The sequence below is a fragment of the Aedes aegypti genome, chromosome 2 (assembly GCF_002204515.2).
Source record: "Aedes aegypti strain LVP_AGWG chromosome 2, AaegL5.0 Primary Assembly, whole genome shotgun sequence".
NCBI lineage: Eukaryota > Metazoa > Arthropoda > Insecta > Diptera > Culicidae > Aedes > Aedes aegypti.
The window spans coordinates 164,989,296-165,277,653 of NC_035108.1; the positions used below are offsets into that span (position 1 = coordinate 164,989,296).

Consider the following 288,358-nt stretch of genomic DNA (forward strand, 5'->3'; position numbering starts at 1 on the left):
ATATAGGTTGATAATTCTCTATTATAACATGTGTGTTGCTTGGGGTGAAAGTTTTCGAGAAAACACATAGAGTAAGGTGGGGCAAAAGTTCGACCTTAGTGGTATAATCAAAGTTTCCAGGAAAACAATAGCAGTTGAAACAAAACAAATACCATACATTGAATCTTCAACGTATTGGCTATCATTTTGCTGAACAAACTTGTGTCAAAATATTTACCCATTTTTAGTTATAACAGTTTCAAAATTAATTGTCTTATTCGAACTTTTGCCCCACCGGTGGGGCAAGAGTTCGAATCTAGTGTGGGGCAAAAGTTCGCTGGCTAAAGCACAAAATTTCGATCCTTTTATGATAGACATACACAGTTCGAACGAAACGTGTAAATTTCTGAGACATATAATGCACATAATTGGAGCGTGGAATATCATGGATATTTACATGATATGTCATGTGAACTTCAATTATATGTCATGTAATCCAGCAGAATTCTGTGTGATTACATGACATATAACACATTTTTACATGATTTCAGACTTAAATTTACATGACGTCATGTTTACATTGCATAAATAAAGTTTACATGACGTGTAATCTTCATTATTTTTAACTGTGTACTTTACACCAGCCGTAAACTTAAGTTTGACGAAAAATACACACTAAATTTTCATCAAAAAATTGCCCAAACCGGGTTAATTGTAATATACTCAAAATAGCAGTTTTTCACAAAACTATGTGGAAATGAAAAATTTTGGTGACAATTTTCACACGATCAGACAAATTTTACTGAATTTGAAGATAATATGTGGATTTTAGGCAATTTGCAATTTTTTCCGTGATTTTATACATGGGTCGAACTTTTGCCCCGCTGATTCGAACTTTTGCCCCACTGTGGGCCAAAAATTGTTTTCAAGCATCTATGCAAAAACTAATACACCTCAAAGCTACCTTATGATAGGCCTAGAAACGCCCTTACATAAAATATTGAAAAAGATTTTATCTTCAATTGGTTCCATGCAACGAAAGTTTGACCAAAAATTACAATATTCACGTCGAAAAACAACAAATAGCCATAACATTTCCAAATCTCAATCGATTTTTATGATATTTGGATTGAAAGTCTCTTACTTGAATAGCATTCGAACCACCATGACATTTATAAGATTTGTTTTGAGTTGAGCTGGAAATCTTAAAAAGAAACTCTTACCCCACTCGAACTTTTGCCCCACTGTACTCTATGGCCAAATAGGGAACCACTATAGCCATAACTGGTACACTTTTCCTATCACAATGTGAACTTTGTTTTCTAGTTATTTTGTAAAAATAGGATAAGATTTTATGAAACATTCATCATTATCAGGGTTCTGAATTTTCGTATCAATGAAACGAAATCTACGATTTTTACACGTAAGGAGAATACTTTTATCGCTTTCTCACGTGAACATATTTTTTCGCTCACGCTTATTTTCCCTAGAGCTACGATGGAGAATAACCGAAAATCATTCCACACTGGGGATAATTTCATTTTCACCCCATCATATTTTTCGCTCGTCAATTGCTCCCGAGAATTATCACTATGTGGATAAACAAAAACTGATGCCGGCGACGGGATTCGAACCTAGAACATTGCTCAAAACTACCGCGATGCGTGCACGCTAACCATGCTACCACATCAACTTGACGAAAGTAGTGGTTAGTTTGGTGCATAAAAGCAACTGCTGCTCGTGGCGATGGATACAGGAAAAGTTCTCCATGGATAGGAGAAAAAGAAAACAAAATTCTCACAGCTGTGGAAATGTGCAATTGTCTATTTTCGCTTTGTTTTGTGGGCGGATAAAATCGCAAGGCAGCTTATCGCTGAAAATTACTGTGAGGGATAAATCCACTATCGTGGGAGTGAGTGAGAATTCGGAACCTTGATCATTATTATTTTTGATGAAAATGTTCCCACATTGATTAAATATATTTATCTAAACCAGATTTTATAAATTGATCTTTCCATGCATTTTTCTATGCTTTTGACTATTGATGTAAGTGATTTTCTTTTGGAATTCTTGATATACTACTGGAATCCTTGGTTATATTCGCGACTCAAGGTTTAGACATATTCCAGGTATGACCCTAAGTGGTGCAAAATGTATGTTGGAAAATAAAAAGATCGAATAAAGCCAAAATAACTAAAAGCCTTAACACGACCTAGAATCACAAAAAACGCCTATCCAAAAAATAATAAGCCAGATATGTAATGTAAAAAAATTGATGACATTCGGAGAAAATTTGGGATCAGCGTGAATCTAAGAGAAGCATTTATCGATAGCAAAAATCAAATATAAAAATTTTAAAATATTTACAGTTTACTTTATTAGTGAAGGAATTGTAAACATTTGAATTGAGGCAAATGAACTGGCTTATTAAGCTTAAGGCCTCATAAATAAAAAAGGAAATGTGCATGGGGTATATTTGAAGGAAAAACCCTTGTTGATAAACGATGAAATCTCAAATGGATTCCAGTTTAGATGTTCGATAAATTCCTGCATAGACTATTGTTTAATTACTGATGAAATACTTGACAAATTGTGAGCCATTTTTTTAGTTCGTTGATGGAATGGACGTTTATTCGAATTTACTCTCTAAAGGGGTAACATGTTGTTCTCATTATTTAATCTGTTAAAATAATTATTGGCAGTAAATATGTCAAAAGTCCGAATGTCAACAGGCTGTCATCATTCATAGGAGTTTCTGATGATACAGTAATATCCCGATTTTGTCAGCCCCATGCTGCATTTAGGGTTGACAAAATTGGGAAAGAGCTAAAATCGAGAAAACAAAATTCGACTGGTTTCAAGTTTAACTTTAACTTAAAGACTAAGGTTTATGATTTTGTTACGTAAACATTTTTTTACTTCCATTTCCTTTGTACCGTAATCCAAGGTAACATTGAAACTGATCATTGGATAATTATTAAAAAATCCAGGAAAAATCCGAATTTAAAAATTTCGGTCTTTAGATTATTATACAGACGTGGCTAAGGTCAGAATTGAGTTTATGCACCCAATATTGCAAGTAAAGACGTGTTTAGACTGAATAAAATAAATATAAATTTAAGGCTGACAAAATCGGGCGAAAATGGATATTAAAATTGGGGGTAGACAAAATTGGGGACTGACAAATTCGGGTTATTACTGTATGTCAAATTTTTCGATATTTACAACAGATTCTTGGTAACATTCTAACCACTACCTTTTTTCGATTCATGTTGGATTTCTGGTGATCTAGTTCAGTGTTTTCCAAACTTTCTCGACTTTCGACCCTTGATGCCAATATTTTTCTGGAATCGCCTCTCAACTATTCAACTATTTAAGCGCTATACTGTGCTGAACAAAAGATCAACATTTTATCAAAAGCGTGCCGAAAATCAATAAGCGTACCGAAATAAAATTATCAAAATTACTGGTACCGTAATCCGGGGTAACATTGATCATTTTTTTGAATATTTATTAAATATTTCGTTTCAAAATGCAAATGTTGCAAATTTTATATTTTTAAAACAAGTACTACCACCCATGACTCGTAGTTATATACTGTATTTTGCTTTATGAAAGCTTTGAGGATGTTTGAAAAATGTTTTAAGTGATTTTTTGATTTAGTTGATATGGGGTAACATTGATCACCTATGTAAACAACGTTCGGTAATATTGAAAATGTCGTTACTTACTTAAATCGTGGCCTCTGAAGCCGAATATGAAGACCAAATGCTTACAATTAATTTACTTTTTGAGTTATTTTAAAATTAAAAACACCTCGAACCACGAAATACGCCTAAAAGTAGGCAATTTCCTAAGGAAATTCTACATTCATAACTGTAATTCGTTAATGTTGCCTAATTGAGCATACTTATAAAAATTTTGACATCGGAATCGTTTTCGGCGATGCAATTTTTAATAAGAATCGCATTTTCCTTGCTCATATCTTTTACAGTACTTATGTGAGACATGAATTTTCGATAGTGTCATTCTTAACCATTGAAATCATTGTTTTGAAAAATTGACAAATTTACGCATAAGGTAAACGCAATTTTCGCAAAAATCTTCACTTTTATTAGCTTATGATTATAAGAAAGTGAAGCACCATTCGTGATTTGGAAATGTTCCATCAACAAAAGATGATACGATTTTTTTACGAGATGAGTCATTCCGATCAATGTTACCCCGCTGATCAATGATACCCCGGATTACGGTATATTGAAGTGTCAAATTTATCAAAACTTATGTACTTTGGAACACATATACACTCCAAAACATGTCCTCAACTTCATATTCATCGAATAAAATTATAATTTGTCGGTGGAACCCTAAATTTAATTTAAACTAGGGATATATGTAAAGATACCTACAGCAATTGCTCCACAGATTCCTTTTAAGATTTTTACTAAAATCCCTCCAGTAATTATTTGAGATCTTAAGTGATTGTTAAAAGTTTTTTAGAAATTCTTCCAGTAATTTCTCCATGGAAATACAAAGGAAATTTATCTGAAAAATAAATCCGTGAGGTATTTAAAAAAAAAATCTAGAGTAATCTCTGATGAAAACTTGGGTCAGTTCTAAAGTCATTCTAGATGAAAAACATTCGCTGACACCACTCCTGGACTCTTGAGGAAGTTTTAGAAAATTTCCTAGGTAATCAATTGAATCTTGGGATAGTTTTCCGCAGGCTTTTCTAAACAACTTTCTCGAAAAACGTTGGACAGAATCTCTAATGAAATGTGTATCGGAGCAATTGTTGGAAAAATTGTTTAAGTGTAAAAAAACTAAAAAAACTGTGAAAACTTAAAGAAACCTTTTGAGAAATGTTTGATAAAACTGCAACAGTAATACTTGGATGAAATGCTGGAAAAAATCTTAAAAAAAAAAACAGAATTGTGCAAAGAACCTATTAAAGAATTTTTAGTTTCATGGAGGAAACGTTAATGATTTCTTGAAGGAACTCACACGAACAGACGGAGGAATTCTTACACGGTTTCTTGGAAAAAAAAACCTCAAGCTATTTTTTCAAATACTCTGGATTTAACCTTTATCGGTTTCCTCGGAAGAAATTCTTTGAGAATCTTAGTAAGATTTCCTAGAGTAATAACTGGGCAATTCGGTTGAAGATTAGTGAATAAATACCTGGAAGAAATTCTAGAATAGTTTTGCAAAACAAAATCAACGTAATGTCTGAAGAATTTACTTGAGATAGTGGCTTTGGATGCTCAAGATTTTTCTGGAGAAAAACTTCTAAGTATCCTTTGAAAAATTGCTGGAAGAATTGATAGAGAAATCTCTAGAAGTATTTACGAAGAGATATCTGTAGGAGATCCTGTAATAATAAAATCACTATGATAATTTCTTTATATAGATAAAAGATTTTCTCGCGGAATCTAAGACGAAGTTCTTGAAAAGCGTGTTGATCTCGTTATAGTCCTTGAAGGTTTCATTGGAGCTTGTACAATTGTGTATCAATGCAAGCAGAATAAGGAAAAAAGAGACTTTAGAAACCACTTAGGTTAAAATAATGACTGTAGAGACTTTCCATTAAAAATAGAGACATGTATTAAAATAGAGACCAAGAAACCTACTACCAATCCTGTCTTTAGGATCATCCATTGTATCAACTTTTGTTATCCTTCATATATAAAATAAGAATATGCTCCATAATTATATCCTTTTTAAGGTGAAAATGAATCGAAGCCAAACTTCAAATTTTCAAGAGCACAAATCTGGAGAACCAAACATTCATTTGAGCTGAAAACTTAGTCGATTGGTCACCACCAGCTAGTGACCAATCGATTAAGTTTTCAGCTCAAACTGGTGTACGGTTCTCCAGATTTGTGGTCTTGAAAATTCGAGGCTTGGCTTCGATTCATTTTCACCAAATTTGACAAAAATAGACAAAATTGCTTGTCTTTACAACCAATGAGGTTATGCTAATTTCCGCAAAGTTTTCCAGAGAACAAATTATTAAACAGCAAAGATTCTGTGAACTCGTGTAGTTTTTTTTTCTTTGCACAAAAACAAACTGGTTAATCGCAAATGTTTTCATGTAAAACTAAAAATGCTTGAAACGTATTTCATCGTGCAGAAACTCTAGCAAATATTTCACTTGAATTTCATCAAAAATTCTGCAAAATCTGCTCTTGATATTGTTACTATTGATACCGTACACATCAGTAGGAAATTGGTCAAATCAGTTTTTCAGGAATTAACTACGAAATACTTCCAAGAATTTCTACGGCAGCCGAGTGTGCTAAAGAGTGTGCTGTGGGAGTTCTATAGGAATTGCTCTGAAAATCGTCAAGCGATTCAGCAATACTTGGCTAGTTTATATCAAGGAAGTTCGCACGTTCAGAAGTCGATAGCTAATTCTTCTAAACTAATTCTAATTTGACGCACCTTAAAATTCTATTTTGCTCCGAACGTACTTTTAGTCAAAGAACCGCTACGCATTTTACGGATAGCTTTGACTCCATAGAGGCTATACGTTCAATGCGCCGGTAAAGCCCTCACCGTATTTTCTCAGTTAAATACGATCCAAATTGAGTGCTCTATCGAATGATTCATATACTATCGCCTCGGTTTGGGTCCCTTCACATTGCTTGATCCCGGGCAATGAGAAAGCGGATTCGCTCGCCAAGGTGGGCGATATTTATGACCGACAAATCGCCTTCAATGATTTTTTTCAATTGCTCGTCAACATTCATTGGTCAACTGGCAACAAAAATGTGATGCCGGATAATTGGGCAGGTGGTTACATTTCATTCTCCGCAGTTGTCGAAGAAGCCGTGGTTGAAGGGGTTTGACTTAAGTCGAGACTTTATTAAAGTAATGTGTCGATTTATGTCTAACCACTACTCTCTAGGCCCTTATTTCTATCGATTAGGGCTCACAGATAGTAATCACTGCAGCTTTAGTGCAGGTTACCAAGATATCAACCAGGTAGTTTGGGAGTGCCTCAAATACGGTATTGCCAGCTCTAATTTTTGTGCATCCCTCAGGGCCCAAGGGAAACCAGAAAAGAAAGACATTAGAGATGTGTTGGGTCAACTTGACCTTGTGTACATGAAGCTTATGTACGATTTTTTGAAACAAGATAATATCATTGTTTGAGTCTCCCTTCTTGTCGGTAAACTTGCCCACCTAGTGTCCCCTCGAAACCCGTCTTTTTGTATCGTTACAGGTTGTCATTGTCCACTCAACGGTCGACCAGCAGCAAAGCAAACACATCATAACTTAAAGCTGCTGCTGAATGTCAACGGAATGATCCCATTGTCCTACCCCTTCCTTGAAATTATTGTTACCCCTACCCTCGACCAAACCGCGAGTTTTTCGGTTCCCCAAAGCTAACATAGAAAATTAAGAAAACACCATGAATTTGTGAATAAAACCAAAAAAACTCGGCTCCGTAATGCCTAATAGCACATGAGCCTAATAAATAAATGATTAAGTAAAAAAAACCGTTACGCATCATCGACGCCTTGAAAACTGATTGACCATAACGCGCAAACCGAACAAAAACATTTCAACTACGAGTTCTAAAACATATACGTTCTCTTTTTTGTCCGAACGAAGAGCCTGACAACTAATCTTCCTCCGAATAACCAATCCTCTAATCGAAAAAAAAAAAACAGTCCGCAATACGTTGTTTCCTCCGACCAAGGTCCCGTGAAGTTTAACAAATGCCATTTAAGAAGCAGAATAAAGCAGTGTTCCATATCCAGAAAATCTAGCTACATCTAGAAAAAACTCACCAGATTGATGCTTCCTTCGCTATGCAGCCGAAACCCAGTAAAACTACAGAACACTTTTATACAAACGTGAAAATTTAATTTGAATACGATTTAAAGAAGCTCAACACGAATTTCAAAGATTACTTTTCACAAGCACCTCTCTATACAAGAGAATCGAGTAAAAATGCTGTCGCGCAGAACGCGAAAAAAAACGTGTCGAGAAGTCCAAAACATGACCACTCGCGGCAAGGCCTACCGCTATCTCGATACTTAAGAAAGGAATATTTCGGATAAACTACCAACGCCAACGCAACGATTAAATTTTTAAAATAATATTTTAATACCGTTTTCGAATTTTGCAATTTACATTCACAATCGTTACAGGATTTTCTCATAATATAATTTTCATTACATTATATCATTATAATATAATAATAAACAATTCTTATCACCTACATACGACTCCCACAGAGATTATCTTTCCCATTCGAGGTGCGCCCTGCACTTGCAAGCTTTTATTATTCTTTGTTATACTTAATTTTTCCAAACTTTTTTTCTCATCGAAAGAAAATCTCACTTTCGTCCAATCAATTAAATCTTTGTATTTTGCTTTTTTCTCATTCAAGATTATTGGTTTGCTAAAATTTCAAATCAATTTCCCTACGCACTGTACTCGTCGCTCGCAAAATTACCCATTTGCTCTGTTGGATTTCCATTTTCTCCTAGGGTAGCAGTGTCACTTACTCGCAAATCATTTTTAAATATTTTAATACAATTGTTTAACTTAATTACATCCTTGTATTGATTTTTTGTATCGTAAATGTGTTTTTTGTTTATGTACAAATTTGCTTTAGATGTCTGCATCGCTCTCTGTTAATTTAATTATCGGCTAATCACAATCATCACCACTAACGTGTGTTTTCCTTCTAGCTTATTAGTACTGTTTTTACAGAGCAATTTGGATCATTCGATCTCTCATTCACATATCTTCTCTGGCACGCACACAACCATTCGTTACACCCACGAAATAAGAATCTAGCTCGTTTTGCATGGTTATTCGTCTTCAACGCTGTCTAAATTCGATTGGTTCGCTGTCTTTTGATGTTATTTTTTTGTTGTCTTGGATTGGAAATAATCAATCCCCGGACGATTCTTTTCCGCCAAACCAGTATAGTGTCTTGTATTTACAGTTTTTAATGCAAATCGGTTAAAACTTGTTCATTTGAAATTGCTATTAGTTTGATTTTCTAAACATGAGTTTCCTCTGCTTGTGTTGATGTTCACTATTTCGCTTGTGTGCTGTTGTCAGATTTGATGTCTTGATAAAATATTCACTCCGCTTATTGTGTTAAAAGCTTTCTGTTGGTACAATGGCAGCGAAATTAATGTATTGTAGGAAATTCAATTACCAGTGTCTAATTGAAAAAAATGCCAACGGAATCCTAACGTATAAGATTGGAATGTCGTTTTTCTAATCACCAGCCTGATCTCGCTATGGGAATGTTTGTATGCTGGTCGTTGTCAACAAACTTCAGTTTTGTTTTAAGTAGATTCAAATATGTTCCACTCTCTTCGAGGAAAGATTCTCAACAACCTTTTCATAGTACTCAGAAAATAAAAACGATGAAACACAAAAGTTACAGTTACGATTAACACTTACAAATATTGCACAAAGCTCTCGTTTCTCTCAGCTTTCTCTCGCACTCGATCGATTGACATCCGTCCGTTTGTCTCGACTCAAGCCAAGGTTGGGGATTGACCTCGTCGCTCACTCTCATGCGTTGTTACATATATTCTTTTTTTTCTCTTTAACTCGTACGGATTTGATGTGTACTGTGCTGTGATTAAAGGAACTGCCAGCTCACGTGTGTGCTCTCATTCCACTCTCCCCGGGGCCTCAACATCGAGTCGGACTGAGCGACGTTTTTGGGTTACTTTGCAATTTTCACTACTTTAATACACTACTTGTTAATCAGATCACGGGTTCAGCTTTTTTTTAGGTTTAAATTTTGTTTCACTTCCTGTTGGTTTGCAACTGTTCTTTCCGTTGTTTCTTCCGTTTTGCGCCATTCGCTGTAGGTTTCATGTTCAAAATGTGTTTGTGTTTTTTTTTTTGTAATTAAACTTTGCTCTATTACACACTAGGAATAGTTAAAATTATAATTTACATTCTCGTTTTGTTAAACGGCTGGCCACACCCTGTAATGGAAAATAGAAAAAAAAATATGTTAGATGGATGTTGAGCAACTGAAATATCAGACAACTATAAAATGGTGGAATCGAGTAAAATAGTATGGTTTTATCAAATCATTAAAGACAATTTTTATAATTAGTTGAAACCGCAAAAATAGTATTTATCATATTCAAAACTAATGACGATTGTGTAACGCCACAACTGAAAAAACTTTCTAACTTCAGTGCAGATTACTGTCACATCAAAGGTGTTTTACTTGGAACGGTCAAATTTTGCCTTGACAAACTTATAAAATCATACGTAATACAGAAAGTGGACACAAACATTACATTTGATCTACATCATTCCAAATGACTACTATTTGTTTGATTAGTGGAACAAATTTGTTCAGAAAAGAAAATTACCTTTGATGTGACTCGAATCTGGGTATCCTAGAGGAGTAGTACTCATCAAACATCGCTTCCCTGTTCCTCTGGCTATATATGGATGATACAGATAAGTGAGGGATGAATTAGCCTTATGCAGTTTTCGAACGAATATTTGTGTGGAAGTGTTGATTGGTGGATGTGGGATGTGATTAATTGTACTTTATGTCGCTTGATTAGGCAAAAACATCTACAGGGACTCCTGAGCTAACAAAGTTATGATGGACTTTGAGATATACTGATGATACATGTACTACGTTAATCAGGATTAGGAAGGTTAGAGTTGAGATTTTAGTTTGATCTGAAAAGGATCCTGAAACTTTCGATAAAAACTTGTTTTAGTTGATAATACGATAGAGTGTGTCCTTTTGATCATGTTTGACGTTCACTTAGTCGATAAAACTACCGCAGGGGTTAGTCCGGTCTAATTTTTTAACACTGGGGTTGCTCCTATCTGACATTTCTGAAGGTGCACGGAAAACAAAATTCACCCAAAATGTAAGTTTAATACAAGGGGTGCGGCAAAATTACAAAAATCGGAGAAATGTTTTTTGGATTGAAACCAATACAAAACGTTGATCAAAAATAGTAAACATGTGGCTCTTACCTAAACTTTAGAGTTTGGTTTAAAAATTGGACCAAGGCCTATTGCTACAAGAATTATCATATTTGTTCAAGGTTTGATTCAAGGCTCCCGGTCCCATCAGTATCCTTTTGCGACGAGAATTTCTTAACTTCCCTGGGCAAAAAATACTACCGTACCTTCAACACGATAAACGAATGCGAAACAACATTATCAGAGAAAGCTCTCAGATTATAAATGTGGAAGTGCTCTTAGAACACTAAGTTGAGAAGCAGGATCAGTCCAACTGTTTCTCTAACAGAATATACCTCCAATTTTCTTGTCAGAAACCTCCTTCTTTATGAACTTAATTATGGAATTCCTAGGATTTTTTTTTTCAGTAATCCAAGTGATAATTTTATAAAAGTTTATTTGAAAATTCTAGTTCAGATGTTATTTAAATAAGCAAAAATTTTGAAAGATCACTCAACAACTGAAAAATTCACAATTCATTACACACAACAAGATTTTTTGAACCACACCAATCCAAACGGAACATATCTGAAATGACAGTTTGCTTCGTAATTGCAGTGATGATTGTTCGACCCCACCACCGAATAGTAGGACACTCTCCCGAATCGTTTAGCCAATTAGATCAAACAGCTCAAGACAGGAAATTGAAAAATCAATCGCAAATTGTTTCGTTTCTGATTTTTTTTTTGTTTCTTGCATTTGCTTCTATTCAAGGTGAGAGCAAACAAAAAGAAACAAACCAATTATAGCGCCCGGTTCTTTCGTTCTCACATTTATCGAAAATGGGTGCATATGGAAGTGTACGATATCAACAGATAGAGGACTGTTGAGCTAACAGAAGTGAAATCGTTTGCATGTGCTGAATCAAGCAAAATTAACGAAGATGTTTGCCATTTAACTTCGAGAGGAAATAACACTATTTCTGTTGAGATTGTGCGAACAGCTGGCTGGCAGGAAGTTTGACACGAATTTGATAAGCGTTTAAATTCCAGAACTGTTTTTGACTTGATTGATGAAAAATTTGGATCCGATGTAAGATTATTTGCGTTTTGAGTTGAATTTGTTATATCAAATCGGTTTTGACACCAACAGGATACAGTAAAATTTCATGATATCGATTGAATCTATGGACGAGCTGAATACAAACATAGAACGAAGCAAATTTATGGATATCCTGCATAATTTTACCTTTCTTGGAAGATATGTCCAAGTTTTTATAATACTTCAATTAATCAATTAGAGTTTGACACAAGAATTGAAATTATCTTAGCTTGGATCAACCAAAAGGCCATATTTAGTGTTTAGGAAAAGTAATCTCCAATTTTAGCCAGTCAAATCAATTCTTTCTTATTTTTAACTATCTTCAGCTTTAAAAAAAATAAAGGTTTCAACCCACAATGACTGAGTTGTAACTTTTTGGCGTGTGCATGAAGTTTTGACTGAAATAAGCTAGGAGTGTAATGTTTACGTTGGCCATCTGTCAAGTGTTTTTCGAGATGGCATTCGAATAAGGGCGTCATCGTCTCTGAAACCGCTAAAACCTGATTGTCACATATGGGTCAGAAAATACTTGGGACTTCATCATTACATGATTTCCCGGGAGGTGAAGTCATTCAAGGAGATTAAAACGACTTAGCAGTGATGATGTAGCGGCAGAAAACCGAAATTAGCTGTTCCGGTAAAGGTAATGTAGGTTTTGATTCTGTTCAAGCATCGAACGATTCTGCTTCCGATCTGCTATTTGGCGAAGCAGTCGGAGTTTTCGATCTGGTTCCGGTCTCCACATTTACAAGGTCACGAGGGCGCCATAGTGAAACTATTATACCCACGTTGTTTGGAAGCTGTATTAAGAGTGGCTGATAAATCCGAGGTATGTCGTGATGCAGGACGAGACATACATCATTGCAGACGTTTTGTATCCTGCCTTTACTCGCGGCAGGAGTTAGAATGGTACAGAGATAGCAACGTTGTCTTGTACCTCAATACTACGTTCAGACTAGAGCTTATATTACGTGATATGGAGAGTTCCGTAACCTAGAAGCTATATCACATTCTATTTTACCTAATATCCCATACAAATCAGCTGTCACTCTACATTACGAATCCAACATGATATGTCTGATATCACATTCTGATCAGTCCGATGCATCTAAATTATATAAAGAGCAATGTTTACAGTGGTCAGTAACTTTTGATAGAATTTGTTTCAGCAGACGATTGTTCTATTTCCAGCCTGCATCAAGGAAAGATTCTGCTAGCATATTGAAAGGATTCTTCTAGTATTCTGAAAGGATTCTTCAGGTATCCTGAAAGGATTCTTCGAGCATCCCGAAAGGATTTTTCTAGCATCCTGAAAGGATTCTTCTATCATCATGGAAAGATCCTGCTAGCATCCTGAGTGGATTCTTGTAGTATTTTGAAAGGATTCTTCTAGCATCCTGAACAGATTCTGGAAACATCGTAAATGAACCCTGGATGCATCCTGAAATTATCCTCAAATGATCCTGGAAACATCCTAAAACGATCCTGGAAGCATCCTGAAAGGATCCTAGAAGCATCTTCAAAAAATCCTAGAAGCATTCTGAAAGGCTCCTGGAAGCATCATGAAAGGATCCTGGAAGCATCAGGAAAGCCTTCTGGAAGCATCCTGAACAGATTCTGGAAGTATCCTGGATGCATGTTTTCAATAAGAATCCTGAAACTATCCTCAAAAGGTCCTGGAAACATCTTAAAACGATCCTGGAAGCATCAAGAAAGGATTCTGGAAGCATCCTGAACGGGTTCTGGAAGTATCCTAGATGCAACCTAAAAGAATCCAGGAAGCATCCTGAAATTATCCTCAAAGGATCCTGGAAACATCCTGAAAGGATCCTATAAGCATGAAAAAATCCTAAAAGCATTCTGAAAGGATCCTGGAAGCATCCTGACAGGATTCTGGAAGCCTTTAGAAACGATTGAGGAAGCATCTTAAAAGGATTCTAGAAGCGTCCTTCCTGGATTCTGGAACCATCCTGGAAACAATCATAAAGAATTCTGAAAGTATCTTGAGATGACCCTGCACGCCTCTTGGAATGATTCAGGAAGAACTTTGAAAGCATTTTAGACGATTTCTATGCGAATCCTACAGAAAATTATTTCTTCTAAGCCGGAGGGAGTTTCAAAAATACCAGCTGGATTTCGGAAGTATGCCCGAAGGATTCCATTCGAATCCCAGACGATGTTCGGTCGAATCTCACATGGAATTTGCAAAAATCCCACATGAAATCCGAAAGAATCCCAGATAGAGTCCTGAAAAATGTCCAGATTGAGTCTGAAAAAACTACAGATGGAATCCAAAAAATCCCATAGAGTGTCCGGAAATCATCCAGAGAAAATCTGGAAGAGTTCCAAAGAGATTCCGGAAGAATCGCAGAAGCGGGGGTTGCATATTTTACCGAATAAAACTCGGAATTGATCATTTTTCACATCAATATTATTGTTATTCGTGATTGCTATGATAAACGTCAAGCTATTTCAGCTCAGCGTAGTGTGAACACTTTTCGTAATATGGGATATCATCTTGTTATATTACGTAATATAGAGCGTTGTTTGAACAAGGCTTCAATTCACCGAACACGCTGGAACTTCGTCCGATAGAGAAATTTTGGGTCAACTTGAAAGCCAAGCTTTGTAGAACAGCTAAGATGAAAAGTCAGTACTTTTAAGAATCAGTGGGTGAAAATATTAAAAGAAGTTGAACCCATTATTGCCTAACCCTTAAGAGATGTTTTTCTGTTTCTTCTTCTCTCTGGCATTACGTCCAAAATGGGGAAAGGGTCGCATCTCATCTTCGTGCTCATCATAAGACAGTCATTAACTGGGAGCTTTCAATGTCAATTGACTTTATTTGTATTTGCATCAGTGAATCAAATTGTCATCAAAATAAACGAAGCAGGCTCGCTCGCAATCGTTTGTCTCAACTGTTTCGGATTGGGACACAATCAAAAGCAAAATTGTTATGACCAAGGTATTTTAAAGAAAAAATAAATACCTTGGTTTTGACATTACAAATAAGGCACGAAGACCTACTGGTAACTTTTTGGCGTGTAGACAAAATTTTATGAAATATCAACTGAAATTAGCTAAGAGTTCAATATTTACGTTGGCCTTCTGTCAAATGTTTTTCGAGATGGCATAAGTTTGACAATCGGGTTGTTTAGCGATGTCACAGTTTTTCGTAGTTTGATCAAAAGAACAGGTTTTTCTAAGTAGAACGCAATTTTATTGCGCTCCAATATCTTAATCTGGACATTATAAATGAATATTGAAGATTTCAGTGTGTACTTTCAATGCCGTTTCAATTTAAATAATGACAGCTCATCTCGATGTAAATTGTTCGAGGGGTGATTCAAAATAGATATGCGTACTAACTTCAAACGTGTTTTAAAAGTAGTTGCATGACATGGAAAATTAAGAAATTTTGGGTTCTGGCTCAATTTTTGACGTAGAACCAGAATATGCTGAAAACTGGATATCACTAAACAAGCCAATTTTCAAGTCATTTTGACAGATTGACTTTGTCTTGCCATGCATGATCTATCAAAATGACCTGAGCTTGGTTAAACTCGATTAGTGGGGCAACGAAAAATAAAACCTATTGTATCCCACACATGGATTGGAAAAAACTTGGGATTTCAAGTTCAAGGAGATTAAAACGATTTAGCAGTGGTAATTCAGCTGTAGAAACCCGAAGTTGGCGGGTCCTGTGAGAGTAAGGTAAGCGTTAATTCTGTTCAGTGTTCACGTTGTTCTTCAATTCACGGAACTCGCTAGAACTTCGTCCAATAGAGAAATTTTATGTCAACATGAAGGCCAAACTTTGTACAACACCTAAGGTAATTGAAAACAAACTGGGATTAAAGAAACAATTGGTATAAGAATAATAAGTCGGCAGCATTACGTCCAAACTGGGAAAAGGCCTTCTTCTCATATTCTTTTGATACGTACTTCCACAGTTATTAACTGGAATCATGTGGCAAGAACGAAGATACGTTATGCCTTGGGAAGTTGATTCGAACTCAAGACTCTCCGCTTGGTATTGTTGTATAGCTGCCCCTCAACACTACGGCAATTTGAGCTGCAGAAAGAGGAGTCAATGATTCATTACGAACATTTTATTATGGAGAGAAAATCCAATAAACCAATGTTGTGTAGATACATCTTTATAATAATATACAGTCTACTCTATATACCGTTGAATTAGGGAGATATTGAGTTTGAAAACACAAAATTAGTTCAAAGGATAATCGAGTTGGCCATAAAAACTAAATTTTACTATAGTTCTATACCTTGCTATCAAGATACGGAATATCAAGTAATGGGAAGTCGACTGTAATTTGTTTTCTGGATGTTGGAGGCAAACTAAAATAAAATTAAATTTTTAGGAACAATAATTCTCTTTTTTATCAATGTTATTAACTTATGTTATCAAAAAGATAAAATTTATTGATATAGGGAGTCGATGCCGGTTATGGACCCTTTGCGTATTATGGACCCCCTACAGAAAAACATAAAATTCACACTCAAAGCAACTTTATTCCTATGAAAATCCACCGGGGGAACTTCGATTACATTGTTAGTCAGCAGTTTCAGGCAAAATATTTGGTTTAAGACGCATAAATACAGATATTTGAACAGTTTTGTAAATGAAACCACACAAGAGGGTCAATAATACGCATTTCCAAGTTGGTCCATAATAGGCTCGTCGGCAGCGAGCCGGATTACATGGGAATCAAATGGAGGGTCCATAATACGCAACGTCAAATTTGTAAAAAAAATACTATTATGGACCCCGGGAGGGTCCATAATAGGCTTTCGGACAACAGTTTTTCAAATGCATATTTCACTGGAAAAATCGAATGATTTTGTATGTTTCATGGACGTACTATGAAGTAAAGACATTGAATTTGTTGTTAGACTCCACAAAACGTATATGCGTCTGAGATATCATTGCGGAAAAGCGTCTAGAATGAATTTCAGGTACTAAGGGGTCCATTACTAGCATTGAAACCCTATCTTCTTTCGAAAAAAATTACCTGAATTTAAAAGATTGATTTGGTGTTGATAAAGCTCAACTTTTTTAAGCGTTTACAAGTTCTTCAACCAACGCCCATTGTCCCCATTGTAATCGGTTCTAACTACCCCATCATCGTCGTTGAAATGAAATCCCTAAAATGTTGCCACATGTCTGCACAAAAAGAGTCACACCCAAAAAAACGACCAAGTTTTTCGCTGAGTAATTAGCTACGCAATCCAAGCTCTCGAAAATTCCCAGAATTGCACACAAAACAGGAAAAGAGCTTGGCACAACAAAGCATAAAAAAGAACAAATATCAAGTTGGTCGGAAAATCACGATTAAAAAGAAGAAGAAGAAGCAACAGAGAATCGTGATGATGATGATGAATCAAACAACGGAGATGTAGTGAGAGAAAGAGTGATACAATCGAAAATAATAATGAAAATAGCAACAACTATAACACAAACACACACAAGAGAGAGACAGACAGAAAGAAAAAAAGCCTTCCAGCTCTACCTACGTTAATAGTGATGGATTCGTTTCCGGTTGATACCAGTACTGAGGTACGTAGCCGCCCATCTGGGGCGCGTGGGTCGGCTGTGGAGGTGCGTGGTTGGTCTGCGGTGCCATCTGCGGTGGTTTGTGGTCGCCCCAGTGCGGCGGGGGTTTCTGCTCCCAGGGTGCTTGCGAGGGCGGACTGAGGCCTGGAATTCGATCGGCAGTAGGGTCAAAGGCAAAAACGCTATTAGTGATCAACCGGGGATGGTGCTGTCGGAGATGCTTCGGGAACGGACGCACCGATATCAGTTATGAGTCATTCAAAAAAAAACTACAAACATGTAATACAGAGCCGTTGGGTTCTTGGCAATTCGTTTTGCTAAGGTCGGTCAAATAATTTAAGCGTGTATCCGTTTCTCGAAGCACTTCCAAACTTGACGAATTGAGATTGGGAACTTACCAGGTGACAACTCCGAGACCGGTGTACTCGACGGCGTTGGACTGTGTCCGGGAGGTAGGAAGTGCGATGGCGAACCACTACTGGAGCCACCACCGGGTGCTGAAACGAATGGAAGAAAACACGTTAAAAAAAAGGAACGCTGGGATGTCAGCAGCTGCTGCTGCTGCTAGTGTTTGGGTTTGGTCAGCTACCCCCGAGGAATTCTGTCGGTATCTATATGTCCGACGACGCGACGACGATGACGGTGGCGGCCACGGCTGGCGTCTGCAAACAAACGCCACTGACTGGTCCCTCTATAGCCCGGCAGCACGTGATCCGAACTGATTATTATTCCGGCGGTGCAACCCTCTAATTATATCCTAATTTATTTCTATTTCGGACGGTAGTCCATCGATATTCATGGTTTCGGTGCGTGCAGGGTTGCGTAGGAAGCGTTACAGGACTGCGGAAGCCGGCGCCGTTGCCACTGCAATACTAGCCAATCAATTGAACGTTGATTAAAACACCTTTGGGAAAGGTTGACCTTGCTTGGTCATAGATCTTCGTTCAAAATGTTGTTTAAATTCGTTTGAATCATACATGCCCGTCAAATCTTTGGGATCGCATAACCAAGTATTGCAACACATGCAGACCGTTTTATTCTCATGTACTAGACTCGACTTGTACTTGTAGGAATTCCACTGAACAGCTCGAAGATTTATTATAATACTTAATTGTCAAAGTCACTTGATACACATGACATTTAACAGCCTTTTTAGCAACCCAAAACTAACTTGTAACCAATTAAATCTCTTCACCTAGAATTTTTTAAAACCTTCACAGTTTCGCAAAAAAGAAAATTCAAGAATCGTAATCGGGAGAATCATTTCTACGTAATCAAACATTCTAATGTTAGTCAAAGATCATCAAAGTAACTATCCTCGTCTGGTCAGCTAGTTTTAGTACACTTATCCTTTGCAAAAGGTAGAAAATTGTGAGCGCCAATCCAGACAAATGGGATAACAACTGAACCCGATGCTAATGAATGAACGGCCGGATCTGTGACACTATCCACTAGCGCTTTGATGTTGCAAGTAGATATGCGTGTACCTTCCATGGCGTCGTCGACGTCGATTCACCACGCGATATGGTCCCCTTTTGCTGCTATACCAGGGGGGACATGGAATAGGAGGAGACACTCACCTTGGTGCATGTTTTGATGCTGCGACGGACTGTGACCACCTTGGTTCGGCGCACCCAGGGGAAGTCCTCCCCCGACGCCCGGTGCCTGCGCTGCTTTCATCATTTTCTTGTACTTTGATCGTCGGTTCTGAAACCAAATCTTCACCTGGAAAGAGGGAACGGAAAAAAACATGCGGAAAGTGAGAAAGAGACCACTAGTGGGAGAGTTTTTTGGTTGCGTTGCGACATCGTCGGATGTTCGTTTTGGATGAAGGGGGAGCGAACGTGATGCAACGTGCAACATGTTCGAACGACAACGTGCCGCTGTAAAGAGACTTGTTTCGCAGTGTGACAGAGAAAAGCGATGTCTAGTTGCATGTGTTGCGGCAATGTGTGACGTTTCGTTCGGTGTGAAGTTGGATGAATTTATGTCGTTGATGTAAGATTTTGCTTGTGAATAATAAATTGAAGAAGTTTAATTTTGATATAGAATGCAAGTTGATAATTAGTCGTTATACAAAAATCTACTCAAAACAAGATTTAATTTTAGGCATGTAGGAAAACTTACGGCTTCGACTATTATCGGCAACCAAATTTCAAACGCCAAATACACAGTATTCTTCAATCAAATCACACCAATGATGACATTCAGATGATTCTTTGTTCTGTCAGATTCCCACTGACGAGATTTCCGAGACTGAACGAACAATTTCGACAGAGATGCCATAAGTTCAAATGAATAGGCCTCAAAATGTTGGTGATTTGGAGCTGCTGAAAAGCTGCCGAAGAAAATGAGGCTGCCGACAATAGTCACACTGACAAGAGATGTTCGAAGCTTTGTGAAAACATTTCAAAAAAGCTTTTAACTAGAGTGCCTGTAAACAAGAGTGACGTCTTGTTCCAGTTTTGACAGGTCTCCTGCTCGATTGGAACGCGGATTTGCATGGAAATGACAGTTCGTCGCTGTTTCAACTTTGACATTGACGCCACTCTTATTAAAATCCACTCTGCTTTTAACAAGTCTGTCGGTATGAATCGATAGTGGATGTTAACAGAATGCATAAATGTTAACAGAAGAACACGTAATTTGTCTGCTGATGACCGAGAAAGTTTCAAAAGAAGCGCTGCATCGACTTAGACTGCCGAGAATATGTAAATTCCCCTACTTGAAAACGTTTTATCTCACAAATAATGATACATTTCATGGAAAATTCTTGGCATACAACTGAAAATCGGACTTCTATCGCCACATATGGGGACGGACCTGGTGTAGTGGTTAGAACACTCGCCTCTCACGCCGAGGACCTGGGATCGAATCCCATCCCCGACATAGTCACTTATGACGTAAAAAGTTATAGTGACGACTTCCTTCGGAAGGGAAGTAAAGCCGTTGGTCCCGAGATGAACTAGCCCAGGGCTAAAAATCTCGTTAATAAAGTCAAATCAATCAATCGTCACATATCAGGCAAGGATTCTGCAAAAATAAACGTTATATGAATCACATCAGTATTTTGTCAAGGATTTTGTCAGCATGTTTCTATTTTCTAAGGAATGAATTTTTACAATATTTTATGAATTCATCCGACTTTTTCAAAAAAAAAAATACAAGAAAATTATCCACAGACTCATCTTAAAATTTATCTAGGATCTTCTGGCTAAACTATCCGCCTTAGGATAAGAAAATTACTAGATACTAGGAAATAAATCTTACCAATAGATTTTGCAAAGATAACTATCATAATTAACTTTCACAAATAATGTAAAACTTTCAGCCTGAGGCTTGTCTTAGCAAAAAATTGGGTGAAATGATGACTTCAGGACATGACTTTTAGTATTTTCTCTCGAACACGCATAGGATTTTCGAAAAAGATTTTTTGATTATTAGTAATTACTTCGTAATAATTATGAGAAAAAAAAATAAAAAAAAATCGTACATTGTCTAACGATATCTTGTGCAATTTTTTAGGACTAGTTTATCAATAGCTACAGGCTATTCTTCTAGGATATCATCGTGAATATTTTTTAACCAAAAAAATATCAGGAGCAACACTAAGATTATCCTAGGAAATTCCTAAAGTTTCTCTTTTCTCTTTAGAAATATCTGTTCTGAGTGGATACGAGTAACTGACACTGAAGAAGACTGCAAGTGGTAGTCGAAATACGCGTATCTGTCAAAGATAAGCATTTAGGAGCGGAATTAAAAGGTACACGGTACTCCATCTACTTTAAAGTTTCTCTATCTGTTCTATTTATTTCAGGAATTTCAACCAGTAAATCAAAAAGAACTTCTTATGAAGTTTCATAGAGGAAGCATAAAAAAATTCATCACTGGCCTGGAAGATTGTAAATGTAAAAATATGGAAAAATATACAAAGATATACCTTTCATACAAAAGAAATCCTTAACCTTTAAAAGCCCGAGACGAACCTTAAATTTTTAAATGACCACGATTCGGAGACTAGTAGATTAATTAATTTGAAATAAATTTTGATGTAAGTGCGGTTAGTTGTTCTTACATTCCTTGTGTGAGACATCCCCCCTGACCCCTCACCCTTCTCTTGGCAACGGAAAAAGCGTGGACAGGAGCGGTGCAAAATTGGTTTCAAACGGATATCTCAACATCCAAAAGAGCTAGAAGGCTGTTGTCTTCGGCAAAGTTATTCAGTAGGTCAAGGACTATCTGGCGATGAAAAAATATATATGATTTTTTTTGCAATTTCTCATCGTAATAGGCAAGCAACTCTTTTCAGAACTATATTTTTACTGCACTCGTCGTAATTATCCTACTGTATCCTGCTGTAAAAGACATCATTTTGCAATTTGTTGCGTAATATTGTTGTTATCCATTTTTCACAAACATTTTTATCGACACTTCTTATTCCAAAACTTCTAATGATAGGAAGAAACATCCGAGTTTTACTGAATTTTTGAAAATATATAAACTTTTTTCGTTATGTTGCAGTGAAATAGGAGTGGTGATTTTTTTTTTTTTGGATTTTCATGAATGTTTTGCTATGTTTTGAAATGCAAGAAAAGGCGTCTTAATGGTCAAACATTTATCCATAATGTCTGAAAATTCTTTCAACTATTTCAAAAATAACTAGTGATTGAAACTGCATCATTAACGAATCTATATTAAATTCAAAAAGCAGGACGTGGATCAATAGTGTATCGATGGTTTAGTTTAGTGAAAACCGATTCAGAAGCCAGTCATGAATGCAAAATAATAAAACATTTGCAATTTACACCTATGATAAGATTTAGATCAGAATGTCAACACTGAATAAAGGTTATTTAAAAGTAAAATAAAAATTTCATATGAGGGGGGCGATTCTAAAATATATTGTCCTCAAGGGGGCGAAAGTCAAAAAATTTTGGGAAACACAGCATATTCTGGATGAATTCCTCTAACTGGTTGATCGATAAATTGAATGTTATGGGTGGGAATTTTCAGTTCAGTCTACTGATTTAATCAAAAACAAATCAAACATGAATTGCTAGAGTAATTTCTAATGAATTGTACTGAAGTATCCTTTACATCTTTGAAGGTATTATTGGAGGAATCTCTGAGGAAGTAACTACTATCCCGCTTATTCGCCTTTTTGGTCCCATGTACTACGTTTCTGCAAGAAATACATAAAATGATACATTCTTTAAGAAACGTTGGAGTATCTTTTAGAGAAATACCAGAAAAAATCTTTCAGGTTGGTTTTCAAGAATTCACGTAGAATCCCTTAAGATTCTTGAAGAAAGAAATTTTTCAGGCTGGTTTGTAAGAACTATTGTTGAATCCCTTAAGATTATTGAAGAAAGGATGGAAAAACTGGAAAAAGAAAAATACATAAAGAGAATCTTTCGGGTTGGTTTGTGAGAGTTATTGTAGAATCCCTTAAGATTCTTGAAGAAAGTTTGGAGAAACCTTCAGAGTAATACATAAAGAAATTCTTTCAAGCTGGTTTGTAAGAGTTTTTGTAGAATCCCTTGAGATTCTTAAAGAAAGGGTGGAGACACTTTTAGATAAATACACAAAGAAATTCCTTCAGGCTGATTTGTAAGTATTATTGTAGAATCCCTCGAGATTCTTGAAGAAAGGTTGAAAAAGCTTTTAGAAAAATACATGAAGAAACTATTTCAGGCTCGTTTGTAAGAATTATTGTTGAATCCTTTAAGATTATTGAAGAAAGGATGGAGAAACTTTAAGAGACATACATAAAGAAAATCTTTCAGGCTGGTTTGTAAGAGTTATTGTAGAATCCCTTAAGATTATTTAAGAAACTTTGGAGAAACCTTTAGAAAAATACATAAAGAAATGCTTAAGAATTTTGAAGAAAATTTGTAGAAACTTTTAGAGAAATACATGAAAAAATTCTTTCAGACTTGTTTGTAAGAATTATTGTTGAATCCCTCAAGATTCTTGAGAAGAGTTGGAGAAACTTTTAGAGAAATACATGAAGAAATTCTTCCAGACTGGTTTGTAAAAAATATTATTGAATCCCTTGAGATTTTTGAAGAAAGGTTGGATAAATGCATAAAAAAAATATTTCAAAATTGTTTGTAAGAATAATTGCTGAATCCCTTTAGATTCTTGAAGAAAGATTGGAAAAACTTTAAGAGAAATACATTATGGAATTCTTTCAGGCTAGTTTGTAAGAATTAATGTTGAATCCCTTAAGATTATTGAAGAAAGGATGGAGAAACTTTAAGAGACATACATAAAGAAAATCTTTCATGCTGGTTTGTAAGAGTTATTGTAGAATCCCTTAAGATTATTTAAGAAACTTTGGAGAAACCTTTAGAAAAATACATAAAGAAATGCTTGGGAGCCCAGATAGCCGTAGCGGTAAACGCGCAGCTATTCAGCAAGACCAAGCTGAGGGTCGTGGGTTCGAATCCCACCGGTCGAGGATCTTTTCGGGTTGGAAATTTTCTCGACTTCCCAGGGCATAAAGTATCATCGTACCTGCCACACGATATACGCATGCAAAAATGGTCATTGGCATAGTAAGCTCTCAGTTAATAACTGTGGAAGTGCTCATAAGAACACTAAGCTGAGAAGCAGGCTCTGTCCCAGTGGGGACGTAACGCCAGAAAGAAGAAGAAATGCTTCAATCAGGCTGGTTTGTAAGAATTTTTGTAAAATCCCTGTAGATTTTTGTATAAACTTTAAATGAATAAAAACTACCGGATGATAATCCTACCGGATTTTAATTCACATAAAACCGTTAAAGAAATGCTGGTCTACTGGAAGGATTCTTGATATTGAAAATGATTCTCCCTGGAAGAGTTTCTAAAGGGATTCCTTCAAGAAGTTCCAAAATAAATATCTGAGCAAATCTGGACAAAATCACCATAGGATTCCAAAGGAATGATATATCTGTATACCGCGATATGAGAAATGATATCTGAAAGCAGTGTTTGAAATATTTTTTGAAGAAAACTTCAGCGGAATCATTGACAAGATTCCTAGTGAAAGTCCTTGAGTAATTAGTTAGATGAACTCTAGATGCCATTCCATGTGAAATTCTTTCCCGTGGGAAAAAATAGAGAAATTCTACAAAGAATACCTTGTCAAATGGAGTTACTGTTGATGGTATTCCTGAAAAAAATCTTTCAGTTACCCCTGTAGGTATATTTGGAGGAATCCTTGTAAGTGTTTCAGAATAAATGCTTTTTATGGATCCCTATAGAAATCCCAGAAGGCATCCTTGAGAGATTTTTTGAAAAGAATCAGAATGGAAGAACAAGAAATGCTTTGAGGATCCCCTGGAAAATTCCCAAAAGCAATGCATAAAAGATTTCCTATAGAATCTCAAAAGAAAATGAAATTTTTGGCGTGATAATGCAAAATTTACAGCATGATGTTGATCGGTCTATGGCACAAGAGGCGTCAGAGGCAAACATGCGCGAAGCAATCAAATTGACTGGATCTGTTGAAAATCGTTTCTCGGCTGTTGCACCCACCTTTCTGAATAATACTTTTGTTTTGTATAATGTTAGCAACAGAAACAAATTCCATCATCCTGGCCTATTTCCCAGCAATTGAGTTTTTCATTAGATTAGGTTTTACCAGTAATTTACAATTGAGACGATATTTTCAACAATGAATCGCAAAGAAATGGGTACTGATGAATAGCAGTAAACAAAATCTTCTGCTCGAACTTCATAAAACTTTAAAAACTCCTCAACCAACTTGATGTTTGGAAAAAGAGTTTGTCAAACCATAGAACTATCGATAAGTTTCGTCTAAACATTCAAATCAGATCCGTCCAGCTGTTCCTCCATACTTCGGACCAGTCACGCTGGTTCTGCTCTTCTCGTGCCCGGGCGGAAGCATTTCATTAATCGTTTTTATCATTTTTAATTTGTATTTATGCCACTACTGCCACATCGTGTGCCCCCTTCGACGCTGCCGGCCCGGGTCCACGCTCTCTCTTCATTCGTTGTTTGAACCGAACCAGATAAATAAACGCGCGCAAGTAAGACATAATCCCCGTTCGATGTGAGTGACAACCGGAGGACTTGCCGCCACTCGCAAATGCTGCTGGCTACACACGAGGGTGGCTCAGAATACAGAAAAAGTATAAAAATTCCACCTTTCCATAGCTTATTATTTTTGTGATAAAAATAGAATTATGCGATCCAAGGGTGGGCCAAAGACGATGGAGGCTTATATAATTACTATGGAGAAATTTAGTAAAATATTCTGAATAAAACGGCAGAACTTTTATTTAAGTACAAACTTATCTTCTTCGAGTCTCAAATTATTCTTCATACCATAGACAAGAAAATTGCTTAAGTGAATAAACAAATCTGACGGATAGAAAAAACAGACATCCATAAAACAATCCACTAAACTTCAACAAAAACTTTGAAGAAAAATAAACGAATTTGTTCATTCAGCAACTGTCATAAAAGCTTGAATCATATTTTTTTTTGCTGATTTATTTTATCATTAACGTGGATTGGATTGGACTTTCTTCCAAAACTGTTATGTCTTTGAATTTTTTTATATTAAAGCCATTGAGAGGCTGAAAATTTGACGGAACACTATTCACCATAAAGACTGTTAAGTAGACATGGGAAATGGCATTTTCACAATTTTGGTTATTTTCACCACCCTACTACACACGCGATGTCTCTCCAAAATCCGAGTACCACCATCATCATAAATTCATCTGCGCTCAAATCACAGCGCGTCGTATCGCATTCATCTCCATCTCCGAGGATCGAGGTCTGCTCGCTCACAGGGATAATGGGGACCAAGGAAAACAAAGACGTAAATTGATTTTAACAAGCCATGGGAGAGTTGGACAAGTACTTTGCATTTGCGTGGCCTTTCGCGGACAATTGAAGAAAAAAGTTTTGTCTCAAGAGTTCTGCGCGCCGTTGCTGGTGAAATTCGAATCAATTTTAATCATCGCCAATTCGGCTGGGTATTCGCTTATTTGAGGTTAACCTCGAGAGGTGGTGAAGTGCTTCGGCTTACGCTGATCAGCGCATCGCAATATCAATCACGCTGTTTCACTTCCGATGCATAAATTTAGCTTCAGTGCGAGTTTCATACATCGATTAGCATAAAATAATGAAATTTAAATGGGGCAATCTATCGGGTGATGCGTTGATACAGTATCATCCCAAAAGATTGAGTGTTTCGCACGGAGTTGGTACCTTTTTTGCCTAATTTTAATAATATTTCAATTAAAATGATAAATTTATTCGACACAGTTTAGAGAGCTAATGTGATACATTTATTTTTATGCATTATTTTGCATCATCGGACACACTTGGATGGTAGTTGCAACACTGCACGCTCGATTTCAAGAGGTAGTGTACAGGTTGCGATAGAAAAATAGTGCTAATTTGAAATTCATTAAATCAAATTGCGAACTTTTGGCATGATTTTTGGATCGTCTCAGCAGATTTACCTCTTTAACCAGCAGCATTATTTATTTGTTTTTGTAATTAACAAAATGATGTTCTTTGAAGTTTAAAGGTTTTCTATATGACCAGAGTAGTATCAGGAACATGAATCGTAATGGTAAAACAGAATACATCCGGGACCAGATGACCATAGACCAATGGTCAAAATCGATTCAGTTTCTTAAAATCGAAGATTGTCTTCTAATATGAAAATTGAGCCTAGTTACATATTCAACATGTTTTAATAACACATCTTGTCTTGTTGGACTTTGAATGCTGGACGCGAACTTGCAGTACTCCGTTGTTCAGCATTGATCTTGTTAGGCCACATCCTCTCAACTACGACGGCCCCAGAAACACGTTCTCTTCACACTTGATTTATATGATTCATTTCACCAGCCACCGTTGGTTAGTTACTCTGTCATAGAGACGATGCTGTTTGAGCCAAGACGACACTTAGATATCGTTCGCACTTCTCCCCAGTCCACCAACATCTGTCGACGAGTTTTTGCGCCCCGGCCGGATCGATAATAAAGGCAAATATAATTATGAATAAATTACGGCACTATTCTAGTGCAGTGCTGCACCAAGCCTTCGGAGACCTTGATTTATGTGTCGGACCTAATGAAGAAATCAGACCTTTACGTTCGACTCGGATGATGTTTTTGCTGTCATGTGTTTTTCATATGATTCGGACCGCTCCTCTCAGCATCTGCAAGTAACGTATGATTAGCACAACATGTATGCATGCGGCAACTCTAGTCTAATTTATTATCTGGGGTTGGCGCTACGCCACCCCCGAAAACATTGTACACGAACTGTTTCAAACAGTGTGCGGTGTGACATGACGTCTTTTGACACGTATGGCTTGGAGACCAATCTCTCTAAGGCGCGAAGCCATGCAACCATCCAACCACGAGTTCGCTAGTTACCTATTACAATCATTCGTTGTTGTCGTCGTCGTCACACGACGATGACAGTCACGCAAATCTAGGAACATACCGGCTAAATGTTACTCAACCGCAAGGGAATACCAAGCAAGGTGCACGAACGGTTGTCACAGGGAAGGAAACGTTCTGACAACAGAGCGTTTTTCTCGGTATACTCGCACATCTGGACTTGTGGACATTCGGTAATTCAAAATACCGAACTTTAATAAGATCCTGGACAATTCTTCAACTGGTAAATTTGACCAAAATACGAAAATTACACCATGCTTCAGATTTCGGTAAAATTTGACGAAATGGATCATTGAAATAACCAAAACAGCCGCTATGGAAAACATAGATAGCGCCACCGTAGCCTTGTGTGTTTGACAGAACAGCAATGCTGTCACAATGTTAAATCCCATATACAGTGGCGCCTTTGTTTTGATGTGGCGAACAATGACAAAAACTACCTACAATAATCCATTCATAAGAACTAATGTGAACTGCACAGCAAAAACTAATGTGTAATATCACGTCGTTTATGAGATTATTCCATTTTCAGTTTGTTGTTCGAACTCCAAAACCAAACCTTGAATAAGTTTTGACCCCCGAAACTACAGCGGGTATTTGCTGGTCGGAACGCGGCGCGGCAGATTTTGACAGTTAACCCATACAATTTCTCAATGGGGGCCATCATTGCAGCCCAGCCTTTAGTTGGAACGACTGACAGCTGGTGAAGATGCTCCAGATTCATGCATCTGGAGAGCAAATCGTTACAAAACGCACATATACATGGACATTTGTTCTATACATGGAGACTTCAATGCGCTGGTCCTCAGACGTCAAAGTCGGTTTGACATCTACTCTTGACATTCGAGTGCTTTTAAGTTAGATGTTTTTTTAACCAGCGAACATCCAACCATCGAGTCTTTCCATGTAGCGCAGCCACAACAAGCGAACTCTCACTATATTTTAAAGAGTATTAGTAAATTTTTGAAGAAAATTTCCAATCGAGACAACATGGCATTGAAAAACTTTACCATGTTCGTTCAGACAACTTAGCTTAGCGATGCTTCAACCCAGGTGAATTGACAAATAGGAATAAAATTCCCTGCAGGATGAAAGAGAGGCAGATAGAAAATAGTTATAAATTACTAAAATTTAGTCATTCTGTGACTACCCGTGTTTCTGAGACTACCCAAACAAATAAGTTCTTTTAACTCAAATTTGAGTAAACTGCATTCAGCTTTTACCCACGGTTGGGTTCTTTTTTTGTATCTGTCGAAAGCTAAGCAATTAGGACGGAATTAAAAAGTACAATACTGAAATCTACTGTTTTGGTTCTCTTTATTGAGATTCTGCTCCGATCGTTCGAATACACAAAAGAGATTTCTGATGAGACTCTTGAAAGATTTCAGATGTTATCCCTAGCGAATTTTATATTTTTCTGCTGCATTGTATTCGATTTTAATCCTCAACAAGGCAAGAGACAGAAGATCTTAAATAGATTCCTTGCGAATTCCTGAGATTTTTTCAGGTTTCTGATGAGATCTTCTTCATTCTGGCGTTACGTCCCCACTGGGACAGAGCCTGCTTCTCAGCTTACTGTTCTTATGAGCACTTCCACAGTTATTAACTGAGAGCTTACTATGCCAATGACCATTTTTGCATGCGTATATCGTGTGGCAGGTACGATGATACTTTATGCCCTGGGAAGTCGAGAAAATTTCCAACCCGTAAAGATCCTCGACCGGTGGGATTCGAACCCACGACCCTCAGCTTGGTCTTGCTGAATAGCTGCGCGTTTACCGCTACGGCTATCTGGGCCCCTTGATGAGATCTTGACGATTCCCGTTGATAATTTGACGTTCTTATTAGATCACAGGTAATAAGTTGAATTGCTGAAACTATGTTTGAAAGTATCTTGCATTCCTGGAGTAATTCTTCGCATTCAAGGTGAATTATTTTATGGTCTGATTACGATAAGATCTTTTTTCTTTAATCTTCCTCTTTTTCTGAGAACATTAAATTCTAAGTAGCTTTTTGAAGAAAATCTGTGATGATCGTGGGAAGGATCAAATAAAATATCGTCAGAAATTCACTTAAAAAAGAAATTTACATACCTAAATGTATCTTCCTCCAAGTAAAATACTGATTAAAAATAAAGTAAGCATTAATCATAGAAGTTTTTCTTAAAACGGTAGTTTGGTAGGCATCAATCGTGTATATGAATGCACTAATTGACTTCAAAATTATTCCATACCTTTCGAGAATCTCACTGAAATACTCTCTAAAGTTCTCAGGAACAGTTCCTCAAGAATCTCACAAGGAATCGGCCAAGTACACATTTTCAAACTGCAAAAATCTCAAGTAACACTGAGGGTCTCTTAAAGCTACTCTGTAAATTTGAGCGGAATTCAACAAGTTCTAGTGAATGGTGGCTGATGAATGTTATTATATTTTAGCTCATTATATTACAGTCCTTAAAGATTGATTTGTTTTACACAATTCAAGTAATGCATATGTCGTATATCGAACCAAATTGTTGATACACGGCTGATAAAATGCTAATAAACCTTTGAATAGCTATATTTTGGGTATTTGTAAGCAGTTTGGTCCGATATACGTGTAATAGCTAGAGCTGGTTTCTTGAATTTCAATAGGGTCCTGAAGTCCTGTTCGAATTTCAGTACCAAACGCTTAAGTTCAGGCCGGAAACACATGTTTACTCAATTTTCAAATGGTTTTCGTTGGTTTATTACGTTTTTTTACATTTTTTTTAACATTTTTTACGTTTTTTGAGATTTTGTGGTTTGAACTCAAATTTTGGGTATATTTTGTTCCGAAATGTCAGAAAGGAATAACCCCAGTGTTAAAACTATATTCACTGTGGCATTTTTGTCGACAAAGATAAACGTCAAACATGATCAAAAGTGTCAAGGTTTATATGTGTAACCATTTTTAAAATTAAATTTTTAATATGTTTTAGCCGTTATTTGAGCTGGAAAAATATAAAAATTTTAGGACCCAATTGAAATGTTACTTGGGCTTAGTTGAGCGGCATGTTCGACATTAGCGTGCATGCTGTAATGAGCACTTTTTAATTTAAGTGTAACAATTGACAGTTTGAAAGCTCGAATGGGCGCGCAAACAGCTTGCAGGCTTGTCTAGTGATCAGGGTTGCCATTATGCCAAATTAATCTGACAATCCAGCCAGACATAAGAGCAGTAAGACTTGCAAGTCTCTATTTTTTAATGAAAGGTATCTAAGGTCTCTATTTTAATTAAAATGATCTCTAAAGTCTCTGTTTCCTATATTCTGATTGCAGTAAATCCAGATACAAAATTCTACAGGCTCCAGAAAAGAATTCAAATACTATGACGCGGTTATTCAGCAGGTTCTTCAAGAATTTCGTCACACATGTCTCGGAGAATAACTTCAAGAAATTTTCTAGTGATTTGTCCAGAGATTTCATCTGGAATACTTTCAGGAATCTCTCTATAAATTCTTCTGGAGATTCCTGTTCCAATTCTCCCACAAATTCTTCCAGCGATTTTTCAAAGGATGCCTTGAGGATTTTCTTCAGAAAATCCTTGAGCATTCTAACGATTACTACCGCCAGTAATTTCCTCAGGATACTAATTTTTTTTTTCTTAGTATTTTCCTCAAAATTTACTAAAATAATCTTTGGATAAATTTCTTGTTATCCTTGAAAAATGAATATTGATAATAAACTATAAAAAATAAATATAAATAATAATAAATTCTTGAGATATCCGGAACAAACTTCTCAGAGGAGCTTCCAAAGAAAATTCTTGGAAGAATTATAGGGAAATTATCAGTTAATGAACTCCTGGACAAATCTTCGGAATAATCTTTGTATCTTTAGGAAAATACCTAAATTCACACGAAATTCCTAGAATAAATCATGAAGAAATACATACAGTAATACGAGTAGTAATACTGTCCTAATGTCACGAGGAACAAAAAAAAAATAAGTCTCTGGCCTGGTTCTACGATAAAGATCTTTTGGTTCCTTTTAGGTTATGTTTTGTTTTTTTTTTATGTTTCCGGTTTGCTTCATTTTTTATCTGTTTCGATTCAGATTCAGATTGTCTTTTGGTCTATTTTTCCAAGCTAGAGGTCTCTAAAGTTGCTATAATCACTTTACCACTACCAGCTCTGCAAAGGAATCGATAGAGTCATTTTCTAAATACATATTTAAATCATTAAGACATATTATATGATCTTCAGATATATAAATTACATTCGATTCAAGTATTAAACTTCGTTTAGGAAGCTTTCGTTGCAGTTAAAAAATCGTGTTAGAAAATCGTTAGGAATTGAAGCAAAAGGATGGCACTCTACTTGTTTATTCAAATCGTTTTCAAAGCTTTCCTAATCTTCTTGTTTCTCGTGAAGTTAACAAAATCTAGTTCTAAATGTTCTTATATTTTGTGTGAGTAATTTTATTTGAGTTTTCGCACATTATTCCGAATTTATGGAAACACCTTGAATCTTTGAAATCATATGACGCGATTCCTAAAAGTATTTTGTATTGTATGGATTGTAATTATTTGTAAAAGTTCAATCATAAATATGTTTGTCGAAATTTTTGGAGGCCCCTAAAATATGGTTTCCTCGTGTCCCCCTTAAATAAGGCCCAGGCTGAACTATCCTTCATCAAACTGACTTCTCGTCCTCGATCGAACGATGCAGTTCAAATCGTGTTTCGCACCTATCTATCTTTAGAAAAGTCAATTGAAAACACGCTTAAAAGATTCACGCCGCAAAGCATTTAGCAGAACAGTCGAATTGAGATGATAAAGTATGTAAATCTGAAAGTGATTCAAATTAATTACAACATAATTTATTATTTACTGCATATCACTGATACTTTGAACCACTCCTGAAATGGACTTGACAAAACTCGATTAATTTTCAAACGACTTGCAAAAAAACGTTGACCATTTTCTATTATGCTATATAGAAATCAACCCAAGAATAGTAAACACTGTCCAGTTTGACGCATTTCTGTTAAGTAACATTTTTTACTGCAAGAAAGAACTCACCTTCATCCGGAAGGGCAAAAGCCTGAGAAAAATTGAACCTCGAAAATAACAGCAGTTGTGACATCGCTGGCAGTTCTGCACTCTCCCCACCCCTGCCTGTCCCCTGGGTTCCCATATCCAAATCATTGTTTTTAGAAATCTCCTTCGTTCCGTGGCGAATGAAAACATGTTTATAATGTTATTATTGTCGTCTGTTGTTTTTTTTTTCGTTCGTTTCCCTCCGGGGCAGGGACTGGTTGACGAACCTCGGGAAACCTCCTCCGCCTTCGTTCCGGTTCGGAGGGCACCTAACGCGTTCTAAAGTATACACTTGTAGAGGCAGCGAGCGACAACGCCAACGACGACGAACGATCCGCTTTCGCTCCTTCGCAACGCTCCGTTGCACTTTGTGATATGTAAACTTCAATTTGGCCGATCTGAATCCAGTCCCGACGGGGGTGACTCAGGTGTGGGAATCTGGGTGCAGTTTCCTGGTCAAGTTTAGTTGCGAAGTGCCTGGGTACGCACAGCCTATAGATTCAAATCTCGGAAAATGTGCCTAGTAACGATTCCGTAGCCGATCGTACCTGTCGTCACCCTCGAGAGTTAAGCTACCGCGGAAAATGTAAACTCGGTGACTAGTTGCACACGAATATGATCGTTGCCATGCATTGAGCGGTACAGCGACACCTATAATCAAGCCCAAGTGCTCACTCGCAATCGCTGCCGCCGCTGCCCGAGACGAACCGTGTAGTTCTCTTCCCGCCTGTTCCGCTTCGAACGCGTTGATTTTCGACTCGAGATTTGCTCATTTTCCATGTTTGCAACTCTGTTTCGATCGGGGCTTGCTATGATCCTCAGCGTTGGGGCTTCACTACCTAATCATCGTCAGATCTGTAGCAGAACACTCAATTTGCTTCAATCCGCGGGACCATACCCCGGCGGTGCTGCCACCTGGTAGTGGACCTAATTGAAATTGAAGTCCCAATTATTAAGTGACGCGAGCTTACAGCTCACCACCTTTGTCTTCCGCTTGGAACCATTAATCACCCGGCGTTGCCGAACCCAACGTCTACGAATCGAGAGGAGTGTGCTTCACACACTTGGACAACCTTGACGATCGGTCGGTGATGGAATGAGCTATCGGTTTACAAATTAACTGGATGATGATCAGATTGGGATGGCTTTAGGACATTACTCAAAAGTCGATTACCTCGAATGCCCATGTTATCACTAGAACAATTTGATATGATTGTCTGTCTAATATGCATTGCATTTAGCAACATTTACATGTAATTTACATCCTATTCTGATGTTTCAACTAACATTCTGAATGTCATGCATAATATAGTTGGGAACTTCTGGCACGCATAACTACCGACAGGACCAGGAAATTGATGAATGAATCTTAGACCATAGTGCAAAGCAAGCTCGAAACAAGTTGTATAGGTACATACTAGAAAAGATCGATTTACAACATCATCAACAAGGGCACGGGCAAGGCATGGGCTGTTTGCAGTTAGTGGTCCAGTATGTCTTCCTCCCGCCTCCAGCCGATTGCCATCAGAAAGTAGACACACAAGAGCAACCGTGACGGATGTCTCGAGCTGGCAAAATTCATGCTCGCGCGATCCGAAACATAACGCGTGCTTCAAACCAACACCGACGCCACCACCACCACTACACTCCAACAGCTGCTGCACCGGCAGCAGCAAAAAGAAGAAGATAATTTATAGCAATTAAGTTTTACGCGTTTAGGAAGAGTCTGCTTTACGGCCGGCGGAGTGGAAGCAGCTACTCGAGCCGCCGTAAGTCCGGCGTAAACTTTCAATATCTCAAACCAAAACGACCTCCATCATCATTCATCTGATGCCAGCTCAGCCCGAGCCAAACGACAACGCCGACGAATCTGGCGGAAGTCGGAGGTAATGCTTGCTCTCGGCGTTTCAACGCTGCCGGTATGCTATGCTATGATGACGAAGACTGCGACGACGACGACGACAACGTCATGCCGTGGCGTGTCGGAGATAAAACAAAACATTCGCGCTAAGGTTAAGGTCAAACTTAACCTCACTTTTTGTTGCACTCATCGTTCGCGCGCGCGCCAATCGCTCCGTCGTCCGTCTTAGCAGAGTGAAGGCTCTTTTTGTTTCCGTTGACAAGAGCCATAGACAACGCACGGTATCCCTACTTCTAGTTTGTTCCGTCCGGCGTTTGCTACTCCTAGTTGGATTTAGGTTCGCTCATGAAGTGGGATCCGGGAGTTACGCTACATGGTATGCTGACAATCGATTACGGAATTGTTGTCACGTCAGGTGCCGCGACATCGTGTTTTCAGTGGTGCCAATAAGTCCGGCGTCGATTATCACGATTATCACAGCAAAGGGATAGCTTCTTGTTTGACCATGGAGAGTGTTTTACCCTTTTCAACGTTTGATTGGTGGTTTGTTGCTCAAAAATAAAAATAAAACGTTTGATTTATTCACCTAGCTGGAAAATGGGAAAGAAGGGCATTTCTTTGGAATTCATGTTTTTTTTTCTAATGGTTGCCATCGCGAACAAAAGGAAGGGTACTTGTCTGAATTCACAACTTCCTTCAAAAAAAAAAAGTGGGATTTGAAACTGTCACTAAACGTGGCAAAAATGGAAGAAATGACGTCTCTCAGGAATGCGCGCTTTCTTCCATGGGTGGAATGGTTAATGTTGATAATTGCATCGAAATAAGCAATCAGATCGATGATTTAGACAAATTTTCCGAACACGAAATCGAAGCAGTCGCTAGCCCAGGCTATTTGATTTAAATAAGGAAGCAAAGAGTAGCGCCTGTCATGGTCAGTTATTCCAAATTTGAAGGATTTAGGCAGCAGAACTTGAACTCCATGGAAATCAAGGTTTCCTTTCAAACCGCAAAAACAAGTGTGCTGCATTTTGTCGGAAACTCTCATAGATCGTGAACTTCTTCTCAAACATCTTGAAGAGAAAAAGCACACATATTTTACTTATGATAACAAAATTTTACCTTTCTAGAAGTCGTCTTGAAAAGTCTGTCAATAGGTCATCTGGAGAGAACAAAAATGGAATAAATGATTTACTTGGATTTTCCACAGTCCAAGTAATCATTATGAAAAAAGAACCCAATCTTGCATTCTTCAGAAAGGACTTTCTCAATAATAATATTAAGTTCACTTTAACAAAAGTGATATAAATGATATTAAATTCAAGAAAAAGCATGACTCATGTTCGATGTCCGTGTGACATGGGAACATTTCCAGAAATCTGGAGGAAATTTTCAGAACCTCACTCAGTGCCGTCAGTGCCAAAAATGGGGTCATGGTACAAAACATTGCCGCATGGATGCTAAACGCATGATTTGCGGAGGTTCTTCTCACGCTTAGGACGTCTGCCATGTGAAGGAAGATACCAAAAAGTTTGTATGCACAAATTGCGGAGGCAGTCTAACTTAAGGAATTGCCCTTCACGCAAACGGATCGTTGAGGCTCCTACTATTTTTTTTCTATCTTTATTAACGAGATTTTTAGCCCTGGGCTAGTTCATCTCGGGACCAACGGCTTTACTTCCCTTCCGAAGGAAGTCGTCACTGAATTTTTTAGTGACTATCTCGGGGATGGGATTCGATCCCAGGTCCTCGGCGTGAGAGGCGTGTGTTCTAACCCCTACACCAGGTCCGTCCCCCCGAGGCTCGTACTAGGCAGATGAACGGTAACGTTTTACGTTCTCGGAATTTCCCTGACAGAATCTCCAACAAAGCTCATTTTCCAGATAACGAAAGCTTGCTTAAGATTCGTACCCATAAAGTTAAGCATAATCATAATGTCCCCCTCTGATTTTGATTTTTCAACTGAACTATTGAATCAAACGATTGATGCAATTTTCAAAACCATCACAATGGCTGAACAAGTCCAAGTTGCTGTAAAATTTACAAATAAAATTGTTATCGGATTACGTTTCTTCAATGGATCCAAATAATTTTTCAAACACATTAAGTTGGAATGCTCGGTTTTTTTTGAATATTAAAGAGAACAAGCTGTTTAATTTTCTAACAGCTAACAACATACATATAGCAGTTGTTACTGAAATTTATTTGAAACCTTGATCTAAACTAAAAAGTGACCCAACCCTTTTTGTTTATCGTAATGATCGACTGGATGTCTTTTTACGTTATTTGAAACCAAAGTTTTTGAAACTTTGGGTGTTTCTGTTGAAACAGAGTTTGGTAAATATACTTTGTAGCCAACTTTGTGGTGTGGTCCGCACCGGGCCCTGAGTTCCTAGGGGCCCAGAAATCATAGTGAATATTTCTAATAGCAGTAGAAATTCAGTTTTTAACAATCTAAAATGTGTAAAGGTACGGAGGGAACCTGAATTAGTAATGTATGTTATGTATGTATGGTCGCTGTATGTTATGTTGATAAATTGTAGTGTTCATTTCAACATTCTAGAACAGTAGTTCCAGAACATCGTATTTTTTTTAAATTAAAACACACATTATTTTGTAAATCACCAAATATTTCGGGCCCTCTATGACTTGAGCCTAAGGAAGCAAGAAACTGCTTTGGACGCATTTCTATTATAAACTTCATTTCAAGCCAAACCGCTCTTAAAGCCTTTCAAAATCAATGTTTATACTTTGAAGATAAATACGCAATTATTTCAAAGGTTAACAAATTTCTACTGGAAGAGCTTTGCGAATTCTTGTAATGAACTTCCTTCAGGAATACGAACAAATACTCTTAATCGGATCCCACAAGAAATTATTATTCCTTCAATTATTCTCTCAGGAATTCGGTTAGAGGATTTTAAAATTATTTCTTAGAATTTGCTCCAGGAAATCGTTCAGCAGTCCAACACTGGGATCATTCCGCCAATTCTCCCAAAAATTCTTACATGGTTTTCTAGAAAAATTCTTTCAATTCTTCCGATTTGTCAATACCATCTCAGAGTAATATCTGAAGAAATATTTCTATGCTACAGGAATACATCCTAGAAATTATACATACACACATAAATTATTCCACCAACTTCAGCAAAATCAATCCTCGAGAACCCAACGGCTGAGAATACGGTACTTTTCAATATCGAATCTCGGAATTTATTTTACCGAGATTTCGGTAATTCAATTTTTACCGAGATTTCGGCGAACGCTACCGAGATTTGGTAAGCGTTTACCAAGATCTCGGTAAGTTTTGACCGAGATTCGGTACTTAAATTCTGAGATATCAGCTGTTGGGTTCTTGGCAAAACCGTTTACCAAAGTCGATTTCAAAATTTAAGAGTGTAGGTTTATTGTAGGGTTCAAAAATAGTATAGATAATTTTCCGCAAAATCAAACAAGAAATATTTTTTCAGTATTACTTTGTTTCAGTTTAAAACCACTCCTTCAGAAATTACTACACTGATTCTCATAGATATTGTTCCAAAAAATTTAACCTAGGATAATTTTACAAAATCTATTAGAATTTCTTTAAAAGTTATTGTGAATTCAACAAGGTATTTCTTATACATTTTTCCAGAAATTCTGAGGTCTTTCAGACATTCATTCAATATGTTTTTTTTTTAATTTAGCTTTCAATGGATTCTTTAATTTAATAGTTAATTTTGGGTTTAAGACCACAAAGTGATACTGCAATTTCTTCAAGAGCTCCATTCGAGATTTTCCAGGAATTTCCTTTAGAAAATCCTGCACGAAATTGTGTAAAGTTTCGTTTGGCATTTTTGTTTTGCCACAAGTTTTTCTGGAGATACAACACTTTGTCAAAAGTCCAGAAAAAAATCCAGATTTCTTTGAAAGGCTTCTCTTCTATTGGAATTTGTCATGTATTTCACCAGGATCATATTAGTCACTATAGGATTTAGTTTAAAAATGTACCCCATTTTTCCAGTAATTTCCTTCAATTATTTCTGGAAAAAATCTTATCATCTCCTTGGAGACATTCCTTGAGAGTTTTTGATAAATTTCTAGTTGCAATATTAAAGAAGCTCTGAACAAAAATAATGGTAGAAGAAAAAACCGAATTTTGTACTTTACCATTTAATTCCACTAGAGTTTGTATCCTTTGACAGATACGCGTATGTCAACCTTAACTGTTAGGCCGTTTTCAGTGTCGTATACTAGACTCGACTTCGAAAATAAGGGGTAATTCAAAAATCCCCGCAAGATTCTCTGGATCTATTTATAAATTCGGTGGAAAAATCTCTGGATAAGTTCTGGGAAAGATCACTTCCTTAGATAACGAATTTTTGAATTGTGTATTTATTAATGTATTAATGGTGTAATTTCAAGGAAAGTATTTGGAAAAAGTTCTGGATGATTTTTAAAAGGTATACCGAACGAAAATCTGGAAGGAATTTCTTGGGAAGGTTTTGAAAGAATCACCTGAGAAATGCTCATTGAAACGTTGGGCATAGATTATCATCGTACCTGCCACACAATATACAAATGCGAAAATGTCAACTTAGGCACAGAAAGCTCTCCATTGATAACTTAACTATGGAAGTGCTCATAAGAACACTAAGCTGAGAAGCAGGCTCTGTCCCAGTGAGAACGTAATGCCAAAAAGAAAAAGAAAAAGAATAACCAATAATATGTATGAATACTTCAAAGATTCAACACACCACAAATAAACTACAAGGCTATTGTTAAAAACAAAACACATTGTTTCAACGAAACTTATCATTCCGATAAAAAAATTCTCATTTAATCGTATTAACTTAATGTTACGTTAACTGGATTTTTGTGAAAAGACTTTGTAAATAGAGGTTTGTCTATAGTGAAATGGATAATGTTGAGGGGTCCAGATAGGTGTAGCGGACAGAGCAGTGGGTCGTGGGTTTTTCCCGTGAATAAAATTTACGATAGACACATGCAAAAAAGTCAATTAGCAAAGAAAGATCTCAGTTTATGACTATGGAGTGCTCAAGACAACATTAAGCCGGGAAGCAGGGTTTTCCCAGTAGGAACGTAATCCCAAGATGAAGCAAAGAGTTTCGCTAATCGTGGTCAGTATTTTCGAAATTTCTGAATTAAACAGAAGATCTTGAACTCCAATAGGGGAACTGCCATGGCATTTGAAACATTTGTCTTTTTATTATTCATTAAAACAAATTTCGCCTAATTTTGCTTTACCGCATGTTACCTAAATGTATATTTGTTGAGATCCTTTTCAAACCAAAAACCTCTGTCCGTCCTGTGGAAGAATATGCCAATAAGTTCGGATGCGCAAATTGCGGCTTAACCAAAGGCCAAACTTTCGGGATTGTCCGTCCCACAAACGAACTATAAATGACTCGTACCATGCAGAACTGCAGGAACATTTAACGTTTCCGTAATTCTGTAGATCATTTATCAATTTACGATTTTAACGATTTTTATTTTGATCATGCTTATCAACAAATCAATTTTGTTGCTATTGGTTTTGTAAGTAGATATTAAGAATGAGTCTTATATTTGAATTGATTCTAATTAATTGGAAAATAAAATAATACTGACTGATCCACACACTTTTTATGTGGAAGAAACGTAACAACATTTGATCCAGCGCGCAAGCAAAACTGTGTGCGAGACATCTCCTACACTCCTTAGTCGGACCTATGACTTGACTGACTGACTGACTGACGCCGGTACGCCGGTGTGATGACCAAGCGGTGGGCGGAACCACACCTGAAAAGTGCAAACGTCACGCCAAACATAGGCCCAAAGCCCATCCACAGCCAAGCCTGTCCCGGACCAGTTGTTGTTGGGGTAGCGTTCCGTTCATCCGTCCATCTATGCGCGAGCAAGTCTGTCTCCCTGACCAGCTTGTTGTCGAGCTTACAATGGAGCTTTTCGGGAGAAGCAAGGTCTCGCGCGCGCGCAACAACTGCCAGTCAGTCTGAAATCTGTCAAGTGGCTCTCGAAGTGAAAACTCAAGAAGGTGTCTTCTGCCGTAGGTATGGGAATTTCGAAGAACCCATCGATGGCAGAAGTCACGGTGAGTGACAGGACGTCTCTGACCTCGCGTTGTAGGGCTGGTAGTAAGTAAGGATGATCACAACTTGTGATCGATCTGCTGATAGCATGTAGTACAACTAGAAGTTCAAAAGCTATCGGAAACGTTAGATGTTCCACAAGTATGATTATTCATGGGTTCCTCCCTTTGCCTATAGAGCTAACGAGTCCATACAATCTCCTGCGCAATCTCAGTCCTAGAAGCGGCGTCAACGCGGACGATCGGTCCCAATGACACGTAAAGCTCCAAGCGCGGCTCGCCCTCCGGCCTGAATTGGCGAAACGCAGAAAAATGCCTACATTTCTGGTTGTAGCCGTGAAAATCGTAATGAAATCCTGGGCTCGCGGGACTTTGATGCAGGCCGACAGCAAAACACTGTACCCTTTCCCCGCTTATAGCCTCTGTTGTCATCGTCTTCCTTTGGTGCAGCGTTCTGCTGCTACTTCTGGTTCAATTGTCTTTTCCCGTCCCTCACCCGACACCGCAAAAGGCCAATATCGCATTTTTTCCAGAGCAAACGTATTTTTTCCCGTCCATTCTTTTCTTTTGCCTTCGCGAACGCATCGCTCGCTCGGCTGCTGTCGATTCCGCGGATAGTTTTCTTTCCGGTTTGATTGTTGTCGCGCGTTTTCGTCGTGGTCTTGGTCTTCGCGAGGCGAGATAGAGAGAGGATCACGTCAATCGGGCATCAAGTGCATCTATAGAAGCAACAGGCAACAGATAAAGAGCGTTGCGCTCTCCTTTTTATCTGTTGCCGAACTATGTCCTATCGGAATTCGCCCGATGCCTTATATATCACATTGCGCAAGGTAGGAGCAGCGAAGGCATTCCCGGTATATTGTTGCATCGGGAACCACTCGGATGGTGAAAGGGAGAGAAAGGGTGAAGGATCGCTGGTAAATTTTATATTTTTTGTCCCGTTGTTGCGTGAAGGAGCGAGCGGACGGTTTTTCCTTTCGTCGGTTGCGTGGAAATAATTTTATTTCTTCATGTCCTGGCCGTGGAATCTGCTCCGCTTTTATGACAACCGGGCTGTGGCCCTGCTAGTGCAGTGACATAGGTCTGATGTTGATGGTTTTTTGTTCTGTTTTTATTTTGGACGAATGCCACGGAATACTGTCGAACCATCAGCTATGTCCTTTATTATGTGAGTGGAATTTAATCCGAAATAGTTTTAGTTTGACCTGTGCGTGAAATGAGCTGATTGGAGGTTGAGTTTTTTTATATCAACAAATATAAGACAATAGGGTGTTTCTTGTAACTGTATGGAAGCCGAGTGTAGAAAATCTAAGATCAAACTTCTAGGATTCTTGAATGTGGATCGTTAGAAGCAATTATCAACTATAACAAAATCTAACATTGCCAAAAAGCTGACAAATTTTGTGTGGGCAAAGTTGTACAAATTTTAAAAATTTATACATGTAGGATAAAAATTGCACCCTGGGCCAAGTTCGCTGAAATTGCAAAATTCCATATTATTTGTCATTTCTTCATAATAAAGGTGCGTTGTTAAAATGAGTCCAAACTCAAATATGACAATTCGGAAATTAATTCCCCTCAACGACCAAATTTTATTTTGTCTGGTCCATTTCGCAATCGTTTCCCTCTAATCCCTAAAAGAATTAAGATTTTTTTAATGAATTATTAGTGTGGACAAAATTCAGATTCTCGATTCAGCCCACTTTTCAGGTCTCATTTGGGTCCTATAACAAATGTGTGGAATTTCACCTCAATCGGTTAAACTATTATTTAGTATGGTATTTACTATGAGAAAATTCACTGTATGTTAAAACAGAAATGTACGTTAAAACATTAAAACTGTTTTCTAAAATTTGTTCAGATTGTCACAAAAAACTTCTCAAATAGCGCTGTCAAAGCATTCGAATTTTTCAACAGAAATTTCTGAGAAATATTCACCTGAAACTTTCCAGAAAGAACCAAAAATCCCTGCATTTTAACCCTTTTAATTCCCATATTAAAAAAAGTTCATGTCTTTAAAATAACAAAAAACAGTGAAATATTATCGGCGAAGTTGGAGTTTTCTCAGAATGCGCATTCGATTCACATCTGGATGCGCTCAACTTCCGAAGTACCTAACCCTTGGAAGGATACCGAGTAAAATCCAACTTCGACGAATTGCATTTTCTAGAATTCCCTCTAATCGGACTCGTTTTCACAACGCAATTGAGACAGCCCCTCAAAACATTTTTGAACTTGTTCTTGGGAATACATTTGGAGAAACTTCATTTACTCTGACGGATTTGATACTCGTAAATTGATGAGAAAGTATTTCACTAACCACAACAAATGAATTTATATTACAATAAACAATATTTAAATAAAACAATGTAGAAAGTCCAATGACTATTTCCCAAACCGCTTTTTGCTGTATATCTAAATTAACCCCCTCTTTAAAGTTAGCAACTGAAAATATTTGACATCTCGGCGTAGGATTCCAAAGAAAGTAAGTTCTGTAATAGTGTGACCTTTTTCCTGCTGAAAACACATTCGGATTTATGAAGTTTGTGAATTATTAAGCAAACTGTTATGAGGTAAATACAAGGCCCGTACTTTATATTAAAAGCCCGAAAGTTGAACAAACGTATCTCATGGTAATTAAATTCCTAGGATTACTCACTATTTTACGTGATGCCTATAAGAGAAAGTGTGCACATTTTAAATGCTCTTAAGTATGGATCAAGTTACTCATCATTTTCTACTCCACAACAAGGAAATAACAAGAACCAGCTCTCTACAGTTATCTAAGAGTAATGCTGAAAAAACAGTCTTTGCTAATGGAAAGGAAAGAAACAATCATATGTGCAATCGATTCAAACCATCCGAAGGTTTCAGGCTTTCAACAGAAAACTTTACAAAGATTGTTTTTTGAATTTCTACCTAGAACCATAAATGTTAATCGTATCTGTACTACAAATATATCAAACGCAAGCTTTCAATCCATGTTATGTATGTAAAATATCAAAACTGAGCTAAACCATTGTTTCGCTTTGAAAATCTCGTTGGTCAGTATAGGTCACCACCAGTGTTGATCAGACTCATTTCCCCGAAATTCGAATTGTGAAGCCATGAACTGTTATAACTGTGCGTTGTATTCCTGAGATGGAGAGGGAGGTGGTTGGGCTAGAGTGTTGCAAATGGGATCCGACAGTTTCGATCTCCGTGGGCCGCAATTCAAGTTTCGGTGAAATGATTCGCACTCACTCACTCACTCATTTCATTTCACCGAAACTTGAATTGTGGCTCTATGGGATCAAAATTGATCGATTTTGTGTGCAGTTCTCAAGCTTAACCATCTGCTCTTCTATCTTAGGAGGATAGAGCATGGTTATAGTAGTTCGTGGCTTAGTAGTTCGGAAAATGTTATTTTCGGGGAAATGAGTCTGAGCAACACTGGTCACCACAACCAGTTTCGACCAGAGATTTAACTTCGGTTCCTAAATTGGCCAAATTCCATTGATTTCTTATAAGAGTGGTCAAATTAGGAGTACCCTGGCCAAATTAGGAGAATGGGAGTTGGAATTATAAGGAAAATTTATTGTTTTTCTTATGTTTTGAATCAATTCTGACGAGTAAATGAATGTTGCTCTTTCATATGAATGTGATCTACTGAACACTAAAGGTTTCATGCTGATTGGTTATGTATAACGGTGTAGAATCCACTATGGCTACAACAACCAGTATGGCCAAAACTGAAGCACCAGTACCCTATATGAAACACAATGCAACTATATCGAGGATAACTCATCAGTCTTGTTTTGGTGCACGTAGAAACTTATTTTTATCACCAATTGTAATAATATTGAGTCAATATAAAATATAAAGTAACATACGATCTAAGTAACATGTACCAGATTCATAGCTTTGAACGTCCCTAGCCGCAACTTTGTCCATCAACTTTCGATTGAAGATCCCCCCTTTCCTTCGAAAGCGAAATTCCTCGTCACTACTCATTGATTTTATTTCTCTGCAATAAATTTAATTACGCATAGGACCGATTTCCCCTTGAGCAAAGTTGCACTCTTCCCGATGACGATTCATCGGAACAAGCGCGAGCGATCCCTCAGCTCCGGTTTATAGTTTTTGATCACGCTTGAATGCATAAGCCTCTTCTGCTCCTCCGCCGCGCCGCCATCGAGTACCGCTTCTTCCGCGTGGACACGGAGATAGGCACGTAAGAACCCAGCTGTCAAATTGTTTCACATGACTCGCTTCAACGAACGGCTTGAACCGGTTGGACGATTGGCGGTGCCGGTGCCAGTGCCTAACGCCGGTCGACTGACTGGCTGGTTGGGCCACAACTGAGGAAGATAACAGTAACTCTCGTTTTAGAATCGCGCGGGAATCACTCGCCGAAATGCAGTTTCCTTGGAGATGCTCTCAGTGCTCTTAGAGTTAGGTTTACCTACATTTCATTGAAGGACTATTTATGTCGACCGGGCTTTGCCAAGAGCGGCAGTAGGTCCGATTCTGGCCGCTTGATTGATATTTTTTTAAACCGGTACCTTAGGTCGCACCATGACCCATACGAGCCCCGGCTCAACCGAGTGAGTAAATCGTCATAGCAAATCAGGCAGTCAATCGAGAAAACACTGCGCGGCCGTGATTCGACAGGGTTCCGCCCCAGGCACGGCCCTGTGCAATGGTGCAGGGGTGTATCGGCGGACTCGGTCAGCATGAGCTTGTAAAACAGCGTTTACTCATTAGATGAATGGAGTTTTTTTGCTGTTAAATAGATATATTCATTTGCCCATTGACGCCAACTTGTAAATCCGTTTACGAGCCGCCATCGATCAAAGCAGGTGAAGGTGGTGGCGGAACTGCAGCGGTCAGGATCGATACGATCAAGAGCGACTAAATGTAAACATGCAGCGGGTTTTCCTCCGGGGCCAGTTTTCCAAGCTGCCTTCACTTGGTATAGCACGATGGTGCAACTCATTTGTATTCCGCTGGTTGATGGTCAACATCGAACCACGTCACTCGTTGGCTTGCTGTACAGTATTACAACATCTTTTTGTTGGAAACAGTAACGGCACCGTACGGAGTGGACAGTTTGAAACGGACCGCTTTCAATGTGGTACGGTGGACGAGTAGCGAGATGGAACGGTTCCTGGGACACCGCGATAACTGCACGGGACAGCAACGGGTTGAAATAATCTACACAAGATGATCGGAAAATCTTGAAACCAGCAGCTGGCCATATGCTGAAGTATTGAGTCCACCGTTGACAGCTACTTCGACTATAGCAACGGGGGGAGACATTTTTATTAGAGAGTCACGCGACACTCGTAAACTTTAGACACCAATTGTGTTGTTTCGGAGACAAAAACTCGGGACAATGGAACAGAAGCATCCGACCCGACGGATCAAAGGGAACTGTAGTCGTCCTCGTGGTCTTTTGGCTTGTGCAAAGCTTGGGAAACTGTGCGAGATCAATAGCACAAAAATTTATCATGCGAATTGATACATTTTATTTATCTTCTCCTTTTTGAGCGATCGTACGGAGGCCATCGTCTTCAGGAGCGCGTCCAAGGAACAAGAGAGTCAAGCGGGGAGAGGCTTTCGCGAAAACAATCGAGACATAAATCTAACCTTGTTTCGCCTCCTGCTGCGTTTCTGGTCGACCCCTCGCGCAGTTCGGCCGCTACCGATATCGGGTCGGTTCGGGAAAAAAGACACATGACGCGCGAAGATGCTTTCTCGATCGCGTTTGCCAATTATGGGGACCTTTATCGTGGCCTTTATCGATACCGACTCCGGATTCCACACATGCACGCACGCTGCAGTTGGGGATGGAGGCGAAGCGGAGAGCGATCGGAATTGGCTACTGGTTTTCTGTCACCGTGGTGATCTCGATCTCCGGGCAGATCTGTGAACACAGCGTGAGTCCATTCCGCTGCATGCACACACAGAGAGAGATCCCGCGATTTCTGCGCCTGCAGCGTGCGCTGATCTCGGGATGCACTTCGGGTCGTAGAGTGGGAGAACGACGGCAAAAAAGCCACATTATGATTTATGGTTATGTCAGTTTTATTGATTTTAAATTAGTTAATGTTTTCATCTTTTCGCGATGTCCAATTCCGGACAGAAGCGACATGAACTTGTGTCGCTTATCATGGCACGATCTTTCCACTTCGCTGTGGTCTTCGCCGTTGTTGTTGTGGTGGTCTTTTAGTCGGGTTGAGTTGACGAGTCGGGTCGTCCTTCAGAACAAGGCGGCGGCAGCGGCGGTGTAACTTGACAACGCAGTCAGTGTCTGGTTAATTTATAGAAGTGAGTTGATCAAATAAATTTGTAGAGTTGTGAAGTGATAGCGATCCAGATCGGCGAACGTGTGAGGGAATGATTGATTGTGGGAGCATTTCCAAGGCTGCAATCAATGAAATATTTTTTGCAGAAATTCGAATAAGTTTTTGACTACATGTCAGATATGTTATTTAAAACTCGATAGATCATGTGATTTTTTAATAAGTCAGTCATGGAACCATGACAATTTTTACAAGAATTTGTGTGTTCAGGGAATCACTTTTTACATCTTGATCAAAGCTTTTGCGCTTGGTAGTGTTTTTCAGTGAAATTTAAAAACAAGTTTCGCTTGAGAAATAGTATCAATTGGAGACAATGCTCTTCGGAACTTTGTCATTATGGCATTTCCGAGAGTTTCCACATCTTTTCACAACCCAATAAATCGGTCGGTGCTGTTAAAGGTTAAAAAGGTACTTGCAGGCTTTCATTCTGACTAGCAATCCTGACAATGTATGAGTGACGCTGAGGAAAGGCTTTCTTTGATAAGCTTATCGGATATTTTAAGTTTTTGGATGTGATACATTCCCCACGTCTTAAAACCGAGCAGCTCCGCAGAATATTGGTATGATCGTCTAGGACTATACTATCGCCAATACAATTGACCAGCATTTTGTGAGTCAAGAGACAATCCAAACTACAAACTTAGGCATATTTTTGGTAAAAACTACTGGCACAAAAGCCGGAACGATTTCAATCTTCATGTTGTTTGTTTCCCTATGACAAATAAAAAATTAAATATTGATTGATTAAATCACGATTCCAGAATCCTGAGTCATGGTTTTATGACTCAATTTTCTACTTTTAATCACCAAAATTGGAATCAAAAACGACATGTATCTAGACTCATGAATAATGCTTATGTTTTCATAAACTGTATTCATGATTCCAGATCCAGATGATATCATGACCGCAATTGCCATTTTTCATATCAAAAGGAATCATAAAATATAGGTAACTAAATATTTAAATTGAACGGCAACTTTGGCAAAGAAAACTCGCGGTTAATAGCTATAGAAGGGCTCTTAGAACACTAAGCTTAGAAGCGTAGGCTTTGACGTAAAGATACTGAACTGACCGGGAATCGAAAACAGACACCTTGAGTATGGATTTTGACTTTGCTTTGTAGCCGCGAACTCTACCATTAGGCTAAGGAAGACCCCACTACTGCAGGATTAGTATCATTGAATCTGATGGAATATTTTGTGAAAATTTTGAACGAATTAGCGTTACCATTAGGCAAGTCGCACATTATTGAAGGTGGTACAACTCTCAACCATTGAATGAGAGTAACCTAAGACAGAGATTTGTAAGTAATTTTCAGCTCTTAGACAAGATTGACGCATTATCCTAGAATCTAAAGTTTTACTTTGTCAATGTGCTATAATAGATATTATCCAGTAATGTTTTTAAATAATTTATTTTAAACTATAACTTGTCATAGGAATACTCTAAAAGTTATTATATGTTTTCCTTTAGATATTCCTAAAAAAGATCTTCATGCACCCTACAAAAGATAATCATGAGATAACTTTAGAAATAGATTGATTTACCCTATGCTTTTCTTGAGATATTCCCTTAAAACATCTCCATGCACTCTTCCAAAAGATTATCCAGACATACAGTCAGTGACATAAGTTAGTAACCAAATGCTGTTTTTCCATACAAAATGCCTAAGTTTGGGGTGCTGTATCTCAGCTTCTGGTAGTCCGAATTGTCTGAAATTTGGATGACGAACTACAAATAACTTGAAGTTTTTCCTGTAAGGGAATTATTACGTTGCCGTCATTTTACTTGGAGCTTCAGAGGGTTGTTCAAAGACAAAAGTAGATAACCGGGAGACTTTGTAATTTAATTCTAAAATGGTAAGTTGTGGGTTGTTGGTCTGTTCCACAAAGTTGTTCAATTTCAGAAGTCACACAAATTTACAGAACACACAAACTTTCCACGACTTACCGTTTTCGAATTAAATTAAAAAGACTCTCGGTTACTTATTTTTGTCTTTGAACAACCCTCTGAAACTCTATGTAAAATGACTGCAATGTAATAATTCCCTTTCAGGCAAAATTTCAAGCTATTTGTAGTTCGTCATCCAAATTTCAGACAATTCGGACTACCATAAGCTGAGATACAGCACCCCAAACTTGGGCATTTTGTATGGAAAAACAAAATTTGGTTACTAACTTATGTCACTGACTGTACTTTTATCAGTGATTTCTCCAGTAGCTTCTCCAGAATTGCATGATATTTTCAAGGGATTTTTCTGAAGTTTATTATCTTTTTATTCTTGATTTTCTTGACATAACTTTCCTCCTGAGGTAGAGCCTGCATCTTACCTAAGTGTTCTAATAGCACTTCCACATTTATTCACTGATAGCTTTCTTGAGGTTGCGAAATGGTGAGTCGAGAAGGAGCGTCCAACATAGCTCTGGTCCTAGCAAGCCCCTCCCTCACGCTTACACGGGTCAAACGATGACAAAGACCGCCAGCTAAGGGTTGCGTACTTAGCTGGTAGTGCAACCTGGGCACTGATGACGTGAAGGACGCGTTCTATAAAGGCCTATGGAGAGTGCCCGAAACACGACGTGCAAACCGTCATCGGAGATGCGAACACACAGGTTGGAAGAGAGGACTCTTTCTGTCCGATCATCGGTCTCTCCGTTGCCAATGACAACAGCCTACGACTAGTGACTTTCGCTGTTGCCAGGGGAATGGGCATCAGCAGCACCTTCTTCTTCTTTTTCTTCTTGGCATTAACGTCCTCACTGGGACAGAGCCTGCTTTTCGGCTTAGTGTTCTTATGAGTACTTCCACAGTAATTAACTGAGAGCTTTCATTGCCAAAGTTGCCATTTTCGGCCAGTACGATGATACTCTATGCCCAGGGAAGTCAAGGAAATTTCCATTACGAAAAGATCCTGGACCGACCGGGAATCGAGCCCAGCCACCTTCAGCATGGCTTTGCTTTGTAGCCGCTGACTCTAACCACTCGGCTAAGGAAGGCCCCACCTACTTTGCACGCAAAGATATTCGAAAGCACACCTGGAGGCATCCAAATGGTGATATTTGCATCCAGATAGACCATACTCTGGAGGATGACAGTAGAAGCATTAACCTGAGAATGCTAATGTCGCTGCTGTTCGTGTTACCAACATCTAGTATGCCACGAACTGACAGCGTGAGTACCGGGTATCAAAGTGTCAAATTAATTATGAAAACCAAAACAACAACATAGTATTGAACAAACAATGAAAAACCATAATTTAAGGTAATAATAATTGAAATCAGTTTTGTGACAACAGCGCCACTAGCGTTCTACTACTAATATTTCTATTAGGATGACCGACATTTCTCAGATGTCATCGATGTAAGGAGTTTCATGGGTCCTAACTTTGACTCGGATCAATACCTCGTTGTCAGTAAAAAGACCACAGCGAACAATGCGATTCGATATTCAGCGATATCTCAGCAGACGGTTACAGCTGAATACCACAAAAAGCTAGACGGACGGATAAGTGAGTTCAATGTGAGCGAAAACCTCAACAATCTATGGGATGCAATCCATGAAGTGGTGAGTGAAACAGCGCGAAAAGTGAAAGGTACTGCTCGAGGACGCCCCAGAAACGGATGGTTCGACGAGGAATGCCAGAGGGTGACGGATGAGCAGAACGTGGCCAGAAGTCTGATGTTAGTGTCTGGTACCAGGCTGAACAGAGAGCGGTACAGGGAAGCAAGATCAGCCAAAAAGCGAATCCATCGCAGGAAGATAAAAGAGTATGATGAGAATGTGGTAGCCGAGGCGCAAAACTGTATGGAACAGAACGATATGCGACGATTCTATGAAACTGCCAATGGCGTGTGGAGGAAGTCAGCGCCGTCTCCCGACATGTGCAACGACCGTGAAGGTAATTGGCTGACAGATAAAACGATGGTGGCTGCCAGGTGGAAAGAGCACTTCGAACGTTACTGAATGGGGGGAACGATAGAGCATCGGAAAACAGAATAAACATCGACAACGATGGTTAAGCTGTAGAGCCTCCATCACTAGATGAGATTAAGATGGCGATTTAGAAGCTGGAGAACAATAAGGGTGCTGGAAAGGATTAGCTCCCGGCCGAACTTCTCAAGCACAGTAGTGAGCAGCTGCATAGAATAATTCACCATATACTACTAAGAATATGGGAGAAAGAAGAACTGCCTGCTAGCTGGATGGATGGCCTTATGTGACTTTTCTTCAAAAAAGAAAGATTGGAGTGCGCCAATTACCGAGGAGTAGCGCTCCTCAATTCAGCGTACAAAATAATGTCACGTATTCTGTTCAACAGATTGAGACCGCTTGAAGAGTCCTTCGTCAGCGGATACCAAGCTGGTTTTCGTGAGGGTCGATCGACGTCGGATCAAATGTTTACCCTGCGACAGATGCTCGATAAATTCCGGGAGTACAATTTGCAGACTCATTTCATTGATTTCAAGACGGCGTACAATTCAGTGAAAAGAAACGAGTTGTGGGAAAAAATGATTGAACATGGTTTTCCGGCGAAGCTGATTAGACTGATTCGTGCAACGTTGGAAGGATCGAAATCAAGTAGGGTAGGTGTACCAGTTATGGACATAGTGGTTCCCTATTTCGCCATACAGGATTACTTGAATGTTTTCACATTCTGAAAGATTTTTTGTGTTGTAGTAGTAAGATTCAAGATATATCTTTATGTTTATGCATTCAAAAAGATTTAAAGTTTGAAAGTCATCGTAATTTCCCGTATAGCCAAAAAAGGAACCACTATGGCCATAACTGGTACACTTTCCCTATACAGATTGCGGATGAGATTTCAACATCCTTCGCAACCTTAGACGGATTGAAGCAGGGCGATTCACTTTCAAACCTATTGTTCCACATAGCGATTGAATGAGCAATAAGGAGAGCTTGCGTGCATAGGAATAGCATAGTTCGTATATGCTCCTTGGTTTTGCGGACGATATCGACATAATTGGGGTTGATCGCCGAGACGAGGAGGAGGTATACGTGCCTTTTAAAAGGGAGACAACACGAATTGGGCTCATTATTAATACCACAAAGAGCAAGTACATGGTCGCTGGTAGACACCGTGGGTCCATAGGTGATGTTGGTAGTGAGGCGGAGATATTTTTCGAAGTAGTTGAAGAATTTGTGTACCTTGGAACTCTAGTGACTTGCGATAATGATGCAACCCGTGAGGTAAAAACGCGTATTGCAGCTGCGAGTCAGGCTTTTAACGGACTTCTTAACCAGCTAAAGTCCCGCAGCTTACAGACGAAGACCAAACTCGCGTTGTATAAGACTCTAATTCTTCCGGTAGCTCTGTACGGCTACGAATATTGGACGTTGAAAGAGGTCGACCGGAGACCTTTTGGGGTCTTTGAACGTAAAGTACTGCGCATTTGGTGGCGTCGCATCCCAGACAACCAGAATGTACGCATAACCAAATCACCTTTTGCGTTATGCGATGCTTATATGTGCAAAGTTTCACGTATAAGATGTCGCGAAAAGGCCTTATACGTACAAAAGTTTAGGCAATATACGTGCATATTTTATATGATAAAACATAACATGCAATACGAGTGCATAGATTTTCTTGCGAATTTGTCTGTACTCTTATGCGACTTAATTTATGATAACAAAGTTTATTTGACAGCTGCTACAGATTGATCCGACTTACATTGTACAAGTATACGGGACGAAATGGAATGTACATATGAACTCATAAACAAGCGTTTTATGCGAGGAAACTCATCGATCAAACGATTTCATCCACCATGTAGTGCGGGAGTGATGCAGTTTGTACAAATAAACGACATTGTTCGTATACTGTTATGCGACTTCTGGTTGTCTGGGATGAATCACGAGTTATACCAAGTCTATAAAGAAATGGATATTGTTGAGCGTATAAATCACGGCATGCTGTGGTAGGCTGGGCATGTAGCTCGCATTTCGGAGGAACGTCAAGCTAAACTAATATTCAGCGGAGAACCAGGGAGAGGCCGTCGCCTCTGTTGAAGACCGCGCTCCAGTTGGCTCATTGCAGTTGAGGAGGATTTAAGGTTGCTTAATGTTCAGGGCGACTGGAAGCTATTGGCCCAGGACCGGGTCCAATGGAGAAGGCTTCTTCATTCGGCGGAGATTCAACGCAATAGCAAAGAATTGCTGCTTGTCAAGTCAAGTTAGTAAGAGCTTTCTTTACCAAAGTTGTCACATTCCAATTCATATAACGTGTGAAGAAATTTTCATAACGAAAATAGTATAAAATCGAATCCAGACTCAAATTGGTTTGCATTATAACAACTCAATTTATTATTTAGGTCATACTTCAAAACTTGTTCATGAAAACTCCAGGAGTTCCTCCAAAGATTCCTATAGGTATTTATTCAGAGATGGATGCAGGACATCCTTAGGACATTTCTTTATAATTTAGGAATTTCTACAGGAACTTTTTCAGGGGGTGATCTAGGGATTTAACCATGAATTCTTCCAGAATCATTAGGGGGCTCAGATAGCCGGATTCTTTCAGTAATCACATAGGTATAAGTGCTGATTTTCACAGCCTACTGTTTTGTTAATCCTGTTTCACCTGGACAGATTGTGGCATTAGTTTGTATTTCCCACTTCCAGTGAATCCAGCCAGTGTGCCCTAATTTCAACCGCATATTTTCCAACCACAGAATTGACTGGACGCCCAACCCAAAACCGATGGTTCCACAAACTTTCCATGTGGCAAACGATTGTCCATTGAAAATTTATGACTACGCAAAGTAGACGATGACAATCTTTTCCGTACATGTAGGGTACCAAGTTGTGTATTCGGCACTTTTTCGAGGCTTAGGTTCTGTCATTCAAAATTCTGATTGTTTCGTTGATTTCTGTTTCAACTAAAATTGACCAAAGATTATGCTTCCGTTGATTTCGGAATCTCTGTACAGAAACAGTTCCTTGTCCATAGTTGGTACCGAACCCTCCACTTCTGTGCCACAATCAAAAGTTTGACGTTGAAAAATGCACCAACGTAACGTCATCGTGTGGATAGAGAACTGTCGACGTTCCCTGCCCGGTTCGTCATGCTAGATTTGTCAAGCGTAAAATATGCATAGGATCGCGTCCAGAACAGTGCAAGACATTCTCGAATGACAACAACGACGACTTGAGACTGACGAGCAACGGAAGAAGATTGTTGTGTCGTGGTTTTTGGTTCGATTTTGTTCTCAGAGGGGGAAGGGCATTGGGAGAAACTTTTCACAGTTCGACGATTGATTCGAGCTGAAAAGCTGGACAAACAATCAACTGAACTTGCGCCAGCAGCAACGAGCGAACGCTGACCGAAGAAGTGCCCTTAATTTCTCATTTCATTTAATTGCTCGAAATTAATTCAAAAGTTTTTTTTCTTACTTTCTGTATGCGGTTTTGCTATGGGGTTATTCGTAACCTTTGTTGTCGTTGTGGGTTGCGTTAATTTTTAATAAAGTGGTTTTTCTCACTCGTGGAATGTGCAGGAACATCTTTTGCGGTCATATTTTTTTCTCATAATTCAGTCGTTTTAATTGAATTGCGTTTGCGGGTCTCTCGGTTGTATCGAGGACAAGTCGGGTATGAAGAAATGCTCTATCCGGAAAATGTTGTAACGAAGTGTTTGCTTTTTTCGTGAATCGATTCGCTGGTTAATGAGCTTAATTGGAGCTCGTGGTCTGAAGGGATGATGGGCCCTATTCTAGGCAGCCACAGAAACCGCTGCATTTTTTTGTGTCTTCGCAGAAACGTAACACCGCAGCACTTCGCTAAGGAGGGAAATAAGGTGGTAATGGCACCTCATCAATTTGAAGCCCCAACTCGAAAACTCACCCTCGGGAGATTTAAAATGTTGCAGCCCAAACTGGCATCCCACTCTACAGAAGCTCCATTGCGGCAGAATAAATTTTTCTTGCAAACCAGCGTTCGTTGTTGGTGCCGAAACAAAACGGACAACAGCATGGAAAATAAGTGCAACAATTGATCAACATTTTGATTCTTCAGGGCTCCATGGTTGATACCGTAAAACGGGGTAACCTTGATCATTTTTTGAAGAGAATCTTATTATTTTTGCATTTTGTTCTCAAAAATATATATTTTCAAAGATTGCATAAATAATCATTCTGAATGCACCTATTTAAATCCAAGGGGTCATGCACAAATTACGTCACGCTCCGAGGGGGGGGGGAGGGGGTCGAACCAAGTGTCACAAGCCTTACAAAATTTTCGAAGGACTCATACAAAAAACGTGACAAAGGGGGGGGGGGTCGAAAAAGTCGAAATTTAGCGTGACATAATTTGTGTACCATCCCCAAAGTAGATTTTCGATTATTCGATTTTATGTATTAAAGTACAGCATTAAAGTACAGAAAAAAAAAAACACTTTCAAAAGTGTTTGACGTTAAAAAAAGCTGATAAACTTCATCAAATAGTAATCGTAGACAGATTGCTTGTAAGCCTTTCAATAATGCTAAAATCTCATCAATCTTAAATATTCCGATATTATTGATTTAAATGTTCTCGATCCCAACAAAAACATCTTTCACAACTTTTTACTTCTGCATTCGTTTATCTTAACTGATTAATAAAAAAATAATATTATTTCGTTTAATATTTTGTGGGTCTCGCACTATCATAGATACCCCATTTTACGGCACAGCTTTTTTGCACTCGCCTTGCAATACCTCCTGTATGTTGTGGTGCTGCCGCTTACCTCAACTTGGTTGCCGTCCATTCATTGAGCAAGAAAGTGAACATCGAGGGCCCAGGAGCTAAAATGTTTTATGCAGAATAAAATATTATCATCTGAGCCGGGGGAAGTTTCGCAGTAGCAGCGTGAAGGAACAACTTACATGAGGTGGTTCATTCGGGACGGGGAAAAAAATCTTTCCCATGGAGCTCCATTTCATAGGAAGCACAATGCCTGACTAAATGGGGCCATTTCAAGTGTTTATGGGTGCTTTAGGTTGAAAATTAAGGGGGGCTCACCATACAAATGAGCTTGATACAAATATTGAGTTGACTTTTTGATGATACCCAGAGCTTGATTTTTTCTAATTGAGTTTCGTATAGGTGTAGCGATAAGTAAACCTTTAGGAACTCCTTTAGAAATTTATACAAAGAAATGGTACTTGAGATCTTAGATAAGTTATCAATGTATTCATTGAGAGGGAATTCTGCAACACTTCGAAGAAAAGTCTTTGTACATACTTCTGGTATAAATCTTAGAGGATCGAAAAACATTCATTTATTACTCTTTCACATGTTCTTCAGGAATTCATTCAGAGTTTCATCGGTAAAGAGCTGTGCTCACTCCAGAGATTCATTCATACATGTGCCTGAATCTCTAGGAATTGTTACAAAAGTTCTTCTAGAAACTAGGTAGACATTCAGCAGTCCAACGCTGATATTCTAATCGATTTACCCCCGAAGTTTCTGTTAGAATTTTCACTTAAATTTTTCAGTAATTCTTAAAAATATTTTCACATGGATTTCAATATCCTTTTTATTCCTTAATGAGTAATTTCAAGAAATCTGTCTCTTTCAGGAAAAAATATATTGTAGGAACCTCCGGAGTATTTTCTAAGATATTTCAGGAAAAGGAATAAATTTTCAATTTGAAGAAATATTATTACCGGGATTCTAAGAGTTACGCTACGTTAGTTACGTTAGTAGACAAACGACTTTAGTTCGCTTCCGACGAAAGTTGTATGGGAAGATATTCCATGTCCCTGGCTTGAGAGAAATAAGGCTATCCATGAGGACTTTTCGTGATAGGACTGACAGCTAAAAGTGTGAATGCAACCGAAATGAAAGAGTAAACAAATCATGCGAGTGTTATCGGAGCTTTATATTTTCCTTTGTAATCGAAAGTCACTCCGATCGCGAAACGTCAAAAGCACATGGTAAACGAAAAAACCAGCTGATCGCAGCTGTCTCATGGATTGTCTTATAAGTTCTAACCACCACATTTTTCTTCTTTTTAGCGCTATGTTCCTACAGGGACAGAGCTTCACAAACAGGGTTCTGAATTTTTGTACCTATGATGCGAAATCTATGATTTTTCACTCTCAAGGATAATGTTTATCGCTTCCTCACGTGACCATCATTCATATCTAACACTTATACTGATCCTTGCACGAGTAGTCGTTGCCTTATTGTCTTTCCAAGAAGTGCAAGCTTCGAGCTTTCTGAAAAGAACTTGTAATTGATTTCAATTTGAACATTTTTACCAACCATTCGACCAAAACTTGAAAGACGGCGATGCACGGTTGATTCGCATCGGATCGCGCAATTTGTACCGGTCGCTTGTCGACTAATCGGGTAAACTTGCACAATTGTGTAACATTTTACGTAAAACATTGTATTCCATCAATCAAAAGAGCGAACTTTTGTATTATTTCCCATCAGTTTATCACACGCCCCCCAACTCGTTCTACCAACCGGCCCTCCGTTGTAACAGTCGAGCACAAAATAACTCATGTGCATTATTTGTTTACTTTTCTTCGGATAAAAATTGAAAAGCACCGGAGAAGAACAAAAAGCACACACATTCACGACACAGACAACGCAAAACAATGCATAATTCATCGTCGCCGCTGCCGCTGTCGCTGCCGCTGCGTCGTCATTCGAACGGTGTGCGTTGTTCCCCCTGATGGCGCGAGGCGAGCGCAGATGTCTGATTGCGCACCGCTACAACAAAACAACTGCAACAACAGTGCTCCACGAATTCATCAGTCAAGTTTGCCCAGAACTCATCTTTCGGCACGGCGCACAGTGGCTCCACAACAAAAACTGATCAAAGGTACAAATTTTCGTGAATAAAACTACAAATCTTTCTAGAAACTTATAGAACCTCCAATTCATCGACAGAATACGATTTTTTTAAAGTAGTTTTATGAAAATTATTGATGAAATAAAAAACGAAACAGAGGTTTCCAATATTTTCTTTATTTTCAGTGAGGTGCCCCCAGCTTCAAAACAGTAGAGGTATGGAGAACCTACTTATGTGTAATTTCAATACTAAACAAAACAAGATAAAAATGCCATGGTAATAATAACCAAAATTCATTTTTTGACTTTTAGCCATCTTCGAACCACTGTGCATCGCACCGGTTGAAATATTACGGCGACAACGAGCGTGGTAGAACCGTACCGAACAGAAAAAAAGCTTCGGCAGAACCCGCAGCACGACGACAACAGCAACGCTCTGACTCCGGCATGATTAATTTCTCTCACTTTTCAGCTGAAATCGTCTGAATTGGAAGTGAAAAGAAGCAATTGTCATCATTATTCTTGCTTAATTGCTTTTTGTTCCAGTGAAAAGGTGTTATTACATTGGACCCGGCGAGGGGCCTGTCAGCACCTTGGAAGCGCGTCGTCGCGGTTGTCATAACTTGCCATATCTCAACGAGCAGCAGCAGCAGCAGTTGCACGTCGATCCGATCCCGGTTTTCACTTCCAGCTTTCCAAGGCTGCGTGGTTCTCTAATGATTGTCGAAGAAATTTGAAGTCAAGGCCACTTCAAGGAAGGGCCCGATCCGATGGGACGTACAAGACCACTCTGAAGGCGGCACACGCATCTTAGTGACTTCTAGTGATGAGAGGACGCGCAGGCAGGTTGCGGCGAATCAATTTCCGCTGAGTCACTGTACGTCAGCCCACAGCAAGAGGATTGGGTTGATGATGTTATCACGAGAAGTGAATATGCATACATGGGTGATGTGTATAAATATCTTCCTTGGACATCCACGGCATTGGCGTAGTAATAGGGGAAATCAGGGGTCAGTCCCACTTCTAAAAAATAAAAAGGTCTCAACTGCATGACTACTTTCAGATTACAGGTTTGCTCCAGAAGTACCTCGTTGATGCTGTTCACGATGCTATTTTCAAAATTGTTGTTTAAAATGCGAAAGCATGAAATTTGTTTCAACTATTCATTGTTTCTGAACTATTAAGAATCATGATTCAAGGATATGTTATTGCCACAAACAGTGTGGCATTTTCCAATACAACATTGCTGAAAATTTATTCGGGAATTTGAAGAAACAACTTTAAGGTCAGTTATTCCTCTAGGAAGTCAACAGTTGCCACATTATTTAATAATGAGGTTTCGCTTTTCTTTAAGAAATGTTCTCAAATTCCACATAAAACTAGGAGCAATTTTAATGAGACATATACAAAATTCTTCAGAGAAGTCCATCAGATATTTCATCAGGAATCCTGTCTGATTATTTTCTAGGCATTCCTCTAAATAAACAAACATTTTTTTAATGGACTTCCAAAATTAATTTAAGAGGCCCAAATACAAAGGGCTGTAAGTGAACTTTTGGTCGGTTCACGCTTACCATCGAACTTGAATGGTTTGAACAAAGTGGTCACATGGTTTTAGTTTATGGTCAAAACTTTCAGAAAATCCTTTCCTCAAAATAGTATATCGGAAGAAAATTGTAATATTCGAGTTTTAATATTTTACATTTGAATAGTCCCAGGTGGACGACTCATCAGACAGAGTGTAAGAAAAATGATCAATGCTAAATGGATTTTATCATTTTTTTTATTTTCATTTATAACTTCAATTCATCTGGTACTGTATAAATTTGAGATGGTAAACTCTACATTCAACGCATTTTGATCAGCTGGAAACAATAATAAAATGTACGATATATACGGAAGTTTCAAAATTCCACAGCACAGGTATTGAAAGATTTGTGATTTGAAGCGATCGACAGTAGTCGAGACTTCATGTAAGTAATGCATCTACTTAAATCTTTAGTTTCATTCATATTTTTTTTTCATAGGATTATAAAACAAACATAGATTGCAGCAATCACTGAACGCGGATGGACGTTAAAAAAGTGTAGCTGTCATATATTTTGCGTTCGAATAGTTTGTTTCGAATAATATATTAGAATTTTGGTCGACAATGATGAACTAGTGACTAGTGAAAGTGAAGTTGAACGTTTTTCCTTTTGAGCAAAAATCTCCGGTTGTTGTAAATTGAATTGAATTGTTGTAATAGAATCCGTGACCAGGATTTGGAAGCAAGTTATCTTGATTTACGGGAGTTGAAGCAAGTGCCCTCCTACCTTCATAGAGGGAAATGTTTGGATTTGCGTTTGTAGTGGAGACGTTAAACATAAATTTGGTGAGAAAGTTCATTTTAATGATTTTCGTGGGATTTCCATTTGTATTTTGTTTCAAACAGTGTCTGTTAGATTTGGTAGCACATCCAAAAGTTTCATGTTTTACAAATCTAACCGTGCCAAACTCGAACGATCTTTTTTGTAGAGCATTATTACCAAACCAATAATCGTGAATTGAATAAGAAAATCATCCTACGACATTTATTTTGAATTAATAATAGAAATTGTAGATAATAATAGCCGAAATCTACGAATTTTGGAGAACCTTTCAATTACCATATATTGCATAACGGGAAAGGGATAGTTTTCTTTTCATTTCAGAGAGCCAGTAATGGCGCTTAAGCCAAGGCTCTAGAGCCAGGACATTAGGCCCAAATACGTATGTCCCATCTCAGGAAAAGGAAAACATACAACAATGGAGTGTACACTAATATTCTTAGCAAAGCCACTCCCAACGATTTTACCTTTTCCCTAAAATGAAACGGTTGGTGCTGTCCCGGTTTCATCCTTCATATAATTTAAAAACTGTTGTCTGTCATTGAATCTTCGATATTGAAGCTTCGATACATACATTTTGCCCGATAGATATTTTGAGGCAAGGATTTTCTAAATGATAAGATCGTAACTTAGAGAAATTCAGTTTGATAATATCGTGTGGTTTCAAGGTACAAATAACAAATAATTATACTGTTTTAAAACTTTCAGACATTATTTTATAATGATTATAATGACCCGTTAAAAAGAAAATTGTCATTATTTGAAGTAGATTGGATTATTTTGTTGGCACCCACACAAATTATATGGAATGGAAAACTTCAAGGTTAGTTTTCTCAAAAATGTTTTTTTTTCACTTGCCTAGCCCGAGAGATTGGATATATATATATAAAGCGTTGTGTTTGGATGGGCATCTAATTCTTCCGAAAGAGGTGCACTTTGCGAAAAAGGACCACGTGATTATGCTGAAATCGAATTCAGGTAGTCGTGAGTTCGATTCTCACTGAGAAGATTTTTTCGCAAAACTTCACATCAATTTGTTTATTTAATCCAATTGCAAAATATATGTAATGTTTAGCTTTCGGTAGTTGTTAAACTTCCACTCGGCTGGTTAGCCGTAAAACCCCGATTCATAATTAAAAACAAGCACTTTTTTCCTGCTAAATTGTCGATTCGGACCATTGTGCAATGGGATTATCACTGGAGGAATATATAGAACAATCTGTTGAGATGATTTTGGAGAAAGGTAATGAAACAGAATCTAACGGATTTTTTAGAGCAGTTTGAAAAATTTGATCCGAGATTTTATTAATAATATATCAATAAAATTCATGAAAAATATCAGAAGAAATTTCAAAAGCTTCTTCAAAGTATCTTAGAGAATACCAAAGGATTTGCTGATGACATTTTTAGATGATCCATTGACATAATTTCTGAAGAATTTATAAATGATTTTTTAGATATATGTATTAATAATATATGTATTAATGAAGGCAAAAAATCTGTGGAGAAAAAGAAACGGTGAATTTCTAGGATATTCATGAAAATACGTATCAGAAGGCTCCAGAGGCACATTCCCCGCCAGATGGGAGATTTAATAAGACGTTCACTCACCGTTCTTTAAAAGACACCGACACGTTAATGCTTCCCATGGACGATTTGGCCTTTGAAGGGAGCACCAAACTAGACAACGAACTAGCAAAGAGATTTTTGCCATGTGTGTACTGTTCCATGAAATTCTCTTAACCCGTATAGGCCTGAGTGAAAGCAAAAATACTGAAACCCTCACCGCTTAGAGATTTCTTAACGGATTCAAATGTTTTTTGTCAGATCACTGGCCCATATATCTAGTTACTGGAAGTGCCTAGAGGAACTCGGAAATATTCCTGTGGCCGGAGTTATTCCGGTGGGTCACTGGGTCAAGTCGGGTAAAAAAGGGCTATTTTTTGGGACAAGCCAAGATACCTTTATTTATTTGCATTCACAGTCATTTTAATTTGCATAAATCATTTAGATCTGATATTCAACATTATAAATAAAGAGTTTTGCACCGTTTAAAATATACCAGATGTGGCCATTCAGACAAAATGTCCGGAAGAACCGGCTATAGATTTGTTGGATACTAAACCGTTTAAATTCTCGAAAAGTAGAAATCAAACATAATTGTGCACTAAAATGCGTTCCCATGAGCTTTGCATAGATGTTCAGATACAAATTTGCCACTTTATCATAAGTTTGAGGCGTCCCGGGACCCGAAAATGGTCATTTGTAGGATTAATCAAATGCAAAACTCATAGTTATCCAATTCATTCGTTTCTCAAAAAATTTGCACTGTTGCAATTTTCATAAAATTCCGTCATATAGTGGCCACATTATAGTCGACTCCGGAAAATATCTGTGATTTGAAATTTGCCTACCTTCAGGGTGCACCAACGCATAGTACCTTTCTCACCCGACCTGACCCAGTAATCCACCGGAATAACTCCGGCCACAAGAATATTTCCGCGTTCCTCTGTCCACTTCTAGAAACTAGATAGCGGAATTTGGGGCAAGTGTGCCATAGGAGCAAGTGTGCCATAGGGGCAAGTGTGCCATAGGGGCAAGTGTGCCATAGGGGCAAGTGTGCCACCCCTGATTTTTGTAAAAACTACAAACTATATTTTTTATTTGAGCTTAACAATATGTGTGTGTGTGTGTGTGTGTGTGTGTGTGTGTGTGTGTGTGTGTGTGTGTGTGTGTGTGTGTGTGTGTGTGTGTGTGTGTGTGTGTGTGTGATCCATCTAACCCCCACTGTCCGGCAGTGGTATTATGGAAAAAAGTTTTCAGCAAAACTGCTTAGATCCTACATTTTTGCAAAAAACTTCAGTCCGGGAGTTAGAAGGTGATAGCTCTATTGCAGATCCTGTGACCCATTTCAGAATGGCTGGAATGACACGTCCATTCAGAAGTCACTTTCACTAACAACAAGCCCCGCATGTATGCATAACCGTTATCAAATGTATAATGATAATACATACACACTTCCTGTTTCAAAGATGTTTGCTTTGAAACTGGCGCGTATTTAATATTTAGGTATCGATAAATATGTAATCAGAACAATCTCACCAAAATCCATCCAATGCGGCGTTGTCATCAAAACCACTCAGCAATCGATTAGGTATCCATTTCCTTCTCCTCGTGGCACATATAATATTTGTCGGTGGTAGACCACATTGGGTTTCTTTTCACCACCATTTCTATTTCTTACTTTCACGAATTTATAAAACTTTGCCACTTAACATAATCACAAAATCATAATTTTGTTTTTGTTCCTCCGAACCATCCGTCCGGGTGGCGTAGTACCGTCAACCGAAACACAAACGCAATCGGGAAAAAAAAATCACGTGGATGCACAAATATTAACAAAGCCAATTAGCCAAAGCGACATCACACTGAACGCGTCTGAGAGGTTTATTCACTTTTTAATATCTACGTTTTTTGAATATTCACTTCCGAATTGAAATTCGGATGGCGTAGCACTAGTTAAGTTATCGGCAAAATCGCGAAAACGAGAGAACGAAAAAAAAAAGCGTGGAGCAAAACAAAACACGACCGTTCGCGGGCAACGCCTACTGCGATCTTTTATTTGAGCTTAACAATATGTTCCCTAATAGTCCATAATACAATGGTCAAAATATGACGCAAATTGCTCTATTTTTCACGTATTTACATCAACTTTTGTGAAAACCATAAAATTTCAGTGATTTTTTATAAGATTTCGTTGTTTCTAAATAGCATGGTGAGAGGTAAATTAATAACGAATTTTTCAAACGTACTGTACATTGTGAAGCTATACAAATGTGTAAGCAATTGTGGCATTTGAACGAAAAAAATATTTAGTTTAACATACAAAATCCATTTTGGTTGAAATCTATACTTTTTGGGGCAAGTGTGCCACCTATTTGGTAAACAAAAATGGTTGGGGTGCAATTCATAAAAATGTAAACATCATCAACAAAATCATGATAATGAACCAAAATGAGGCACCAGTAGTGGTTTTTGAAGTGTAGAGAAGGAATAGCGAACATTTTTGCTCCCACAATGATTTTTTTCTCCAAATATTCGATAATAACATGGTTTTAGGCGTTTTAAGAACTATTTTACTTATTTTCATCAATATTTTACCTTTATTTAGTGCTGATCTAGTGTACTATTATACAGATCCTCCATAATGAAAGAGTAATTCATATATCGCATTGAATGGAGACAAAAAAACGATTTTAGTTATTCGAATTGACTAGTAGAGAGTTCCATATGTGATGAACCTTGTTATAAAGCATCCCCTCATGACGGTAAACCTAAAAATATTTTTAAAACTGTCAATTAGGCTCTGCTTTGTTAGCAATATTATCAGGAAATAATGAAAATTTCATTACAAGTAGAATTACATGAATGTTCATTCGATGGCCGTCTTGCCCCATAAGGGTGGCACACTTGCCCCATAGTGTTGAAAATCAGGGTGTTTTGGATGATATTTGAGGAGCTCCAAAACTAATACTTTTTGAAATTATTTTCTTTTTAAATGGCACAGTGCTTATGAAAAGATGTGAAACTAACATCGTGAGGCTGAATTGGCGGGTTTTTTAGGCTTTAGACAAAGTAAGAGAACAATTTGCTTAAGGTGGCACACTTGCCCCAAATCCCGCTATGTGTGTCAGTACACTGACAAAACATCATTTGAATCCATTAAGAATTCGCTGAGCGGTGTGGGTTTTAGAATTTTTGCTTTCACTCAGGCCTATACGGGTTAAAAGCCATTCCTGGAAGAATCTTAAAATCCAACAAATACGATTTCTGAAGAAGTACTTGGTTATGATTTAAATCCCAGACAGCTTCAAATTCCGAACACTCTACTTTCCATGGGAAACATTCCAAACGAAATGTTTCAATTTTTGCCCTCCAAAAGTTCCCACCTTCGAGACTCATTTAGATGAGCCGCCATTAATGAAAATTTACGAAATTTATAAAACATTATAATACCCATCTGCCTTAGACGTAGTTTTAGTGGATTAATTTCAATTTAATATATATTTTTTTAATTATAATTTTCATGAGCTGTCCGGAATTCGAATCAAGGTGTCCGGAATATAAAGCAAAAGTTATGAAGTGTCCGGAATAAGAATCATGATAGATCACACATTCCTATTTATTTAAAATTATTCATGTTGAAGAAACAAAATCTTCACTTAGCAATCGAATGCTTTTTTAAGAGGGCAGGATCCATCATTGATTTCGAAATTTTCAAAAACAGTTTTTTCGTTCAAAATCAAGGAAATTTGCAGGAAAATGTGTTCACTGAATTCTATTCTCCAACCGAAACACAGTGAACACATTTTCATCGAATAATTTGTAGTTTTGAGCAGAAAAACTGCATTTGAAGTTTCGATGATGACGATGATTACGATGACGGAGCGTTGAACGTTAAGAGTTGTATTTCTCTGAGACCTTTAGTGTCCGTAATATTGATCAAAACGGATTCCAAGCAATAGACAAGCACTTTGATTTGCCCTGTGTGCTGAAAAAGTTCTATTACAAAGCTGCTATGCTCTACTTTAGCCGTATAATAAGCATTGAAGTCCAAAATGGTGAATAAGCGAACTAGTGGTTACTTAAGGTGAAGATGAATCGAAGCCAAATTTCACCACCAGCAAGTGACCAATCGATTAAGTTTTCAGCTTAAATGGATGCATGGTTCTCTAGATTCGTGCTCTTGAAAATTTGAAGTTTGGCTTCGTCTCCGTCTTATCTTCGGCCACCGCTCGTCAAGCGTAAGTTAACATCATCGGCCAGAAGATTTAATTAACACAGATTAACGTAGAACAGCACAGCAAAGCAATAGAGCTCTCGGTGTTTTGGGCTCGGGCGCGTTAACCGTGACGTTTTGGACGTGCGGGAGATCGATTCATTCACAACAGCAACACTTCGGACCAAAGAAGGTGAGAGGGTGGTCACAAGTGGATTTCCTTTTGTTCGGCAACGGGGGAAGAAGCATAACGGAGGCTTTTGTTCCTGCTGGTCGTCGGGGTGTTTCGTCTATTTTCGGGAGTTTGAAAAATTACTTCCCACTTTGACAGGTTCGATTGGTTTCGCGTACAAGACGATGATGATGATGATGGTTCCTAAGAGGTGTGGTGTGTGGGTTTTCGGTGGGAATATTTCGTTCCGTCGAGCTGATTGGTGCTGATGGTGGGAATCACGGTTTGGGTTGCACGGGTCATTTATCATCACCTCGTAGGTATGGGGTGTCTACAGAGATCGTACAAGGTGCGGATTGTTTCGAGTTGCTTCCGAGCGCTGTGAATGGTGAAATCACGTGATCGCACTACTGAGCAGTGATAAAATCGACAGGTTGCCACCACAGGGTTTTCCACCGACGTATGCATGAGGTAAGTACACTCTCTAACGGGGATTTGTTTGGTGGCAAGTAACGATGGATTTTGGACTTCGGTTCGATCGGAGGCTGCTGATATGATGATTGTTTCAAGTGCTACCCGTTAAGGCTAGAGGAACCACGTGCGTACTTTTTGGTAGACGCTCGATGTTATGCATCAAGTGCGCAGACGTCACTTTCACTACCATTTGCTACTACGTGTTACATGTATGCTGAATTTTGATCGAGGACTAATGGAAAAGAGAGTTCATTGTGGAGCCTGCCTTTGGAAGATTAACATGCGGCTTTTGAACAGTTGGGCCAACACTGCAGTTTTCGACTGTGAATGTATTTACTTATTTTTCAGCATGGAAAACTCTTCAGAATACTTCTCAATTCAATACCCTGACATCCGTTTAAGTTTTTCCTTTTCTAGAAACCTTCCTAGTCTTAATCGAAAGTGTGAACGTTTTTAAGAGTATAGGTGTCCACCTTCATGTTTCCTCAAATTTTGTCAATTTTTTTTTGGTCAGAATGTTTCGGGTTTTTAAACCCGAGCTGAAAATAATTGATAACGTAACTAATGGGCCATCTCAACAATTGAGCAGCACTTTACAGAGTAAACAGTCCAACGAAAAACAAGCATACGTACGACCATACTTTAGTCGCATTCATCCCCACTAAACTCGACACCTTATCGATAGCCATTATCAAATTACCATTATTCAATTCCCCCCTTCTGGATCTCCGGATCCCGGGAAACTTATAATGAGATCATAATAAAGTGTTAAAAGACCGCGTTCGACCGGGACAAAGCATATAATTCGCACTCGCGCGTTCCCACATCAAGCCAACTACCAAAAACCCGACTTCCACACAAGTCCTTACCAAAAGAGCCAAGTCTCATAATGAACGCGAAGACGCGCACGTTACCACCCTTTGATGAAAAACAATTAAAATCATATCTTCTCATATTCGCCGGCCTTAAAAACAAAAATTCTGGCCCCTCTCGTGTGTTTTGGGTTATTTGGCCTCTCTGCAGTTATCGATGCCAAGGCGCCTGCCCCCTTCTTTAAGATCTTTAATTCTCTCATTTAGCAGCAGTACGGCCCGGCGTCGTCGTCTCGAAAGGGTCCTCCAAACCAGTGATTCTCAACCGACCGGGAAATTTCCCCTAGCATTGGGATAATCTTAGAAGCGTTTTGTACTGTTGTTTGTTAGCAGTCAGTTATCTATATGAAGGGCCAAAAATGGATGTGTGGACCCGCAAGCAGAAACACGAAGCCCGTTGGGCTTGTGTTGTCTTTCGAAACTCATTGTCGAACAATTTTCGTCGAACTGATTTGCTAATAAAGATATATTTCCAGAATTTAATTTACTTGTTTGTATAAAATTCCAAAACATCAATGTAATAAGAAATAAACAAGATTGAACAAAAAATAAATTTTAGGCTAAGAACTAGTCTAAGCATTCAAATTTACAAAAATGAATAATAAAAACTCACTGTTTCTCAATGGTTTATAAAGATTTCAATTCGGGAGGCATGGAACGAAAAAGGTTGACAACCACTGCTCTAAACGGATCCGATGAGGTTTATGGTCGTGGTTCCCCGAAAAAAAAAAGAAATGCACTGCAGTGGAGATGAATCGGATGATGCTTGTGAACAGATAGCTCTCGTTTGGAGGTTCCTTTTCTGCATCACGTTTGCTGACCGCTGATAGATTTTGAAGAATTCCATTTCAACTTTCCTTCCTACTTTTTGGCGTTTGTTTTTTTTTTGCGCTTAGTTGGCAAGCCAACTGGATTTGGAATCCCGGCTCCCATACCGCAGTAGATTTACTGTTACCGGTTTACTCCGCAAGACAACCCGTGTTCATATTGGCACATGGCTGTCACAACTTCTAAACAACCGTCTGATATCTTAATCTTCATCGGTAAACGATTACGACAGCCGCGAGCTAAGGAATTGTCAGCTAGTGACGACCTTGGTCCCTTAATCGCGAACCCTAGACATGTGCGTGTGAGTCCCTTCTGCTATTGAGAAGAAAAAAAAACGCCACAATAACTGCATTGCAGATTGTCAAACTCGGTGACGATCACGTTGACAACGCTCGACGACTCCGGAAAATATGGTCTTCGCCAAATACGACCCAAGCAGCGCGTTCCTCCTCGTGGGTTGATGCATACCACTGGCTGTTTTGCGCAGGCTGTAAGAAAAATGCCAACGAAAATAATTTGCCCTTACGGGAATGGGACGTCAATCGTAGTAAGGGAGACCGCGCTTGTCATCGGAGATCTTTTTAGAGAGCTTTGGGTAGTACTTGTATTCCGGCCTCCTTTTGCTCGTAAAACAGATTAGATCGCAAGAAAATAATTGAGAATAAATTACTATTTTTGAAAAATGCAACGTCTTACTGTGAAAATACAAATCTGAAATGTTGAGAGTTGTTGAAGCATGAATTAAGAACTTTTAAAATGATCATTGAGGATTCCAAACACTGGCTTAGATAACAACATTGCTCGGTCGTTATCAAAAGAGCCAATTAGGCGGCATCCATTTATTACGTAACGCTAAAATTGGAAATTCTTGACCCCCTCCCCCCCCCCCCTCCGTAACGCTTTTTGTATGAAAAATTTCAAATTTTTGTATGAGCCGTAACGCTGTAGCCTACTCCCCCCCTCCCCCTAGAGCGTTACGTAATTTATGGATGCCGCCTTATGTGGGAGCGTTACATTTAAATACCCTTACATCTTGGAGATAACAATATGGAATATTCACCAAAATTGAAGTAAGAGTTGACGCCATACAATGTACCAACACCAAAGTTTTGATATAGCTGGCAGCTCTGCTTAAAAAATAGAAAAAGTTCAATATCTCATATTTATGGCAGGATAAAACAAACAAGAATGGTTAACATAAAAGAATAAATTTTCAGCCTCATCCAGATTTTCTGGAAAAGTACAAAACACTAAATAATTTTGCTGTCAACACTGCTCAAGTAAAATTGATAACGCTTAATATATTAACTGTTTCGCAATTTATTTAAGTTGAATCGCCAGCAAAGTTCAAGTATGAATTTTGTGTAATCCACGCTGGCAACACTGGTAAATGCGAACAAATGAGCGGAACGTACCTTTTTCTCAGCAATGAAGAAAAATCAGAAAATTTTCGACGAAATAGACGTGATTTCCAATCACTATCTGATGTTTGTGTACGTTTCAAAATATTTTAGAAAAATGGCAACAGTCAATTATAACCAAAAGAAGAGCAATATTCCAAGTCCTGTCAATCCTGATGCAGAATTCTTTATGTAATGCAGCCCTCTGACGAGTCAGACCGTTTGACCAACATTGATTCCGCCCCCAGGTTGGTGCTCATGTTGGGGTTATGTTTAACTGTGGGTGATCCTGATTGATGAACCAATTTGATAGTTTGCCAAACATGTTTGACGGTTAATGAATCGGTCGGCCAAAATCAAACGAGTTTGATCTAACTCAAATCACCGGTGGACGGAGCCGAATGTTTGACGAACTGATCGTACTGTCAGTAGGAATGTTGCACGAACGCCGACAAATTGGAGTTTAGGTATCCCAAGAACTGCCGATGTAGATGGGAGGCAAGTCAAAATGCGTCTGGAAAAGTCTGGATTTCCTATGTCGTATATGAAGAACCTTACAAATATTTACAAAACCTTACAAATGATTTACAAAACCTTACAAATTCATCGCAAATTTTATCTGGATCTTACAGATTTTTGTAAAATGGAGCCTCAGAAATCTGGAATATTTCAGACAAATCTGGAAGGTTGGCAACGCTGAGCACAGTCCAAACCTGCCTGGTTTCGATCTGTCACTCATGCACGCTGAGATAATCATAGATAATATCGTGTTGATGTTGACCTTTTCAAAGAACGCTCAAATAATGCTATTCACTCGAATAAATTATGTTCCTGTAAATCTACCAACTCATACACAACCTTCAAAGAATTCACCAGCAGTTCTACTTGTGATTCTCTCAAAACTTCAACAAGGAAATCCTTCATGAATTCTACCAGGATTTTTCTAGGAATTCTTCCAAAATCTTTCATGGATCTCATCGATAATTCCTGCTTTCCGAAATTTTACCTGTAATACCATCAAGAGTTCCGCACAGGAATCTATCAGGTGTTCCTTTAGAGATTTATTTTGATTTTTTTTCCAGGGAGAAATTCAAAAGTATCCGTCAAAAGTTGAGGATTTTACCTAGAATCTGTCCAGAGGTTCCATCAGGAACTCAATCAAAAGTTCCTCCAGGGATCCTATCAGGAGCTGCTAAATGGATTCCATCAGTAGTTCCTCTAAAGATCAGGAGTTCTTCTACGAATTTAATCACGAGTTCGTCCAGGGATTCCATCAGGGGTACTACTAAACATTATAACATGAATTATACTAAGGATTCAATCAGGAGTCCCTCTAGGATTTCCATCGAGAGTTCATTTAGGAATTCCATCAAGTATTTCTCTAGATATTTCATCAGAAATACTTCTGGGGATCGGGAGTTCCATCAGGGATTCCTTCTAGAATTCAGTCAAATATTCCATCAGGAGTTCCTTTAGGTATTCCACCTGGAAGTTCTCTAGGGATTACATTCGGAAATTACTCTAGCAATTCCATCGGAAGTTGCTCCAAAGATTCCATCAGGAGTTCCTTCAGAGATTCTACATGGAATTCATCCAGAGAATTTTATCAGGAGTTCCTCTAAGGATTCCATCTGGAGTTCTTTCAAACATTCCACCTGAAATTAATCCAGGGATTCCATCAGGAGTTGCTTTAAGGAATTCCACCAGGCGTATAGCTAGGGATTCTATCTGGAGTTCTTCTGGGGATTTTATCAAGAGTTTTTCAAGGGATTCCATCAGGAGTTCTTTTAAGAATATCTCTAGGAATTCTTCGAAGGATTTCGTCAGGAGTTCCTCCAGGGATTCCATCAGGAGTTCCTATAGGAATTTATCAGGCGGGCCTGTAAGGATTCCACATGGAGTTCTTCTGGGGATATCATCAAAAGTTAGTCAAGGGTATTTCGGCAGAGATTATATCAGGTGTTCTTCAAGGAATTCAGGATTTCTTTTGAGAAATAAATTGGAAGTTCTTCCAGGGATTCCATCAGGAACTCCGTATGGAATCAGGAATTCTTTAAGGGACCCCATCAAGAGTTTCTTCAGAAATTCTTTTCGGAGTTCCTACAGGGATTCTATCAGAAATTCCCTAATGAATTTCATCAGGAAATCTTCTAAAGATTTCGTCAGGAGTTTTTTTTTCAGGTATTCAATCAAAAGATCTTCCATGGGCTCCATCAGAAATCAGAGTTTTTATCATGAATTCTACTAAATTTTATTCCAAAAATTCCTCTAGGGTTATTCTGGGTTCCATCCGATTGAGGGATTTATAGAGGGATTGTATCATAGATTCATCTAAAATTTCTCTAGGAAAAGCTTCAAGGGATTCCTCAAAGAATTTTTCAAATCCTCCCGAAATTCCTCAAGGGATTCCTCCCAGAATCCCTCAAGAGATGCCTCCTGAAATTCCTCAAAGAATTTATCTTGGAATTTCTCAAGTGGTTTCTCCCGGAGTTCCTCATGGGAATCCTCCCGAAATATATCCAAGGGTTCTCGAGGTTTATCAGGAATTCCTCCTGAGAATTATTTATAAGAATTTATGAGGATTGTACTTCTGGATCAATCTGTGAATACATTTCTAGAAGAATTATTGATGAAGTTTCTAGTAGAATTCCAGGAAGAATTTATGGTGGAATCCTTAGTATAATCCATGGATCCCTGGAAAAAACTCCAAAGTAGATGAACTAGAAAATTAAAGAAAAACACTGAGAGATTCTGGATAGAATCTTGGGAGATATTCCCATAGCCATTACCATTTCGATGGCTGTTCAGAATAATCCCCGACAAAGACCCCGCAATTTTAAAATTTTGCCGGAATACTTCATGCGAGTTAGGGCAATTCGCCTAATGTTGAACGGATAAAAACGTTGCCTATTGTTGAACGGTCCGTGCATTCCTTATGGCGTGTTCAACAATTAGCGAGCATTTTTTCGTTCAACAATTGGCGAACTACCCTATAACTGAAATTTCTCATCAAATATCCATTTCTTCTGGTACATAAAATTTGAAGGTTTTGCTCTTCCTTACTACGAGTATTGCCCAAAAATCGTAGAAATATTTCTTCCCAGAGCCACAGAAGTTGAAAAAAATAACAATCTCGTATCATCTAGACTTGCCTGGATCATTCAAAACAGAAATAGTGTTGCTGCAACGAACTTTGACAGTTCGTCAAAACTTTGACTAACTTCTAGGCGGAGTCAAGGTTGGACAAATCGTGTGAGCGTCTGTGAGCTGCATTACAGGCAACATTGCCCAAATACACCCGATTCTGTTTTTCCACGGAAGAGCGGTATCAGCGGCTTTCGGAATATGAAATGTTGTTTTAAACCGATGTCGTGGAATTTTACCATTGTCAATTAAGCTATTCCACCGATATCCAGCTAACTTCCTGACATGCATGCTTTCCAATATCGAATCTTGTACCAACCATGTTCTAATTCCAATGCACAGCCCCAATTGATCTACCACGTTACAAACAAGGTCTACTAATCGTTTTAAATACCCGCAAAAGATTCGAATGTTCCGCATGACATTGAGAGAGTTTGTGCCCCGTCACGAAACCCGGCTTCAAACTGCAGTATCAGCATCACTAGCGGCCGTCAGTAGCGTGATCGAGTCACGCGTGCGTGACTTCAGCTCCATCTAGAATCGACACATCTGACATGACTCATATCGAGCTCACCTCGACTTCCTTCGAGCAAGAGCAAGAGAAGCCCTTTAGCACAAACAGGACGGGCGCCAATTTTTCGTCATGACAAGCGGAACTCCTCCGCGCTTGTGTCTGTGTGTCTTCTGTGGAGCTCGAAGTCTGTGACACACACGTACCGTAGATACAAGTGAAATTGAGCAACGTTGTACACGATTTCTCTCGAATAGGAACACCGAGTCAATGCAGCATGTAGTTAATGAACGTAATTTGTTTAAAATATTTTAAAATTGTGTGTTGTGAAGTTTTTGTTGTTGTTGAATATGTTTATTTCTATGAAAATCAAGTAAAATTTCCACACAACGGTTTGTATGGTAAAGAAAAACATTTGGAAACTTCTAAACAACCATTTGAACATGATGACAGTCTGAAAGTCTGAAGGTCTTTAGGGTGCTTGCAGAAACAGATCTGAAAAACCATGAAATCCGTTCAAGTTCCCCCAAACCACGGTATCCCCTGGACCCGCGATCGGCAATGGGTCCCGCGCTCAATGCAAATATTTTTCACGATCACGATTTCCGGCCCCGTTCGTGTTGCGTTGTAACCGACCAAACCGGTTTACAGTTTTTTTGCCTTGCTAATCAGTCATCCATCCATCCATCCATCGCACATCGGCCTCGGCTGATCAATCGCCGCAGTCTCCTCAGGTCGTGCCAATTTTCATAGCTGATTGACGTTCTATTTACAAATAAGGGAACATGGTCCAAGACGCACTGATTTGGTAAAATGGCTCACCTCATTAAATCATTCCTACAGCGTTTCCATTTGTATTTTTTGCCAAACGATGTTAACATATGTTTACCCAAGAGTTGCCGCTACAACCCTTGAACATAAACTCATAGATTTTTCCTTATATTCCCGGTGAAATTCAACATTTTTCACTTTTTTGCCTAAATATTAAGGTTTTTTGATGATTTTATTAACGAATAAGCGTTTCCATACCACAGAGCAAACTCATGGAGTAACATGGTTGCTTACTCTTAGTTCTCCATACTAAATGGCATTTTACCCCACCCATTCGGTCGTTTTGAACCACCCCCATTTTTCAACCAACTTTTCTACACGATTTTAGACTATTAAAAACCTCAAATTCGGAAAATGTTTTCAATGTGGAAGCTAGCAAATATTGTAAAGTTACTGTTATGACTTAGAATGGTGTTAAAATGTAGATCTAATTAAGAGAAAACGACACAAATCCTTAAAGTGGCATTTTGGACCATTTTGCCCTAAGTCCCCGCGCTGCTGTGTCGTCGTTGAGAGGAGTATCGCGCGCTTTCGATCTCCTGTGTGATTCGCGCTCAAAATTTCCACCCATCGCTAACGAGACTAACGAGTGGAAAATTGCACCCTTCGGAAGAGATTGGGATCTGCGATGCTGTTTCATCGACGGAGCATCTGGCAGGACGTGGCCGAGGTGCGTAGTTTTACCGGTAATCGGTATTTGCATCGGGACAGGTTCAGCGAAAGTGAAACCCCTTGTTTTATCCCGAGACTGATCTGCCTGATCTATCTAGTAAGTAGGTTTTAGACTAGCTGTAGCTCTAAGCTGTCCACGAGCAGCGATAACTTCATTTTCTCCCACATTACCTATTCAGTAGGGTGTTCCAGAAAAAAAATGTTTCAAAAGTCATAGTGCTCAATGCTAGAATGAAAGATCTGCTTAATTATAGTATTTTTGTAAAAATGGCAACTCTCTAAATACTCAATTAGAGGTTCCACTAGATCGTTTTAAAACAAAAAAAAAAGTTATTTTAGATGCATATCGTAACATTTTGCCATTTTGTGAAAATGTCTTCAAAGCTTACCATTTGTCTTATATTTTTTCATGTTTTTGTAAGTATTATTGAGCTCTTGTACGGTATTAGAGCTTGGTGGTCTAATGGCTACCGTTTCTGCTTGGTAAGAAGAATATCATTGGTTCAATTCAGGCCTTTTCCGTAGACAGAATACTTTGTGAATTTGGCTTCAAATTCTGAATCAATGGTTAAACCTAGTGGTTCCAAACCTTTTTGAAGCTGCTGCCCTCTTCGAAGTTCTACAAACATCCCGCGGACCCTTCTAATATACGATCTTAAAAAAATGGAAACATTTGAATAACAAATATGGATCATTTCAAATTACATGCAAATAGTTCAAATAAATATAGTCCGGTAGTTCAAAGAAGATCTTACAAATCCACTACTAATAATCTCATCAAGCATTCAAAAATAATTTGCCAAGGAACCTGTTTAGAATTCAAGGAAAACACTGCCAATGGTCACAAAACTAACAAGTTTGCGTGACAGGCACATCCATCGGTTACGTCTGGAATTCCAACAAAAAATGTCAACAGCGCTCCGTCAAAGTGATTCCCAGGAAATTGTTAAAGGAATCAAAACAAAGGTAAATCTAGTTACGTTGGGAAATGTCCTCAGGTGTTAAAAAAATCTCTAAAAAAATGTTTTCAATAAAATTTCTGAAGATATTGTTGTGATTGCAGTGAGAAGGGTGCTAAGAAACTTTATGCCTCATTTTCAACCATGAAAAGAATTCCTAAACATAAATTAGTCTGCGCTGTCTGAAAACCTTATCATTTTTTTTGCAAAAATTTTGACAGAAAACTACGAAGGAGCAATACAATACAAGCAAATGTCAAAAATTCCCCAAGAAATCTAACAGAAGTCCTATCAAATAAAAATGAAATTCCCTGACTTTCCTTGATCTTCAAGAAAAAAAATCCAGACCTTTAAATTGGTTTATTCAAACTAAAGACGATACAAAGGATTAGTAGTCGAGCTTAGAATACTCAGGTATCTCTTCTAGTACTACATTTGGTCCCTTGGTTTGACGCTTTAAACTTGGTTTGACATTTCGTAGTACATTTTTCACAACTTTCTAGATTTTAATCTATTACTTCAAATTCCACAAAATTTTGAGCAACTACAAGGAACATGGAGGTCTTTATTTTGTCTATGTTTGAACAGTAATATTTACGATATGTATAACAAGATACATATCCAACTGTTTTTGTATAGATTATATTGAAAGTTAAAGTTCGCATGATTAAACCATGCAAAAATTTTGCTTTAACACCTGTTAGATAATTTGCTTGATTGTTTTTTGAAGCTGATTGAACTAAGCACATGAGAGATTTTTTTTCAAAGCTTGAAGATTCGTATGAAAAAATGGTAAAACTTGAGCAGATACCCAGAAAATCCCGAGTCATCTACTAATCATACTCAGTTGACACATTCAGGCGCGAAAATTATACACTGAACTACCTCAGAAATGATTTCACAAATTTCAGACATAGATGAAAATTTTGACACCTTCCGCTACGGTATACCAAAATTTTATATAAGACGCAAACTATAAAGAGTATCCATGTTATTTTTGGTGGAAAAGGGATCTCCAGACATTGAGCCAGCTATTTTTTCATGTACAATTCCAGGCATTGCCAAAGAACTTACTCAGAGAATTGCTTCAAATAAAGTTTCCTCTTTAAATTCTTACACGTATTTTTCCAGGTATTTTCCGATATTTCTTGGGAACTGTTCTAAGATTTCCTCCAAAATCTCCTCTGCTTTTCTCTACACATAGGTATTACTTTTTACCATAGATCAGGCATTGCAGAATTCGCTCTCATTTGAGTATGAAGCACGATCAAAGCAAGCAAAGAAATACATTCCATCTGTTGCGGTCCATGATCGTCATTGTATCGCAAGGTGTAACAAGTCTGATAAATGGAAGCAGCGAGCGAGAGCCCCAAAGAGAGAGCGATGATAAAATGCATTTTTCTCGCTTGTTTGCCGTTGGGGGTAGGTGTTTTTCTTTACTGGCACGATAAACCATCCACGAACTTCCAATAGCAATAGTATCCCCCAGGCTTGGAGCATGTTTAGAGGGGTTTTATCATGCACTACTATCCCCCCAATCTGATCAAAGTTGTAGCAGTATACGATAAACAGTCTCTCATAATGTGCAGCATGTTATGATAGTTACAGAGAGCGATACGTGAGAGATTCTCTCAATTTTCTCAGGATTCAATCGCTGCCATAGATAATATTTCCTAAACTAGTCCAGAAAATCATACAAACAATTATTCTTCCATATCACTTCCACTTATCACAATTCCAGATGCTTCTCTTGAAATGATTTCTTTAGGAATGCTTAAAAATATTCTTTCAAGATTCGCAGCAATTTCCCACCTAAAACGCATTTATATTTTTTTTTCACATTCTCCAAATAATTCATCGTGATGATTCGTAAAAACTTAGTGTATTCATCAATATTTTAGACTTCCAACACGAATTATTTTTTATGGTTTTCTTCCTCAAAGAACTTATCTTAAGATTCATAAAAAAATCATTCAGGGGTTGGTTATTGCCCTAACAATAAGTTGTCTGAATTATCATAAAATTTCAATGTATCATAGAATAAATTTTCCAATATAAATTTCCTTGAATTTCTGCTTTCCATGGATTCTCTGGATTCCTGAAGAAAGATCTTTCGATGAGTTATTTGAAAAAAAAAAAAACTTGCAGATATATTTTTACAAAGTTCAAAACAGGATCGAAACAGAAGTATTTAAAAAGGTAGATGAGAATGAAGAATTTGCTCTATAGCATGAAGCGCGGAAGATAACTGAATCCATTACTAGCAATTCTCGGTATGGGCAACGGTTTTAGGTTAATTCACCGAGAAAAGCCGATGCAATCATCAACAAAATTTATTAAAGCGAATCCAGAATTTATCCAGAATTACCAGGTATTTTTTTTAATGTTTCAAAAAAACACTAGACCCACTATAAGAAAGCTTTTAAAAATCCTTGAGTAATACTTGGATTATAGTTCATCACCTTTTCAAAATTTGATATTCTGAGGATTTTTTAGACATTAAAATATAGTCTACTCTACTATGTATAACAGCGTTTCCTCAAAGATAACATGCTATTTTGAAAGATTGATAACCCATTTTATCCAGAAATTTTCAATGTAAATATCATGATTATAATCTATTGTGTTACTGAGCTGGCCTAATCGATTACTTTCCAGACAATCAACTCGTTTGTTTAGTATTGGTAGATAGTTTTTCTCTGACCTGTATTGAAATTCCCTGAGATTCCCAGGTCAAAAACTGGATTCCCTGACTTCCCATGTTTTTCCAGGTAGTCGACACCCTGTATTAACTTTGAGAGAATCACGACAATGGCTTTAGAGAAATAAGTTCAGATTTTATAATTTCCCAAATACAGCAGATATATGTCAAGAAACTTCCTCAGATTTTTTGCCAGAAATGAACACTTAAAATATGGCCAAGAAGTTTCAATGGATTCCTCATGAAATGATCTTATTTTAAATTTCTGATTAATAAAATGTACGTGATATTAAATGCTGTAAAATTGTTTGCTCCCATATCCCAATAAGCTTCTTGTGCCACAAAAATGTTATGCAATTTTCCTTGGGAAATTGTTATTAAAATATCTACTGACATTTGAGTAATTGAAGAAGAAGTTCACCATGGAAATTATGAAAAATATTTTGATTATTGACAACTGGTAATATGTGAAGGTTGCTTCTAATTGACAGAAGTACAAATCTAGAGTTCAGTATCATAAGGGCGTAACTGCAGTGATCGATTTCTCTTCATTGATTTTCTCTTTAGACAATAATTTGGCCGGGTGAACATTTTTGACTGTGATTTTTGTTTTAGAAGAAAGAACTCATTGTCTTTCGTCATTCTGCAATGTAAAATGTTTAAAAAATCGATCGAATTGACCGGTTGAGAAATACTGTTTAAAAACAGACAAACAGATCGCAATCGAAATTTCCACCCATCACGCTTCGAACGATCATTTCAAATGGCCACCAGATGATATTTTCATATGTTATGTATGGATTTCGAAGGAAGCTGTTCGAACTGTAACCTCTAATTGTTCGTAAACGTAAGGTTGATGCAGCGGGTGAATTCAAACAGGTAAAGATAAATGAGTTCTGAAAGTTATGATTAAGCCAGCTGTTTGCGTTTCTATAAGAAAAACAAATATTTTATTTTTTGGAAATTATCAATCGTTTATCCAAGAGTTGTGTAAAATAATGTGTAAACTGTGTTTGCATGTGTACGTGGCGCGCAAAGCAAGGCACGAGTCAAACGTTGTATAATAAAGACGAGAAGCGAATGAAGGAGAATAAGGAAAGAGAATCGGTTCGTTCTTTTTTCCAGATCACTTTTTGTCTGATCCGTGCTGATCAATAATGAATCGAATTTCTCCAAAACAAAGCCACGGATCACTCTTTCTTTTGAGTGATCCGGATCAGTGGCGTAAAAATTCAGCCGAATGATTCCCGATCAGTGCGAAAACGAACAAAACCAAACTCCGCTAGCACGAAGCCAATCTGACTATGAGAGCGAATGCGACGAGAAAGAGAGTGGGCGCAACACACGCACACATTTAGTTTTACTCACTGTAGGTGTAATTTCAACCTTCATTTTGACCTAGAGGCACTGGAACTGAGGATTGAATATAAAAATACAAATGAATTTTCTATTACTGGTATAAGAAATGAGCAAATTCATTGAATATCAGTAAGTAATATTGTCAAGAAAATATTGACACATTGAAGAAATCATTGATCTTTTGAACGGATCTTTTGAACGGATCTTTTTTCCCATGTCTAGTCACATTGATAGAAGAACAATATTTCTCTAAAACTCATTCAAACAGCCTCAAGTCAGTTATATCTTTTCTACGTTTTCGCAGACGAACTGTTTTAGAAGAAAGTTTGTTAATTAATTTCCTCAAAACCGTATGAAAATTACTTACGTCGATGAAAAGGTAATCGAGATTTGAAAAATAGAAAGCTTTGATAACATTTGTTTAAAACGTCAAAGTAGGATAATTTTACAGAAAAGTGACCATTTTTCATATATCCCTCTGTTTGAAACTAAAACCGGTTTTTTGGAAAAAAAAAATTTGTTCTACACATATTATAAATCAGCATATTTTACAGTTTGGAGTTGAGCACCTTTCCTAACAATGATTTTTTTTTCTGGGACACCCTACTATTCAATGCATTGCATCGAATATAGTTTTTTTTCACTGTTTGAAGATCTAAACGCGCAGCTTGTTTGCTCGGTATGTTGTGGAGTATTTCTTTATCATCTTAACTCGCGAAGATTCCAACCACCCGGGCAAAAAGCGTTTGATGCAGGAATGACGCCGGCTATGGCCAGTCACTGTTGCCACCAGCTCTATGCATTAGTTACGATGATATTGGCACCGCAGAATCAGTTAGCGAGCATGCCAAGTCAAGGCCTCTTTCCGACGTAAGCCTTTTGCTGAATCGATTGCTGTATGATCGGTAACTTATCACTGCTCAAGCCAAAGGTTAATGTCGACGCATAACCTTCAGTCGAAGGAACAAAGTGAAGTTCAGCAGCGTGATTACAATACTGCCCTTCGTTGAAATGATCGTGTCACTGCAGTCAGTCTACGGTAGTGGTGGTGGTGGCGCAATTTGTGCGACATTCAATCAATCCACCTGACTCGCTGAGAGCGTTGATCGGTTTGTGCATTAATTAATATTGATGAGCGATTGGGATGCCATGATTATGGATGGGATGCCTGCGGTATTTTATTACTTCTAGCTTGTTGGCCGGTGCTGTATCTAGTCCGGTTGCGGAATTAATGGTATTTCGCCTCTGGGAGAGCAAATCGCCAGCGCTGCTGTGGTGTGCGGAACATGAGCATTTGCCGTTCACTTTCGTTGGAACTGCGTAGTGGACGCCGAGTTTACGTAAGGGTCGCTTAGTCAAGTTACGAAGAATTCCGGCAAAGATCATAGCGATTGATTGCATGAGAATCACTCGAAGAATTCCACCGATTGACGTTAGTTCTATTTTGAATGATGACATTGAAATACGGAGTATTGTTTCTCGGAACCTTAGAGGTTTTCAAGCAAAATATTTGTGATCTCATTAACACGAACTCTATACCAAAGAATGCTGAATGTCGACGAAATCCTACTGCAACAGCAGCACTCTTCTTTCGTAAACACTCTCGACGAACCTTGAGTCACGCAAGCTGTCCCGAAAGCACCAGACAAATCAGTTCCTCTATCTTTAATGAGCCGACTGCAATAGAGCCCCGCAGGCTCTTTCGGTCTTCGTGCCGACTTCCAAAAAACCATGGGCGTCATCCGGCGAGCTCTCCTTCTGCTCGGGACAACCCCTTCCTGAACCGAATCGCTGCGCTGACTGTTTCGTCTACCGTCCGTCCGTCCCCTCGAGATTCTCCCATCCATCCCGCTCCACGACGCACTATTTCCAAAACAGACTTATATGCATACACATAAATTAGAATAAGAAAGCAGCTTTTCTTCCCGCGGCGGCACCGATTGCCACTCTGGCAGAAGCAGCGGCAGCGAAAAAAAAACTGTTATTGGCGCCAACACATAAAACATATCTCCACGCCGCAACGGGCTGGTTCCCTCCCGACCGGAGTTCGGGACTTTCTACCCTGGGCCCGTGATCGAAAACCTACCTTTGCGCGCCTACGTTCGTTGTGGTAGTGGTACGTTTACCCTACATCCACGCGGTCAGAACAAAACTTGGGTACGACGGTTCTCCGAAAAAAAGGAGGCAGACAAAGCAGAGACCGTAAAAATGAATTAATTAAATTTGATTATAAGCAGAAATTTAGCGCTCATTCACAAGTTCCTGGGGTTCTCCGGGACTCCACCCCCAGAAGGGATCGGCAGAGCACTTGCCCAAAGATAGTGACTGGCTGCGATCTACTGGCATAGTCGCATGCGTATTGATCGCATCGGATCGGGAGTAGATCGGCTTCACAAATGTCAAACGTCAAGTGAACGTGTAGGGAAATTGAAGGTAATCGAACAACTGTTTCACTGGCAAGACTTATCAAGACATAAGCGAATTCTCTAGTGTAGCTTTTTCCACCTTCGCATCTGACTCAATTAGTATTGTCAAGGTACCAACAGTACATGGTAACATATAGAGACGGATATTAGTGGTAGAAAATGTTATGTTCCCTGAGAATAGATAAATATTGACGCTACGTGATTTTGTTTGTGAATGAAATCGTGATCCTAAAAGCTCTTTGAAGAGCTCAGTATATTCATGACACAGAAGTGTTTTCATTTCCCTAACGACTGCTTAGCCAACATTGTGTCAATAATATAATCTCAGTCGAAACTCATCCAAGAATATAACACTAGACACGTTCAGTACTGCAGCACGAATGTAGAAGACTCCAGTAAGTTTAGTTCCATCTACTCAGTATTACATTGCAACTATAACTGAGCCTTCTCAGAAGAAATGTCTATTTCTGTTTTGACAACAATGCACAACCGCCAAAATCAACACGAAGCCACGAATCAACCCAACATTAACTTCTTTCGATTTAATTCGGCTCTTCCGTAGGATACCCTAAATTAGGGTTAACTGACATTTAGCTACATTAGGTAGATTTCGTTTGACAACAGCGAAAAAAACACTCAGTGCCAAAAAAAATCTACTCAGCGTTAGATTTCGAAGTCTCCGTAGTGGGTTGAACAACTTAAAGTTAGGTCAACTCTGAAAAAACACAAATTTGACTTATCCATTGAACTTCGACGCTGGGTTGGTGCGTCTTTCTCTGTTTTTGACAGCATTGCTCTTGCGAGAGAGGCAAAACAACCCAAACGAGGGTAAAAAATAAATACAGTTTACCCAAATTTGAGTTTAAAGAACTTATTTTTGGGGTGGTCTGATTTCTCCGTGTACTGTCAAACGTAGCCTTTATGACATCATCTTGCATTAATAATGTTCACAGTGGAACCATGTTTTGCTCATTCCTTGAACTATTCTTTCGCATAGCTGATACGATGTGGATACTTCCTATGAAGCTTTTCGTGACCAACACTTGTTCGAATGTATACCATTCAATAGTAAGTTTCAGATCAGCTACTACCAAGAGTAAAGCACATAACCGTCTCGTACACATCTCGTACGCCCAGCACCTCTCGTTCTACATCCAACGTGTCTATGCTCGCGCATGGACCCCCTCAGGGCCCTTCCGGTGTATCCGTGTATCTTTTCCTTCGCACCTAATGACCTCGTTACCTCGTTCGGTGGTTCGGTGGCGCTAATGTCGACTGCCGCCTGGTGGTGGCTGCCGTTGAGCTGCTCCGAGCAAGTGACCACGTGTGCAGCGGGCACCATCATCACACCACCCGTATCGCAATTCGCAATACATCATTTACCCAAGGAGGTGATAATATTATTAAAGTAAAATCAATATTTTTATTACTATTATTACGGCTTATAATGATTATTATTATTAAATTTTAAAGAGTATAATCAAAGCACACACCAGAGCTGCGCATCGCTTCCCTGGAGCCTCCGCGTCGTCGTTGTCTCCTGATCGGCAACCGAGGTGCGTTGCTGTGCGCGCTGAAAGGCGCAAATATATATGAACATATTTATAAGAACAGAAAAAAAATCGGCGGCCGCGGCATGTGGCTCTTCGGTAGTGCGCAAGTTTACCAGCCAGCGAAAAATATCGCGGCTATAAAGCGAAAAATCACCCAACATAAAGCGGGCCCGCATGCTCAGGAGATGCGTACTGAAACCAAACCGGAGCACACCCCGGAGACTTCCCATATAGAGGACGGCCCGAGCCGAAACGGGTGCCAAAATGGGAGCGAAATTTGTCGACTCTGTGTGAGCCAACACTCAGATGAAAGTACGAACGCGTTATGAAGCCATGTAATCAGTGAATCTATTGTCACCCAACACGCAGCAACAAAGACATTATCCTCTCCGATTTTTTTTGCCATAAACCTATTCCACAACAGCTGTTTATCGTAACTTGAATAGAATATGACAGTGATCGATTGATTTTCTAGGCCTTTCATTTGCGAGAACTTCGTGTTTACAATAACTGATTATTTACGAGTTGAAAATGTTGCAAATATGTTGCCCCCTGTGTTAATTTTTTGTTTGTTTTGTGTCTGTTTCAATGACAATTTGATTCACTGCTTGTGATCGGTAGGCTTGTGTGTATACTGCGTGACTAACAATGCCTTGATGTGAGGATTACACTAAAAAATTAAACATTTTTATTTCTGTATAACTTTTTATCGCATGAGTAAAAATTGATGAAGTATTGGGTAATATTAGTTTGGACTGTAATATTTACGTGTGCAGAGTTTTGTCACAATCTGTAAAGTGGTTATTGAGATGACTTGCAAGCAAGAAACGCCTCGACACCCGATGCGGTCATGAAAAACTAGACCGAGATTCTGGAGTAGATCGCGAAACCGATGGGAATCGACCCAGACGATCCAGTAGCGAGTTGGCAGCCGCAGAAGAGCAGAGACATGCAACTCGGTTCGGCACGTGGTCAAGAAGGTCAGACTTCCGTCAGATTCGTCCAGAATACAATAAAGCGAGTTGGGCTTCATGTCTTCGAGGTATGGAAGCCACCTAAACAAACCGACATTGAAGCGGACACCTAGCAGATCCACGGCCTGGAGTTTTATATCGGCTAGTCCCGCCTGGATGTTTCGAAAGAAGAACGTCGACAACTCTGCCAAGAAGTACCTCAACCTCAGCAAACCGTACATAACGTAGGTACGGCACCATCAACGGCCAAATACATAAGAGAGCATGCCTCCTGAAGCGCCTGCTGCCTTTCCTCCGGTCTCACAAAAGCGACACTCAATCGACCAGATCCGGCATCGAGCCGTCAGAGAGGTACGACGCCAAAGATGGAACCGATGGAAGTCAAACGCACCAGAACTACGCCCAGTAAAAAAATCTAGGCGTTTATGAAGCGCTAGCCTCGGCAAATTGGGAAGTTCTCGACGAAGATTTGAAGAAAGAGTGGATGAAAGTGTATAAACACAAGTATTGCACATAATTTGATAGGTTCTTCTTCTTCTTTCTGGCGTTACGTCCCAGCTGGGACAAAGCCTGCTTCTCAGATTAGTGTTCTTATGAGCACTTCCACAGTTATTAACTGAGAGCTTACTGTGCCAATGACCATTTTTGCATGTGTATATCGTGTGGCAAGTACGAAGATACTCTATGCCCTGGGAATCGAGAAAATTTCCTTTACGAAAAGATCCTCGACCGGTGGGATTCGAACCCACGACCCTCAGCATGGTCATGCTGAATAGCTGCGCGTTTACCGCTACGGCTATCTGGGCCCATAATTTGATAGGTAAAGTTACGTTTAAGGTGCGTGCATGAGACCCAGGAGAAGAGGTAAAATGAAACAATTTTGCATAAAAATAGTCCATTTTTCTTCATTCCCTGATGGATCGCAGCAAGCCGTGCGCGGGGGCTGGGTTTTGCATTTTCTGTCACGTTTGCTTCGGTTCCAAGTTTTCAATTCGGCTGGCAAATAATAGAATCGGCTGATGGTGCTTCGCCACCTATTTTAGTTTTTCAAATATAAATGTTGTGGTTAGATTTTCACGTGATTCACAGTAGTTTGGCCGGCACTACGTCACCCGGATTTTTAGTGTTTGCTTTCAAGGTCTTCGTACAATGCAATGCTATGTGGAAGTGAAAAGTGTTTTCATAGCCAAAAATTCCAAAAACAAAGTTTTTAAGAAGTACTCCACAACATGCTGTATCATTTTACGTATTTTGTACGAATGATTTAGAAAGACGGAAGCTGATTATGACTCCAGGCAGATATCTGAACTGAAAGGGTCATTTTGATGAAGGAATTAAAGTCATAGCTAGTGGAACAATTTAAATCATTCGAAAAAGTGAAAAGTTAAAAGCGAGTATTTTCTTGTGGCAGAAGTCAGAAAGCCAGTCAGTGTTAATTGCTAGAGGGGCAGCGGATTGCGTAGAAGTTTCGAAAAAATAATTTGGTGAGTTCGATCAATCATCCTTTTCCATTCCCCAGCTTTCGCAAGGATGTGGCCAGGACAACTCTAGATTATTGGAGGATGCATCAATATTGTCTAAGAGTTAGAGGTTAGTCCCAAATTTCTGGCTTTGGTAACGGACGGGAATTGAAGCAACCCTCATATAACATTCTAGGACTGTGCCATCTAATAATGCTAATTTTTATTCCCTAAGAGTTTCAAAAACTTTTGACTTGAAATAAATTTTTGATGATCATTTCGTTTGTTGTATTTTTTTTTTGAAAACAGTCCTAAATACACGCCTAATTGGAATTCATAACAAGAATTTGTTTAAAATTTCATAAACAATGAACCTTTGTGTATGCCAAATGCCTTGATGCACGTTAGGCCGAATTTTTTTTTTAAATCGAAAGGCCGAAATAACATTTGACTATTAATAGTATAAATACAAATTGCTGTTTCGTTAGACCGAAGTCCATTCAGCCGAATTCCATTAAGCCGAAAGGGGATTTATTCCGAAAGGGTCGTAAGGCCAAAATAACATTTCACTATTTATTGTGTAAAATGCAAGCTGCTGGTCCAAAATGCATAACACATTCATATTTTTTTCTCTTTTAAACGAAGGCTTTGCTTTCTAGTTACATCCCAACTAACAATTCAGTGCCACAAACAAGCATGCATGTTTCATTATTGTTCAATAATGGTAATGACAGCTGAATACAAATTTTTCTCTATAAAAAGCTGAAAAGGTGCTTTTTTAAGAAAAACTTAGGTCAATGTTCAACGTTATGCATTTGAATCGCCACTTATTGAACGTTTCCAAAGATTCTCATTCGACAAATCAAGATTGTTTTACAATTGAGCTGAACAAGACATGTTTCCCCCAATTAAAAAGCCAATATTCCATTAAACAAATGGATATGTATAAAAGGATATTCAGAAGACGAACTAACGTTTTACTTGCTTCGCACTTCAGCTATTACCACATGTTTAACATAAGCATGAATCCTAATTCAGCTTCAATATATTATAGGAACAGTTGATCCAACAGAGGCCAAAATGACGAATAACAAACACAAGCAATAAATAAGCCTTGTGAAAGCGATCAAACTAAATCAAAATTTCAGAAAATGGACAAAATATCCGAAATTCATGTTGAGTTCCGAACGCATTTTAAAGCTTATAACTTATGCTTTCTCAAACTTTTTAAATAGCTGTTAAGAAAATGAACATGGTTTGCCTCCAGAAATGTAGGGTTATTTTAAAAAATAAAAACGAACATTTGAGCGAAGCACTGACAAACATAGCGTGATATTGACTTGATTGACAAAAAAGATCTGAAGACAACAAGTGTAGAACTAGCCCTCGTGCGTTAAAATACACTCAAATAAAGATTTAAAAAAAAAAAAAAAATCTGAAGACAACATCAAAACTTTGTTTGTTTTTTTTTGTATGTAGTTAATTTTAGATATAATTTCCAGATCTTTTATGTATAATATCTATCAAGTTAATATCACTTTTAGCTATCCATATTACAATTTGCTATTGCTGAGCTTTTTTCGCCTGCTCGGGATATTGTTCCGTACAAGAAAAGTGGAAATTTCTTTGACAGAATTGATTAAACAAATTTCTATAGCGAACTACATTTGAAATGACATAGTCAACTGAATAGTGCGATCTAAAAAAATGATTAACTTGGCCCTTTCTGAAAAAAAATCCCACTCGTCAAGATATTCGAATATTTTTCGCATATTTCTCAGTGCACTTCAAATGATTTAAATATATTCAGACAGAAGACTGTTTCTTTAATGCATAATAGGTTTATGAAAAATACTAATCAATAACATAATTAATTAATACAAATATAATTTGTGGGCTTCGTAGCCGTGCGTTTAGTGTCACCGATGCATTTAGCCCCATCGTGCTAAGGAGTGTGGGTTCGATTCCCGCCTCAGGCCGAAAAACTTTTCGAGAGGAATGTTTTCCGACTGTGCCATTGGGCGTTGCATGCTAGTCCGTTGTCTAGTGTGGTGCTTCCTTCAAAGGGCAAATAGCCTACTGGAAGCATTAACGTGTAGTGTCTTTTTTTTTAAAAAAAAAAGATTATAAAATAAATGAATTTAAATTTAAGTTAATGAATTATTCAAATTGAAGTTTTGAACAAACGAAAACTTATTATGAAATTAGATTAAGGAGAAGATGCATCGAAGCCAAACCTCAAATTTTCAAGAACACAAATCTAGAGAACTAAACATCCGTTCAAGCTGAAAACATAATCGATTGGGCACCACCAGCGTGTGACCAACCGATTAGGTTTTCAGCTCGAACCGCTGCGCTGTCGGGGTGTCTAGATTTGTGCTCTCGAAAGTTTGAGGTTTGGCTTCGATGCATATTCGCCTTAATCATTTCGGACTGATTTCACTTTGTGTAAATAAACATTATTTTTGACCATCTGTTTTCTGTATTTTCGCGTTTTTATAGGCCAAACTGTGAAATTTTCAAAAACTTAGCTTCAAATTATTTTGTACTCTTCCGCTACTCAGGAGCCCAATCCTTCCCTCAGCTGGAGTGGCATCAAAACAAGACGCTGAAAACATAATACGATCGGTGAGCCTCGGGTGTACATACCCACCACCATCCGATTCCGGGGATCCGATCGAGCGACGGCCCCGGTAAAGGTACAATTCGACGACGCAGTAGACAGGCGGTGTCGTCCCGAACCAGAAGAAACCAGAGGTTCCCTTCCGAGAGCTGATGCGTTGTCGTCGACTTCGGAGCGGCTTCGGCCGGGAGAAAAAGAACCGTAGCGCTAGTGTATAAACAGTTGCAGAACAATTCAAGCACAGCCGAGGGCGTGGACGGTTTCGTATGTATGCATAAAGGCAGTTTTTGCTTCATTTCTTTTGATTTTTTTTTATTATTATTTTATGATTATTTCTACTTATAAAAATCGAAGAGGTTGGGAAAGAAGTTCGCGCACCGAAAGACGCTGGAAGGCGCACGGGAAATGTTCCGAGGGGGATCTTATCGCACACAGTGCGGCCTTCCTTCGGCTGCGGCGATTGAGGTGACGGTGAGAATGGTCCATGGAAACCCAAATGTTTTGCTTTCCATGGTCTATTCTTACCAGCAACCTTTTCAAGTCAATTTTAATGGAATGGTATTGTTAAAGTTTTGTTATTAACAACAATATTAATAAGAGGTCTTGCATAGCCGAGTGGTTAGAACCCGCGACTGCAAAGCAAAGCCATACTGAAGGTATCTGGGTTCGATTCCCGGCCTATGCAGGATCTTTTCGTAATGGAAATTGCCTTGATTTTCCTGGACATAGAGTATCATCGAGCTTGTCACACGATATACGAATGCGAAAATGGCAACTTTAGCAAATAGTGCTCTCAGTTAATAACTGTGGAAGGGCTAATATTAAGCTGAGAAGCAGGCTCTGTCTCAGTGAGAACGCAATGCCAAGAAAAACAATAATAATTGAAAAAAATAACACCAATAAAATCATAATAAAACTCAGAGCATGTAACATTAATGCTAGTCGGTCCATATAGCCCTAGTTGTAAACGAGACTGATTTGGAAGAAGTGAGTACTGTTATTAAACACATCGAAAAAAAAAAACAAACAAAGAAGCCCCTAACGAAGACGATTTTTTTAGCATCCTTATCAGGAAACTTCCAGAAATGTTTATCATTCTTGGTTAATATATTTAACAGATTTCTTAACTTATTAGTTTGAATAAGTTTGGGAAATGGGAGACGGACCTGGAGTAGTGGTTAGAACACACGCCACTCACGCCGAGGACCTGGGATCGAATCCCATCCTCGAGATAGTCACTAAAAAATTCAGTGATGACTTCCTTCGGAAGGGAAGTAAAGCCGTTGGTCCCGAGATGAACTAGCCCAGGGCTAAAAATCTCGTTAATAAAGATAGAAAAAAAGAAAAAAAGTTTGGGAAAATAATAAAGTTACCAAATTGCAAAATTAAAAAATTGATGAAATCGACTAAACGATAACTTCAAGTACCCTTTACATTTTTCCCCTCCCTGCAAATTCCATTTCATTTAGGTTCTTCGATACACTGTCAATAGCTCAGCAGAAGCTAGTTGCAACTGAGGCATAAGCTTTCACCACCTTTAACCACTGCGTCGTCAACCACCGTCACAAGTTGACATTGTTCGCGTGCTTCGGAGGGACCACTTCGACCGTATAATCAACACCGTGTATAGGCCAGTTTATCGCGCTAGCAAATTTGTACCTTCCGACGACCGGAGCCGGTTCCAACGCCTAATCAATTTGCAAAACCAGTGAGCATTTAATCGATAAACGGACCAGAATGCAGTACAAATTAATAATGCACCCATTGTTTTCGCGAGGAGGGCACCCCAAGTAATTAAAAATCGTGGGATCGATCCATCAGCGAGGGCCACGCAGCCCATTCCGGGCAGTTCCGACTAAGCGTGTATTGAGAGGGGGACTGTTTGGAGTGTATGAAAATAAATAGGACCCAAAAGAAAACAAAACGGCAGACCTCCCGAACAAGCCCACATTTTCGGGCCGCGCGGAGACGACGACGACTAAATGAGCTCGAAGCCGTTCGCAGGTAAAGTCCTTTGGTTTTTATGGGACTCAGTTCCGAGGAAAACGGATCGTGAATAAAAATCTTTAAATTTCGGTGCACTTGGACGACGGTGTGGAGAACGGGAGAAACCTAGCGGGCAAATATAGCAAGTGCCCTCCTACCGAAGTGAAAAATTCGAGTGTTTTTTGGAGGTTATGTTTTTTTCTTGTTGTTCCAGGGATAAGTTCTGGACGGTAACCTTGAAATGAGCTGAAAATGTACCTATCAACAACGCCTTGCGCCGGAACGGGTTCGCCCGGAGGAATTTTTTTCTTCCTGGGATGGTACAGGCAATGGAAAGATCAATCACGATATCACCGAGGATGTCTGAATTTATGAACGCCAGTCAGGTTAGGAGAGAAGATTTGGCTGGTGGAATGGGGTTTTTCATCGGAATTTGAAGGATGCAAAAATGATAGATTATCCAGAAAGTTTCCAAAAAATCAACCAATTAAGCGACCAATAAAAAATTTCAAAATTCAAGTTTTTTTGTATGACTTCCAATACCTCTTTGCGAAAATTGACTCGCAAAAAGTAAAACAAAAAATGTCATTGGTGACTTAAATGCAAAATCATGGAATAATTCACAAAGCAATTCCATTGCAGAATTTTGTATGAAATAAGACTAATAAGGGAATCAAAAAATGACGAATCATGTATTTCTGGAACATTTTACAACTTTCAATTGAAGTACATTAACTAACTATTCCCATTCCCTCATACAGTTCGAATCGCTCTCAAGAGAGCACTTCATAGACCACAAAATTGAAAAAGATGTCACCGCTTCCGGTTTCGCAATTAAAATTGTCCCGCTCGTTCTGCCTCTCCGCTAAACGACCAGAACTGAGATTCATTGTCCACTGCACTCTCTGGACTCAATCCACTCCAGCAGGCCGACAGCAGCAGCACACATCGCGCGCGTCACGTTACATCGACTTCGTACAATACCCGATTTCTGCGCTTACACACAAAACTGGATCTCCGCTTCTCGACTCTCACTCCCCGGGGACACAAACCCGGCCAAGAAGCCATAAACTAAACTGTTTTTGATGAATGATCATAAATCATAACAAAACGTAATTAAATTTAATACAACTCAATTGTGCGAGTATTTCCAGTACGCATGGGGTCGCGCGCGTATTATACTGGAACTTGATACAATTATGAATGCACCAGTCAATGTGGGTTGCTTCCGAGCAGTGTTCTTCTTCCCAAAAGGGGCTTTAACCGAATTGCATTGCTCACCCTTCACGTATCGATTGCCCCTTGGTAATCGATCCGGGAAATATTTCCGTTGTTTTAGTACCGTATCGATACGATCGATCCAACCCTAATAAATTAATAAGCCTGTTGGTGCGTTAATTTAATTTTACTACAGATAATCGAAAGATGCTACCGAAGAAATTTCGGAATGACCGTGAAAAGTTGTTCGATTTGGATCGGGGCAATTATGATTAACACTTTTCCAGGTAATAACATTTTATTTATTTTCCTACTTTTAGTCGATGGTTTCAGTTCTTTGCTGGATTCGGAAGGGTTCGAGGGTAATTGAAACATTCGGAGCTGTGACTTACTTTTCTCCTGCGCTTACCTCGAAAAGATATAATGTCTCTCCAGAAGCAAATTATCTCCACATTTTGAAGGTATTAATGCGCATAAAAACGCTAGACATTCCAAGTAGTGAACACAATAACATGTTTTTATAAATATTTTTGCACCTCTCAAAGGCATCAACACAATCAAACCATTTACATGACGGGTTTGGTGGTCTAATGGATTTCTCTTTTGCTTCATAAGCAAAAGGTCATGGGTTCAATTGTAGGTCCGTTATTTTCCTCGCACTTTATATTTGTATCTATTACTTGTTTCTATCTCCCAATATTAATCTATCACACTTGAAACTTTTCGTTCATAGCAATCGCTAGAACCAGAGACAGACAAGACAATGTTTCCCTGCGCTCCCATCATTACAAGCATGCCTTTCTTTACGCCTGATACATACGTAGGCTGCTAACCAAAAGCAAATCTATCTGCCATAAAATTACTTACCCCTTTCCGCATAAACTGGCGTAGATTCAGGGGTATATCCAGTTTACTGTAGGCCAATCTTAAACTGTATTCCGACGTGGCAGGCGTCATTGTTGCCTAAATAAAAGATCACCAGCACTTATACACTGGGGGTGCCTGTTACTTCAGTCCAAGCACACGCTTTAAAAGGCTTCAACATAATAAAAAAAAAAACATTTACAATATAGATTTCACTCTATGAAAGCCTAAGGACACAATGACAGCTAAGTTTGAAGAGTTCTAGTACATTGGGCACAATATGTTGACAAATTGTAAGGAAGGGCATGGTGCTTAGATGAAAACTGAGTTATCAGAAATATTGGAATAATGATTCCGATTTGCAAATTGTCATCATAATTATACTACATGACTATGTACTACATAACACATACCTCGTGATACATGACAACCCTAAGTATCTTCCCAACGCATGATCTGACAACGTGGCCACCCACTCCGTATGTCGATGAGGAAGAAGCAAACCCCGAAGATCGTCAGGTCTTGGCGAAAGCATTGAAGATGATAATGGTCACCAGACCAGATGGAATATCAAATGTGGCACTTAAAACGACGATCCTAGCGTACCCGAATATGTTCCGGAAAGAGATGCATAAATGCCTGGACGAAGGTCACTTCCTAGATATATGAAAGATCCAGAAGCTGGTGCTGCTACCATAGCCAGGAAAACCACCCGGTGATCCATCATCATACAGGCCTACATGCTTGCTGGGTACACTGGGCAAACTCTTGGAACGAGTGATCCTTAACAGGATGGAGAGCGAGAACGGACTATCAAAAAGGCAGTTCGGATTCCGGAAGAGAAAGTCGACGGTAGACGCAATTTGGACGGTCCTGGAGAGGGCCGAGAAGGCATCGAGGCAAAAACGAAGAGGTTACGATAGACGTGAAGAACGCATTCAATAACGCTAGTTGGGAGGCCATCACCCAGCGCTGCATAAAATGCGGGTTCCTGATTATCAGTGCCGATTCTGCAGAGCTACTTCGAGAATCGAGTGTTAGTATATGCAACCGACGCCGGCTGAAAGGAGTTTAGAGTAACGGCGAGAGTTCCGTAAGGGTCCATACTGGTTCAACGATATGGAATGGGATGTACGACGGGGTCCTATCACAGGAGTTACTCATGGGCGTCTAGATCGTTGGCCTAACAGTAATAGGCTAAACGCTGGAGGAAGTAGAAGTGTGGGCACGGTCGAGAAGTGGATGAACGGAGTCAAGCTGAAGATAGCCCACCACAAAACGGAGGTGCTACTAGTCAGCAATCGCAAAGCGGTTCAACACGCTGGGATTACCGTCGGGGGACATGTCATACAGCGCTCGCGCAGACACCTGGGCGTGATGATAGACGATCGGCCAAACTACAACAGCCACGTCGACTTTGCATGTGAGAAGGCGACAAAGGCGACCAACGTACTTACAAGGATCATGCTGAACGCTTATGGTCCAAGAAACAGTAGGAGGCGTCTTCAGGCTAGCGTATCATCGTCGATACTGAGATACGGAGCTCCGGCCTGGGGTGCAGCACAGCAAACCAAGCGCAATTGAGATTCAGAACAACATCATCGAAGGCAGTATGTGTGATCACCGGGATGATTCCGATGTGCATCACCCTGGGAGAAGCCATCGAGTGTTATCAGCGGAGAGGCACTAGACAGGTGAAGAAATGAGTAGCAGCAAGAATAGGATGCCTCTGAGAAATGTAGGCCCATAGACTCATCCCGAATGTTTCGACTTAAGTAAACAGGGTGCATGGCGAAAAGAACATCCACCTGACACAGTTTCTGCCAGACCATGGTTGCTTCAAACAGTATTTGCATCGGTTCGGCCACGCGCTGTCACCGTTCTGTTCCGTGTGAAGATCTCCCCTGCGATAGCCGCCGATAGTCGGGGCACCATCAGTGCGGATGTTTCCCCAACCGGTACTTTGACGCCGGTGGAAGTCAGGAGGAGAAGTAAGCGAGAATGGAAGAACGACGGAAGGAAACAGAGAAGCGGAGGAAGATGAAAAGACAGTCTGTTCAACATGCAAGAGCAAACCTTTGCAAGACTGCGCAGAATGCAAGAGCACAAAACGCGTAATAGAAGTGCAGATACATTAGGAGAAAATAGTAGATATTCAGTGATTAAATTAATTTTATTAGGATAAAAACGACAATGTGCCTCCAATGATTTGTTTCACTTCCTAATAAGTAGACAATACCTTAATGTGTAGGCAAAGGTCTAATTGGCCAAACAAAACTTCACTGAACCATAGGATGGATTCTCATAGAATCTTGGACATGGAGTTTACACTATTTTCAAAGGAATTCACGCTGAATCAGAGATCAAAAATATATAACAAGTTATATATTTTATAGAGTTAGTTTGAATGTAAGAAGGAAATCGGTCAGAGACCTTGAACAAAATTGGTATCCTTGACAGGCACATACAAAGACTTGACATAAATCCATAGCATAATATACAAAAAATTCCATATGTTATTTTGATGAAGTCTAATTATCTTGTATGTTTCTTTGTAAGAGTCCATTGAGGATAGTAAGAAAAGATAAGATAAGAAAACCATTAAAAGTCGTGAGAGAAGTCTCTGAGCCGTCTTGAAAACATAAACTTTCTGCAGCAATTTTTCGTTCTGTTTTTCAAATTAGTGTCTGTTATTCTCCAAAAATATCATCAGAAGTTCGAAGAGATTGAACTAGAAAGCGCTTAGGCGCTTTTAGTATTGTACGGGCTGGTTTGAACCCGTGGCGTCTCCGACGCCATCATCAACAAGCATTTGAGCTTGGGATCCACTAAGGCCCGCCTTTAAGTCGTAAGTTCACCTTACGCTGCAACCCCGGTGAACAGAGTCCGAGAGCGCAACCCAGTACGTAGCCAATTGTCGTACGCCGGATCGGACCAAATCTGAAGGTAAGGAGTTTCATTTCATTGCGTGCGGTCAGAGCCCCCAAGACAAAGCCGTGAGACGATACGGTGGCCTCGATCCCGAAGAGGCGATCAAACCCGGGAAGCACGACAAGCCGTCGTTGCAGCTCTCGAGGAAGATAAAATCGGAAACCTTCCGTCCAGCCTCCACCTCCTCAGCAACGTTAATTTGGCCATACTCCCCGAGCTCAAACCATTCAACGCTGCCGTTATCACAGCAGTGTCAGCGGACAAGCGACATCCCCGCCATTGCTCCGAGCAGCGATCAAAGCGACGACCATTCTTCGCCGGCAACCGCCGGATATGTCAAACTACGTAAACGAGTCTTCGTCACCAAATCCTGCGCAGGTACGTGGAAACGTTTTTCATGGCCATGATTGTTTCCCTAACTACCCGATACTGTCAATAAATAGGTCCAACCCGAATGAGTTAGATGTATAATATTTACGTTAAATGAAGTGTAGTTGAAGTTCCGACAGTCAATTGCTTTCTCTGTTTTTGGCAATCCCGAGAGAATTCACCCCTTTACATCCGAATTTTTGTAGTTTCATTCCTGATAGATTGGCTTGTCGGACTTCCAAACTCCATTCAATTCAGATCGGGTTGAACGAGCATAAATTTCATGGTAGATTAATTCCGGGATTCAGGGTACAGCGTGACGTTAAAAGGTTCGTCGAGGTAAAAGGTGTCAGTTTGTTAAAGCCGTCACGAGTCCCCTGAGGGAAAAGTCTCAAAATCAGTCTGGCAAAGTTTAAAAATGACCGGTGATCTCTTGGTTTCCGGGAGTGGCGCTTAAGCCACCTAGTTTTAGCAAAAACTCGGGGATTCTGAATGGTTACAAGTCTTAAAGATTGGGGAATGGGATTCTCATAGAACCCAGGACAGGATATTCAAATGATTCTGAGCCATACCAACATTCTTTTGAAAGATGGAAGACTACGATATAACACTGGCTATATGCAGTGGAGAAGGATCTGGGAACCATTAGAGCCACGTTTCTTAACTAGGGGTCTGCGGACTCCCGACCATGTGAGAAGTAAGCTGAACCGAGCACTTCACAGCGAGCCGTTTTTCAAAAGTTACCAATGTTGGGAAACAGTGTCTTAGAGGCTACACATTAACAACGTGGCACTCCTTTTATCCACTTTTGCCAAGCAAATTGAAAATCTGTCTGGATTTTAGATTTCAACTCCATTCTGACCACTTCCACTCCCCAAGTTTATGTGTGGCCCCTTAGCTTTTGATAAAACCATTGTGACATTGATAAAATTTATAGTTGTTTAGAGCATAAATTTTTAGTTTAAAATCATTTGCAAAACCTAAAATGTTACTTATTTAGATAAGCATTTAACGAGATTGTCATGTTTAAACACGTCACTCAAACGAATTCCCTTGTCGTTTTGTGCGGATGTGATTTTATTTGTACTATATAGTGATGTAAATTTTAAAATGTTGGCTTCCCTATTCTAAAACGATGTCAACTATGGTAGCATCTTCTCAAAGTTTAAAATAACACGAAAAAATTGGTTGTACACACGCCATTGGTAGTTTATATGGACTTTACTATGGAAAAGGTCAACGTTTTCTATTCAGCCCGCTGTCTCTTCGTCATAATATTCTGTGGAAAAGTTCACCTTCTCTACCAAAGTAAAATATTCCCAGCTACAACTTTGCAAAAAGACCAAATTTTTTGTAGGACGTAATGTGCTCAGCCAAATTTATTCCAAATTACTTTAAACTTTGAGAAAATAATTTTCATCATAATTGACACCGTTTAAGCATTGGGGAGTAAAAACCTCCAAACTTGTATCAGTCTATTGTACAAGTAAACGAGATTTTACGTCATTTCTCATACGACTTTTAGTTGTGGGTGCTGTACAATATGCTTGAAACTTGTATTGGAATGGGGAAGATTGTGTGCTTCTTTTCCGAGTAACATATTCTATATTATAACGGTTCCATTGAGGCAATGTTGGTTCCATGTCAGTTATAGGACCTTCACAAAACCTCATTAGTCGCTTGGTGTTATCTGAGGGAACCCAGGTGCCACCTCAATGGAGCGCTAATCATTTTCTATAAACCTCCTACTTGTGAAGAAGTGTGCAGGATACACCCATCGTCTCTCAACACAGCTAGGTGAATGAATCAATTTTCGTTTTCAATTTAGCACTGCACTGCAACAACAGCTCGTCAAAACCAGCCAGAAGACAGATGAGTAGCATACGGTCGACGAGGAACGTCCTTTGCAGCGTGACCTCATGGGTTAGTTGTGTCTCATTTGTTGTTGAGGATTCAAAAAAAAAAGAAGGGCGACAAGGGTACGCCATGTGTGGGGATTGGAGAAGGGAATCCATCAGACGTGTGCGAGTGTGAAGAGTGTTGTTGCAGTTTTGGCAGGTGGTTACGTCCGAAAGCTTGCTAATTTGTCTCATTATTTCTTTCCGAATGATTCGAGTTATGTGTTTCGGACAGTTGCTGCTAATTAGTATGCTTCAAACCGAGAAAACAGTTTTAGGTTAATCTTCTTTTAAGGGAGAAAATTCTTGTCTGGGACCTTTTGGAGTTCTGTTTCAAATATAGTTAATCCACGATTCGCAATACTTGAGCCTGTTCAGACAGGTATGCTATCGTAACACTCGAAACCACTTTAACTGATTAACAGAACCATCATAATTGAAGGAAATATAAGGAAGAGGGTGTAAGTGATAAACATATATTTTTAAGAAAAAACGGCTTTGAATTGTTCCAGCATTTTTTTTTTCTCAATCTCTTCAAAAACGAGATTAGTTATACATCCTGTAGGACGTTAAATTCAATTTGAAAGCTGAATCGCTTCATACTCAAAGAGTGAATTTGAATTTGTTCCATTTCAGAGATCAAGTTCCTCGAAACTTGAAGCAACACCTTTCAAGCTCACTTTCATCCCAGACTAATACATCGCCTATGATCTATCTGATGAATCCGAAGATCAAAAGACCCGCACAGCCTAGACACCGCAGCTCAGGAAGTATCCCGCCGAGGGGACGTTCCATTAGAACTCCCCTTCAGCCCCAATACCTCTTCCCTCCATTCCATACCCCGTCTCAACGTTCCAGCACTACACGCAGTAACACTTTCATTCGCCCTGTTGGTGTTGTTGAGGCTGGTGTTTTAACCTGTTTCTCCCATTTTCGTTGCTGCTCTCTGTTGAGGTCCATCACCTGATGCCTCCTGATATTGACCCACCGCGCAACACCCCCCCCCCCATCGAGTGCTCTTCCCGTCCCGCTCACATTCACAGCAGCAGCGTGCCCACGGATGGACGGACGTGCCTCTCCCGCTTATCACGGCAAAACCTCAAAATCTTGATTCATCGATCCCCTTTCGTGGCCACGTGGGTTATTAACCTACTGTCTGTGTCAAAAGTAAGTTACGTTGTTGGTGCCTTGAGATCATATTGACCCACACTGACACATACAAAGGGTTATTAACATCGTCGAAATCGGAATCTAGTTCCCGGCATCGTTGATGGAACCTGACGATCGAAAAACGAGGCACTCTGCCTCCGAACTTCCTAGGCGTCCGATGAACGCACAAGAAACATCAAGCAGAAGATCTTGTCGGGGTCCCACCAGGCCGGCCACGTCACCGCGCGCATGATCATTAAACAGAAGTTACAATCATCATCGTCATCATCGCCGTCCATATCTCGGACTCTAAGGCTGAGGCGCAAAACCAACAATGAACGTCAAACAGAGAGACGCAACAAAAGACTTCGCGCTCGTTGGGATCGATCCCATCTTGTTTGCGTGTTCTCCTGCTGGTCTCTTTCAGCCAGCGGGGCCGAGATTGGACGCGCGAACGCCACGAAGAGAGAAGCCAAGATTTTAATAATAGCAACAAAAATATAATTATTATTGATAGTCGATTATAAATTCAATATTTTTATTCAAAGTCAGTGCAACAGAACAGTGCGCGCCTCTTCCTGCCAATCTCCGCCGAGAACGAGGCATAGCCAACCAGAAGAAGAAGGCGAAGAGGGTAAAAATGACGTATCTCACTGCGCACATACACGGGACGGAACAGTTGACTGGGGTGTTTTTGTTGGACACAGACTTCGCTCAGATATCCCCAGTCACGAAGGGGAGTTGTCAAAAGACACGAAAGACAACCTGAGCGTCGTCGTCTTTCTCTACTGCTGGCATGGGTAAAAAAGTAAAACACGATATAAAAAAAAACCACACCACGACAGTCAGTGGAGTCGATTGTGTGGAAAAGGAGGTAAGAACGCAGGGGAAAAAATGAAGTAATAAACAGTTGCTGTGTCATTCGAGAGGCCCTCCATGTCCGCGTACATCGGAACGGTGGCGTGCACAGGTGCGGGTTGGAGGGAGAAACTAGAATACAAGTACTGATCAGTCTGAATGTTTCTATCCCGTCTAGGGTGCTGAACTACTTAGGCACTTTGATGATTCACTTTGGCATGGGGAGTTTTTCTCAGCCGAATTGTCTGAAATATTGCAATAAGAGACACTTCAGTAAGACGCATTTTTTGTTCAAATATGAGCTCTGTAGCTCCCTACTTCTAAAACAATCTAAGTTGCTTGAAAAGCGCTGAATCCGATCAAGAACTTATAGACCAATTCAAACAACACCACCATCAGAAAAGTTGACCATCATTTTCCTGTTATCGATGTTTTGTTGCATGGGAGGACATGAGTAGACCCTATACAATCGTTTGCAATCAAATTCCCAAATTCTTGACTCCTTTTCAAATGTTTGTTGTAGGATATCCATGCAACATCAAATTCCTAATTTATTATTTATTTATTAAATTACTTCGAAAATACCTGAAGCCTTACAATAAACCATTGCATTGTAGGTAGTAATTTTGAGATTTCAGGGAATACACATTTTGAGATTTACATCAAATCATTTAAAATAAACATAACGAAATTATTCTAAATTAGCTTTACAAGCTTTACATTAAAAAAAAACATGGCTAATAAATTGTGTTAAATTGCCTAGCAAGTCAATTTTTTTGAAATTTCAAAGCACAGTTTGCAAATTCTTCCAATTTTAAGAATTTTGTTTTTAACTTGTCTTGATGTGCCTGCAATTGACATAACAGGAATCATGCTTTGACTTAAGGGAGCTTGCCAAAGACGCTAGGAAATCACATTACTGTTGTAGTGATAGCTCAGAAAGCGGTTTATAGAGGTTTCCCAAGAATCCTGTTTCTTCCAAGCCATGGATACAGTTTCAGGTTCATCATGCATCAGAAGTTGAGATCAAAGTCATTAAACTTGATTATTTTGTTTGAAAAAAAAAAACAGCTTATGCTCACTTCACTGATTCTACCCAAATACCCCGAATTTCAAATCTCCGAACGACCCATAACTCCGAATTCCAATGTCATGCAGAAATGTCATCAATGTCATTATGTCAAGATAATCGTAAATTCGGGGCAACAGCATTCGGGTTGATAGAATTCGGGGTACTGATACAGTCGACCGAATGGTATTCGGGTAAACGGAATTCGTGGTAGTGAGGTAGAATCTTTTGTATTGCCCATTGCATGGTAACATCATCAAAAAGCGAAAGAGAGAGGATTCCGCCGTGAAATGAACTATTGCTTTGTTTTTTAATTTGAAATTGGAAAAAGGCTTATGGATAGCTACTGGTATACCGCAAAAGAAGCACAAATGGTCCTTGTTTCAAAATTAATAATACATCAAATCGTATTTGCAAATCGAAAACATCTTGCTCTTATCATAAAGGTCTTATGCACCAGAGCGTTAAACAGTCAACTCTCCAGAACTCAATATTGAAGGGACCGTCGAATTAAGAGGGTGATCAAGTTATAAAACGATATCGAGATACGGAATAACGGATGAAGGAGAGTTGCCTGTAACAAATATGTATGGCAAATTACTCCAAGCAGTGTTGTAAGCAATCACGGTATTCGACACGTTTTCGTTGACATTCGACAGTTTTTGCCTTTAACATTCACAACACGAGCGGTCAAATGAACGTACGAAAGAAAATTGTCAATTGAATGTAGCTAACCACGATGACGTTGCCAGAAAACGGCATAGTTATGTCTAATAAGAACTGCTTTAACTGCATTTGTGTCAAAATCGACATAACAAACACGATTGAACTATTCTTGTTTTTCATGATCGGACATTTATGAAATGCATTCGAAATTTATGAAAATGTTATCATGTCAGAAGACATTCATGTGACAGTTTTGGAGTTTCTCGATGTTTGTTCTATCGCCACATCACGAGCTAGTGAGGTAGTGGATGAGTGTACAGTAGAACAATCAATTGACTGCTGATCATCGAGGCTAAACTATCATTTCTCCCATTTAGTATCATACAGGAGTATCTGCAGTGGTCGATTTATTTTCATCGATTTTCTCTTTGCATCAGTACATGAAATTCTATTGATATTCGTAACATTCTATGGTGCAGTACGACGAAGGATGATGATTCCCGGGGACGTAATAAGGTAAGAAGGAAATCTATGGAGAAAAATCTATCACTGCAGTTACGCCCTTATGATACCGAACGCGAGATTTCCTTTTTAACACCGAATCCTGGAGTTACGTATTTTTTAGATAGGGGTTCTATCCCGTTATGCCGAATGTCGTTAGGCCGAAAGGGTCGTTAGGCCGAAAGGGTCGTAAGGCCGAAAGGATCATAAGGCCGTAAAAGGCCGATAGTTCTTATGAACCTAGAAACAATAGGGAGCCAAACCCAATTCTTGGCACTTTTGAGTCACTTCGGCAGTGGGGTTTTTGGAAAGCTTCAGAACACATATTTGGCCACAATATGCGTCGTACTTAAGCGCTTTTTACTGCTAAGTTTCAGACAATTAGACCGAGAAAAACCCCCCATGCCAAAGTGAATCATGGAAGTACCCAAGTAGCTCTGCTAGTAGTTTCCATACAAAATTTTCCGCAAAACCTTATTTTTGCATGACACGTCGAGAAATGGTGTTACTTTTTTTACACGGTTTTTGAAATTTTGAACTGAAAACTTTTTTTACACGGTACGCATCCCCCGTGCAAAAACAGAATCGGGTGTAACTAGAAAAAAACAGCCTTTGATTAAAAGAAGGAAAAAACACCATTTGAAATAGTAGTTGGTAAATGATTAAATGTTTTTTCGGCCTAATGACCTGCACCCCTGCAGTTACGCCCTTATGATACTGAACGCGAGATTTCCTTTTTAACACCGAAACCTCGAGTTACGTAATTTTTAGATAGGAAATATTCTTCTACCGTAGACACTGCGAAATTGCTGGAAAAAATGCAAAAAGTTGAGTTAGTCCTCTATTTGCAGTTAAAGCTGTATTCTTTGATGAAAATGTAACTCAAGAGATAATTAACCTTGATTCCCATTTTGCTCAAATATGATGTTATCGAATATCAGTTTAATTTTTTTTTGAAGCTTTAGAATAAGTGGGAGTTAGCATGGACAAGACCAAAATAAGCAGAAATTTAAAAGGAATGCGAAAAAAAAACAGTGAAGCTTCAGCATTATTCGATTTTGTAATCAAAATTAGTCGATGTTCAACCTTTCAATCAGCACATTTGCAATAATTTCATCATCATCAGCATCACTTTTTGGTTCTTTAGAAAGTTGAGGATACACAGATTTATCCGTAATGAAACATATTTTTTCCTGTTCCCGCTCAAAGATATTTGTGATCACAAATCACAGAATTTTTAGATAAAATGTTTCTCAAGATTTTATGGTATAACATTACTTTTGGCAAATGCCACAAGTCTGAGTAGTTTTCGTCGAATACATAAGGGTTTTAAGTTTTTATTCATTACTAACTTACTTTTAGTAGAATAAGTTTTCATGAAAGAATGTTGACATATCTAAACAAACCGAGCTGTGTTTGGAATGGTTCTTGTAGATCTAAATACATAGTTGTAGCTGTAGTTTTCCAAAAAGATTTTTACCAAGTTTTATGGAAATTTTTAAAAACAAAAAGACGAGTCTCAACAAAAAAAAGTACAGAATCAGGTAAGAATATTATATTTTTTAAAGCCCCTAGAGTAGGGATACCGAACACTCGGACCCGCGGACCGTATCCGGCCCACGGTTTTCATTTTGTGCTGCTCGAGAAGAGTTTTTAAACTTGTCTCATATCTGGCCCCATGATTGTCTACAAACTCTGTTTGCTCTTCTTTAAATTTCAAGCTGAACCTAAACTCTAATTTCTAAATTTAAAACTGGATTATCACTTTTTAAAAATGATTATCAAATAGAACTATTCCTCATAATAACTTGGCTAGACAAGACCGATTTTGAAGTTCGTACAGTGAAAGCTCAAATATATGGATAGAAAAAAAAAAGACCGAATTTATATCAAACATCAACAAAACTTATTATAGGCGGGATTGTTACCAAATCTTTGGTGTTAAATTCGATCAATTCTGGGAAAGATTTAAGGTGGACAGGAATCTGAAGTATTAGGAAAAAATACTCACAAAATCTTGATCAGGATTCTCATAGAATCATTGGAACGTGTTTTCTGGAAACATTGGGCATGCTTTTCGCGAGTGTAGTGCAAGGCTCCTTCTTCTTCTTCTTCTTGGCATTACGTCCTCACAGGGACAAAGCCTGCTTCTCAGCTTAGTGTTCAATGAGCAATTCCACAGTTGTTAACTGAGAGCTTTCTTTGCCAAAGTTGCCATTTTCGCATTCGTATATCGTGTGGCAGGTACGATGATACTTTATGCCCAGGGAAGTCAAGGAAATTTTCATTACGAAAAGATCCTGGACCGACCGGGAATTGAACCCAGACACCTTCAGCATGGCTTTGCTTTGTAGCCGCGGACTCTAACCACTCGGCTAAGGAAGGCTCCTCCATCAGCCAAATTCTGAATCTGAAGAAACACATTCGTTTTGGGGCATTTACATAATCCTAAAAGGGATTCCGATAGAATCTGAGCAGAATTTTAGGCACAATTCTTACAGAATCCTACGCATAATTTTCATTTATTTCTGTGTAAGATTCTCGAAAAATTTTGGGCACAAAATCTTCAACATTCTTACATGTTCCATTAGAATCCCTTCTGGGGCAAGTGGGTTTCTGACAGAATACTATATGACAAAAATTTTAGCAGCTTTTTGATAAAATCTTGGACGCGATTCTCATGAAATTCAGAGCAAGATTTGAAATAAAAACCTGAGCTAGATGACGTAATCCTGTACAGTTCTCACATAATCCTCGTAGAGATGTTCAGCAGCAAGTATCCAAAATAAAAATGTTAAACGTCAGTCATCTATTCAATTTTATGAATATAAATTTGTTTGAGGTGTACAAAAAAATTGGCACGCCACCAAATACTGTTTCTAAGATTTGGACGATGGTTCAAAAATTTTGGGCAAACCTCAATATGAAGAATACGTTTTGAATACAGATTGATCGTTCGATTTACAACAAATTTGTTCACCTATAAAAAAAATTGAAATCGAGTGTGATATTTGCAATAAAATTGATCGTACACTGTCCCTATAGAAAATATTAATAATGTTCACACTACGCTCTTAATAGACAACAATTTTCTGAAAGTTCAAAGTTTTGATTTGATAATAAGTGCATAAATGAGACACAATTTTCGATTTTATTTGAATATCCAAACACAAATGTGTATCGTATTTTTTTTTTTAAATAAAGAACGTATGGTCGGAGTTCCCTTAGTAGACAGTCCCATATAGTCGCACTAGTGGCTTTTTTATGGCCGTTTTGCTATAAATCTTTTCAAAACATTTTTTACATGAAGGTCAGGAGCTATTTATCTAGGTACCATTGGTACACAGATTGATTTTATTCAAAAAATAATCGAAATAATTAGTTTTGCTTAAAATTTGAGCTCCCTTGCGTCTATAGTAAACCTATTGTTCCTAGTGATCCGTGATAGTGATAGTATATAAAGGATTACTACTTGTTCCTATAGTAGCACTACTGAGAGAAACTATTTTTATTATACTAAATAATTGTTGAATTAAGAACTTGTTTTACATCAAACGAAAGCTTTTGATCCACACTATGTAGGAAAAATATAAAAGTTCTGTAAAAATACGGTTTTGATAAGTATTTTGCCAACGCTGTGATGCTAATACTACTATAGGAACAGAATTTAGAAATAGTGCTACTATAGGCACATGTATCCTATAGTGGCACACGCGATAATAAACACAAACATTTGAGTTTTCGTAGTTTTCATATTTTTTCCACACGACCAAGATAAAAATCTTTCAGGTGATGTAAAAATAATGACGCTATCGTTATTTTTCGATTTTATACGAATTTATGTCTTAGCTATGCGACTATTGGTATATCGACCCTAGATTTTTTCAAATTTTCTTCTGCATATATCAACGGAGGATTGCTTTTATCAATTATCCTACCTACATTTTTGCTTGATTTCCTTTTCACATGGGTTCACTAAGGTTCATGAGTTCACCAACTAAGACTCTTTCAAAAGGAGCCACCTAGATACGCCTCTGCGCCTGTTGGGTTCTCCAGGGGTAAAACGAAACCATACAACATGAACAGGCAATTTCTTATTTGATAGCAACGGGAGTTAGAGTGGAGGGGCAAGCAAAAGACCATGGGTGGATAAAGAAGAACCACTCCATCCGGGGAAACTTTTGGACCGAGAATATCTGACCAAAGACATTCCGGGAAACGGGTTGGAGGGGCTGTCCAGGGGGGTGTAATTCTAGCTGCCGCACTATTGGTGGGAAGCTCTGTGGATGATGGTGGGAGAGATGGTGTCCGGTGCTGATGCAGTGTAACGATTCGTTCTCGGATCGAATCCACATCATTCAGACATCCACAAGTCGTCGGCCGGCTTACCGGGGACACTCCGTAGAAAGGCAAGAACAATGTTGTGTGTTTCTTGAGTTGCCATACTCTTCTTCTTCTCTGCTGGGTTGGGCTGGGCAAGTTTAAATTATAGCCATGGATAATTTCAATCATTCAAACGTGCTTCCAGAGAGAGAGAGAGCAACTTCATTCATGAAGATGGCCGGTCAATGCGATGCGACCTGCCTGAACCGCTGAAAGTGTTGATGAAATTTTCTTTTTCGTTTGTTTTCTTCGAACGAACGACAAAAGTGGCTGACCGGAGCGTGATTTGTATTAGAGCAACCCGGTAGCTCGAAGTTGTCTTCCATTAATGATTTTAGCTAAAATCTCAAAAGCCTTTTACCCGGGCCACTGCCTTGATGCACACCCCCTTTGCACAGTGGCGGATCTCCGGATAAAAGTTGGTACGCACCTTAAAAATGGTCCAAATTGGCCGAAGAGTTAAACGTTTGCTAATTCTGATAAGCTGATTCCATTTCCCGTCAATAATGATAGAAAAATCTTTAAACACAGAAAAAATAGCTTAAATGTGAAACTTTAGTATCAATTGATGAGGTTTAGGCCAATATTCCGCCACTGTGCCTTGGTGCGATTCGTTGATGGGGTCGAGAGATGATTGAGCAAGGGAAGCTCCCCCGAAACGGAGCTCGGTCAAGTTATACATTTATTAATGCTCTATTGAACGGTTACTCTATTGCCCTGCCGGCAACGAGAAGAGTTATAACATCGCGCACTGGTCGAACACTGGAGTAGGAGACGAAGGGAGCAACTTGTGCTGGAACTAATGACCATGAAAAATGGACAAAAGCAACTGGGACGGGCACTTTGCGGCTACTGCACGAGAATCGAACGCGCGATCCCCGGTGTGGTATTGCAGGCCCAATGATGCTTTAAAATCCGGTAGTCAGGTTACCCGTTCTGCTGTTCGACCGGCGAGCAAGAACCCAATGAAGGATCAAATGCAGTAATTAGATCTGCCACCGCCGCCGCAAGTGAACCTAATTACGAGACTTAACCCTAAACCAATTAGCAGGATTTAGCATCAATTTTCGATGCAGGCTGAGGGAAGTAGGGTACCGTCGCTTGGACTTCTGTTTGCTGATGGGGTGCGTGTGCGATTCTTTTAACGGGTGGAAGCCGTCGGATGAAAAATGACACTTGTTGGATACTGCGTGGTTTGTCTAATGGTTTGAAACTGGACGCATCGTACCCTCGTGCTGTGAGTACACAAATCCTTTCTGCTCTCTGCAGTTTTAAAACCCTTCTCGATCCTAGATTGGACCCTTGCCTTATATTTTTCGTTGGACCCGTTAGCAGAGGTAATTTTTCTTGGACATCGTCTTGAAAAAAAAACTCCTATAAAGTCACTTCTTTTTTCGTTTATTTACTGAAGGAAAACAGAATCTCTGAATTCATAACTTCTTTCTAAAAAAAAGAGAGTCTTAAAACTGTCACTAAACATATCAAAAATGGAAAAAACAACGTTCCTCCGGAATATGCGCCTTCTTCCAATGGTGAAATGGCTGATGCTGATAATTACATCGAAATGAGCACTTAATACGATGTTTTAGACAAATTTTTCGAACATTCAATCGAAGCAGCCTCTAGCTCAGGCTCCATTATTCAAGTGAGAAAACAAAGAGTGCCTCCATTAGGGGATTCAAAGTGTCCTTCCAAATCGCAAGGAAAGGAAACAATCGCGTTTTTCCGGAAATTCTTAAAAATCACGAACTGCATCTCAAACATCTTGAAGAGAAGAAGCAAAAGTTTTTCACTTACGAAGACAAAACTGAACGTTTTTTAAGGTCTCGTTGAAAGGTCTGTCAAGTCACTATAATCCACCTGCAGAGATCAAAAATGGAATAAGTGATTTACTTGGATTACCTGGTCCAAGTAATCATTATGAAAAAAAAAACAATCTGGCATTGTTCGGAAAGGGCTTTCTCAAGAATAATATTGAATCGCTTTAATACAAAAAAAAAACAATTCAATAATATTAAAGCTTTAGATAAAGCAAAACTTATGTACGATGTCCGTGACACAAGGGAACATTTCCAGAAATTTGGAAGAAATTTCCAGAACTCTACCTAGTGACGTCAGAATAGATGCTAAATGCATGACTTGCGGAAGTTCTTCTCACACCAAGGACGTCTGTCCTATAAGCGAAGATACAAAGAAGTTTGTTTGCGCAAATTGCGGGGGCAACCATAAGTCTTACTTTTTGAATTGCCCTTCGCGTAGGCGAGTTCTCAAGGCTCGTACCAGACAGATGAACGGCAAAGTTGTTCGTAGCCAAAATCTCCAACAATTCTCATTTTTCAGCTAACGATTGCTTGTTTAATAATTATACCCATCAGGTGAACTATAATCATGCTCATTCAAAAGCTAAGGAATTAGTAACCTTTCGAATCTTTTAAATTCAAATATGCCAATGTTGTTGCAGGTAATTTTGATTCCTCCCATTCAAATTGTCTTTCTACGAGTAACCGTCCGAATTGATTCAAATTAAATGGAAATATCCATGCTTATGTCACCACATGTTATTTCTATTGTGTATCTTCACCAACGGAACATCTCAACAGAAAATGTACCTGCTCCTAGTAACATGTCTTCATGGTCCATTGCCACACCTCCCTTCTTCCGTTGGCCGACGGAAAAAAATAAAAACAACTAGTTTGCTACAAATGTGAATATTTTAGTTGAATTTTTAAAAGATGGTCTTCCGAATCCATGTTTATGTGAAATTGTGTCATGATGAACTTTTTAAGAGTTCAGCAGAAATATTCGCCAGAAGAGCCTGGACAAGCATGAGTTTTTTCCTTTGCGTTGCCGGTTTTGGTTCTTTTTTTCTCGGTTTTCACGTTTGCCGGGCAGTGCGAGTTGAAGAGCCCGAGCAAGCAAGAGTTTTTTCCATTGTGTCGTCGGATTGTTACGTTACGTGAAGCTGAAAGTGGATTGTGGCTGCTCAGTCAAGGATGAAGTATCAATTGGTGAGCTCGTTTCATGCCTTTATTTCAAATCTGTAAATTTTGTATGACCACATTTAATCGTTCAGCGTTGAAATGGCAATATGATTTTTCAACAAGGTATGAATAGTTCGTCACTATGAGTGTCGGCATAATTTTTATTTTTTATTTTTTCTAAAAACCCTTTCCTTTTACCTTTGTTTTTGTAACTGAAGAAATACTTTGGATGATTCGATGCTATGAGTGTAAATTTGCAAAGGTTTTACTTTATTCATCAAACTTTGATTGGTTTGCCACTTCAAGTGTCGGCATAAAAGTGTTCTGTGATGGTCCAGCCAATCGAGTTTTTTTTTTATTTTTCATATAAGTAAAATATGATAACACATGCTTTCGTCCCTACAAACAAACTTTGAATGGTTCGTCACTTTAAGTGTCGACATTATTTTCTTCTACTTGGAAATTGTTCATATCAATTGAAAATTTCATGTGCATGTTTGTATCTCACAAATAATTGTTTATCATGCTATAATCGTTTATCAAAGTGAATCATGTGACCCAACGATCCTTCCAATAAACAAACATCCCTCCCAGTAACCTTTGTTGAGATGCAGAGGCAAACACGGTCTCTAAATAACAAAGGCTACGCACTAACATCCCGATGAACGTACAATGCGATGATCGAATTATTTCGCGAATCCGGTTAGGCGTGGATCGCATCACCATAAATTGGTGACCCCCCCCATATCTTTACCTTACCAACTAATACAATATCCTTTCCATAACAACTGTGGAGATGCAGAGGTGATCTTGGTCTCTAGTTACAACGGTAGTCACACTAACATTCCTACCCAATGACCGTAAGGACGTGATCGGCGCTGTTATTGACTTTTCATATTTGAGCTCTCGATTTGTGTACCCAAGCCCCATTCATTAAATCTCTGTGCAGCTTCGGTTTTTCTGGTCAATCACAGAGTAGCAACTACGAATTGTACGATCATCAATGCTTATACTTTTTAATTAGTAGAGGAATTCCTGATGGAATGCCTAGAGGAGTTCTAGGTGGTTTCAGGTTTCCTGAAGGATCTCCTGGAATTAATGATAAAATCTTTGAAAGTACTCCTAATGGAATTCCTGGATTAACTCGTGTTTTGACTACTAGAACTACTCTTGATCTTAGAGGAACTACTGATAGAACCCCTGAAGAAACTCCTGATGGAATCGCTGAAAGAACTTTGTTGGAGTTCCTGGTGGAATCCCAACAATAACTTCTGAGGGAAGTTTTGAAAGTTCTCCTGATGGGATCCCAGGAGAAACTTTTAAAGGAATCTTTAGAGATACTACTTGGGTATAGTATCCAAAACCTCGTTTCACGCACTTATTAACTCTATTTCACAAACTGACCCAATATACGATTTAGAGCAGTATTAAGGTTACTAGCGTTCAAAGTCTCAAAGTTTATAGTGAGTACAAAAAAATGAATTAGTAAACGAAGGCTATCTTACCGTTATGACCGGCACGTGAAACAAATAATATTCAGCAAAACAGCTCTTTATAGTGTGAACCGGATTTTTTTAACGGTTCAGTGGCTCAGCGACTCGCAAAGATAGAGCGAACTGAACCGAACTAACGGAAAAAAGAGCAGTTGCGCGACTTGTGTCGTGTCTTTCTCCCTCTCATTGTTCGGCCGATTCCCCCTACCCGAACCAAAATGTGCGTTGCCATTCAAGTGTGCACTTTTTCTCTCTAACTCTATCTTTCATCTGCCAGCATGCAAGTGGGCGGAGAGAATTGGTTTGTCTATGCTGAGAGCGCTAAGCGCTAAAAACTGTGCTTATATGTGTGATGTGGCGCGCAAAGCAAGGCACGAGTCAAAATATAATAAAGCCAGGAAACGAACGTAGAAGAATGGGGGAAAAACCTTTTGGAAATCATCTAAAATTTTGAAAAAAATTGAGAATGATTTTGAAGTATCGTGGTATTGTACCAATGAATTATAAAGAATATCCAATGATGAAACTTCGAAGCAAATGTCGAATAAAACTACCAATAATTCAAGACAAAAAAATTTGCAATATCATGTTGTCACGGTGTGCACTTTAAATGTTTATTTTATGTTATTAAATATTGTATATTTTTTTTCTAAATGTAAGTTAACTCAAATTAAAAGTTAGTTTGTAAGAAATCAGGACGATTACTTGACACCTAGATATAAAAAAATGAATGTTATGTTTGAAATGATTCTACAGTTGTCTGATTTTGAAAAAAAGTTACAAAATGTTTAACTTTCGATATTCCAAGAAACGTTAGCTCCATGATTCAAAAAAAGTTTATTGAATTAGTGTAAGAATATCCCAATCCTTTGGTAAAACTCTCTTACCATATCCAGGCACCGAACCCCCTCAAGTTGAACTTGCATATCTGTGTGCTCGGAAAATTGCCCTACGAGCGACACCCGCCGAACAATGCTCATTCAGTTGTCATCCCGGACGCCATTGTTCCGATGACGAATGCCACTTGCCACAGAACCCCTCTCCCGAGCGAATCGTTTTTCACCGAAACAATCGTACATTGTATTTGCCAGCCTAATACTAATGCTTTTCACCAATTGTTGCAACCCTCCCCCGAAAAACCATTTCGACACCTACGACATCCGAACACGGAGAGCCGTAAATGAACGCACCCTGACATCGTCGTCGTCGTCGTCGGTTTTCCTCGAACAATGTCGCCCACTTTGGGAACGTTACTCATCATGATTTTTCACACACTGACTGACTGTAGGTACTTCCGACACGGGGGCATCATCATTCAACCGTCCGTTCTCATCCAAAATAACGTCTATGATAGTGGTTCTCAAACTCATGATTTTCAAAATTGAAAATTTCAATACTTTTTCTAAAATTTTAATTCTTCAAAATGGTATGATACGAAATTTCGAAACTTATTAATTGTATTTGTCCCGCTCCCTGCCTAAGAATTTTTGTTTTGTTATGGAAAGTTTAGTATCATTTGCAAATTGTAATTGTATTAAACTGAGATATTTAGAAATTCCTAGTTTTCTGACATTGAGAATAATCTTTCAAAAATCATTCGTTTTCAAAACGAATGAATCTAAAAACTAATATGTATAAACATAAAATTTTAGATCGCTCGCATTTTTTTTTTTGTGTCTTAGAAATTTTTTTTCATACCTAACTTGCTACATTTTTTTGTTAATTAAACAAAAAAAAAGAAATAAAACATTTTTTTTTCCTTAAATTTAAGGATTATTTTCAGTACAATTAAGTCATCCTTCATTTCTAATTATCATCATTAATCCAAAAAGTGCTCCGCGGACCACGAAACGAGCACCACTGGCTCACAGGCAGGTACGCACTAGCTGACTTGGTGACAATACCGCAGCTATCAGAGCGCATACAAAAAACCATCATCGACATTGTTTCTCCCTTCCCCCGGGGCCATCGATCGCTGCTACTCGCAAAGGGAAACTCTTGGGAAGAGGAGACTTGGGTGAGGACGGTTGGAAAAATCGGGTCACTTTTCCGGCCATTCATAATTCATATCAACGTGTATGACAAAAAAGAAGGAAAGTTCAATAAAAAATGACACGTGAACTCCGGGTTCCCGACTGGGAGGTGTCACCAATATGAGAATAAAATTTGTGTGGATTGTATCGGAAAATTATTAGCAACATTCAAAATGATTGTTTTTCAAGCTAATGTATACTTTTGTATCGAAATTTCTGAAAAAATGTTCAGTATTTCTAACTTCTCAGATAGGACAATAATAGAATTATGAAGGAAGGCTTATCCCACCATGAAAATTCGTTCACATTTCCTGCTCGGGACCCGAGGCAAAGGAGAGAGGGGTTCGTAATGGATGTCGCCATCCTTTGCCCAAAGCAAAGAAGCTCGGTCGGTCGTGGAAGCTAACCGGGTGGGAAAGTGAATTATTGATTACCCAAGCCCGAGGAATTTCGTGGAAACCGACCGATAACGTAACACACATTTGACATCAATTGGATCCCGTGGACTTCCTGTGACGCGTGAATGTCGCCCTCCCCTCTACTTGATTGAGAACAATGGACGACAATTTGTCGGACGTTCGTTCAGAAAGGTGCCTATAGGATCTAATAATATCCGACTTTGGTTGCTTCTTGAAGAAAACAGTTGTGAACCTCCCACGTGTTCACATTGCCACGTAAGCTCAAATGACTATTATTCTAAATCGCCAACCGAATAAACAAAACCGTTTCCCGTGGTTGATCTCTCGGTCTAGCTCTGTCGCGAGAAGCAAATTTATGATTATAATTGTCGAAAAATAATAATTCCACGGTTTGGTGCACTTGATTCTGGGCAGCGATTGCCGCAAAGGAAGTGAGTGTTTTCATTTCCAGTGCGCAAGGTGTAAAAACTAGTACACCGCGGCTGAGTGTGATGTATGAATGATAATTGCGTCCCCAAAAATAAAGGTTTTGGTTGGTGGAGTACAATTTGAGTTTTGGGTTTTTTGCTTATTTCATCATCGACCATATCGTCATATTGTTTGTGCTGAGGTCAAATCAGGCAACTGTGACGTCTGAGCGTTTGCTGCCTGAGAGGTGACAATCGGCATGATGTTTTGAAATTCAAAATTAGACTGAAAATCCGTGCCGGATTTGATTTTTCAATCAAATTTGGAATTTCAGGCCAAATGTACTTCAAATTGTTAATGTGAAATCTATTAAAAAATCAGCAGGCATTCAATTTATTTTGTAAAGTTTTGTTTGTGAGGGGTTCTGACAATTTTTTGTTATTATTTATCTATTTTATTTCATGTATATATTTCACATTTATAATATGTTTCAAATCAGCGTTCCTTGAAAGAATAACTGTATTTTAATTTGCATCTTGTTTCCTTTTGATTTCAACTTAACATGTATTCTATAGAGGATAAATCAGGAATCAGGATCATTGAATTGATATCAACAATCGAACAATCAACTACATGCTCAGAAGTAAAGAATTCTCATCCTCAAAATTTCCAAAAATCTTGTTTTGATCAGTTTTGTTTTTTAATTTGTCGCTCAAATGAAGAAATATCAAAAAATGTTTTTTTTTCGGAAAAATTAATCTTGCTATCCATAGCCAAATTTTCTTGTTTATCTGTTTTTCGTGTAATTGCTGTGTTGTTGGTTAATTGAAACAAAAAAATAATTGAAATAGGGAACTGGATCCTATTATTGGCACTGTTGATTCACTTTGGCAGTGGGGTTTTTTGAAAGCTACTTAGCTCATATTTGGCCACAATGTGCGTCATATTGAAGTGTTCCTTATTGCAAAATTTCAGACGATTCCTCCGAGAAAAACCTCCCATACCAAAGTGAATCATGCAAGTGCCCAAGTAGCTCTGCACCCGAGCATGACTTTTCAGTGCAAATAATTTTGTGAATGTAAACAATCCTATTTCCATGCATTGCCTAGTAGGAAGGCAACATCCAAATTACCGATATACCTATTAGAAGTTATACTGATCTTCAAATTCATCATTATTGGACATCCAACTAATCGCCATAGCTGCTTCATTGGCGTGAACAATAAGCTTTCGGCAATCTTGACCTAGGAAATCCAACGACAGCTGTCAAATACGTTCTGCAGTGAGAACAAAATCGTTAGAGATTTGCTTCACGAAACTCACGCTTTTGATTTCTATGGGAAATCGCTACTTCATGCTCATTTCGTCAAAAATCATCCAGTTAAAATACCATCGAGAAATCTGCTAAAATTTATTGTGATTTTTATCATGTTTTGTTAGATTGCTAACAGAAAAAGAATTGAAAACTTTGAAAATGGGCGTCAATGAATTAGAGGGATGAACTGAATCATGCATGATGGTTTCACTTTTGAGTTTGCAAGCGATAACTCACTTATGAAAAATCCCAAACATGAGGTCTTCTTGTTCTTCTTCATGGCATTATGTCCTCACTGGGACAGAGCCTTAATGTTCAATGAGAACTTCCACGATTATTAGCTGAGAGCTTTCTTTGTTAAATTTGCCATTTTCGCATTCGTGTATCGTGTGTCAAGTACGAAGATACTCTATGCCCATAGAAGTCAATGAAATTTTCATTACGAAAAGATCCTGGACCGATCGGAAATTGAACCCAGACTATGGCTTTACTTTGTAGCCGTGGACTTCAAACAATCGGCTAAAGAGGGCTCCGTCAAGCCTGAGATAAGATGGGTTAAAATATGCTTAACCCTACTTTTTACAAGGTTTATGAATCGGATTTCGTTTTGGGTTATTACAGTAGTCATGAAAACCTCAAAATTTCGAGAACATATGTTTTCTGGTTCCTATAGGGTTCCGTTGGTAAATTCCCGAGTTAAAAAAGGTTAAAACGCTTTTAATGCTTTGACTACGCTTATTTTGCTTTACTGAATTGAATCAGTAGTGAAATTCCAAACTCTGTGCAATTTAAGTGTTCGTATCGAAACCAAAATACACTGATTCCACTATTATGGGCTACCTAGTCACGGTGATTAGTTACTCAAGTCCACATGTAATTCAAAAGCAAACGGCCTCAACAGTGGGCGACCGATGATTGTGTTACCACTGAATCATATTCTGAAATCAGTTTGAAATGTTGTACACTTTCTTGACTGGGCTTCTGATTTTCTGAAGGTATTTTAAGGTTCCGAGAAATTCAAGGGGTTTGTAGAGAAACTGTTGAGGGTGCTTCTGAAAAAAAAAAACATTGTTAAAACCATGATAGAGCTATGCAACCATGAGAGCAACTGTTGTGAAATTCTCGGTGAAACTCTTTGAAAGGAACTCCTGGTGGAGTCTGTGGACAACTTTTTTTTTTGATAATGAGATTCAACTTGGTCAACTTTTTTTTTGGATAATGAGACAAGTTTTTTTGACAAAAATTTCTGAAAGTTCGTGGGAGAAAATCCAGTTGAGAATTGTCGGTGAAATGCAGAGAGATTTTTTCTACTTTCAAAAATAGGTATGCATATAAAACGTATTGGTCCGAATCGACAATTTAGAATGTTTAAAGTGTTTTTTTTTTCTGCTCTCGTCGATTTTAGACGTATGATGTATTCAGAGAAGCTATTCGTAATTGGATGTTGCATATTTAACGAAAAAAGTTGAAAAGTTGAGGTTTAAATTTTGAATCAAACTTTTTTGTTTGTAGAAATTTGTGGCTGCGCTCTTCTACAAACTTTTAGGAAATATTATTTTGAACAACTTGGTTGAAGATACTTTTGAACAACTTGGTTGAAGATACTTTTGAACTTACTCTCCATTTGAGCTAATTTAATTGATTCTGAAAGTGTTAACTTAGGGCAGACAGGAGAAATCAGTTTTTTTGTCAAACTTTTTTTTTTATTTGAAAGTGGTCCTTAGAACAGCTATAGTAATAATACACATTTTTTCTGAAAAATTGCAAGTTTGTAATTCTTGTTATTTTGAAGTTAGATAATCATAATTCATGGAGTTGGTTCTATACTTCTTTTTAAGCCCCATTTGGAAGGCCATACTTAGGCCATGTGAGAAAATTGGGAAAATTTCCCTGTAACTCATAAGATTTTGAACTTATTGCCGTACTGCCCTCTGCCAAGCTGTAGGTTTTAACGAGATCTTTTCCATACACAAGGTTTTGGAGGAATGTTTGACTAAAAATGTAGAAATGATGATACGTTTTAGATATAGGTTAGTTTGTATTCATTACTATGAGAATTTACTTTTTATTGTAATTCACTAGTCGCTTCCATGTACCTATTGTCGTACACTTTGTATGATTTTTCGGTTTGATTATTCATCGGTACTATGTAATATAATTCACATATAATTCAATATGAAAATATGGTGCCAATGCAACTTCAGAAACTTTGGGCGTTTGTCATTGTGATTGCTATCATTGTTACCGAATACATAGAATAATGTCTTGGGGTACAGATATGTGAAAGCGGTGGAAAAATCTAACATTCTTGAAGAAGCCAACGTTACCAAAAAAGTGTACAGGTTAAGAAAATTATGGAGAAGTAAAACGTAAAATTGTATTGCTACTACTTGATGATTTGGCTTTTATTAACTAATAGTAAAATGTTTTGTAGGTTCTACAGTTTTTTGTTTCAAAATTCTCCAGAAATTGCATATGGAAAAGTTGAAAATCCAGTTAAAAACAACAAATTTGCCGACTACTTTCAAATCTTGTGCATATCAGGCGAATTTAGAGTTTTTTTTAGTATACTTTTGAAGCGACTCTTTTCCATTTACAAAAAAAGACGTTCTCACACTTTTTGTAGCCTAGTCTATTGCCTTTCGAATCGCACTCAAAGAAAAATTGTATCGAATCAACTCCATATGTTGTGGGAATCTAAAACTTTCATGATTTCCAATAATTTTCCCTCATTTTGCTAGAAAATTAATCTTTGTTCGATCATAACTTCATGAATACTCAACATATTTCAAATCTTTTTGCATGATTTTGAAGAAAATTTAGTTGTCTTTACACTGTTCATATAACATAACTACCCAAAAACATTATTTTGAATTAAAAAAAAATCAAACTTCTTTGGATTATTTGAGTTTTTCGCCGGATATTACTTAAAACTACATTTATAAAGCATTTGTTTTGATTACGAGTTGAATAGTGCATATGTTTTTTTAACATATGCAAAAATATTTTTGTTTCAAAATCATTAAAAAATTGTTGCCAAGCACTCTTCAAAGGTTTTACAAATGAGAAAAGAAGTTTCAGCTTTAGAAATGGTCGGTGTTCAGACAGACTGAACCAAGTGTTTTTTAATGATTTAAAAAAAACGTACCCCAAGCTTTCGGAATAACAAAATATTGGCATTATTTGCTGTAATAATGGAACTTATCCGTTTGACGAAACATCTGTTTCAAAATAGAATCGGAAAAATCAGAATTGACAGAGTCCTTGACTTATCTTTGCGAGGCCAAAATATCATCTAGTCCGGTCTGTCTGAACACCGACCAAATAATCTTTAATTGGCAGTTTTTTTTTAAATCATGGTTTTGTGCAGTTTTTGTTGAATAACTTGGTCTAAACAATTTTTTAATTAAATGTGTTGTATGAACAGTTTGAAAATAATTAAATTAGCTTCAAAAGCATGAAAAACTGTTTCAAATAAGTTGAGTATTAATGAAGTTATGGTCAAACAAAGATAAAAATTTAGGTAATATTAAGAAAAAATTGGAGTAAACTACTTTCAACTTAAACTAGTTTTGATTTTAGACAAATCGAGTGTTCTACAAAGGTTTCGCAAAGTTAATTTTGAAGGAAATTGTGCTTGGAAGTTTGAAAATTGGTTGAACAATAACAAAGTTATGTATAGTTCACTGAAGGTTATTTTTTGCAACTTGAAAATTTTCCTTCAAGTCGCTTTCGCCACCTCCAAATGTTAAGATTTTTGGCTCAAATTTTGAAGTTTCTCTTTAAATGTAATTTGAATTCAGAAAAACACACGAATTTTTGGTTATGTGAAAAATAAGCCGCACCCTAATGTATATTGATGAGAGAACTGACGTCATTCCGGTAAGTAATCTGGAATGGGACTGACGAGAGATCTTAAAAGATACAAATGCAGGTTATGAGAGACGAATGAGAGGGTTATGTGCTGCGCAGAAACTGATGAGAACGCCAAATAAGAAATAAAACATTAAAGACATTAATGAGAAGGTCTTTAGGTGTTTTTTCTTATTATTCTTTCTCTTCTATCTGGTCTTGCTGAATAGCTGCGCAAGCCACAGCATCTCCTTCCTTTTTTTTTTTAATTTCTTTATTAGTATCATTCCAAACATTACATTCTTTTCTTATATCTAGGTGTTCTGTGTTACTAGACAACACTATCATCCTAATTTGGTAAAACAAATTTAAGATTTTATTAACATTTTGTTAACAACATATTACATTTCATTTGCCGTAGCAGTTCAGATTTTTTACAGGTGAGTTGATTTCACCTGCATATAAGAGAAAAAACACGTTTTCAATTTAATAAACCTAACTTAACCTAGCATCTCCTTCCATTTGGGCGGAACTTTAAGGATAGTTTGCATTAATAATGAACAAGCAGAGAAAAAAAAAGTTCAAAACATCATACGCAATCGGTGAAAGAGCTCTAAGAAGTCGTTGTCAATCACGCAACTCAGCAGTCAAAAACTCATGGATGAGTTAGCTCATCTGTTTTACTCATTGCCTCGTATTTGTCTAGTTTTCTTGCATAAAGCAATGATTTCTGGTAGAATTACAGTAATCCTTTCTAACAACTTTCGTTTTTTTTTTTATAGGCACTCCGTGCTCGTGGCCAATACTGTGCCGGACTCAGTTGATCTGTAGCTGTTTTATCGATACAGATCTATTTTCAACTTATCTATATTTACATCTAGTTTCACTCTCTCCTACTCTTTTTACTCTCACACCGAGCAGGTAGGAGAGAGCTCTGCTATTAGTGAGGCTAGCTGCCTGCGAAGAGGGTCAGTTTACTCAGTCACCTTCTGATACTGACGGAGGATGGATATGCTCCGTGAGGCGTCTTCTGATGGCTGGACGGGTTTTTTGTGGAGGGGCTGGGAATCGAACCCATGACCTTCCTCTTATGAAGCGGAAGCGTAACCTCAAGGCTACAGACCCCCCCAACTTTCGGTTTTTGGCGAGTTTTTGACTGAATCATTTTCGACGAATTGAGTGAGATTGAGTGATTTTGGACGCAATCTCAAGCAAAGGATTTGTGAAGCAGATCTCTAATGAGTTTCCTCTCACGGGGAGCTCATTGATTATGATTTGAGTGTGAGTCTATCAACACTGGTCGTATGACTGTACTTATCATCCCGTGCTGAAGAAGCGTACGGCATCGTGCACCCACCTACCTATACATCTTACCAATCGCAGACTTCGGCTATCTACTCAATCAACCCGTTAGGCACTTGAGCAACAAACAAACGCACATTTCACAACAGCGTCGAGCTGTCAGTTTTCATCGTCAAACCGGACCCGGCCATCTCCCGAGGAGAGGGATACAAGAATTGAATACCAATATCTGGATTGGGTGTTAAAACGCCCTGATCTGAACATTAAAACGTATCACGGAATTTCAGGCACAACTAAACAGTTTATTTTTGGGGTAAATGGAAGATGTATACATAGACATTCTAAAAAATGCTCATTGAATTTATCAGACGAACAAGGAAGACGATAAATATTATTACAATTAGTTATATTTTAGTAACTTTTAGTCTTCTTCTTCTTTCTGGCATTACGTCCCCACTGGGACAGAGCCTGCTTCTCAGCTTAGTGTTCTTATGAGCACTTCCACAGTTATTAACTGAGAGCTTACTGTGCCAATGACCATTTTTGCATGAGTATATCGTATGGCAGGTACGAAGATAATCTATGCCCTGGGAAGTCGAGAAAATTTCCAACCCGAAAAGATCCTCGACCGGTGGGATTCGAACCCACGACCCTCAGCTTGGTCTTGCTGAATAGCTGCGCGTTTACCGCTACGGCTATCTGGGCCCCTTTTAGTCTTTCTTTTAGTCTTATTATAATTAATAGAATACAATATCAGAATAGCATCCTCCATGAACACTATCAGATATTCCATGCCACTCGGGTGCCATTGCGTTGCGTTTTATTGTACTATATTGAACGAAAGCCCCCTCGCAAGCCATATCCCATGAACGGCGATCCAAAGCGACGAAGCCGCTTAAGCCAAAACAAATTGAATTAACCAAACTCCCGCCCACCGTCAATAAATTCAAATTAAAAACAAAAGAGGAGAGCAACTTTCCTCTTCGCGGCTCGAACCCGGGTTTAGCCGCGGCCGACGAATAGCAGCAGCACCCTTTCGACTAAAACGGGGCTCGAAACGCATTCAACGTCACAACGAGGAAGATCGACCGGCGGCGGCGGCGGCGAGAAAGTTTCGAAATACGGCAAGTCGACAGACATTCGAGTTCGAAATTTGAATAATCATCTTCATCAGTTCGCGGCAGGACAGGACAGGACAGGACGCTATGCGCGGAGGTGGAAGGAAGGGGTGACGTCGGCGGCATGCGCTGCTTGATTTGGTAGGATTTCAATTGATAGCGTTAACGAAGGGGCTGAAACGTTGTTTCATGGCTGCGTAGCAAACGTGTTCTCCACAACAATAACCAGAGCCCACATTAATCCGATGATGAATGTACTGTTATGGCACTGCACCTCGACATAATTTACAACTGCGGCTGTACTCTCGGATGGAAATCGTTCCCAAAGCAAACACACAAATACCAAATTGAAACGGGTGCGTGGGTGTTTGTTTCATGTTCCCAACGCACAGAGACAGCGGGAGGGGTTGCTACTTAGCGCGTTGCAGCCTGCAACCAGTAGCTAATTCAATTTAATCCAATAAAGTGTCGGTCGAGCCGAAAGAGAGTACGCCGCTGCCAAATGTGGGGTTAAATTAATTTAAATTAACGATCGATAGCATCGCTTCGGATCCGTTCGTGTTCCGTCGCGCTCTCGCCTCAGCCAATCAGAGTCGTCGAGACAGCAAACGGTTGTCGCAGCGCTTTGCGCACCGACGAAGACCCGAGATGACAGTCGTTTTGTGTATTCATATCTTAGATCTTGGGAGCGGAATGGCAGAATATGAATGCGGCGCCATTTTTCAGGAACTCTTTCTCTGTCTCTTATAAAGTTGGTGTGGTATCCCCTTGGCCAGTGCAGCGCGATGCAAGCGGCTTTTGTTTTAGCGTGAGAAAAACACATTTGTTTCCACGAGCGAGTGGGTCCCTAGCCGTGGTGCGGTTGTTGAAATCTGTACCGCCGATCTGACTGAGGTTCTCCCTCCGTAACACGCGGTGGGAGCCCTCGTGGTTTAAGTGCGGGGATTTTGAAATACCCAAAATGGTTCAGTTTTAGTTTTGCAGTCGTGGGTTGGCGCAACGGAATTACGTAAGATAAATGTTTGCATAAAGGAACAATGGTTGCTAGTAGGGGGTAATGGCACAAAACGAACTATGGGGTCAAAGTGGCGCAACAACAAATGTGTATCAGTTTGTTTTGAACGGCCGTATAAAAACAATTCGCTGAAAACGAGAATCAAGGATCGAAATACCAGTGTGTTTCTGTGCTTTTTTGCCTTTGGCGATTTTTATAGATACCGTGCTGTTTATTTTCGCTACTGATCTTTTTCGTGCTGATTAAGTTAGTGACTATGGTTCGATGAGCTCAGCTACAGCATAGAAGGACAACAACAATCAATCCATGAAGACTCATTCAATATGACACAACCCAAGTGGCGTAGTATTTCAAGAACTTCCTTGATATAACCTTCTATCTGGTTGATAAATGGCTGGGCATGGCGCACCGTTGGTACCTCGCATACCTGAAGGAATAAAATAGACCCCTCTGTGCGGTCCTTAGCCTCCTGCCCAGCAACTCCAACCCCTACCTCCTCGCGGTACTGGCCATCGACTCTGACCACTATCTGGTGATGGGTAAACTGCGCCCAAAACTCTCCGTCGTTTACAACGTACGGTACCGACGGCCGCCCCGGTATGACCTAGAGCGGCTTAAGCAACCAGATGTCTCAGCTGCATACGCGCAGCACCTCGAGGCTGCATTACCGGAATAGGGTAAGCTATATGAAGCCCTTTTAGAAGTCTGCTGGAGAACAGTGAAAGCAGTCATCAACAATACAGCTGAAAGCAACGTCAGGTATGTGGGACGGAGTCTACCGAACGATTGGTTCGGCGAGGAATGCAGGCAGATTCAGGAGGAGAAGAATGCAGCGCGAGCGGTCATGCTGCAGCAAGGGATCCGGCAGAACGTGAAACGTTATAGACGGAAACGGCAACAGCAGACCCACCTCTTTCGAAAGAAAAAAACGCCGCCTGAAGGAGACGGAGTGCGAGGAGATGAAACAGCTGTGCCGGTTTCAAGAAACACGTAAGTTGAATCAGAAGCTCAACGCATCCAGCAACGGCTTCGTGCCACGAGCCAAGATGTGTAGGTACGGGCATCTTGACGGACGAGCGTGAGGTGATCGAAAGCTGGAAGCAGCACTTCGACGAATATCTGAATGGCGCTGAGCGTACATGCAATGAAGGACGGGATAACGGAGGAAATACATCGTCGGGCGATGGAAACAAACCAGCTCAAGCACATTAAAGCACCTGGTAAGGATGGTTTCGAAGCTGAACTCATAAAGATGGACCCGGAGAGGTTGGCTATTTGTTTGCACCGGCTGAAAGGCACAATCTAGGAAACAGAACAGCTACCTGAGGAGTGGAAGGAAGGTTTATTATGCCCCATCTACAAGAAGGGCGACAAGTTAGATTGTGAGAACTTTCTAGCGATCACCATTCTAAATGCGGCCTGCAAGGAATTATCCCAGATCATCTTCCGTCGTCTTTCACCTGTAGTAAACGAGTTAGTGGGAAGTTATCAAGCCGGTTCCATTGACAACTGATCGATAACGGATCAGATCTTTACTGTACGGCAAATCCTCCAAAAATGTCGTGAGTCGTGATCCCAACGCATCAGCTTTGAATCGATTACAAGGCGGCATACGATAGTATCGACCGCGTAGAGCTATGGAAAATCATGGAAGAGAACAACTTTCCCGGGAAGCTCAAGAGACTGATATGAGCAACGATAGAAGGTGTGCAATTTTGAGTGAATGTTTCAGGTGAACACTCCAGTTCGTTTGGATCCCGCCGGGTACTACGACAAGGTGATGGCCTGTTGTTCAATATTGCGCTAGAAGGTGTTATGCTCTCCGGCTCTCCGGGCTTAACAGCCGGGATAAGATTTTCACGAGATCCAGTCAATTTGTTAGCTTCGCGGATGGTATGGATGTTGTCGGCCGAATATTTGAAAAGGTGGCAGAACTGTACACCCGCTTGAAACGTGAGACAGCGAAAGTTGGACTGCTGGTGAATGCGACCAAAACAAAGTAGGTACATCCAAGTTGGTGGGTCGTGCGCCTAGGTAGCAGTATTACGATAGACGGAGATACGTTCGAGGTGGTCGACGAGTTCGTATACCTTGGATCCTTGCTGACGGCTGATGCTTAGGATGATCTTTGGTGGTATGCAGGAAAACGGTGTGTGGCGTCAAAGGATGAACCACGAGCTCGCCCAACTCTACAGCGAACCCATTATCCAGAACATGTCCAAAGCTGGTAGGATATGATTGGCAGGACATGTTGCAATGATGTCGGACAGGGTGGGTGGATCAAGTGCGCATCGATTTGGCGAGCATGGGGCAGAGTCGGAGATGGAGAGATGTGGCCACGAACCGAGAATTGTGTCGTGAAATTGTTGATTCAGTGTTATCTGTTTAGATGTTAACTAAATATGAATAAAAAATGACCTTCTATCTAGGTAACCTAGTGGACTCAGTTTTTTCTACTTTGAGCAAAAATGAAATGGTAAACTTGCGTACCATGCCTGATGCATGCGTGCTCATTAATACCGCAAGCGTTATTACGCTCATTTCTGAATCCATTCGATCCAAACCAAACCAAAGATGTGTGAACAGTTAAAATTGATGCTTCAGTAGGTGACCGCAATAAAAAGTACGTCTATTGTTCTGCTGTCACACGACAATACAAAAAAATGTCAAACACGAAAAGCCTTCTGTTATTTGTAAAATTGTATGCAAATGTTCATCACATCCTCTAGGACTGGACAGATATTAATTTGGTGGATAAAGATCTTGGGTTACTTAATATAGGCAATCGTCCAACGTATACGGAACCTTCTAGAGATGCTGCTTTAGACATTACGCTTTGCCCAAAATGACAGAATCAGTCACAAATTGACGAATGCCAATGTGTCAGACAAGGAACCGTTATCAGGCCATCGCTACTTCTACTTCTATCCAGAATATACATTTACAGATCCCCGATGTACTAACTTGAAACTTATACCAAATTGGTTATGAGCAGGGATTGAATTTGGAGAGAAGCTCACTTATCGCTTTCAGTAACAATCATGATCCGCAGCACATCATAAGAACTTGTTTATCGTCTACTGCCAAACAAGCTCCGAACCTGGGGACACTGTTACTACCTACCCTCAATGGTTAATATGCGAGAAAAATGGGTTTTATCATCGCTCTCTCTTTGTGGCTCTCATTCTCTTCTGTTATTTATCAAGCTCGTTACAATTTGCGAAAAATTGCCGATCATGGATCGAAAAAATGTGACGTTTTTTCTCTTGCTTTGATCGTGCTTCAAAGTCAATGAGAACAAATTCTGCAATGCCTGCTTACAATAACTTGGTTGGATACTCTCCGTCCATTGAAACTCCAAGTGGTACTACAACGTCCAATACTAGCTTGTCTTCTACGGCCTGTAAAGTCTACAAAAAGGACTCCATGGGGTAATTGGGATCTAACTAGACTCAGGAAATAATGTAGGAGGGGCGGAACAGACGAAATTTAACAAAGTCTTTAAACTAGGCTCGCAAGACTATTCGATCTCCAAAGGGATCGTTTAGCAGAACGAAGAGCCTTGATAGCCAAGTTGAAAGACTGTGTTAAACACTTTGTGCTTGTTGGCTGGGAAAATTTTCCCATAAATTTTGCCAATTTCAGTGAAATTCGTCAGCTTAACCAAATTCTTTCGAAATCTATGGATTGGGCATCAGTTTTAATTATTTGGCGTTCTGGCTGAAATATTTGCTCTTAAAAGTGCACTCATCTCTTCAACAATACTTTTCGTTGCACATAACCATTTCTCTAGCATCTAAAACCAATTTTAATTACTTTCAGAAACATCGAGCAATTTTGATCAGTTTCAACGGAAGGCCTTCACATAGTGTTATGAGTGATGGATAAAATTTAAACTGACTCCATCTTAACGGTTAAGCCTATCAAGTTGAAAAAAAGTGTTGTTTTACTCAGACCATAACCTGATTCCCACGATCCAAGTTACTCACAAGGAACTCAATCCAAACAGCCTTAGTTGCACTACCAATTTAAATGATAAAAAATCGTAGAAAACAACGTAATTGTGATCAGTTTAAAGCTTACGGAATCGCGGCTGAAACAGCGTTCCATTCATAAAATATCGTCGATTGTTTTTGCTAACTAGAAAACAATCACTCAATCCTTATTTCAGGTCCCAATCTGGACCGGATGATGATTAATGCTTTCAACGCAAATAGAAATGAATAATTGTGCTACCAAAAAAAATTGCTGACGCGCGCAAACTGCTTTTCTCTAACCCCGAACCAAAGACACTACCCAAGACTGACCTAAACACAATTTATCAAAATCTTACGTTTGAATAACGTTTAAACCAACCAACTTTCATCACTAACACCAACAGTCTCTGGCCCAGACAGCAGCAACAGCTGCGGCTGCTGCTACCATTGCTGTGTGAAGAAACAACAGATCATCCCACCTCGCCACCGTAGTGTGGCACTTCGTTAAACTCGGTTAAGCCTATCTCGCCTGGCTACGAAACCCACAGCCCAAAAATGGAAATGGCCATTCCAATCACTCAACAAATGCTCCGGCCAGCGCAGCATTCCCGCGTATCGATGAAGAGTGTGAATCACTGAGCAACAAACGGCTACCATCGCGCGCATAGCTATATAATTGAAGCAATTATATTCGATGATAAATTGATTTTTCAACTGTCCGATCATCGAGGGAAGTTCGAGGTTTGCTGGCTCCTCAGCAGCACCGGTAGCCAGTGTGACAGCCCCGTGAACGCTCTGTGAATAATGAGGCATTGTAAGAAGAATAAAAAATCTATGCTTGTAGACCCACAGTCCCACATTGGAGTGATTGTTTGGTTGAGGTTTTGTGACGTCACGGCGTAGCGTGACTTGACATGTGCTGCCCCAAACATGACCTGCGGAACGGCGTACTCTAAGGCCAAGCAATGACTTCTGGATTTTGTTTCATGAAATTGTAGGCAACTGGAGCACAATACGAAACACTGAATCTCCTTTTGGGTCTCTTCATTAGATATAATTGCTGAAATACTGTCAATGCGCGAAGTACGACTCCAAACTCTGCGACTGCACATTCCCTCTCATATTCTGCCTCCCGTATTGGGCGCCATTTCGGCACCGTTGCATCGAAAAAGTCTTATCGGGGAAATTAATGACTTCACTAACGGTGTTTCACACCCAACAGTGGACCCGTTTGTCCTAATTACGCCGCGTAATTTCGCACCCGAAATACATGTCGACGACCAGTGCAGCGGATTGTCATCGGGCGCGTCAACTCCCGTCAGCGAGTTGCCAGCTGGACGCGCAGTGCTATACGCTTCAACAGGTTCCAACAGGGAGATCGTTAATTGGAGCGATAATAACGCGGCCAATTAATTTCACTACCGGAATAATGGCGGTGCATTTATCATCAAACGCACATTGTCGTCGAGTGCCTCTATAGCTATAAGGAACACACTCAACATGGACTCATTGTTGGTTCGTCATCGATTGTCAATTGTCCGAAAAAAAATGTAGATGACCGATCTGGAGCATTACTGCGTGTCAATTGGCATTGTCGTTAGGCGATTAGGAGCGTGGAGCAAGTTCTACACCAGGTTCCATTAGTAGGTATCCGTACAAATTGAATTATAATTTTCGCCAACCGGTTGTCGGGTTGGGTTGGGTCTGAATAATTTCCAATACACGTCAATTATTCAGCAAGACAAATTGATGGCTGCCTCCGAACAAGACATCGGACGCTAATTTGCCACCTCAACAATGAGTATCAGCAGTGGTGAAACCTAATCATCTGGGTGAAGAACGATGTGTTGACACCCAGAAGCTGATCTCGTTACAGGAGCGACACATTTCTAGTGAAGGGGTAGTTTGTTAGTGCTATCGTTATTGGATTATGGTAGAGTTCGTTACTTCAATGGGGTTGTGCGTAGCTTGCGTAATAAAATTTACCATGTAATGATGTAAATTTATCATTGATATTAAAATTACTTGTTACATTTTTCTGGAATGAATACTTTGATGTCCGCGCTAAGAAAGCAAACAGACTCCTCTGACATATAATTAATCTATGATCTGGGATCGTTTAAGTTCTGTTTCCCTTTCGAACTAATGCCAAAAGATCGTTCCACTACGCTGTCAGTCTAATAATCCACTCAGCTCAATACCCCTCTCGATGAAGATAATTTCGACCAAACGGCATTCTGCATCACGGCATTCGATTCTGCAGCCTTTTTTGCTCCGTTTGGTTTGAATATCATTTTTGCTCATGATACCTTGCCTCGTTTCTTGATCGTTATGATAAACTGTTTAGACGTAAGAGACTAATAGAAATTTTCTTCAAATAAACTTTTCACCCCTATGATATTTGGATTATGGATTTAGATTCGTTTCAATGACATTCAAATAAAAGCCATTTGATTCAGCTTGCCATCTCCGTAAAAAAAACTGGAGTTTGTCAAATAACAATGAATAAACCAATCTGATCTTCTATGACAGAATTGGTGGTCTAATGGCTACTGCTTCTGCATCATAAGAAGAAAGTCATGGGTTCAATCCCAGGCCCGTTCCTTTCCTCGTACTTTGCAGTTGTATCTATTACTTGCTTTTATCTTGCACTCTAAAACAATCACATTTAAAAACCGTTCGTTCGTTGCAATTGCTAGAAACAGATACGAAATAGAAACCGTTTCTCTAATCTCCCATTCTTGCATCATTAAAGCACGCCTATCTCAATGCCTGATACATATGCAGTCTGCTAGCCAAAAGCAAGCCTATCTGCCATAGAATTGATTCACTCCCAATTTTCCCGAACTGGTGTAGATACAGGGGTATATTCGGTCTACAGTGGGCCAGTTTTAAATGTAACATAAATTCCTTCTCGCATTGGTCTGCAACCTAACGTGGCAGGCGCCATTGTTGCCTAAAATAGAAGATCACCAGCACATATACACTGTCTGTTATTCCCAAACAGTCATCTTGGTTGGTTCCTTGTGTAAGTGCAGCTGATCTGGCGATAATGGATTAGCAACCATGGGCGGCTAATCAAGCTCAAGCTCAGTGTGTACTTGAGATGGGTAAACCAAATCGGAGCAGTTTAAAAGATCCGGAAGACTCAAAAGACCGAGTGATCTGCGACTCTTTTTTGGCGACAATCGTCGGTTCATTTGATCAGCACGGATTAGACAAAACGTGGCCTGGAAAAAGAACGAACCGATTCTTTTCCCCAAACCTTCTTCATTTGTTTCTTGGCTTTACTATAGCGGTTAACACGTGTCTTGCTTTGCGCGCCACGGCACACATGTAAACAACTAGTTTGCTCCGCCCAGAAAAATAGAGAGCCGATGAAAAATGGAGTGTGCCCGCTTGAATGGTAAAGCTTTTGCTTCAAACCATTTTGCTTCTTCGTGAGTTTCTGGGGAATAATGAGAGAGCAAAAGATACGAAAGGTACGACGCACGTCGCGTAATATAGAGTGAACAGCTCTTTATTTTCTTCGCTCGGTTCAGTTTGCTCTTCCCTTGTGAACCGCTGAGCTACTGAACCATTCAAAAGGTCTGATTCACTAAAATGAGCGATTCAAATCGGATCCGTTCGCTAGAATGAGTCGTTTTGGCCCTAATCTTCTGTTTGAAAATTTCAAAGCTGCGTACGATTCAATGAGAGAGATGAATTGTAGCAATATTTGTTCACATGGCTTTCCTGTTCATGGTATTAGATTGGTTCACTTTAGAAGTTGCGGTAACTTTAGATGAGCTGAAGCAGGGAGTCACTCTTTTAAGCTTTTGCTTATCATAGCTCTCAAAGGTACCATTTAGAATGCCTTTGGCGGTGAAGCGTTATCTTACGCTTCTTTATGATCTTTGCTTTCGAAGACAATATTGAGCGTCAAACGGTCGACCTAGAAGCGAAGATAGGTCCAGTGGAGAAAGATTATTCATTTGACGTAGATTCAACATTTTCAGTTCAATTCGACCGGTCTTACGAGTAAATCTGAAGGAATTTTTGGAGGAACTCTGAAGAAATTTCATGTAGAACACCAAAGAAATTCCATGAGGAACTTTGAAAGACTTATTGAAGAACCTACAAAGAAATCCCTGCAGGGACTCCGAAAGAATTGCTGGAGGAATTGCTCAATAATTTTCAGAGAAACTCTGAAGAAATTCCTGAAGGAACTATGGAAGAAATTTCGGAGGAACTCTAGAGAAAATCCTGGTGGATCTACAAAAGAATTCCTGGTGGAGCTCCGAGGAACTTTGAAAGAAATCATGAAGAATCCCTGAAGGAAATCCGAAGGAATTCCCGGTAGAGCTCCGAAGCGATTCCAGTCGTAACTACGGTAGAAATCTCGGAAGAACTCCAAAGGAATTTTGGGCACCGAAGCAATTTCCAGCAATATTTCTGTAAGAATTCTAAAAAAAACCTGGAAAAACTCGGAAGAAATTCATGGAGGAATGCCGGGAGCAAATCTGAAGAAATTCCCGGATTTTCTTGTAAAAGAATTTCTGAAGCAAGCCCCTGGAGGAACTCCTTGTGAAAACCTCGAGAGAAGTTCCTGGGAAAAATCCCCGGGGAAATTCCTGTAGCAAATGTGCAGAATAATTTCTGGAGGAAATTTTCCGGATCAATTTCTGGAGGAATGCCTAGACGATTTCTGGATGAAATCCCCGGAGAAATTGCTAATTGCATTGGAATTCTCTGAGGAATCCCTGAAGGAAATCCCCGGAGCTATCCATTGTGAAAACCTTAAGAGAAGTTCTTAAAATCCCCGGAACAATACTTGGAAAAAATCTGCGGAGGAAATCCTGTAAGACACATCGGAGGACCTTCGGTAGAATTCCTGGAAGAGCTTCTGGAGATTTCTGTAGGAGGACTTCGTTGAGTAATTTTTGGAAGTATTCCCGTAGAAATTCCTGGTGGAATACTCGAACTAATTCCTGCAAGAATTCTTCCGGAGAAATAACCTCTAAGATTCCTCTTAAAATTTGAACATTGAGAAAATATGAGATGTTGGTGATTCCTCTAGGGATTTGTTCAGAAATTGATTTATCCACTAATTTTCCAGTGATGTGTTCAATCATTCCTCCATGCATTTCTTCAGTAAATGTTTCAGGAATACCTTCACTCATTCATTTCTTAATCGTTGCTGAGATTTAGTCAGTGATTAATTAAAGACATTTTCTAAATAAAAATGCATGAATTCTTGCTTTTAACACTTCAGTCGTCGCGCTGTTGTATTTTGTACAACACTGTTGAAAAAACCTCGCTCTTTATTCATACCGTTTTGATTCATATTACGGACAGCTTCAAATTCCGGACACTCTACTTTGTATGGGAAACATTTCACACGAAATGTTTCAATTTTTGTAGTTCAAAAGTTCACATTTTCGAGGCTCGTTTCAATAAACTTTTTTCGCAAAAATCTATGCAAATTTATGATGTCCAACTGCCTAAGGCGTCTCTTAAGTGGTTGAATGATTTCGATTGATGATTTGATTTTTCTAATAATAATATTCATGAGCTGTCCGGAATTTGAATCAAAAGGTCCGGATTATGAGGCAAAAGTGAGGAAGCGTCCGGAATAAGAATCATTAAAAGGCCATACATTTCGATCTATTTTAAATTATTCAAGTTGCGGATACGTATTCTTTACCCACTATTTGAAAGTTAAGGGTTTCCGAAGCTCGATAACGCTGAGGAATCATACAAAATAATTTAATTTGTATGATCTATGCTGTGTTATACTTCCCTGAGGCCTTAAGTGTCCGTAATATGAATCAAAACGGTAACAGCAGCGTGGTGGCTCTGACGGTGGCAAACCACGCGACACTTTAAAGGTTAAGGAAAACATAAATGGGTTTTGCAAATTCATTAAGGATTCCTTATTGTTCCAAGTGGAACAAATTTTTCAGTGTTTTTTCATAAATTATTTCAAGATTCTATCAGAAATTTCACCAACGTTCATTCGTCAAGGATTCCTTAATGAATTGTTCTCAAGATTCCTCTAGAAAATTCTTTCTGGAATTCTCCTAAAATTCATACTGCATGAGCCTCTTCAGTATACTGTATATAAATTTCCCTAAATCCCCTCTCACTCTTCAGAGCATGACGTAGTTTATGGATGACCCCTAGAGAAAATTTAGAAATAAAAACTATGGAGAATTTTCGGGGGATCCTAGGAGTATTTCTGTAGAAATTTTTGGAGGAACTACTGGAATTATTCTAGAGTAAACCTTACAATATTTTTAGAGGAAGTCAAAGTACAATCCTTGGAAAGATTTCCTGAAGAAGCCTTGGAAGGGAATTCTTAAAAGTGCTTGAAGGAACAACGATTAAAATTTCATGATAAATCGCAAAAAAAAAAAACTCTAGAAGTCAAAAGGGTACCTCGGATTAAACTTCTAAAGATTTTTTTAATGAGTACCTGCAAAAATTACTGAATGCGTTTTGGACGAATCCCTGATCGAATCCTTCGACGAACTCCTGTGGAAATCCTGGTTTATTTCCAGCAATTTTTGCCGACAGCAAGGACTTTCAGCTACTAACTCAATAAATTCATTTTTTCTCAAAAATCCTTCAACTAGGGTAGGTGTACCAGTTATTGACATAGTGGTTCCCTATTTCGCCATACGTGAATTTTTTAATGTCTACAAATTTTGAAAGTTTGTGTGTGTTGTAGTAGTTAGATTTAAGATATATAAAACATTCAAAAAGATTTAAAATGTGAAAGTAATCAAAATTTCACATATGGCCAAATAGGGAACCACTATGACCATAACTGGTACGTTTTCCCTAGATCTCAAATGACTAGCAGAGAATATTTGCCTGGCATGTTGAAGTTGACGGACAATAGCGGGCCACGCTTTACTGTCTGTACTTCGTCAACCTCAAAACCCATTCGATCTGGAAGCCTTCACGCTTATTATCATATCAGCCAAACGGTATTCTGCTTTATACTTATCGGCCTAAGAGCCTATTCTTACTTCGATCTTTCGACCTCCTGATTCTTTACGTTCACGACGTTTAAATATTGGTTGATTAGAGAATTGAAAAAATAGTTTGCCCTTTGAAAACTATCACGTACCTATTAAGGACATTCAAAAAATTACATCTAAATCCTATTCAATTGGTAGATATAATTGAAAATAGTAACCCACGCATCTCACCTCCACAAAATGAATTTCCCAAATTTTCCTGAAGCGGAAACGCCCAACCATTGCGTGGAAAACCAATTTCCCTTTGCCACTCACCTAAAGAATCCAAACCAGCTAGATCCCTTCAAAATTCATACAGGCAACGACCTAATGGAACCTAATTGGCCGGAGTCTTTTTTTCGGGCCGTACCCATTTCCCGTACCGAAAAATCAAACAATGAAAACCCCAAAGCCGAAAGCTACACAATAATGTGGTATTTAGCATGCCAGGTCCTTCACTTTCCTCACTCACACTCTCCAGAAAACAAATCCAGCTCCACTAGTTGGTACTACTTTCCAATCCCAACACACGGAACACCATTTCCAAGCGGAGAGAGCAATTCAATCGCCCAATGTCATGTTAAATTCATATAAAAGTCAAGTTTTTTGTCTGCTTCGGTTGATTTTTCCTTCGCCCTGGAAAAACACCATCCTCCTTTCCTCCATTGGCCACGTAGGACTGAGAAGGGGGTGCGATGAGAAAACACTCAAGTGAGTGGAAGAGACTCCCAACCGTGAGCCGTGGTGGCAGCTAGCAGTTGTTTGTCATCCACCACCCCTCCTCCCATTCTTTGCCACGTCACAACAGTCACGGCAGGACATTGATTGAGTGATATGGAGATCGGTGACGCCGCTAAACAATGGGAGCGTTTTAGAAAATATGTCGATAAAATACTGGAATTTTTTTCTACATCTTTGTACCAAATTGGTTTGAGATTAAGTGACAAGGTAAACCCGAGAAAAAAAATGTTAGAAAAAAAAATGGATCTAGTGTGCTTATCAAGGTTGTAGATTTCAAAGATGCTAGATATCAAAATCTTCAACAAAGTTTGTTCAGTAAAATTGCTTCAGCAAAACTGCTTCAGCACAGTTGCTTTAGCAAAGTTGCTTCAGAAAACTTGCTTCCGCAAAGTTGCTTCAGCAAAGTTGCCTCAGTAAGGTTTACTCAATAAAGTTGCCTCAGCGAAGTTGCCTCAGCAAAACTGCTTCAGCACGGTTGCTTCAGCAAAGTTGCTTCAGAAAACTTGCTTCCGCAAAGTTGCTTCAGCAAAGTTGCCTCAGTAAGGTTTCCTCAATAAAGTTGCCTCAGCGAAGTTGCCTCAGCAAAGTTGCTTTAGCAAAGCTGGTTTAACAAAGTTGCTTCAGCAAAGAAAGTGTCTTTAGCAAAATTTATGTTCTACAACTTAACTAGATACACTTATTCTTTATTTTTTCAGCTCTTTTATTCAGGTTCACCTTGTGTCTTAATAGCAAAATAATTTGGTGCACAGATGTAGAAGAACATTCTAAACATATTATCTGAAGACACTGATGCGCCAATACATCATCTGAAACCCCTTATAAAATTTGACCATCTTTTTTCGACAATCCCGTTGTGCAGCTCTTTCCAGAGGGGAACCTCAACCTAAGTTTAAAAAGCTAATAGAGAAAAATCGAGCAGTGTCTCTGTTGGAACCGTACATGAGCTGCTGGCAGCGGGAAAATTCACAAATTTTGAGGAACCACAAATAAATGGGAAATGCCGCTAGCAGGGGTGGGGTTGGCCAAATCAAATTAGTCATATTATGTCGATTTTGATTTGAGGCTAGGGCAAATCTGATAAACATTGTGGTAGAGTGTGCCTACAGGGCACCGTTTCCCAAACTTTTTTCGAAGCCTTGAGGCCCAAATATTTTGAAATGGATACGGTGGCATTTAAATCGTTTTAAATGAATTAAAAGTTAAACTGCGCTAAAATTTTGACAAACGTTAAGTCACACAATATTAATCTAATTAGCTCGCGCCAATGCTCTTTGTTCGCGATTCTGTTCCGTTTCATCCAAGTTGATAGAATCTTCTTTGTCACAAAAACTGCGAAACAAGAACTTTAACCGGGAAAACGTTAGCTACAACTAAGAAGGACACTTACTTGCGTTTGCGTTAGCCCGAGGCTGGCCGCCAGTTCCGCCCGCTCCGGTAGCGCTAGGTACTGCGTTCGTTGAAATCTTCGGTTGAGCTGCTGCAGCTGTAGGGAACTGTAGATGGTGCGGGGTTTGCGCATTTTCTTGCCCTTACCGTTCACCCGCAGGCCGGTGTCTTCGATTTTGTCCGAAAGGAAATCTGCAAAGTGGGAGACAAAGGAAAGGAGGTTAAAATAGTGCTTGAAAACACTCACACGTTCATCGTGAGTGCGTTATGGTTTTGATCTGTTGCAACATAGTTTGTGTCACGATTGCTGGTGCGTACCATATTGATCAAACATTAGGGGGCAATTGACCTAGTTTCATTAGTGGAATGAATAAGAGTGCAAACACGCATACATGCATCAAGGCATCAAGGTCTTGTGCTATTCTAGTCTTGGGTATTGAGTTTTGAGCCGGGGTGAATGTCTGACTCGTTTCTTTTGTGTATCATCTGTTCATACAAAGTTACAATTTGTATGCAAACTTCATTCTGAATAGCACTTTTCACAGAAATAAGCATTACCTCCTCACTTCTGTTCATGTGGACGATTTCACCTATCTTTATTCATACACCAAGTAATATCATTGCAAAGGGAGTGCGTTATTGATTGATGGGTTTTCAATTGTGTGCCAATCAGGCCAAACCGAATTGCGGTTAACCCTAGCGAGCAAGGAAAGTTCTTACACAATTTGAAGTGTTCATAGCAGATGGTATAATAATAAAATTGTATATATAGAGAACCGATCTCAACATTGTTTCAAAATGAAATTGTGTTACATTACGTCGCTACTACTAAAAGAAAAGAATTCAGAATGGCAAAATCAAAAGATATTTAATTTTTTTTTTTCCACAGGCAGGAGGTCGTGGGTTCAAACCTAGGTCCGTCCCTTTCTCATATTTGTTACATTCTTACTAATGGCTATCTTTCTCTAAGCCCTGCGTCATACTTGACAATGGCAATTCAGTGTATCGCAATAAATGAATAAATCCTTTAAACATCTTATCAGAGTGGTATCCTTACGATATCTCGTCCATCATTAACAAACCACTGCTATTTTAAAAGTAGCTGTGAAAAATACGAGAGATTCGAAGGTTTTTAAGTAACAACGGTTCTCTAAACAATTTCCTTTATCTCCCTGATAGGCATGAGGACGTGGCTGGCGCCGTTATCAATCTAGAATCATCATAGGTTATGAATGGACATTGAAGATGGTAGAAAAGCTAATACCCAAGCTCCATCTGAGTAATTCTCAGCAGTGATGCCACAAACACTGATTTATCTGTATTTACACAGTTTTTTTTCTGTTCTTGTCTACAGATTTCTGTGATCATAGATCACGGATTTTTTAAATATAAAAGATTTTTGAGATTTTAGGATATTTCACGGGTTTGGGACACGGGTTACGAAGATATTATTCATAAATGCCATTACTCTGTTTAATTTTTCTCAAAAACTCAAGAATTTCAAATTTTTAGGAACAATTATGCATCTTTAACTTACTTTTAGAACAACAAGTTCAAATTAATAATAGTTGACATGCCAAGAACAGTCATAATACGTTTGAAAATACAGGTATGTTCCGTTTTTATCACGTTCCGATTTTGTCACGCTCCGATTTTGTCACGTTCCGATTTCGTCAACAAATTATTCCGTTTTTATCAACACACAAAAATTGATTTTTTTTAATTTTCAAAATGTTTCGAATATAAACTAAATACATATTTTGAAGCAATTGAAATGCTTTTTAATAGCCTCAGAATTGAATTTTCGACATTTTGTTAATATTGAGCATCTACGATATATGGTAGATGTCAAGTCATGTATGATTCAATAAGGTTTGACTCCTTCTTATGCAATTATTTAATTGGACTTTTCAAACTTAGCATGGTCTGTTGGACAAGATTGGCCCATCCTTCAACAATCGAGAGTTGTTCTGGCCACGTCCTAGCAACAACTGGAATTTGTGATTAGTTGAAAACGTACTTAAGAGAGTTGCAGAAATCTCTCCTTGTTCTTATATAATATGGCATAAAAGAATTTTCTATGTACGCCCCTCCCCCTATGGTATGATTTTTTGTATGAAAATAAAAAATAATTTGTATGGAACTTAAGATATCTCTAAATCAGTTGGTTTTGCACTCACACATCTGAAAAGTATCAGCATAGTTTATACATTTTTACATACTTTTTTCAAGTCAATGTAAACTATCAAGGCTGAGTTTTATCACTTTGCAGCTGAAAAAAAAAAGCCTTAATATTATTTTTACTCAACAAAAAACTAGAACTTAAGGTTAGTTTGTTGCCAGTATATATGTGACGTAGAGGCCCAAACGAAATGATAGCGGAACGGCAACGGAAAGCGGAACCGGTTCGTCAGCATGAATCAGTTGGGATGTGATGCCATAAAGAAGAGGCAGAAGGATGAGGATGAACTGTAGAAACAGAAGTTGTTTCTTGTTTAATCTTTCTTTAAAAAAAACACAATGATCAGCTTGCCCCACTTCCACGTAGCTATTTTTACATGGCATACCTTGTGATGCAAAGGACATTTATGTGATTATCATTTTAATATTCTATATTACATTTATTGAAATTCTGTCTAAGAAAATTAAAACTATCAATGATTTATTACAAAATCATATTGATTGATAGGAGTCTGCAATCAATTTTCATTACGAACCTATAAGAATGAACAATCTGAATGCTCTTCACAGCTCTAAAAAATCAATACTGTGCATTTTTATGATGAAAATGTGTATTATCCTGACAAAACTGCTATTTTCATTTCAAATTTGTAAAATATTTTGTCTAAGAAATTTTTTCCGTTTGTGTCACGGTTCCGTTTTTGTCAACTGAAAATCGCCGACCGTGTTGATAAAAACGGAACATACCTGTATTCTTTTTGATCTAAAAAACTAAAAATTTGCATTTTTTGTGACACATTTTTGAAGGTTGATTGGTTTTTTTACCAACATTTTTGAAGGTTGACTTAAAATAAAAAGTTTTTTTCAGACGAAAACACAGATGAACATCGAAAAATGTGTATGTGTTCCATCAACTGATATTTGATCGTTTATCTATGTACAGTCTTTATCCATTTTCTGTTTTGTCTTCGATCTTGGCAAGAGTATCACATAGACTTGTTAAACTTCATTCATTTACCATTCGTCGTCCTATTTTCACCAATGCGGAATCAGATACAGCATACAGCACGTGTCTAGGACTGATCCAGAACGCATTGATCTGCTGTGCTATCATGTTCAGGTCAACTCTCGCATCGTGCCCTCAGTGTTAACCTCTGATGTCTTACCATTGGCATTCCAGACGATGCCGTATAGCTTCCTTTACCGTCATATCAGGCCTTGTACCTAAGGTGTGGTCCACTTAGAATTGGAACAAACATTTATGTTTCTTATAACGAATCTAGTGGTCCAATTTAGAAGCTGAACCGTCCATGTAGGGGGACTGGGGGTAGTTTGCCCACGTTAAGGAGAACAGCGATTTTAGATGTGAAAAACGTTATTTAATGCTCTTTTTTAATTATGGTCGGATAGACAAACATGTTTTCTACCCAATAGTAGAAACAGCTATCCATTTTAACTATTCTGGAGTTTATAAATTAAGTTTTAAAAAATGCTTGCTTAACTGCATATGTATTGTTTTGCGGGGTAAAATGCCCCGCTTCAGTCCGGCGTTAGCCATGCTGTAAACGTACGCACACAATCATGCTTGTTTATAGGTTGCAAACATCCGGGCGTTTATTCAGATGTTATTGTTCAATAATAGTATACATGCTGATGCAAAAAATGTGCATTTGTAAGGTTCCAATTTTTGCGTAACTTCAACGTGGCATTAGGGGGACTGGGGGTAGTTTGCCCACGTTAAGGAGAACAGCGATTTTAGATGTGAAAAATATTATTTTATGCTCTTTTTTAATTATGGTCGGATAGACAAACATGTTTTCTACCAAATAGTAGAAACAGCTATCCATTTTAACTTTTCTGGGGTTTATAAATTATTTTTTTAAAAATGCTTGCTTAACTGCATATGTATTGTTTTGCGGGGTAAAACGCCCCGCTTGAGTTCGGCGTTAGCCATGCTGTAAACGAACGCACACAATCATGCTTGTATATGAGTTGCATACATCCGGGCGTTTGTTCAGATGTTATTGTTCAATAATAGTATACATGCTGATGCGAAAAATGTACATTTGTAAGGTTCCAATTTTTGCGTAACTTCAACGTGCCATTACGTTTGGTAGAATTTGAATTCAAACGGCTGTTTTGGTGTTATGAAATAGGGGTGGGCGTTTTGCCCCCAGAGTTGATTAAAGTTTAGGTCCTTCAATAAGCTTTTTGAGGGCAAATGTAACATATGTTTTGCACGTAATACAAACTATGGCAGTGCACAAGTTGGCTCTCGGCAATAGTTTCAGAAATTTGGTTGTTTATCGACCTAAAAAATGACATTGAAAATCGCACAAAATTGCAACGAAAATAGCGAAAAACGTTTTTATACGTTTTTATCGATTTGGTTGAGAAAAACACATAAAAATATATTAGGATAAACATTTTTATCCATTTTCTATGATCTAGGGTGAAAATAAGCATTCTAAAACACATCGTTTGTCCAAATCGATGGTGGCGCGTTTTGCCCCCTATGGGCATATTACCCCCAGTTCCCCTACATTTGGTAGAATTTGAATTCAAACGGCTGTTTTGGTGTTATGAAATAGGGGTGGGCGTTTTGCCCCCAGAGTTGATTAAAGTTTAGGTCGTTCAATAAGCTTTTTGAGGGCAAATTTAACATATGTTTTGCACGTAATACAAACTATGACAGTGCACAAGTTGGCTCTCAGCAATAGTTTCAGAAATTTAGTTATTTATCGACCTGAAAAATGACATTGTAAATCGCACAAAATTGCAACGAAAACAGCGAAAAACGTTTTTATACGATTTTATCGATTTGGTTGAGAAAAACACATAAAAACATATTAGGTAAAGCATTTTTATCAATTTTCTATGATCTACGGTGAAAAAAAGCATTCTAAAACACATTGTTCGTCCAAATCGATGGTGGCGCGTTTTGCCCCCTATGGGCATATTAACCCCAGTTCCCCTATGCTCTATAACAATGATAGCATCACATGATTTTTTTCACAGCTTAATTCGAACGCACTTCTGTGAAATTCAACATGGAAAAAGAGAGAGAGAGGAAATAATAGCGAAAAAAAAAAAGAACGGTTCTATCAGGAATAGATACCTATTGCAAAAGTGTTAGGTTTTTCAATAAATACTGTGGGGTTCGTACTGAAAAAGTACGAAGTAACTGACAGATTCGCAAGCCACAAAGGAAGCGTCGGGCAGTTACTGTGCGCCGTCAGCTGTGGATTAAAATGAGGACCATTGATTCAAATCCAAACATTTTAGACCGTGATTTTGCCAAAACCGAACTTTTTGCCGTGCAGTACCGTACAATGGATTCGACTTCGGATATTGAAGCTTCCGATCATACCATGTCTGCAGACAACCAAATAGGAAACAAAATTAGAGAAATGTCGTCAAATTCCGTACCATGAAGTTGTTTGATCAAATGTTGACGGAATTTAAGGATTTTTTCATGACAGGTGATACCCACTTAATTGAACCCAACTCAGCCCAATTAAGAGATTTTGAGCTATTATGGAGCGGAAACTAAGAGCGAATCAGTATCGCGAAAACATAGACGAACTGTTAACTAAATGCGATGAACTTGTCAAAAATATGGATGAAAATAGTGTGCACAAATTAATCAATCGTAGTCCAGGAAAAGTCCGACAATTTCTTATAAAAGGGGATGGTATTTTTTATTATTTTTCCTTTGAAGCTTACAAGCAATGCAACATTTGAGTTAAAACAGAATTTATTTTTGTTGAATTATATCCAAATTATTCCAATTTGTTTATGTTCCGTTTCTAAATATTCCGACTTGTTCAAGGCTACAACAGAGTCTACAGGTACTTAGATTCTTCCAATTCTAACATCACTGACACTACCAACTTGACGAATCTGATAAAATCACAGTGTTGAACTAATGTTCAGGATCGAAACTACCACATTTATAATATGGACTTCCGCAGAGAAGATATTGTATCCTTTCGGAAGGCTGGATCTTGTTGCTCCCGAGCAGAAGAAAATTACTGAGAATCCAATAGTTTTATTGACTTTATTGAGATAAGGGATAAAAGATCTGAAGACAGTATCAAAACTTTATTCCTTGGACTTCTGAACCATAACCCAAACAACCTGAATGTACTATAACGAAATCACATTTTTCATTATGCGATGCTTATACGTGTAAAGTTTCACGTATAATATATCGTGAAAAGGTCTTATGCGTGCAAAAGTGATTTTATTGTGAATTATTCTGTACCCTTATGCGACCTCATTTATGATAACAAAGTTGATTTGACAGCTGCTACGGATTATTCCAGGAGGGGTGGAATGAGCCAATAATTAACTACCCAACTTTGATTCAACATGGCGTCCCATGTCTTTGTTTTAATTCTTTTGGGACTGACAAAACACATGATTTTTTGGATAGGAGACATCAATGATATCTCACTGATGCGTAAAACATTCAACAAAATATCGAAAAGTGGAAAAGCGTCTTCAAATACGACGATTCAACGCAATATATTTAATTGCCAGAAACTAGCACTAGCAACACATGAGCCGTATACTCGAAAATCAGGGACAAGTTAAGGCAAACCGACCAGAAAGTGGGTACCAAAACGCGAAGTACCAAAAACGATGTGAGGAAGAGCCGAAATGTATGCAGGATGACAGCCGTGTCAGTCCTCTGGATTATTCCGACTAACTTTGTTCGAGTATACGGGATGAAACGAAATGAACATATGAACTCATAAAATAGCGTGTTATGCAAGAAAACTCATCGATCAAACAATTTCTTCCATCATGCAGTGCGGGTGTGATGAAGTTTGTCTTAATAAATGACTTATTTCGTGAACTGCTATGCGACTTCTAGTTGTCTGGGAACATATTTGATGATTGCAGATTTAATAAATAACTTGCTGCTATTGGTTAGAACTTAAAAAAGTTGAGTATGATATGCGAATGGTATTAAACGAGCTAATTTTAAATATCATTTTCGGATCTTTTATTTCTTATATCTAACAAGTCAATATCACTTTTACCTATCTATATCAAAATTTGCTATTTCTAAGCTTTTTTTTTCTTGCTCGGGTTGGAAGCCATCGGAGTAAACTACCGGTAAATGTTGGGAAGCGGTTCAAAGTCAGTTGTTTAACGATTTGACACACTTATTCCGTTAGGCCGAATGTCGTTAGACCGAATGCCAATAGGCCGAATGCCATTAGGCCGAATGCCGTTAGGCCGAAAGGGTTGTTAGGCTGCAAGGGTCATTGGGCTGAAAATTACCGATAGTTCGAATGGGTAATTATCAGGGATAGGTCAGGATAATCTAGAAGCCGCCGAATGAATTTTTAGGTCGAATGGATTTTTAGTTGTTAGATCAGGATAATTTGCATTACCTAGAAGCCCATAATAACCGCTGTGAAATATAACTAGAAAGAACAGTCTTTGATTAAAAGAAAATTGTAGTGAATGATCAAATGTTATTTAGGCTTAATGACCCTTCGGCTTAACGGCATTCGGTCTAACGGCGTTCGGCCTAACGACCTGCACCTGCATCATCAGCTTTGACTGATTTCTTTGCATTCCATATAATTGATCGATATCGCATGTGCCATATTCGATTGCTTGATCTCAAAAGTTGTACAAACACCCAGATGGTTTTATGGTCTTGATCAGCTAGAACATGCTGACTCCTAGACCATTACCTTTTATCTTTCTTATCCAACTCCTTGATATCTACAAAAGTATGAGTAAGTCTCTGGTCTTTCTTTAAGAAGGTGTCATACTATCATTATCTTTTCGTTTCCTCGTAACGGAAAACATAGATACTGTTGTTCCATTTTGTCTCGAATTCCGAAAAGTAATGATTTAAAAAAAAATGATATTTTTAGAATTCCCAATTGTAGAGGACTTGAAACATAGAAGAATTGATCATCCTGTGAAGAAATTTTAGTGGTATTCTTGAAAAATCTATTATCTAAAACAGTCGAGTGTTCGGTATATGAATCATGTTCGGAATTTGAGACAAAACGGTAGGTCGATTCACAAATGTTCGTAGCTTCCGAAAGTGAACTAACCAACCAAAATGTACCGTTTTTGAATTAAATCAAAAAATCTCACGATCACGATTGAAACTAAGTGAGCTCGTCATCTAAATTTCAGTCAATTTGGACAACCAGAAGCTGAAAGACAGATCCCCAAACTTGGACATTTTGTATGGAAAAACAGCATTTGGTTACTAACTTTTGCCACCAACTGTATGTGAATTCAGATTTGAACAGCCATACCAAATTTCATTAGCGCTTTTAGTTAGTTAGGTTTAAGTTATCACATACTTCACAAATATTGAAATAGCATTTTTAATAATTTGTGATCGGCCACATATTGGTGCCAATATTTTTCACCTCCAAATAGCCCTCAAACTGCTGAATATCTTTGCCGAAGATTCCTTACCAGACTCTGTTAACTGCCAGATAGCCCTTGATCTGCTGAACAACTTTACTGAAAACATTGGCCTTCTAGCTGATAAGGATCTTAAGATACAGACAATAGGAGCAAATTTATTACTAGCTACACCTAGCGGATGATGCTGAATATCTTTGACGAAGACACCTATCTTCTAGCCGATAAGGATCTTGAGGTAGTGAAGACTGAAAATTTAGTTTTACTTGCGCCACCTAGCGGATGAATTTCCAATCAGACGCCTTATCGCCATATAGCTCTTGATCTGCTAAATAACTTTGTCGAAGACACCATTCTTCTAGCTGTTAAGGATCTTCAGATATAGACGATTGAAGAAAATGTGTCACTAGCGCCATCTAGCGAGAAAACTCTCAATCAGGCTCTTTGCCGCTAGATGTCTCTGGATCTGATGAACAGCTTTGCCGAAAAAACTTTTTCTAGCTGATAAGGATCTAGAGATACAGATGATTGAACAACATTTGTCACTCGCGCCACCTAGCAGATGAATCCAAAATCAGATTTTTCATCACCAGATAACCCTTGAAATGCTGAACAACTTTGCCGAAGACACCAACCTCATGTCAAATCAATTGATCTACTGGCCTCCGACTTGTGGCCATAATATCCACGAGGACATTCTAGAAAACTTGTACAGGAATAATCGAGAATTCCTGAAAACTCTGAAAGCAATTTATTGTTAAATTTTGGAATAATTTCAGTGTATGCTCTTCAAGATCTCATGAAAAAATAATCCTTTGGAGTAATCAGTTTCAGAATCCCTGAATTTTTTTCTGGAGCATATATGTAGGAATTTATAAAGAAATTCCTGTGGAAAATTACTTGAATAATTATTTAAATAATCAAAGTGGAATCTTCTGTAAAAATTTGCAGAATTTGCTGAAAAGCCCATACTAGAATTTTCTCAAAACCACCTAAATTAAATCTTTCCTGGAATAATTCATGAATGTTTTTCTTGATATGTCTCAAAGTAATGACACTGAAAAAAATGATTGAAGAAATGCCGGTATTATCTCTACGGTTGAAGAGTTGCTGGAATATTCCTTGAAGAAATATTTGGAGACTTTCCATAGGAACAACCCTGAGCATTTTTCTGGAGAAGTTACTGTTGATCTACTAAAAAAATTCCAGTAACAAATTCTAAAGGAATTCCTTTGTGCATTTTTGGAGAAATCCAATTAGGGGAAGGACCTGGTATAAAGGTTAGAACACACATCAAGGACCTGGGATCGACTCCTATGGCATTGAGGTTATGGTGACAACTTGCTTCGGAAGTGAAATAAAGCCATTGCTCCCAAGATGAACTAGACTAGGAGTAAAAAGGTCGTTAATAAAGAGAGAAAAAAAATCGCTGAAGAAATTACCAAATAATTGATGAATTGTATGAATCAGTAAGAGTGTTTCTGAATGGGATCTCTGGATGAAATACTGGAAAATACCTGAAACTTTTCTTTGAGGAATCTGTAAAAAAGTTTTGGATTAAAATAGTGCAGCACCTAGCGTTTTTGTTGCGGATCTAGTGAGTCAGTCTCATGCAAAGCTTGGAAGTACAGGGTGTCCGCAACATCTGTGCAACAAAATGCTGTTATTATTACATTACTATTATTTCAAATTAAAAATTCAAGGTACATTGTTCCATATAGGTAAATGTTTAAAGGAAAAGTGTATTATTTGTTCAGAAATGTAATTTCAAACCTTTCAATAAGATGATTTCAAGTGCTCTACGGACTTATACGGCGTTCCGCAGGCTCTTGACTCCAGGATAGACCGTACTGAGTAGTCCTTCGGGTTTAAATTTGGAAAATTTGAGGGCCACTCCTCTTTCGTCAATGAACTGGGAAAAATGCGTTCACAAAAACAGATAGTCTTTTTTGTCCCATGAGCCGGCGCCCAGTCTTGTTGGAAAATCCAGTCATTTTTTTTCCATAATAATGTGATGTCCTGAGGCTACTGAGTCAGTTAGAAGCTTTTGATAAACGGCTTGGATCACTTTAAACCCCTTGTCGATGAATTCCCAGTGTGAGTAATTCCAGCCCACACCATAACTGAAGCAAGATGACGACTCCTGGAAACACTTGCTTGCTGTATAGAAATTGCTGGAAGCAGTTGCCGATCATTCTGATGGTTGTGATGCTGCTCAACAGTGAAAACTTTTTCATCAGTAAGCAGTACCGACCGGTGGTGGCCCTTGGACAATCGTTTCTAAAGAACTTTGGCTTTTTTGAGCCGATTTGCATTCATAGTCTCATTTAAGTAGTGGTTTTTACATAGTTTATGTGATAGAAACTGAAGAGCTTCGCTTGATTCAACGCCGGATCTTCTCACGGAAGTGTGGTGTTCGAACAGAGCGTTTTTACTTTTCCTGATGCGATCAGCTAGCGTTCCAAGTTCTTGGTATCGTTTTATTGAGTGATTTTGCGATATTCAGGTTGTTTCGGAGTTCAACAATTGCCCCGCGCAACACATTGGGCTTCATTTTGAAGAAATTTGAAACTAAAGCTGAACCAAACTCACGACGAACAATATCAATAGGTCAAGGTATTGACTAGCATAGGTGCGCTTATTTTACTTTGTTTGAGTGTGCAAAGGAATGCTGTCAATGTTTTTACGGATACCGTGTACCCCCATTAATTTGAACGGTACCTCATGCAAACCATCGGGATTCATTTTTAATTTGAACATCTAGTCACCCTAGAATCGTGTTTCTGGTCACTTCTTTCACTGTTTTGTTTTGATTTTGCGTTCCGTTCCGCAGCGTTCCATTTCACTTTACTCCGTTCCATGAGCTGAATGACGTTTGAACCATTTTTGATCTGAACCATTTTTAATCTGCAAATTAGCGGGATACAAAATAAAAAGTGTTCAGATTAAATGTGGTCAAACCAACGGGGGTACCCGGTAATATGCGGACAGCTCCGGGGCCTTCCTTAGCCGAGTGGTTAGAGTCCGCTGCTACAAAGTAAAGCCATGCTGAAGGTGTCTGGTTTCGATTCCCAGAAAAAAGAAAATTGCAGGAGCACTATATGAATACCTGGACAAATCCTTGTAGAAGTTTCTAGAGGCATTTCTGACTATTATAAGGGATTTTAAGAGACGTTTTTCAGAAACTCCGTTATTTAATCTTCCAGTAACTGTACAAAAAATAAGTAGGAATCGAAAATGGGAAATCGATCACTGCAGTTTCACCGGTGTGATACTAAAAGCATGTATAGGTCAGTAAACCGATGAATCAAACTCCGAACCGTCGCCTTGACTTTCCCGCCACTGTTACCGATACAAATCTTCGCTCCCGTCACTCACCACCCAGACAATGCATAAATTACAAATAAATCAAACATAAATTACATGGTATTAACACCTCATTAGTTATTAAATTTAGCATGAAGAATTTGAACAAAACCCAACGTTAATGGCTGCTGATCTCTCACACAACGAATTGCGGCATCACCGTTTAGCGGCATCACAACAACATACCTACTGCTCTATGCCGGAGAGCTCTAGCAAACACAAATCAAGTGGATGCTCCCGAAAGGCCGTCGTCTGCGTTTACGGTTGATGTGGTGAGGGGCGGCAACACGACAACGACGCGACGGGCAGATAATAAACAAAGAACCAACAAAACGCTCCCTGGCTCTGGATCGGGAACCGGTGGACGAGGTTCAACTACGGGAAAGGCATGAGAGGATGCTTCAAAGACTAATGATAGACCCCGGAGGGGTTGCACCCCGTAACTAGCCCCGTCGCCACCACCCGAGTACAATTGTTGTGTGTCTCCCAAGAGTACCAACTGGATTCCCGCACCCATTCTTCCGAAATGGACAAATATTTCTTTCCACAGTTTGTTTTAGGAGAGCTTCCTATGCGCAATGGAGCTACCCATTTTCCAGGAGTGAAAAATTACGCCTCACACGCGGTCCCACAACAGTAGGTACCTACCTTACAGTGCAACCGAAGCGGTCCCGTAATGAATAGGCGAAGAAAAATTGCTCTAATTGTCTGGATGGGAGAATTGAAAAATTGATTCGCTTCTTCAGGTGAAGAGCAAACGTGGCCCAATGTAAAACGAGTTATGGGGTTGTGTAGATATTTAAAGACTATACAAGAAAAAACTGCATGATGTGCATAACTTTTTGCTGCATGTGTAAAAATTACTGATTTTCGACAAAATTAGTTTAGAGTATAATGTTTACATGTGCAAAACATTGTCACAATCTGTCAAGTGGTAATCGAGGTGGCTTTCAAGCAAGAAGTTCTTCCATAAAAAATATCGGACACAAATGGGAATCGACAATCTGACCGTTTCTCGTGTGGTAAAATGATACAAGGAAATCTAGAGGACCAAGAGGCAAGTGGACAGAGGAAGCAAAGCGAAGATTTGCCACACCGTGAAGGTGTACCGCGAGTGGTTGATGCAGCCGAAATGCATCGTAATGGACGACAAGATGTGCATTGAAGCGGGCTTTGCTAGAAATTAATTTAAGTTGAAGCATTATTGCTTTAGAACTTGTGAAAGAGAAATACAGTTAGAAACTATCTGTTGAAATTCAAGTCTGCACTCTTAAAAATAATGAAAATCACTGGGGACATAATTCACATTATGACTGAATGACACATGATGTAAGTGATTAAAAAGGCGTCAGAATGTGTTCTGAATGATGTATTGAACGAAAAATGTAATTTTACATGATGAAGGACATGAAAACGATGGCACTATGATTGACATTTCCCAAATCAGACATTATCTTTTTTTTAAATGTGCACAAATGCACGTCATTTGGCTCGCTTCTTTTATGTGCATCCAAAAGACGTAAAATCACATGATTTTTTTGGAGTGTGTGAAGTGCTGTGAAAATTTTATTCATACCGTTCTAAATATTTTAAATCACAACCATCTAGAGTTGACCTTTTTTAATTAAAAATGTGTTGTTCAACATTGTACATAAGGCTTTTGAATCTTCATCAGAAATTGAAAAACGAATAAATTCACTTTGCTATTTTTTCTATTTTTGCTCGTTTTCCTTCCTTCCCTCGATTCAAAAGCAATTAATTAATCGTGTGTGCAGTTTTTTTTTCGCGTCTCGTCCACTCTAGTTTGACTCTAGAGTGAATCAAATGCTATTTATGAAAGGAGAAAAAAATGCACCACAACACTCACGAAGGCACACAAAGAGAGGAAATGTCAGAATTTTTTAACGTACACCCATACTGAATGATTGAATGACTGATTGACTGACTGGTTGGCTCGCTGGCTGGCTGAATGGCCAGTTGACCGTCCGTCGTTTGTGCCGTATGCCGGAATACAGAACTGAACCGAACTGAACGATGAGCAGCGCAATAGGCCACAGCAATGTGTACTACAGACTTCTTCATTTGTTTTTTTCTTCAAAGCAAAGAAACAAGTGCATTGAATACCGCGCACCCAACATTTGGAGCATGCCGCACGCGAAAATGAATTATGGGCACCAGGTTGGACCGAGAAGCCTTTTTAGTATTCTGACGCATCATAAATTCTCTTTCCGACGGGGGAGGTGTTAAAGATGTGCAGCACAAAAAATACAAAAAAAGAATTGAATAATGCCATACACAAAAAAATCATCAAATGGAATCGTAAGTATTACTGAACTATTTCAGTTGCGAAATTCTAGACTACAGTCTACAAATCGTGACCATACTCAAAGGCTATTTCTATTGAAGACAGCAATAGGTTGATTCTTTGGAAGACTGTATGTCGTTCAAATGCAAAACAAATAGGACGAGTGAATTTTTTTTGTCGCTTTACTAACAATCAAAAGCATTTATCACAAACAGATTTCCGATATCAGTGGACATCTAACTCGTACAAAATAGTCCATATACTTACTTCTCGACTTTAACTCATTTACTCGCAGCACACCCATTGAGGACTGCTTATTTTGACTCATTTTAACATAATTTAGAAAAATTTCACAATTTAATGTGCAGGACATAGATCACAGAAGAATTGATCATCCTGTGGAGAAATTTGAACGATGTTCTTGAAAAATCACTATCAAGAATCGAGTGTTCGGAATGTGAGACAAAACGGTATAAATGCAAATAGGTCAATTGACCAAAAAGCTGTACGTTAAGTGCTCATTAGATAATGTACGAACACATCTACTGTTATGTCTGTTATTCACTGGAAAGCAGGCTTTGTCATAGTTGGGGCATAACGCTAAGGAGAAAAAAAGAATAACGATACGAGACATACAAGGATCAGGTCAAAAGCATTTGATATTCTAACAATAGAACAAGTCCACAGCCTCAGCTAATGGACGCTCCATTCCACAAGCCCAATTCACCCACCGTCACCCCCGCCGGAAAAAAAAATTGCGCCTTCCACTAGATTGATCGGCGTTGTTGCAAGGGGCGCTTTATTCAAATGTAAATTCAATTTTCCATTTCAACGCCAGCCGTCGCAGCCTGAAACGTACAGTGTTGGACAGCACATTTGCAACTTTTTCGATTTTCCAGACAACATTGCTGGCATTGGTAGGCTTAATTTTCACAGTTATGTATGGATCGATTGGAATGAAATTTTACCAGCACGTCTGACCAGTTAGAGTTTAACCACTCTCTTTGTATTTTCGAAGCCTTAACGATTGTCGATTTACTTGTCCATCTCATCAATATGTACCTACAACTTTGCTGAAGCTACTATCAACCAATTACTTCATTTTTTCATGTCATGTCATATATTTGAGTTTGTCAAACAATGCACTTCAGTTTAATTGCTCTTGCATTTGAACTAGTGCAAGAAAAAAACAGTGCAAAATATATGTTAAAATTCAAGTTATATCTGAAATGCTCTGAAATTATTTAAATGGGTTGAAAAATAAAATAACGGAACATTACTAACCGTTTCGCGATAGGGGTAAGTAGACCAACTCCAATTTTCCCTTCAACCAGTAAATATTTTTCTCTTTAAGTTTAATACCAAGTTCCCTCACAAGTCTGGATAAAATGCACAATTGATTGAAATTAAATCAAAAATTAAGTTTTTTTTTAACATCATCAAATTGGCTGAGCTTAAAACATTGAAAAATGTGAAAATAAAATGAAGCACAAAATTCATATATACTAAGTTACTAAGGCAATACTAAGTTCATCCAAAATATATTTATCTACTCTTCATACACATTTTGATCAAACTCGATCAAATACAAACAAAATTTGTGGTTTCCACAAAATTTCATTGCATTTCTAATAAAAACTCGGTTTTAAAGTCACGTAATATGTCAATAGTCCCTTCTGAAACAATAAAAACGAACGCTTATTTGTTTTTCATTTATTATTTTAATAATTGGTTTCAAGAATATCGTTAAGATCTTGTTATGTCATCCTACAATGACCAGATTTCGGAACGATCTATTTCAAATCAGATTTTTGTAAGGTAGAACTACCCGATCAGTGGATCACATCAAAATTGTGGCACAATTATATCAAGATTTGTTACAAATAAAACAAATTGTCTCATTTTTGTTAAAAGTACATTCAGTTGATGGAGGAAATTATAACATTATTAAAACAATCAGTTCAAATAACAAAGTCTGTTTAAAATTTGTTTAAATTCAAAACATAATTTCAATACAATTTGTTATAAAAAATATGCTGCCTTATAACCGTACTTAGAAATATAAAACAATATGGGTGTAAGAAAATTAAATGTAATATTTTTTATCAGTTCAATAAGCTTCAAAAACATTCAAATTTGTCAAAATTTCATAAGTTGGAAATGGTTGTTCAAAATTAGGTAGCGTCCATAAATGATGTAGCATTTTTTGGTTAATTTCTGACACCACCCTCCCGCATCGTAGCCTTTTTTCCCATACCTAATACATGATTCGTAGCTAAATCGTAGACTTCCCCCTTCCCCGTAAAATTCTACGTCATTTATGGACGGTCCCTTATGTTTTTTTGTATAGAAAAGCTTCTCATATTAATTGATTAGCAAGCATAAAAACCTAACGGATTTTACTACAAAAAGTCTTACGAATTTGCTCGTTTTATTTAAAAATTTGATTTTCTGCTACAAAGTAGGTAAATCCTTTGGAAATTGCCTACATTAAGGCGTTTTCAGCGGTATTCTTGATATTTAATTATTGATTATTTCCACAAATATTGTCTAGTTAAGAACTTGGCAAGCATATTTGGATTCGGGAGGCCAAAATTAAGTATGTAGAGTTGATTTCAAAACTAACAATAATCACATTGACAAGTGATCAATTTCACCCCGAAATTAGAATCCCCGATTTTTAATTTTAGAGCTGATTTTTGGCACTACCATCACATTTGTTAGAAAAAATCGGTACATGCGCCAATAAGGTTCACCTTCGTACTTGTTTTCCTGCATTTAGTTGTATGGTATTGATAAAATTTTAGGGAGCATACCAAGAAAACAGTGAAAAATGATCAATTTCACCCGAAATTACGGTACACAAATGAGCTTCTTATCATATTTTTATCTATCTACTAGTGGTGCCCGCAAACTTCGTCTTGCCATCAAGTAGGCTGTTGAAAAACGCTATGGATCGTCCCATACAAAATGACAGTTCCGTTTACTCTCATTTTTCCTTACTTTTCCGTTGAATATCCTGGGATTTTTATACATACAAACACGTCGGAACGTCGGAACCCATGAGGAACAAAACACAGAAATTATCGTTGAAATACGTTGTCCCGTTCGCTAGCCATTTCGTGACATACAAACATCACTCCATTTTTATTTATATAGATATATATATAACTAAAAATTGAATAGTGTATGTATGTCACGAAATGGCTTAGAAACAGGTCAACAGGTTTACACAATTCTTCCGCTGTTGCATTCGGCAAGGGATGCGACTTGTTCGTGCGTAGATAAAATCTGTGATTTTGTAAGGGAGATCGCAAGCCATTTTTGAACAGCCTAATTAATGGCAAGACAAAGTTTGCAGGGATTACAAGTTTGAAATAAATTTTTTTATTCCGTTTTAGAAGTTAAACTCAAAGTAAATTTTATGAAATCAAAGGAAATTCGCTGGTTTTTGCTATTATATCTCAAGAGCCCGATGCAAATCTAGGTCTCAAGGCAACCGCGTATTCAAATCTCCCCTAGAAATCCACAATTTTCTGCTAAAAATTCATAGAATTTTAAGAATCTACTAGTAATCGCCAGATTTTGCGCGGAATTCCCAATAACTAATTATATAATCTCAGTATCCCGTAAACAAACCCTAATGTCCATTAAGAATCTTCAGATTGCTCTCAGTAAAAACTAGGATCTAGCGTGTGCTCTCCAGAATCTAGTTAGGATAAATAGTTAAGTCCAGCTAAGGATCCCCAGGTTCTCGTAAGGAAACCGTTTGGAACGCTGTGTGAGTCATAAGCTTTGTGTAGCTCTTGTGTGTTGTAGAAACGAACAGTTCCAAATCCGCAAAACCAATTTATATTAAATATATTACAGAACGGCGCACTCAAGTGGGCTGGTCACACAGTATCACTGCCTGAGAAAATATGTAGAAAATCAAGTGGAGATACTAATATAGAATAATGAGAATAATGGCTTTATGAAACGTTACGAATACATAACCATTTCGAAGGGAAAGGGCGTGTACGGAAGCCCTATTAGCTGGTGTAATTTGGGAGAATATCGACGAATATAAAGCTCTGGAATGCGGTATGAAGCTGACCCCAAGGCTGGTAGTGGTCAGACAGTAAAATAATAGTGACTTCAGTGACCAACATGCTCAAAAAAGTGGCCTGAGTGCCTTCAAAACTGCAAGTTTAAGTCATAAAAATGATTAGAAAGGAAAATATATTCTATGTGAACATTAATCAGCCTTCATATTTAGTGAGTTTAGAATGTAAAGAACTGCAGTAATTTGATAATTTATGAACAATTATCCATCCGGGATAAATGGTCAAAAATATGGTTCATTGAAGATTTCACTTATATTTTTTTAATCAAGACGAATATTAGCTTGGCATAGGTTACTGTTTTAAATTTCTGATTTCAGTTGGAAGGAAACTTGTAGTTTATCACATACCAGAACTCCGGAAGACAAACTCGTGATAATTAATTTGACGAAATTTCCGTTTATGAGGAAATCACTGGCCAATATTCATGGAATATTTTGAAGTAAAGCTACAAAACAAATTACTTCATGCATTTTAACAAATCCGTGGAATAAATCGAGGGAAAATTTTCGATTGCAGGATATACTGTGATGGATTTCTTAAAAGTGGGCCGAATTCCAGAGCATTTTGAAAAAAATCCTGTCAGAATCCAAAATTCGAAAACAAGCAAAATATAGAAACTCAGGCTAAATTGATGACAGAACTTCTGTAAAATTAAGCCCTTCCTTACACATAAACACTCTAAAACACAATAATTAAAAGTGTTTTCTCTTATAGGCAGGTGAAATCAACTTACCAGTAAAAATTCTAAACTGCTACGGTAAATGAAATGTAATATGTTGTTAACAAAATATTAATAAATACATGGTTTGATTTATTTTTACCAAATAAAACAAATGAATGTAATGTTTGAAATGATACTGATAAAGTTATAAAAAATGTAAGGAGCGGTATATTTGTGCTTGAGACAACAGCATGTTCCGCTTTGTAACTGAGATCTAACTAAAGTTGTAACTAATCTTGCTTGGAAAATAAAAAAACAATCGCAAATTAATTGTCCACTACTGTACAAGCGTCGTCATTCGAGCGTTCTGCTGAACCGAAAACAGAGAAACGCCCCCAGAGTTCGCATTAGGACGCCTCCGTCGAGCGACGTCGCGCCGGTTGGCTAGAAGCACACTATTTAGAGAAAATATGCCGAAGCGCGATAGTCGACGATTTTCTCCCCCAAACCAAAGCGAACCCGATTCCAGTCGTGGAAAGCAATGCGTGTGATCGATGGATTTGTATTTGGGGGAAATTGTCACCGTTGGCTGCTGGCTGCCGACACACCGTTTCCCATTATTCGGGTGAAAAGCTGTTATTAGAACGGTTATCCTCCCTTATTGTGCACTGAAAGATATTCGGAGCATATGCTTTGTTGATTACGGCTATAAAGGAATGGATTGTGCGCATTGTGTTTGTGTATTTGCCAGAGGGCACACGTATGCTATGCTATGCTTTGCAAGCGGGATTTCGGTTTTAGAGGTGGGCAGGGTTTTGTGGAATGAACGGCGCAGGGGGTGACTACAAAAATGGCATCTATCACCGTTGAAACTAATCTGGAAATTGACGGTTGCAGCGATGCTGTTTGCGCGTAAGCTAGAATGTATTTTGACCTAATTTAGACTGTTGAATTGATAAATTATTAATATCACAGATTAGGGCGCAATGTTACTCTGGTGTTGCGCGTTCGATTTTTCATTGGACCCATTAGCGAAAGCTATCGGTGGTAATCCATCTTGGACACCGTCTTGGAGAAAAACATCTTACAAGGTCACTTCAGAATATTCACTAAATATGGTTGCTACCACGAGCAATATGAAAAATTACAGTTTACAAATAAAAATTAAAACAAAATACATTTGACTACACTAATCTAGTTTTCTACCACGCTGACCGAATGACGGCTCGGAAGCTTGCTGTTTAACAAACACGCACAAAGCGCTGTGCATCACTTCTCCCGTCAAGGCTAATTATATTCACCTGATGATGTTTTACGATCACCGCGATGATGTTGATGACGACGTTGAATCGTTCGTCACATGTATGCCCTCGCTCATGATATTGAACGCACTTTTGCTACCAGCAAAACTGTTCTCAGTGTTCGACAATGTAGATATTATAGCCTATACCAGACCCCGGCTACACACGGTTTTACAACCATAACGCTACGGGTAGGTAACTACTGCGCCGAACAACGTCTAGGTCCGGTGTGGAGTGCCGCGGGGGTTCACTCGATGAAAGTTCACAGATAAAAATCTCGCGCAAAACAGTAGCCAACAAGCACATCGACTATGCCTTCTACCGACCGATGTAGTTCTACCACGGAGATGAAAAAAATCACCAACTCTCCGCGTTTGTCGATTGTCTTAATGAATAAAATGCATAAACGCTGCGTATTTAATCAAAAATGTTAATTTATGTGCAACAGCACAGCATACAGGCGCTGGTTTCTGCCGGCTTGCCGCCTCAGTACAGAGTCAGCGTGCTTTGGGCTACCGGTTTGCAGCAGCTTTTCGCATTATACATAAGGCCAACAACAGCAACGTGCCGCGCCGCCCGTCGTTGACTTTGCAGAGTAGGTGCACCACGCATAATCTCTTCGCACGGTTCCAACTCTCGGTCACGATGCGTGCGTCAGAAGATCAGCCGAGAAACGTGACGTTTCGGTTGCTCGAATCGGTGTTCTACCGGAGACAAAAACAATGATATAGGTATACACTGCAAAAACCGTTCCGATACACGAGAAAGGGTGACGATGTCGATCGAAGTTTTCAGGTATGTTTGTAGCTTGAAGATTGGAATCACATAAATTTGTGAACATTCACATGTGTTGTTTATGGACAAATTAACCTGGCGTTACATGCCAACTGAAACAGATTCTGCTTCTCAGATTAGTGTTCTTATGGGCACTTCCACAGTTATTAAATGAGAACTTTGTTTGCTAATTGACCTTATTTGCACGTGTATATCTATGCCCAAGGAGGTCGAGCAAATGTCCAACTTGAAAAAATCCCAGACTGGTGGAATTTGAGAACAAGACCCTCAGGTTGGCCTTACTATGTAGCTGTGCAATCTGGATCCCCTTTAGACAATTTCAGGTGCAAATTGTGGATAACGGCGTGACAATTATTAGGCCAGAACTTATAACTTCTAATAATGTACATATTACACAGATTCATTCTGGATTTGACTTAATTTGTTCTGGCGAGGATAACACTTATTTTTTTTCACAAATTTAATTCCAATTTGTCTATTGGAACCTCCGGCAAGAGTATGTAAGATCTAGGATTGTACCATTACCCATTACCCCGAATGCCATCACCCCGAATTCCATATCCCCGAACAATCCATAACCTTCAATGACAATATCACGGGGAAATGTCATTCAAGGTAGGGTGTTAGTACCCATCGTTTTAAGCTTTGATCAGTGAGAACCTGCAATTTTCCCAGTATTGCAGTGAACGATGCTGATACAAACCGATGCCAAACAATTCTCTCTCAAAACGGCTATTGCATTGTACAATCAGATTTGAATAAATCCTGATCGTTTATTGGAAATAATGCAATAAAATTATTACTTGCCGGTTTCTCTATTCGTCGCAACGTTTTCAGATTCGTCTCACAGCTAACGGCTCACTATGATATAGTGAGTGGTCAAAATACAACATATCAACGCTATAATAAAATGTTTTACTACAATATATAGATCTTCTGGCATCTCCCTCTATTCCTTCAGCATGATGAAATATATTAAATTCCTTTAAAATTCATTGTTCGCCTTCACAATTCAGCCCAAATACATAAACACAATTCTTTTTGACCAAACAATCATGACAGCTGCTCACAGCGAAAACAACACAATCAAAGGAACCGTTTTCTACGCCGATCATCGCGCACACATTGATGCGTACAAGCTTCTTTCTCAGTTCGACGGATTGAACTTTGTTTTCATTCTCAGTTATACGAGGTCGTTGAGGAAGTTTCATAAAATTTTGTGAATTATAGAACTTTTACGGCGTGTGATTGGAATGAAATCCTTCAGTGAAGAAGTACGAAGGTAGTGAAAATAATAAGTGCCCGGCGAGTAAGTCATACAGGGGGCGGGAAGAAACTTGTGTCGATAAGAGGTGTGACTCAGTCGATCGCTCATCATTTCGCTCGGATCGTGTTCGTCCATGAACTGAATTTATTTATCGAAATACAATAGTTTTATTGCATTTTCGGTGTACAAGTGTACGAACCATAACAGCGTTCACAAAATTACACTTGGAAAATGAATTTATGTTGGGGACCACCCTCCTTTTTGACACCCCCCTCCCCCATTGAAGCCAATTTTCCCATACCTAATACATGGTTCGTAGCAAACCATGCTCGAGCTAACCATGAAACACGGTGGAGGTAATTTTATGGTCTGGGGCTGTTTCTCGTGGTCTGTAGCGGGTAACCTGGCGCTAATCAGTCGAATCATGACAGCAGATGGCGACATCGATATTCTGAACGAAAATATGGAGGAATCATTGCTTAAAATGGGTTTAGAAGACAACTACACCTTTCAGCAAGATAACGACCCCAAGCATACGGCTAAGAAAACGCTCGACTTCTTCCGATCCTGCTGCATTAAACCTTTGGAATGACCACTTCAGAGCATTGACTTGAACCCGATCGAGAATCTATGGGCGACTCTGGATACTAAGTGGAAAAAACTGGCGTAGCCAACAAACAAACGTATTTTCGGCGTTGGAAAAGGCCAGAAAAACCTAGTGGAACGCATGCCAAAACGATTGGAGGCGATCATCAAGGCGTAAAAAGGTCACATTGGTTATGAATGAGTTGGCTTTATTTGGTTTTAATCGATTTTTTGTTCAGTTTTGAAATTGATCTTTGATTTTGTCATACCTCATTAAAGTGATAACCATCAAATTGCTGTTTATTTTTGTTTGTGTTATAAAAACAACCAATACCAACAAACCAAACAATCTTTTCTTGTTTATCTTTTGACGGGATGTATCATAACACCCAAGTATTGTGCAAATCTTTGACTTTTAGGGACATTTTTGAATTCATCATGGAATGATTTTTTCGCCGGTCACTGTACAGAAAGATCTACCGTTTTGACTCATATTCCGAACACTTAAGGTCGACAGTGATTTCAAATGGATCTGATTGACATAAATTAGCTAATATTTGCGTAAGTTTTAATTTCTTTGCAAAGTCTAACTGTTAGCTGTTGAGTGTACCAATAATAAAGTTGATTTAATTAGTTTTAGTATTGTTTTTACGTTTAGGTATGCAAACCCATTTTGATTCAAATGCCGAACACTGTGTTCATTCTGTCTCATATTCCGAACACCTTGATTCAAATTCCGAACAGCACGAATAAATCGTATGCAAATGAATAATTTCGCAAATAAATTTATCTGAGCTTGTTCTACTGGTCTCAAACTAGAGAATCATCACTACTCCCGCGGTATAAATTAGATTGAAGACATTACAATTGAATTGCAATTGACTGCCATTTCCATGTTATTTGGTGAAATATTGCAGCGAAACATTTCAACCAAATTGCCATACGAAAACCGAGTGTTCGGAATATGAGTCTGTTCGGAATTTGAGACCAAACGGTACTTAATGAACGAATAAGTTTTTAGAGATAAAAGCGCATCTTTGAATCTCTTTGACGTGTATGAGTATCAGTAAATATTCTACATCGAATTCAGATTTTAACATCTGTTCAAGTTTATTCAATTACTCTCTTTGGCATGGGGCCAGAGAGCTGTCAATACTTCTTTGTATTGCATTCATCATATACAAAAATGACATAGTGTGTTCATCACGGAATGCTATCGACTTCAAGATCACTGGGGAATTTTTCGGCTTCGCAGTCACCAAAGCAATCAAACGATTATTATTTTTCTTGCTTCCAATGTTTCGGTGTTTATGACACCTTCTTCAGGGAATTAGAACTTATAATCGTTCTCGTTCTGAAGGCCCTGTTTTAGCAACATCCGTTGAATTTGAAAAAATGTTGGCACAAAACTTTCTGAACGTAAAACATCGAAAAAACTGTATCTGAATTCGGATTGCACTTTTCCTACTCAATCAACGGTCAATTTAGTTGATTGAGTAGGAAAAGTGCAATCCGAATCCAGATACAGTTTTTTCGATGTTTTACGTTCAGAAAGTTTTGTGCCAACATTTTTTCAAATTCAGACGGATGTTGCTAAAACAGGGCCTTCAGAACGAGAACGGTCATAAGTTCTAATTCCCTGAAGAATGTGTAATAAACACCGAAACGTTGGAAGCAAGAAAAATAATAATCGTTTGATTGCTTTGGTGACTGCGAAGCCGAAAAATTCCCCAGTGAACATAGTGTGTTCTTCATGCTCCAAAAGCCATTTTCTGTATATATTGCTTAGCTAGCAGCTATATATTACGTCTTAGATTACAATAGTGCTCTCCAATCCGAGAACTTCTTCATTTTTTCCGACAGTCTAACTTCTCTGGAGGCCGGTAAAGCACTCAGCGTACTTCCCGAGTGGAATACGCCCAGCATTGAGTGCTTCGTCAAATCGCTCTTACACTATTACCCTAGCTTAGTACCCTTCGCATTGCTCCATTCCGGGCAATGAGAAAACGGACTCACTGGCTAAGGTAGGCGCTAAAGAAGGCGATGTTTACGAGCGTCGAATCGTCTTCAATGATTTTTTTTTTGCATTGGTCCGTCGGAAGATTTCATTCGTGTCATGTGTCGGCTTATGTCCAATCACTATTCGTTAAACGCGCATACCAACCGTATTGGGCTCTCAGAAAACAATCTCTGAGTTTGCGGCGTGGCTTACCAGGATATCGAACATGTCGCATCGTGGTAAATTCACTCACTCACCCGAACGCTACCGATAAAAAAAGCAAAGTATCTGCTGTCACCGATTGTTCGATGAGACAGCCGAACGCTATTAGGGTGAGTGGAATCCCGACGAATCGCGAACGTTTGAGATAAACCTAAAATCAAAAGACTCGCGGAGCGGAGAGATAATCAATCCGCTCTTAAATGGGAGATACGAAAGAACGCGTTCGCCATTCAATCACTGAATGCATTCAACAGAATGTACGCGCGTGTCCACCGATTCTTATCCCAACCCTCTGAACCACTCTGGAATTGCCAAACAACACTACCTCAGAAGTGTGAGGCGTTAATTACAGCCTGACTCCATATATCCACAATCGTCAACATTAAAAACTTGCCATGGTCTCATCGGTACTGACGCCCGCCTTGGTACAACCTAGCGCGACTGAAGCAACCGGATGACGACCATGCGTACGCGCAACATCTTGAGGCAGCGTTGCCGGATGAGGGTGATCTCGATAGGGCCCCTCTTGAGAACTGCTGGAGGACAGTCAAAGCAGCCATTAACGACGCTGCCAAAAGCATTGTCGAATATGTGGATTGGAGCACAAGAAATGATTGGTTCGACGAGGAGTGCCAGGAGGTTTTAGAGGAGAAGAATGCAGCGCGGGCTGCAATACTGCAGCATGGTACGAGGCAAAACGTGGAAGATCCAGACTGAAGCGGAAACAGCAAACCCACCTATTCCGGGACAAAAAGCGTCGCCTGGAAGAGGTGGAATGTCAAGAGATGGAGTTGCTGTACCGTTCTCAAGAAACGCGGAAGTTCTATCAGAAGCTCAACACATCCCGCAAAGGCTTCGTGCCGCGAGCTGAGATGTGCCGGGATAAGCATGGGAGCATCTTGATGGATGGACGCGAGGTAATCGAAAGGTGGAAGCAGCACTACGATGAACACCTGAATGGCGCAGAGAACACAGGCACAGAAGGTCAGGACAGCAAAGGCGATGGCTACGTCAGCACAGCGGACAGTGGAAACCAACCAGCTCCCACGATGGAGGAAGTTAAGAATGCCATTCAACAGCTCAAGAACAACAAAGCCGCATGCAAGCATGGTATCGGAGCCGAACTCATCAAGATGGGCCCGAACAGGTTGGCCGCTTGTCTGCATCGGCTGATAGTCAGAATCTGGGAAACGGAACAGATACCGGAGGAGCGGAAGCAAGGCGTTATGCCCTATCTTCGAAACGGGCGACAAACTGGAGTGTGAAAATTATCGTCCAATCACTATCCTAAACGCCGTCTACAAAGTGCTATCCCAGATTCTCTTCCGTCGTCTATCGCCTATAGCAAACGAGTTTGTGGGAAGTTATCGAGCAGGTTTCATCGAAGGCCGCTCGATAACGGACCAGATCTTTTTCGTGTGGCAAATCCTCCAGAAATGCCGTGAGCACCAGGTCCCTACGCATCATTTGTTCATTGATTTTAAGGCGGAATACGAAAGTATTGACCGTGTAGAGCTATGGAAGATCATGGACGAGTACAGCTTTCCCGGGAAGCTCACAAGATTGAATAGAGCAATGATGGACGGTGTGCAACACTGCGTGAAGAGTCTCGACGGGGACTTTGACACGGCGATGGACTTTCGTGCCTGTTGTTCAATATTGTGCCTGAAGGTGTCATGAGCAGAGCCGGATCTGGCCAATTTGTTTGCTTCACGGATAACATGGATATTATTTGGAGAAAATTTGAAACGGTGGCAGATTTGTACACCCACCTCAAACGCGAAGCAACAAGAGTCGGGCTTATGGTGAATGCGTCGAAACAAAGTACATACTGGTAGGCGAAACTGAGAGCGACAGGGCCCGCCTAGGAAGCAGTGTCACTAGCATCATCAGTGGAAGTCGTGCCTACTATGGGCTCCAGAAGAAACTGCGGTCAAGAAAGATTCACCGGTATTCCTCTACGAGCATTTGACGTGGACTATGCTCGAGGAGGACTTACAAGCTCTTGGGGTTTTCGAACGCCGAGTGCTAAGGATGATCTTCGGCGGCGTGCAAGAGAACGGCGTGTGGCGACGAAGGATGAACCACGAGCTCGCTCAACTCTACGGCGAACCCAGTATCATGAAGGTGGCTAAAGCTGGAAGGGTACGTTGGGCAGGGCATTTAGCAAGAATGCCAGACAACAACCCTGTAAAGATGGTGTTCGCTACGAATCCGGTCGGTCTTCAAAAGTTCAATCCAATGGACGCAGTGGCTTAACCTTCCCAACAAAAAAAAATCCGGTCGGAACAAGAAGACGAGGGGCGCAGCGAGCTAGTTGGATTGACCAGGTGCACCAGGACCTGGAGAGCGTGGGTTGCAGTCGCGGATGGAGCGGGGTGGCCATGAACCTAATTGATGTAAAACCAAATAAATAACAATGGTCTCATCGATCACTGGCAAGGCGACAATACGTCCAAGCATCCGATGGGCAGCCTTAGCGTAAATACTTCGTTATTCATGGCATTACAGAGCGTTGATCCAAGTAATAGCCTTGTGGTACTCCCTCTGTGGCTTTGGTGGTCTTTTGGCTAACAGATCAACACTCAGTTGGAAACCCACACTTTCGGAAATAAGTTTGTATAACATTTATCAGAATGATATAGAAAAGACATAAAATGAGAATTGTATTGTAAAGCTTGAGTGTTTAAGTAATTTGTCTTGTTGTAATAGATTAGCCACAAACTTGGATAAAAGATATACAGATATACAAGCGTAACCAGTGATATCTCTATCTTTTTCGATCAACAATGATATCTTTAAAGGCCCATGAAACTATGTCCCGTTAACCTTGAGTCCAAAATCTGAAGCTATTCAAGAGCTTCTGTGAGTATAGGTCGTCTAATCAACAAGCGTTTTCAGTGAAATTTCGGAAGATTGTAATTAGGTCGATACCCATGCAGGCTCATTAAATTATATTCTACAATATTTTGAGTACAAGATATATTTGATGGTTTCTAGAAACCTGTTCTAATACAGAATTTGAGATCTACAAACTTTATTATAGATCTCTCCAAAGTTCAAGGACAACAAACATAGCTATTAAACTCCATGGAAATATGATTTTCCAATAGATTCCCCAAAAGATAATTAAAGAACGAGCCATCAAATCGACAAATGCAACTAGTGATCTTAAAGACAATTGTGGGCAAGGTTATGCTTGAGGTATTCAGCCTCATTGAGCTATACTGTTCGATGTTTTATGATTAGTACAACGAACGTTAAGGGTTATATGAGCTCCATTGCGTTCTTTCAACTTCTGAACTCCTGTACAAGGTTCTCCAAGAACTTTTTTGAGATGTACAAGCAAAAATTATAGCGATTAGGGCTCATAAAAATATGTTCTGCCAAGCTTATGTTCTACAACAGTTTTAGGTAATGCAAATACTACTAGGATTATGGGCCAACAGATCTTAAAGTGGTATCAGTGATATCTTTGATGTCTACGAACATCGTTTATTAATTATATTTTGACAATACTCGATATCTACGACTGTAAGCCTTTGAGATATGATCTTCATATCTTCATACGTGGTGTATACCGTTGAGCCCTATAACTGCTAAAAGTAACACTCAAGAATTCTAACGAGTACAGGACCTGTAATAAGAAATGCAGCCGTGGTGGTGGCCATATTTAGATTATTTCAACGTCGCCCTTAGTATTCTAGGGAAGTGCCTGTATTGCAATTTTCATATTCATGCCGAAGACTAGTGTCGGCTATGTTGCTCTGGATTGTTCTTATGTAGCAATCTGTGTCACTTCCTTCTGAGGCACAACCCTATTTCTACCCAAAACGCAACCGACCGATCCTTAATTGAATTGTGGGTTCCTCATGATTGGCAGAGAAAAAAAAAATCAATCCCCCCATGACCCTCACCGCCAAAGTCGAAGTTCTGTCAGGTTGAACGAACGAACCATACCGATATATTGACAGGGAGGTTCAATCTTCAACAACCAAACCAAACACACATGAATGGAAAACAATTTCAATTTGCAATTATATTTCGCACCTTTCCGCACCACCGCATTTACACCACGAGTTTTTGCTGTTGCGAATATCAATAAATCATTCGAATCGCTCGGGAAGTACGGGAAGCGGAGTTGAGGCGGTTTGGGACCCCGGTTGATGACCACGACACTCCGGTACGGGCTGGTGCTGCGATCGGAAAACTGCGGTGCCAGCAAATTAAAGTTGATTGATTTTCATTAAAACCGATTGACTAGTGCGCCGTTGTAGTCGTGTGCCCTTTGTTGCCCTCCCGGGGCTATGCGAGGGACAGCTGACCCTCGTGTGTAGTTTTTTTATTATTGTCATTATATTGTCTGATGGCCCCACGCCATTGGGACCGGCAGCCATCTGTTGCTAAACGGGTTCTCTCGAGCTACATGAAGGCCCTCACTCCCCGAACTGTCAATTGAGGAAATTTAATGAGCTTTATCGATTTTTTCGGGTTTTTGGGACAAATCGATGGACGTCACTTTCATTATCATACGCCTGGAAAGGAAAAACTTCAGGGAAAAGCATTGACCTTCACCCGCGTCAAAGCACCTGAAGATCTCCTGGGAAGTGGCACCAGCTCAAGTCAGTGCCTACCCATCTCACGTCGACAATTTCACGGATTCCTTTTCGGGCGGCTGAAAAAAGACCCCCAAAACCGTATTTTCCGCTGCATATTTACGCAAGCATCACGCGTTCCGTACGGCCCTTTTCTCTTCGTTGGTGAGCCTGTATGAAAATCTCTCAATCGAATTAAAATATGCAGCCAAATTTAAATTTTTAATGCAACACGACCAAAATGACAAAATTCGATTCAGGCATGGGCCGTGGCAGTGCACTCGTCCCTCTGCATCAACTTTGTCGTTTGTATTTCTGAGGTGACCAACAGTTTTGTGATAAGCTGGATGTTTGACGTCGTCTTGTACATCCTGAGACATTGTCGAAGTTTAGTGGACAAGCTGTTCAGCACGGTTCGCTTCGCTTGCCTGATCACTATTTAGGGTGTTCTCCATTCAGAGCGACTTTTTGCAACCCAAATCGGACGCAAATCCTTTGTTGTTGGAAAGATTCTTTCTTCAACGGGAGCATGTGACTTTCTCTCTTGGCAAAATGACAGACCATTTTTTGAGTTTCTCTATGACGATACCAACAGCTGCACATTGGGGAATTCCGAACCCAAAGGTGGAAAAAATTGATAAATTTCACAATAGAAAGATAAAAAATAAGTTTTATAGCTCATTCGAAAGGAAATTTTCTCAGGAATCGATTGGTGATGGTTTCATGCATGTGGGGCCACTCTGGGATAAGCTATGGTGCCCGTTTTGCCCCAATTCCTTGAAAATTTTAGATTTTCATGTTGTTTTGAGTAAAACTATTTTATTGTGGAGATTATTTCCCATGAAATCCATCATTTCTAGTCCATTCAACAATGTTTCACAGAGAACGTTATAAAAAGATGGAAATTTAGGGGATTATGGGGCCAAATGTACAATGAAATATTTTTGAAGAGGAATTTTTGTTTTAAATTTTTATAACGTGTTTTTTATTGAAATAAATTCTAAAATAGTCAAATAATCATGAATATAGCTTGCAGAAATAAGTTGTAGTAAAATTTGTAGAATATGTATGATAATTATGTATGCTCTATGCAACATATTGTGAATAATTTACCTTCTTATATCACAAATTCCAAACATTTCCAAACGATGTGCGATAGTTTGGGTAAACGATATTGATCTAAATGATCGATTGCCGTTAGCCTCATTGATAGGAAATAGTGGGAGCATATAGTTTTTTGGCTATTTTTGCCCCAATTCCCCTAAACACGATTTCTTTCGTAATTAATTCAACTTTTTTTTCCCAAATCAAATTTATTGTGTACTGAATTGTATAATATTCTGTATCTGATACAATATTTAAATCATAAAACATAGGAGATTTTGGGGATCTTATTCCCATAAACAAAAATATAATCAAATAAAAAAATCAAAAATAAATCTATCAAGAAATCATCAGCCGTTTTTTCTGATTGCAACAAATTACTCAGGATCAGGTTAGTTATTCAATCATCACTGTAGCAATTTCGTGAGAGTCAAATTGCATTTTACAAGAAATTATTCGGGAAATAATTTTGTCTTTTTGTGAATATTTGGTATTTAATATTCCAATTGCCATCATGCACTACAGAAAAAGTTATCATAAAAGTGATAATGCTGTTGTTAATAATGCTCAATTCTATATTTCTCCAAAATCGATCATTCATTTCATTAGTATAATTTATAGTTACTATGTTTGTTATGTTGTCTCTACATTTGCTGTTAACAGATTGCTTGTTGGTTGACATCAATGTTCCTCATGGTGAACCATACTTTGTTAATATTGTAAACAGTAATTATGGTTACATCTATTTGACTTAATTTCAAGCATATTCAAGAGCCTTCTAAAATGCATATAAAAAATTAAATTAATTAGCTCATTACGCGTGGTAAAGATGGACAAATTATGGGTGAAAATATGAAAAAAAATCCACGTGCTCGGCTGGGATTTGAACCCAGGACTCTTGTATGCTAGACGAGCGCTTTACGGGCTCGGTAGCTTAGTTGGTAAAGCGCTCATCTAGCATACAAGAGTCCTGGGTTCAAATCCCAGCCGAGCAAGTGGATTTTTTTCATAATTTCACCCATGATTTGTCCATCTTAACCACGCGTAATGAGTTAATTAATTTAATAACCATGCGGATTGGATTACCGAACAGCTCAATATAAGCGTCAATTTATTTTGAATTAAGCATTATTAACTACAACATCTTCAATCAAAATGTGCCATATTGAAATATATGGAAGACTTTGTTTGTTTATGATCACTTTTTTAGTATTATGGTGCAGGCAGAGCTACTTGGGCACTTCCACGCAATTTTATTCTCATGAAATTTCTTCAAAATGCAATTTTATTCTCATGAAATTTCTTCAGGAATGATTGTGTAACTACTTAAATTCTGAGTGATTTGTTTCAAACAGAAAATAAAACTGCAGATGGTTACTTAATGGATCCATTTTTGAGTGTTTTCATGTGTAAAAGATCCCCATAATCTCCTATGTTTTATGATTTTAATACTGTATCAACTACTCAATAAACAATTTAGTACATAATAAATTTAATTCGGAGATATCTGTTCAATTAATTATGAAAGAAATCGTTTTTAGGGGAATTGGGGCAAAAATAGCCAAAAAACTATATGCTCCCACTATCTCCTATCAATGAGGCTAACGGCAATCGATCATTTAGATCAATATCGTTTACCCAAACTATCGCACATCGTTTGGAAATGTTTGGAATTTGTGATATAAGAAGGTAAATTATTCACAATATGTTGCATAGAGCATAAATAATGATTATACATATTCTAAAAATTTTAATACAACTTATTTCTGCAAGCTATATTCATGATTATTAGACTATTTTAAAATTTATTTCAACATAAAAACACGTTGAAAAAATTTAAAACAAAAATTCCTCTTCAAAAATATTTCATTGTACATTTGGCCCCATATTCCCCTAAATTTCCATCTTTTTATAACGTTCTCTGTGAAACATTGTTGAATGGACTAGAAATGATGGATTTCATGGGAAATAATCTCCACAATAAAATAGTTTTACTCAAAACAACATGAAAATCTAAAATTTTCAAGGAATTGGGGCAAAACGGGCACCATAGCTTATCCCAGAGTGGCCCCACATGCATGAAACCATCACCAATCGATTCCTGAGAAAATTTCCTTTCGAATGAGCTATAAAACTTATTTTTTATCTTTCTATTGTGGAAGTTATCAATTTTTTCCACCTTTGGGTTCGGAATTCCCCTATGTGAGCTGGTATGATTAGGCAGTAAGTACGATTATGCGTCACCAGAGTCTTGATTTATGGTTATAATGTTAGACTGATGCAAATTTTGAATTGTTTGCTCCCCTATGCTTAAACGATGTTAATTATGATAAAAATCGAAGAAAAGCAAACTTACCGTCTTTTGGTGGACTAGCGCAGGGAGGTGCATAACTGCCTAAGTGATAACCTGAATAGGAATTCTGGTGCATGGGCGGGAAGGGATAACCTAGGGCACTTCGCGGACTCGGAAAGCCCGAATCCTGCCCGCCCTGCGCACTGAAATGCTGGTACCCACTCCGGATGCCACCGTAGCTGAAATTACAACGAAAGAAGAAAAGAATGACGTCACGAATTAGTACGGAATCAACGCTATGCTTACGATTATTGGTGCTTTATTGGGCAGCAAACGCGTTTGCCAGCCGAATTGAATCGGACCACGAATTAAGAGATAATTTCCTCGACTGAATAATTTTCCAAACTCGCCAGCCCCAGCAGCAACAGCCGAAAAATGAATAATTTCCCCGTGGTAATAATTTAATTTCGGAATAAAATGGTCTTCAATTTTCGGAGCCAAAACTGAGCGCCAGGACGGTCAGTGTGTGATCGTCATCTCCAGCTGCACCAGCCAAGGCAAAAGAAAAACAACCACCCTCTCTGATGGCCAAGATGAACACGTAGAGCGGTGGTTCCCAACTAGTAGTACGCGAAGCCAATGTAAATCGATGAATAGATGTGAGGTATCTCTAACTGAGCTTGCTTTACTAGTGCTCATTACAATGAATTGTAGATTTTTGATTTTTTTTTTCTCAATTGAGTAAAACGTGTTTTAATTTATTTTTGCGGATCCTGCTATATAAAACCTTTATAAATATAACCTAAGATCAGAGAGCATTGATATTGTTTCTTGAACCATTCAGTTTGATTCTTAATTTGAGCTTTATTATGCTCATTTGAGTTTTAAAATATTGGCAAATAATTCATTTTCAGAGGCCCGCTAGATGTTTGTAGAAATGTTCGGAACCACTGTCGTGGACCACCAGCTTTTCTGAGATCAGCTACGGAAAAGAGAAACTAGGCCTTGCGCGATCACCTTCGACGTTGGCTTGCTTTTCACACGGGGATTTGCTTTTTTCGGGAAAAATGCATCACAACGAAGAAAAACAACTGCGCAGTAGAGACAAGAAAAAAAAATCGGGTAGCCAGAACCAAACAATCGGGTAGCCCCGATCAGGCTCCGCTCACACGTACCTATTGTACGCGCGTTTGTGGGTAACAATTATTGGAAATAATTTCATCCGTTCCGAATCCGCGCGTCCAAATTGGAAAATCGTTGGCAGTGATTTGGCGCGCCTGGGTGGCGCGCGATTTTCTGGCCGGGTTTCCACGGTTCCGGCCTGTTGCTGCCAGTGGTCAGAGCGCCAGCGGATGCTGCTACTGCTGCTTCGGGAAGGGGGGGTTCATGGGAAATTTGGGTGCTGTCAAGAAGTGGTGCCCGTCCGAGAAACGGACGGAAGCCGGAAATAGGAAATCCGAAGGAAAACTTTCGATTGTGCGGATGGAAAATTGTTAAATTGGTCAACAATTAGCTGCTCGTCAAAGGTTCAGATGGTGTGTTGACCGTTCATTGATCGATGGGGCGGGGGGGTTGATGAGGGTGATCAGAAGACGTTTGGGTCATAGAAATGGTTATCTTGAATCGGAAAAGTGGAGCACAATGTTTGTGCGGAAGCCAAATGTGAATTCTTTTTCGATGCATCATGTGGTGTTTCCGTGCCACCATGAAGCAGCCTGCGTGAATTTATTTAACCATTTGGGCTTGTTTATGAATGCAATTTACGGTTATATTTTTGATAGGATCCTTGGTTTCAAAGAGATTGGCTCCAATCCGTCCTGGCTTTGTGTTCCTTAGCCTGGAAGTGGTTTAATGATAAGCCGAGAATGTGTCTTTGACAGTAGCCATTGACGAAATAGTAAACAAGTCTTATAGGGCAGAGAACTCATTCCACGAGACAATGGTTGGTACATAATTTGCCAGCAGAAAGATCAAGCCTATTGACTAAACTTGAAGTTGATCACCGTTTTCATAAAAAAGTGTATTAGATCATTCAGTGCACTAAATACCAAGCTAGTTGAAAGCCTTCATTAACGAGTTTAACAGCTATTACATGATTACAGGTTTATGCTTTCACTGCTAAATGGTGACACCAGAACTCATTTTATCCTTGTATGAAAAATACTTAAACGTAAAACAATAATCTATCAAAATTGGAGAAATTAAAAAAATGGAGCATATTTCAGAAACTAACTAAGAACATCTACCAGAAATACAACAATCGATGTCACTTCAACCAGAGTGCTAATTACTTAACCTTCTTCACCAGTATACACTACAATATTCGTGTTGGTTTTGAACCGGAAAAGGAAACTGGTCTGCATGACTACAATAAATCGTCGTCGATGAGAAGCATCAGTACTTCACTTCACAACTAATGAAACATATAAAAGTATTATCAGGACGGATTGGCAGCAAACATCGTTCAATAACTCAAACTGATTTCAGATTCGTAACTTGTTATGTGACTTAGTTGATTAAGTTGCCCGACAAAAAAAAATACTAACAAAACTCTTTCCGCCAGCAACAGAGAACTTGCTTGCAGTTGAGAACTCATTTTTCTACGGTATCGGTTGAGAGGTTATTGTTGTGGCTCTCACTCGCTAAATTAGAGTTCAAATCCATACGAAATTTTTTCATTTAATGCTGGCTCTAACAATTTTCAGCCGTCGGCTGTTTTACGAGCAAAAGATGTAATATTTGAATAGTTTTATAGTCCTAAGATCGTTCCTTTGCACTCTGCGTTGGAAGCAATCCGAAGTAGGCTTCAATAGTAGATGCTAACACCATTACGCACCGCAGAGGTCGATTAAGGTTATTGATCATCCATAAGCGCATCGAGAAATTTTCTATTTATTCGGTGGTAATGAATAGAAACACTATGTTTTACAGCCAACTCTAAATAATTCGATACTGAAGGGACCATCAGTTAGGGAAATATCGACTAAATATCAACTTTCACTTAGGTTCTCTAACTCGTTATCGAGATACGAAATATCAAACAAGGGCGACTATATAACACGAACTGAACAAAGTTTTGTATCAACAAACTGATGGATTTGATTCCAACCTGAACATTTTATTTTCCTTTCTACTTTACTTAGGGAGCTTATGTATCTTCAACAGGTTTGTTCTTTTCATCTTGGGAGTTTTTGTCGGCCTAATAGTCTAAAATTCGGTGGCCAGATGCTCTTTTAAGCTTAAAATAATGTTATTTTTATTATGGAGAAATAAAAATACTGAAAAAACACATAAATCAAAAAAAGGGCGAAAAAAAGGGTTTGAAAAAAACAAAGGAAGAGAGCGACAGTTAAGCCACTTTACGGAAAAGTAGATAAATTGTGCTCAATATATTATGGACTCCTCAATTTATGGAATCTTTGAGACAATTTTCAGATTCATACACTGGATCCACATGATTATCGTTTTCTTATAAAGTTAAGCACTCGAACACTTAATCTATCTATATAAATAAAAATGGAATGGTGTCTGTATGTCTCGAGTTGGAATGAAAACGGGTCTATAGATCTGCAAAATTCTGCAAAATGTTTTCACAATTTTATGAGCTATGACAATATATTCCGGGACAACAAGTTTGCAAATAAGTATTAATTTCATGTAATTTAAAATTGTTTAAATTCATTCCAATGCCTATAAAAGTTGATACAGTCGCCTCTCCACATGTCGATATCAAAGGGACCATCGAGATAGGGAGAGATCGCGACATAGAATAATTTTTTAGGAATACTAGATGAGAAATCACTCCGTTACCAGGAAAATTGAAAACAAAGAGACGTCATTCTTTTTTCGCAAATTGTGCTGAATCCATAAAATCTAGTCTAGTAACCTTTGATAGAGAGCATATCGACATACGGAGCGAAAATCGGGAATGAAAGTCACATCGAGATAGGGAGATATAGAGATATAGAGAGTGAAAATTTATGCGGAATGAAGGGACCGAATAAATCATCGACATAGGGAGAGATATCGAGATGTAGATTGTAGAACATCGAAATGTGGAGAGTCGACTGTATTTTTTAAAAACAATAAGTGCACAGAAAAAAAAATGTTAGAGAATAGTATATGATATGATCAATTTGTTTTCGATTATAATGCCTTAACCAGTTTGCAGTACTGACTTATAACATGTCTAATGATGTTTATTAGAGTTGCATACTGGTTTTTTTAAAAAAAAAACTGTTTTCAAAGGGTACTCATTTCATTTCATGAGGATTACACTGGGTGTTGTATTGAAATATTAACGTATATTAAGGCTAAGTAGCCCGTCATTCGTTTTGGCAGCCATGCTGACATTGCAGCTAGCGATTTCGAAGCAATGAGACTTAGTCCACAATGTTTCTATGATCCGGAAAAGTATCAGTACAGGCGCTGAATATATGATGATACTTTTTCAGCTACGTCAGTACAATACCAACTTACTTCCATCTGGGGGATGCGAATTGAAAATCAACAAGCAGTCAGGCTGCTGTCGAAATAAATTTTCGTAAAATTTATCTGAGTACGCCTAGAAATGCACGGTGATGATTTTGTCACGCTAAAAAATACAAGCACCAAGACCGCCAACAGTGAAAGAAAAGTTATGCTAGGTCCAAATTATGCATAAGTCTTTTACATGTTCTTTAAAGTATTTTTTCTAATTAACATACTGTTAGAAATTTTCTGAATATGTCTATCTATTGGGTTGACTGCCTGCATTGAACTGATGAAGCTTTGTATGAAGTATTTTTAGTGTGCACTTTGGTTTCCTGCGACACAGACAAACAAATAACGGTTAGCACTCGTGCAAAGGATTGTGTTCATGTTGAAAGACCTGAATGTTAGAGTGCGCACCACCAGATTTCCATTAAATTGAAATTGTGACATGATTTAGCAACTATCATCAATGGAACGTACAAATTTCAATGACGGCCTACTTCGCCTTAATGGTATTGATATTGATACTGAAAATATTAACAAGTATTCATTGATTTTTTGTAACACATGGAAGAATAAAAGAGAGGGACTGATTTATGTGCAGAGTTCCATTAATCGATATAAAAGTGGCCCCTGGACGACATCACTATGTTGATGGATTGTTGTTACTCCTCAATATGATGCAAATTTAGATTTGTAATAAGGAAATTTTAATCATGTATTTTAATATTTTCCCTCATCTCCCCTCTCAGTTTGACCTCGATAACCGAAGCAGCCAAAGTGAAGCATTTTTAATGCTCGTCAAGCTACTTGTACGAATAAGAATCATACAAATTAATAGATTTTTGCGAGTGTTGGTTGATTGGTGACTCAAAATGTGTTTTCAGCAGCCAAGCGGTAAAATTTGTTGGGTTTGCCCTATCTCCTAAAGGGTGGAGCGTTACCGATGAGAAGATGACCGCAATCAAAAGCTTTAGAACTCCAAAGTCATGTGCGGAAGTTAAAAGCTTTCTGGGCTTAGTCACGTTCGCTGATAGATTCATTCAGCGAAGAGCCGATTTGACTGTACATTTGCGAGCACTTGCAAATGCCGATCATTTCTACTGGACAGAACGGGAGGAGAGCGAGTTCAACTATCTTCAAGATCATGCTTTGAAGACTATAAAAGTTCTCGGTTATTACAGCCCCACAGACTTGACCGAGATTTATGTTGATGCCAGTCCTATCGGATTGGGGGCTGTTCTGGTTCAATATAACAGTGACAACGAACCACGGATTATTGCGTGTGCTTCAAAAGCACTAACCCCCACAGAACAAAGGTATCCACAAACTCAAAGAGAGGCACTGGGTGTTGTGTGGGGAGTTGAGCGCTTCAACTCATATCTTCTTGGTCGATCATTTGTGATTCGAACGGACGCACAAGCCAACGAATTCATCTTCAGCACTACTCATAGACTCGGAAAGAGAGCTATAACACGCGCAGAATCGTGGGCACTACGACTACAACCATATGACTTTGAAGTGAAAGGAGTGAGCGGAAAGCAGAATCTCGCAGATGCGCTATCTAGATTAATACACGATTCTCAGAAAGCAGAACCATTCGAAGAAGATGACACAGGAAATTTCCTCTATTCTTTGGATGACTTGATGAACATCACGTGGGAGGAAATCGAGAGAGAATCAGAGGCGGACGTAGAACTGAAACTGCTTCACGATGCATTGCTAACAGATAATTGGCCTAGAGATCTTCGCAAATATGAGACGCAAAAGAAGAACCTCAACACCTTTGGTTGTCTTATGTTTAAAGGAGATCGCATTGTTCTACCAAGCTCACTTCGTATAAAGGCGTTACAAGCAGCTCATGGTGGCCACGTCGGAGAATCTGCGATGAAGAAGATAATGCGGGAATATTTCTGGTGGCCCCGCATGTCCAACGAAGCTGAGAAATTTGTTAAGAACTGTGGAACATGTGTAATGCTGTCCAGGAAAAATCCTCCACTTCCATTATCGTCCAGGGAACTACCGGATGGACCATGGCAAATCTTACAGATTGATTTTCTTTCCCTGTCTGGTTGTGGTTCAGGTGAGTTTTTGGTTCTGGTGGATACGCACTCTCGGTATCTGGCGGTCATTGAAATGAAATGTAAGGACGCTGAAAGTACCAATGACGCTCTATGTGAAATTTTCAAGATGTGGGGATTCCCCCTTATCTTGCAGAGCGACAATGGTCCTCCTTTTCAGAGTACTACATTCACGAAGTTCTGGGAGCAGAAAGGAGTTAAGGTACGAAAATCGATTCCACTGTGGCCCCAGTCAAATGGAGCAATCGAGCGCCAAAACCAGGGGATAATAAAAGCGATTGCTGCTTCTAAACTTGATGGTACAAATTGGAGGCGATCACTTCAGCAGTATGTGCATAACCATAACACCCTAGTTCCCCATTCTCGCTTGGGTGTAACACCATTCGAGCTGTTGGTAGGGTGGAAGTTCCGTGGAAACTTTCCCAGTTTGTGGAAGTCTCAAGACCGAGAGGTGGACTATGAAGATGTACATGAGAAGGATGCCGAATCGAAACTCGTCAGCAAACAACATTCGGATACTGCTCACGGTGCAAAGGATTCTGCCATCCGAGTAGGTGATACAGTACTTTTGGCACAACAGCGGAAATCGAAGATGGAGCCAACATTCGGTGAAGAACGTTTTAAGGTGGTAGCACGGGAAGGAGCGAAAATCGTTATCCTGAGCAGGAGCGGTGTCCAGTATACTCGTAATCTGCACGATGTGAAAATAGCACCAGAGGAATACGACCTGGATGAATCTCACGAATCAACTGGACGGGCACAATCGGCGATAAATGTTCCTTTGGCAGTAGCAGATGATGGTAAACACTCCGAAATGGATGCAGCAGTTCGTGTTTCACTGCCAGATCAAATAGTTCCGGCCGACAGACCAATGCTCCGTGATCGCACTAAGGTGAAAAAACCGGCTCGTTATGATGGCCGTTACATTTATGCAGTGTACGATTAGAGTACAGGCAAAGGCGAATGTGGTAGAGTATTCCTACAATAAAAGAAATAATGATTAAATCTTAAATTGTTTCCTACTTACTTGAGATTTGTGTGTCCCCTGAATTGACTTGATGACGAATAATAAAACAAACACGATTTGACAGTTCGTTTATGCAAAATATTCCAATAGGAATATGCGAAGTAAAACGAAACGGTGGAAAGTGAAACAACATAGTAGTCTGTCAGAGATGGATTCTGCAGACCCACACTTCAGGCGCCGAGTAGAGAGGATGGGAAAATGGAAGATAACGAATAAGTGTTGGTGAGACGATGACTAGGATGGAAGTGAGTGTGTGTTTCAGAGGGATGATTGTTGAATTGAATTCAACTACATTAGGGTGAGTGAAACGAGACCGTATTTGTTGATATGAATGGTAGGTTTGGTAGATGTATGCGTGTGATTCGAGAATGTGTGGTTGGATGAAATCGATGACGAGGAGTAACATTCATTCTTGTGACGATTGTAGCGACGAACAGACGTTTATTCTTTTGCGTGTTTCAGTTCAAAATGGCGGATCAGCCGAATTCAAACGACGGGCAGGATGGAAAAAGTTACCACAGCGAGGTGCAATCCAGCATGGCTTACCCGGCTTAAACTTGTCAATATCGTATTGGTCTAGGGGCCGGATATTTATACCAAAATTAAAGAGTGTCCTGCTCAGGCCCAGATTTGGGAAGGTGCCTAGGAGGCAAATGCCCCTGGCTCCCCGATCAAGAGGGGCCCCTGGAATGAAATATTTTTTATATTGTTGATTTTTAATTTAAAATAATATTCTGATACGATTTCAACACAGAAATTATAACATGAAATTATTTCATTTTAATGTTAGTAGTAAATTAAAGGCTCATAAAGCTAATTTTGGAAGATTTTAGTTGACCAAGAGTAAAGCTGATGTGGTTTTCTGAGAGAAATTGCTTCTTGTCCGCAAAGACTAGTTGAATATCTGATATCAGTAACGCTAGACAATCGTTTGTTACCGTCATGAAAATAAAATTGTATTTAAGAGCATATTAATAAATCCATTCGATTTATTCTTTTTCATTTCAAACAAAAAAGGAAGGCGATCAGGACATTTCGTTCAAGTTTTATTAATGGAAATATCTGCAGTAAAATTTAAAAAAATATTAATGTAATCTTTAATATTTTTATTCAAGTCTTGATGAATCATATAGTATTTATTTGACCATTTTTAATTTTGGGCTTGATTTACTACAATTGAGTCAAAATTCAATATCATTAATATTATGTAAGACTTTTCAAGTATTTTATACAAATGATTTATTTTTCGCAGCTTTCACGAAGTGACGTGGGAATAATCAAATTCGAGTAATATTAAATTTTTTTGGGAGTGTGCCAGATAGTTTATGTTTATCATACTTCATTTTCCTATGCTTAGCGTTTTCCACTCATTTTGTACCAAGGGCACCCGTCAAGAGATCTAATCCGGGCTCCAAATTCGGCCCTGGTCCTACCTCATGTTTTACCCCATTGGCGAAACTACGCAGACATATTTTTCATTATTCAAAACATAATAAATTCAAATCAGAAGGTTTATTATAAGGTCATTGTGATGTTCAGGGCCTTTCTTAGCCGAGTGGTTAGAGTCCGCGGCTACAAAGCAAAGCCATGCTGAAGGTGTCTGGGTTCGATTCCCGGTCGGTCCAGGATCTTTTCGTAATGGAAATTTCCTTGACTTCCCGGGGCATAGAGTATCATCGTACCTGCCACACGATATACGAATGCAAAAATGGCAACTTTGGCAAAGAAAGCTCTCAGTTAATAACTGTGGAAGTGCTCATAAGAACACTGAACTAAGAAGCAGGCTCTGTCCCAGTGAGGACGTTAATGCCAAGAAGAAGAAGTGGTGTTAAGACATAATTTGATGATATTTGAACTTTGCGTTGGTCAAGCTTGATCAAAACCTCGACGTTACTGAATCGATTTAATTCTCAATTGTCGAATCGATTCACAGATTCAATTCAATCTTCTACAACGATGTTTTAGAACCGATTCAATTTTCAAGTTCATTTAACATATATGAAGAAAAAATCACAAACAACATTCGGTTAAATCAATCTTGGAATTCATAAGAATCAAGTCTGATTCAAATATAGGTTTATTGTTTAACAACTCATCAAACATAATTGTCGAATTCATCTTGTTGAAAAAATTGAACGATGCAAAAACGCAGTTCAGACGAATTGTTTAGTATAATTTCTAAATACAAATATTGCACAAATCTATCGGTTCAGTCACCTTATGCCATCATATTTGCTGATATGTGCATGAATGGGAAAGCATTGTCTCTTAATATTGAAAAATTCTGAAGGTATATATACGCACTGATAGGGTCATTGGATTATCGCTAGAAGGTTTCAATTTGTATTCTTTGACAAACGATGTTCAAATTTGTTTACCCAAGAGTTGCCGCTATAACCCTTGGACATAAACTCATAGGTTTTCCTTTACTTTCCCGGTGAAATTAAACAATTTTTTACATTTTTACTTAAGCCATAAGCTTTTCCGATGATTTTATCAACGAATAAGCATTTCCATGCCATAAAGCAAACTCATGGAGATGCTGACTCTTCGTTCTCCATACTAAATCCATTCAGTCATTTCGAACCACCCCTATTTTTCAACCAACTTTACCAACTTTTCGACACGAACCAGCAAAAGCTAAAATTTAGAAGCTAGCCAATATTGTAAAGTTGATGTTAAGACTTTGAGTGCCCTTATAATGTGGATTTTACTACGAGAAAACTACATAAATACTTAAAATGGCATTTTGTACCGTTTTACCCTACAATGCGGTTATCTTGCTTTGCGGGACAAGCGACAAGATACACTGCGTAACACGTTTTTGTCTCAAGAACCAAAATACCACTATTTACTAAATTGAGGGTTGCTTAAACCATTGTCGTCTTCAAAAATATCATAGCACGTCTAGTTTTTGAGATATTGACTGAAGAAATTGCGAAATTTGACTATTCCAGCCAACATGCATGCAAGTGTGCCAGCTTGTATGGCAGTTTATTCGCTTAATTTGCTACAGAATTCAAACTTCATGTGTATAACAATTATTATCAACAAAGTTCATAATACTTTCGATGCTCAAAAGTTATTTTTATGGTTCTGAAGAGTATTGTATTTTGCCATATAAGAGAAACGAGAATCGTGCAATTTCAACCAAATTATATCTGAAACGAAAGTTAAAGTCAAATTTGACATGCTTGGTGGATAAGATAACGAAAAAGTCTGATAAAAATACTTTAAATTTCATGTAAACATCAATAGAAACAGTGTTTTATATAAGTTTGGCGACCAGTAGCTAAAAATAATGACGTGCTGGAACATTTCTAAGAACGGCATCAGATACAGCAACCCCAAAATCTACAGGAGACACATAATTTGATCATTGAGACACACAAAAATGTAAATTTGCTTAGGCTGTGTTATTCTTCTTCGTGTTGTAACATCCTCAGCCAAAGCCTGCTACTAAAGTTAGTGATCTTAGAGAAATTCTACAGTTACTAACTGAGAGCTTACTTTGGCAAAGTTGCTACCGTTATGCTATATACTCACAGAATTCATGGAATTTTTAGTAACGAAATAATCATGGACGGTCCGCCTCATTTTTAATTGATCCACATTAAAATATTGATCGTTGCAACAAAGTATATTTGTGCTTGCCGATACACACATGTAATAATATTGAAATGACAAAGAAGCCTCACAGTTCATAACTAAGAAAGAATACTTAGCCGAGAAGCAGGCTTTGTCCCAGTTGGGACGTAGCTCCAGAATGAAGAAAATGTTGCAAAAAATATCCTCAAACAAACATAATGTTAATTTCTCGGTTATGGATTGAGTAATTCAATAAAAATAATGAGTTAATGCATAACTTTCTGTAAAAATATGATCACCGTTGGGTCAAGTTCCAACAAGGTAGAGCACGAAAAGAAGAAGGTTTAAACACTTAAGGTTCCTCCAACAATGCCCCAGTAAAGGTTAAGTTATCATCCGGCATAAAATCACTGCAGTCCCACAGCCCAAAAGGCCACCGTCCATCCGACTGAGAGCGCAATAAAGTAGATCCTCCCATATGTGGATTACGACCGCAGCAGTCTGGGGACCGACCGGGCGGAAACGTTGGTGTGGGCCGTGCCTCGCATAGCTGGTGGCCAAACGGCAGCCAAACGATCTGCCACAACGAGCCGCGCCAGTAAAGAGCAATAACACTAATAGTGGCGGTGCTAATAATTATCATTAGTTGTATTAATTACTGCAAGAAGCGAAAAATAGGTATGAATAAGTAATGAGCCCGCCATCGACCGTCCGTCGTCGTCGTCTCGGATCGCACCTTTGTGGATTTTTTTTTCTGCCACATCCTCCCCGCTCAGCTGTCTTAGGTCAGTTGTAGGTAAGTAGGTGAATCACGTCGAAATTTGGTGTGTGTTACGCTGGACAAATTTCTGAGTAGAAACAAACATCACATAGTGCAACTTCAACACCAGGAATATTTTGCTTCATTCAAATATAAAAGTAGATCTTAGACATATTGCTCGTTATTTTGCGAGATTACATTTAATCACTAGAACTTTTGCCCGTCTGATTTGAACTTTTGCTCCACTATGGACTACATATGGTTTACAATGGAATTTCGATTGAAATTTTTATTTGTTTCGTTCAAAATCAACAAATTTCCAAATATTAATCGATATCTTTGTTTTGAATTGAGCATGAAATCTTAGAAAGATATTTTCGCCCCCTACACTATATATGTAGATCCACTGTGGATCCTGATGACAGTGTTCGTGCGGTGTCTGAAATGGCAATTGATTGCCATTTCAGAATTTCAGGAATGTTTGTTCTCCGGGCAGCGATTCCAGCAACAACGTAACATTCAACTGTCAATGTGTTCTAATCGTGCCGTACAAATTGCTACTGGTTTTCAAATGAAATCATTTCTCATCATTCACACTGTCATCGTGAAGGAATCTCCGACTCCGGCTGACTCGCAACTCGGCTTCTTGACGTGGTGGTACCGAGGAATTGATTCGTCATCTTTGCCATCGCCACCAACTATGTAGGCTATGTACCGATTGTACAACCACCATCACATGTGGGATCATACCGTGCAATGTCATTGTGAGCTATGCGAAACAAAAAACAAACGTGTCTGCTGCCCTTTTTTGCTCTCATCTAACAAATCATCGGGCGTTCCATCCGTCGGTCACCGTCGTCGTCAGTCAATGCTGTGGCAAGATTAGCCGAACCGCGGTGTAGCCGTACCTATAGCTAGTCACGGTGCTTCAGTTAGCGTTATTATGAAATAAATATCCATGAAAACATTAAACGCCAGCTTGGTGATTAAGTAATTATACACCGTGTCCAATATATTCTCATACACTTTTTCTTTTCTTTGGTATAACTTTACTGAATGTAGGATAATCCAATGTTGTAGTATTTCATTGTAGTCTGGTAATATTATACCAACGTAGAATAGCTTGTTTTATGAATAAGAAAAAAATAATTGCTATGATAAGTGATGAAATGTCCATTGAAGTCGTGTTTTGCACTTAAAATGAATTTTTGTTCATATTGGTCTGGTTTACAAAGTGAAAATCAGAGCATTCACAAAAAAGTTTCAGAAACTTTAAATTAATCATATTGCGTTTTGAATAGATAAATATTGATAAAACTTGATAAATATATGTGCGATAACTGCAGATTGAAATTGGGCTCTACCTATGAGCGTGCCGCTGGAAATATTTTTCGTAAATTCTTAAGTTGATAAAATAAGTTTATAATTGAAATATTTCCAAAATATTTCCTGTAGTGAATCAGTATTATAACCACTTTCAAAAAATATTATCACCAATGATGTCAGTTAGACAAGCGCTAAGTAATGTTATCTCGAATTTGTATGAGAATATACTGGACACGGTGTACATCCCTGTACCGAATTTTTGAAACTCTTAAGACGAGGTTTTAGATTACGGCATTTTGAAGAATTACCCATCAAAATTATTGATATTTATTACACTAATTCTTTATTTATATCATTCCAAACATCACATTCATTTATTATTGCAGAGGTACTGTGTTGGGCAATATTATCATCCTAATTTAGTAAAACCAAATGAGGCATTTATAACCATTTTGTTAACCACATATTAGTAAAAACTTTTATTAGCTGTTAGGAAATAAAACAGCTCGTCCTTTTTACCATTCAAAGAACGTGGAAGCTGGAAAATATTTAAAAAATATATTTGGATCCATTATAGAAGCTTAATCCAAGAACAATTTTATTAGTAAAAGTTCCAATTATGTTGCATATAAATATCAATAGTTTATATAGTTTCATGTCCAAAGTCCAATGAATTTTATTTTCACTTCATTTTTGTCGTTTTTCATAATTGAAAAGACGATATTTGCTGCAAATGTTCTCTGCACACTGCGATGAATACAAGTGTATCAAGATGTCATTAACGTTTCAATCAAACTCTTGCAATTTCTCCCAAAATGCCGATTTTAATGTAAAGTTTCAAATCACTTCCAATTAAAGCTTCTGCAACTTGAGTTCATTGCATTGAAGCTGTGTTGCAATGCCCATAACTCAAGAAAATTCATCCTTGTTGCATTAAAGTTGCACTCAATTACGTGTTTGACAGTAAGAAGTTTGTTTGTTTCAATCTACCTAGTTGCAATATAGTTGAGCATGAGTTGCACCGTATGTACCTTATAACAAGAAAAACATGCTCTTGCAATATTTTGTTGGTTAAAGTAGTATGTATCATATGTTGTACGGAAGTTTGTGCATAAACTTTTGATTTTTTGTTTTGTTTTGTGGCGTGTCCTGATATTCCCAGTAATGAACTTGTGTTCTGAAGGGCGCAGTGAAGTCACAAACAAGTTTTTATTTCTAGGCAATGTGGGCACTCATATAGTTCGAAGAGCTAATGGGGTACTGAGTAGAGGGGAAGTTCGATTCTTGTTTATATATTTGTGGAAACAAGTTTTTTACTTGAATATTCTGCAACAAATAAGCAATTGCACTATAACAGAAATATGTTGCAAAGTGGTGCCACCTTTTGCGCTTTTTGCGTTGCTGTTGAGTGCAATTGTAAGTCATATTTTCAACAATTGACAATTCTGATAAGTTTCACAAGATGTTTTTATTGTTTTGAAACTAACTATGCTGCTCTGGATTTATTTTCCAATATCTTTTATTCCTTCCAATAAGTTTTTACATTTTTGACGGATTGAAAAAACTTTGAATCAGAAGACACAGTTTGTGATTGATTGTAAATTTAAGGTAAAGAAATCTCATGTCCTGAAGAAAGGGGAGGGAAGTGCGAATTTTGCTTTTTAATTGAAATTTAAACATTTTCTTCTTGTAATGAATGAGTAAAGAATTTTGAATAATTAGTACAGAATCAAACAAATATATTGAAAACTATCATGCGGGATAAAGATTCAAATAAAAAATGAATTGAAAGCGGTACATACATACGGATTATGGGTCTGTAGCTTCGGATTCCGATGCACCACGGTACTTTCTTTTTTCTGCAAATTTTGCTCTTTCTAGTCCTTCCATCCATCACTCATAACGAATTCACGAATTTGCCTTTTTTGGGCATGTAGGGCTTTTACACGGCTTATATAGCGCTTGTTAGTTTTATAATAACACAATATTAGCACGCTGGGCGAATCAAAGTGCTGCTTGGTTACTTGGGCACTCATAGTATCCGTTAGCTTAAAATTCGTCAGTTTTCCAAATAAAAACTTAACTTATCAAAAGAGGAAAAGCAAAAAAGAGGCGAACACTTAATCAATAGTTACGAATTCAAGCGCATAATCCCAATCAATCGTATTGGCTCATTGGCAGTGTCGGATTCGAACTATTTGGGTTTCGAGAGGCCAGGGTTAAATTTCATACAGGGGGCCCCATGGGTTCCGGGTCATTTGGACGAATGCCGTTTGGCCGAAGAATTATAATAGTTGAAAACTATGGATAGCATGTAAAATACAGGATGTGATGCAGAGTACAACTGTGATGCATGCTGAGTGCAACTGTGAGTTTTCTAAAAGAATGACATCCTTGCCTAAGCTAAATGGCCACTTCAAACAGATAAGTGGATATTATCTATGATTATTCTAACCGTGTCAATCGAAAAATAAAAAGCCCATTCCTTAAAGAAGGACAAATGACCATTGAAAAATAAATAACTAGCTCTTCAGTATAAATTGAAAAAAAAATCAGTGCTTATAGTGCATAAATTTAAGGTATGCCCTTTACATGAAAGACGGGAAAATCTCGGAAGAAAATGTTATCATGTTTTTTACAAATATTCACTTCAATGGCAGAACTTATGTTTTGAATAAGACTCTAGCTGAACGTATTATAATCTTCAATGCCAATAATCATTAGAAAACTCAGTTTGAACAGAACAGTCTATGGTAAAAAGAAGGAAAACAAGTGTAATACAAGTGTGTTGCATTAGTACAACTACAATAAGCTGCCTATAACTAAAACAAGGTAAAATACCCAATTGCAATATAAGCGAGCTTATGTCATGAAACCAGTAAAATTCGAAAGAATAGCCTATGTTTAAAAGAAGGAAAAAATTCTAATGGAATAATTGAACATCATCTTCAGCACAAAGTTGATAACCCAAAAACGAACCAGTCATCAGCCATGAGTCTCAAAACCACATGGTTTTCAAAGATTCATCTGAAAATAACAAATCGGTTTAATCTTTCTCTTGACAGTTACAAACATGACGTCCGGTAACATCATAGAAATCTACAAACTTGAAAGCTGATGACTCACTGGGCCGCACTTATTTATTCTACACATCTAATTATTTCTTTTGTTCGTAATTCGGCCAAACGGCATTCGACAAAACGATCCTTTCGGCCAAATGGCATTCGGCCAAATGTCTTTTGGCCATACGACATTCGGGCAAATGGCATTCGACCAAATGACAGGACACTGGCCTCATGTATACTAAGTTTAATGCATCTGATCAAGCCAGAAATTGATGTATTTAAGATGAACCAACCTTAGTATGAAAATCTCTCTAATAAAGGAAATTAATAATTAACTGGCTTGAAGATTGAATAGGCTATTCGGTACAAAAATGAAGAGCAGCGGTATTTTTTCACTCTTCAAATTGATTTTAAATAAGGCAATAAGATGACAAATGGATTACATGGTATAATGAAAAATATGATTTTATTTTACTGGTTTAAAAAATCTATTATACTTCAATAACTGCATTGAGCACAAAATTCTTGATTCTATTTTCAGGACACCCAGACAACCAGAAATCGAATGCATAAGCATTTACGTTCGAAGTCGTTTAATTATACAGATTTCATCAAACATCACAATCTACACGATGGGTAAAATCGGTTGATTGGAGGGTTTCCCCGCATAAAATGTCATTTTGGGAGCCGCTACATACAGTTTGTTTAGTCCCGTTTTCCCATACATAAAGATTCGAGTTATTCCTTAGTAGCTGTCAACTTTGCTACTATAAATAAGGTCGTATGAGGTTGCATTTATGTTCATTCTGGTTGACTGGGACTACTTAGTTTATAGTTTCAAGTTATGTAGAAGTTGAGTCTGAGCCTTTAATAAACATCCAAAAAAAAAGTATTTGAAGATACGAACGTTAGCATAACAATAAACTTCTTATTGCATTCAAATTTCTGCCATAATTGCAAATATTTTTGATGAATTTTGCAGAATGCTGAAAACCAATGAACTTTATTAATTTATTAGTGCTGAACAGGATTCGTCATATTTGTTAATGATCCTCCTAAGACATGAAATGTTCTATGCATAATTTTTCCAGCACCTTCCTTTGAAAATACAATAGTTTTCATGGACTACAATGAGAATAATTTTTAAGATTCTTCCATACCAATCATGATTTGACAGGGTACTAATTGACCAATGCTACACTATTAGATTTCAATGCCTTGAATATTAAAATTATTCTCGAGTGATTTATTTAAGCACCAACGTACCGCTAACTACTTTTTCGAGATTGTTGAATCCATTACCTTTTTGAAAATACCATAGCTTGTGTAGTTTTTGAGATAGGTATTTGCTATGTAAAATACATTACACTGCGGAACACGTTTTTGTCTCAAGCACCAAAATACCCCTATTAACTTAATTAAAGATTGCTGAATCCATTGCCATTTTCAGAAATATCTTAGAACGTCTAGTTTTTGAAATATTGGCTGTTGAAAATGCTAAATTTGACTATTGCAACCAACTTGCATGCAAGTTTGCCAGCTTGTATGGCAATTTATTTGCTTAATTTGCCTCAGAACTCAAACTTTATGTATAAAACAATATTTATCAACAAAGTTTTGAATAATTCCGATGCTCAAAATTTATTTTTTGTTGATTTAGAAATGTATTGTATTTTGTCATATAAGAGAAACGAAGATTTTCGTGTGGAAACTGCAAGCATGTTGAGAAAATCGATTTAACCTCAATTTAATCGTGCAATTTCAACCAAATTATATCTGAAATGAAAGTTTAAGTCCTATTTGGCATGCTTGGTAGATTGGATGATGATTTTTTTTGATAAATCATTTGATGTAAACATCAATAAAACCAGTGTTTTATACAACTTTGGCGGCCTGTTGCTAAAAATTGTGACGTGCTGGAACATTTCTGAGAACGACATTAGATTCAGAAGACCCAAATAATGTCTCTGGTAGACACATCATTTGATTCTTGAGACACGCAAAAATGTCATTTTTGTTACGCTGTGTTATTTAACGATTTCAATCAACTTGCAAGAAAAGCTACCAGCTTTCATGGTGGTTTATTTGCTTGATTCACCACATAATTCAAATTGTATATGTCGAAGAGTACTCATCAACCAAGTTCATAATACTTTTGATGTTTAAGAATAATATTGTATATTGGCATATGTAACAAACAAAAAAATGTATGGATACTGAAGGCAAGTCAAACAATCATATTTATCGAAACTCAATCACGCAATTTATTCCCATGTACGACATTATTTCTTATTCTGCATAATTAGTAGATTGGATCAATTCTAGGTTTGAAAAACCATAGTGTAAATTTCATATGAAAATTAAAATCTTAAACATTTCATGCAACTTTGGCGACCTGTAGCTCATAACTTTGACTTGCAAGAACATTTCTCAGAGGTGTATCAGATTTAGCAAACTCAAATTTGTGTCTCCATATGATTTGATCCTTGGGAAACGCTAGAAAATTATTTTAGTTACGCTATCATATTCATTACACTATAAAGAGTATACAGAAAAGTACTTCAAACCAATGTTTTATTTTTGACTTTCTCTAAGCAGAGGGTCCGAACAATTGTCTCCCACAAATCTGGACCAGTTTGTAGGCATTGTGTTGCACTTATGTACATTTTTCCTAAACTGTTGTGTTATTTATTTATTTATGTCTTGAACGGAATTTGTAATGATAATACTCATTTAAGCATTTGATACCATGAAATCGGCTCCTTAAAGCTTCCAACGAAAGCCGGAAGAGTGCGTTGGGCAGGGTATGTTGCAAGACTACCGAACAATAACCTTGCAAAAATGGTGTTCGCCTCGGTGTTCGGTTGGTACAAAAAGGCGTGGAACACAGTGAGCGAGGTGGCTTATTGCACTTGACAAGATCTAGAGAGTTTGGGCCAAAATTCAAGTTGGAGTCACACAGCCATGGACCGAGAAATTTGGCATAGCATCGTTAACGAGGCTCTATAAAACTAATTGATGTAACACCAAGTAAATAAATAAAGCTTCATAAAGTTTGAACCTACATATTAACAATTTAGTATGGTAAACCTTCATGAAATCATAATGCTTTATGTAAATGAAAACGATCGGAGACGATTTCCGGTATTGAAATGCATCGCTTTTGTACTAAAAATGACAGTGAAAGTATACAAAAGGGTGTATTTCAGAACTTGGTCAAATGATTATTTTTATTGTTTTAGAAGCGTAAAGCAACCTTATAGACAAACTAGCGTTAGAACTGTTGATGGTTATATTTTTTTCTATAATAACGGCAAATGAAGCACCGTCTCAGCAGTGAACACACCAACTTTGAATAGTCGGCGAGTACGGGCTGTATCTAGTTGAAATCGGATTCCATTACACCTTTAATTTTCAACCATGGCAGATGTATAATTTGTAGCCGTCGCGCGTTTCGAATCGCGATAGCCAATACGGCTGAGCACGGTGCAACAATATTGCCACGGGTCCCCTGATATGCTGTGCTGACTGCCACCGGATAGATTGAAGCATAACGCGCGTCGTCGTCGTCGTCTTAGATGATGGTGATGATGACGAAAACGACGATCATGCTGCAATACGCCACAAACGTCGTCGAAGTCTCATTATCACCGGTCGATGGAGTTATTGACGCCAGCCAGCGAGAGAGGAAACGGTCGGCGGCAGCAGGAGACGCAGTTTTGCACACATGAATAAATCAAAATGCCAATGATGCGTCCAATGATTTGGTGTTAATTACCCCCAAACGGTATAATTAATTGCTTAATTGGACAAGCAACGATTTTTCAATGAATGATCTACAATTGGCGAGGCAGCTGCTGGCTTACTGGCTGAATGTCTTTGGACGTCATCGCGCGGGGCTCCAGGAGGCTTGTGGTGCGAAATGTGTATATGCGTGCGATTGGAATGCGTATTTGAAGTGTGATACGCAAGCAGTTGGCGTATCTTTCTTGCATATCGGTGCGAATAGGTTACCAAATTAGGTTTAAAAATATCACCGAACGGCAATTTCGGTGGATCATGGAAGGGAACTCTTTTTTGCTCTGACCGCATCAGACAGTGATGAATGCCGGGAAGAAGAAGAAGAATAAGTTGTGAACAAAGTTAGGGAGATGGCAACGCATCGACTGCGATTTATTTCCATCCGATCCACTGCGCGTTATTTCCAAAATTCTATCAAAATTTTTAAATTTATATGGAATATGGATTTTCAAAACTGGAAACTTTAAAACGCTTAGTTTGACTAATGCTCGAAAAAGTACTCATACAGCCTTATCTCTGAATGGGCAATGGACTTACTTTATCGTTTAATCTTATTCTGCAGACAAACTTCTACACAGTTCACTCTGAGCCTACTCTGAATTTACTTCAAAGCGTTTAATTACCAGATTTACCTATAAAACGATTTAAGTCGGATTTTCAACTTTCGAAACCTAACCACTACTTTCACCGCTCTGTTATATGGAGGGACAAAATGACTTAACCACGAATCAAAACAAAACACTACTTGAGTACAAAAACGTACAGTTTTTAACGCAATTGCATGCAAAATTGAAACGATGTGCATGGAAAAAAAATGGCCAAAATTGGATTAATTTTGAAACCATTTAAAAGCAAAGGTTTTATTTCTCCGCAATTGATTTTCTCTAAACCGTATGACAGTTATTTAAGTCGAATTGAAAAAGTAATCGAGAATTGTCTTAGACGTTTTCCCTAAATGAAAATGATGCTTACAAAATGTAAAGGATCATTCACATACCGTGTTGATTCGAAGTGTCCGGATGCTTCGAATCCCGGACACCGGCCTTAAATCACCCAAAATATATCAATTTAGTTTGAAGCTAATATCTTAGATCGGTAGTCGTTTATATTGTGTTTAATAGCATCTTAAAAACCTAATTTTATAAATAATTCAAAATCTGTATTTAAAATATTTAATTTTTGTGTTTCTTTTATAGGGTGATGTATTAAGTATTAAGCATTGATAAGTGAGAGCTGCAATTTTCACAGTATTGCAGTGAATAATACTGATACAAACCGATGCCAAACAATTATTTCTCAAAACGGCTTTAGCATTGTACAATAACATGTTGATAAATCTTGATCTGTTTTTGGAAATAATACAAAGACAATGCATCTTATCGTATTCTCAATCCGTCGTATCGTTTTCAACTCCGTCGCAATCAGTTTCCAGATCCGTCCCACAACTTACGGCTCACTGTGATGTATTGAGTGGTTAAAACACAATATATCAACGCTATAATAAAAATGTTTTACTAGAATATATAGATCTACGGGCATTCCTTCAGCATGATGGAATATACTAATTTCCTTTAAAATTCATTGTTCGTCATCAAAATTCAGCCCAAACATATGAACATAATTCCTTTTGACCGTACAATTATGGCATTTGCTCACAGTACAGCGAAAACAACGAAAACAACACAATCAAAGGAACCGTATTTTTACGTCGAGCGTCGCGCACACATTGATGCGCACAAGCTTTTTTTCTCAGTACGACGGATTGAACTTTGTTTACATTAGCGGTTGAGGAAATTTCGTAAAGTTTGGTGATTAATTGAAGTTTTACGGCGTGTGATTGGAATGAAATCCTTCAGTGAAGAAGTACGAAGGTTTTCCATCCATAGTGAAAATAAGTGCCCGGCGAAGTAAGTCACCCACGGGGGCGGGAAGAAACTTGTGTTCGAAAGTGGTGTGACTGATGTCGATCGCTAAGCATTTCTCTCAAATCGTGTTCGTCCAAGCGATTTCGGTGAAAAAGTGAAAAGTGGATAATTGAACTGAAGTTATTTATCGAAATACAGTAGTTTCATTGCAGTTTTGGTGTACAGGTGGACGAATCATGAAACCTTTCACAAAATTACATTCGGAAAATGAATCTATGTTGCAGGTAAGTTGGAATACCCGCCGTAGTGGAACATTTTAAGTTTGATACGACGAATAGTAGCTCCTACGACGAAGTAGAACGAAACCCTAGCTAGATTTTAGGCACTATCAATTCGAATCTTAATAACGGGTAAAATTATTCTACCATTAATTAGTCTTGAAACGATCGATTTGACATTCATTATAAGAAAAACAAGTTCACTAGAATAGTCTTGTTAGAATTACAAAAATTTTTCTACCACGACTTCCTTAAACGTTTGAAAATGATATCTGGACAAAAGTCTACAAGGACATGGACTACATGTTCCAACATTTCACTGAATCATAGGCCAATATTTTCACAGAATGCTTGAAATAAATTTCACCAACTCCTGGAAGATAATCACGAAGAATCCTGGACAGGAACTAAAAAACACAGGCTTTTTACAAAATCTTGTAGAGGATTTTTAAAGAATTTTGCACACGAATAGCACGGACATGGGCATCTCATTCTCATAAAATTTTCAACAGGATTCCATAGATATCTGGCCACCATTCTCATAGAATTCAATACGTAATTTTCTAAAATTTGTCACCGTCTACAATATAACCGTATGAGACAGAATGTTAGGCGAATTTATAACAGAATTTTGAGCATGTTTCATTTGCAAATTGGACAACATTCTCAAGGATTTCGTGGTAAGATTTCCAAATCAACATTTGGTGAGATTCTGGAGGAAAATTAAGCATATTTTCGCCGAAACAGGATTTTTACACATTCCAAATCAAAATTTTCACAAAAAGAATGGCAGGATTTCGAATCCAAGATTGGGTTTTGAGTATAATTTTTATTAAATACTGGGGTAGATTCTTGAAAGTATTCTGAGCTGGATTATTAAATAAAATAAATCGGAATCTCAAACTATCAAAATTTGCTTCATTCACTTGTTTTTGTCAGATTTCATGAACTCAAATTACTAGCCTCTCTCAGATTTCATGCGAATATTTATGCATTTTAAAGCGTGGCCCGCCACACTAAATGTTTTTTTTATTTGGCCCGCGGTAACTCTCGGAGAGAAAATTCAAAATTTTTATTTATGCCTCCTCTTGTCTCAAGAAGGTAGCAATTCTGAATCAACATAATTGGAATTTTGTTGATTTTTATCAACAAGCTTTCAGGCAAGCTTATATTCGATACTACAAAAAAAAAAACATCAGGCTGACGTTTCAATGATTATGTTTTCTATTTATTACCATTTCAAGACTTAACAGCTTATTCGTGTCAAACATATGGCTTGAATTTTATTAAAGGTTTTAAACTTTAAATGAGAAAATAATTGCAAAAAACAACAAAAATTGTTCGAGTTTATATTTTTTTCTGATCCTCATTGCCAAAATTAGAAATCTGTACGACTGATTTAAACGAATATTGTATAGAGAAAAGAACAAAAAAAAATGTTTACTTTTATGAGATAAGCAGCTTTGAACTCTGAGCGAAACTATTGAAATTTGTTCTAATGCACAAGCATATTTCAACTGTTCATTGGTTCTCTTACACACAATCAACTGTTCGTAATATTTGTTTCAGTTTTCAATATTTAAAGTTCAAATCAACATGATCCTATAAAATAAAAGCAACAATAAATGGAAATCGATTGAATAAGCATTCAAATTTTAATATTGCTTCCAAACACACAAAACAATTTCTTTTTTGCATTCCAGGTTTGGCTTTCAGTCTGATACATTTATTATTACGAACACAGTTATTCGAAGCGTAACCTAGAACTAATATTCACAGTCATATTCCCGAAAAAGTTTTCCTAGAAGAAACATAACAGTTTGGGGCAGTTTGAAGGCTCAGGGGGCGATGACAAGGAATCATTCATAATATATTTACAAGCGTTTTGTACATTATCCTTATGGGAGATTGTATCTAACGAGCAGTTTATTCCTATGTAGCTGCATTGTTAGGATACGATTCAATACATACATCATAGACACAAATAACGACTCCATAAAAGAAATTATTTGTGTTTGAGTATTTAGTTTTATATATTATGAAACGGTCAAACATTGAACTTTAAATGAGACTTTCAAAATGGTTAGGCGGATCTGGATAAGTTGCAGCTTCATATGATATTGCAAGTATTTCCGAAGTATAGAACATATTTGAATTGCAAATTTCAAACACCATTTTATTATATTGAAAAGTAGACATCAAGAAATATCTGAGGGTTGTTATATTGCGTGATGACCATTGAATCTCCATTACGTTGATTCGGAGTGAAATAAGAATTGACAGACTTTCTGGATTTGCCGAATGTCATCTCCTTAAATGCCACTACCCTAAATGAACAGGACCCGCGAATTCCATAACCCCTAATGCTTCTTCCTTGAATGTAAAATTATATTGAATGCCAGTGCCCCGTGGTTTCTGAACTAAGGGTAATGTCATTCGGAGTAATAGGTCGTTCAGGGTGTTGGTGGTAAGTCATTTGGCTTGAAATCGTTTGGCATAAAATCGTTTGACATAATGGTCATTTGGTATAAAATAATTTGGTGTAATGGTTGTTTGGCATAATAGTCGTTTGGCATAATAAGTCTGAAACCAAGGATTTCTTAAGATGACATTCGTGTTTACGTTTCTATTGAAACTCACTGACGACATCACGCTTATTTTAGAGTCAATTCATACATAAATAACACTTTATTCAACAATCATTCTTGAATAAACTAAAGCATATTACGAAAGAAATTGTCGATAGTTTTTTTATATACAGACATTACTCTTCTTTCATACATCAGTTATTCTTTTGATTTTTTTTCAATGGAGGTTTTGATATATTTAGCACAAATTTACCATTATTTTAAACATTGAATGTTCTTTCTTAACATGATATAACTTAATTATGCTTAAAGGAAGGATTTTGAATTGGTATAAAAGAGTTGAATGAAATTTAAATAAATTTCACCTTCTCTTATACATAGGGTGTTCCTTGGAGCTGTATTTTTTTGTTTCCAACTGATACAAAGGCGGCAATCGATAACATTGATCTGCTCAAATTATCAGCGAAAAGAGAAATCGATTACTCCGATGATTATCAACGCATTTTTTATGTCCTTGGGTTTATTATGTTGCAATATTTTTTGGCGTATAATCTTCTATTGTTTTGATCATAAGTTTTATCTTCTTTTGAAAAAAGCTGTTCATTATGGTTAACAGTATTACCAAAGTAACATTTGGCAAAGTTGTTATGAAATGTTATACATTTTTTATATTTTGCTATTAAATCAATTCTTGCAAGCGGTGCTGTAAGAATGATCATTACTTTTAAACCTGCTAATATTTCAAATTGATTTTTTTTACAAACTCATAAGTTCGTTTCGTGATATGCTGGAAAATATTATTTCAATCACAAATTTTCCCTTCTTTCGATAATAGACGGTTTTTTGATTTACACTTCCAAAATTACAATTAATATTGAATTGTTCAAAAATGTGCAACATTTTTTTTTGATGTATTGTTTATTCGAACTAGGCTGGGCGAAGATTTATTTGCTTTAGAGCCTCAAACATTTTAAAACGGAAATAATCTGTTCTCGTATAAAGGCTATTTTTGCTTTATGCTGCAATAATAGATATTCGGACTAGAGTTTGCAATATTTTGCAAATAAGTTTTCCCTTCTTTTACCAAGTAATTTTCATCAACTGTCACGTCCCAACTGAGACAGAGCGTTCCCTTTATTATAAACTGCTAACCTTTTTTGCCAGTGTACTTTTTTCAAGTATGTATATCACAACAAGCTTAAATATACTCGATGTTCTGGGACGTATAGAAAATTTTTATCCCGAAAAAATCTTCCACCATACCTGTTTCAATAAGTTATGTTCCCTAGTGTAACCACAATTTTTGACATTCATGGCTTGGCAAATCTCAGAACAAACACCACGCTTGTTGAGTACCTACCACAGATTTTAGCTGTGAGCTCGTTAGTGATGAAGCTTCAAAAAAAGCCGATACTCAATGAGAAAAGTTTGTATATTTTAAAAAGGGCTCTTTCAAAATAATTCATTATGCCAAACGATCATTATGCCAAACGACTTTATGCCAAACGGGTTACAATCGGTGATGGTATTCGGGGAAATGGCATTTGGGGTAATGGGGTAAAATCATCATGTTTGTTCAAAAATAATAACAATATACCGTTTGGCCTCAAATTCCGACAACGATTTATATTCCGAACGCTCGACTTTTCATAGAGATTTCTCTAGAAAACTACTCAATTTTCCTCACAGGATGATCAATTCCTCTATATTTAAAAGTTATGGAAATATCAATTCTCACCTATGAGTTGCAATTCTTTTGAAATTGCTACTGTTCGGAATTTGAATTATGTTTGAAATTTGAGGTAAACGATACCAAATCATACATATTAGCCTAAAGGGAAAAAAATGCAATTTCGATGTCGATCGTTCTAATATGAAGGAGAGCCGAAATCATACAAGGAAGAAAAAACTCTTTTGGATTCGTTCTTCTTCTTCTTCTCATTCTTCTTCTTCTTCTTGGCAATAACGTTCTCACTGGGACAGAGCCTGCTTATCAGCTTGGTGTCCTATGATCATTTCCACAGTTATTAACTGATAGGTTTCTTTACCAAAGTTGCCATTTTCGCATTTGTGGCAGGTACGATTATACTCTATGCCCAGGGAAGTCAAGGAAATTTCCATTACAAAAAGATCCAGGACCGACCGGGATTCAAACCCAGATACCTTCAACATGGCTTTGCTTTGTAGCCGCGGACTCTAACCACTCGGCTAAGGAAGGTCCCGGGGTTCGTCACTTTACTCAAAAATCATATTCTTCTATCATTTTCGTTATATAACAATTTGAATTTGGGAAAATTTAAAATCAAGTTTCAAATGAAATTTTGATAAATGTATTTTTCTTTGTCCGTTTAACAGTAAAAATGCATTACAGATCTCATACAGCGTATCAAATTTCGATGAACAACACATATTCTGAGAGAATAATGGGGTGCTTATTGCGCCCTATCTCATCATTTCCTTTATCCGCTTGTTTGTTACTTAAGGCTGTCAAAGGATACATTTTATTGTTTTGCCCGACCAGATATTTTTATTTTTTATTATTATCTTTATGAGAGTAATTTAAAACATGAGTTACACTTCAACAGATAGAGACAAGGGATTTTTAGGCGTCTTTCAATACGTTTTTCAAAGCTTTACTAACAGTTAATATACTTTGCTTACAATTGAGAACGCCAGCAATTCAATTGTCCATGGACCAGCATAAGTAAATTTGAGGAAATGCTATAAATTTATTATATTATTTCACTTAACAATATGAATGAAAATTGAATGTTTTAAACATTTCCACGATTGTACGAAAAAAAATGTGGATAGTTATCATTTTAAACAATACTAAACATTCATCAGAAATCAGTGAATCAAATTATCATCAAAACAGACGGAAAACCAACAACAAAGCAAGCGCACTCACAACTGCTTTATCCCAACTTTTGCGGATTGGGATACAATCGAAAGCAAAATTGTCATGACAATCACAGGATACAATATTGTTGCAACCTTTTCAAATCGCGATTAATCAGTTATTTTAAACCAAATTTGCCCGTTAAAAAGAGAGTTCTGAAAAACGTGAACTGTCAAAAATACACCGTGAACTAACATCATGTTTACATGAACGTTCTCGGAACTAGGCAGCGCGTTCATATTAACATGATCTAGTTCACGGTGTATTTTTGCTTGTTGACGAGTTCATGACTGCTGTTCACGGATACGAGAACGGATTTTTTTCTGTATGTTTTATGCATGCTGTTTGATAATGTCGCAGAAACTTCTGGAAAATCGCTGGGCACGCGGTGGGCGATCTTTGTAATACTTTGTTCAAGTGGTGATAAACTCTTGTTGTGGAATAGAATTGTTGCAACAAGAATAAGAGAGGTGTTGGTGGCATTGCTGCGTGTTGGTTGACAATTGACTCACTGTCAGAAACAGAAAATTATAACATTTGTGAAACATTTTAGGAAAAACATGTTTATCAATTTAGCATAGCACAACTCGACAGCTTTTTGAGTCGCTGTCAATTTGATGATGTGCCTATTTGACTTTTTGTTGCAATAGTATTGTAGATTTAAAACAAAACACTAAGGGGACGGATCTGGTGTAGTGGTTAGAACAAACGCCTCTCATGCCGAGGACCTGGGATCGAATCCCATCCCCGAGATAGTCATTAAAAATTTCAGTGACGACTTCCTTCGGAAGGGAAGTAAAGCCGTTGGTCCCGAGATGAACTAGCCCAGGGCTAAAAATCTCGTTAATAAAGAGAGAAAAAAAAAAAAAAAAAAAAAAAAAAACATTGGGTACAGCAACACTAGTGTCAAAATGTTGGAAATTGGGTCCTAAAATTTTTAATAAAATCTTGTAATGAACTTTCACACTTTTGATTATGTTTGACGTTCGGTTAGTTTAAACACTGGGGTTATTCCTATCTGACATTTTGGAAGGGACACGTTAAACAAAAAACACCCAAAATTTGAGTTTAAGCCAAATGATGTGACAAAATCTAAAAGAAAAACATAAATAAAATGTTTTTTGGACTCAAACCAACGGAAAACATTAGAAAATTGAGTAAACATGTGCTTTTGGCCCAAACTTAAGCGCTTGGCACTAAAATTGGGACAGGGCTTTAGGAACATATAGTCGCTTTGGGACAGAGCTTTAGGATCCCATAGTTGCTTGAAAAAGCAACTTTTTAAAAATATCACAGTAACATACTATTCTTCGAACATTTCGATTGGGCATTATTAATTTTTTTATACTAAAAGATTCAATGCACGCACAAAGTCATCACGCTAACAGCAACGCAACAATAAGCAGCTCTGCATCGGTAGATTGCCTGAGTGCATTAATATTTTCAAGATCAAGATGAAACACTTTTACTGCCGTCGGTCGTCACAAAAGGTACCTCGCTATGCCTATCGACAGAGTTGCGCGTGCAGTGATTACATTCACTGGTTTCATTCCATGCTTTCAATTCATTCTCCCGCTAAATCCGAACACGACTGCGGCCAGTCAGCTTTGCGTTTTATCCACCAATGCTCTAACGCAGTGACTTACAAAGGTCCAGCTTTTTAAAAAGCTGGCAAAAACTAAATTTACAGCCTCAAAATGTATGGAAAACAGCTATTTTGTTCTATGAAAACAAAATTATGGTGACTTTGGCCAAAATAGGGTTTTCACCTTTAAATCAAGCTCCGAAACACGTTTCACGGGCACAAATAGTTAAATATTGAAAATGTGTAATATTTGACAAGATGTTCGAAATTCGAACCACCGCGCGTCTCGATCTTCTCTATTCAGACGTCTTCCTCACTGGGCCGCGCGCGCTCGTCAATCAGTAGCATCATTATGATTTTACGATGCCTAATTCGAATCTTGAAGCAAAACTGTAAGCAAACATGAAACCCGATCCCGTCCATCACCACATCGACATCGACCGGGGCTTTCGATTCTTCAAAGCTCACTTGTTCATCATACCGGGCCAAACCGACTAGCGAGTGTAGGGAAGCAAATAAAACTCGTGAAGGGATTATGTTTGAGGGTACAAATATTTGCTTGCTCCTTGTCTGGTGCTGGATAAGTGTCTTAATAAGTGTTTCTGAATTTTAGCTCTTTGATTGCTGTCTGTTCACGGTGTTCTCTGTCAAACTATCATTGTTATTATGCATTTGTTTGTCATGGGCAAATAGGCAAATACTTTATGTGCTTCTGATTTTAGATTCGAATGCTACCGTCAAACGAGGTGACTTGCAACACTGTTCAGCTACAGAGCTATATGATTGTAAAAATGAAGGATTCAGATGAACACAAAACAGTTTGTTACTCCAATCGCTATGTAAAGAATACCACGCCGGTATATATTTTATCGAAATTTGGTCTCCTGAATATTCCATATCTAAGATCAACACTCGATGTGATAAATTATAACAAAATCTACTCAATATTACAACAACAACATCAATGCGGTATCACGTCGATGTGTTGTCAATTTCATCGCTGTAACAAGTTACTCCCATTTCACGATAAAAGCCATAAAATACATTGTAGCAAGTTTCGCGATCATCGATGTCTTTCGCTGTAGATACAAAGTAGACTCACGCACAATTCTCACGCATCCGACCGAGCACCAGCAAACAGCGAACTTCGCTTTATGACATCTCGTGATTGATTTATAAACACTTCCGAACTCCCCCAAGCTTTCGGTTGGTATGAATCTCTCGTAAAATTTGTTCCGTTTTCTAATCACACAATCATACCCAGAGCCGGAGGTTCCGCTGCCGCATCTACAGGGCTCTAGTCAGAGACGCAACCCGCGTTCAACTGCCTCCGGGGTGTGGGGTACCTTCCAATATGGTTGTCTAATAGAAGCAGCTCTAGCTGAAGCAGCAGCAGCTGGTAACGAACTCGTGCCTTGCTAGGAAAAATTCAGTTTTATTGCGCTTGATTTATTTATTCGCGCTTTTATTATGCTACCGCTGCTAACGTTTGTGTACGTAGAGTTTACGTATTAGGCATTCTAGAAGAATTACGGAAGGGTTAATTCAATTGATGGGTTAAATGTCTATGAATAAAAGTGGTTCGTTGGAGTGAAAATAGTTCACGACCGTTTTCCTGGAAAAATATCTAGGTGCTTAATTAATCAATTACACCTGTTCTACTACTTGAGAGGGCACAAAATAGGAGAGGATACATGGATGTTTCATTGTGATAAAACGAAATAAAATATAAATGAGTAATATTAAAAATTCCGGATCTATTTATATTTAACAGAGATGACCAACATAAAACACCAATTTTTCAAATGTTACTGGCGTATTTTTTTTATAAGAAAACAATACAACAATTTTTTAATAGACTTTAACTCTAAACTTTTCCACCTTATCCTTTTAGCTAATTTACTTTGACGTTTCTGATTTCAGTTTCTTGACGAAAATTCAGCATTACATTTGAAGCGATCCAAATATGGTTGTTTATTTACAAAAAGTTATGAGTGTGAGTTTCTTAGCTTTGAAGCACTAAGAAATCACGAGAGCAAAATGATGTCTCCATTGAGACAAACATTTTAAAACAATTTTAGTAATTCTCAGGTGTCAGCGAAAAATTTTTAATTTTACTCTAAATAAAAAAAAATCATTTGAAGTTTGTTGAATCACGTTGAGAATAACTAGTTTTAGAATATTCCTTAATATTATTTTTGTACATCTACAGAAAACCCATGTTTGAATTATTTTATGTTTCATGTAGCTTACAAAAAAGTTTAGAGTGCAGTACCGGACACTTAAGCCACCAAATTCATAATTTAAAAAATATTAGTTTTATGTAATCTTGTTACCCATTCATGACAAATATTGTCATTTTTGTAGCGTGCAAAAACAAATTTTAAAATTGACATTATATTTTGCTGATGAATTCTAGTAACGAATCGACCAAACATAAAAGGTGGCTCCCAATACCGGACACAATCTGGAAATAGCTAATTTTTTTTTTTTTTAATTTGGACATTTTTGTTTTTACTTTAGCAATAGTATATCATTGCCAATTAAATGCATTTGCAACACTTACAAGAACAAATTAGGCAATAGTTGGTTTGTAGGGTATCCCTCCAAAACTTCTTTCTTACATGATGAATAATAACACATTTAACGAAGTTGTTCTTTCGTTCATTCTTCTTGTTTTTTGCATGTTTGATACTATGATGAACGCAATCCATGAACAATTAATGTATTTTGAGATACTGGTGCAAACAATAGAAAGATATCATATAACATATCAAGCTGTCCGAAACTGGAGGTTAGGAGGTGCTTGAACAAAATTGTAGTTTATCCACATTTACTTTAAATATGATTCAACTTGTGAGTTCTGTTTGATCTTTCGACCTTGACACTTGCTCCTACGGGGGCGAGCGACGAGGGCAGGATCAAACATGTCGCGCGACGGTCTAGTAAGTGAAAAAGTGGCGTGATCGGTTAGTTCGGTTAGAGTAAGTGAAAAGTGCCGCGATCGGTTAGTTCTGTTTGATCTTTCTATCTTGACGCTTGCTCCTACGGGGGCGAGCGACGAAGGCAGGATCAAACATGTCGCGCGTCGGTCTAGTAAGTGAAAAAGTGGCGTGATCGGTTAGTTCTTTTTGATCCTTTGACCTTGACGCTTGCTGCTGGGCAGTGCGTCAAGAAAGCCAAGTTTTTTTTTCCTTTTCGGGTCGCGCGCCTTTTTTTTCTGTGTGCTTTTATATAGCCGAGCAAACGAGTAAGGCTGAGAGTGGATTGTGGCTGCACAGTGAAGGATAAAGGATCAATTGGTGAGCTCGTTTCATGCTACTATTTCTAATCTATAAAATATGTATGACTGCACATTTAATCGTTACAATTGTGGGACGTTAATAAGAATTTTCAACAAACTATGAATTGTTCGTCACTGTGAGTGTCGACACAAACTCTGATTCATGAATTATTTATGTTTCACATTTTTTTTTTATTTTCAGAACACCCCTTTTTACCTTTATTTTTGTAATTAAGAAAAAAAACTTTGAATGGTTCGACACTACAAGTGTAGACTTGCGAAAAGTTCACTTTATTCAACAAACTTTGGATGGTTCGCCACTGTAAGTGTCGGCATAAGCATAAGAGTGTTCTATGATGTTCCAACCAATCGAATCTTTTGTTTCTTTTCAAATAAGTAAAATATAATAATACATGCTTTCGTCCTGACAGCTGTAGCAATGTTACATTTAGGTATTTGTTCAACAAACTTTGAATGGTTCGTCACATCAAGTGTCGGCATAATTTTCCACTACATAGAAATTGTTCATATCAAATGAAAATATTATATTTACAAATAAGCATGTATATATCTCACAAATCATTATTTATCATGGTCTAATCGCTTATCAAAGTGAATCTTGTGACCCAACGATCCTTCTCATTAACAAACATCCCTCCCAGTAACCTTTGTGGAGATGCAGAGGCAAACACGGTCTCCAAATAGCAAAGGTTACACACTAACATTCCTTCCCCCAATCCCACCTGACTGCAAGGACGTGGCCGGCGCCGTTATTGACCCTGTATAAATAGAGCCACTGAATTATGCACATTGAAGAAGATTATGGCCAATCCCAGCCAAACTTCTAGTTGATTCTTTGTGCATTTTCACTGACTTCGGTCAATCACGGAATAGCAACCATTGATATGTGTAGTCAGTCTAAGCTAAGCTAAGCTAAGCTTTACTTTAAATATGATTCAACTTGCGTCACGCTTGCGTGTTCCAACCTTTTTTGCCATATTCTAAATAATTATTAATTAGACTCAAATTTAAGGCAATACGCTAACTTTTTAACGATTTTCAAACGTGTCTATTTTTTCAAGAGAGCATGTATATTTCAAGGATGTGTTTTTATACGCAAAAATAACGCTCCCAGGGCTGGTAGCGACAAGTAATAGTCATTTTTGTGACAAGTAATAATTATTTTTGTGACTAGATTTGAGAAAAAAGTGACCAAATAGCGACTCGAAGTTTCCAAAAAAGTGATTTAGAACTCAAAATATAATTATATCAATTTAAGTTCAATTATATTGTGTTAGGAAACAACATCCGATCTACTGCAGGTTGTAGGTCTAATCGTGAACTATTGAAAATCGAATTTTGAAAAGTTCATTATATTGTACTCCTAAAAATTCGAGATATTCCTTACAAATTGTTTTTATTGTATAAATAACTCACCCATTTTTTACCAACTTTCAATGTTTCTGATGTTCAAGAAAGAAAAAAGATGTTGATGTATATAAGATATACCGTTTCAATAAAAAATTACCAACCTTCACAAGAAGAAAAAGAGGAGAACTATTAGAACAAAAGTCGGACAAAAACATTGAAGTATCCCGATTCGATTGAAAATATTAATTTGTTGACTTTTCTTGATGCACAAAATATATTTTGATCTTTTAGGGTAGAAATGATTTTTTAGTGTACATGGAATACAAAAGCAAGAGCAGGAATACAATTTCGACTTTTTAATGATAGTTTGTCTAAAATTTTAGCAAAATTGTGAAAGAGGAGGTATAAGAATATATCAGAATGACAAAGATCTACCAAAAAATGAATGTAAAATTTTCACCTCTTGAGGCAAACGATGTTTTAAAACTATTTGGCATTAGAAAGCGTGATTTTTTTTCTTGCTTAACCTCTTCTCAGTAAACAAGCAGAGTCTTCAAAATTTTCGAAACTTTCAATAAAGGGTTACTGAAACTTTTTTTGTTACAATCAAAAACATCACATATTAAAAACTGTATAGCTAATGCCAAATTAAAGGACTGGAAAGAAGATTTCGTTTAGATTTATTTGTTTGAAAAAAGTTATATTTACTATGCTCTGATGAAAAATACATAGTATACGCAATTAATCATTCCTGATTGTACAAATAATGCATAAAATTAGTCTTCCTTAGCCGAGTGGTTAGAGTCCGCGGCTACAAAGCAAAGCCATGCTGAAGGTGTATGGGTTCGATTCCCGGACGGTCCAGGATCTTTTCGTAATGGAAATTTCCTTGACTCCCCTGGGCATAGAGTATCATCGTACACGATATACGAATGCAAAAATGGCAACTTTGGCAAAGAAAGCTCTCAGTTAATAACTGTGGAAGTGCTCATAAGAACACTAAGCTGAGGTGCAGGCTCTGTTCCAGTGGGGACGTTAATGCCAAGAAGAAGAAGAATTATTTCAATTATGGTAAGTTGTAGGTGTTACTATAGTTGCGGTAGTGCCATTTCTACTGATTTCATTGAATTAACCACAGAACCGTCACTATCCATCGATGTATTGGCTTGTTGGTACACGAAGTAGTTGAAAACATCGTTCAAATTGCTTCAAAATTGAAGAAATACTAAAACTTTTCTCACTTGTTCGAATAGTTGCGGTAAAGTGTTCCTAAAATGGAGGATTCCATAAGAAAAGAACGGCTACCACAACTATAGGAACACAACTTTAAAATATACCGCAACTGAAGGAACCAATAATGGAGGTATTATTTTTCTCTGACATGCCGTTGGTTACTGCGATGATTTTTTTTGTTTTCTCATTAAGTAAATTGTCGTTAGTTCCCGATACAACATTGTGTTCATTGTGTTTCTTGAATTTGGAGCGATAAAACGAAGTTGAATCGTGCTAAGTACATCCACAATATTTGTGAGATGCAAATTATATTTTTATATATGAGTTAAATTTGGTATATCTTACGTGTATATAAAAAACTGTACCCCTTCTAAGACATCCTCTAAATGTAGATATTGGAGACTCTGATTAAAGCATCTGCAGGGTTGTTACAGGAAGTCTAAAATATTTTTTGCGTGAAATCCTCGCTGGTGAAAATTTAATCCTCACTTAATTTGCGCCAAATGAAATTTAAACCGCGTCATATCCGCGCGAAATTGAATAGTGAAAACTCATTTATTTATTTCTTCTTTGCCTTCAACTCAATGGTTGCACAGACTGTAGCTTAAATTAATTATCTTATCCTACTTTTGAATGTCGTCTTTGTTATATTAAAATCGAACTTGTCATGAACTTCATTGAAATATCTACAGCAGCTATGGAGTGGATTATTATGACCGTAAAGAGTACGATGCGTCGGTAGATAAAATAACGTATTTTGTCGTAGACGACGAACCGGAGCATGAAAATTCATCTGTCGAAGAAGATTTGCGCAGTCGATGTTTCCTGTCAGTAAGTCAAAGCAGAAGATTCGTTGTGCCATAACTCTTCTCGACGCTAACGTGTCCAATCCTATTAGCCTGCAACGGTGATCGTAGGGAGGTAATCTGATGGGATCATTCCACGGTAATTGACGCAAAACATAACGCACAAAAGATCTCTGCACCCGTTCGATTCTGTCAGCTTGAACTTGATGATACGGTGCCCAGACTTGTACGGCGTACTCCAACACACTGCGAACTACTGAACAGTAGATCGATTTCATCGCATAAACATCCCGAAACGATTTTGTGATCCTTCGTACGAATCCTAGTAAGGAAAACGCTTTCGCCGTAGTAGTAGCAATATGCTCATTAAAGTTCATCCTGCTATCGACAATCACTCCAAGATCCTTAATAGAACTGACACGTTCAAGTGTTTGAGATGCCATTTCGTAATTTTGTTGCATCGGGGAACGTGAGCGTGAAAATGAAATACACTTACATTTGTCTGCATTTACTTCCATTCCGTTGGCGTGACACCACTTCACGATCGTATCCAAATCTCGTTGTATAATACAACAGTCGATACGGGATAGTATCGCTCGGAAGATTTTAAGGTCATCGGCGAAAAACAATTTTTCTGATTGAATTAGACCACACAGATCGGCAGTGAACAAAATGAAAAGCAGCGGTCCCAGATGACTTCCCTGAGGAACACCCGAAGGTATCCTGAAACGGGATGACTTACTACCATCAATTTTGACGAAAGCCCAGCGTGCAGTCAAATATGAGCGTAACCAAGATGTTGCCCATTCGGGGAGGCCCATTTTTTGTAGCTTTGCAATAAGTAATCCGTGAGGTACTCTATCGAAAGCCTTTGCAAAATCGATATATACAGCATCGACTTGACGATTTTTTTCCATTTTGGTTCTAACACTAGTCACAAACGTCATTAGATTCGTCGTTGTAGATCTGTTCTTGACAAAACCGTGCTGTACCTCCGGAATGACTGGCAAAACGGCTCGATACAAGGCCTCATGGAAGAAGCATTCGAGAATCTTGGAAAAACAGCTCAGTATTGAAATACCACGGTAATTTTCAGCATTCGTTAGGTTGCCCGATTTGTGAATTGGAGTAATAGATGCTTCTTTCCATAAAGCAGGAAAAACGCAATTCGTAAGCGATCGATTAAAGAGAATTGATAAAGGTAGGGCAAGCGATTCGGCGCACTGCTTAATAAACAGCGGTGGAATTTCATCGGGACCTGGACCTTTAGTGGTATCCAAGTCAGATAAACGCTGGTAAACTTCGTCTACAGTTACCTCCATGGGTGGCATACGCAAATCATACGACAAAACACCATCGAGCACCTCGTGAGTAACTTGAGTCGAATTTTCGTTATACACACTTTTGAAAAATGCGGCTAAAAGATTGGCTGAGTCTGTTGCGGAACTAGCATGCTCATTCTGGAAAGATATCTCACGAGGCACGCTGTTTGGTTTGCGTTGATTTTTCACAAACTTCCAAAATGACGAAGGATCGCTTTTCGCTTTGTGTTCCAAGCCTGATATATACTCACGGAAAGCTGTGCGACGCATGGATGAATACTCCCGTTCCATTGACTGAAGTGTAATCCAGTTCTCTTTGGATCTATGTTTAAAATACCTTTTACGGATTTTGCGTAGCCTGTTTCGAAAGTGTCGAAGATCGTCGTTCCACCACGGTTGATTGAAGCTGCGAGCTGCTTGGTTGTTTTTGCGAGGCACATGTTCACGGATGATGTCGTGGATTAGATTGTAAAACACGATGACTGCATCGTCCACAGAGTTCTCATTCAGAGTTACATTCCAGTTGATGGCGGTTATACTCCTACAGACAGCACTGACGTCATAATGACGAAAATCGAGTCGGATGTCGTAATAATCCGTATCGTCATTTTTCAACGGTAGGTGAAAATTTAGGAGGATCGGCTTGTGGTGCTGGTCAACTTTTAACAGAGGCATAGGCGGCTCCAATACTTCCACACTTTGAGCATCATTTACAAACGCCAAATCGAGTAAACGACCATTTTGATTAAGGACGTTCAGCACTTGAAAGAGTCCGACTGAAAGCACTGATTCCGTCAACGTGATCTCTGATTCAGAAGATGCATTTGTCGGTAGGTACGCGTTGATTTCGTCATCATAACTCCAAATGAGATGCGGTAGATTGTAGTCGCCCAACAAAACTATGGTGTCGTTGATCGATGCTTTCTCGCAAACCTCTCGAATGCAGGAAGCATGTTGGTCATAGATTGATGAATCGGAGCTGGGACTAATGTAGATACAGCAAACATAGACCGATTTTGATGGAAGCTTAATACGTACTGCAACTTGCTCAAGGCCGAACCCCTGACCGAATGAAACTATCTCGCATCGATGGTGCTTCTTAACAGCTATCATGACGCCACCCCCTCGTTGAAGATTGCTTGTCGAGGCGTTCCGATCACACCGATACAAATTATATGCAGAGGACAGCTCTGAATTGGCAATACCTGGATGCAACCAAGTTTCCGTAAAAGCCAGAACCTCATAATCGCAGTCACTTAATTGTACAAACAGATCGCTCGTCTTTGTTCTTAGACCACGAACATTTTGGTAATACACAAGAAAGGAGGACATGACAGACGACGTACGTGGCGGTTCGGTATCGGAATTCAGCATTAACCCATGCTCGGTTGCTGGGGGTCTGGTATGATGATCGTTTGTGGAACCGTAATCACGGGAACAGATGTTGGTCTCCAAAAACCCTGGCGTGTTAGGCTATGATCTTCAAACTCACGAAAACGAATTCCTCTGGGCCAGGTATCAGCAGACATTGCCTTTTCCCTCAAATCAGCAGAGACTCCAACTTTGAAAGAGACAAACGATAACGTTCGAGTAGAACAATACTAAACCTCACTTAATTCAGAATGTTATGCCCAAAAATAATAACATTAATTTAATCGAATTCATTTAATCAGACAGAATAGGAATCGAAAACAACACACGTGAACTAAAATACCAAAATAGATGTATCAGGAATCAAGAAATGCTCCACGAGTTTTAATGAGAAAAGCTCTGAGAAACACTCCTGAAATTTGACTAAGGCTATATCAGAATTTTCATAGAGATTCGGCTCAACTCTACGTCAGGTATTTGTTAAAATATTACTTGTTTTCGTTATTTTCACCAGAAATTTCATCAAAGATCAGTTCAAGCATTACTCATTATTCTTAGGAACAATGAAAACACGTGGCAAAATTTTTGAAATTTCGCGGGTGGTTTAGGCAATGAAACCAAAATTTCGAGGCTTTCTCCCGGTCCCATACTTGAGGTCATATTTTACAATAAAATGCATGTATTCTGTAAAAACATATTTTGAATGTGCAAACTTTGCGGTGTTTTAGTAATTATAGTTATTATTTTACAGATTAAGATAATAAATTCATTACCACAGTGACAATTTAAAATTTAAAACGAAACAAGCAAGCCAGGAGAAGTCCGAGTTATTACTCAACGATACGAACATTGTTGGTAGAACTCTGACTCCAATACAAATAAACCATTTTATAGGCAAAAAAACTGGAATTTACTGAGCTTTTCTTATGAAATGTCCAGATTTAACGAATTTCCTGCCATTTCGCGAAATTTTCTAAAGTGCGCGTCAAAGGCCAAATTTACGTTGTCCCTAATTAATCTTTCACGGATTTGTCAAGGAATTTCTACAAGATTTTCTGTTTATAAGATACTTCAAGCATTCAACCAGTATTTTCTCTCAGCACAGGTAATTCCAGAAATCTAGTCAGGATTTATTTTTAATACGTCCTCTGTAAATTTTACCCTTATTTAATCGAAAACGCAAGTTTTTTTTTCTTTTTTGAAAATGCAGGGAAATCCAGAACTATTATTTTTTAGATTAGTGGGAAAAAAAAATAAACGAAACCCTGAATAATATCCTGCAGGATTTCCTGGAAGTATGCTTAGAAACCCTTGGAAAAATGCGCGAAGAAATATTCGGAGTAATCATGATTCTATAGCATTTCCTGATAGACAAATTGTTATTAACCCGTGCAAAACTGATTTTGAACAATACTCAAAATCTTTGAAAGAGACACACGGGTAATTTCTGGAAGAACTTCATGAGAAATATCTGGATGAATTTACAATTTGAGGAAATTCTCGAGAAATTCATTAGAAGAAATTCCGTGGATATAGTTCGACGAATTGGTGGAAAAATCAGCGTTGAAACTCCTGAAGCGATTTTTGCAGGATCGTTAGAAAAAAAACCTTGAATAAATTTCTAAAGACCCTGTAATGAACTTTTTTGGGTTCTCCCGGAGCAGCACCTCTTGGAATCTTAAAAAGACTTCCTGGAAATATCACTCTACGAACTACTGGAGGTATCTGCATTGTTCTGCCGCAGGTTATGAAAGAATTCCTTCAAGCATATCTAATGAAAGATGATATTCTAGAAGGATATCTGCTAGAATTTCTTGCGACATCTATGACGAAATTGTGTAAGAAATCCTTAGATGAGTCTCCAAAAGTATTCTGAAGGATTTACTGGAAGAAGCATTAGAAGAATTACTGTTGCTCCTTTTCAAGACAACTAAGAAGGAATTTTGAAAAAGCCCGGGAAGATGCGCGAGAGAATTTCTATAGAAATATCTTGATCTTCAAATATTCATATGAGGACTCACTGCAAAGATTTTTGTAGAAATACCATCTAGATTACTCAAGGGAGAATGGACATGGAAATATCTTCAAGCAGGAGTTTTTTTATGTATCCCTTTCAGAGATATTATGTTATAACTCTCATCTACACTTTCCTCGCCAATTTAGGCATCTAACGCTCGAAGAAAAAATATCATAAATATTTCGATAAACCGCCTGGAGAAAGTGTGTTTTCTATGGTTAAAACTAAATCCGCGTCAAATCCACAGGCAAGATCAAAATTCACCTCCAAAATTGCACCAAATCCACCTAGTTGTAACAACCCTGCATCGGGTGCATCGATTGTCTTTAAATTTTCATTATAGAAGTTGTCATAGGGAATACCTTGAATCTCACCCAAAACAAATTTGCAAGTTTTCTGAATTAAGCTTTTGAAAACATTACAAACCTATTTGATGACTAATAAAAAGAAATATGAAACGCAGATATTTTTCAACTTATTAAAAGCAAAAGGAATAAGTTTGCGGAACAAAATCATAACCTTTAATTGTTTATTTTATGTTGGGTGTTGAAAAATATGAGAGCACGAGAGTAGTTGGATTAGCGATTTTAAATCGATACTTCGAAAATCGATTTGTTTTTGTTCCGACTAACCGATGTTAGGGGCACTCAAAATCGAGTGAATCGATTTTCTTCATTCGTATTTTTTGTTTAGATTCGATATGGTGCGAATGATTAGAATTTTTCAATAATTTGTAGAACAATGAACCTTACTTTGAATCAACCGTAAAGCGTTAAATGGTAATTTTAAGTTCCTGAGAGAAAACTTAATAGTAGCAATCAAAAATCGTGTCCAAAAGCATATGGTAAAATTTCGAGTGCTTGATGTTATGTTTTTCAAACAAACTGAAAATCGAATCGATTCAACAACATCGATTCAAAGGATTCGATTATATCGGTGAATCGTTGAATCGATTCAGTAACATCGATGTGCTGCACAAATTTGCCCAATACTAAGTTGGATATTGTTCAGAGCAAAGTTTGAGATCATAGTCAATATTTTCAACTCAATGCTGCGATTACTTCGTCAGAAATACAATCAACAAGGTAAAATTCACCAATGTGTACTATCATTTGCTATTTCGTTGGATTGTTGTTGCACACCACCTGACAGATGAAAACATTCTATTTTTTATTGAACTATGTTGCAAGGATATATTTCCCAAACGAGTTGCTGATAATCCTTATACAAAATAACTATTCTGTTTAGCCTCTAAACACAACATAACCTATGAATATCAAATGTACATTGAGTCCAGTTAATCATATTGTACTTTTAAAAATAATATAGACTCCATAAAGCGTTATTAAGTCCCCAATAGAATAATAAGATAAAAAAAAATGATAATGTTTGGTTAGGCAGGGCGCTATGCTCTAAATTTCTTGGGCATTTTATCCATTCAATACCATATTCCATACATATTTAGTTTTTAAGGGTTCCGAATAGCAACAGTGATGCATCCACAGCTGTTAAGGTGAAGATGAATCGAAGCCAAAGTTCAAATTTTCAAGAGCACGGATCTGGAGAACCAAACATTCGTTTGAGCTGAAAATTTAATCGATTGGTCACCTGGTAATGACCAATCGATTAGGTTTTTAGCTCAAACGGATGTTTGGTTTTCAGATCCGTGCTCTTGAAAATTCAAACTTTGGCTTCGATTCATCTTCACCTTAAGCATGACTATGCTAAGGTCAGCGAATTCAAATCCCGCCGGTCGACGTATGGCAAAATTTTCTCGACAAACGCTCAATTGGCAATGAAAGCTCTCATGTAATAATCGTGGAAACGATCAAAAAGAACACTTAACCAAGAAGCAGAGTTTGTGTCAGTTAGAACTGAAAAAGTGTAATTTTTACTTCCAACGATGAAGGTTTTAATTATTTGCAATATTTGGGGTTATGTTTCTCAGCTTCTGGTAATCCGAATTAACTGAAGTTTTAATGACAAACTACAAATAACTTGAAGTGTTGTCTATAGAAAACTTTTAGAGGGTTATTCAAAGACAAATGTAAGTAGTTAAGAATTCAAATCAAAAACGGTATGTCGTGGGTGATCGGATTGTTCGGGAAAGTTGTTGATTTTCAAAATTTACGCAAATTTGAAGAACACACCACTAACCTACAATACACCGTTATAAAATTAAATTGAAAAATATCTTGGTTACTTACTTTGGCTTTGAACAACCCACTGAAACTTTTTGGAAAATTACTGCAACGGTCAGAATTTACTACAGACAAAATTTTAAGTTATTTGTAGTTCGTCATCCATATTTCAGGCAATTCGGACTACCAGCAGCTGAGATACAGAGCCTAAAACTTGGGCATTTTGTATGGAAAGACAGCATTTGGTTCCATACTTTTGTCACTGACTGTATAGTCCTCCACACGGTATAAGTTCTTCATCTCAACCGGTGAACCGTAAGTAGTTTGAATTCTATCGAGAATCTAGATTTGTTGATTTAATTCAAAAATTAAATTGATGCGTAGTGTATTGTTGGTCAACTTGTTCAAAACCGGTTGCATCGGAAAAAGCGCGCTTGTCGTACACAGCGCTAGCGTGTTGCTACTGATGCTGGTGTAAGGCGCGATCAATAAGAAGCTCCCTCAAAATATTTTTATCTTTCCTTTAGGATTTAAAATAATGTAACACAATCCCTTAATCAAATGCACTATCGTAAAACTAAAGAACCAAATACATAGAAAAGACACTAACCCATGCTGCTGCAGCTCGACGAACGCGGACTTGCCGGGCGCGGTCGCTCCCGTCGCTCCGCCATCGATGTACTTTGGCGTGTGCGGGGCTTCCGGGGCGTCCATACCGGACTGCGGCGTGCTAGGGGGGCCCTCGTAAGGGCTCCCCAGATCCGTAAAGTTGAGCGTGTTGCCGCCGATGGAGGCCACTTTTTCGAAATGAATCGTAATGCCGTTGGGAAGATGGCGTTCCACTAGTCACTCACTGTTCACTGGTGGTTCACAGGTTCCGCGGAGGAGCCCGGAACGCTGTGATCGCGCGTCGGTATTCAGACGATTGGACGCACTTCACTTCACGGGCACACTTGTTTGGGTTTCCAACACTACGTATTCGCTAGTTGCTCACGATTTATTCTTGATTCAACCGAATTTCTTTCAAGACAGAATCACTCAAACGCGCGCAAATACGGCAGAGATCATTTGGGCGCTGATCATGCGTGTTTCTCGGATTCTCTCCTTTCACTCACTAATTCAGGACCAGACTACCGCTGAGTTGTTCTATCCCTGTTGTGTTTTACTTTTTCGTTGGTGCGTTTATTTGGGTTCTTCTCTTTCACCACCGATCGATGTTGATGTTTTCACACACTTCCTGGGGTTCTCGGACCGAGTCGGCTCCCTGCTGAGATTTTGTGTTCTGTTCCTGCTCTTTTTGTTGAATTCACTGACTGCCGTCGCTTCTCACCCGCCGATGATCCTTCGCAACGACGGGAGGTGATGATTTGATTTTGAGTACCCGAAAAGAGGCGCTAATGTGTCAACAGGATGATCTTCTCGGGTTGAAGCAGGGATTCCGACGGTAACATAAAATGATTAATGTGTATCACAACGCAACTAATTGATAAGGAACACAACGATAATGGGTAAAGGGATATTAGCCGGCGTTCACTTCAATGATCACGACTTTCGACGGCTCTGGCGGCTCATAATTGATTCTTCCACAAATGGAGTAATTCACTGGAGTCACTTAAGACCGCGGGGACGAGGGGCGATTGTGTTGTTATAATTAAAATCAATTTTCATTCATGAATGCCGGTTTCATTCATAAGCACGTAGAGTTGTAGCCCAGGGTCCGACCGAGGAATAATTACACTAATCCTAATTTTCGGTAATGATAGGTCACAATCACAATCACGTGGTCAACTGTTCCGGCAGTTCCACGGCGGGTATCCCGACTAGGACAAAGTAGAGTACCGGATTAATAGTAGACGGCGAACACAACTACCGACTCGGGCGATGAGGTAAAAACTGCACATAAACATCACTAATTTATCGCTTCAATTTAAACTAATTACTGTTTTGACACTGTCTTCACGTAATCGTGGAAATTATCGTTTAGCACACTCATACAACCACACTCCAAATAAACAAAAAAAAAAACTAGAGCCGGGCGCGCGCGTAAACGATCACTACTAATCGCAGCTATCACACAATTGATTATTATGATTATTATTATGTGCGCGATTGAGTGTGGCAGCTTTCTTCCTCCAGCTGGATCTCCGCCAACGACGACCAGGGAAAACAATTGTCACTAATTGTCACGCCCGGGTAAAACCGATGATCCCCAGAAAACTTGGCGAGAGTGTCCAAATTACATATCTTCCGTGCCCGTAATGATATAATCGAAAACAATTCCGAAGTGAATCGCCAAGATTTTTAATGGCATATAATATTAGTTTTCCAAATTGTATGTAATCTAGAAGTCGAGATGTATGTATTTAAGTTTCTGCCTATTTTATGTGTTCTGCACTTCTTTCGTCGTTTGATCGATCCGTTTCGTACTTTTTATTATGCTTAATGTTTAATACTATTTTCATTAATAACATGAAAAATTGTGTGTACGGACTGATTCTTGCCTCTTTTTGTGATTAGTGAGGTCGCTTTATCCACTCACTCACTCTCGCTCTCTTTTCCTCGCTTGTTTGAAAAAAAAAAACCGCCGACGATATGATTATTATTACTCGTTATCTTCCACTCCTCGACCGTCGTCGTTTGTCGTCGTCCCTTTTGGTGCGTCACGTCGACCGACGTCCGCGATTTGCGCCAAGGGAATTATTAAAAAAGCAACGCTCGTTGCGCGACCAACCACGAACAAAGTGCGTTAAAGACTAGTGACTGTGAGCACACTTGGGAACGACCCGAACACAGTTGGGCTCGAGCCGTAAACACACAGCGTAGCACTATTATTATGTGCGGCTGACGCTTCTGATTGGCTACGCGTCTGTGTGCAAGCTCCGCCTTCTTTTCTGCTCGTCCGCTTTGAGCAAAATTTATTCAACATGAAGCCCACCAGTGGTGTAGCACTGCGAGCTCGTGTCGAAGCTTTGATGTTGAAATCGAAAAATCTTTCATTCCTCTTAACAGGCTTTCTTCAAGAAAATATATGTATCATAATTTGAAATTTATGTTATATATTCTACTAAAATGTTCCAGTTGTTCCTCAATTAAACACTACAGTAAAAAATGTTCCGCAGTTCCAAAACCTTCTCTATTTCAATTTTCTAATCGTTTTGTTTCTTTAGCATTTCTTTGCAAGGACGTGGTCGCAGTCGTAATCCACCAACTAAAACTCTATCATACTCGGTCAAATAGCTCCCGTCGAACCTTTCTGAGTAACACCCCTGACCGCTTGCAACAGACGCGCTCACGTAGGCGTTGTCAACCCAAACCCCCAGCTCAACCTCGCTTGTCTCACCCATTGCTTTAGCCCATGCAATGCTCGCGTACACGGCAAAAGCAAGTCCCCTTGGCAAAGCATAAGCCCCAAGAAAAACAAGTTTTGCAACAACGCACACATTGCCACGGGACTGGCTTCACGCTCAAAGCTTCACAAACACTCGTGCAGTGTCGTTCTCCATCCTGCACTAGTATTCGTGTCATCGCTGATGGAAGAAGCATAATGAAACGTTCGTCTTCCTCTCATTCCCACTGCTCTCGGTCTTATTTGTTCAAACCGTTCACAACACCCACTTCTATATGCTGGTGTTGAGCTGCTGAATCGTGCACCACTACCACCAAACCCACTGTATCTGCCTGCCTACCCAACCCACTCCCAGTGCACCAAAAGGAACAACATTGCGAAGAGCTTTGTTTACGAATGTTGTTGTTTTCGTGTTGCTTTGCGGACGGCCAGAACCTAGTGGCGGGAAGCTTTCCTTACTGCTGGCTACTTTAGGTTGCGTTGCTGGGTGCGCTCTGATGCTGCCTGAGATGGAGCAAATCCGGTTTGCACCTAGAGAGCGAGCGCCAAAAAGCTGCTGCATCATAGCGAACAGGCTTTGTTGTCAGGAGTAAGGCATGAGCGGAAATGAGGAGATTTTCGCGCGAAAAATGATTCTATCGGGACTTGCAAGATTATTAGAGTGACGAAATATAAGGACTCCTCCATGATTAATTTAGTCATGTGATTTTTTTTGTCGATCAAAAAGTATGAGACATGTTCAGACTTGAATCAGAAGGTACAAGTTTAAGCGAAACGCTTCGCTGAAAAACATTTTTCAAAAGAATTTTAGTCAGGTCAGGTCCATTCTTGATTCTACCAAACACTTGCCAAATTGTAGTGCACTTAATCCGTCCACCTAACTCACTGTGCCCCACGCCTTCCTCTACCAACCAGATGCGAAGCGCCTTGTAGGACACCCTGCTCATCTTATCCTTACAGCTTGGGCCGCCTTCTTTATACTGGATTCAGCGTAGAGTTGGGCGAGCTCGTGGTTCACCCTTGCCCACCGTTCTCCTACATGGAGCCGAAAATCTTGGGATGCTTGCGCCCTGAGTTCAAGATTTCCAAAAGCTTGAAGGTCTTCCTCGGGCATAGTCCACTTTTCACGCCCGTTGAGAACTTATGAACCAGTCGTATGAACATGTCGTGCATGTTACATTTGGTGCAAGACTGAATCATTTTGTAGTACAGCTTTAGCAGGATGTACATGTCTGTTTCCTTTGTAACTGTTCAGCCGACAATTTCCATATCATCAACAAAGCAAACGAATTGATTGGATCTGTTGAAAACTCTGCACATCGCATAACATCTTCTAGCGCATTATTGAACAACAAGCACGAAAGTCCATCACATTGTCGATAGTGGTTGCACGATAATTTCCCCAATCCAGAATTTCACCTTTTGGTAAATAGGGCATACAACGCCTTTCTTTTGCTCCTATGGCAGCTCTTTCGTCTCTCAGATTATGACTAATATCCGATATGGACAAGTGGCCAACTTCTTGCTGAGTTTGGCCCCAATACCATGCTTGCAATTGTTCATTCAGGTTAACTTCTGCGTCCATGAATCCTCTCATGGCGTAGGAGTAACGCGCCCTAACTAGAGATCAGGGAGTCGTGAGTTCGATTCTCACTGAGAACTTTTTCGCAAAACTTCACATCATAAACTTTCAGAGACTATAACGGGTTCAACAAGCTTTCCAAGAGTTTCGTCTCTGGTTCTCCGAGGAAAAGCTTCTGAAATTATTATAGTGATTTAATTTAGAATACTTTCAGGTTCTTCTGCAGGGATCTCTCTAGGAATTCTTCTAGAGATCGATTATTCAAAAGGCACGTAAAAGAATTTCTGAAAAATTTGCTTACGGAAAATCTACGCGAATGGAAATTATGCAACTGCGAAAAACTCGTCTGATAATGAACAGCTTACTAATGCAAAACGGTCAAGTAACTTGCCATCGACAACGTCTAGTGCTGGTAAAAAGTTTGAACAGTCTGTTTTAATCCAGAGTTGCTTAATATCAATCATATCAGCTGATGGCTGATGGTCTAAAACTATCACTATCACTTGCGAGCTATCAATATCACTTTGATTTGACAACCAACAGCAGTGATGCGACATCGCACTCTAGATCATTATCACTGCGGAATGAGTGATCACGTGGTAATTATCCATGCTCTTACTGTTTTTCAGTGACCAACAAATAGTTTCAACCTATCTGCAACACTGTCAAAAATATCGTACTGATAAATGGCCATTATAACTGCTTAATTTAAGACTAAACATAACCCATCAGTGATATCCATAGTCTATCGCCATCAATGCACTTGTGATGGAGTAGACAGCGTGATGTTGATATGATGTAGATTGATCTGATTTGTATCGCAGTCGGCCTGTACAAATCAGCAAATTCCAAGCGTTGATAGTGACAGCAAGCAACTCTGGTTTTAATCAAACCGAAGGAAAATCAACAAGCAGATGTAACACAAAGGCATATTCGAGAAAAAATCGACCCTATCGATTTTTCCGTGAAAGCATCAGATCAAAAGAAAACGGTGATGTTATTGTGCGATGCGAAACTAGCACCCACGCCCAAAAACTTGTAAGCGCATCTGTTGATATTTTATAAAATGACTATGAAGTTTCCATACTCAAGCCTCTTAAACCCAAATTAAAAGTCATCGGCTTGTCCGAGAATCTAGACGCCTCAGAATTTGTATCCACTCTGAAGAAACAAAATGGATTGCCAGATTCATCTGATATAACATGAATTCACATGCGCGAAATCGAAAAATTGAAACAATTTCCATTCATTGCAATTCTAGAGACTGACGCTCAGACATTCGAAACACTGATTCAACGACAGCGTGTGAATATTCGTTAGGATAGGTGTCAAGTTACTGAAAATGTAAACGTTTATCGATGCTTCAAATGCTCAAGATATGGTCACAAAGCTGCTACTTGGGTGAATCCTACTCGCTGACCACTGTGCGCTGGAGATCACGCTGTTCAGGAATGTGATGCCACTTTTGAGAAATGTATCAACTGCGAACTCAAAAACAAGCAGAGGAAGTTGCCATATGACGAGCTATTAAAAATCAATCATTCCGCCTGGAGTTCAGAATGTCCAGTTTATCAGAAGTGTTTAAAGGCTGTGAGAAAAAAGGGGGATTATTCAGCTTTGCAATCAGTTAACTATTGTGCTATATATGCTTCTATTGGTAAATCTAACACTAGTATATGTCCTGCCAAAGCTTCAATAGATTCTGCATGAAATCAAATGGATCTTTCACCACAGATGCCCAGATCTACTGACGTTAGCAACGATACCCAGGTGATGGACGCAAGGTCAACCAATTCTGATGATTGTCTTGTGGACTATCCTGCTTGCTCAGGTAATTTTAGAGAACGTATATGTCATGCTGAAGCTAGACAAGATGCTGCCCTCCTTAATAATCGTTCGGTTTTACAGACTGACTCTTCTACTGCGATATTCGATGGATGCACCCCAGATGACTTAGCTGTTGTTCCAGGTAACGATGGAAGTATATGTCTTGCCGAAGAAGTAGGTGATACTGCACCCTCTGAATCAAGCTCAAGGTGTAATTCCAGCTCCGACGACAACTCCGTCCCGCAAATCATTGACCAAGTAGCAACACGGCACAAAATTTCGTTTTTCTATCAAAACGTTCGCGGACTACTCACCAAGATTGACGACTTCTTGTATGACGTTATAGTGCTAACAGAAACTTGGCTCGATGAGGTAATATTGTCTCCTCAACTTTTTGGAAACTCCTACACAGTCTTCAGAAATGACAGAAACCAGCGTAACAGCAGTAAATCCCGTGGTGGCGGTGTTCTAATTGCCATTACATCTATCTATCTATATAAATAAAAATGGAATGGTGTTTGTATGTCACAAAATGGCTGGAGAACGGATCATCGGATTTCAAAAATTCTTCCGTAGTTATGATCCTGAAGTGCTCCGACGTGTTTGTATGTATAAAATGTTCAGGATATTCACCATGATAGTCGAAACAGTGAGAGTGGACGGGATTGTCATTTTGTATGAGACGTGTCATGACGTTTTTTTAACAGCCTACTTGATGCAAGACGAAGTTTGCCGAGACCACTAGTCGAAAATAAATAGCTGTCGCGAATCTTCTCCAGTAAACGATTCTCTAGGGCAGATTTGGGTGAAACCTTAATTATTCAGTTTCAATATTAGCGTTGGAGTCATATGCCTTCCTCCTGATCGTAAAACGAGCGTAACTTGTATCAAAAACTACATGGAATCTAATAGTTCTAAATCAGTTTATTCCAATTTGGATGCACATGATCATGCCTTCATGTTCGGCGATTATAATCAATCCAGTTTATTGTGGAAAGCAACATCGACCAAATGAACTGTGGAAATTATGCGATCCACTGTATCAATTGCTTGCAGTAGTCTTCTTGATGGGTTCTGTTTGAATGGGCTTACTCAAATCAACCACGTTTTCAATCGGAATGGTCTCCTTGATTTAGTTCTGGTGAATGAAGCAGCATTCAGAAATTGCACTCTTTCAGAAGCCAAACAAACAAAGCTCTCAGTTAATATCTGTGGTAGTGCTTATAAGAAAACTACATTGAGGAGCCGACTCTGTCCCAATGGGGACGTTAATGCCTAGAAGAAGAAAAAGGTGATCAATTTGGTGAGCCCGTTTCATGTTTTTCTTTTCAGTGCACAAAACATTATTCAATTCAATATTTAGTTATTCCTGATTTTTATCATTATAAAAAATATCCTTTATATGGCTCGACAAAAAAAAAGTGTCAACTCACCTACGTTCATGTTGTTTTTAGAGTACTGATAGGTGATTTTTTGCACTAAAGTTGCATGCATCGCATCACTTATCAAGGTGAATTCTGACCATACAGCTATGTTTCCTCCCCACTAACAAAACTCCTTTCTGTGAGAACCATGGAGATGCAAAGGTGATCTCGGTCTCTATAAACAATGGATGTAATACTAACATTCCTTCCCTTCCTCGATGACCGTAAGGACGTGGTCGATTCCGTTATTGACTTTTTAATGTTTTGAGTTCTCGAAAGTGTACATTGAAGATGGAAAGTTACTCTCAAGCTACATCTTTTAATTCCTTATGCAACTTTGGTTATTCTGGTCAATTACTTCGTAGCAATTACGAATGGTTCGGTCATCAAAGCTTATGCTTATTGTTAAATAAAATCCTTAACATTCATGCTCTTCAGAATACAGGTGTTCGAAATCTGGGACAGATTTGAAACTGTGTTCAGTATTTGAATCGAAATGCGGTTCCATACTTTAAGCTTGAAATAATAGTAAAACATAATAAATATTGTTTTCACCAGTACACTCTATAGTTTCGACACACCCCTCTTGCAATAATCACTTGGTTTATGGACGGTTTCTATGGACTACGTATTCAATATTGCTCTAGAAGAGGTTATAAACTGAACAGAGTTTAACAGGTGAGGAATGTTTGTCAACTGATTCAGTCAATTTGATTGCTTCGCGAATGGTACGATAATTGTCGTCCGAACAATTAAATTGATGGAAGGCATGTACACTCTCCTGAATCGAAAGGCAGTTAAAGTAAAACAAAATCACTGAAATTTTGATCGTACCTCTCAAAAGAAATAAAATCTGATTTAGAAATGAGGCAATATATATGATAGTATTCAATAAAAAATCAATAACTATTTTTCTGAAATTAGAAAATGTTTAAATGTTCTACAACTCAACTAGACTTATAATGTCTACCATATTTAAAATTCACATTATTTTCATTCCTCACACCAGATTAGAGATAAAATTTCTCGGAAAAATAATGTTTTAAACATTACTAATTTCTGTGAACAAGAATAAATCTCCCAATACTTCGACTCATGAAACAAACAAGTCGGGTCTACTTAAGCAAGATTTCTAGTGGAGCTGTCTAAAATAAAATAACTGCTAACTCGTAAAACCGTCAGAATCAGTTAATGTCATGACTCCTTTACAGAGTGGCAAACTGGGCGTAGTATATTCGATTCCGTGCCACAGTCAATGGAGTCTAAACATTGAAACCTATTCCGTCGAGCACGGCGTTACCTAGCTGCCGATGCGATTGAGTTCTACGTAACAGAAAATGACGGAAAAAAATACACCGGGTTTTTGCAGTCGATGCACTTGCTGTGGAGCCTGTGCGAGGAAAGCCTGTTTCAGTCAGCAGTAACAGAACGGAGATCGACTCGCACAAAAGGCGAATCGTAAAATGCAAATTATGCTAATACATAATTTCACATAATTGCCCTATTGCTGGCTACCAGAATTTGCGTGCTTCATGAAATGAGGCTGTTAGCATCTCCCAGGGACAAACGGTTTGGCGGTAGGCTTTTACAGTTGAAAGGTTCATTTTGGTTCTCCGTTGTTAGTAGGTACGGATGACGACGACGTGACGATCGTTTGACGTGATGAACCTGATCTGACAATTTTATTGGGAATTTTCTGGGTTTTGAGGAAAACATTCTCGACACGCATCTACCGTTAGCGACTAAAGTGTCAAATGGAATTGAATGCTAGCATTAACTCAGAAGCTTTACCAAATTGATATAGAAGAAATATAATAGTCTCAAATGAAAATAAAAGCAAAATAAGATTCTTTTCTAATAATGAGACAATGATATGTCAAATTCAAACATATGCATATGTATTTGGATTAAGAAGATAAATCGTTTAATTCAGATACAATTTTGACATAGAATTGAACCCGTAAGAGCAAAATTACCAAAACTTTCGTTGCTCAGCGAATACCTAAAGGATTCCAATAATATTTTGTTAATATACCGGTACACATATCTAACTTTCAAAAGAGGAGCATAGAAATGTTTCTGTGGCTGAAGTTATTCTGGTGGGTCACTGATGGGTCAGTGCTGTTTTTCGGGACATGCCAAGTAATCTTTCCTTAGCCGAGTGGTTAGAGTTCGCGGTTACAAAGCAAAGCCATGCTGAAGGTGTCTGGGTTCGATTCCCGGTCAGTCCAGGATCTTTTCGTAATGGAAATTTCCTCGATTTCCCTGCGCATAGAGTATCATCGTACCTGAGACACGATATACGAATGCGATAATGGCAACTTAGACAATGAAAGCACTCAGTTAAGTCGAAGTAGGCCGTAATTGAAATTTGTACGCGTCGTTGATGATTGTTCCTAATTCATCTCATGATTTTGAATCAAAGATAATCAGTTGGTTTTGTACTGACACAGCTGAAAAAGTATCAGCATACTTTATGCATGTTAGCGCGTACAGTGATTATATTGATATTAGTTTTGACATAACATTTTGATGACATAACATAACATTTTGATTTGTATTTTTATTGACCAATATTAAAATGTGGCACCCAATATTGGACACGATCTGAAAATGCCTCGAATTTTGTAAATGTGTACATTAAGGTGGTTCAAAATTTAAAAATGTTTGAAAATCCAATCTTCCATACGTTCCTCACCATCCTTACCATAAAAAGAGTTCTGTGAAATTTTCAGCTTTCTAGGTAACGATTTGAAGGCGGCCCAAAGACAATGTAGGTTTATATGGAAATTTTTATGGAAAAATTTTGCGAAATGTTTCAAACACGCTAGTACTGTAATGTAAGTATAAACATATTATCCCATAGTATTCGTCAAACCATAATAAAGACATTTTCTGAAGAGAGAAATTCATTCCGACGGATAGCAGAAGAGCTATTCATGAGTTTGTTTGCTATTATTTAGCTTAATATGCAAACATGTACTGAAATTCTAAACAATTTGCTCAAAAGAGATTTGTTTCTTTAGCAATATCCTTCATTAAGGTTTGAAAAATGAGTTTTCAATATAGGATAATAAATTTCTACTTATATTACAGTACTAGCGTGTTCGGAACATTTCTCACAATTTCTCCATAGCAATTTCCATATAAACCTACATTGTCCTTGAGCCATTTTAAATCACCACCTAGAAAGCTGAAAATTTCACAGAACTCTATTTTTTATAGTAAGGATAGTAAGGATCATATGGGAGATTGGATTTTTAAACATTTTTAAAATTTGAATCGCTCTAGTGTACATTCTTGAATAGTTTTACTCTAGGAATAGTATTTTATTGCACATTACAAGCATTTGCAGCATCTACATGAGTAATTTGACTTTTATTCAAAATGCAAGTCTTCCACAAAAAAAACTCTTTCAACTATGATGAAAAAATACATTATACGTGTTGTTCTGAATCTTCATTTTTCATATTATTATTGCATCTTTGATACCATGATCGATAAAATCCATGGAAAATGAATGTATTTGGAGACACTGGTGCAAAAATTACAAAGATATCTCGTTACAAACCTAGCAGTCCGAAACTGGGGGACAGCAGGTGCTAGACCGAAATTGTAGTTTGACCATATTTAGTTCAAATATGATATAAAATACAATCTGGTTTCCATTATGCTTTGCAGTGATGGCATTTCAATAGTGTGTAGCACTAGCGTGTGAGTGTGTCAGTCACACTGAGGAGCATCCAGTCGCTCCACTTGAGAGAAAATACATACACTCACTGTGGTGAACCAAGCATTCAAGAGCGAGTTTGAATGTTGCGAGAGCAAAGAGAAATCAAAACTCACAACATGGGCGAAATAAATATTTCGCGTTAATGAGGTACGCAACCTGCCAAGGGTCTATTAACTAATTGCAAAACGTTCCATAAGAATAAACTTAGAAGGAAGCAAAACCGCGGCAGTTTCTTCTTCAGCGGAAGATCTCGTATCCTTTTGAGCATGCGCTAATATCTAACCTTCCAGTGCGGGCTCCTCCATAAAAAATATATCACCACAAAGGAGATCCAAATTAATTTTCCATATTCAAAAATAATTAAATGAGTTCAAATTAAGCGCGATACGTCAACTTTTTATCGGTTTTCAAACATCTCTGTTTTTCCAAATAAGGGCTCATATTTCAAGTATGTGTTATTCTACGCAAACATTACTCTTTATAATAGCTTCCTTTTCTTCCATTAAACCATCTTTAATGTACCATTTTTTTTTTAATTTATTTATTTGTATAATTCCAAACATAACAATAATTTGTTATATTCAGATGTTCTGTGTTATTGGACAACACTATCATCCTAATTTGGTATAACAAATTTAAGATTTTACTAACATTTTGTTAACAACATATTACATTTCATTTGCCGTAGTAGTTCAAATTTTTACAGGTGAGTTGATTTGCTCCTGCTTATAACAGAGAAAAAACAAGTTTTCAATTTACTTAACCCTTAAAAGCCCGAGACGAACCTTGAATTTTTAAATGGCGACTATTCGTAGACTAGTAGGTCGATTAATTTGAAATTAGTTTTGAAGTGAATGCGGTTAGTTGGTCTTATTATCCTTGGGAGAGGCATCCCCCCTGACCCCTCCCCCTTTTATAGGTAACGGAACAAGCGTGGACACTAGGGGTTAAAAATTGGCCTGTAACGGATATCTTAATATCTAAATGAGCTAGAAGGTTGGTGTCTTCGGCAAAGTTGTTCAGCAAATTAAGAGCTGTTCAGCAAATTGAGGGCTATTTATCCGCTAGGTGGTGCTAGTGACATTTTTTTTCAACTTTTGTGTTTTCAGTAAAGCTCTTCAGCAGATCAAAGTATATCTGGAGTTGAAAAGTCTGATTGGGAATACATCCGCCAGGTGACGCTAGTAAAACGAAATCTTCAATCTTCTCTACCTCAATATCCTTGTTAGTTAGACAGTTGGTGTCTTCCGTAAAGATATTCAGCAGATTATGGGCTATCAGGTCAGGAGATAAAATATATTGGTTTGAGTAAACAGAGTTGCAACTGCTGATTGCGATATAAGTCAGTATCGTAATCCGGGGGCAAATTGATCACTTTTTTTACAATTTTTTGTTGTGTTACCCTTGGGAATTCAAAAATTATCAAAAAAATTTCGACAAAATCAGTACTCCATTGATCTTTATCAGTTTATGTAATCGACTTTTCATGAAAAAATATTTAACATATCATAAAAATAGTTTTAATATTAAAAAAAAATGACACACTGGGGCGAAATTGATCACTTTATAACAAAGCAGGCTTAAGAATGAAAAATGTCCGTAGGGGAACTGGGGGTAATATGCCCATAGGGGGCAAAACGCGCCACCATCGATTTGGACGAACGATGTGTTTTAGAACGCTTTTATTCATCCTAGATCATAGAAAATGGATAAAAATGCCTTTCTCAATATATTTTTATGTGTTTTTCTCAACCAAATCGATAAAATCGTATAAAAACGTTTTTCGCTGTTTTCGTTGCAATTTTGTGCGATTTTCAATGTCATTTTTTTAGGTTGATAAAGAATCAAATTTCTAAAACTATTGCCGACAGCCAACTTGTGCACTGTCATAGTTTGTATTACGTGCAAAATATATGTTAAATTTGCCCTCAAAAAGGTTATTGAAGGACCTAAACTTTAATCAACTCTGGGGGCAAAACGCCCACCCCTATTTCATAACACTAAAACAGCCGTTTGAATTCAAATTCTATCAACCGTAATGCCGCGTTGAGGTTACGCACAAATTGGAACCTTACAAATGTACATTTTTCGCATCAACATGTATACTATTATTGAACAATAACATCTGAACAAACGCCCGGATGTATGCAACCCATATACAAGCATGATTGTGTGCGTTCGTTTACAGCATGGCTAACGCCGAACTCAAGCGGGGCGTTTTACCCCGCAAAACAATACATATGCAGTTAAGCAAGCATTTTTTAAAAATTAATTTATAAACTCCAGAAAAGTTAAAATGAATAGCTGTTTCTACTATTTGGTAGAAAACATGTTTGTCTATCCAATCATAATTGAAAAAGATCATAAAATAATGTTTTTCACATCTAAAACCGCTGTTCTGCTTAACGTGGGCAAACTACCCCCAGTCCCCCTATCTACTAAATTTAGGTCTCCTGAATCTGAAAATGATGTCGAAATTCTTACAACTCAAGTTTTTGATCATATTATTGCAAAATTAAACTTTGAAAATCTACTTAATACGCCTAAATGTAGGCAATATCCCTTGAAATAAGCACATTTTTTTTAGTAAACGGTTTTGTAGGCAAAAACCTATACTTGCTATGCTGTATGATATGAAAAATGAGTTCATGAGTTCATACTTAAGCTTACACAACATTTTAAATACTCAAAGTTGATATGTACGCATAGCACCAGTAGATTGTTTACCACCGACATTTCCAACAGTATTGCTTACACCTTCAAAAAGTGTGAATATTTCTATGCAAAACTGAGCATAAAAAAATGAAAGAGTGCAACATCATCATTAGACATCCATAAACTAGAAAACATGGAATGTCTGTGGTGCCAACGAAGTTTTCAGCATCCTTCGGAGGAAATGTTTTTTGATACAATTACAATAACAATAACGGAATAATCTCGTAATTGCAAATTTTGTTACTGATGGTAACACTTGTAGAAAAATGTTTGAATTTAGAGTTACAAAGATACCATCGAGTCAGGTAGGTTTCAAGGTACAGAACTCATATTTTTAAATATATGTTTTTTTTGCATTATTTTTCCAAAACACATTCCAAAGAGTATACTGCAGTAGTCTTGGCATTAATATAAGAATAACACAAAAAAAATCACCTTAAAATTGTCAACCTTCATTTAATTTTTTTTTATGGAAGACATCAATCTTCTAGCTTATCAGGATCTTCACACAGAATTGCGAAATATATTGTTATAAACACTACCTAACGGATACATCTCAAAATAAATTTCTCCCTGTTAGAAAACCCTTGATCTGCGCTAAGTTACCTAGAGGATGAATTCCCAGTGATTGTTTCCTGTATGATGGATTCCCAGTAATCCCCAGATTGTGTACCGCCGGATAGCCCTTGTTCGGAACCATCTAACTAATAAGGATTTTGAGATACACACTTTTGAACACTAGCTAAATTAGAGAGCCCTCAATCTTCTGCACAACTTTGCAGAAGACACCAACCTCCCAGCTGATAAGGATCTTGAGATACAGATATTTCAACAAAATGTGTCACTAGCACCGCGTAACGGATGAATTTCCAACCAGACTTTTCACCGCCAGATAGCCCTTAATCTGCTGCACAACTTTGCCGAAGATACCAACTTTCTAGCTGATAAGGATCTTAAGATATGGACAATTTAAGAAAATTTGTCACTACCCGAGGAGGAACAAATAACTCCCCAATAACTTATGCATACCATATTTTGGTATCATACCAAAATTAGGTATTGTTCAGTTGTCAATACCTCAATTTGGTATTATAATGGTATTGCCAAAAATCTTTAAAACAATTAAAAATACTTCATTGAGGTATTAAACGCTATTGAGGTCTGCTGGAGGTATTGAACTACTATTGAAAAATTTCACTTTTATATTAAAATCCAGCAAGTATTATTGAGGTATTACAATACCTGATTTAGTTATCAGTTTGGTGTTCGTAGAATATGCTTGAGATATAATTTGAGGTATTTTACCTCTTATGCAGGGCTCATTCATACCTCATTCAGGTTGTAAGTATTGGAAATTACCTGGTATGGGATACCTTAGTTTGGTATTCAGAAGTTATTTTCTTCTGCTCGGGTAGCGCCACCTAGTGGAAAAATTCTCAATCAGAATCTTCACCGCTAGATAGCTTTTGATTTGTTGAACAACTTTGTCGAAGACACCAACCTTATAGCTGGTAAGGATCTTGAGATCTTTGATATTTGAATAATATATGTCACTAGCGCCACCAAGCGCATAAATTGCCAACCAGACTATTCACCATCAGATGGCCCTTGATCTGCTGCACAACTTTGGCGAAGACACCAACTTTCTAGCTGATAAGGTTTCTGAGATATAGACAAAAATGAACAAAATTTGTCACTAGCGTCACCTAGCGGAAAAATTCTCAATCAGAAGCATCACCGTCAGATAGTTCTCGATTTGCTAATCAACTTTGCCGAAGACACCAACCTTCTAGCTCATTAAGATATTGAGATATCCAATAGAGGCCAATTTTGAACCCCTCGTGTCCACACTTGTTCCGTTACCTAGAAAAGGAGGAGGGGTCAGGAAGGATGTCTCACCCAAGGATAATAAGACCAACTAACCGCATTAAATTCAAAACTTATTTCAAATTAATTGACCTTTTAGTCTCCGAATAGTCGCCATTTAAAAATTCAAGGTTCGTCTCGGGCTTTTAAGGGTTAACCTAACTTATCCTAAACATATAACGCATTAATCGTGGCAATAGAAGGTTGTAATGATTTTTGCCTGAATTTATTAATTATTTTATTTGACATTTGTTCCAATGTTTCAACATTGGATATACTATGTAACTCATTGGTACTATACCAGGAAGGAAGCCTCAGAATAATTTTCAAAATTTTATTTTGAATTATCTGCAGAGCTTTTTTCCTGGTATTACAACAGCTAGTCCATATTGGTACAGCATACAACATGGCTGGCCTGAAAATTTGTTTGAATATCAAAAGCTAGTTCTTAAGACAAAGTTTTGATTTTCTATTAATAAGGGGATAGAGACATTTTACATATTTGTTACATTTGGCTTGAATGCCCTCAATATGATTTTTGAAAGTTTTTTATTCTTATCTAACATGAGCCCTAGATACTTTACTTCATCTGACCAATTTATTGGAACCCCTCTCATCATGCCAACATGTCTGCTTGAAGGTTTCAGATAAAACGCTTTTGGTTTATTTGGGAATATTATTAGTTGAGTTTTGGAAGCATTAGGTGGAATCTTCCATTTTTTCAAGAAAAAATATCCAAACTTTTTTGCAATCTACTACAGATGACACGCAGATTTCGTCCTTTGGCAGAGAGGGCTGTGTCATCCGCAAACAAGGATTTTTGACATCCCTGTGGTAACACAGGTAAGTCAGATGTGAAAATATTGTATAATATTGGTCCCAAAATGCTGCCTTGGGGAACACCAGCTCTTACAGGGAGTCTTTCAGACCTGGAGTTCTGATAATTAACCTGAAGTGTACGATTTGACAGATAACTTTGAATTATTCTAACAATGTATGTTGGAAAATTAAAGTTTTTTAATTTTACGATCAAAACTTCATCTCAAACAGCCTTCAGATTTGTTGGAACGGATCAAATTTGTTACATGTACGTATGTATTAACGTGTACTTAAAAGTTGATGAGTGGTCGAATGTCCATGGCGGAATTCGAACTGTTCATTGGTAAAAATTGAATTTTCGTTGATGTGGGCCATCATTCTGTTCAAGATGACCTTTTCAAAAGTTCACTGATGGAGGAAAGCAAAGTGATTGGACGATAGCTAGAAGCTTCTGCAGCATTTTTGTCTGGTTTTAAAATTGGTACAACCTTAGCATTTTTCCATTTGTCAGGAAAATAAGCGAATTGAAAACATTTGTTAAATACCGTAATTTCGGGTGAAATTGATCATTTTTTACGGTTTTTCTTGTCTGTTTTCTATAATGTTGACAATACCAAACAACTGAATGCAGTAAAACAAGTACGAAGAGGAGCCTCATCGACTCATGTACCGAAATTTTGTAACAAATGTTATTTTAGTGTTAACAAATATCTCTAAAATAAAAAATCAGGGGATCTCATATCGGGGTGAAATTGATCACTTGACAATGCCATTATTGTTAGTTTTCAAAACAACTCAACATGATAAATTTGAGATCCCTGAATCCGAATATGCTTGTCAAATTCTTAACAATGCAATATTTATATAAATAAATAATATTTAAATTTCAAGAATTACGCGGAAAACGCCTAAATGTTTGCAATTTCCTAAGGAATTCAATGATATCTAACAGAAATTCGATTATTTCAACCATATGAGCTAATTGGTACGAGTTTTGGTGATTAAACCTGGTTTGGGGATTTATCTCAAGCATCCTCACAAACTGTCAGGTTCATACCATGTTCAAATCCTTGTTTAGAACTAGAAGCTCATGGATGTTTGTCAATACTGCACCGTCCATGATTTTGAAATTTTACATTATTTTCATAGTAATAAACATTCTTTAACGCTAAAAACTTCACAACACACAATTCGACAATAGTTACGACAAACAACGTTCATTTACTGCAGTTTATATTGATATTTGTGCTCCATTAGGAATAAATAAAATCGTGGGAAACGATGATCAATTTCACCCTTCTGATCAATTACACCCGATTTTACGGTATATCAATTAAGAATGATAATCTACTTTCTGGAATCTTGATAGGACCATGATTTCTCAATTTTTCGACGTTGTTAGTTACTGGGAGAACTCCCCATATAAAGTGTATTATGAAGCGAATATTATAAACACGGTATGATATACGGCAGACTGTAATGAGCTGGCCACTTAGTACAAATGTTGAAAGAAAGAATTGCAAAAGTAATATTTAGCAGAGAACCAGTTGCCGACTTCGTGGAAGGCCACGGACAGCGGAAGAAGACGTGGGAACCCTGAACTTTCCGAGGAACTGCAGTAGTATCGCAAAAGACCTACGTAGATGGACGCCCTGCAATAGCGTGACGCTACGCTGTAGCAATCGATATATCAATATAATTCCATAAGCTTCCTAATAAAAAAATAACAAATATAATTTGAACTTCTTGAAATCGAGAAAAAATCACAATATCTTTTCAAGAGGCGTTTCCAAAGGAAGAACCCCCAATGGAGACGAACTGACGGGACATGCAAACTGATCAAAATCTCTGACAAACGGAACGAAATCGAAGAATCTACCGTGTCGCGTTTTTATCTCACAATATTAATCAAATTAGAGCACCTCTTAGTTTCTCCGGCGGTTCTCCCTGGAAGTAGCGCTGCCATTCATTCATATTGGGATCATCCAATATAATTTTCGAAGGGTCAATATCGCCGAAAGTGATTTCTATTTTTTACAACCACATTCGTCCGATTCACTGAGATCCACTACTGTTTCGGTTGTCTACCGGTCGATTCAAGGCTATTCACGTCTTCAGACACCGTCTTCTTGGCCGATCCAGTGCGGTGGAACGGTGTGGAGGTTTAGTTTTCCGATGTATTTCGAGATTTGTCTAGAGAAGAGTATGCAAAGGAAATTTTTTTGAGGCTAGGTTTTTCGATCTCTGGCTGCGCAGATGAAACATTGTTATTATACCTTCCGGGTTCATTCATGTTTTTATTTGGACGAAGATCCCTCCTTTGGATTGAGGGTGTGTGATATTTCGAATGATTCCGTCAAACTCCGTTTTAAACGGTAAACTGTAGACCTCTTAAAAATTAATGAGGTGAAAAGTTAGTCTCAAAAATTGTGGAAATATGCTATTTGGATCGGAAATTTTATCGAGACAAACGTAACCCGAACAAAGCTTGACATCATATTGATAACTAATTTTGATGTCGTGATGTCGCGAATTTTTAAAAACTCGGTTTGCTGTCATTTTGGTCGTTTTAAAGGTTAAAATATCAAAACTGAGGGCAGAAAAATATTCCCATGAAAACAAATTGAAAACTATTTTTGATATCAGTGGAGCGCAAATTGAGTATTTATTGAAATGTACATATTTTCGATTGATAATAAAAAGAGTCTGCGAATGCTTCATTTTTATATTCCCATGGTGTATAAACGTAGTACGAATGAATTTTTAATTATATAAAATGAAATAATTACCAAAATATAAAAAGAATAGCAGATCGAAAATATATTCTGATTCAAAAATCAGCTTAACAAATAATGAGAAATATACCAGCAAATGCCCTGAAAATATATTTGCAGTTAATGATTCTATCCACCATATTTTCAGAAAGTGAGCCTGGTCAAGGGTAGGGCGAGTTTTTTTAAGATCGAGAATGTTTACGGGAAGGATTTTTTCAAACAATACATATATATATTCAAACAATATATATAACAATATATATAACAATATATATAACAATATATATAACAATATATATATAACAATATATATAACAATATATATATAACAATATATATAATAATGTTTAAACTGATAAACAAATTCATCACCATGAATTTTAATTAGAGCTACTGCCGTTTTCATAGAGAATCACCCTTCTTTTAACCTTCCAGTCGTCGTGCGGTTTGCCACCGTCAGAACCACCACGCTGCTGTTGTGAACGAAAAGCGAGGTTAATAATAATTTGGGTAGAATAATTTTCAAACCCAAAAAGATCCTCGACCGGTGGGATTGGAATCCGCGACACTTAGCTGTGATTTTGCTGAATATTACCTTCATCCTACTCACCTTACTTTTTCATGGGAGCCCTAGGTTGATCAAACACTAAGCCTTATCCTGAATTAGAGAATATAATAAAAAATGCTATGGACCGATGCACGAGTTCGCGAATTTGACGTTTGAGCGGTGCCGTGTTATTTACGTGACCATAGCAACTACTGAATTTGGCACCGCTCAAACGTCAAATTAGTGAACTGGTGCATTGGTCCCTTGGCTAGGGTTGGTAGCACGATCACCTCGGCGTAGCCGCCCATGGCGCGAACCGCACATATGAAGCTTGGTTTCCAGCACTCCCTTGAGGCGATACTTATGAGTTTAGAACATGCCTCCGTATCGAAACAGGATGAGATAGTCCTGAAAGGCACGTTAATAAGTTATTTACCTGACCAGGGGTCTTATAAGCCTTTCAGTTCTGACATTCACACAGCAAAAAAAAAAACAAAATCCGTGAAAGTTAATTTTCGGTACATTTTGAGAAATGGATCATTCCGCGAAATGATTTCCGGGAAACGGCATTCCGGGAAATGTTATAGAATCGCTGAAAACAGAATATGTTTTTGACTTGCTTTTTTATGTTGGACTTTGCTCGGGTATGGATTAATAAAGCAGGACGTGCACTCGAAATGAAAAATCAGAGATACATTTTGTTTTCTTTACTGACAGGAAATATAATGCAGAGCTACTTGGGCATTTCCATTATTCACTTTGGCATTTTTTTGGGCCGAATGGACTGAAACTTTGTAATAAAAAGCGCATTAGTACGACGCAAAATGTGGCCAAATATGAACTCTGTAGCTTTCAAAAAACCCCACTGCCGAAGTGAATCAAAAGTGTCAAGAATATTAACCGGCTCCCTAATCACTCTTTATAAAGACTGGACTCGGAAAAAATGAGACATACAAAAATGGTCACCAAAAATATCATTTTAAGTCGGATACTTCTCAAATTTTCAGAGATTAAATTACTATATATTAGCTATGTTCAAGCATATTTTTTTAATTGTATTTCCTTCTCCATGCTCGTACATATCTCTTAACTCTGCTAATAAGATCTTGGGCTAGGCTTTGCCCATCTTTCCTGCAAAATTTCTCCCAGTTTTTCTTCAAAGCTCCATCGGTTTTGAATGTTTGCCGCTTTTCTCCAATTTCTTCTTCATCATTGCCAAAAACTTTTCGATTGGACGAAGTTCTGGTGTATTTGGCAGGTTCGCCTCCTTCGGGACTACATTAAAGCCCTTCGCTTCGTAGCAATTCATTACAGGCTTGGCTTAATGACACGAAACGAGATCCGGCCAGAACATCGTGGGACCACGGTGAGAGCGGAGGAAGGGCAGCTAGAGCTTCTACAAGTATTCCTCTCGATAAATCTGCTCTTTTATGGTGCCAGTTGTAACGGACGGTTTGCTGTACCATCCGCACTCAAAGAACATGCATCAACGCGAATTTGTTCACCTTTCTCTTCCGGAACCTCCATACGGGACGTGCAGATAAAAAACTCGAGGTCGGGGATTTGTTTGGTGTCCTCCTTGATGTATATCTCGTCATCCATGACGAGACAGTCTGCCTTGACCAGCCATTCACGTTACAACTTCCGCGCACGAAATTTGGCCACCGTGTTTTGCTTGTCAGTCTGGTTTGGCGCATTTCTGACCTTAAAAACACATAGCCCAGCTCGCTTCATGGTCTGCTGAACGAATCACTTCGACGAATTTTTAGGCACCGTTTTTCTTCTTCTTATTGACATTACGTCCTCATTGGGGCAGAGCCTGCTTTTCAGCTTAGTGTTCTTATGAGCACTTCCACAGTTATTAACTGAGAGCTTTCTTTGCCAAAGTTGCCATTTTCGCATTCGTATATCGTGTGGCAAGTACGATGATACTCTATGTCCAAAGAAGTCAAGGAAATTTCCATTACGAAAAGATCCTGGGCCGACGGAATCGAACCCAGACCAGCATGGCTTTGCTTTGTAGCCACGGACTCCAACCACTCGGTTAAGGCAGGCCCCGTCTCGGATGGAAAGGTTCGGGCCTTAAAGTACTGCCTTATCTTCCGTGCCTTCTCTTGGTATTCCGCTCGATGGTCTTCGTCTACTGGAACATCTTTACAACGCGGGACACGATGGAATGTTGAATTCCAAGCCTTTTGCCGATCCAAATGTACGACTGATCAGGATTATCGATCACCGTGCTCAAGATTTGTTGACGTAGCTATTCTTGTTTCAAATGCATCTTGAAAACTACTTGACAGATCGCGATAAAATTTTGCACACATAAACTTCTTCTTTCTGGCGTTACGTCCCCACTGGGACAGAGCCTGCGTCTCAGTTTAGTGTTCTTATGAGCACTTCCACAGTTATTAACTGAGAGCTTACTATGCCAATGACAATTTTTGCATGCGTATAACATGTGGCAGGTACGAAGATACTTTATGCCCTGGGAAGTCGAGAAAATTTCCAACCCGAAAAGATCCTCGACCGGTGGGATTCGAACCCACGACCCTCAGCTTGGTCCTGCTGAATAGCTGCGCGTTTACCGCTACGGCTATCTGGGCACACATAAACATAACACTCTAAACTAGTATTACCCAAAGGTGTATTATTTTTATCCACGCGACTTAAAGTTACATCCAAAACATAGTGTCGCATGTTTTCCTGAGTCCAATCTTTATGCCAGAGGTGCTAACTTTATAATTCCTTTCTTTTTATTGCATACCGTAATCCGGGGGCACATTGATGACTGGGGTGAGTTTGATCAGATCGGTACCAATAAGCATTTCCTTCCAGGAATTTTTTGTTGACATCACAGGCTTTTCATGTTTTCTAGTTTATAGATTTCTAATGATCATCTTGAGCTGTTTCATTGTTATTAAGGTCAGTCAGTCAGTCAGGAGAAAAATACACAATATACTTTGAATCATCTACCTTGAATGATACCAACGTCTACGCGTTGGGCCCGTAGAGAGCCACCGGAAGAATCAATGTTTTATGCAGGGCGAATTTTGTTTCCGTTTTCAAGCTTCAAGACCTTAGCTGGTCACGTAGTCCGTAAATCGTCGTTGTCACATGTCACAGGTTCAAGGTAAACAAATACTTCAACAACTTCAAACACATCCCCATCAAACACTACTTCAGCACGTACACCACCAAGCCTGACTCTATATCTACCTGCAACCATGTACTTCGTTTTGGTAGAATTAATGGTCAGGCCTATCCTCACTGTCTTCCTCTTCAGATGCACGAAGGCCTCTTCCATTGACCTGCGATCGATTCCAATAAGTTTTTTATCGACCGCAAAGCCAAGGAGCATGTGCGGCCATTTCTCTGCACGCCAGATCTCCTAATAACACCCTCGAGTGCAATGTTGAACAGTAAATTCGAAAGTGCGTCTCCCTGCTTTAACCCGTCTAACGTCACGAACGAAGTTGACACCTTGTCTGCGATCCGAACACTTGATTTCGAACCAAGCAGCGTAGCACGTATCAGCCTAATTAGTTTCGCCAGAAAACCAAGTTCAAACAATATCTGCCAAAGCTCATTTCTTTTCACTGAGTCGTACGCCGCCTTGAAATCAATAAATAGATGGTGAGTCTGCAAGTTATACTCCCGAAAGTTATCCAGGATCATTCGCAAGCTAAAGATCTGGTCCGTTGTCGAACGGCCCTCACGAAAACCCAGCTTGGTATTCATCGACGAAGGACACCTCGAGCGGTCTCAGTCTGTTAAACAGGATGTGCGACAGAATTTTGTACGCCGAATTCAGCAGGGTAATTCCTCTGTAAATGACACACTCCAGTATGTGCCCTTTCTTGTAGATCGGGCGTATGAGGCCATCAAACCAGCCGGTGGGCAATTCTTTGTCCTCCCATATCTTCATAAGTACACGGTGGAACGACTGAAAAAGCTGCTCACTTCTGTGTTTGAGAAGCTCGACCGGGATCTCGTCCTTCCCAGCAGCTCGTACAGTTTTTCAGCTTGCTGATAGCCTTTTTAACCTCTCCAGTGGTCGGTGGGTCCACAGCTTGTTCGTCATCATCAATGTTCATCCTGTTCGTCACTATATATCCATTTACACCGTTCTACAATTGCTGAAAGTGCTCTTTCCACCTGGCAGCCACCGCCGTTTTATTGGTCAGCAAATTCCCTTCTCGATCGTTGCACATGGCGGGCACTGGTACGGTATTCTGCCGCGCACCATTGACCGTTGTATAGAATCTCCTCATAGCATTTCGACTCATGCTTTCTTGAGCTTCAGCTACCATACTTTCTACGTGCTGCCTTTTATTTCTGCGGTGCATTCGTTTTTCTTCGGCTCTTGCTGCCCTGTACCGCTCTCTGTTCTGTCGAGTACCGGCCACTAGCATACGGCTTCTGGCGACATTCTTCATGTCACTCTGGCACTCTTCATCGAATCAGTCGTTTCGTCTTTGTCGTTGACCAGTGCCAATCGCTTCCCGCGTCGTTGTTGTCACAGCTTCGTGGATAGGGTCCCACAAGCTGTTGACATCTCCAGCAACGTTGATTTTTCCCAACTGCTCGTCTAGTTGCTGGCGCTACTGTGCAGCTACCCCAACAGTCGACAAGCGTTGTATATTGAAGCGCAGCGTTCTGTTTGTGACTTGTGACTCGGAAGGTTCTTGCTTAGCGATGCTTAGCGATCGACTGAGTCACACCACTATACAAAAGAAGTTTCTTCCAGCCCCCCTGTGTGACTTACTTCGCAAGGCACTTATTTTCACGGGTGCACGACGTTAGGCATAAATACGTTAGGCATAAGGACGTTAGGCATAAATACGATAGGCATAATGGACGTTTGGCATAATAGATGTTTGGCATAATGGATGTTTGGCATAATGGACGTTAGGCATAATGAACGAAAGGCATATTTTTCAAAATGAGATTATTAGCCCTGGGCTGTTCATCTCGGGACCAACGGCTTTACTTCCCTTCCGAAGGAAGTCGTAACTATGACTTTCACGTCATAAGTGACTATCTCGGGGTTGGGATTTGATCCCTGGTCCTCAGCGTGAGTGGCGTGAGTTCTAACCATAGAGCAAAGCCATAGTGAAGGTATCTTAGTTCGGTTCCTAGTCGATCCAGGATCTTTTCGTTTTCTTCACTTTCTTGGCCATGAAGCATAATCGTGTATCGTGCACAAATGAGAAAGCCAAGAATCTGTTGACCAAAAAATGATCTGTTGCTCATCTTTTGGGTTTGGTTCTACACATATAACTGGTAAATTTTTCATCAGAGATTATCCCTTTTTGAATTGAAGGCTGTACTTTATAGTTATGATGTCAAAAAAATTATAGAAGTTAGTGCTGCTAATGTCTAAATCAGAAAATTTCCCTTCTTCTATAGATAAGCTGTTCTTTCGAGACATTATTGTCATTATTGCTTTTAATATTTCCATCATACATTTTCCCTTTTTTGAATCATAGGCTTTTCTTTATACTTATACGGTCAATTAAATGGTTGGAGGAAATACTGTTTGAGAAATCACCTTCTTCCAATATATGTTGTTATTTGTATTTTTATTTTTCTAATAGTTTTTGGAATTGTAGATGTAAATATTTCCATCCGAAATTTTCGTTTCGACTTGCTGTTGATTGATTATGAGTAACACTGGGTAATCAAATAAGTTGTTGGAGCTCTATGCAATAACATTGGGAATATCATTTTTCTCCCAAATGCACGCCATGTTTAATGCTGGATACTGTGCTATGTTGAATTTGAACTTGACTTTTGTAATTAAAATAAATATCTAATCAAATTTTAATTTTTCAAACTCGACGAATATCGAGGAAATTGATTGAAAATCATCGAAAATTGTTTGCACAAGTAGCAAAGGAACCGTTATCACTACATTTAATTGACGAGCAGACTCGAAGTAGCAATGTATCGCCAAGAAAATAGTTGTCATACTACCAGAAAATTATTGCTGAAGATAATGTCACCTATCATAACATAAATTCTTGACTTGCCTCTCGATGTTTGTTTTCAAGGTACTCATTTGCACTATAAGTATTAATATTTATATGGAAGATTTCCCTTCTTTAGAATTAACTCAATTATGTAAGAGAAATATAACAACAAAATGTCATATACTCATTAAAATAAACATCTTTAGAAACAAACAACACTTTGATTGCACATCGCAAATTTAAATTGATACTTACAAAAATGGATTGAACTTGATTTTGTAATGATTACAATAAAAATGACAACCAATTTTCCTCCATATCTGTCATTCGGTTCATGGTCACATTTCATAGCACCGAAAAAAATCATTTAATACCAGCCAATCAATCCACCCTTTCGTAATGCTTTTTGTATGAACATCGCACTTTTTATGAACTGTCACACCTTAAGGACAGATACCCACCCCATCAGCATAATAATTTGTAAATGGGCACGAAAATTTTTCGATATAAGACGAGTTTCAAATGACACACGCGCAAGTTATTTTATGCCAAACGTCCATTATGCCTAACGTATATTATGCCTAATATCCTTATGCCTAACGTCTTTATGCCTAACGTCTTTATGCCTAATAGGGTATACTCTATTTTCACTATACTAACCCTCGTACTTCTTTACTGAAGGATTTCATTTCGATCACACGCCGTAAAAGTTCTATCACTAACGAAATTTTATGAAATTTCCTCAACGACCGCGTATAATTGAGAATGTAAGAAAAGTTCAATCAGTCGTACTGATAAAAAAAAGCTCGTACGCATCAATATGTGCGCGATGCTCGGCGTATTTAAAAAACGATTCCTTCGATTGTGTTGTTTCGCTGCACTGTGAGCAGCTGTCATGCTTGTTCGGTCAAAAGGAATTGTGTTTATATGTTTGAGCAGAATTTTGATGGCGAACAATGAAATTTAAAGGAAATTAATATATTTCACCATGCTGAAAGAATGGAAGGAAGAGGCTCACAGATCTATGTATTCTAGTCAAACATTTTATAATAGCATTAATGTGTTGTATTTTGACCACTCACTATATCACAGTGCGCCGTAAGTTGTGACACGAATCTGAAAACTGATTGCGACAGAAATGAAAACAATACGACGAATTGAGAATACGGCAAGATGCAATTTCATTGCATTATTTCCAAAAGGACGATCAAGGTTATCAAAATCTCATTGTACAATGCGACAGCCGTTTCGGGGAAGAATTGTTTGGCATCGGTTTGTATCAGCAGCATTCACTGCAATACTGAGAAAATTGCAGGTTCTCACTGATCAAAGCTTAACACGATGGATACCCTAACACCAAGCCCCATAATGCGGGTAGATCACCTTTTCGTGATGCGTTATGGGGTAAAGATCTACCAGTGAACCCTAGTCCTGATTGTTTCAAACGAATAAAACAGGATATTATAGTAATCAAAGGAACATTGTTTAGTCCTTGTTACATTTTTGACCCTTGTTGAAAGTGACACGTCTCGGTTTTCCCAGTTTCCGTGAATAATCTTGAGACAAGGAAAAAATGAGTCGAATACAACAATTTATTTCCTAATCTTTTATTTATTTAGTTCTCTAGTTTGAAGAAGTAAGGACTAGGATTCTGATGCATGGACAATATCGGTGTAATTTCTTGGCTTTGTTAAGGGATCCGATTTTTACTGATAAAGGGGCGCGCCTGTGGAGAGTGTACTCACCACATTCTTCAAAGAAATACACTCTAATAAAGATTTAAAAAAAAAAAAAAAAAACATTCTTCAAAGGGTCTAAATAGCGGAACCTTTTAATTAGAATCCTTTCCTGCGATCATGTTAGGAATTACAACTGTAAGAAAACCGAATACTTTATCACTTCTCAATAGTGAAAAGGTAACACGACATGCACTAAACAAAGGACATGGGATATACTACAATAGATCAAAATATTGGTCGCAGTGGTTTATGTTCCAAACAGAAAAAAAAATAATGTAACACCAAATACATAAATAAATAAATCCATCAGAACAAAACCTAAATTTTCATTTCGTTTCGAAATCTTATGTACAATATCGGATTTGGTATCGAGTGACCGCCATTAAAAGTGAATAAAATTTCGTGTATCGTTTAGTCTGGACATTGAAAAAATCCATATCGCATACCCTTACTTTGGACGCCGTTCTTTCCGTGAGCAGCAGAAGCCACCTCCAATTTGTGTTGCGAACTGCTTAATAGAAAATGTATTCTAAGCAATAACCAACATCAAAAAAAAATTCTTGAAATATCTTTGTTGAGTTCAAAGTTTATTTATAAAAATAGTCCGTTAAATACGAATTACATTTAACTCTCCCTTACTCGATATTTCGTATCTCGATATCGAGTTAGAGAACCATAGTAAAAGTTGGTTTTCATGGCTAACTCGATGGTCCCTTGGATCGCAGTTGCATTGGTTTTGTGTTCTGTAACTCGATACCTCCCAAACTCGATGGTCCCTTCAATATCGAGTTAGGGAGAGTTGACTGTACTTACATTTAAGATCAAAACAAATATTTCAGGGTTCCGAATACTCGAGTGACAGTATTTCAGATAACATCATAATTGTCATGATTAAAACTGAAATCAACTGTAAATAATTGCAAGTATTCCCAAGAAGATGAAATACACTACACATTCATTTCATTTCATTTTCAATACGACTCTATTCATGCACATTCATTTATACAGCCACAAACGTGCGATCTCTTGCGAAGGTGACTGTGGAATCAAGGTTATCTGAATCGAATCCACATGATGAATGGCTTACACAATCTCTACACGGCGGACACGCAATTTCAAACACATCTCGCAGCATTCGATTCGATTGATCGCGGGGGCTGAAATCTGCGACCGGTGTCTATTCTATCCTCATCCCCGAAAAAAAAACAGGTTTTCCCTTCCTTCTAAGCATCCTCACACTGAAGATGCGCGATGCTGAACACGGTAGCTGCGATGTGGAGTTGGAAAGATTTTACTACTAGCCCCGAAGTTTGGTAATGGACTTTAAAGGTTTGTGTCGTAAAACTGCAAATGGGTTTCGCGTGTGCTCCGTTCAAGTTCCAAATGTAATTCTTCAAATTGCCAAAGGGCTGCTGCAGCAGAGACAGACCTTGAAGTCCACCGGAGGCATCAATCATTTCGGTTTCGTGTTCTGCCATAAAGCAAAAGAAAAAAAAACTTTCAAAATTCTGCAGAAAGAAAACACAAATTCAAAGCACAAAGAAACCGAGCCATAAAGCCGAACAAATAATTATAACTTTATCTTGTTAAATAGAGAAACGCCACCAAGAACGACTGCCAGTAGGGCCACAATGAAGGTTTTACATTCGGAAGAACAAATGCAAAGATCCATCCGATCGTGCCGTTGCCCGAGGGGAAAGTCAAAATTTTGTTTTACAGCGTCCGCTCCCTGTTGCTAAATGTTCTGGATGAGGATCTGTTTTGGGACTGTGTAGAATGACGCTGAATGAAGATTAGAATTGGACCGAGAATATGACTTGAATATCTGGAGTAGCAATTTAAAAGTAGAAGTAAATAATAATTTTAAATTCTCCTATATGCTTTGGAATAAACCCATAATGTTCCCATCAAACATTTACTTCCTTAATTACTTCACATTTGCGGGTGCAACCTCCCTCAGGACCTACTTACGTTACAATGTTCCTCTTTTTTTTCATTAGTATTATTCCAAACATTACATTAATTTCTTATATCTAAGTGTTCTGTGTTATAAGACAACACTATCATCCTAATTTGGTAAAACAAGATTTTATTAACATTTTGTTAACAACATATTACATTTCATTTGCCGTAGCAGTTCAGATTTTTTACAGGTGAATTGATTTCACCTGCTTATAAGAGAAAAAAACACGTTTTTAATTTACTTAACCTAACTTGACCTAAATATATAGAGCATTAATCGTGGCAATAGAAGATTGTAACGATTTTTGCCTGAAATTGTTAATTATTTTATTTGACATTTGTTCCAATGTTTCAACATTGGATATTCTTTGTAACTCATTGATACTATACCAGGGAGTAAGCTTCAGAATCATTTTCAAAATTTTATTTTGAATACTCTGCAGAGCTTTCTTCCTGGTATTCTTCCAAACCGCCCGACGACTGGAAGGTTATTAAGGGGAAAGAGACATTTTACATATTTATTACATTTGGCTTGAATGCCTTAATGTGATTTTTGAAAGTTAAATTCTTATCTAGCATGAGCCCTAGATACTTAACTTCATCTGACCAATTTATTGAAATCCCTCTCATTGTGAAAACATGTCTACTTGAAGGTTTCAAATAAAGAGCTTTTAGTTATGTGTCTACGCCGTACATACCGTGCCTGAGTGAAAAGCTTGGGAAAATCTTGCGGAGAAATAATGTGATCCTTGCTTCCCGTCCGCAAAACAAGATCAAAAACACTGTTTTCAGTAAAACTAAGGACCCCATAGCACCAGGGAAGCAGAAGAATGTGGTGTACTCCATACCATGTGGTGCGGCTGATGGTAAAGTCTACATTGGACAGACGAAACGCATGCTGGAAGTGAGGATTGCAGAACACAAGAATGACAGCAAAAAGAGGAATCCAAAATCGGGATTAGCAGTGCACACGATCGAAGAAGGCCATGTCTTTGATTTCGAAAAAACGACTGTTTTGGAACGCATCGAGAACCCAGAGACCAGGATGATCGCAGAGGTCTTCCATATCAAAAAGCAGGGAGAAAGAGAGACCGTAAACCTGCAACGTGAGTGCGGTAATTTCAACTCCACGTACAATGGTCTATTGGCGAGACTGCGTGGAGAGCCACATACACGGACGACTGAGAGAGGAAACATTGACGAAAATGAAAATGGGTGATGAGCAAGGTGCGCTCGTTAATTGGGGTTTTGGGAAAACCATTAGTATAGTTGTGACAGACCAAGCTGTAAGGTTGCGTTCAGCATGTTGTAAGTGTTTATGTGAAAATTGAAATGTTCTTTGTAAATTGTAACTGTTTAATAAATGTAATTTTAGGCGTCTGATGAGGGCTGAAGTGAAGTAAGCCGAAACGCGTAACGCAAAATATGCTGTTTTTGTCTGTTGTCACCGAGAAAAGCCAATATATAATATTAAATATTATTAGTTGAGTTTTGAACGTCTTTCAGACCTAGAATTCTGATAAATAACCTGAAGAGTACGATTTGTTTAAAAATTAAAGTTCTTTAATTTTATAATCAAACCTTCATGTCAAATACTGTCGAATGCTTTTTCTATGTCTAGAAGAGCAAGACCAGTAGAATAGCCTTCAGATTTGTTGGAACAGATCAAATTTGTTACACGTAAGAGTTGATGAGTGGTCGAATGTCCATGGTGGAATCCGGACAAAATTGAATTTTCGTTGATATGGACCATCATTCTGTTCAAAATTACCTTTTCAAAAAGTTCACTGATGAAGGAAAGCAAACTGATTGGACGATAACTAGAAGCTTCCGCAAGATTTTTGTCTGGTTTCAAAATTGTAACAACCTTAGCATTTTTCCATTTGTCAGGAAAATATGCTAATTGAAAACATTTGTTAAATATATCAACCAAAAATGATAAGCTACTTTCTGGAAGTTTCTTGATGAGGATGTAGACAATTCCATCATTCCAGGAGCTTTCATACTTTTGATTTTTTTAATAATAGTTCTCACATCTTCCAAATCAGAAACCCAAGAATTTTAAAAGCGTTCTCTTGATTGAGAATATTTTTGAAGTCCTGAGTAACTTAATTTTCAATTGGACAAGTCAGTCCTAAATTAAAATTGTGCGCGCTTTCAAACTGCATAGCAAGTTTTTGAGCTTTTTCGCAATTAGTTAGTAATAATTTGTTTTCTTCTTTCAATGCCGGTATTAGCTTCTGAGGTTTTTTCAAAATTTTAGATAATTTCCAAAAGGGCTTAAAGGCAGGGTCCAATTGAGAAATCGATTTAATATTGTAATATTATAATTACAAATAACTGCATGACCAAGTGGTTACGTAACTCGTTCCGGGATCCCTGGAGAAGTGGCCAATTCAAACATTTGATAGAACTGATCCTTGTGACACATCAAAATTTGCACAAATCCATAGAGAAGTTATTCTAAAGTAACAATAGCCACCTAACGATTCCGTAATTCAAATACTTAATCGAACTGAGCTGAACGACACATCAAAATTTGTGGAATTCCTTACAGAGTGCATACCAGATAACTTCAGTTATCTAAAGTAGCATTGGCCACCTAGCAGTATTATAATAGGTTCCAGGATTCCCGAATAAGTGACCAATCAAAACATTTGATAGAATTGCATAAATGCTCAAAATTCCATACAAAATCAAACAAAAAAAATCTTCAGTTATATAAAGTAACATTGATAGAAGTATAGGGGCTGTCCATTGACCAAGTGCTATTTTTTTTTAATTTTCAGACCCCTCTCACCCCCTGTGGTAATTTATCCATACAAAAATTTCATTACATATATAGCTATTAGAATATGAGGTTATTCAAATATCTTACGTGTCAATAATTTACAATGTTGCATCTATCTGCGTAATGTTTTTTTATTACTCAAAAGTTAGTTTTGCAAGAGCCATTGAGGTGTTGTTTTTTTTTCTCACACATCTCGACACATCCAATCCTATTGGAAAATAGCTTTTACATTATCAGAATCAAACAAAAAACACGGAACATCAATTCGCCTGCCAGAAAGTAACTGGTTGAACATTGCATCAGTACGCACATCCTTATCAATTATAAAATTACCTTTGTTTGAAAACAACTGTTATCAACCTATACCATCCCTACTGAGCTACTGTTACTGCCAGTGCACTATGGTCCAGGAATCAGTTTTACGCGGAAAGATGCATTTTGAGCTTTAGAATGAAACATTAGACAAAAACGGTCTTCTACAAAGTTGTTTGTATTAGTTAAGCCCTTTGTTTGGTGTTATTGAAAATTAGGGTGGACCACATTTTCATATAAATTGTGTAACTAACTTTCTTATTCGTAGAAATTATATTATACATGCTTCAGCAAAGTTGTAGACCATTCAATTTCAAGCAACTTTGCCAAAAAAAGTTTTTTTGTATCTCTTAAATTGACCGATTTAGAGCTTTTTTCCTACGGTGACATAGGGTGGTCCGAACAAAACTGGTTTTCTGGCTCTAGAGTTTTCAATTCAAGTTTCTCATCAAAGTAGTCTATGAAACACTTTTAGAACTTTGAAAAATGCGTAATTTGGTGAGTGAAGAAACTCGCTATCTCCTTTCGTTTAGGAGTTATTGTTGTTTTTCTTCCAAAAACATGCCTACTTTGATTGTAAATTTCTCTGATTGGGGCAAACATAAAAAATATCTTTTGACGGCATTCAAAAGACAAAATAAAATTGTATATCATATCAAAAAATTACAGATGTGTTATTTTTGTAACTCTAATAAAACGTCTTGAAAGTCAAACATTTTTTATCACAAAAACTTTAATAGCTTTTGAACTACAATAGATATGAACAATCTTTTTGCATGAAAATTTGCGTTTTTTTAAGTTCTAAAAGTCGTTCATAGACGACTTTGACGAGAAAGTAATATTAAAAAAACTAGAGTCAAAAAACTTATTTTTGTTGGACCACCCTGCGATGATTAGGAAAAAATGCTCTAGATTGGTCAAATTTAGAGCTACAGAAAAACTTTTTTTGGCAAAGTTGATCAAAATTTCAAGTTCTACCGCTTTGCCTTAGAGCATATACCAGTATTTTTGCAAATAAAAAAAGTTGATTATATGATATGTGTGATATTGTGGACCACCCTAGTTTCAAATGACACAGTATGAAAGCTTACGTTTTTAGAAACAATTTTGTAGAAGATCATTTTTGTCTAAAATTTAATTTTCATGCTCAAAATGCAAAATAATAAAGAAATACATACCATGAAAATCTTCAAAATAGTTTTAGAGCCCTATCTTTCTTATTTCTGATTTCTCGTCAAAGCAGTCTATGAACGACTTTAAGAAATTAACAAAACGCAAATTTTCATGCAAAAATATTGATGATATCTATTTTAGTTCAAAAGTTATTAAAGTTTTTCTGCTTAAAATCCCTTGTTTTTCAAGGCATTTTATTAGAGTTACAAAAATAACATATCTGTAATTTTTTGATATGATATACAATTTTATTTTGTCTTTTGAATGCCGTCAAAACATATTTTTTATGTTTGCCCCAATCAGAGATATTCACAATCAAAGTAGGCATGTTTTTAAGAGAAAAACAACAATAACTCCTAAACGAAAGGAGATAGCGAGTTTCTTCACTCACCAAATTACGCATTTTTCAAAGCTCTAAAAGTGTTTCATAGACCACTTTGATGAGAAATTTGAATTGAAAACTCTAGAGCCAGAAAACCAGTTTTGTTCGGACCACCCTATGTCACTGCAGGAAAATAGCTCTAAATCGGTCAATTTAAGAGATACAAAAAAACTTGTTTTGGCAAAGTTGCTTGAAATTGAATGGTCTATAACTTTGCTGAAGCATGTATAATATAATTTCTACGAATAAGAAAGTTAGTTACACAATTTATATGAAAATGTGGTCCACCCTAATTTTCAATAACACCAAACAAAGGGCTTAACTAATACAAACAACTTTGTAGAAGACCGTTTTTGTCTAATGTTTCATTCTAAAGCTCAAAATGCATCTTTCCGCGTAAAACTGATTCCTGGACCACTGTGCAGTGTGTAGCTTGAGCTTGAGCTATCAGCATCACTTTCAAGATGATGCATATTCTGAAGTGAGTAGAGTGATTTGTGAAAATAAGTACTGCCAAATGAACCTTAGCTCATTTTTTAGATTTGTATCATTGTATTCAACACTATGGAGTATCAACCTTGTATTGGCAGATAAATCATTTCAATGCGTTGTCAACACGGATAACAAGTGCATTTTCCAGTTCATCAATGTAAATGCAGCCGAAAACAGCGCACTTTCTCTCAAACTGCCAAAAGCATCCAACACTTCAGCAGTCAAGTTTATCAACTCAACCATCGATATCGTCACACCTACCCTTTTTAATTCTATGAATGGAGTTCGCGCATTGGATTTGTCTGGCGTGCAGTTGAAAAAGTTCCATCACGATGCACTTCAAAGCTTCGAATCTCTGGAAATAGTTGACTTTTCCAATAATTTGCTTACTGAGTTACCACCGGGAGTGTTTGCTGATGTAAATCAATTACGCGACTTGGATATCTCTCACAACAATTTGCTATATTTGGAGCGAAATATTTTCGAAAACTGTCCAGAGCTCAGGCGCTTAGAACTGTACGGAAACGCAATCGCTGAGATTAATCGGGAGCATTTTTGGATTCCTCGAGAGTTGGACTATTTGAGCATAGGGGATAACCAGATCGAACGTTTGCAAAGTGGTACTTTTAGGCTGCTGAGGAATCTCACTGCATTAGGATTGAGAGAAAACTTTCTGCGAGAGCTAGGGCACGATGTATTTCAAGGTTTAGTATCTGTAGAACAGTTGGATGTATCCGACAACTTGATTGGGCGTGTTAGTCCTGGCACGTTTCAAGGACTTAGTAATCTGAAGGTTTTAATGTTATCTGGCAACTTCATAAATACACTTCCCATTGGATTATTTAATAATTTAAAACAGTTGAGTGAACTGCATTTGCAAGGTAACGAGATAAAACATATCAATGAAAATATGTTTCACGGGATGGTGAACCTTCGAATAGTAAACTTAAATGGGAACTGCTTGCTAGATATTCCACCAAATTTGTTAATAAGCCAAGATACTTCAATTGATCTAGACGTGAGTCAGAATAAATTGGTCTCAATACCACCGAGAATCCTAACCAAAATGGGTGGTGATGTAAAATTGCAGAACAATCTAATAGACGTTGTGAGATCTAATACATTCAGAAAGGCGACGAATATTTCCACAATTATGTTGTATGGAAATAAAATAACTGAGTTAGAAGATGATTCATTTGATGGGCTGCTCAACCTTTCGGAGCTCTACCTTGATTACAACCAGCTCAATGAAATTCCGATCACATTATTCAAAGCAAATCCTAAGTTAGTTCATATTACATTGTCCCACAATTATTTGAGCACTTTACGAAGCAATTCTTTTGCTGGGCTGTTTCAACTAAATTCGGTGGAATTATCTTTCAACAAGATTGAATACATCGAAGAAGGTGCGTTTTATGGATCAGCAATTACATTTTTAAATCTTGAAAACAACTTTATGCAAGAAATCACACAAGATACTTTCAAAGGGCTTAAACTAGTTTATCTGAATTTAGCGGGTAACAACATAAGACAAATCAATGAAATTTCATTCCAAAACCAAGAACTTATTGAGGGTCTAAACATGAAAGATAACATTATTATCGACATTCATGAAAATAGTTTTAACAATTTACTACGATTGCGAGAACTAGATTTGACGAACAACTCGTTGTACGAAATCTCTTCGAAAGCATTTGACAAGTTAGTGTCATTGGAATCGTTGAAACTATCACAGAATCGTTTGACAACATTAGATGTTGCGAGTCTTGCACGAATGTCTGTTCTAAGTCATCTTGAAATAGATCAGAATCAGATTGATAAATTTGGTGATAATACTCAAATCCCTTCGTTGCTGCAGGTTCAATATTTGCAAATTAGTTCTCAAAATTTATCTCACTTAAATCGTACTGCCCTTAAAACACTAGAAATAAATAATTTAAAAGTTGAAACTGTAGATTCTGGTCTCCTTGAAGGCATGCTTAACTTGGAGGAGCTGTCTCTTTCTGAAACAAATATTTCGCAATTTTCAGATCATTTTCTTTTCAGTTTAAAGTCTTTGATAAAACTTTCAATAACAAACAACAAGGTGCAAAAATTTCCTTTGATGTTCTTCGATGAGTGTACCAAACTACAATCATTAGATTTGTCTCACAACAGGCTTTTAGTTGTTGATCCAAGATGGCTTCGACATATTACAGAACTTACGTTTATAGCTTTAACAGGAAACCGAATCTCACATATTCTACCAGACACATTCAATCAACTTCCTGCACTAGAAATACTATCTCTTGGGTCTAATAGCATTCGTCATATTCCAGAGGATATGAAAATTTTGTCGTTGAAGCATTTGAATGTCTCTTGGAATCAATTGGATTGGATTGAAAGCAGTATTTTCCCAAATCTACCGAATCTTCAAGAACTGGACATCATGGGAAATTTTCTCACTGATTGTTTTATAACCGACCACTTACGTCTATTGATTGCCTCTAATAACCGAATATCTCGCGTAGTTTTCGATGCTTCTGGAATGTTTCCTCTAAAAACTCTATACTTGAACAATAACAAATTACGCAATGTTGATGCCTTATTCAGTCTTTCCAAACTAGAATCACTTGATCTTTCAAGTAATCAACTGCAAAACTTCGACCTGCACCAGCTATATAAATGGAAACATCTTACTTCACTGAACATATCGTCAATTGGAAACATTAGGATGCCTGTGGAAGAAATGAAACCCACAAGCTTAGTCGGGATTGATTTAAGTAATAATCATATCAATGATTTGTCAGTCGACTTCCTCCAAGCAATTCCACGGGTAAATGAATTACACACTGTAGGCAATCGCATAGGCAGAGCAACGTTGCAAAACATAAAAAAGTATCTGCATCATCTAATTCACCTGGAAATGGATGAACCGATGGACAATGATGAAAGGGAAGGTGAATATGTAACAACTGAGGAATATAAATGAGAGTAAGAAGACTGAAGATCATAACTAAATCCTGATTAGTACTCTTATAATTTCTACATAATTGATCCTTAAAAATCTGTATAGAATCATTTATTTCAAGAAATATGTTAGATTTGGCTTAACATTATTTTACCACATAAGATTTTGTGTTTCTACAATTAGATAAAACATCAGATTAATTTTTAGTCCAGCATTATTTCAATAGGTTTCGTATCGAAAATTAGCAAACAAATAAATGATTAAATAAAAGAAACATATTCTTCACACAACAACGTTTTAATCACGTATGTTTTAATCACAAATTCCGTCTAACAACTGGCGAGCGCAAAAATTAGTCTAATTCAAATTGATATGTCTCTATTGAAAATGCATTAAAAATACAGTGATACCTCCATGAGTCGATGTTCCATGACTCGATGTCGACTCATGGAACCATACTAAAAACAAAATTTCATGGTTACTATGATGGTCTCTAGAAGTAGCTTTCCAAAGGATTGCTGTTCCATGACTCGATATTTCCATGAGTCGATGGTCCCTTCAATATCGACTCATGGAGGTTTCACTGTACCTGAAATGCAGCATTTGAAACTGGAGTATATATACAATGGTTGCTATAATAAGTTTTCACCTTTTGCTCTTCAGTTTCTAAAATGACGTCCAAGTAAGAGGAGCAGTGTGTCAAAATTTTGCTCACGCAGCAAGAGAATCCGACGTTCTCGCACAAAACTTATGTGAAGGCGGATTTCAAGCAGCTTCCGGGACACGGTGTTTATACCTCATCAAGAAAAGGGTAGGAGGCCGAAATTTTCATAACCATCAAACTATCGAAATTCCCGCAACAATACCTCCTCCGGCATGCCATATGCACGTGTGGTCTAAAAAGTGACATTTTCATCACTACGGGAACCATCAATCAAGAGATCTAAGAGTGCATCGAAAAACGGGTTCTACCATTCCTGAAGGAACATAATAGACCGATGCTGTTCTGACCAGACTTGGCGAGCTGCCACTATGAAAAAGAGGCAATCAAGTGGTTTTATGCGAAAAACGTGGTTTTGGTACCCAAAGACCACAACCCTCCTAAAAGCCCAGAACTCCTCCCTATCGAACGGTATAGGGTCTTGGTCACATGGAATTTGAACAAATATAATAAATCCATGGAAATCGAGCAGCAGTTTAACTCAAACTAACGTTCAGAGGTAAATAAGGTCGATGAGACCACTGTGCAAAATTGTTATGGAAGAGGTCAACTTAAAGGCTCGATAGCTCGAATTTGGCAAACGGAAATAATAAACGAGCATTTTTTCCTTTAAATATATGAATTAAGCTACCAAAAGATAACAAGAAGATTTTTGTATAATGAATTTTGACTGAAAAATACGATTTTTTAGTCGACCAATTTTTGCAAGTACCAGTCTTTATTGGGTTTCATAGTAGCCAAGATCAATTGAGTATCCGCATTGCAATGCAGTATCCTATACACCCCAACCTCTTGTAACGACAGTTATAGGGAAGTCGTAAAAACGATTGTGAAAAAATCAGGTTTATAATAATGTTTTTGAAAAATAAAGCATCTAAATGTGGAATTACTGATCCAAGATAATAGGCAAGTATAAGAATTGATTCAGAACATTCCAAAATGGTTATTTATGTTTTCATATTCTGATAACAAATGGCAATACTACCCGAATGACATCAGAAAAGCCAATTAAGTACATGGGGGTATTATTTGTTCCCGACCTTCTTGAATTTGATCTCTCCTAGATTAATAAATTTCTCAATGTTAGCTTATCGCTCCCTGCAAATTTTCAACTCAATCCTTCGAAATCTCGAGCATCGCAATAAGTTTTTCCAATTATGGCGTACCGTAAACCGGGAACAAATTGATCATTGGGGCGAATTTGATCGAGTCGGTACCAAAAAACATTTCCTCTCAAGGATGCTGAAGGTTTCATTGGCATCACAGACATTCCATGTTTTCAAGTTTATAGATGCCTAATGATAATTTGGAACTCTTTCATTTTTATTTAGTATTAGTCTTGCATAGAAATATTCACACATTTTGAAGGTGTAAACAATACAGTTGAAAATGTCGATGCTAAACAATGCACTGGTGCTATGCCTACATGTCAACTATGAGAGTGTAAAATGTTATGTAAACTTTAGTATGAACTACTGAACTCATTTTTGATATCATACAGCATAGCAAGTATAGTATTTTGCTCATAAAACCGTTTATTCTCAAATAATGTGCTTATTTCAAGGGAAATTGCCTACATTTAGGCGTAATAGGCATATTTTTAAAGTTTGATTTTGCAATAAAATGATCAAATACTCAAGTTGTAAGATTGTTGACATATTTATAACATATTCAGATTCAGGAGACTCAAATTTAGTAAATAGGGAATTTTTTACTCTTAATCCTGCTATTTTGTATGGTGATCAATTTCGCCCCAGTGCGTCATTTTAGTTTTTTTGATATTAAAACTATTTTTATGATATGTTAAATTTTATTTTATGAAAAAAAGATTACATAAACTAATAAAGGTCATTGAAGTACTGGTTTTGCTGAAATTTATTTGACAATATTTGAATTCCGAAGGACAACACAGCAAAAAATTGTAAAATAGTGATCAATATGCCCCCGGATTACGGTACTGAACATTTGCCTCATGAAATTGCATGCGATTGACAATAAAAACTAGCTGCAGTATGCGAAATTGAAATAAAAAGAACATCAAGTAAATCTAACAGCAGATCTATGCAAACCGTATTTTTTTTCATTTTGATCGTGGTTTGCATTGGATAGATTATTATTTAAATACTAGTGGTACCAGCAAATTTCATCTTTCTATCAAGTAAGCTGTTTTAAAAAGCCATGAAATGGCCGATACAAAATAGCAGTTCTTTTCATTCTCGTTTCTTCATAACGTTTTGTCTCAATTTCCGAACAGACTCATATTCCGAACACTCAGTTTTTGTATGGCCATGAGGTTGAAATGTTTCACTGAAATATATCATCAATTTACCAGGAAATGTCAATTTAATCATCTTCCAATCTGTTTTATACCTTATTCGAGACCGGTAAAACAAGCTTAGATAAAATTATTTTCGTTATTCATTTGAATACGATTCATTCGTCCTGTTCGTAATTTTATTCAAGGTGTTCGGAATATGAGGCAGAATGAACACAGTGTTCGGCATTTTAATCAAAATGTTATTCCATACTTTTACGTAAAAACAGTACTAATCAAGTTTGAATAAATAATTCCATCGGTACACCCAATAGCTAACAGTAAGACATAGCGAGGAAATTAAATTTTTTCATAAATTTCAGCAAATCTATGCCCTTTAGGTGCATTTCAAGTCACTGTTGGCCTTAAGTGTTCGGAATATGAATCAAAACGGTACTTTCCCGGTGAATATCATAAACTATTTATGCACACAAACACATCGGAGTACTTCAGGAACAAAACTTTAATGCTCACCCAAACTAACGCGATTTTTAACGAAGACAGCGATAAAAAATCGCCGTGATTTCGCTGCATGCACAGTTGATGAACGTGGCCAGGCTACAGTGACGCGATTTCCGTCGCATCTGTTAAAAGTTCACAAAAGCGGCTTGATAACTTCGCACAAATCTGCTTGCTTGTGGCGATAAACGGCGGAAGATGATCTGGTAAAGCACTTTATAGGCTGCATTAAGAATTGTGATCGCTCGATAGTTCTCGCATTATAACTTGTCACCCTGTTTGTATGTTGGGTATATTACTCCCTCCTTCCACTCCTCCGGCAACTTTTCTGTATCCCAGATCCTGGCTATCAATCGGTGCAGACAAGTAGCCAACCTGTCCGGGCCTATTTGACAAGTTTCGCTCCAATACCATCCTTCCCAGCTGTTTTGTTGTTCTTGAGCTGTTGGATCCTGTTGGTTCTTGAGCATCCTTAACTTCACCTATTGTGGGAGTTAGCACGTCTACCTCATCCGCCGTATTGATGAAACCATTCCTCCTGCTGCCTTGGCCTTCCTTCTCTGCGTCATTCTGATGTTTATCATAGTGCTGCTTCCTCCTCTCAATCACCTCACGTTTTTGCTCCCCTATGCTTAAACGATGTCAATTTTGATGAATATCATTCTCCCAAAATTTGAAGTGATTTTGAAAAAAAAATGGTTGTGCACACGCCATTTGAAGTTTATAAGGAAATTACAATGGAAAAGGCGAAACTTTTGTGTTTATTCCTTCAACTGCTCGTCATAATTATTTATGGAAATGTAAATAAACTCTTCTCCTGTGAAATCTTTCCAGCTTCAACTTTTCCAAAGACCATGTTTCGATTGAACGTAAGCCCTTTTGAAGTTTAAATGGTAGAAATCACATGATGTATGCCACTTAAACTTGTTTAAGCAAACAGATTATAAAATTTCGAAGTTTTAATTTTTTTTATCTGGTTCTAGATATTAAAAAAATATTTTTTCCTCAATTTATCTGGATCGACATTTGAAAAGGGCCAGTGCTATATTTAGTTATTACTAATCAGTCAAAACACAAAAAATGATATCTACCAATCTATCGCCTGAAAGTGATTTTAGGAAATTGTCCAAAGCTTCCAAATATGAAAGAATAATTCTTGGACAGCACATTTAGAAACGCCCTTTTAAAGTGTATAGAAAGAATACTACATGGTGAATTCCGTTGTATCTATAATCAACGGTTAGGTGCATACATAATCACCTTTGTGGTTGTTCTTATTTCATTTAATCTATCAAGTTGCATTAAATTTACACGTACACATATTGTCTAAACTGATATTAGAAAAAGGCCAAAGTATAATTTAAACACTTGAATATTACATATCTGTATTTATATTATATATCTGTATTCTATTCAATTCTATTTAACTCTTTTCTATTATAATCTGTTCTATTCAATTCAATTTTACTCTACTTAAATTTATTGTATTCTGATCCACCATACTTATCCTTACTCATATTTTCACAAATGGCCACTGTAGTAATCAACAAATCATTTGAGCAGTACACCTCCGATGTTTGTACGACTTAATAGAGCTTAGTGACATTTGAACACACGTAGACTAGCATACGCTCGTCATTCACAGTTTGTTTTTGTTTTCCTCAAAGAAACTTGCACACGCTTTCCAGACTCATCTAAATGCATATGGAAATATTACCCAATTTGAAAAATTTACACCCGGTTTCTGGGTGTTTTTCGAGACTGAGTGCATATTGTTTTCCTTTAAGGTTCACAACTGCATCTACACTAGGGCACCCATATCATTGGGCGTGATAACCACTATAGCGTTGACAGGTCTGTGAAACAGCGCTGTTCCGTCCAAGGTGGAGCCCTACGTTGTGTGGTGGAATGGTAGCGGGAACGACGACGATGAAGAACAAAGCGCTATGCACAGACTCCGACGCCTGCTCATTATCAGCCTAGCCCTCGGCCAGTCGCATTGCAGAATCCCCTGCACCAATCCCCTGTCTCGCCGGAGGACCATCGTGCACAGCACTGTTTCTAGTCCCACACTGGCACACGGACGATAATCAGACGCTCCCAACATAGAGAACAGACGCTCTGATGAGCTACACCCTCAGAAGAGAGAAGCCCCCTTGTCCTGTCAGCATACGACCAAGGTCCCACTGGGGTTGGTTACCCGATCTTTCCTATGGTTACTCGTACTCCAGGCGGCACTGCGGAGAGGTAGGGTTAGGAGTTACTCGACAAGAGGCTAAGGACTACAAATGGGGTCTATTTTATACCTGTAGGTACGCGAAGTACCAATGGTACGCATTGACCAATCATTTACCACGCTGTGTGTTCTATGCATGTTATAATAAAATTTTATGCGATTTTTTTTAGCAATTCTGGGGTAAAATTGATCACCCATGTAAGCAATGATCAGAAATATAGGTAATGCCATCAATTACCTAATCATGTGCCAAAAATCCAAATATGAAGGCTAAACTCTTACCTGTTATTTACTTTTTAAGTTAGTTCACGGAATACACCTAATGGTAGGCAATCCCCTAGGGAAAGTTTACGTTCTGCAAAATACTTCATTTGTGCGGCCCACGGAAAGTTCAAAGATTCGTTTCACATTTGGCCCGTTGGTTGTTTTACCAACTTGAAGGACTATGTACAACGAAATGAAATAAAATAAATATCTAGCCCAACTGCGTTAATTTTCAATAAGGTTTCATGATCTTATTTAAAGTGGGTAATTAAGTAAAATGTTTTACGAATTCTTCAAAATATTTTATTTATTATTTGTTAAAAATCATATGTTCAAACTTTATAAATTTCTTGAAGTTTAACAACTAGATTTCAAGCACTGTCAAATTGTGTTTTAAAACGAGTAATATTGTTCTACATATGTATATATGGACATTAGGAAAAGACCTCTCCACGTTCCAGCTAATCTGAACGCGCCATCGATCGGTTCAGCGACCGATGCACCGGGAAAGTGATGAACCATACGAGTTCCATTCGAGGTAGCAACACGGATCCAATCAACGTGGACAACGACGGATCGACGCAGGCTTTGCCCGGGACTATTTTGCTGAATAAGGATTAAGTTAGGTTATTATGAATGGTTCGTTATGAAAACAACAACGGTAACAACGGTTGTCTAACTAACATTCCTTCCCGTAGCCCGTGACAGTAAGGACGTGGCTGGCGCGTTGGTGACTTTTAAAATTTAAGCTCTCGATTTGTGCACATTGAGAAATGGTAAGCTAATCCCAAGCCCCATTCATTGAATCTCTGAGCAACTTCGATTGTTCTGGTCAATCACGGAGTAGCAACTACGAATTGTACGGTCATCTATGCTTATGCTCAAATTGTCTGTGTATACATAATTTCAGGTTTATGTAAAATTTGGGGAGTTTAAAAATCATTTACTATGATAAAACTGTTCTTAAAAGGATGTTGATCTAATTTTTACCCGACCTGACCCAGGAGGACACTGGAATAACTCCGGCTATAGGAAATAAATGTGTCCACTTGAGCCAGCATATGAAACTAGAAGCCCTTGGATTGCATGTAGTGGAAATCTAAATCAGTGGAATTGAATGTCTACCATAACAATTTGGAGAAAAAAGTCTTAACCCGGTCGGATACAGGTTAAGGTATTTTCAGCGTAGACGGGTTTATCTCCAAGCTAGCTTAGATTTCTACAGGTTCTTAGGTAAATTTATAATAGAATTACAAACAAATTTGTTTAAGTCCTAGTCAGCATTCTCAAATGTTTCAAGGTCCTACGCAACATTGACAACAGAATTATCCTTTAGGGCGAAGTAGGCCGTCATTGAAATTTGTACGCGTCGTTGATGATTGTTGCTAATTCATCTCACGATTTCGAATCAAAGAAAATCAATTGGTTTTGCACTGACACACCTGAAAAAGTATCAGCATACTTTATGCATGTTAGCGCGTACAGTGATACTTTTTCAAGTCAATATAAACTATCAAGACTGAGTATTATCACTTTGAAATGCAAACTAAAAAGTCATCATTGTTGCCATAACGAATGACGGGCTACTTAGCCTTAATTCAGACAAAGATTTTTGTAAATACTTGATTAGGGTTCTTACATACTTCTCAAATATCATATATCTACAAGATTTCGAATTATACTACGTGGGATTCTGACAGAATTATGTTTATCAAATCGTGGGCATTATTCTCACAGAACCCAAAAATGGAAGAGATTGTTCAAAATCTCATTAGCAAGATAATTACATGATTTCGGAAGGGTCTGTCAATAGTATTCAATTGTTTTCTCCTCCAAGATTTTGCAAATGCTCTTCAAAGATTATGAGATTACGTTTTCAACGCTGTGCCGGTTAAAAATTTTGGTCGATCCAATGCTGAGAAAATAGGCTATGGTTTTTCAGTGCAATTTAAAAAAATATAATGATACCAAATAATAATTTCATACACAAAATCAGGAAATGTTTTTGACAAAAATACTTACGAAGTAAGATTAATTCATTTCCTTTCGGATGAGCCATAGAAAGTTTCAATTTAACGTGTAATCGCAAGGATATGTACGAACCGCTTCTGCACGGGAATGTAAGGTATAGTTTGGTTTAAGGAACTCGATTAAATCATTTTTTTCAACATACCTGCAGTTTCTTTTTTTAATATGTAGGGTAAAGTATCCAGTCCAGAAAGTATGGACACGACATTACGATACTGTCGTTTTGAGACCAATGCAGATAAAAATCTGGTTTTCACACATTTTAATCTTTTACTTATCAAAAGTAGATTTTGAATGTTGAGCGATTTTTCCGCTACCTGTTTGTTGATGGTGTTACATTTTTTGAAGCTTTTCTTATCAGTTTTGCACAAATCGCATTATTTCTGAGCGGCTTTGTTGTACGAAATTTATGCTGGGTCATAAAGTACGTACAATAAAAATCTGAAAAAATATATTTATCATTGCTGATACGATAGATGATTAGACTACCACATATTTTATTGGAAATTATAAATTTAGGTATATGATTGCGAATAGAAACTAATGATCCGATTTCAGCTGTGGTCAATTTTTTCAAGAGTCAAACGGACTTGTTATATCCAATAAAATATGTAAAAACCTAAACTTTTTATTGCCTATACAGGTATTTGACATAAGTAAATTCGAAATGAAATATTTTTATCAATACTGAAAATACCTTAAAAACTATGATTTTGTGAAGTTGTCGTATGTGGAGAGAAAATCTTGCGATTTTTTAGATTTTTACCATTTTTTTAATGTTCTCTAACAGAGGCAAATAAAATTTCATTTAAAAATTCTTGTGGAAAGTCTTAGATACAATGTACTTGAACTCACCACATTAAAAGATTTTGAAAAAATCATTCATTACTATTTAATTTCCGACAAAACACAAAAGTAGGGACTGTGCTGGCTAGATAAGAATTGTTTTTCTTAAATCAAAAATTTCAATGTGAAAGTTTATTTATTCAAACAAAATTTTCACAATCGGCTTTTAAAATGCCCCAAGGCAAAATACAAAAATATATAAATATTTATTTGTTTGAAAAAATATTGTTATTCTCGTTGTCAAAGTCTTGCCCATACTTTCTAGGACACCCTATAGCAAAATACCTACAATATTTCTATAACACATAAAAATTAGCTTTAAAGCAACTAAGGTACCATAAGGTAAGGTATGATAAATAATATTCAATCCATAAAGTCTTAATTTTGCAGTGAATGACGCAAACGAATCGTCATACAAGCCTGTGAACTTTCATGCAAGTTGACTAAAATCTTTAAATAATGCATTTTCAACAGCCAATATCTCAAAAAAACCTTGCTATGGTACTATTGAAATCGGCAATGAACCCAAAATCCTTTAATTGAGTAAATAACGGTATTTCGGTAAGCACAAAATATGACAAAAAATGCTTTTTGCTAGGACGAACATTCCGTCCAATGGTACACCGCGAATCATTATTACCCCGTTTTGCGGTATTTCATACATGCCAGATAAATTCCAACAACTAAAAAAGGTATTACATAGCCCTGTATATGGAGTGAAATATCTCATATAATATCTCTTCTATAATATCTATATTGGACAAATTCCAAACTGATAATTGGATCAGTAATTACAAAACCTAAATATTACATGAAGAATTTTAACATCAAAGTGAAATTTTGTAATAATAGTTCAACTCCTCAAGCAATTCTCAATCGCTTTCCATAAGGTTAACCTCATTTAGGATTTTTTTTATTATTATAAATAATATTAACAATTCCATAATAATACCAAATTGAGGTGTTGGCACTACGAAGATTACTTAACAATACATAATTATGGTATGCTATAGACAGGTGCCCGTTATGTGTTCCTGCTGGTTGGGTGACAATATGTCGAAAGACAAAATGTCGAATGCCAAAACGTCGAATGCCAAAACGTCGAATGCCAAAACGTCGAAAGGACAAAACGTCGAAGGGACAAAAAGTCAAAAGGACAAAACGTCGAAAGACTAAATGTCGAATGACAAAACGTCGAATGACAAAACGTTAAATGAAAAGAAAAACGTCGAAAAATAGAACACATCGAAAAAGAAAAAAATGCGAGTATATCTGACGAAACGTAAACTTAATTGAACAGTTAGGAATTTAAAAAAAAATGTAACGTCAAATCAAGAAACTAAACAAGGATTTGAATAGTTAAGATATTGCAATATACAGTCTTTTCCTATGTTATCACCGTGACACCTTGATTTTAAGCTGATCTTTGAAGGGATAATTTAAAAAAATAATCAAACTTATTGAAAGTGCGTAAGATTGATTACATAATTTTCGATTTTTTCTAAATCGATTCATTACTTCGATGAAAGAATGAGTAAATTTTCTAAGAATAAATAATTCAATAATTATCATTAGATGAATTTTATGTTACCAGAGTCTGTGAATGAAGAGCTGCACGAAGAGTGCAACCAAATCTACCTATCGAGCTGTCAAACCATCTGCCTCTCGAGCAGACCATCAAATCAGATAGGGAGTATTTTTGAACCCGAAGAAGAACAATCTTCAAAATAAGTCTCTTCGCGCAACTCTTTGTATATAGATACTGGATGTTAAAAGTTTGTTGAAAGAATGAGTGTATTTCAAAAGAATATACACTATCTTCCATCAGATAGCATAACCAGAAGTTAGTTCAACGCACATTAAAAAAACAGTATCGATGGTTGAGAAATTCACTAAGAAAAAATTTAAGTTATTGAAGACATCTTTTATTAAAGTAAAACAAAATAAGCTATCACGAAATATTTACGCTCCATAGGGAAAGTGTACCAGTTATGGCCATAGTGGTTCCCTATTTGGCCATATGTGAAATTTTGACGACCTTCACATTTTAAATCTTTTTGAATGTTTTAACATCAAGAAATATCTTAAATCTAACTTCTACAACACACAAACATTTTCAAAATTTGAAGACATTAAAGTAATCACGTATGGCGAAATAGGGAAACACTTTGTTCATAACTGGTACACCTACCCTATACACAAAATTATAAAGATTCTCACATTCTAATGCACATTGCTCTGGTGGAAAAATAAATTTGTTCACTCACGAATAATAGGGAAAAGTAAAATTGTGCACTGCTATTAATTTTCCATACATCTGTGGTTTTGTGAGTCCAGAGGCTAGTCGTCTTCATTACATCTGTTGTGGTTAACATACTTCAGACTTCAAATTCAATATACTTCCTGAAATGCTGAATTGTTTCTTCTCTCGTCAGAAATCGATTGTCATTTTTCTGAAAAATTTCTTCCATGCTTACTTCGATGAAAATGGTTGATTTCGCTGTTTTCCACGCCGTTCGCATCGCAACCATTTTTTTTCTTAGCAACGCTAGTTATCTTTAATAACAAAAACCTTCGCATAAAAAATCACTGCTTTCGACGTTTTGTCCCTTTCGACGTTTTGGGATTCGACGTTTTGGCATTCGACATTTTGTCTTTCGACATTTTGTCCCTATACCGTTCCTGCTTAGGGAACAATTCCACCTAGTCCTACAACTTTATGTACCTCTTAGTTTTACTTTGGTTATTGGTGACCCGCAAAATAACATTCCCGCCACATTCCCATGCGTGTGAGAAATCTTCGTAGCATCTGGGGTTACGGCAGAGCTTCCAATTTCACACAGAAGCCAAAAAAAAAAGTCAGCCGATAATTGCTTTGATAATTCTTCCGTTGCCACCGTTTGGAATCGTTACGCTTGAGTCCCGCAAGAATCGCTTCGCGACCCGACCTGGCCTTGCCCATCTCAGCAGCATCATCATGCGGATGGGAGCCGGCCGGTCATCTACACAAGACAGCTTGCAAACGCACCATCAAGCTTAAACAGGATGTTCTGGAACACACCAATCGGAGAGGCTCCAAAACAGTCCAAAAAAGAGAAAATCGATTCTTTGCGATACGCGGGAGCCAAGCAACGTCTAAAAAATGATCATAATTATCCGTTAATAATCGTATAATAAATAGATGAATTATGATCGAATTTAGCTACGCGAGGAATCCACCAAACACACACAAGATCTACGAGAAGCCTAGACGAGAGAAAAGGTAAAAAGCAGAAACTCTGCACTAAGGTGGCCCATTTTTGTATGAAACAAATCAAACTTTAAAAATCACAGAGCCTCCTTCCCAGCTTAGTGTTCTTATGAGCACTTCCACAGTTATTAACTGAGAGCTTCCTTTGCCAAAGTTGCCATTTTCGCATTCGTATATTGTGTGGCAGGTACGATTATACTCTATGCCCAGGGAAGTCAAGGAAATTTCCTTTACGAAAAGATCCTGGACCGACCGGGAATCGAACCTAGACACCTTTGACATGGCTTTGCTTTGCAGCCGCGGACTTAAAACACTCGGGTAACAAAGGCCCCACAAAAATCTGAAGTTACACCCCTCAAATTTGTACATTACGACCCCAGAAGCTACAGTTAAAATTAGATAGAAATCCGTAAACTCTAAGGGGTCATGCACAAATGACGTCACGCTCCGAGGGGGGGAGGGGGTCATGCCAAGCGTGACAAGCCTTACAAAAATTTCGGAGGACTCATACAAAAAACTTGACAAAGGGGGGGGGGGAGGGGGTCAAAAAAGTTGAAATTTGGCGTGACATAATTTGTGTACCATCCCTATTGAGGGTAAAAAAAAGCTTGAAGTTGGTTACGGAAAAATCAACTAAATATATATAAAAAATTGTTCCAACTAGAAGGTCATTCCCGGTATTTACCAGGATCAACAAAACCCGGATCCCGGGATATTTTTTGAAAATCCTGAGAATCTACGAAATATTTGTAACTTTTTGTTAGGGACTAAAGTAGCTTCTGGAGGTCAAAATGAACAAATTTAGGAGAGTGTACCTTAAGGTTTTATTGCGTACATTGTGGGCCACCCTACTCTGCACCGATAGCATTCAAAAACGACCAAACGGCCCAAACGCAAGTGTTCGCTGCATGCAGCTGTGTGATGGCATATGTGTGTTTCCTCACGGTAGCCACATAAGCTGCCAGTAGACAGGTCAAAATCACAGCAGCAGACCAGATTCAATTATTTTTCCCAATGGTGGCCAAAATTGGCTGGTTCATTCATAAAAATTTGGTTACGTGCGAACGAATTGCGATAGTTTGAGCGACGATGCGAAGACGATCTGCGAATGGAAGAAAGATCTAGCAGAGGAATACAACTAGGTTGCTGGTGGTGTCTATGGGATAGATGTTCGGATCTGCTGAGCGTAATGGTGTGTTCAGGGTAAATTTGAAGGGGTCGCAGAGTTATTGGCCCCATTGATGACATGCACCGATTTGAAACATTTCGGTTCATAAAGTTAGAATACGACTTCATCGAAGTGCCTCCATACCGAAAGTAACCTTCAGAACACGCTGTGTTACAAAGTTTTTTTTTCTTTTTTTAGTATCATTCCAAACATTACATTCATTTCTTATATCTAGGTGTTCTGTGTTATTATCCTAATTTTGTAAAACAAATTTAAGATATTGTTAACATTTTGTTAACAACATATTACATTTCATTTGCCGTAGCAGTTCAGATTTTTTACAGGTGAGTTGATTTCACCTGCACTCTTAAAAATAATTAATTCTACATGTGATGTAATCATCGTTGTACCTAAATATTGATTGACGTAAATACAAATTGGACTCTGTATCACGTCTCACTGGATGTTTTCTCAACTACATATGAATAATAAGACATTAATGTCTTTTTAGATGTTTAAAGCCGTAGAATGTGGAAGTTGAACAATTTTGTGTTTTTAGAAACGTAAATTTACACGTTTCTTCACTTTTACCGATGTCGATGCTGATGTCAGTAAGCCATTATGCACTGTTTCTTGTTTCTTGCCCACCAGTCAGATGTTCGTAGATTTTTTTTGTTAATCACGTAAAACGCGTTGAAATATTGTTTCTGAGTTTCAAAGTTAGTGCCATTATGTCTCCGACCGAAGAAAATAGTCGATAAGCATTTGAACTCCACCTGACCTATGAATAAGTGAGTAAAACCTGGAAAACGGGAAATAATTTGAATGCAGTTCTAGTGACTTGACGCAGAAAGTGGAAGAATATGTGCAATTGAATTAGCGAGGAATTGAAAACCCACATAATCAAGTGCTGAAAAAATGTCCTTGCTCTTTTACCTCAAAAGTGGAATTAAATTTTAATTGGAGAAATTCAGTGAAGCAGGAAGACCCACAAAAATAAGTTCAGGCGACGATCGGTGAAAGAAAATATACGGTGAAATGCGTGGTTGGGATGACAAGTCGGAGATTGAAATCGTCGCCCATCATGAGCGATCACGGATGTTAGAAGTTGTAAGCAAATGTTATCGCCGTAAATTCCGCTTAATGTAAGTACATTATTATGCCATTCTCTACTCTGAGCACTACAAAAGTAACTCTTTGGTTGAGATTGTTCATTGGATGCGTCTGAACCGAGAAATATAGGACAACAAAAACATAAAAATCATTACACGTCATGCCGTAAAAATAATCTATTAAGAGCTTATTTTAAGTCATGGCGTGTTTTTTTTTGGGTCCATTTCGTCATGTAATTTTAAGAACGGACTTAAATTTCTGTCCATTTGCTCGCTTCTTTTATGTGCATCCAACAGGACTTACTTTTACATGTTTTTTTTCGAAGAGTGTATCAAAAGCTTGTTCTTAAGACAAAGTTTTGATTTTCTATTAATAAGGAGATAGAGAGATTTTACATATTTATCACATTTACAGTATACTAAACCGTTTCAAATCTCTTAAAGTATAGATCGAACATAATAGTTCACTAAATTGCGTTCCCATAAGCTTGAGACAGATGTTAAGATACAAATTGTGCCCTTTATCATAAACTTGAGGCATCCTGGGGATCCGAAAATGGTCATTTGATGGTTCAATCATATGCAGTTGACATAATTATTCAATTTAATCGATTATCAGAAGGTTTACGCTGAGGCGTTTTTCTTAAAACTCTTTGGTATGGTGGCCACATTATAGCCGATTCTGTAAATTATCTGTGGCTTGAAATTTGCCTACCTCCAGGGGCACAGAAGCACAAAACTCTTGTCACCCGACCTGACCCAGTGATCCACCACAATAACTCCGGCCACATTATTATTCCCGAGATCCTTTACCACTTTTAGAAACAAGATGCGTGTACAAATATACTGACAAAAAATCATTGAAATCCGTTAAGTATTCGCTGAGCGGTGAGAATTTAAGTAATTTTTCTTTCACTCAGGCCTATACGGGTTATAGATCAAAAGTTTGCTCTTAAGGCAAAGTTATGATTTTCTGTTAGTAATAACAGAACATTACTTTTATATAATTGTTATATTTTGCTTGTAATTTTATAAGATGAGTTTTGAAAGCATAAAGAGATATTTACCTTTTTTACGAATATAAAGAAAAATTGTCTAAACTTTATTTCAATGTACTACAGATACGCACTTACAACTTCAATTTTACAATCAAGCCTTCATGCCAAACAATGTCGAATGCTTTTTATATGTCAAGAAAAGCAAGACAAGAAGAATAGCCTTCAGATTTATGGAAATAAATTTGTTACACGTAAAAGTTGATGAGTGGTGGAATGTCCATGTCGTAATCCAAACTGTTCATTGCAAAGATTGAAATTTCTTCGATGATGGTCCACAAAATGCCCTTTTCAAAAAGTTTGCTGATGGAGGAAAAAAACTAATTGGGCGATAGCTAGAAACTTCTGCAGGATTTTTGTCTGGTTTTAAAATTGGTACAATTTTGGCATTTTTTCATTTGTAAGGAAAATATGCAAACTGAAAACATTTGTTAAATATATCAACATAGAATGATAAGATACTTTCTAGTAGTTTCTTGATGAGGATGTGCAAAAATCTATTATCGCCAGCAGTGTTGACCAGACTCATTTCCCCGAAATTCGAATTGTGAAGCCATGAACTGTTATAACTGTGCGTTGTATTCCTGAGATGGAGGGGGAGGTGGTTGGGCTTGAGTGTTGCACATGGGATCCGACAGTTTCGATCTCGGTGGGCCGCAATTCAAGTTTCGGTGAAATGATTCACACTCACTCAGTCACTCATTTCATTTCACCGAAACTTGAATTGTGGCTCTCTGGGATCAAAATTGATCGATTTTGTGTGCAGTCCTCAAGCTTAACCATTTGCTTTTCTATCTTAGGAGGATAGAGCATGGTTGTAGTAGTTCGTGGCTTCGTAGTTCGGAAAATGTTATTTTCGGGGAAATGAGTCTGAACAACACTGATCGCCAGGGGCTTTCATATTTTTGTATTATTTAAGAATAGTTCTCACTTCTTCCAAATCAGTTCCCCGGGAATTTTTGAAAAAGTTCTCTTGATGGAGAATGTTTTCGAAAACCTGTATTACTTGATTTTCTATTAGATTTGTAAGTCCACAACTTAAATTGTGCACGCTTTCAAACTGCATTGTAAGCTTTCGAGCTTTTTCGCAATTAGTTTGTAATAATTTGTTTTCCTCTTTCAATGCCGGAATTGGATTCTGAGGTTTTTTTTCCAAAATTTTAGATAATTTCCAAAAGGGCTTAGAGCCAGGGACCACACGAGAAATTTTGTTTCCAAAATATTTGTTTCTTGATTGAGAAAATTGTGTTTTTAATTACTTTCTGCAGATCCTGCATATCATTTTCATAACAAGTTCGCGAGTGCGTTGAAATTGCCTTCTCCTCGCGTTTTTAAGACGAATCAAGAGTTTAAGATCATCGTCTATAATCACGGATTCGAATTTATCTTCACATTTTTGTATTGCAATGCCTCTTGCTTCAACAATCGAATTAGATAAAGTTTCGATAACATCAAATGCGTCGGTCTCAAAAGACTTGATATGGAATTTGAGAACGAGTACAAAAATAGGATATGGTTCTGCCACAAATGCATTGATCAGCTGCAACATGTAAAGGAAAACCCCATAATGTCAACTGCCGATGTCATCAGTAAAACTTCAGATTCAATGAAGGCCTGACAAGACGAATTAAAGACTGAACTTCAAGAAACCAAGGAACTAACTAAGTCACTTGCTAAGAAGAAACAAACAGTTAAATCTTCTGGGTTCAGTCGGAACCGACCATAGTATAAAACCGAAGTACAAAACGAACCCGTGAGGCTGCTTTACGGGATACACCAAAATCTCGTTCAGATGTGAAGTTGATCGGTGGCAATAAGTTAGTTGGGGCGGATAATATTATGGTCGAGACCATTGAATTCAAATGGCGGTTTTGGTGTTATGAAGTAGGGGTGGGCGTTTTGCCCTACGAGTTGATTAATGTTTAGGTCCTTCAATAAGCTTTTTAAGGACAAATTTAACATATTTTTTGCAAGCAATACAAACTATGACAGTGCACTAGTTGGCTCTCGTCAATAGTTTCAGATATTTAGTTATTTTTTGACCTAAAAAATGGTCTTGAAAATCGCACAAAATTGCAACGAAAACAGCACAAAACGTTTTTATACATTTTTACGATTTTCTTGAGATAAATACATAAAAATATATTAAGAGAAACATTTTTATCCATTTTCTACAATCTAGGCTGAAAAAAAGCATTCTAAAACACATCCTTCGTCCAAATCGAGGGTGGCGCGTTTTGCCCCCTATGGGCAAATTACCCCCAGTTCCCCTAACCGAAGCGGATATTTCAGCACTAGTCAAAACTGTCTACAGACCAAAGACGAGGTTGTTGTTCGAAATCTCGTGCGCAAGGACGCCGATTTGAAACAATTTGCGTTCTTCTCGTTCAAAGTTGGCATTAACAAAGACCTGAGAGATACTGCTCTGGATCCATCCATCTGTTCAAGGGGCATTTTTTTAGATAATTTGATGACCTGCAATCCGAACAGAATTTTTGGTGACCTACGAAAGTTCCCAGAATCGACGACAGAACCCCAGCGATGGAAACCTCTCCAAATCTACTGCAATAAATTGACAATCCAGTTTGCTAACAACGGAACGCGTGTCAAAAAGCACGATGGATGCCCTTAAGGGACTCGACACAGTCGATCCCTGTAGATGTTCCAGTATTGCTGCTTGTTCAAAGTCGTTCGGTACCTGTGTTCGGGACCGGCGACGGGGTTTTTCACCTTGCTTGGCAAGTATCATTACATTAGGGGCCGTCCATAAATGACGTAGCATTTTTTCACTGATTTTTTACAACCCCCTCCCCCCTCGTAGCATTTAGTCACAAATTATCATACCCCCATTGGAAAATACGTAGCATATCAAGTACACACAGTTTGATATAATTTAAACTTAAATTGACTGAAACCAAGGGAAGTACTCGCAGCTCTATCTTGCTAGCCCATTGCGTCAAAATCATACAAAATAGTGGACAAATAATGGTGAAGGCGTAATCAATTTTCTCGAAAACATTTATTTTATGAATTAGCAGAATTTGCTGATTAAATTGTCAACTGCGCACTGCAGAAGCTCGTAGTATTTAACTGCTTGCAAACAATATCTTTCAAGTACATTGTTAAACTGAAATTTTTGCGAATTATGGTTAAACTGGTTATGGACTTAGGCGGTCGGCTTTTCAATTTTACTCTTATTTGACAGCCGATCACCACCCTTGACTGAAATGACAGGATTATCTGACAAATGATAGTTTGATATATTTGCGCTCAAAAATCATTCGGAAACAGGTTAAACAAGCTTTTTTCCAAAATTATGTATCTTGAATTTTGGTTCCCAGTTTATACAGGTTGAATATAATTTTTAGTACTTTTGCTTTGTTAAAACCTAAAACAAGTTTAAAATCAAAATGTAGAAAAATGTTATGTAAATGTAGGAAAATGTGTAAATGTAGTAAAATGTGTAAATGTAGTAAAATGTGTTTTGATTGATAAAGCTAACAGCAATTAGTAAGAATTCAAAATATTTTATAATTTATTAAACAGAAATTTTGTTATATTATTGGATTTTATCTTTCAATTTGATAATGTTATTTTTAATTCGAATCCATTACCGATTGATTTAGAAAACTGGTTGATTCAATGTCTTGTTAACAAATGGGAAACCAATATTTTTCGATTCGATAAAGCATTGATTTTTACTTAATTTGCTTATTTTTTTGTTTATTTATAAATAACATAGTTTGGACACGAATTCAATATAATATTCACATATCTATTTAAAGCTATATAAAATCTGTTCCATTGTATTTATCATATTAATGTTATGAAACTGAATCATCAGTTTATAAACAAGTTTAATAAGTCAGACAAAGAAGTTTGATTAAAAAGCTACTAAGCTATTTTTTACCGACGTTATTTAAAATGCTACGTCCACTAGTTGGGACCCCTGCTTCACAACGGTCTTCAGCTTCAATCGGCCGTATACTGGGACGCACAACATCCAGTAACATATGGAAGCCCCATAATCCCCCACAGCAGTGCAGCTTTTACAGCCAACGTGCTTTAATAGAGGTGAGGAGATGATTCTGTATATTACACAACTATTGGATTGTATTAGTGAGTCGCTTGATTTTTCACACAGCAACCCACTGCATTTTGACTATGTGTGACGTCATACGGTTCGGCTGATCGGGTGTTGTTACTCAAACAATAACATAGAAAAATTAATCGGCACGGGGAGATGGCACAGGAGGTAATTTATGCACCAAATATAGTTTTAACCACGATAAAAAGAAACAAGGTATTATATTCCGAAAAATGATACCGGGTACCCCCGTTGGTTTGACCACATTTAAACTGAACACTTTTTAATCTGTACCCCGCTAATTTGCACATCGTTCAGATTAAAAACGATTCAAACGTCATTTAGCTCATGGAACGGAGTGAAGTGAGATGGAACGCTGTGGAACGGAGCGCAGAATTAAAACAAAACAGTGAAAAGGACCAGAAACACGTTTCTAGGGTGACTAGAGGTTCAAATTAAAAATGAATCCCGATGGTTTGCATGAGGTACCGTTCAAATTAGCGGGGATGCACGGTACTTGGTAGTGACGTCATTCCTATCGCAATCTCGAACGAGCACAAGAGAAAGCAAAGCCTGCTTTTTTTACTATCCTTCTAGCCCCATGCTTGGCGATAGGAATGACGACACATGTTTTGATTGAAAATCGTTGTTTACACGTGGGAATAGCCTACCTTGTTGTGTATACCCTGGTTTTAACTTTTGTTTTATTTTAGGATGAAATCTACAATACAGGCGATAGAACCATGGAAGGCAACGTAAAATACTAAGGGGTCATGCACAAATTACGTCACGCTCCGAGGGGGGGGGGATCAAGCCAAGCGTCACAAGTCTTACAAATTTTTTGCTGTACTCATACAAAAAAACGTGACAAAGGGGGGAGGGGGTCAAAAAAGTTGAAATTTAGCGTGACATAATTTGTGTACCATCCCTGTACAATCGGGGACTTCCAATGATTAAATAAATACACTTTATAAATCAATTTCACATTTTATATTTTCCACTAACTGACACGCTCGATACAACCGTCAACTCACTTTCTTTGTTACCAACCTCAGTCTTGCTCTCACACACACTAAACCTCGCATCAGTACCATTGCACTGAAGTAATGTCAAACCAAGCCTACTTCTGCAAAGGGCCAATACATTCCTAGACTCTACATCCCCCCTACACATTAAAGTCATCAACTTCGTTGATATGATATTCATCTAAGTACACTGGTCTGCGATGCATTCGAGCTGAAACTTTTCGTCCTGTCACTTCACCAGTATGAACGTTCCTCTCATTCTGGACCGCTTCCTGTGCTTGACCTGATAGATCTTCAGGAAGTTCATCCTCTGTAACACTCCGTGGCAAAGGCTTAAGATGAGACACGTTGCGATGTATAACACGATCAGATTCTGTAGATTTCAATGTTGCGTCAGAACCTTTCAGTTCGACAACTTCATATTCTTCTGGAGCAAATGTTCCACAAAGCTTGTTCACTTTTTGTACTCGCTTAGCAACAACGGTATCCCCCTCTCTCAAGCTAGATGGTTTTGCTTGACGGCGTGAGTCTGCATATTCAGCCCCCTTGAGCTTCTTCTCCCAATCTTTATCTCGAATCTCCTCCACATCTGTGCCTGAAGATGATCCACTATAAACTGGCAATTTATCACGAAGTAGTCGTCCAAACATTAGCGAAGAAGGTGCTACTACAGTTGTACTATGTGGCGTAGAGTTGTACATTAATAGGAATGATCTCAAATCCCAAATCCAATCAGCGCTGTCAGATTCTTGGCTTATTTGCAAATGTTTGAGTATGGTCTTATTAGCACGCTCCACTTCCCCGTTTGCTTGGGGCCAATAAGGTGTAGTTTTAAGCAGAACGATTCCATACTCTTCGCAATATCTCTTGATGTCTTCGCTAATGAACTGCGGTCCATTGTCCGATTTTATTGTCTCCGGGAATCCAAATCTGCAGAACGTCTCGTGTAAAGCTTCTACTGTACGCTTAGCCGTAGTCTGTCTCATGATTATAGCTTCAGTGAACCTGCTGAAGTAATCAACCAATACAAAAAGAGAGTGGCCAGATGGCAAGGGACCCATAAAATCTACAGCAATATCCGTCCAAGGATGTTCTGGCATACGGTTTCTCTTTAAAGGTTCTGGAGGTCCCAAAGATGAGACCAAAATACACTGTTTGCACCTTTTCACACATGATTCCGCTTGCTTGTCTAGAAATGGCCACCAGACTTTTTGTCTTAGTCTGCGTTTCATTGCAGCTATGCCGGGATGTGATTCGTGAGCCAGCTTTATTACTTGCTCTTGTAAAATCGAGGGGATTACTAATCGGTTACCTCTCAGCAAAAGTCCGTCAACGCTGTGTAACTCATTTACAAATGGTTTGAACTCTTTCGGTATCAAATCCAGGGATCCAGACTGCAGAGATTCAAAAACTTTCTGGATTATGTGATCTTCCCGAGTATGTTTCTTAACTTCATCGAGTGTTACCGCAGTAGGTGCAGCTAGTTGAGCTACGTGGTGTATATATCCATCCATAGCTTCTTCGAAAGGCTCCGGTATAGACACACTCAACCTAGACAAACAATCAGCAATATTGGCACATCCTTGGACATGCTCGATATCATATGTATATGCCTGCAGCCGAAGGACCCATCGTTCGATCCGTGGACATGGCCTTGACCGTGGACTAAATAAAAATTTCAAAGCCTTGCAGTCCGTTAAAAGTGTAAACTTCACTCCCTGCAAGTAAAGCTTAAATTTTTCCACTCCCCATACCAATGAAAGCGCCTCTCGTTCTGTTTGAAAATACTTTTTTTCTAAGTCCGTCAATGCTTTACTAGCATACGCAATGACTCGACAGTTACCAGAAATATCCTCTTGTAGAAGAACTGCTCCTAGTCCTGTTGCGCTCGCATCTGCCATCAGTTTTGTAGGTGCTTTTGGATTGAAGAATCCCAAGTGATGTATTTGACACATTGCATCTTTAATCCCTTGGAAAGCAGTTCTTTCCTTGACTGTCCAGTTGAATTGAACTCCTGATCGAAGTAGTTGCCTAAGGGAATCCGTTTTAGTAGCGAGGTGTGGCACAAATCTTCCAACATAGCATACTAATCCCAGGAAGCTTCTCAGTTCAGAGACATTATGCGGTTCTCGAAAACTTCTTATAGCAGCTACTCGACTTTCCGTTGGTCGAATTCCATGTACCGAAAGCTGATGACCAAGAATCTCCAAGCTTTCAACATCGTAAACGCACTTCTGTTCATTCAACAAAACACCAAATTCAGACAACCGACTCAAAACAGCGGCAAGCTTCTCGTCATGTTCTGTTTGAGTCTTACCATGAACAACAATGTCATCCAAATAAATGATTATGCCGTCCAGATCCGCTAGAATCGACTCCATTACCTTCTGAAATAACTCAGGCGCACAGCTTACACCAAACATTAATCGTTTGTACCTGATATGTGAATTGTAAAAGAAACGACAAATCGATAAATCTAATTTATTTGGAAATTTCAACAAAAAGGAAGGAGAAAAAAAACATTTATTCCAATCAATCATCTACCTGAACAAACCATGTTTTGTGATAAACGTTGTCACTGGTCGCGAACGCTCTGAGATTTCTACCTGGTGGTAGGCATCCTTAATGTCGATCTTTGAGAACTTCACTGCACCATCGACGGAACCCAGGAGCTCATCAACTAGTGGCAGGGGGTGTGTCTCTCGCAACACCGCTTGATTCGCCCGTCGCATATCAATGCATAGTCGTATTTCACCTGAGTCTTTGACTACTGGCACCACAGGAGATACCCACGGTGATGGTCCCGGTGCCGGTTCGATAATGTCTCGCTCCAGCAACGATCGCAATTTGTCTTCGATTTTCTTCTCCAAAGCTATTGGAGGACGCCTGTATGGCTGTTGGACTGGTTGAACATTTGAATCAATAGGAATTTCCACGACTACATCTCGAATTTTTGGGAACGGGTTGATTTGCTTCGCTTCTATTGCCCCTACATCAAAACCGACTTTGAGAACCTTTAACTCCTTTGCTGTTTGGTCTCCCAAAAGACAACGTTGGCCATCTTGCACCACATAGAACGTAGCAGTCGCTTTGCTTTCTGCCGCTTCGATTTCCGCATTGAACATTCCAACGATCTTCATAGGATCCTTTGACGCGTACGCCAAAAGCGATCGATCAACCACAGTACTCATATTCGATGCGTTTACTCCTGCCTCCTTCAACTCATCCCAAATGCTTTTTGGAATGATATTCGCATCAGCTCCAGAATCAATGGTCATTGGAATCTCCACTCCACCTACTCGGAATGTGAATAAGTTTCTTCCCATCGCATAAAACACATAATCCTTGGCGTTCCTCTTATCCGACTCTTCCTCAACAGCTCGTATACGCTTAACCGGCGGTGCCGGATTTGCTGGTGGGTCATACATCCGACGCTTTGTACCACCTCTTGAACTGTAGCAACGTTTGGCCCAGTGACCCATTTTGCCACATATAGCGCATTTCGTCTGTCGTGCAGGACATTCGATAGTTCCCTGGGTATGGCCACGACGGCCGCAACCATAACAAATGAACCGATCATTCGATGAACGAAACGCAGCAGACGAGTTCTTAACACCACTTCGTTGATTGCCTTGGAAAACCCGCCGTAAAGGCTTCACGACGCTATTGATCTCCTGCTCTTGCCTGATCGGTACTGATGATTTCCCAAACTTTTTCGACTGTTGAAGAGACTCTGCCATACTAGTGCCCAATGCAATGATTTCATCCAAGCTTCGATCCTTTTGCAGTAGCTTTGTGCGCAAATCCTCGGAGCTGCATCCCTGCGCAATCCGATCAGCGATCAGCTCATCTACAACGCAAGGGTTGCAGCTGCATTGAGCTATTTGCTTCCGTAGACGCATGACAAAGTCGGTAAAACGTTCTTCCGGTCGTTGAACTATTTGATGGAAAAGATGCCTTTCAAAAGTTTTACGGCGGAACGGTTCAAAATAGTCATCCAAACATTTGATTGCAACGTCATAATATGGGGGGTCAGCTGTTACATGTGGTACTTGATTTACTCCAGGTAGATAGCGCAGTAATTCCTGGAGGCCTGGTCCCCCCAAATACGCAAGCTGAGCTCGTTTATCTTGCTGTGATTCCAAACGTTGAGCTAGGAAAAATGATTCCAAATCATTTTTCCATGACTCCCATTCAGAAGGCAGGCGACTAGCTTCCAACGTTACATCGAAAGGTTTGATTCGACTCGATGCAGCCATCCTGTAAACAGTTTTGGGTAGTAACAGTCTCTTAGGTATGTGCCGCTTTAGCTTTTATATCAATTACTACCCATTAACCGAAATAGACAACTTTATACACCAGTTATTTGCAGTTGTGGAAAACCTTATTTGATTAAATAAAACGCAAGCTTTAATTCAACATTTATTTATTTCAATATCACACATTAGTATTTCAACAATATTCGCAACAAATAGTATGATGTTAACGTTCCCATTTAGTATAATACATGCCTTTCATTTATGTGGTACACGAACTTTTTTATGTGGTACATAACCGGTTCTCTATTGGTACACAACCATCTCACCTTTGGAAAAGAAACATCGCAATTTTGGTACACAACCATATCAATTTTGGTACTTAACCATCTCAACGTCCCTACTAAACCATCACTATTTTGGTACACTTTGGTAGTCAACCTTCTTCCCTTTGGTACACAACCATACTCATTTTGGTACACAACCATACTCATTTTGGTACACAACCATATTCATTTTGGTACACAACCATCTTTATTTTGATGCTGAATCATCTCAACCCAACTGTGTTTATGTTTGGTACTGAACCATCTCGCAGTTGAAAATAAACCAACACCATTTTGATACGCAATCATATGTACTCATGTACACCTTCTTTGGTATTCAGTCTTCTTTCCTTTGATACCTAATCATCCCCAGTTTGGAACTGAACTTTCCACACTTTCGTATCATAGTTACTTAATACTCACGATTCTCCATTTGCTGCATAACCACCATTTTTCCAAACCCAAAACAACAACAAAGGATTATCAACACTAAAACGTACGTTTTCTTAGTATATATGCATTTTAATTTCAGTATAATTTAACAGGAACCTAACAAGTAACTCATATCAATCACAACTCAAAAAAAAAAAAACAATCGAACACTTGGATTCGATTCGACACCCAACATTAATTTCATATTATTTAGTTCGCACAAAAAATGCACTCACCCCACTGTGATTATTTTTTTCCACTCTGCAAAACTGGTGTATTTCCCCATCTAAACGAACGGTAATATTAGCAGTAAAGTATATCTTCCTCTTTCACTCTCATAACTGTTAGGTACTCACGTTGATGCTCAGGCAAATTCTAACCTCTCTTGGTTACACCTCTGCGGCGGTGCTAGCGCTCTTGCTAGGCCAGCCGAATTCCAACAGACAGCCGAAATCGAAAATTGTTTCCAAACACACTATTTTCACTTCTTCAATCACTTATTTCACTGTTTTTAGTCCTCGTCGCCAAATTGTACAATCGGGGACTTCCAATGATTAAATAAATACACTTTATAAATCAATTTCACATTTTATATTTTCCACTAACTGACACGCTCGATACAACCGTCAACTCACTTTCTTTGTTACCAACCTCAGTCTTGCTCTCACACACACTAAACCTCGCATCAATACCATTGCACTGAAGTAATGTCAAACCAAGCCTACTTCTGCAAAGGGCCAATACATTCCTAGACTCTACAATCCCTAACCCGTAAAATGCTGGTAGTTGATGGATGTGCATTAGTTTTACGAGTATCTTACGTGAGATAATGCGTCCCTGAATGCAGTGGTGAAATTCAATATGATTAGTAAAAGAAGTTACATAATCCTTGAATTTATTCCCAAGAAACATTATTCCTGGAATCTATTGAAACGAGTTTGGCGTCTTGGCGTTAGTTGCAGATTTTTTGTGGTCTGATCTTGACTTTTCCACGCTATGAAGCATTTTGTACCCACTCATAACATTTCATTTAAACGGTATGACGTCACAAACCTTCCCCTCAAAGTTTATTTTGATTTTGCACTGAACTAATACAAGCACACAGTGACTTTCTCCTCACCTCCTCTATATCACATTCGTCCCAGTCCTGTACGTGGGTGTAGTGAAGGGGTCTTCCAACTCACAGTACATGGCAAGTACACTCCCTCATCGAAAAATTCACTCGCTAATGCTGTTGCCGCTTCTAGTTCTACGTCATCTGAGCGGCTCTTTACATCGCGAGGTCGGTTTCATGCACCCTCACGCAAATCGAACGCGCCTGGGCCAGTCCTAGCAACGAATCCATGCCCGATAGTGAAGCTTCCTGCGTGACTACGACATCCAATAGAAATATTAGTAGTAAAACGCTAATGGCGTTGTTGTCACAAAACTGATTTTAATTATTATTACCGTAATCCGGGGTATCATTGATCAGCGGGGTAACATTGATCGGAATGACTCATCATGTAAAAAGTTCGTATCATCATTTATTGATGAAATATTTCCAAATCATGAATGGTGCTTCTTTTACTTATATTTATGGGCTATTGAAAGTGAACAACTGAAAACGAATCCGTTGTCAAAACTTTCATAAGTATTCTCAATTAGGCAACATTAACGAATTACTGTTAAGAACATAGAAATCCCTTAGAAAATTGCCTAACTTTAGGCGTATTCCGTGGTTCGAGGTGTTTTTAATTTTAAAATAATTCAAAAAGTAAATGATTTGTAAGCGTTTGGCCTTCATATTCGGCTTCGGGGGCCATGGTTTAAATAAGTAACGTCATTTTCAATATTACCGAACGTTGTTTACATAGGTGATCAATGTTACCCCATATCAGCTAAATAAAAAAATCGCTTAAAACATTTTTTTAAACATCCTTAATTATTTCAAAAAGCAAAATACAATATGTAGTCACGAGCTATGGGTGGCAGTACTTGTTTTAAAAATATAAAATTTGCAACATTTGCATTTGGAAACGGAATACTTAAGAAATATTCAAAAATGAACAATGTTGCCCCGGATTACGGTACCTTAAATTATGAATTTCCATTGTTTGTTCAATACCATGTCGTTGTTTTGGTTTCTAAAATTAATCTGACACTTTGAGGCCCGGTACTCAAGCTGTCAGTTCGTGGCAAACTAGATGTTGGTAACACGAACAGCAGCGACATTAGCATTCTTAGGTTAATGCTTCTACTCGACATCCTCGCCTTTACCGAAACATAGCTTAGACCACGGCACGGTAAAAAGAAGCAAGGTAATATTCGAAAAATGAACTTTGACAGTGACGTCATTCCTATCGCAAACTCGAACGAGTGTAAAAGAAAGCAAGGCCTGCTCTCCTTTACTATCCTCAAGGCCTCATGCTTGACGATAGGAATGACGACACATGTTTGCTGGAAAATCGTTGTTTACACGTGGGAATAGCCTACCTTGTTGTGTCTACCGTGAACCACGGCATCAATATTAACAAGGCAGGCTCTTTACTGATGTAAATAACAATTTTGATTGTTAACATGTGACGTCACTCCTATCGTACCATATATCTTCCGGACCACTAGATCATTTTTTTTTTTCGTAAATTTGTTCGAGGTGGATAAGGATGACGTCGTCAAGTAGCTATCAATTTGGGAATATATCACCTTCCTAATATAGTACACCGTGGCTTAGACCACTGTTAGGCTCCTGGCTCGTGAGTGTGGCAGCTATCCAGGAAATACGCTTGCCGAGAACCGGAGAATGCTAATTCCGAGCGGTAGACCCCATCGCCAACACTTCATTCAAGTACCACATCTACTACAGCGGTGGCGACAGAGCAGAACGTGGAGTTGGCTTCATAGTGATTGGGAAGCAGATTAAGCGAATTATTCGGTAAGCGACCGAATCTGTGTGTTGACAATGAAGGGCAAGTTCTTCAACTACAGCCTGATCAGCATATATGCGCCAACGAACGATAATCCCGATCAGGGCTGTGCATTTTCGAAAGCATTTTGTGAAACACGAAGGTTTGATTGCGTCGTCTCGATGGTGACGAACAACTGCGTCGCTTCGTTCTTCTTTCACCACTCATTCTTTTCGTTACCTGATTGAAAGCAGCGAACAAGAAAGGTGAAATGAAAGAGTAAGAACTTCGTTTCATTTGATTTCATTGAAATCTTTCAAAATGTTTCAAAATGTATTTTACCTATTTTTTGAAATAGTAACGTGTATAACATGTTCGGTAATAAATTAAGATAGAAAAAGTATGCGGGCCACCACGTCGTTCATTTGAATTAATCTGCTCCTAAAGTTAGAGACTACAGATTGAAAGAACAGCTCGCTGCGGTGAGGCTCTGATATATGACGCGCGACGCACAGGCAGCACGAAAGAAATTAAAGAATACGCTTGCAGCGATGAAAGGAAATGTTTGTCGGATTGAAACGAAACAGTAGAGTTTCAATCGAAAGGAAAGCTTGAGTCAGTCAGTTGGGGACTGAAAATGCTTTCAATGAATTGAAAATGGACGGCCCTGATCCCGATGACATGAAGGATGAGTTCTATGAGAGCCTGGATAAGGCCTACGGAGAGTGCCCAAAACAAGACGTCAAGATAGCATCGGCGACGCAAATGCGCAGATCGTGAAAGAAGATTTCTTCCGACTCGTCATTGGAACGGAAAGCCTGAATTCCGTTACCAATGATAATGGCCTGCGGCTAGTAATCTTCGCTGCTGTCAGAGGGATGGCAATCAGCAGAACCTACTTCGCACGAAAAAATATCCGCAAACACCCCTGGCGTCACCCGAGTGGCGATGCCTGCTCTCAAATAAACCATGTGCTGGTTGATGGGCGACATTTCTCAGATGTCATGGATGTCAGGACCTTCCGTGGCCCTAATATTGACTCGGATCATTATCTCGTTGCAGCTAAAATTCAAGCGGAGAGGTTAAAAAGGCTATCAGCGAGCTGAAGAACTGTTAAACTGCTCGGAACGACGAGATCCCGGTCGAGCTTCTCAAGCACGGAAGCGAGCAGCTTTACCAGTCGATCCACCGAGTACTTCTGAAGGTATGGGAGGACGAATAATTGCCCACCGGCTAGTTGGATGGCCTCATCCGCACTATCTACAAGAAAGGGCACATACTGGAGTGTGTCAATTACAGAGGAATGACCCTGCTGAATTCGGCGTACAAAATTCTGTCGCGCATCCTGTTTAACAGACTGCGACCGCTCAAGGAGTCCTTCGTCGGCAAATACCAAGCTGGTTTTCGTGAGGGCCGTTCGACAACGGACCAGATGTTTTGCTTGCGAATGATCCTCGACAAATTCCGGGAGTATAACTTGCAGACTCACCATCTGTTTATTGATTTCAAGGCGACGTGCGACTCAGTGAAAAGAAATGAGCTTTGGCAAACAATGTCTGAAAATGGTTTACCGACGAAACTAATTGAGCTGATACGTGCTACGCTGGATGGTTCGAAATCAAGTGTTCGGATCGCAGACGAGGTATCAACCTCATTCGTAACGTTAGACGGATTCAAGCAGGGAGACGCACTTTCGAATTCACTGTTCAACATTGCACTCGAGGGTGCTATTAGGAGAAATGGCACTATTATCATAAGGTCGCACATGCTCCTTGGCTTTGCGAACGATAAAGACCTAATTGGAATCGTTTGCAGGTCAGTGGAAGAGGCCTTCGTGCCTCTGAAGAGGGAGACAGCGAAGTACATGATTGCAGGTAGAGATAGAGTCAGGCATGGTGGTGTAGGTGCTGAGGTAGTGTTTGAAATTGTTGAAGAATTTGTTTACCTAGGAACATTTGTGACATGTGACAACGACGTTTCCCGCGAAGTGAACAGGTGTGTTGCGGCTGCAAATAGGGCCTTTTACGGACTACGTAACCAGTTTGGGTCCCACAGCTTGCAAACGGAAACAAAATTCGCCCTGTATAAAACATTGATTCTTCCGGTGGCTCTCTACGGGCACGAAGCGTGGACGTTGAAAGAGTCAGACCGGAAAGCTCTCGGTGTTTTCGAACGTGAAGTGCTGCGGACAATACTCGGTGGGAAACTCGAAAATGGTGTGTGGCGCAGACGCATGAATCACGAGCTGTATCAAGTGTACAAAGATGCGAATATTATCAATCATGTAAAATACGGCAGACTTCAGTGGGTTGGTCACTTAGTGCGAATATCGGGAGAAAGAATTGCGAAAAAAAAATTCAGCAGGGAACCAGGTAGAAGTCGGCGGCTTCGGGAAGACCACGAATACGCTGGCTGTACGCAGTGGAAGAGGGTCGGGCAACCCTAAGCATTCGGGGCAACTGGAGAAGTTTCGCCCAAGACCGACGAAGATGGAGCTCTACAATACGCCCGGCAAAGGCGTTACGCTACGCCATCAAGGTAGGAAGGCTTAGACCACGGTTAAAAAAGCCGTATATATCGTGGCTTAGACAGGACATTGTTAACGCTGAGTTTTCATCTGGTTATACTATATTCCGTTGCGACCACAGTGCATTATCCAGTAATTTTCTTATTGGTGGAGGAGTTCTTATCGTCGTCAAGAAATCCTTCCAGTGCTAGCTGGTAACATGCACTGAATGCGGGCATATCATCTTCTTCTTTCTGGCGTTACGTCCCCATTGGGACAGAGCCTGCTTCTCAGCTTAGTGTTCTTATGAGCACTTCCACAGTTATTAACTGAGAGCTTACTATCATTGGCATTTTTGCATGTGTATATCGTGTGGCAGGTACGAAGATACTCTATGCCCTGGGAGGTCGAGAAAATTTCCAACCCGAAAAGATCCTCGACCGGTGGGATTCTAACCCACGACCCTCAGCTTGGTCTTGCTGAATAGCTGCGCGTTTACCGCAACGGCTATCTGGGCGGGCATATCATGTATATTACTAATCGCATAAAGCTGCAAGGTTGTTGGCTGATCATCTGCACAATAAACCTTCCGTCAAATTCTGGACCTAATCTGTACTTTGCTAGCTCATCAGTCATTCAGCAAATTACGAAGTCCATGTCGAAGTCAGATAGTTTCCTGCTGCTGGTGATTTTAACCTTCCAAATTTCGCGAGGTGGAATCGAAACAGCAGGTAGATTCGAAGGCTTTCTAATGTACCGCATCTCTTGACTATCGATAGGATGTCGCACCTCGGATTTCCAGGATAGACAACTCAATGGCTGTATTAGTATCTCTCCATTCGAACGGCATACGTGAATTCTTAAAGACATTTTTTGTGGTTTTTTGATCCCCCCCCCCTCTTCTCATGGTAAGACTTTTTGTATGAAAACCCAAAATTATTTGTATGAGTAGTGTTTGATCTTTCGACCTTGACGCTTGCTCCTGCGGGGGCGGGCGATGAGGGCAAGATCTCGGGTCGCGCGCCTGTTTTCTCTGAGTGCTTTTATATTGCCGAGCAAACGAGTGGAGCTGAAAGTGGATTGTTGCTGCTCAGTCAAGGATGACCAATTGATCGGTGAGCTCGTTTCATGCTACTTTTTCTAATCTATAAAATATGTATGACTGCACATTTAATCGTAAATATGATTTTTCAACAAACTATGAATTGTTCGTCACTGTGAGTGTCGACATAAACTCTGATTCATGAATTATTATTAAAAAAAATACCTAAAACTTTACCTTTATTTTTGTGATTAAAAAAAACTTTGAATGGTTCGACACTACAAGTGTAGACTTGCGAAAGGTTCACTCTATTCGACAAACTTTGGATAGTTCATCACTGTAAGTGTCGGCATAAGTATAAGAGTGTTAGGAATGTTACATTTAGGTATTTATTCAACAAACTTTGAATGGTTCGTCACCTCAAGTGTCGGCATAATTTTCCTCTACATAGAAATAGTTCATATCAAACGAAAATATTATATTTACATATAAGCATGTTTATATCTCACAAATCATTATTTATCATGGTCTAATCGCTTATCAAAGTGAATCTTGTGACCCAACGATCCTCCCCACTAACAAACATCCCTCCCCACTAACAAACATCCCTCCCAGTAACCTTTGCGGTGATTCAGAGGCAAACACGGTCTCCAAATAGCAAAGGTTACACACTAACATTCCTTCCCCCAAACCCACCTGACTGCAAGGACGTGGCCAGCGCCGTTATTGACCCTGTATAAATAGAGGTACTGAATTATGCACACTGAAGAAGATTATGACCAATCCCAGCCGAACTTCTAGTTGATTCTTTGTGCATTTTCACTGACTTCGGTCAATCACGGAATAGCAACCATTGGTATGTGTAGTCAGTCTAAGCTAAGCTAAGCTAAGAAAACCCAAAATTATTTGTATGGAGTAGTGTTTGATCCATTGGTCGTGTCGCTTGCTTTTGCGGGGGCGTATGATGCGGTCAGGATCAATATTGTTGCGTGTCCTTCGCGCAGCACGATAGAACATTGTCATCTATGCGCATGCTCATGAAAATCAAAAAATAGTTGTATGGTGCGTAAGAAATCTAGAACTACTCCTCCCCCCATAATTCCTTAATGGACAGATCCAGTTGGTCCTGAGATCAGCAAGCCCAGGGCTAAAAATCTCGGTGATAAAGATAGAAAAAAAAGAAAACATAAAGAATGCCCTATAAACCAAATTGACATGTCAAGATCGAATGCTAAAATCATCCAAAACTTTACTAAAACTATCGAATTATAGATAATTTTTAATATGTTTAGTTTATTACTTCTTAGATTCGATGATAAATTAAACCAAAATACCTACTTAAATAACCCTTAGCCAGAAAACTTTTCACACCTCTGGTTGTCCGTGTTGCTGAATGAATCTCCAAGTACGAAGCCCACGAGGCGCTGGCCACAATCCCGCAACCCACCGTGGGTCCCGAAGTGAAATTTGTAACGCTGGTAGACCAAACAACGAAAATAATGAACATAATTACCCTCGCTGTTGTTGGTGCTGGAGGTGCCACTCATTTTGGCTGGTGGTGGTGGCAGCATCCATCCACCAGAGAGTGTGAAGATCATTCCCTTTCTTTTCCTTCGACTTCGACTGGGGTTTGGATTTCAGAAAACAAGTGAATCATTGATGAGCAGCAAAAAATGGTTTATTTTTTCGACAATAAATCAAAGCTACTGGATGTGAGATTCCCTGCTTTTTTGCTTTATTTTCGGGGAACAATGAAAAGTAGAACGAATCGCGCAGTGTGAACTTTTGAATAGATATGTATTCATTTCTATCCACTGATTTTTTTTTTCAACTCGTTCTTAGACAAAATAAATCAATCATTTCATAGCCTTCGGATGATTACTCTTTTTTACAATCGGCCTGAATCAGCTTTTTTCAATACGCTACTTGCAACAGATACCACTGACGCTTCCTCCCGGGCAAGATTCGGTAGCACCATTTCTCCAAAAACCTACGTTATTGTCTTCGAAGATGTTCGCAGCACGGTCCAATGAAGTGCAGTCCCATTCCGTGCCTTGCAGGCCCACCAGTTCAATGTCTTTCAAGGTATCCAACAGTCTATCAAAATCCAAATTATTGAAGCGATTGCCGCCGAGCACAACTGTTTCCACATCCGGGAAATTTTTGATCATATCGAAATCCAGCATAGCGAGTTCATTGTTGGAGATATCCAATTCCATCATAGACTCGTGAGTTGTCAATCCTTGCGCGTCGATGGAGGAGACCTTGCAATGCGATATGTTGAGTGCTTCCAGTTCATCTAATGCATTAATCAGTCGTCCCAATTCAAAGTGCTGCAGGTCATTTCGAGATATGTTCAATGACTCCAGGTTGGTCAAGCGAGCAATTGGAGAAATATCTGATATGCGATTGTTTGAAAGCGATAGTAACTCCAAGTTGTAAGCGGGAGATGCATCTACCGTGACAGAACTAATTTGATTATCGTCCGCAATCATGGAGTAGAGCTCTTCAGTGATGTAAATCGATGTTAACATATTCTGGGACACATCCAAGTCTTCCAATGTTTTCGCAAAACTCATTTTGGGTAGATCGAACGTTGCAAATCGATTTCCCGATAAGTTCAAGGACCTTAGATTAGGACAGTCGCGGAATAGAGATGGATCCATAGAAATCAGTTTATTTTTACTCAGATCTACTTCATCAAGGTTTCGCAGTCCATAGAACAAGGCAGCACTGAGTGAGGCAATTCCGTTGGATGAGAGGGAAATTTCCTCCAAAGAAAATAGATTGTGGAAAATACGATCATCTAGGGCATTCAGCTGGTTTCTACTTAAATCCAGCAGTTCTAAATCTACAAGATTATCAAAAATTCCAACAGGTAGTTTCGAGAGCGACATTCCCGCAAGTTCGAGTGCTTCTAGTCGAAGAAGTTTTGAGAATAATTTCACATCTAGCGATTGTACAGCATTATCCGAAAGGAAGAGGTTTTCCATATCATCTATATCGTCGAACACTCCTGCTTGAAAATTGGCAATGCTATTGTTCACCAAATTGAGCACTCGTAAATTTGGAAGGTCCTTGAACCATTCCTTGTCTACTGCAGTCAACTTCTTATTGTTATTGATGGATAAGACCTCCAATTTGCGAGTCGGACGGAAAATTCCACGAGGAAGGGAGCTGAATTCAACTCCACTGATATAGAGCTCCTCTAAGCGGAGAGAATATTGGAATAAATCTTTCTCAAAATTAGTAAGATCGTTTGGTCCAATGCTCAGAACTTGAAGATTTCCCATTTGATGGAACGTGCTGGGATGAACATCAGTCAACGGGTTGTTGTTAACGTATAAATCTTCTATATTTTCCAAGCCTCTGAACATTCCATCGTTGAGTTCTTTCAATAGGTTTGCATCCAAGTCTAGTTTTTCCAATGCTGAAAGTCCCAAAAATGAGCTTCTAGGGATGTGACTAAGAGTGGAGTTGCGCAATGACAGCGACTCCAACCTTGATAAATCTCTGAATACATAATCGTTCACATGCTGAATGGGATTATCGCTTAAATCCAACTCTTCGAGGTTATACAATCCCGAGAACATTTTCTGGTTCAACTCATCAATTTTATTTTTACTTAAATCCAGTTTTTTCATGTTGCGATTCTGCATGAAAGAATTGTCGGAAACCTTTCTTATTCGGTTTTCGTCCAGGTATAATTCTTTGAGGTTTCTCAAGTTCATGAAAGCATCGTTTGGGATGTCGGTTAGCCGATTATCGGACAAATCTAGCTCTTTGAGATTTTGAAGTGAGTTCAAAAGTTGAGTATCAAGGCGTGTAATCCGGTTTCCTGCTATTTCCAGTTCTTTCAGATTATGTAACCCACGAATAGCCTCTGGTATATTGCTGAATTTGTTATCATCTAGATCTAACGAGTCTAGCCTTCTCAAGTTTTCAAAAGCAGTGCGGGGTAGGTCTTCTAAATAGTTTTCAGCAAGTTCCAGATATTCCAAAGATCCTAAGTTGAGGGTAGTTGATCGAATGGTAGTCAGTTTATTGTTTGTCAGGTAAAGCTCTTGCAATGATCCGGATGCTCCACGGAATATGTCGTCATCCAAATCGATCAGATTATTATCACTCAACGAAAGTTCTTCCAATCTGCCCAAATTTAAAAATAGATTCTTTGGCAAAACGTCGATCAGATTATCTTCCAAGGAAAGGCTTTTTAATTGTGGTACTTCGCTGAAGAAAGACGCATCAACGCTACGAATCAGATTATCGTTGAGATACAGTTTCCTCAAATTGTTTAATCCTTGAAGAGATCCAGCACGCAAATCACGTAGAAGATTGTTTTCCAAAAAGAGTTTTTCCAGTCCGTTCAAATCGCTGAAAATACCACCATCAAGTGAGGCTATATTATTGTCATCCAAATCTAAAATTTCCAAACGCCTTAGGTTGGCGAACGCTCGCGGAGATATACGGCTGATGACGTTACCTTCAAAGTTCAAGGTTTCGAGATTGTGGTTATTGGAAAACAAATTGTCCTCCAAACTAGCAAGTTCGTTGAACTGAATAGATAGCTGTTCCAGTCTGGGAAGTCTCGACAGCAGCGTAGGTCGTAGAACTTCTATTGAGTTATTGTTCAAAATCAGAGTTTGCAGCATTCCGTTCTGTTCAAATATGTGATCATTAAGTTCTTCGATGTAGTTTTCAGTTAGCACAAGTTCTTTTAGATAGGTTAATCTGGTAAAAGTTTCTGGAGCTAAAACCTGGATGTTGTTTTCTTCTAAATCAAGCTCAACCAAATTGATCAACGGATGAAATGCTTGTTCATCGATTGAAGATAATTCATTGTCCTTCAAAACAAGTTTCCGTAGGTTGGATAATCCAGAAAAGGTGTTTTGCTTCAGCCTGCCAATGAAATTATGCTCCAGATCCAAATCTTGCAAATTCGCCAAATCACGAAACAAAAACTCTTCCAGATCTTCAATGCGGTTGTGGTCCAGATGCAAATCTTCCAGTAACGTCAATCCGGAAAATAACTGGGCTGGAAGTATTTTAATCCTGTTTTTGGACAGCCTCAGTGTATCCAAATCTCTGCATCCTCTGAAAGAAAACTCTTCTATTTCTGTAATACGATTGTTTCCGAAATTAACCTTTGCTAGCTTAGTTTCCTTGAACATGTCGTTAAACAATTTGGTCAACCAATTCTTCTGAATCTTCAGAAATTTCAGCTCCCTGGCATTCTCGAACGTCCCTGCTTCTATTGCTTCGATTTCACATTCTTTCACCGAGAGCGATCGAACATTATCATTGTCACGAAACAACGACGGAGGAATAATTGGAAATGAAGAGTCCGTAAACTCAATATCTAAAAAGGGTCCATTACCGCCATGAATGGTAATGCTTGCCACTGCATCACGTGACTCATATTTCAGATTAGTCAATTTACACTCCTTTCTTCCGGAATAACAGCTATATGTGCCTCCATAATCTGCTTTCACTACGACCGACAGAAGAAGCAGAGCAAAAACGCTGAAAATGTAAACCAATTGTTCAAAATATCAGTCAGGAAATCTTATGCCAAATATAGCTCTATTACCTCAATTTGAGCATTTTGCTCTCCTGGTACGTTTTAAATATACTGGC

The 288,358-nt window shown here is 38.4% G+C and overlaps 3 protein-coding genes and 2 long non-coding RNA genes across 10 annotated transcripts in view; 3 read left to right on the forward strand and 2 right to left on the reverse strand.

Annotated features, from left to right (window-relative positions):
• Nucleotides 1-8,073: 8,073 nt before the first annotated feature.
• Nucleotides 8,074-215,058, reverse strand: LOC5572304 (homeotic protein distal-less). 5 transcript variants are annotated; one of them, XM_021843018.1, is made up of 8 exons: nt 212,914-215,052; nt 169,484-169,659; nt 136,228-136,418; nt 19,168-19,312; nt 17,986-18,084; nt 17,548-17,731; nt 10,356-10,427; nt 8,074-9,956 (listed from the first exon to the last, which is right to left on the reverse strand). In XM_021843018.1, the coding sequence occupies exons 1-8, from the start codon at nt 213,015-213,017 to the stop codon at nt 9,938-9,940; spliced, it is 990 nt and encodes a 329-aa protein (XP_021698710.1). In that variant the 5' UTR covers nt 213,018-215,052; the 3' UTR covers nt 8,074-9,937. The 5 variants fall into 5 exon arrangements, with proteins under 5 accessions (XP_021698710.1, XP_021698709.1, XP_021698713.1 ...); XM_021843017.1 differs by having other exon boundaries at nt 17,548-17,746; XM_021843021.1 differs by lacking the exon at nt 212,914-215,052 and adding an exon at nt 199,862-199,973 and having other exon boundaries at nt 17,548-17,746.
• On the forward strand, nt 57,935-59,255 carry LOC110676184. Its single transcript, XR_002500143.1, has 3 exons — nt 57,935-58,211; nt 58,367-58,396; nt 58,493-59,255. It is a non-coding gene; the product is annotated as an uncharacterized LOC110676184 (long non-coding RNA).
• A 28,764-nt stretch (nt 215,059-243,822) lies between the features above and the next one.
• On the forward strand, nt 243,823-244,086 carry LOC110675395. Its single transcript, XR_002499446.1, has 2 exons — nt 243,823-243,917; nt 243,985-244,086. It is a non-coding gene; the product is annotated as an uncharacterized LOC110675395 (long non-coding RNA).
• A 3,641-nt stretch (nt 244,087-247,727) lies between these two features.
• Nucleotides 247,728-250,980, forward strand: LOC5565969 (protein artichoke). The gene has a single exon (XM_021843022.1). The coding sequence runs from the start codon at nt 247,785-247,787 to the stop codon at nt 250,728-250,730; it is 2,946 nt and encodes a 981-aa protein (XP_021698714.1). The 5' UTR covers nt 247,728-247,784; the 3' UTR covers nt 250,731-250,980.
• A 33,394-nt stretch (nt 250,981-284,374) lies between these two features.
• The window catches only part of LOC5572301 (chaoptin), a 4,273-nt gene continuing 289 nt past the window's right edge, over nt 284,375-288,358 (reverse strand). For both annotated transcript variants that reach the window (XM_021843024.1, XM_001653939.2), the window contains exons 2-3: nt 288,312-288,358; nt 284,375-288,244 (exon numbers count right to left, since the gene is read on the reverse strand). The exon at nt 288,312-288,358 is cut by the window's right edge and continues 58 nt beyond it. In XM_021843024.1, the coding sequence (XP_021698716.1) occupies nt 284,644-288,244; nt 288,312-288,358 (3,648 nt within the window). In that variant the 3' untranslated portion in view covers nt 284,375-284,643. The remainder of the gene's footprint in view (nt 288,245-288,311) is intronic.

What these genes read in the sequence shown, in the direction of transcription:
- LOC5565969 (XM_021843022.1), top strand. Translation starts at nt 247,785, where the DNA reads ATGAACCTTAGCTCATTTTTTAGATTTGTATCATTGTATTCAACACTA.
- LOC5572304 (XM_021843017.1), bottom strand. Translation starts at nt 213,017, where the DNA reads ATGGACGCCCCGGAAGCCCCGCACACGCCAAAGTACATCGATGGCGGA. An exon ending in GTCGAGCTGCAGCAGCATGG is followed by an intron (nt 169,660 to 212,913) that starts GTTAGTGTCTTT and finishes TTGTAATTTCAG; the next exon opens with CTACGGTGGCATCCGGAGTG. An exon ending in CGCTAGTCCACCAAAAGACG is followed by an intron (nt 136,419 to 169,483) that starts GTAAGTTTGCTT and finishes CCCACTTTGCAG; the next exon opens with ATTTCCTTTCGGACAAAATC.